Source organism: Medicago sativa, chromosome 2 (genome assembly GCF_051527215.1).
Source record: "Medicago sativa cultivar Bolivia chromosome 2, Bolivia_mono, whole genome shotgun sequence".
NCBI lineage: Eukaryota > Viridiplantae > Streptophyta > Magnoliopsida > Fabales > Fabaceae > Medicago > Medicago sativa.
In genome coordinates this window covers 60,245,926-60,534,283 of record NC_140750.1, presented here as the reverse complement: position 1 = coordinate 60,534,283, position 288,358 = coordinate 60,245,926, and positions in this window count along the sequence as shown.

The following is a 288,358-nucleotide window of genomic DNA, read 5'->3' as shown; positions in this document are numbered from 1 at the left end:
CCCATTTCGGCCGTTTTTGAAAACTCTAGAATCAACCATCGAAGTCGTAGATATGATTGTTAGATTTCCTAGGAACTATTACATGCTTCGATTCAATAAGGCTAGGCCACTTTATGCCCTTATTAGTGAAAGAAAAAGGGTCAAAAACGAGTGAAATCCGTAAATTAACAAGGAAATTCACTTAACCCCCACTTCGGCCGTTTTTGAAAACTCTAGAATCAACCATGTAAGTCGTAGATATGCTAGTTAGATTTCCTAGGAACTATTACATGCTTTGATTCAATAAGGCTAGGCCACTTTATGCCCTTTTTTGTGAAAGAAAAAGGGTCAAAAACGAGTGAAATCCGTAAATTAACAAGGAAATTCACTTAACCCCCACTTCGGCCGTTTTTGAAAACTCTAGAATCAACCATGTAAGTCGTAGATATGCTTATTAGATTTCCTATGAACTATTACATGCTTCGATTCAATAAGGCTAGGCCACGTTATGCCCTTTTTAGTGAAAGAAAAAGAGTCAAAAAGAGTAAAATCGGTAAATTAACAAGGAAATTCACTTAACCCCCATTTTGGCCGTTTTTGAAAATTTTAAAATATACCATGGAAGTCGTAGATATGCTTATTAGATTTCCTAGGAACTATTACATGCTTTGATTCAATAAGGCTAGGCCACTTTATGCCCTTTTTTGTGAATGAAAAAGGGTCAAAAACGAGTAAAATCGGTAAATTAACAAGGAAATTCACTTAACCCCCATTTCGGCCGTTTTTTAAAATTTTAAAATATACCACGGAAGCCGTAGATATGCTTGTTAGATTTCCTAGGAACTATTACACGCGTCAATTAAATAAGGCTAGGCCACTTTATTCCCTTTTTAGTGAAAGAAAAAGGGTCAAAACATGTGAAATCCGTAAATTAACAAGGAAATTCACTTAACCCCCACTTCTGCCGTTTTTGAAAACTCTAAAATCAACCATGGAAGTCGTAGATATGCTTATTAGATTTCCTATGAACTATTACATGCTTCGATTCAATAAGGCTAGGCCACGTTATGCCCTTTTTAGTGAAAGAAAAAGAGTCAAAAAGAGTAAAATCGGTAAATTAACAAGGAAATTCACTTAACCCCCATTTTGGCCGTTTTTGAAAATTTTAAAATATACCATGGAAGCCGTAGATATGCTTGTTAGATTTCCTTGGAAATATTACACGCTTCGATTCAATAAGGCTATGCCACGTTATGCCCTTTTTAGTGAAAGAAAAAGGGTTAAAAACGAGTGAAATCCGTAAATTAAAAAGGAAATTCACTTAACCCCCATTTCTGCCGTTTTTGAAAACTCTAGAATCAACCATGGAAGTCGTAGATATGCTTATTAGATTTCCTAGGAACTATTACATGCTTCGATTCAATAAGGCTAGGCCACTTTATGCCCTTTTTAGTGAAAGAAAAAGGGTTAAAATCGAGTAAAATCAGTAAATTAACAAGGAAATTCACTTAACCCCCACTTCGGCTGTTTTTGAAAACTCTAATATCAACCATGGAAGTCGTAGATATGCTAGTTAGATTTCCTAGGAACTATTACATGCTTCGATTCAATAAGGCTAGGCCACTTTATGCCCTTATTAGTGAAAGAAAAAGGGTCAAAAACGAGTGAAATCCGTAAATTAACAAGGAAATTCACTTAATTCCCATTTTGGCCGTTTTTGAAAATTTTAAAATAAACCATGGAAGTCGTAGATATGCTTATTAGATTTCCTAGGAACTATTACATGCTTTGATTCAATAAGGCTAGGCCACTTTATGCCCTTTTTTGTGAATGAAAAAGGGTCAAAACATGTGAAATCCGTAAATTAACAAGGAAATTCACTTAACCCCCACTTCAGCCGTTTTTGAAAACTCTAAAATCAACCATGGAAGTCGTAGATATGCTTATTAAATTTCCTATGAACTATTACATGCTTCGATCCAATAAGGCTAGGCCACGTTATGCCCTTTTTAGTGATAGAAAAAGAGTCAAAAAGAGTAAAATCGGTAAATTAACAAGGAAATTCACTTAACCCCCATTTTGGCCGTTTTTGAAAATTTTAAAATATACCATGGAAGCCGTAGATATGCTTGTTAGATTTCCTAGGAACTATTACACACTTCGATTCAATAAGGCTATGCCACGTTATGCCCTTTATAGTGAAAGAAAAAGGGTTAAAAACGAGTGAAATCCATAAATTAAAAAGGAAATTCACTTAACCCCCATTTCGGCCGTTTTTGAAAACTCTAGAATCAACCATGGAAGTCGTAGATATGATTGCTAGATTTCCTAGGAACTATTACATGCTTCGATTCAATAAGGCTAGGCCACTTTATGCCCTTATTAGTGAAAGAAAAAGGGTCAAAAACGAGTGAAATCCGTAAATTAACAAGGAAATTCACTTAACCCCCACTTCGGCCGTTTTTGAAAACTCTAAAATCAACCATGGAAGTCGTAGATATGCTTATTAGATTTCCTAGGAACTATTACATGCTTCGATTCAATAAGGCTAGGCCACTTTATGCCCTTTTTAGTGAAAGAAAAAGGGTTAAAATCGAGTAAAATCAGTAAATTAACAAGGAAATTCACTTAACCCCCACTTCGGCTGTTTTTGAAAACTCTAATATGAACCATGGAAGTCGTAGATATGCTAGTTAGATTTCCTAGGAATTATTACATGCTTCGATTCAATAAGGCTAGGCCACTTTATGCCCTTATTAGTGAAAGAAAAAGGGTCAAAAACGAGTGAAATCCGTAAATTAACAAGGAGATTCACTTAATTCCCATTTTGGCCGTTTTTGAAAATTTTAAAATAAACCACGGAAGTCGTAGATATGCTTATTAGATTTCCTAGGAACTATTACATGCTTTGATTCAATAAGGCTAGGCCACTTTATGCCCTTTTTTGTGAATGAAAAAGGGTCAAAACATGTGAAATCCGTAAATTAACAAGGAAATTCACTTAACCCCCACTTCAGCCGTTTTTGAAAACTCTAAAATCAACCATGGAAGTCGTAGATATGCTTATTAGATTTCCTATGAACTATTACATGCTTCGATTCAATAAGGCTAGGCCACTTTATGCCCTTATTAGTGAAATAAAAAGGGTCAAAAACGAGTGAAATCCGTAAATTAACAAGGAAATTCACTTAACCCCCATTTTGGCCGTTTTTGAAAATTTTAAAATATACCATGGAAGTCGTAGATATGCTTGTTAGATTTCCTAGGAACAATTACTTGCTTCGATTCAATAAGGCTAGGCCACTTTATGCCCTTTTTTGTGAAAGAAAAAGGGTCAAAAACGAGTGAAATCCGTAAATTAACAAGGAAATTCACTTAACCCCCATTTAGGCCGTTTTTGAAAATTTTAAAATAAACCATGGAAGTTATAGATATGCTTGATAGATTTCCTAGGAACTATTACATGCTTCGATTCAATAAGGCTAGGCCACGTTATTCCCTTTTTAGTGATAGAAAAAGGGTTAAAAACGAGTAAAATCCGTAAACTAACAAGGAAATTCACTTAACCCCAACTTCGGCTGTTTTTGAAAACTCTAATATCAACCATGGAAGTCGTAGATATGCTAGTCAGATTTCCTAGGAACTATGACATGCTTCGATTCAATAAACTATGACATGCTTAATTCCCATTTTTGAAAATTTTAAAATAAACCATGGAAGTCGTAGATATGCTTATTAGATTTCCTAGGAACTATTACATGCTTTGATTCAATAAGGCTAGGTCACTTTATGCCCTTTTTTGTGAATTAAAAAGGGTCAAAAACGAGTAAAATCGGTAAATTAACAAGGAAATTCACTTAACCGCCATTTTGGCCGTTTTTTAAAATTTTAAAATATACCATGGAAGCCGTAGATATGCTTGTTAGATTTCCTAGGAACTATTACACGCTTCGATTAAATAAGGCTAGGCCACTTTATACCCTTTTTAGTGAAAGAAAAAGGGTCAAAAACGAGTGAAATCCGTAAATTAGCAAGGAAATTCACTTAACCCCCACTTCGGCCGTTTTTGAAAACTCTAAAATCAACCATGGAAGTCGTAGATATGCTTATTAGATTTCCTAGGAACTATTACATGCTTCGATTCAATAAGGCTAGGCCACTTTATGCCCTTTTTAGTGAAAGAAAAAGGGTCAAAAAGAGTAAAATCGGTAAATTAACAAGAAAATTCACTTAACCCCCATTTTGGCCGTTTTTGAAAATTTTAAAATATACCATGGAAGTCATAGATATGCTTGTTAGATTTCCTAGGAACTATTACATGCTTCGATTCAATAAGGCTGGGCCACTTTATGCCCTTTTTAGTGAATGAAAAAGGGTCAAAAACGATTAAAATACGTAAATTAACAAGGAAATTCAATTAACCCCCATTTCGGCCGTTTTTGAAAACACTAAAATCAACCATGTGAGTAGTAGATATGCTAGTTAGATTTTCTAGGAACAATTACATGCTTCGATTCAATAAGGCTAGGCCACTTTATGCCCTTTTTTGTGAAAGAAAAAGGGTCAAAAACGAGTGAAATCCGTAAATTAACAAGGAAATTCACTTAACCCCCCTTTTAGGCCGTTTTTGAAAATTTTAAAATAAACCATGGAAGGTTTCGATATGCTTCATAGATTTCCTAGGAACTATTACATGCTTTGATTCAATAAGGCTAGGCCACTTTATGAACTTTTTTGTGAATGAAAAAGGGTCAAAAACGAGTAAAATCCATAAATTAACAAGGAAATTCACTTAACCCCCATTTAGGCCGTTTTTGAAAATTTTAAAATAAACCATGGAAGTTATAGATATGCTTGATAGATTTCATAGGAACTATTACATGCTTCGATTCAATAAGGCTAGGCCACGTTATGCCCGTTTTAGTGAAAGAAAAAGAGTCAAAAAGAGTAAAATCGGTAAATTAACAAGGAAATTCACTTAACCCCCATTTTGGCCGTTTTTGAAAATTTTAAAATATACCATGGAGGCCGTAGATATGCTTGTTAGATTTCCTTGGAAATATTACACGCTTCGATTCAATAAGGCTATGCCACGTTATGCCCTTTTTAGTGAAAGAAAAAGGGTTAAAAACGAGTGAAATCCGTAAATTAAAAAGGAAATTCACTTAACCCCCATTTCGGCCGTTTTTGAAAACTCTAGAATCAACCATGGAAGTCGTAGATATGCTTATTAGATTTCCTAGGAACTATTACATGCTTCGATTCAATAAGGCTAGGCCACTTTATGCCCTTTTTAGTGAAAGAAAAAGGGTTACAATCGAGTAAAATCAGTAAATTAACAAGGAAATTCACTTAACCCCCACTTCGGCTGTTTTTGAAAACTCTAATATCAACCATGGAAGTCGTAGATATGCTAGTTAGATTTCCTAGGAACTATTACATGCTCCGATTCAATAAGGCTAGGCAACTTTATGCCCTTATTAGTGAAAGAAAAAGGGTCAAAAACGAGTGAAATCCGTAAATTAACAAGGAAATTCACTTAATTCCCATTTTGGCCGTTTTTGAAAATTTTAAAATAAACCATGGAAGTCGTAGATATGCTTATTAGATTTCCTAGGAACTATTACATGCTTTGATTCAATAAGGCTAGGCCACTTTATGCCCTTTTTTGTGAATGAAAAAGGGTCAAAACATGTGAAATCCGTAAATTAACAAGGAAATTCACTTAACCCCCATTTCGGCCATTTTTGAAAACTCTAGAATCAACCATGGAAGTCGTAGATATGCTTATTAGATTTCCTAGGAACTATTACATGCTTCGATTCAATAAGGCTAGGCCACTTTATGCCCTTTTTAGTGAAAGAAAAAGGGTTACAATCGAGTAAAATCAGTAAATTAACAAGGAAATTCACTTAACCCCCACTTCGGCTGTTTTTGAAAACTCTAATATCAACCATGGAAGTCGTAGATATGCTAGTTAGATTTCCTAGGAACTATTACATGCTCCGATTCAATAAGGCTAGGCAACTTTATGCCCTTATTAGTGAAAGAAAAAGGGTCAAAAACGAGTGAAATCCGTAAATTAACAAGGAAATTCACTTAATTCCCATTTTGGCCGTTTTTGAAAATTTTAAAATAAACCATGGAAGTCGTAGATATGCTTATTAGATTTCCTAGGAACTATTACATGCTTTGATTCAATAAGGCTAGGCCACTTTATGCCCTTTTTTGTGAATGAAAAAGGGTCAAAACATGTGAAATCCGTAAATTAACAAGGAAATTCACTTAACCCCCACTTCAGCCATTTTTGAAAACTCTAAAATCAACCATGGAAGTCGTAGATATGCTTATTAGATTTCCTATGAACTATTACATGCTTCGATTCAATAAGGCTAGGCCACTTTATGCCCTTATTAGTGAAAGAAAAAGGGTCAAAAACGAGTGAAATCCGTAAATTAACAAGGAAATTCACTTAATTCCCATTTTGGCCGTTTTTTAAAATTTTAAAATATACCATGGAAGCTGTAGATATGCTTGTTAGATTTCCTAGGAACTATTACACACTTCGATTCAATAAGGCTATGCCACGTTATGCCCTTTATAGTGAAAGAAAAAGGGTTAAAAACGAGTGAAATCCGTAAATTAAAAAGGAAATTCACTTAACCCCCATTTCGGCCGTTTTTGAAAACTCTAGAATCAACCATGGAAGTCGTAGGTATGATTGTTAGATTTCCTAGGAACTATTACATGCTTCGATTCAATAAGGCTAGGCCACTTTATGCCCTTATTAGTGAAAGAAAAAGGGTCAAAAACGAGTGAAATCCGTAAATTAACAAGGAAATTCACTTAACCCCCATTTTGGCCGTTTTTGAAAATTTTAAAATATTACATGGAAGTCGTAGATATGCTTGTTAGATTTCCTAGGAACTATTACATGCTTCGATTCAATAAGGCTGGGCCACTTTATGCCCTTTTTTGTGAATGAAAAAGGGTCAAAAACGAGTAAAATCGGTAAATTAACAAGGAAATTCACTTAACCGCCATTTTGGCCGTTTTTTAAAATTTTAAAATATATCATGGAAGCCGTAGATATGCTTGTTAGATTTCCTAGGAACTATTACACGCTTCGATTAAATAAGGCTAGGCCACTTTATTCCCTTTTTAATGAAAGAAAAAGGGTCAAAAACGAGTGAAATCCGTAAATTAACAAGGAAATTCACTTAACCCCCACTTCGGCCGTTTTTGAAAACTCTAAAATCAACCATGGAAGTCGTAGATATGCTTATTAGATTTCCTAGGAACTATTACATGCTTCGATTCAATAAGGCTAGGCCACTTTATGCCCTTTTTAGTGAAAGAAAAAGGGTTAAAATCGAGTAAAATCAGTAAATTAACAAGGAAATTCACTTAACCCCCACTTCGGCTGTTTTTGAAAACTCTAATATCAACCATGGAAGTCGTAGATATGCTAGTTAGATTTCCTAGGAACTATTACATGCTTCGATTCAATAAGGCTAGGCCACTTTATGCACTTATTAGTGAAAGAAAAAGGGTCAAAAACGAGTGAAATCCGTAAATTAACAAGGAAATTCACTTAATTCCCATTTTGGCCGTTTTTGAAAATTTTAAAATAAACCATGGAAGTCGTAGATATGCCTATTAGATTTCCTAGGAACTATTACATGCTTTGATTCAATAAGGCTAGGCCACTTTATGCCCTTTTTTGTGAATGAAAAAGGGTCAAAACATGTGAAATCCGTAAATTAACAAGGAAATTCACTTAACCCCCACTTCAGCCATTTTTGAAAACTTTAAAATCCTCCATGGAAGTCGTAGATATGCTTATTAGATTTCCTATGAACTATTACATGCTTCGATTCAATAAGGCTAGGCCACTTTATGCCCTTATTAGTGAAATAAAAAGGGTCAAAAACGAGTGAAATCCGTAAATTAACAAGGAAATTCACTTAATTCCCATTTTGGCCGTTTTTTAAAATTTTAAAATATACCATGGAAGCCGTAGATATGCTTGTTAGATTTCTTAGGAACTATTACACGCTTCGATTAAATAAGGCTAGGCCACTTTATTCCCTTTTTAGTGAAAGAAAAAGGGTCAAAACATGTGAAATCCGTAAATTAACAAGGAAATTCACTTAACCCCCACTTCCGCCGTTTTTGAAAACTCTAAAATCAACCATGGAAGTCGTAGATATGCTTATTAGATTTCCTACGAACTATTACATGCTTCGATCCAATAAGGCTAGGTCACGTTATGCCCTTTTTAGTGATAGAAAAAGAGTCAAAAAGAGTAAAATCGGTAAATTAACAAGGAAATTCACTTAACCCCCATTTTGGCCGTTTTTGAAAATTTTAAAATATACCATGGAAGCCGTAGATATGCTTGTTAGATTTCCTAGGAACTATTACACACTTCGATTCAATAAGGCTATGCCACGTTATGCCCTTTATAGTGAAAGAAAAAGGGTTAAAAACGAGTGAAATCCGTAAATTAAAAAGGAAATTCACTTAACCCCCATTTCGGCCGTTTTTGAAAACTCTAGAATCAACTATGGAAGTCGTAAATATGATTGTTAGATTTCCTAGGAACTATTACATGCTTCGATTCAATAAGGCTAGGCCACTTTATGCCCTTATTAGTGAAAGAAAAAGGGTCAAAAACGAGTGAAATCCGTAAATTAACAAGGAAATTCACTTAACCCCCACTTCGGCCGTTTTTGAAAACTCTAGAATCAACCATGTAAGTCGTAGATATGCTAGTTAGATTTCCTAGGAACTATTACATGCTTTGATTCAATAAGGCTAGGCCACTTTATGCCCTTTTTTGTGAAAGAAAAAGGGTCAAAAACGAGTGAAATCCGTAAATTAACAAGGAAATTCACTTAACCCCCATTTTGGCCGTTTTTGAAAATTTTAAAATATACCATGGAAGCCGTAGATATGCTTGTTAGATTTCCTAGGAACTATTACACGCTTCGATTAAATAAGGCTAGGCCACTTTATTCCCTTTTTAGTGAAAGAAAAAGGGTCAAAACATGTGAAATCCGTAAATTAACAAGGAAATTCACTTAACCCCCACTTCAGCCGTTTTTGAAAACTCTAAAATCAACCATGGAAGTCGTAGATATGCTTATTAGATTTCCTATGAAGTATTACATGCTTCGATCCAATAAGGCTAGGCCACGTTATGCCCTTTTTAGTGATAGAAAAAGAGTCAAAAAGAGTAAAATCGGTAAATTAACAAGGAATTTCACTTAACCCCCATTTTGGCCGTTTTTGAAAATTTTAAAATATACCATGGAAGCCGTAGATATGCTTGTTAGATTTCCTAGGAACTATTACACACTTCGATTCAATAAGGCTATGCCACGTTATGCCCTTTATAGTGAAAGAAAAAGGGTTAAAAACGAGTGAAATCCGTAAATTAAAAAGGAAATTCACTTAACCCCCATTTCGGCCGTTTTTGAAAACTCTAGAATCAACTATGGAAGTCGTAAATATGATTGTTAGATTTCCTAGGAACTATTACATGCTTCGATTCAATAAGGCTAGGCCACTTTATGCCCTTATTAGTGAAAGAAAAAGGGTCAAAAACGAGTGAAATGCGTAAATTAACAAGGATATTCACTTAACCCCCACTTCGGCCGTTTTTGAAAACTCTAGAATCAACCATGTAAGTCGTATATATGCTAGTTAGATTTCCTAGGAACTATTACATGCTTTGATTCAATAAGGCTAGGCCACTTTATGCCCTTTTTTGTGAAAGAAAAAGGGTCAAAAACGAGTGAAATCCGTAAATTAACAAGGAAATTCACTTAACCCCCATTTTGGCCGTTTTTGAAAATTTTAAAATATACCATGGAAGCCGTAGATATGCTTGTTAGATTTCCTATGAACTATTACACGCTTCGATTAAATAAGGCTAGGCCACTTTATTCCCTTTTTAGTGAAAGAAAAAGGGTCAAAACATGTGAAATCCGTAAATTAACAAGGAAATTCACTTAACCCCCACTTAAGCCGTTTTTGAAAACTCTAAAATCAACCATGGAAGTCGAAGATATGCTTATTAGATTTCCTATGAACTATTACATGCTTCGATTCAATAAGGCTAGGCCACTTTATGCCCTTATTAGTGAAAGAAAAAGGGTCAAAAACGAGTGAAATCCGTAAATTAACAAGGAAATTCACTTAACCCCCACTTCGGCCGTTTTTGAAAACTCTAGAATCAACCATGTAAGGCGTAGATATGCTAGTTAGATTTCCTAGGAACTATTACATGCTTTGATTCAATAAGGCTAGGCCACTTTATGCCCTTTTTTGTGAAAGAAAAAGGGTCAAAAACGAGTGAAATCCGTAAATTAACAAGGAAATTCACTTAACCCCCATTTTGGCCGTTTTTGAAAATTTTAAAATATACCATGGAAGCCGTAGATATTCTTGTTAGATTTCCTAGGAACTATTACACGCTTCGATTAAATAAGGCTAGGCCACTTTATTCCCTTTTTAGTGAAAGAAAAAGGGTCAAAAACGAGTGAAATCCGTAAATTAACAAGGAAATTCACTTAACCCCCACTTCGGCCGTTTTTGAAAACTCTAAAATCAACCATGGAAGTCGTAGATATGCTTATTAGATTTCCTAGGAACTATTACATGCTTCGATTCAATAAGGCTAGGCCACTTTATGCCCTTTTTAGTGAAAGAAAAAGGGTTAAAATCGAGTAAAATCAGTAAATTAACAAGGAAATTCACTTAACCCCCACTTCGGCTGTTTTTGAAAACTCTAATATCAACCATGGAAGTCGTAGATATGCTAGTTAGATTTCCTAGGAACTATTACATGCTTCGATTCAATAAGGCTAGGCCACTTTATGCCCTTATTAGTGAAAGAAAAAGGGTCAAAAACGAGTGAAATCCGTAAATTAACAAGGAAATTCACTTAATTCCCATTTTGGCCGTTTTTGAAAATTTTAAAATAAACCATGGAAGTCGTAGATATGCTTATTAGATTTCCTTGGAACTATTACATGCTTTGATTCAATAAGGCTAGGCCACTTTATGCCCTTTTTTGTGAATGAAAAAGGGTCAAAACATGTGAAATCCGTAAATTAACAAGGAAATTCACTTAACCCCCACTTCAGCCATTTTTGAAAACTCTAAAATCCTCCATGGAAGTCGTAGATATGCTTATTAGATTTCATATGAACTATTACATGCTTCGATTCAATAAGGCTAGGCCACTTTATGCCCTTATTAGTGAAATAAAAAGGGTCAAAAACGAGTGAAATCCGTAAATTAACAAGGAAATTCACTTAATTCCCATTTTGGCCGTTTTTTAAAATTTTAAAATATACCATGGAAGCCGTAGATATGCTTGTTAGATTTCCTAGGAACTATTACACGCTTCGATTAAATAAGGCTAGGCCACTTTATTCCCTTTTTAGTGAAAGAAAAAGGGTTAAAAACGAGTGAAATCCGTAAATTAAAAAGGAAATTCACTTAACCCCCATTTCGGCCGTTTTTGAAAACTCTAGAATCAACTATGGAAGTCGTAAATATGATTGTTTGATTTCCTAGGATTACATGCTTCGATTCAATAAGGCTAGGCCACTTTATGCCCTTATTAGTGAAAGAAAAAGGGTCAAAAACGAGTGAAATCCGTAAATTAACAAGGAAATTCACTTAACCCCCACTTCGGCCGTTTTTGAAAACTCTAGAATCAACCATGTAAGTCGTAGATATGCTAGTTAGATTTCCTAGGAACTATTACATGCTTTGATTCAATAAGGCTAGGCCACTTTATGCCCTTTTTTGTGAAAGAAAAAGGGTCAAAAACGAGTGAAATCCGTAAATTAACAAGGAAATTCACTTAACCCCCATTTTGGCCGTTTTTGAAAATTTTAAAATATACCATGGAAGCCGTAGATATGCTTGTTAGATTTCCTAGGAACTATTACACGCTTCGATTAAATAAGGCTAGGCCACTTTATTCCCTTTTTAGTGAAAGAAAAAGGGTCAAAACATGTGAAATCCGTAAATTAACAAGGAAATTCACTTAACCCCCACTTCAGCCGTTTTTGAAAACTCTAAAATCAACCATGGAAGTCGTAGATATGCTTATTAGATTTCCTATGAACTATTACATGCTTCGATCCAATAAGGCTAGGCCACGTTATGCCCTTTTTAGTGATAGAAAAAGAGTCAAAAAGAGTAAAATCGGTAAATTAACAAGGAATTTCACTTAACCCCCATTTTGGCCGTTTTTGAAAATTTTAAAATATACCATGGAAGCCGTAGATATGCTTGTTAGATTTCCTAGGAACTATTACACACTTCGATTCAATAAGGCTATGCCACGTTATGCCCTTTATAGTGAAAGAAAAAGGGTTAAAAACGAGTGAAATCCGTAAATTAAAAAGGAAATTCACTTAACCCCCATTTCGGCCGATTTTGAAAACTCTAGAATCAACTATGGAAGTCGTAAATATGATTGTTAGATTTCCTAGGAACTATTACATGCTTCGATTCAATAAGGCTAGGCCACTTTATGCCCTTATTAGTGAAAGAAAAAGGGTCAAAAACGAGTGAAATGCGTAAATTAAAAAGGATATTCACTTAACCCCCACTTCGGCCGTTTTTGAAAACTCTAGAATCAACCATGTAAGTCGTATATATGCTAGTTAGATTTCCTAGGAACTATTACATGCTTTGATTCAATAAGGCTAGGCCACTTTATGCCCTTTTTTGTGAAAGAAAAAGGGTCAAAAACGAGTGAAATCCGTAAATTAACAAGGAAATTCACTTAACCCCCATTTTGGCCGTTTTTGAAAATTTTAAAATATACCATGGAAGCCGTAGATATGCTTGTTAGATTTCCTATGAACTATTACACGCTTCGATTAAATAAGGCTAGGCCACTTTATTCCCTTTTTAGTGAAAGAAAAAGGGTCAAAACATGTGAAATCCGTAAATTAACAAGGAAATTCACTTAACCCCCACTTAAGCCGTTTTTGAAAACTCTAAAATCAACCATGGAAGTCGAAGATATGCTTATTAGATTTCCTATGAACTATTACATGCTTCGATTCCATAAGGCTAGGCCACGTTATGCCCTTTTTAGTGAAAGAAAAAGAGTCAAAAAGAGTAAAATCGGTAAATTAACAAGGAAATTCACTTAACCCCCATTTTGGCCGTTTTTGAAAATTTTAAAATATATCATGGAAGCCGTAGATATGCTTGTTAGATTTCCTAGGAACTATTACACGTTTCGATTCAATAAGGCTATGCCACGTCATGCCCTTTTTAGTGAAAGAAAAAGGGTTAAAAACGAGTGAAATCCGTAAATTAAAAAGGAAATTCACTTAACCCCCATTTCGGCCGTTTTTGAAAACTCTAGAATCAACCATCGAAGTCGTAGATATGATTGTTAGATTTCCTAGGAACTATTACATGCTTCGATTCAATAAGGCTAGGCCACTTTATGCCCTTATTAGTGAAAGAAAAAGGGTCAAAAACGAGTGAAATCCGTAAATTAACAAGGAAATTCACTTAACCCCCACTTCGGCCGTTTTTGAAAACTCTAGAATCAACCATGTAAGTCGTAGATATGCTAGTTAGATTTCCTAGGAACTATTACATGCTTTGATTCAATAAGGCTAGGCCACTTTATGCCCTTTTTTGTGAAAGAAAAAGGGTCAAAAACGAGTGAAATCCGTAAATTAACAAGGAAATTCACTTAACCCCCATTTTGGCCGTTTTTGAAAATTTTAAAATATACCATGGAAGCCGTAGATATTCTTGTTAGATTTCCTAGGAACTATTACACGCTTCGATTAAATAAGGCTAGGCCACTTTATTCCCTTTTTAGTGAAAGAAAAAGGGTCAAAACATGTGAAATCCGTAAATTAACAAGGAAATTCACTTAACCCCCACTTCAGCCGTTTTGGAAAACTCTAAAATCAACCATGGAAGTCGTAGATATGCTTATTAGATTTCCTATGAACTATTACATGCTTCGATTCAATAAGGCTAGGCCACGTTATGCCCTTTTTAGTGAAAGAAAAAGAGTCAAAAAGAGTAAAATCGGTAAATTAACAAGGAAATTCACTTAACCCCCATTTTGGCCGTTTTTGAAAATTTTAAAATATGCCATGGAAGCCGTAGATATGCTTGTTAGATTTCCTAGGAACTATTACACGCTTCGATTCAATAAGGCTAGGCCACTTTATGCCCTTATTAGTGAAAGAAAAAGGGTCAAAAACGAGTGAAATCCGTAAATTAACAAGGAAATTCACTTAATTCCCATTTTGGCCGTTTTTTAAAATTTTAAAATATACCATGGAAGCCGTAGATATGCTTGTTAGATTTCCTAGGAACTATTACACGCTTCGATTAAATAAGGCTAGGCCACTTTATTCCCTTTTTAGTGAAAGAAAAAGGGTCAAAACATGTGAAATCCGTAAATTAACAAGGAAATTCACTTAACCCCCACTTCGGCCGTTTTTGAAAACTCTAGAATCAACCATGTAAGTCGTAGATATGCTTATTAGATTTCCTATGAACTATTACATGCTTCGATCCAATAAGGCTAGGCCACGTTATGCCCTTTTTAGTGATAGAAAAAGAGTCAAAAAGAGTAAAATCGGTAAATTAACAAGGAAATTCACTTAACCCCCATTTTGGCCGTTTTTGAAAATTTTAAAATATACCATGGAAGCCGTAGATATGCTTGTTAGATTTCCTAGGAACTATTACACGCTTCGATTAAATAAGGCTAGGCCACTTTATTCCCTTTTTAGTGAAAGAAAAAGGGTCAAAACATGTGAAATCCGTAAATTAACAAGGAAATTCACTTAACCCCCACTTCAGCCGTTTTTGAAAACTCTAAAATCAACCGTGGAAGTCGTAGATATGCTTATTAGATTTCCTATGAACTATTACATGCTTCGATCCAATAAGGCTAGGCCACGTTATGCCCTTTTTAGTGATAGAAAAAGAGTCAAAAAGAGTAAAATCGGTAAATTAACAAGGAATTTCACTTAACCCCCATTTTGGCCGTTTTTGAAAATTTTAAAATATACCATGGAAGCCGTAGATATGCTTGTTAGATTTCCTAGGAACTATTACACACTTCGATTCAATAAGGCTATGCCACGTCATGCCCTTTATAGTGAAAGAAAAAGGGTTAAAAACGAGTGAAATCCGTAAATTAAAAAGGAAATTCACTTAACCCCCATTTCGGCCGTTTTTGAAAACTCTAGAATCAACTATGGAAGTCGTAAATATGATTGTTAGATTTCCTAGGAACTATTACATGCTTCGATTCAATAAGGCTAGGCCACTTTATGCCCTTATTAGTGAAAGAAAAAGGGTCAAAAACGAGTGAAATGCGTAAATTAACAAGGATATTCACTTAACCCCCACTTCGGCCGTTTTTGAAAACTCTAGAATCAACCATGTAAGTCGTATATATGCTAGTTAGATTTCCTAGGAACTATTACATGCTTTGATTCAATAAGGCTAGGCCACTTTATGCCCTTTTTTGTGAAAGAAAAAGGGTCAAAAACGAGTGAAATCCGTAAATTAACAAGGAAATTCACTTAACCCCCATTTTGGCCGTTTTTGAAAATTTTAAAATATACCATGGAAGCCGTAGATATGCTTGTTAGATTTCCTATGAACTATTACACGCTTCGATTAAATAAGGCTAGGCCACTTTATTCCCTTTTTAGTGAAAGAAAAAGGGTCAAAACATGTGAAATCCGTAAATTAACAAGGAAATTCACTTAACCCCCACTTAAGCCATTTATGAAAACTCTAAAATCAACCATGGAAGTCGAAGATATGCTTATTAGATTTCCTATGAACTATTACATGCTTCGATTCAATAAGGCTAGGCCACGTTATGCCCTTTTTAGTGAAAGAAAAAGAGTCAAAAAGAGTAAAATCGGTAAATTAACAAGGAAATTCACTTAACCCCCATTTTGGCCGTTTTTGAAAATTTTAAAATATACCATGGAAGCCGTAGATATGCTTGTTAGATTTCCTATGAACTATTACACGCTTCGATTAAATAAGGCTAGGCCACTTTATTCCCTTTTTAGTGAAAGAAAAAGGGTCAAAACATGTGAAATCCGTAAATTAACAAGGAAATTCACTTAACCCCCACTTAAGCCGTTTTTGAAAACTCTAAAATCAACCATGGAAGTCGAAGATATGCTTATTAGATTTCCTATGAACTATTACATGCTTCGATTCCATAAGGCTAGGCCACGTTATGCCCTTTTTAGTGAAAGAAAAAGAGTCAAAAAGAGTAAAATCGGTAAATTAACAAGGAAATTCACTTAACCCCCATTTTGGCCGTTTTTGAAAATTTTAAAATATATCATGGAAGCCGTAGATATGCTTGTTAGATTTCCTAGGAACTATTACACGTTTCGATTCAATAAGGCTATGCCACGTCATGCCCTTTTTAGTGAAAGAAAAAGGGTTAAAAACGAGTGAAATCCGTAAATTAAAAAGGAAATTCACTTAACCCCCATTTCGGCCGTTTTTGAAAACTCTAGAATCAACCATCGAAGTCGTAGATATGATTGTTAGATTTCCTAGGAACTATTACATGCTTCGATTCAATAAGGCTAGGCCACTTTATGCCCTTATTAGTGAAAGAAAAAGGGTCAAAAACGAGTGAAATCCGTAAATTAACAAGGAAATTCACTTAACCCCCACTTCGGCCGTTTTTGAAAACTCTAGAATCAACCATGTAAGTCGTAGATATGCTAGTTAGATTTCCTAGGAACTATTACATGCTTTGATTCAATAAGGCTAGGCCACTTTATGCCCTTTTTTGTGAAAGAAAAAGGGTCAAAAACGAGTGAAATCCGTAAATTAACAAGGAAATTCACTTAACCCCCACTTCGGCCGTTTTTGAAAACTCTAGAATCAACCATGTAAGTCGTAGATATGCTTATTAGATTTCCTATGAACTATTACATGCTTCGATCCAATAAGGCTAGGCCACGTTATGCCCTTTTTAGTGATAGAAAAAGAGTCAAAAAGAGTAAAATCGGTAAATTAACAAGGAAATTCACTTAACCCCCATTTTGGCCGTTTTTGAAAATTTTAAAATATACCATGGAAGCCGTAGATATGCTTGTTAGATTTCCTAGGAACTATTACACGCTTCGATTAAATAAGGCTAGGCCACTTTATTCCCTTTTTAGTGAAAGAAAAAGGGTCAAAACATGTGAAATCCGTAAATTAACAAGGAAATTCACTTAACCCCCACTTCAGCCGTTTTTGAAAACTCTAAAATCAACCATGGAAGTCGTAGATATGCTTATTAGATTTCCTATGAACTATTACATGCTTCGATCCAATAAGGCTAGGCCACGTTATGCCCTTTTTAGTGATAGAAAAAGAGTCAAAAAGAGTAAAATCGGTAAATTAACAAGGAATTTCACTTAACCCCCATTTTGGCCGTTTTTGAAAATTTAAAAATATACCATGGAAGCCGTAGATATGCTTGTTAGATTTCCTAGGAACTATTACACACTTCGATTCAATAAGGCTATGCCACGTTATGCCCTTTATAGTGAAAGAAAAAGGGTTAAAAACGAGTGAAATCCGTAAATTAAAAAGGAAATTCACTTAACCCCCATTTCGGCCGTTTTTGAAAACTCTAGAATCAACTATGGAAGTCGTAAATATGATTGTTAGATTTCCTAGGAACTATTACATGCTTCGATTCAATAAGGCTAGGCCACTTTATGCCCTTATTAGTGAAAGAAAAAGGGTCAAAAACGAGTGAAATGCGTAAATTAACAAGGATATTCACTTAACCTCCACTTCGGCCGTTTTTGAAAACTCTAGAATCAACCATGTAAGTCGTATATATGCTAGTTAGATTTCCTAGGAACTATTACATGCTTTGATTCAATAAGGCTAGGCCACTTTATGCCCTTTTTTGTGAAAGAAAAAGGGTCAAAAACGAGTGAAATCCGTAAATTAACAAGGAAATTCACTTAACCCCCATTTTGGCCGTTTTTGAAAATTTTAAAATATACCATGGAAGCCGTAGATATGCTTGTTAGATTTCCTATGAACTATTACACGCTTCGATTAAATAAGGCTAGGCCACTTTATTCCCTTTTTAGTGAAAGAAAAAGGGTCAAAACATGTGAAATCCGTAAATTAACAAGGAAATTCACTTAACCCCCACTTAAGCCATTTTTGAAAACTCTAAAATCAACCATGGAAGTCGAAGATATGCTTATTAGATTTCCTATGAACTATTACATGCTTCGATTCAATAAGGCTAGGCCACGTTATGCCCTTTTTAGTGAAAGAAAAAGAGTCAAAAAGAGTAAAATCGGTAAATTAACAAGGAAATTCACTTAACCCCCATTTTGGCCGTTTTTGAAAATTTTAAAATATATCATGGAAGCCGTAGATATGCTTGTTAGATTTCCTAGGAACTATTACACGTTTCGATTCAATAAGGCTATGCCACGTCATGCCCTTTTTAGTGAAAGAAAAAGGGTTAAAAACGAGGGAAATCCGTAAATTAAAAAGGAAATTCACTTAACCCCCATTTCGGCCGTTTTTGAAAACTCTAGAATCAACCATGGAAGTCGTAGATATGATTGTTAGATTTCCTAGGAACTATTACATGCTTCGATTCAATAAGGCTAGGCCACTTTATGCCCTTATTAGTGAAAGAAAAAGGGTCAAAAACGAGTGAAATCCGTAAATTAACAAGGAAATTCACTTAACCCCCACTTCGGCCGTTTTTGAAAACTCTAGAATCAACCATGTAAGTCGTAGATATGCTTATTAGATTTCCTATGAACTATTACATGCTTCGATCCAATAAGGCTAGGCCACGTTATGCCCTTTTTAGTGATAGAAAAAGAGTCAAAAAGAGTAAAATCGGTAAATTAACAAGGAAATTCACTTAACCCCCATTTTGGCCGTTTTTGAAAATTTTAAAATATACCATGGAAGCCGTAGATATGCTTGTTAGATTTCCTAGGAACTATTACACGCTTCGATTAAATAAGGCTAGGCCACTTTATTCCCTTTTTAGTGAAAGAAAAAGGGTCAAAACATGTGAAATCCGTAAATTAACAAGGAAATTCACTTAACCCCCACTTCAGCCGTTTTTGAAAACTCTAAAATCAACCATGGAAGTCGTAGATATGCTTATTAGATTTCCTATGAACTATTACATGCTTCGATCCAATAAGGCTAGGCCACGTTATGCCCTTTTTAGTGATAGAAAAAGAGTCAAAAAGAGTAAAATCGGTAAATTAACAAGGAATTTCACTTAACCCCCATTTTGGCCGTTTTTGAAAATTTAAAAATATACCATGGAAGCCGTAGATATGCTTGTTAGATTTCCTAGGAACTATTACACACTTCGATTCAATAAGGCTATGCCACGTTATGCCCTTTATAGTGAAAGAAAAAGGGTTAAAAACGAGTGAAATCCGTAAATTAAAAAGGAAATTCACTTAACCCCCATTTCGGCCGTTTTTGAAAACTCTAGAATCAACTATGGAAGTCGTAAATATGATTGTTAGATTTCCTAGGAACTATTACATGCTTCGATTCAATAAGGCTAGGCCACTTTATGCCCTTATTAGTGAAAGAAAAAGGGTCAAAAACGAGTGAAATGCGTAAATTAACAAGGATATTCACTTAACCCCCACTTCGGCCGTTTTTGAAAACTCTAGAATCAACCATGTAAGTCGTATATATGCTAGTTAGATTTCCTAGGAACTATTACATGCTTTGATTCAATAAGGCTAGGCCACTTTATGCCCTTTTTTGTGAAAGAAAAAGGGTCAAAAACGAGTGAAATCCGTAAATTAACAAGGAAATTCACTTAACCCCCATTTTGGCCGTTTTTGAAAATTTTAAAATATACCATGGAAGCCGTAGATATGCTTGTTAGATTTCCTATGAACTATTACACGCTTCGATTAAATAAGGCTAGGCCACTTTATTCCCTTTTTAGTGAAAGAAAAAGGGTCAAAACATGTGAAATCCGTAAATTAACAAGGAAATTCACTTAACCCCCACTTAAGCCATTTTTGAAAACTCTAAAATCAACCATGGAAGTCGAAGATATGCTTATTAGATTTCCTATGAACTATTACATGCTTCGATTCAATAAGGCTAGGCCACGTTATGCCCTTTTTAGTGAAAGAAAAAGAGTCAAAAAGAGTAAAATCGGTAAATTAACAAGGAAATTCACTTAACCCCCATTTTGGCCGTTTTTGAAAATTTTAAAATATATCATGGAAGCCGTAGATATGCTTGTTAGATTTCCTAGGAACTATTACACGTTTCGATTCAATAAGGCTATGCCACGTCATGCCCTTTTTAGTGAAAGAAAAAGGGTTAAAAACGAGGGAAATCCGTAAATTAAAAAGGAAATTCACTTAACCCCCATTTCGGCCGTTTTTGAAAACTCTAGAATCAACCATGGAAGTCGTAGATATGATTGTTAGATTTCCTAGGAACTATTACATGCTTCGATTCAATAAGGCTAGGCCACTTTATGCCCTTATTAGTGAAAGAAAAAGGGTCAAAAACGAGTGAAATCCGTAAATTAACAAGGAAATTCACTTAACCCCCACTTCGGCCGTTTTTGAAAACTCTAGAATCAACCATGTAAGTCGTAGATATGCTAGTTAGATTTCCTAGGAACTATTACATGCTTTGATTCAATAAGGCTAGGCCACTTTATGCCCTTTTTTGTGAAAGAAAAAGGGTCAAAAACGAGTGAAATCCGTAAATTAACAAGGAAATTCACTTAACCCCCATTTTGGCCGTTTTTGAAAATTTTAAAATATATCATGGAAGCCGTAGATATTCTTGTTAGATTTCCTAGGAACTATTACACGCTTCGATTAAATAAGGCTAGGCCACTTTATTCCCTTTTTAGTGAAAGAAAAAGGGTCAAAACATGTGAAATCCGTAAATTAACAAGGAAATTCACTTAACCCCCACTTCAGCCGTTTTGGAAAACTCTAAAATCAACCATGGAAGTCGTAGATATGCTTATTAGATTTCCTATGAACTATTACATGCTTCGATTCAATAAGGCTAGGCCACGTTATGCCCTTTTTAGTGAAAGAAAAAGAGTCAAAAAGAGTAAAATCGGTAAATTAACAAGGAAATTCACTTAACCCCCATTTTGGCCGTTTTTGAAAATTTTAAAATATGCCATGGAAGCCGTAGATATGCTTGTTAGATTTCCTAGGAACTATTACACGCTTCGATTCAATAAGGCTAGGCCACTTTATGCCCTTATTAGTGAAAGAAAAAGGGTCAAAAACGAGTGAAATCCGTAAATTAACAAGGAAATTCACTTAATTCCCATTTTGGCCGTTTTTTAAAATTTTAAAATATACCATGGAAGCCGTAGATATGCTTGTTAGATTTCCTAGGAACTATTACACGCTTCGATTAAATAAGGCTAGGCCACTTTATTCCCTTTTTAGTGAAAGAAAAAGGGTCAAAACATGTGAAATTCGTAAATTAACAAGGAAATTCACTTAACCCCCACTTCGGCCGTTTTTGAAAACTCTAGAATCAACCATGTAAGTCGTAGATATGCTTATTAGATTTCCTATGAACTATTACATGCTTCGATCCAATAAGGCTAGGCCACGTTATGCCCTTTTTAGTGATAGAAAAAGAGTCAAAAAGAGTAAAATCGGTAAATTAACAAGGAAATTCACTTAACCCCCATTTTGGCCGTTTTTGAAAATTTTAAAATATACCATGGAAGCCGTAGATATGCTTGTTAGATTTCCTAGGAACTATTACACGCTTCGATTAAATAAGGCTAGGCCACTTTATTCCCTTTTTAGTGAAAGAAAAAGGGTCAAAACATGTGAAATCCGTAAATTAACAAGGAAATTCACTTAACCCCCACTTCAGCCGTTTTTGAAAACTCTAAAATCAACCATGGAAGTCGTAGATATGCTTATTAGATTTCCTATGAACTATTACATGCTTCGATCCAATAAGGCTAGGCCACGTTATGCCCTTTTTGGTGATAGAAAAAGAGTCAAAAAGAGTAAAATCGGTAAATTAACAAGGAATTTCACTTAACCCCCATTTTGGCCGTTTTTGAAAATTTTAAAATATACCATGGAAGCCGTAGATATGCTTGTTAGATTTCCTAGGAACTATTACACACTTCGATTCAATAAGGCTATGCCACGTTATGCCCTTTATAGTGAAAGAAAAAGGGTTAAAAACGAGTGAAATCCGTAAATTAAAAAGGAAATTCACTTAACCCCCATTTCGGCCGTTTTTGAAAACTCTAGAATCAACTATGGAAGTCGTAAATATGATTGTTAGATTTCCTAGGAACTATTACATGCTTCGATTCAATAAGGCTAGGCCACTTTATGCCCTTATTAGTGAAAGAAAAAGGGTCAAAAACGAGTGAAATGCGTAAATTAACAAGGATATTCACTTAACCCCCACTTCGGCCGTTTTTGAAAACTCTAGAATCAACCATGTAAGTCGTATATATGCTAGTTAGATTTCCTAGGAACTATTACATGCTTTGATTCAATAAGGCTAGGCCACTTTATGCCCTTTTTTGTGAAAGAAAAAGGGTCAAAAACGAGTGAAATCCGTAAATTAACAAGGAAATTCACTTAACCCCCATTTTGGCCGTTTTTGAAAATTTTAAAATATACCATGGAAGCCGTAGATATGCTTGTTAGATTTCCTATGAACTATTACACGCTTCGATTAAATAAGGCTAGGCCACTTTATTCCCTTTTTAGTGAAAGAAAAAGGGTCAAAACATGTGAAATCCGTAAATTAACAAGGAAATTCACTTAACCCCCACTTAAGCCATTTTTGAAAACTCTAAAATCAACCATGGAAGTCGAAGATATGCTTATTAGATTTCCTATGAACTATTACATGCTTCGATTCAATAAGGCTAGGCCACGTTATGCCCTTTTTAGTGAAAGAAAAAGAGTCAAAAAGAGTAAAATCGGTAAATTAACAAGGAAATTCACTTAACCCCCATTTTGGCCGTTTTTGAAAATTTTAAAATATATCATGGAAGCCGTAGATATGCTTGTTAGATTTCCTAGGAACTATTACACGTTTCGATTCAATAAGGCTATGCCACGTCATGCCCTTTTTAGTGAAAGAAAAAGGGTTAAAAACGAGGGAAATCCGTAAATTAAAAAGGAAATTCACTTAACCCCCATTTCGGCCGTTTTTGAAAACTCTAGAATCAACCATGGAAGTCGTAGATATGATTGTTAGATTTCCTAGGAACTATTACATGCTTCGATTCAATAAGGCTAGGCCACTTTATGCCCTTATTAGTGAAAGAAAAAGGGTCAAAAACGAGTGAAATCCGTAAATTAACAAGGAAATTCACTTAACCCCCACTTCGGCCGTTTTTGAAAACTCTAGAATCAACCATGTAAGTCGTAGATATGCTAGTTAGATTTCCTAGGAACTATTACATGCTTTGATTCAATAAGGCTAGGCCACTTTATGCCCTTTTTTGTGAAAGAAAAAGGGTCAAAAACGAGTGAAATCCGTAAATTAACAAGGAAATTCACTTAACCCCCATTTTGGCCGTTTTTGAAAATTTTAAAATATACCATGGAAGCCGTAGATATTCTTGTTAGATTTCCTAGGAACTATTACACGCTTCGATTAAATAAGGCTAGGCCACTTTATTCCCTTTTTAGTGAAAGAAAAAGGGTCAAAACATGTGAAATCCGTAAATTAACAAGGAAATTCACTTAACCCCCACTTCAGCCGTTTTGGAAAACTCTAAAATCAACCATGGAAGTCGTAGATATGCTTATTAGATTTCCTATGAACTATTACATGCTTCGATTCAATAAGGCTAGGCCACGTTATGCCCTTTTTAGTGAAAGAAAAAGAGTCAAAAAGAGTAAAATCGGTAAATTAACAAGGAAATTCACTTAACCCCCATTTTGGCCGTTTTTGAAAATTTTAAAATATGCCATGGAAGCCGTAGATATGCTTGTTAGATTTCCTAGGAACTATTACACGCTTCGATTCAATAAGGCTAGGCCACTTTATGCCCTTATTAGTGAAAGAAAAAGGGTCAAAAACGAGTGAAATCCGTAAATTAACAAGGAAATTCACTTAATTCCCATTTTTGCCGTTTTTTAAAATTTTAAAATATACCATGGAAGCCGTAGATATGCTTGTTAGATTTCCTAGGAACTATTACACGCTTCGATTAAATAAGGCTAGGCCACTTTATTCCCTTTTTAGTGAAAGAAAAAGGGTCAAAACATGTGAAATCCGTAAATTAACAAGGAAATTCACTTAACCCCCACTTCAGCCGTTTTTGAAAACTCTAAAATCAACCATGGAAGTCGTAGATATGCTTATTAGATTTCCTATGAACTATTACATGCTTCGATCCAATAAGGCTAGGCCACGTTATGCCCTTTTTAGTGATAGAAAAAGAGTCAAAAAGAGTAAAATCGGTAAATTAACAAGGAAATTCACTTAACCCCCATTTTGGCCGTTTTTGAAAATTTTAAAATATACCATGGAAGCCGTAGATATGCTTGTTAGATTTCCTAGGAACTATTACACACTTCGATTCAAGAAGGCTATGCCACGTTATGCCCTTTATAGTGAAAGAAAAAGGGTTAAAAACGAGTGAAATCCGTAAATTAAAAAGGAAATTCACTTAACCCCCATTTCGGCCGTTTTTGAAAACTCTAGAATCAACTATGGAAGTCGTAAATATGATTGTTAGATTTCCTAGGAACTATTACATGCTTCGATTCAATAAGGCTAGGCCACTTTATGCCCTTATTAGTGAAAGAAAAAGGGTCAAAAACGAGTGAAATCCGTAAATTAACAAGGAAATTCACTTAACCCCCACTTCGGCCGTTTTTGAAAACTCTAGAATCAACCATGTATGTCGTAGATATGCTTGTTAGATTTCCTAGGAACTATTACATGCTTTGATTCAATAAGGCTAGGCCACTTTATGCCCTTTTTTGTGAAAGAAAAAGGGTCAAAAACGAGTGAAATCCGTAAATTAACAAGGAAATTCACTTAACCCCCATTTTGGCCGTTTTTGAAAATTTTAAAATATACCATGGAAGCCGTAGATATTCTTGTTAGATTTCCTAGGAACTATTACACGCTTCGATTAAATAAGGCTAGGCCACTTTATTCCCTTTTTAGTGAAAGAAAAAGGGTCAAAACATGTGAAATCCGTAAATTAACAAGGAAATTCACTTAACCCCCACTTCAGCCGTTTTGGAAAACTCTAAAATCAACCACGGAAGTCGTAGATATGCTTATTAGATTTCCTATGAACTATTACATGCTTCGATTCAATAAGGCTAGGCCACGTTATGCCCTTTTTAGTGAAAGAAAAAGAGTCAAAAAGAGTAAAATCGGTAAATTAACAAGGAAATTCACTTAACCCCCATTTTGGCCGTTTTTGAAAATTTTAAAATATACCATGGAAGCCATAGATATGCTTGTTAGATTTCCTAGGAACTATTACATGCTTCGATTCAATAAGGCTATGCCACGTCATGCCCTTTTTAGTGAAAGAAGAAGGGTTAAAAACGAGTGAAATCCGTAAATTAAAAAGGAAATTCACTTAACCCCCATTTCGGCCGTTTTTGAAAACTCTAGAATCAACTATGCAAGTCGTAAATATGATTGTTAGATTTCCTAGGAACTATTACATGCTTCGATTCAATAAGGCTAGGCCACTTTATGCCCTTATTAGTGAAAGAAAAAGGGTAAAAAACGAGTGAAATCCGTAAATTAACAAGGAAATTCACTTAACCCCCACTTCGGCCGTTTTTGAAAACTCTAGAATCAACCATGTAAGTCGTAGATATGCTAGTTAGATTTCCTAGGAACTATTACATGCTTTGATTCAATAAGGCTAGGCCACTTTATGCCCTTTTTTGTGAAAGAAAAAGGGTCAAAAACGAGTGAAATCCGTAAATTAACAAGGAAATTCACTTAACCCCCATTTTGGCCGTTTTTGAAAATTTTAAAATATACCATGGAAGCCGTAGATATGCTTGTTAGATTTCCTAGGAACTATTACACGCTTCGATTAAATAAGGCTAGGCCACTTTATTCACTTTTTAGTGAAAGAAAAAGGGTCAAAACATGTGAAATCCGTAAATTAACAAGGAAATTCACTTAACCCCCACTTCAGCCGTTTTTGAAAACTCTAAAATCAACCATGGAAGTCGTAGATATGCTTATTAGATTTCCTATGAACTATTACATGCTTCGATTCAATAAGGCTAGGCCATGTTATGCCCTTTTTAGTGAAAGAAAAAGCGTCAAAAAGAGTAAAATCGGTAAATTAACAAGGAAATTCACTTAACCCCCATTTTGGCCGTTTTTGAAAATTTTAAAATATGCCATGGAAGCCGTAGATATGCTTGTTAGATTTCCTAGGAACTATTACACGCTTCGATTCAATAAGGCTAGGCCACTTTATGCCCTTATTAGTGAATGAAAAAGGGTCAAAAACGAGTGAAATCCGTAAATTAACAAGGAAATTCACTTAATTCCCATTTTGGCCGTTTTTGAAAATTTTAAAATAAACCATGGAAGTCGTAGATATGCTTATTAGATTTCCTAGGAACTATTACATGCTTTGATTCAATAAGGCTAGGCCACTTTATGCCCTTCTTTGTGAATGAAAAAGGGTCAAAACATGTGAAATCCGTAAATTAACAAGGAAATTCACTTAACCCCCACTTCAGCCGTTTTTGAAAACTCTAAAATCAACCATGGAAGGCGTAAATATGCTTATTAGATTTCCTATGAACTATTACATGCTTCGATTCAATAAGGCTAGGCCACTTTATGCCCTTATTAGTGAAAGAAAAAGGGTCAAAAACGAGTGAAATCCGTAAATTAACAAGGAAATTCACTTAATTCCCATTTTGGCCGTTTTTTAAAATTTTAAAATATACCATGGAAGCCGTAGATATGCTTGTTAGATTTCCTATGAACTATTACACGCTTCGATTAAATAAGGCTAGGCCACTTTATTCCCTTTTTAGTGAAAGAAAAAGGGTCAAAACATGTGAAATCCGTAAATTAACAAGGAAATTCACTTAACCCCCACTTTAGCCGTTTTTGAAACTCTAAAATCAACCATGGAAGTCGTAGATATGCTTATTAGATTTCCTATGAACTATTACATGCTTCGATCCAATAAGGCTAGGCCACGTTATGCCCTTTTTAGTGATAGAAAAAGAGTCAAAGAGTAAAATCAATAAATTAACAAGGAAATTCACTTAACCCCCATTTTGGCCGTTTTTGAAAATTTTAAAATATACCATGGAAGCCATAGATATGCTTGTTAGATTTCCTAGGAACTATTACATGCTTCGATTCAATAAGGCTATGCCACGTCATGCCCTTTTTAGTGAAAGAAGAAGGGTTAAAAACGAGTGAAATCCGTAAATTAAAAAGGAAATTCACTTAACCCCCATTTCGGCCGTTTTTGAAAACTCTAGAATCAACTATGCAAGTCGTAAATATGATTGTTAGATTTCCTAGGAACTATTACATGCTTCGATTCAATAAGGCTAGGCCACTTTATGCCCTTATTAGTGAAAGAAAAAGGGTAAAAAACGAGTGAAATCCGTAAATTAACAAGGAAATTCACTTAACCCCCACTTCGGCCGTTTTTGAAAACTCTAGAATCAACCATGTAAGTCGTAGATATGCTAGTTAGATTTCCTAGGAACTATTACATGCTTTGATTCAATAAGGCTAGGCCACTTTATGCCCTTTTTTGTGAAAGAAAAAGGGTCAAAAACGAGTGAAATCCGTAAATTAACAAGGAAATTCACTTAACCCCCATTTTGGCCGTTTTTGAAAATTTTAAAATATACCATGGAAGCCGTAGATATGCTTGTTAGATTTCCTAGGAACTATTACACGCTTCGATTAAATAAGGCTAGGCCACTTTATTCACTTTTTAGTGAAAGAAAAAGGGTCAAAACATGTGAAATCCGTAAATTAACAAGGAAATTCACTTAACCCCCACTTCAGCCGTTTTTGAAAACTCTAAAATCAACCATGGAAGTCGTAGATATGCTTATTAGATTTCCTATGAACTATTACATGCTTCGATTCAATAAGGCTAGGCCATGTTATGCCCTTTTTAGTGAAAGAAAAAGCGTCAAAAAGAGTAAAATCGGTAAATTAACAAGGAAATTCACTTAACCCCCATTTTGGCCGTTTTTGAAAATTTTAAAATATGCCATGGAAGCCGTAGATATGCTTGTTAGATTTCCTAGGAACTATTACACGCTTCGATTCAATAAGGCTAGGCCACTTTATGCCCTTATTAGTGAATGAAAAAGGGTCAAAAACGAGTGAAATCCGTAAATTAACAAGGAAATTCACTTAATTCCCATTTTGGCCGTTTTTGAAAATTTTAAAATAAACCATGGAAGTCGTAGATATGCTTATTAGATTTCCTAGGAACTATTACATGCTTTGATTCAATAAGGCTAGGCCACTTTATGCCCTTCTTTGTGAATGAAAAAGGGTCAAAACATGTGAAATCCGTAAATTAACAAGGAAATTCACTTAACCCCCACTTCAGCCGTTTTTGAAAACTCTAAAATCAACCATGGAAGGCGTAAATATGCTTATTAGATTTCCTATGAACTATTACATGCTTCGATTCAATAAGGCTAGGCCACTTTATGCCCTTATTAGTGAAAGAAAAAGGGTCAAAAACGAGTGAAATCCGTAAATTAACAAGGAAATTCACTTAATTCCCATTTTGGCCGTTTTTTAAAATTTTAAAATATACCATGGAAGCCGTAGATATGCTTGTTAGATTTCCTATGAACTATTACACGCTTCGATTAAATAAGGCTAGGCCACTTTATTCCCTTTTTAGTGAAAGAAAAAGGGTCAAAACATGTGAAATCCGTAAATTAACAAGGAAATTCACTTAACCCCCACTTTAGCCGTTTTTGAAACTCTAAAATCAACCATGGAAGTCGTAGATATGCTTATTAGATTTCCTATGAACTATTACATGCTTCGATCCAATAAGGCTAGGCCACGTTATGCCCTTTTTAGTGATAGAAAAAGAGTCAAAGAGTAAAATCAATAAATTAACAAGGAAATTCACTTAACCCCCATTTTGGCCGTTTTTGAAAATTTTAAAATATACCATGGAAGCCGTAGATATGCTTGTTAGATTTCCTAGGAACTATTACACGCTTCGATTCAATAAGGCTATGCCACGGCATGCCGTTTTTAGTGAAAGAAAAAGGGTTAAAAACGAGTGAAATCCGTAAATTAAAAAGGAAATTCACTTAACCCCCATTTCGGCCGTTTTTGAAAACTCTAGAATCAACCATGAAAGTCGTAGATATGATTGTTAGAATTCCTAGGAACTATTACATGCTTCGATTCAATAAGACTAGGCCACTTTATGCCCTTATTAGTGAAAGAAAAAGGGTCAAAAACGAGTGAAATCCGTAAATTAACAAGGAAATTCACTTAACCACCACTTCGGCCGTTTTTGAAAACTCTAGAATCAGCCATGTAAGTCGTAGATATGCTAGTTAGATTTCCTAGGAACTATTACATGCTTTGATTCAATAAGGCTAGGCCACTTTATGCCCTTTTTTGTGAAAGAAAAAGGGTCAAAAACGAGTGAAATCCGTAAATTAACAAGGAAATTCACTTAACCCCCATTTTGGCCGTTTTTGAAAATTTTAAAATATACCATGGAAGCCGTAGATATGCTTGTTAGATTTCCTAGGAACTATTACACGCTTCGATTAAATAAGGCTAGGCCACTTTATTCACTTTTTAGTGAAAGAAAAAGGGTCAAAACATGTGAAATCCGTAAATTAACAAGGAAATTCACTTAACCCCCATTTTGGCCGTTTTTGAAAATTTTAAAATATGCCATGGAAGCCGTAGATATGCTTGTTAGATTTCCTAGGAACTATTACACGCTTCGATTCAATAAGGCTAGGCCACTTTATGCCCTTATTAGTGAAAGAAAAAGGGTTAAAAACGATTGAAATCCGTAAATTAACAAGGAAATTCACTTAATTCCCATTTTGGCCGTTTTTGAAAATTTTAAAATAAACCATGGAAGTCGTAGATATGCTTATTAGATTTCCTAGGAACTATTACATGCTTTGATTCAATAAGGCTAGGCCACTTTATGCCCTTTTTTGTGAATTAAAAAGGGTCAAAACATGTGAAATCCGTAAATTAACAAGGAAATTCACTTAACCCCCACTTCAGCCGTTTTTGAAAACTCTAAAATCTACCATGGAAGTCGTAGATATGCTTATTAGATTTCCTATGAACTATTACATGCTTCGATTCAATAAGGCTAGGCCACTTTATGCCCTTATTAGTGAAAGAAAAAGGGTCAAAAACGAGTGAAATCCGTAAATTAACAACGAAATTCACTTAATTCCCATTTTGGCCGTTTTTTAAAATTTTAAAATATACCATGGAAGCCGTAGATATGCTTGTTAGATTTCCTATGAACTATTACACGCTTCGATTAAATAAGGCTAGGCTACTTTATTCCCTTTTTAGTGAAAGAAAAAGGGTCAAAACATGTGAAATCCGTAAATTAACAAGGAAATTCACTTAACCCCCACTTCAGCCGTTTTTGAAAACTCTAAAATCAACCATGGAAGTCGTAGATATGCTTATTAGATTTCCTATGAACTATTACATGCTTCGATCCAATAAGGCTAGGCCACGTTATGCCCTTTTTAGTGATAGAAAAAGAGTCAAAAAGAGTAAAATCGGTAAATTAACAAGGAAATTCACTTAACCCCCATTTTGGCCGTTTTTGAAAATTTTAAAATATACCATGGAAGCCGTAGATATCCTTGTTAGATTTCCGAGGAACTATTACACACTTCGATTCAATAATGCTATGCCACGTTATGCCCTTTATAGTGAAAGAAAAAGGGTTAAAAACGAGTGAAATCCGTAAATTAAAAAGGAAATTCACTTAACCCCCATTTCGGCCGTTTTTGAAAACTCTAGAATCAACCATGAAAGTCGTAGATATGATTGTTAGAATTCCTAGGAACTATTACATGCTTCGATTCAATAAGACTAGGCCACTGTATGCCCTTATTAGTGACAGAAAAAGGGTCAAAAACGAGTGAAATCCGTAAATTAACAAGGAAATTCACTTAACCCCCACTTCGGCCGTTTTTGAAAACTCTAGAATCAACCATGTAAGTCGTAGATATGCTAGTTAGATTTCCTAGGAACTATTACATGCTTTGATTCAATAAGGCTAGGCCACTTTATGCCCTTTTTTGTGAAAGAAAAAGGGTCAAAAACGAGTGAAATCCGTAAATTAACAAGGAAATTCACTTAACCCCCATTTTGGCCGTTTTTGAAAATTTTAAAATATACCATGGAAGCCGTAGATATGCTTGTTAGATTTCCTAGGAACTATTACACGCTTCGATTAAATAAGGCTAGGCCACTTTATTCTATTTTTAGTGAAAGAAAAAGGGTCAAAACATGTGAAATCCGTAAATTAACAAGGAAATTCACTTAACCCCCATTTTGGCCGTTTTTGAAAATTTTAAAATATGCCATGGAAGCCGTAGATATGCTTGTTAGATTTCCTAGGAACTATTACACGCTTCGATTCAATAAGGCTAGGCCACTTTATGCCCTTATTAGTGAAAGAAAAAGGGTTAAAAACGATTGAAATCCGTAAATTAACAAGGAAATTCACTTAATTCCTATTTTGGCCGTTTTTGAAAATTTTAAAATAAACCATGGAAGTCGTAGATATGCTTATTAGATTTCCTAGGAACTATTACATGCTTTGATTCAATAAGGCTAGGCCACTTTATGCCCTTTTTTGTGAATGAAAAAGGGTCAAAACATGTGAAATCCGTAAATTAACAAGGAAATTCACTTAACCCCCACTTCAGCCGTTTTTGAAAACACTAAAATCAACCATGGAAGTCGTAGATATGCTTATTAGATTTCCTATGAACTATTACATGCTTCGATTCAATAAGGCTAGGCCACTTTATGCCCTTATTAGTGAAAGAAAAAGGGTCAAAAACGAGTGAAATCCGTAAATTAACAACGAAATTCACTTAATTCCCATTTTGGCCGTTTTTTAAAATTTTAAAATATACCATGGAAGCCGTAGATATGCTTGTTAGATTTCCTATGAACTATTACACGCTTCGATTAAATAAGGCTAGGCCACTTTATTCCCTTTTTAGTGAAAGAAAAAGGGTCAAAACATGTGAAATCCGTAAATTAACAAGGAAATTCACTTAACCCCCACTTCAGCCGCTTTTGAAAACTCTAAAATCAACCATGGAAGTCGTAGATATGCTTATTAGATTTCCTATGAACTATTACATGCTTCGATCCAATAAGGCTAGGCCACGTTATGCCCTTTTTAGTGATAGAAAAAGAGTCAAAAAGAGTAAAATCGGTAAATTAACAAGGAAATTCACTTAACCCCCATTTTGGCCGTTTTTGAAAATTTTAAAATATAACATGGAAGCCGTAGATATCCTTGTTAGATTTCCGAGGAACTATTACACACTTCGATTCAATAATGCTATGCCACGTTATGCCCTTTATAGTGAAAGAAAAAGGGTTAAAAACGAGTGAAATCCGTAAATTAAAAAGGAAATTCACTTAACCCCCATTTCGGCCGTTTTTGAAAACTCTAGAATCAACTATGGAAGTCATAAATATGATTGTTAGATTTCCTAGGAACTATTACATGCTTCGATTCAATAAGGCTAGGCCACTGTATGCCCTTATTAGTGAAAGAAAAAGGGTCAAAAACGAGTGAAATCCGTAAATTAACAAGGAAATTCACTTAACCCCCACTTCGGCCGTTTTTGAAAACTCTAGAATCAACCATGTAAGTCGTAGATATGCAAGTTAGATTTCCTAGGAACTATTACATGCTTTGATTCAATAAGGCTAGGCCACTTTATGCCCTTTTTTGTGAAAGAAAAAGGGTCAAAAACGAGTGAAATCCGTAAATTAACAAGGAAATTCACTTAACCCCCACTTCGGCCGTTTTTGAAAACTCTAGAATCAACCATGTAAGTCGTAGATATGCTAGTTAGATTTCCTAGGAACTATTACATGCTTTGATTCAATAAGGCTAGGCCACTTTATGCCCTTTTTTGTGAAAGAAAAAGGGTCAAAAACGAGTGAAATCCGTAAATTAACAAGGAAATTCACTTAACCCCCATTTCGGCCGTTTTTGAAAATTTTAAAATATACCATGGAAGCCGTAGATATGCTTGTTAGATTTCCTAGGAACTATTACACGCTTCGATTAAATAAGGCTAGGCCACTTTATTCACTTTTTAGTGAAAGAAAAAGGGTCAAAACATGTGAAATCCGTAAATTAACAAGGAAATTCACTTAACCCCCATTTTGGCCGTTTTTGAAAATTTTAAAATATGCCATGGAAGCCGTAGATATGCTTGTTAGATTTCCTAGGAACTATTACACGCTTCGATTCAATAAGGCTAGGCCACTTTATGCCCTTATTAGTGAAAGAAAAAGGGTTAAAAACGATTGAAATCCGTAAATTAACAAGGAAATTCACTTAATTCCCATTTTGGCCTTTTTTGAAAATTTTAAAATAAACCATGGAAGTCGTAGATATGCTTATTAGATTTCCTAGGAACTATTACATGCTTTGATTCAATAAGGCTAGGCCACTTTATGCCCTTTTTTGTGAATGAAAAAGGGTCAAAACATGTGAAATCCGTAAATTAACAAGGAAATTCACTTAACCCCCACTTCAGCCGTTTTTGAAAACACTAAAATCAACCATGGAAGTCGTAGATATGCTTATTAGATTTCCTATGAACTATTACATGCTTCGATTCAATAAGGCTAGGCCACTTTATGCCCTTATTAGTGAAAGAAAAAGGGTCAAAAACGAGTGAAATCCGTAAATTAACAACGAAATTCACTTAATTCCCATTTTGGCCGTTTTTTAAAATTTTAAAATATACCATGGAAGCCGTAGATATGCTTGTTAGATTTCCTATGAACTATTACACGCTTCGATTAAATAAGGCTAGGCCACTTTATTCCCTTTTTAGTGAAAGAAAAAGGGTCAAAACATGTGAAATCCGTAAATTAACAAGGAAATTCACTTAACCCCCACTTCAGCCGCTTTTGAAAACTCTAAAATCAACCATGGAAGTCGTAGATATGCTTATTAGATTTCCTATGAACTATTACATGCTTCGATCCAATAAGGCTAGGCCACGTTATGCCCTTTTTAGTGATAGAAAAAGAGTCAAAAAGAGTAAAATCGGTAAATTAACAAGGAAATTCACTTAACCCCCATTTTGGCCGTTTTTGAAAATTTTAAAATATACCATGGAAGCCGTAGATATCCTTGTTAGATTTCCGAGGAACTATTACACACTTCGATTCAATAATGCTATGCCACGTTATGCCCTTTATAGTGAAAGAAAAAGGGTTAAAAACGAGTGAAATCCGTAAATTAAAAAGGAAATTCACTTAACCCCCATTTCGGCCGTTTTTGAAAACTCTAGAATCAACTATGGAAGTCATAAATATGATTGTTAGATTTCCTAGGAACTATTACATGCTTCGATTCAATAAGGCTAGGCCACTGTATGCCCTTATTAGTGAAAGAAAAAGGGTCAAAAACGAGTGAAATCCGTAAATTAACAAGGAAATTCACTTAACCCCCACTTCGGCCGTTTTTGAAAACTCTAGAATCAACCATGTAAGTCGTAGATATGCAAGTTAGATTTCCTAGGAACTATTACATGCTTTGATTCAATAAGGCTAGGCCACTTTATGCCCTTTTTTGTGAAAGAAAAAGGGTCAAAAACGAGTGAAATCCGTAAATTAACAAGGAAATTCACTTAACCCCCACTTCGGCCGTTTTTGAAAACTCTAGAATCAACCATGTAAGTCGTAGATATGCTAGTTAGATTTCCTAGGAACTATTACATGCTTTGATTCAATAAGGCTAGGCCACTTTATGCCCTTTTTTGTGAAAGAAAAAGGGTCAAAAACGAGTGAAATCCGTAAATTAACAAGGAAATTCACTTAACCCCCATTTTGGCCGTTTTTGAAAATTTTAAAATATACCATGGAAGCCGTAGATATGCTTGTTAGATTTCCTAGGAACTATTACACGCTTCGATTAAATAAGGCTAGGCCACTTTATTCACTTTTTAGTGAAAGAAAAAGGGTCAAAACATGTGAAATCCGTAAATTAACAAGGAAATTCACTTAACCCCCATTTTGGCCGTTTTTGAAAATTTTAAAATATGCCATGGAAGCCGTAGATATGCTTGTTAGATTTCCTAGGAACTATTACACGCTTCGATTCAATAAGGCTAGGCCACTTTATGCCCTTATTAGTGAAAGAAAAAGGGTTAAAAACGATTGAAATCCGTAAATTAACAAGGAAATTCACTTAATTCCCATTTTGGCCTTTTTTGAAAATTTTAAAATAAACCATGGAAGTCGTAGATATGCTTATTAGATTTCCTAGGAACTATTACATGCTTTGATTCAATAAGGCTAGGCCACTTTATGCCCTTTTTTGTGAATGAAAAAGCGTCAAAACATGTGAAATCCGTAAATTAACAAGGAAATTCACTTAACCCCCACTTCAGCCGTTTTTGAAAACACTAAAATCAACCATGGAAGTCGTAGATATGCTTATTAGATTTCCTATGAACTATTACATGCTTCGATTCAATAAGGCTAGGCCACTTTATGCCCTTATTAGTGAAAGAAAAAGGGTCAAAAACGAGTGAAATCCGTAAATTAACAACTAAATTCACTTAATTCCCATTTTGGCCGTTTTTTAAAATTTTAAAATATACCATGGAAGCCGTAGATATGCTTGTTAGATTTCCTATGAACTATTACACGCTTCGATTAAATAAGGCTAGGCCACTTTATTCCCTTTTTAGTGAAAGAAAAAGGGTCAAAACATGTGAAATCCGTAAATTAACAAGGAAATTCACTTAACCCCCACTTCAGCCGCTTTTGAAAACTCTAAAATCAACCATGGAAGTCGTAGATATGCTTATTAGATTTCCTATGAACTATTACATGCTTCGATCCAATAAGGCTAGGCCACGTTATGCCCTTTTTAGTGATAGAAAAAGAGTCAAAAAGAGTAAAATCGGTAAATTAACAAGGAAATTCACTTAACCCCCATTTTGGCCGTTTTTGAAAATTTTAAAATATACCATGGAAGCCGTAGATATCCTTGTTAGATTTCCGAGGAACTATTACACACTTCGATTCAATAATGCTATGCCACGTTATGCCCTTTATAGTGAAAGAAAAAGGGTTAAAAACGAGTGAAATCCGTAAATTAAAAAGGAAATTCACTTAACCCCCATTTCGGCCGTTTTTGAAAACTCTAGAATCAACTATGGAAGTCATAAATATGATTGTTAGATTTCCTAGGAACTATTACATGCTTCGATTCAATAAGGCTAGGCCACTGTATGCCCTTATTAGTGAAAGAAAAAGGGTCAAAAACGAGTGAAATCCGTAAATTAACAAGGAAATTCACTTAACCCCCACTTCGGCCGTTTTTGAAAACTCTAGAATCAACCATGTAAGTCGTAGATATGCAAGTTAGATTTCCTAGGAACTATTACATGCTTTGATTCAATAAGGCTAGGCCACTTTATGCCCTTTTTTGTGAAAGAAAAAGGGTCAAAAACGAGTGAAATCCGTAAATTAACAAGGAAATTCACTTAACCCCCACTTCGGCCGTTTTTGAAAACTCTAGAATCAACCATGTAAGTCGTAGATATGCTAGTTAGATTTCCTAGGAACTATTACATGCTTTGATTCAATAAGGCTAGGCCACTTTATGCCCTTTTTTGTGAAAGAAAAAGGGTCAAAAACGAGTGAAATCCGTAAATTAACAAGGAAATTCACTTAACCCCCATTTTGGCCGTTTTTGAAAATTTTAAAATATACCATGGAAGCCGTAGATATGCTTGTTAGATTTCCTAGGAACTATTACACGCTTCGATTAAATAAGGCTAGGCCACTTTATTCACTTTTTAGTGAAAGAAAAAGGGTCAAAACATGTGAAATCCGTAAATTAACAAGGAAATTCACTTAACCCCCATTTTGGCCGTTTTTGAAAATTTTAAAATATGCCATGGAAGCCGTAGATATGCTTGTTAGATTTCCTAGGAACTATTACACGCTTCGATTCAATAAGGCTAGGCCACTTTATGCCCTTATTAGTGAAAGAAAAAGGGTTAAAAACGATTGAAATCCGTAAATTAACAAGGAAATTCACTTAATTCCCATTTTGGCCTTTTTTGAAAATTTTAAAATAAACCATGGAAGTCGTAGATATGCTTATTAGATTTCCTAGGAACTATTACATGCTTTGATTCAATAAGGCTAGGCCACTTTATGCCCTTTTTTGTGAATGAAAAAGGGTCAAAACATGTGAAATCCGTAAATTAACAAGGAAATTCACTTAACCCCCACTTCAGCCGTTTTTGAAAACACTAAAATCAACCATGGAAGTCGTAGATATGCTTATTAGATTTCCTATGAACTATTACATGCTTCGATTCAATAAGGCTAGGCCACTTTATGCCCTTATTAGTGAAAGAAAAAGGGTCAAAAACGAGTGAAATCCGTAAATTAACAACTAAATTCACTTAATTCCCATTTTGGCCGTTTTTTAAAATTTTAAAATATACCATGGAAGCCGTAGATATGCTTGTTAGATTTCCTATGAACTATTACACGCTTCGATTAAATAAGGATAGGCCACTTTATTCCCTTTTTAGTGAAAGAAAAAGGGTCAAAACATGTGAAATCCGTAAATTAACAAGGAAATTCACTTAACCCCCACTTCAGCCGCTTTTGAAAACTCTAAAATCAACCATGGAAGTCGTAGATATGCTTATTAGATTTCCTATGAACTATTACATGCTTCGATCCAATAAGGCTAGGCCACGTTATGCCCTTTTTAGTGATAGAAAAAGAGTCAAAAAGAGTAAAATCGGTAAATTAACAAGGAAATTCACTTAACCCCCATTTTGGCCGTTTTTGAAAATTTTAAAATATACCATGGAAGCCGTAGATATCCTTGTTAGATTTCCGAGGAACTATTACACACTTCGATTCAATAATGCTATGCCACGTTATGCCCTTTATAGTGAAAGAAAAAGGGTTAAAAACGAGTGAAATCCGTAAATTAAAAAGGAAATTCACTTAACCCCCATTTCGGCCGTTTTTGAAAACTCTAGAATCAACTATGGAAGTCATAAATATGATTGTTAGATTTCCTAGGAACTATTACATGCTTCGATTCAATAAGGCTAGGCCACTGTATGCCCTTATTAGTGAAAGAAAAAGGGTCAAAAACGAGTGAAATCCGTAAATTAACAAGGAAATTCACTTAACCCCCACTTCGGCCGTTTTTGAAAACTCTAGAATCAACCATGTAAGTCGTAGATATGCAAGTTAGATTTCCTAGGAACTATTACATGCTTTGATTCAATAAGGCTAGGCCACTTTATGCCCTTTTTTGTGAAAGAAAAAGGGTCAAAAACGAGTGAAATCCGTAAATTAACAAGGAAATTCACTTAACCCCCATTTTGGCCGTTTTTGAAAATTTTAAAATATACCATGGAAGCCGTAGATATGCTTGTTAGATTTCCTAGGAACTATTACACGCTTCGATTAAATAAGGCTAGGCCACTTTATTCACTTTTTAGTGAAAGAAAAAGGGTCAAAACATGTGAAATCCGTAAATTAACAAGGAAATTCACTTAACCCCCACTTCAGCCGTTTTTGAAAACTCTAAAATCAACCATGGAAGTCGTAGATATGCTTATTAGATTTCCTATGAACTATTACATGCTTCGATTCAATAAGGCTAGGCCACGTTATGCCCTTTTTAGTGAAAGAAAAAGAGTCAAAAAGAGTAAAATCGGTAAATTAACAAGGAAATTCACTTAACCCGCAATTTGGCCGTTTTTGAAAATTTTAAAATATGCCACGGAAGCCGTAGATATGCTTGTTAGATTTCCCAGGAACTATTACACGCTTCGATTCAATAAGGCTAGGCCACTTTATGCCCTTATTAGTGAAAGAAAAAGGGTCAAAAACGAGTGAAATCCGTAAATTAACAAGAAAATTCACTTAACCCCCATTTTGGCCGTTTTTAAAAAATTTAAAATAAACCATGGAAGTCGTAGATATGCTTGTTAGATTTCCTAGGAACTATTACATGCTTCGATTCAATAAGGCTAGGCCACGTTATGCCCTTTTTAGTGAAAGAAAAAAGGGTTAAAAACGAGTGAAATCAGTAAATTAAAAAGGAAATTCACTTAACCCCCATTTCGGCCGTTTTTGAAAACTCTAAAATCAACTATGGAAGTCATAGATATGCTTGTTAGATTTCCTAGGAACTATTACATGCTTCGATTCAATAAGGCTAGGCCACTTTATGCCCTTTTTAGTGAATGAAAAAGGGTCAAAAACGAGTAAAATACGTAAATTAACAAGGAAATTCACTTAACCCCCATTTTGGCCGTTTTTGAAAATTCTAACATAAACCATAGAAGTCGTAGATATTCTAGTTATATTTCCTAGGAACTATTACATGCTTCAATTCAATAAGGCTAGGCCACGTTATGTCCTTTTTAGTGAAAGAAAAAAGGGTTAAAAACGAGTGAAATCTGTAAATTAAAAAGGAAATTCACTTAACCCCCATTTCGGCCGTTTTTGAAAATTTTAAAATATACCATGGAAGTCGTAGATATGCTTGTTAGATTTCCTAGGAACTATTACATGCTTCGATTCAATAAGGCTAGGCCATGTTATGCCCTTTTTAGTGAAAGAAAAAAGGGTTAAAAACGAGTGAAATCTGTAAATTAAAAAGGAAATTCACTTAACCCCCATTTCGGCCGTTTTTGAAAACTCTAAAATCAACCATGGAAGTTGTAGATATGCTTGTTAGATTTCTTAGGAACTATTACATGCTTCGATTCAATAAGGCTAGGCCACTTTATGCCCTTTTTAGTGAATGAAAAAGGGTCAAAAACGAGAAAAATACGTAAATTAACAAGGAAATTCACTTAACCCCCATTTTGGCCGTTTTTAAAATTTTTAAAATAAACCATGGAAGTCGTAGATATGCTTGTTAGATTTCCTAGGAACTATTACATGCTTCGATTCAATAAGGCTAGGCCACGTTATGCCCTTTTTTGTGAAAGAAAAAAGGGTTAAAAACGAGTGAAATCTGTAAATTAAAAAGGAAATTCACTTAACCCCCATTTCGGCCGTTTTTGAAAACTCTAAAATCAACCATGGAAGTGGTAGATATGCTTGTTAGATTTTCTAGGAACTATTACATGCTTCGATTCAATAAGGCTAGGCCACTTTATGTCCTTTTTAGTTAAAGAAAAAGGGTCAAAAACGAGTGAAATCCGTAAATTAACACGAAAATTCACTTAACCCCCATTTTGGCCGTTTTTAAAAATTTAAAATAAACCATGGAAGTCGTAGATATGCTTGTTATATTTCCTAGGAACTATTACATGCTTCGATTCAATAATGCTAGGCCACGTTATGCCCTTTTTAGTGAAAGAAAAAAGGGTTAAAAACGAGTGAAATCTGTAAATTAAAAAGGAAATTCACTTAACCCCCATTTCGGCCATTTTTGAAAACTCTAAAATCAACCATGGAAGTCATTGATATGCTTGTTAGATTTCTTAGGAACTATTACATGCTTCGATTCCATAAGGCTAGGCCACGTTATGCCCTTTTTAGTGAATGAAAAAAGGGTTAAAAACGAGTGAAATCTGTAAATTAAAAAGGAAATTCACTTAACCCCCATTTCGGCCGTTTTTGAAGACTCTAAAATCAACCATGGAAGTCGTAGATATGCAAGTTAGATTTCCTAGGAACTATTACATGCTTTGATTCAATAAGGCTAGGCCACTTTATGCCCTTTTTTGTGAAAGAAAAAGGGTCAAAAACGAGTGAAATCCGTAAATTAACAAGGAAATTCACTTAACCCCCATTTTGGCCGTTTTTGAAAATTTTAAAATATACCATGGAAGCCGTAGATATGCTTGTTAGATTTCCTAGGAACTATTACACGCTTCGATTAAATAAGGCTAGGCCACTTTATTCACTTTTTAGTGAAAGAAAAAGGGTCAAAACATGTGAAATCCGTAAATTAACAAGGAAATTCACTTAACCCCCACTTCAGCCGTTTTTGAAAACTCTAAAATCAACCATGGAAGTCGTAGATATGCTTATTAGATTTCCTATGAACTATTACATGCTTCGATTCAATAAGGCTAGGCCACGTTATGCCCTTTTTAGTGAAAGAAAAAGAGTCAAAAAGAGTAAAATCGGTAAATTAACAAGGAAATTCACTTAACCCGCAATTTGGCCGTTTTTGAAAATTTTAAAATATGCCATGGAAGCCGTAGATATGCTTGTTAGATTTCCCAGGAACTATTACACGCTTCGATTCAATAAGGCTAGGCCACTTTATGCCCTTATTAGTGAAAGAAAAAGGGTCAAAAACGAGTGAAATCCGTAAATTAACAAGAAAATTCACTTAACCCCCATTTTGGCCGTTTTTAAAAAATTTAAAATAAACCATGGAAGTCGTAGATATGCTTGTTAGATTTCCTAGGAACTATTACATGCTTCGATTCAATAAGGCTAGGCCACGTTATGCCCTTTTTAGTGAAAGAAAAAAGGGTTAAAAACGAGTGAAATCTGTAAATTAAAAAGGAAATTCACTTAACCCCCATTTCGGCCGTTTTTGTAAACTCTAAAATCAACCATGGAAGTCGTAGATATGCTTGTTAGATTTCCTAGGAACTATTACATGCTTCGATTCAATAAGGCTAGGCCACTTTATGTCCTTTTTAGTTAAAGAAAAAGGGTCAAAAACGAGTGAAATCCGTAAATTAACAAGAAAATTCACTTAACCCCCATTTTGGCCGTTTTTAAAAAATTTAAAATAAACCATGGAAGTCGTAGATATGCTTGTTAGATTTCCTAGGAACTATTACATGCTTCGATTCAATAAGGCTAGGCCACGTTATGCCCTTTTTAGTGAAAGAAAAAAGGGTTAAAAACGAGTGAAATCTGTAAATTAAAAAGGAAATTCACTTAACCCCCATTTCGGCCGTTTTTGAAAACTCTAAAATCAACTATGGAAGTCATAGATATGCTTGTTAGATTTCCTAGGAACTATTACATGCTTCGATTCAATAAGGCTAGGCCACTTTATGCCCTTTTTAGTGAATGAAAAAGGGTCAAAAACGAGTAAAATACGTAAATTAACAAGGAAATTCACTTAACCCCCATTTTGGCCGTTTTTGAAAATTCTAACATAAACCATAGAAGTCATAGATATTCTAGTTATATTTCCTAGGAACTATTACATGCTTCAATTCAATAAGGCTAGGCCACGTTATGTCCTTTTTAGTGAAAGAAAAAAGGGTTAAAAACGAGTGAAATCTGTAAATTAAAAAGGAAATTCACTTAACCCCCATTTCGGCCGTTTTTGAAAATTTTAAAATATACCATGGAAGTCGTAGATATGCTTGTTAGATTTCCTAGGAACTATTACATGCTTCGATTCAATAAGGCTAGGCCATGTTATGCCCTTTTTAGTGAAAGAAAAAAGGGTTAAAAACGAGTGAAATCTGTAAATTAAAAAGGAAATTCACTTAACCCCCATTTCGGCCGTTTTTGAAAACTCTAAAATCAACCATGGAAGTTGTAGATATGCTTGTTAGATTTCTTAGGAACTATTACATGCTTCGATTCAATAAGGCTAGGCCACTTTATGCCCTTTTTAGTGAATGAAAAAGGGTCAAAAACGAGAAAAATACGTAAATTAACAAGGAAATTCACTTAACCCCCATTTTGGCCGTTTTTAAAAATTTTAAAATAAACCATGGAAGTCGTAGATATGCTTGTTAGATTTCCTAGGAACTATTACATGCTTCGATTCAATAAGGCTAGGCCACGTTATGCCCTTTTTTGTGAAAGAAAAAAGGGTTAAAAACGAGTGAAATCTGTAAATTAAAAAGGAAATTCACTTAACCCCCATTTCGGCCGTTTTTGAAAACTCTAAAATCAACCATGGAAGTGGTAGATATGCTTGTTAGATTTCCTAGGAACTATTACATGCTTCGATTCAATAAGGCTAGGCCACTTTATGTCCTTTTTAGTTAAAGAAAAAGGGTCAAAAACGAGTGAAATCCGTAAATTAACACGAAAATTCACTTAACCCCCATTTTGGCCGTTTTTAAAAATTTAAAATAAACCATGGAAGTCGTAGATATGCTTGTTATATTTCCTAGGAACTATTACATGCTTCGATTCAATAATGCTAGGCCACGTTATGCCCTTTTTAGTGAAAGAAAAAAGGGTTAAAAACGAGTGAAATCTGTAAATTAAAAAGGAAATTCACTTAACCCCCATTTCGGCCGTTTTTGTAAACTCTAAAATCAACCATGGAAGTCGTAGATATGCTTGTTAGATTTCCTAGGAACTATTACATGCTTCGATTCAATAAGGCTAGGCCACTTTATGTCCTTTTTAGTTAAAGAAAAAGGGTCAAAAACGAGTGAAATCCGTAAATTAACAAGAAAATTCACTTAACCCCCATTTTGGCCGTTTTTAAAAAATTTAAAATAAACCATGGAAGTCGTAGATATGCTTGTTAGATTTCCTAGGAACTATTACATGCTTCGATTCAATAAGGCTAGGCCACGTTATGCCCTTTTTAGTGAAAGAAAAAAGGGTTAAAAACGAGTGAAATCTGTAAATTAAAAAGGAAATTCACTTAACCCCCATTTCGGCCGTTTTTGAAAACTCTAAAATCAACTATGGAAGTCATAGATATGCTTGTTAGATTTCCTAGGAACTATTACATGCTTCGATTCAATAAGGCTAGGCCACTTTATGCCCTTTTTAGTGAATGAAAAAGGGTCAAAAACGAGTAAAATACGTAAATTAACAAGGAAATTCACTTAACCCCCATTTTGGCCGTTTTTGAAAATTCTAACATAAACCATAGAAGTCGTAGATATTCTAGTTATATTTCCTAGGAACTATTACATGCTTCAATTCAATAAGGCTAGGCCACGTTATGTCCTTTTTAGTGAAAGAAAAAAGGGTTAAAAACGAGTGAAATCTGTAAATTAAAAAGGAAATTCACTTAACCCCCATTTCGGCCGTTTTTGAAAATTTTAAAATATACCATGGAAGTCGTAGATATGCTTGTTAGATTTCCTAGGAACTATTACATGCTTCGATTCAATAAGGCTAGGCCATGTTATGCCCTTTTTAGTGAAAGAAAAAAGGGTTAAAAACGAGTGAAATCTGTAAATTAAAAAGGAAATTCACTTAACCCCCATTTCGGCCGTTTTTGAAAACTCTAAAATCAACCATGGAAGTTGTAGATATGCTTGTTAGATTTCTTAGGAACTATTACATGCTTCGATTCAATAAGGCTAGGCCACTTTATGCCCTTTTTAGTGAATGAAAAAGGGTCAAAAACGAGAAAAATACGTAAATTAACAAGGAAATTCACTTAACCCCCATTTTGGCCGTTTTTAAAAATTTTAAAATAAACCATGGAAGTCGTAGATATGCTTGTTAGATTTCCTAGGAACTATTACATGCTTCGATTCAATAAGGCTAGGCCACGTTATGCCCTTTTTTGTGAAAGAAAAAAGGGTTAAAAACGAGTGAAATCTGTAAATTAAAAAGGAAATTCACTTAACCCCCATTTCGGCCGTTTTTGAAAACTCTAAAATCAACCATGGAAGTGGTAGATATGCTTGTTAGATTTCCTAGGAACTATTACATGCTTCGATTCAATAAGGCTAGGCCACTTTATGTCCTTTTTAGTTAAAGAAAAAGGGTCAAAAACGAGTGAAATCCGTAAATTAACACGAAAATTCACTTAACCCCCATTTTGGCCGTTTTTAAAAATTTAAAATAAACCATGGAAGTCGTAGATATGCTTGTTATATTTCCTAGGAACTATTACATGCTTCGATTCAATAATGCTAGGCCACGTTATGCCCTTTTTAGTGAAAGAAAAAAGGGTTAAAAACGAGTGAAATCTGTAAATTAAAAAGGAAATTCACTTAACCCCCATTTCGGCCGTTTTTGTAAACTCTAAAATCAACCATGGAAGTCGTAGATATGCTTGTTAGATTTCCTAGGAACTATTACATGCTTCGATTCAATAAGGCTAGGCCACTTTATGTCCTTTTTAGTTAAAGAAAAAGGGTCAAAAACGAGTGAAATCCGTAAATTAACAAGAAAATTCACTTAACCCCCATTTTGGCCGTTTTTAAAAAATTTAAAATAAACCATGGAAGTCGTAGATATGCTTGTTAGATTTCCTAGGAACTATTACATGCTTCGATTCAATAAGGCTAGGCCACGTTATGCCCTTTTTAGTGAAAGAAAAAAGGGTTAAAAACGAGTGAAATCTGTAAATTAAAAAGGAAATTCACTTAACCCCCATTTCGGCCGTTTTTGAAAACTCTAAAATCAACTATGGAAGTCATAGATATGCTTGTTAGATTTCCTAGGAACTATTACATGCTTCGATTCAATAAGGCTAGGCCACTTTATGCCCTTTTTAGTGAATGAAAAAGGGTCAAAAACGAGTAAAATACGTAAATTAACAAGGAAATTCACTTAACCCCCATTTTGGCCGTTTTTGAAAATTCTAACATAAACCATAGAAGTCGTAGATATTCTAGTTATATTTCCTAGGAACTATTACATGCTTCAATTCAATAAGGCTAGGCCACGTTATGTCCATTTTAGTGAAAGAAAAAAGGGTTAAAAACGAGTGAAATCTGTAAATTAAAAAGGAAATTCACTTAACCCCCATTTCGGCCGTTTTTGAAAATTTTAAAATATACCATGGAAGTCGTAGATATGCTTGTTAGATTTCCTAGGAACTATTACATGCTTCGATTCAATAAGGCTAGGCCATGTTATGCCCTTTTTAGTGAAAGAAAAAAGGGTTAAAAACGAGTGAAATCTGTAAATTAAAAAGGAAATTCACTTAACCCCCATTTCGGCCGTTTTTGAAAACTCTAAAATCAACCATGGAAGTTGTAGATATGCTTGTTAGATTTCTTAGGAACTATTACATGCTTCGATTCAATAAGGCTAGGCCACTTTATGCCCTTTTTAGTGAATGAAAAAGGGTCAAAAACGAGAAAAATACGTAAATTAACAAGGAAATTCACTTAACCCCCATTTTGGCCGTTTTTAAAAATTTTAAAATAAACCATGGAAGTCGTAGATATGCTTGTTAGATTTCCTAGGAACTATTACATGCTTCGATTCAATAAGCCTAGGCCACGTTATGCCCTTTTTTGTGAAAGAAAAAAGGGTTAAAAACGAGTGAAATCTGTAAATTAAAAAGGAAATTCACTTAACCCCCATTTCGGCCGTTTTTGAAAACTCTAAAATCAACCATGGAAGTGGTAGATATGCTTGTTAGATTTCCTAGGAACTATTACATGCTTCGATTCAATAAGGCTAGGCCACTTTATGTCCTTTTTAGTTAAAGAAAAAGGGTCAAAAACGAGTGAAATCCGTAAATTAACACGAAAATTCACTTAACCCCCATTTTGGCCGTTTTTAAAAATTTAAAATAAACCATGGAAGTCGTAGATATGCTTGTTATATTTCCTAGGAACTATTACATGCTTCGATTCAATAATGCTAGGCCACGTTATACCCTTTTTAGTGAAAGAAAAAAGGGTTAAAAACGAGTGAAATCTGTAAATTAAAAAGGAAATTCACTTAACCCCCATTTCGGCCATTTTTGAAAACTCTAAAATCAACCATGGAAGTCATTGATATGCTTGTTAGATTTCCTAGGAACTATTACATGCTTCGATTCCATAAGGCTAGGCCACGTTATGCCCTTTTTAGTGAATGAAAAAAGGGTTAAAAACGAGTGAAATCTGTAAATTAAAAAGGAAATTCACTTAACCCCCATTTCGGCCGTTTTTGAAGACTCTAAAATCAACCATGGAAGTCGTAGATATGCTTGTTAGATTTCCTAGGAACTATTACATGCTTCGATTCAATAAGGCTAGGCCACTTTATGCCCTTTTTAGTTAAAGAAAAAGGGTCAAAAACGAGTGAAATCCGTAAATTAACAAGAAAATTCACTTAACCCCCATTTTGGCCGTTTTTAAAAAATTTAAAATAAACCATGGAAGTCGTAGATATGCTTGTTAGATTTCCTAGGAACTATTACATGCTTCGATTCAATAAGGCTAGGCCACTTTATGTCCTTTTTAGTTAAAGAAAAAGGGTCAAAAACGAGTGAAATCCGTAAATTAACAAGAAAATTCACTTAACCCCCATTTTGGCCGTTTTTAAAAAATTTAAAATAAACCATGGAAGTCGTAGATATGCTTGTTAGATTTCCTAGGAACTATTACATGCTTCGATTCAATAAGGCTAGGCCACGTTATGCCCTTTTTAGTGAAAGAAAAAAGGGTTAAAAACGAGTGAAATCTGTAAATTAAAAAGGAAATTCACTTAACCCCCATTTCGGCCGTTTTTGAAAACTCTAAAATCAACTATGGAAGTCATAGATATGCTTGTTAGATTTCCTAGGAACTATTACATGCTTCGATTCAATAAGGCTAGGCCACTTTATGCCCTTTTTAGTGAATGAAAAAGGGTCAAAAACGAGTAAAATACGTAAATTAACAAGGAAATTCACTTAACCCCCATTTTGGCCGTTTTTGAAAATTCTAACATAAACCATAGAAGTCGTAGATATTCTAGTTATATTTCCTAGGAACTATTACATGCTTCAATTCAATAAGGCTAGGCCACGTTATGTCCTTTTTAGTGAAAGAAAAAAGGGTTAAAAACGAGTGAAATCTGTAAATTAAAAAGGAAATTCACTTAACCCCCATTTCGGCCATTTTTGAAAACTCTAAAATCAACCATGGAAGTCGTAGATATGCTTGTTAGATTTCCTAGGAACTATTACATGCTTCGATTCAATAAGGCTAGGCCACTTTACGCCCTTTTTAGTTAAAGAAAAAGGGTCAAAAACGAGTGAAATCCGTAAATTAACAAGGAAATTCACTAAACTCCCTTTTCGGCCGTTTTTGAAAATTTTAAAATATACCATGGAAGTCGTAGATATGCTTGTTAGATTTCCTAGGAACTATTACATGCTTCGATTCAATAAGGCTAGGCCATGTTATGCCCTTTTTAGTGAAAGAAAAAAGGGTTAAAAACGAGTGAAATCTGTAAATTAAAAAGGAAATTCACTTAACCCCCATTTCGGCCGTTTTTGAAAACTCTAAAATCAACCATGGAAGTTGTAGATATGCTTGTTAGATTTCTTAGGAACTATTACATGCTTCGATTCAATAAGGCTAGGCCACTTTATGCCCTTTTTAGTGAATGAAAAAGGGTCAAAAACGAGAAAAATACGTAAATTAACAAGGAAATTCACTTAACCCCCATTTTGGCCGTTTTTAAAAATTTTAAAATAAACCATGGAAGTCGTAGATATGCTTGTTAGATTTCCTAGGAACTATTACATGTTTCGATTCAATAAGGCTAGGCCACGTTATGCCCTCTTTTGTGAAAGAAAAAAGGGTTAAAAACGAGTGAAATCTGTAAATTAAAAAGGAAATTCACTTAACCCTTTCGGCCGTTTTTGAAAACTCTAAAATCAACCATGGAAGTCGTAGATATGCTTGTTAGATTTCCTAGGAACTATTACATGCTTCGATTCAATAAGGCTAGGCCACTTTATGCCCTTTTTAGTTAAAGAAAAAGGGTCAAAAACGAGTGAAATCCGTAAATTAACACGAAAATTCACTTAACCCCCATTTTGGCCGTTTTTAAAAATTTAAAATAAACCATGGAAGTCGTAGATATGCTTGTTAGATTTCCTAGGAACTATTACATGCTTCGATTCAATAATGCTAGGCCACGTTATGCCCTTTTTAGTGAAAGAAAAAAGTGTTAAAAACGAGTGAAATCTGTAAATTAAAAAGGAAATTCACTTAACCCCCATTTCGGCCATTTTTGAAAACTCTAAAATCAACCATGGAAGTCATTGATATGCTTGTTAGATTTCCTAGGAACTATTACATGCTTCGATTCCATAAGGCTAGGCCACGTTATGCCGTTTTTAGTGAAAGAAAAAAGGTTTAAAAACGAGTGAAATCTGTAAATTAAAAAGGAAATTCACTTAACCCCCATTTCGGCCGTTTTTGAAGACTCTAAAATCAACCATGGAAGTCGTAGATATGCTTGTTAGATTTCCTAGGAACTATTACATGCTTCGATTCAATAAGGCTAGGCCACTTTATGCCCTTTTTAGTGAATGAAAAAGGGTCAAAAACGAGTAAAATACGTAAATTAACAAGGAAATTCACTTAACCCCCATTTTGGCCGTTTATGAAAATTCTAACATAAACCATAGAAGTCGTAGATATTCTAGTTAGATTTCCTAGGAACTATTACATGCTTCGATTCAATAAGACTAGGCCACGTTATGCCCTTTTTAGTGAAAGAAAAAAGGGTTAAAAACGAGTGAAATCTGTAAATTAAAAAGGAAATTCACTTAACCCCCATTTCGGCCATTTTTATAAACTCTAAAATCAACCATGGAAGTCGTAGATATGCTTGTTAGATTTCCTAGGAACTGTTACATGCTTCGATTCAATAAGGCTAGGCCACTTTATGCCCTTTTTAGTTAAAGAAAAAGGGTCAAAAATGAGTGAAATCCGTAAATTAACAAGAAAATTCACTTAACCCCCATTTTGGCCGTTTTTAAAAAATTTAAAATAAACCATGGAAGTCGTAGATATGCTTGTTAGATTTCCTAGGAACTATTACATGCTTCGATTCAATAAGGCTAGGCCACGTTATGCCCTTTTTAGTGAAAGAAAAAAGGGTTAAAAACGAGTGAAATCTGTAAATTAAAAAGGAAATTCACTTAACCCCCATTTCGGCCGTTTTTGAAAACTCTAAAATCAACTATGGAAGTCATAGATATGCTTGTTAGATTTGCTAGGACCTATTACATGCTTCGATTCAATAAGGCTAGGCCACTTTATGCCCTTTTTAGTGAATGAAAAAGGGTCAAAAACGAGTAAAATACGTAAATTAACAAGGAAATTCACTTAACCCCCAATTTGGCCGTTTTTGAAAATTCTAACATAAACCATAGAAGTCGTAGATATTCTAGTTATATTTCCTAGGAACTATTACATGCTTCAATTCAATAAGGCTAGGCCACGTTATGTCCTTTTTAGTGAAAGAAAAAAGGGTTAAAAACGAGTGAAATTTGTAAATTAAAAAGGAAATTCACTTAACCCCCATTTCGGCCATTTTTGAAAACTCTAAAATCAACCATGGAAGTCGTAGATATGCTTGTTAGATTTCCTAGGAACTATTACATGCTTCGATTCAATAAGGCTAGGCCACTTTACGCCCTTTTTAGTTAAAGAAAAAGGGTCAAAAACGAGTGAAATCCGTAAATTAACAAGGAAATTCACTAAACTCCCTTTTCGGCCGTTTTTGAAAATTTTAAAATATACCATGGAAGTCGTAGATATGCTTGTTAGATTTCCTAGGAACTATTACATGCTTCGATTCAATAAGGCTAGGCCATGTTATGCCCTTTTTAGTGAAAGAAAAAAGGGTTAAAAACGAGTGAAATCTGTAAATTAAAAAGGAAATTCACTTAACCCCCATTTCGGCCGTTTTTGAAAACTCTAAAATCAACCATGGAAGTTGTAGATATGCTTGTTAGATTTCTTAGGAACTATTACATGCTTCGATTCAATAAGGCTAGGCCACTTTATGCCCTTTTTAGTGAATGAAAAAGGGTCAAAAACGAGAAAAATACGTAAATTAACAAGGAAATTCACTTAACCCCCATTTTGGCCGTTTTTAAAAATTTTAAAATAAACCATGGAAGTCGTAGATATGCTTGTTAGATTTCCTAGGAACTATTACATGTTTCGATTCAATAAGGCTAGGCCACGTTATGCCCTCTTTTGTGAAAGAAAAAAGGGTTAAAAACGAGTGAAATCTGTAAATTAAAAAGGAAATTCACTTAACCCCCATTTCGGCCGTTTTTGAAAACTCTAAAATCAACCATGGAAGTCGTAGATATGCTTGTTAGATTTCCTAGGAACTATTACATGCTTCGATTCAATAAGGCTAGGCCACTTTATGCCCTTTTTAGTTAAAGAAAAAGGGTCAAAAACGAGTGAAATCCGTAAATTAACACGAAAATTCACTTAACCCCCATTTTGGCCGTTTTTAAAAATTCAAAATAAACCATGGAAGTCGTAGATATGCTTGTTAGATTTCCTAGGAACTATTACATGCTTCGATTCAATAATGCTAGGCCACGTTATGCCCTTTTTAGTGAAAGAAAAAAGTGTTAAAAACGAGTGAAATCTGTAAATTAAAAAGGAAATTCACTTAACCCCCATTTCGGCCATTTTTGAAAACTCTAAAATCAACCATGGAAGTCATTGATATGCTTGTTAGATTTCCTAGGAACTATTACATGCTTCGATTCCATAAGGCTAGGCCACGTTATGCCGTTTTTAGTGAAAGAAAAAAGGTTTAAAAACGAGTGAAATCTGTAAATTAAAAAGGAAATTCACTTAACCCCCATTTCGGCCGTTTTTGAAGACTCTAAAATCAACCATGGAAGTCGTAGATATGCTTGTTAGATTTCCTAGGAACTATTACATGCTTCGATTCAATAAGGCTAGGCCACTTTATGCCCTTTTTAGTGAATGAAAAAGGGTCAAAAACGAGTAAAATACGTAAATTAACAAGGAAATTCACTTAACCCCCATTTTGTCCGTTTATGAAAATTCTAACATAAACCATAGAAGTCGTAGATATTCTAGTTAGATTTCCTAGGAACTATTACATGCTTCGATTCAATAAGACTAGGCCACGTTATGCCCTTTTTAGTGAAAGAAAAAAGGGTTAAAAACGAGTGAAATCTGTAAATTAAAAAGGAAATTCACTTAACCCCCATTTCGGCCATTTTTATAAACTCTAAAATCAACCATGGAAGTCGTAGATATGCTTGTTAGATTTCCTAGGAACTGTTACATGCTTCGATTCAATAAGGCTAGGCCACTTTATGCCCTTTTTAGTTAAAGAAAAAGGGTCAAAAATGAGTGAAATCCGTAAATTAACAAGAAAATTCACTTAACCCCCATTTTGGCCGTTTTTAAAAAATTTAAAATAAACCATGGAAGTCGTAGATATGCTTGTTAGATTTCCTAGGAACTATTACATGCTTCGATTCAATAAGGCTAGGCCACGTTATGCCCTTTTTAGTGAAAGAAAAAAGGGTTAAAAACGAGTGAAATCTGTAAATTAAAAAGGAAATTCACTTAACCCCCATTTCGGCCGTTTTTGAAAACTCTAAAATCAACTATGGAAGTCATAGATATGCTTGTTAGATTTGCTAGGACCTATTACATGCTTCGATTCAATAAGGCTAGGCCACTTTATGCCCTTTTTAGTGAATGAAAAAGGGTCAAAAACGAGTAAAATACGTAAATTAACAAGGAAATTCACTTAACCCCCAATTTGGCCGTTTTTGAAAATTCTAACATAAACCATAGAAGTCGTAGATATTCTAGTTATATTTCCTAGGAACTATTACATGCTTCAATTCAATAAGGCTAGGCCACGTTATGTCCTTTTTAGTGAAAGAAAAAAGGGTTAAAAACGAGTGAAATTTGTAAATTAAAAAGGAAATTCACTTAACCCCCATTTCGGCCATTTTTGAAAACTCTAAAATCAACCATGGAAGTCGTAGATATGCTTGTTAGATTTCCTAGGAACTATTACATGCTTCGATTCAATAAGGCTAGGCCACTTTACGCCCTTTTTAGTTAAAGAAAAAGGGTCAAAAACGAGTGAAATCCGTAAATTAACAAGGAAATTCACTAAACTCCCTTTTCGGCCGTTTTTGAAAATTTTAAAATATACCATGGAAGTCGTAGATATGCTTGTTAGATTTCCTAGGAACTATTACATGCTTCGATTCAATAAGGCTAGGCCATGTTATGCCCTTTTTAGTGAAAGAAAAAAGGGTTAAAAACGAGTGAAATCTGTAAATTAAAAAGGAAATTCACTTAACCCCCATTTCGGCCGTTTTTGAAAACTCTAAAATCAACCATGGAAGTTGTAGATATGCTTGTTAGATTTCTTAGGAACTATTACATGCTTCGATTCAATAAGGCTAGGCCACTTTATGCCCTTTTTAGTGAATGAAAAAGGGTCAAAAACGAGAAAAATACGTAAATTAACAAGGAAATTCACTTAACCCCCATTTTGGCCGTTTTTAAAAATTTTAAAATAAACCATGGAAGTCGTAGATATGCTTGTTAGATTTCCTAGGAACTATTACATGTTTCGATTCAATAAGGCTAGGCCACGTTATGCCCTCTTTTGTGAAAGAAAAAAGGGTTAAAAACGAGTGAAATCTGTAAATTAAAAAGGAAATTCACTTAACCCCCATTTCGGCCGTTTTTGAAAACTCTAAAATCAACCATGGAAGTCGTAGATATGCTTGTTAGATTTCCTAGGAACTATTACATGCTTCGATTCAATAAGGCTAGGCCACTTTATGCCCTTTTTAGTTAAAGAAAAAGGGTCAAAAACGAGTGAAATCCGTAAATTAACACGAAAATTCACTTAACCCCCATTTTGGCCGTTTTTAAAAATTCAAAATAAACCATGGAAGTCGTAGATATGCTTGTTAGATTTCCTAGGAACTATTACATGTTTCGATTCAATAAGGCTAGGCCACGTTATGCCCTCTTTTAGTTAAAGAAAAAGGGTCAAAAACGAGTGAAATCCGTAAATTAACAAGAAAATTCACTTAACCCCCATTTTGGCCGTTTTTAAAAAATTTAAAATAAACCATGGAAGTCGTAGATATGCTTGTTAGATTTCCTAGGAACTATTACATGCTTCGATTCAATAAGGCTAGGCCACGTTATGCCCTTTTTAGTGAAAGAAAAAAGGGTTAAAAACGAGTGAAATCTGTAAATTAAAAAGGAAATTCACTTAACCCCCATTTCGGCCGTTTTTGAAAACTCTAAAATCAACTATGGAAGTCATAGATATGCTTGTTAGATTTGCTAGGACCTATTACATGCTTCGATTCAATAAGGCTAGGCCACTTTATGCCCTTTTTAGTGAATGAAAAAGGGTCAAAAACGAGTAAAATACGTAAATTAACAAGGAAATTCACTTAACCCCCAATTTGGCCGTTTTTGAAAATTCTAACATAAACCATAGAAGTCGTAGATATTCTAGTTATATTTCCTAGGAACTATTACATGCTTCAATTCAATAAGGCTAGGCCACGTTATGTCCTTTTTAGTGAAAGAAAAAAGGGTTAAAAACGAGTGAAATTTGTAAATTAAAAAGGAAATTCACTTAACCCCCATTTCGGCCATTTTTGAAAACTCTAAAATCAACCATGGAAGTCGTAGATATGCTTGTTAGATTTCCTAGGAACTATTACATGCTTCGATTCAATAAGGCTAGGCCACTTTACGCCCTTTTTAGTTAAAGAAAAAGGGTCAAAAACGAGTGAAATCCGTAAATTAACAAGGAAATTCACTAAACTCCCTTTTCGGCCGTTTTTGAAAATTTTAAAATATACCATGGAAGTCGTAGATATGCTTGTTAGATTTCCTAGGAACTATTACATGCTTCGATTCAATAAGGCTAGGCCATGTTATGCCCTTTTTAGTGAAAGAAAAAAGGGTTAAAAACGAGTGAAATCTGTAAATTAAAAAGGAAATTCACTTAACCCCCATTTCGGCCGTTTTTGAAAACTCTAAAATCAACCATGGAAGTTGTAGATATGCTTGTTAGATTTCTTAGGAACTATTACATGCTTCGATTCAATAAGGCTAGGCCACTTTATGCCCTTTTTAGTGAATGAAAAAGGGTCAAAAACGAGAAAAATACGTAAATTAACAAGGAAATTCACTTAACCCCCATTTTGGCCGTTTTTAAAAATTTTAAAATAAACCATGGAAGTCGTAGATATGCTTGTTAGATTTCCTAGGAACTATTACATGTTTCGATTCAATAAGGCTAGGCCACGTTATGCCCTCTTTTGTGAAAGAAAAAAGGGTTAAAAACGAGTGAAATCTGTAAATTAAAAAGGAAATTCACTTAACCCCCATTTCGGCCGTTTTTGAAAACTCTAAAATCAACCATGGAAGTCGTAGATATGCTTGTTAGATTTCCTAGGAACTATTACATGCTTCGATTCAATAAGGCTAGGCCACTTTATGCCCTTTTTAGTTAAAGAAAAAGGGTCAAAAACGAGTGAAATCCGTAAATTAACACGAAAATTCACTTAACCCCCATTTTGGCCGTTTTTAAAAATTCAAAATAAACCATGGAAGTCGTAGATATGCTTGTTAGATTTCCTAGGAACTATTACATGCTTCGATTCAATAATGCTAGGCCACGTTATGCCCTTTTTAGTGAAAGAAAAAAGTGTTAAAAACGAGTGAAATCTGTAAATTAAAAAGGAAATTCACTTAACCCCCATTTCGGCCATTTTTGAAAACTCTAAAATCAACCATGGAAGTCATTGATATGCTTGTTAGATTTCCTAGGAACTATTACATGCTTCGATTCCATAAGGCTAGGCCACGTTATGCCGTTTTTAGTGAAAGAAAAAAGGTTTAAAAACGAGTGAAATCTGTAAATTAAAAAGGAAATTCACTTAACCCCCATTTCGGCCGTTTTTGAAGACTCTAAAATCAACCATGGAAGTCGTAGATATGCTTGTTAGATTTCCTAGGAACTATTACATGCTTCGATTCAATAAGGCTAGGCCACTTTATGCCCTTTTTAGTGAATGAAAAAGGGTCAAAAACGAGTAAAATACGTAAATTAACAAGGAAATTCACTTAACCCCCATTTTGTCCGTTTATGAAAATTCTAACATAAACCATAGAAGTCGTAGATATTCTAGTTAGATTTCCTAGGAACTATTACATGCTTCGATTCAATAAGACTAGGCCACGTTATGCCCTTTTTAGTGAAAGAAAAAAGGGTTAAAAACGAGTGAAATCTGTAAATTAAAAAGGAAATTCACTTAACCCCCATTTCGGCCATTTTTATAAACTCTAAAATCAACCATGGAAGTCGTAGATATGCTTGTTAGATTTCCTAGGAACTGTTACATGCTTCGATTCAATAAGGCTAGGCCACTTTATGCCCTTTTTAGTTAAAGAAAAAGGGTCAAAAATGAGTGAAATCCGTAAATTAACAAGAAAATTCACTTAACCCCCATTTTGGCCGTTTTTAAAAAATTTAAAATAAACCATGGAAGTCGTAGATATGCTTGTTAGATTTCCTAGGAACTATTACATGCTTCGATTCAATAAGGCTAGGCCACGTTATGCCCTTTTTAGTGAAAGAAAAAAGGGTTAAAAACGAGTGAAATCTGTAAATTAAAAAGGAAATTCACTTAACCCCCATTTCGGCCGTTTTTGAAAACTCTAAAATCAACTATGGAAGTCATAGATATGCTTGTTAGATTTCCTAGGACCTATTACATGCTTCGATTCAATAAGGCTAGGCCACTTTATGCCCTTTTTAGTGAATGAAAAAGGGTCAAAAACGAGTAAAATACGTAAATTAACAAGGAAATTCACTTAACCCCCAATTTGGCCGTTTTTGAAAATTCTAACATAAACCATAGAAGTCGTAGATATTCTAGTTATATTTCCTAGGAACTATTACATGCTTCAATTCAATAAGGCTAGGCCACGTTATGTCCTTTTTAGTGAAAGAAAAAAGGGTTAAAAACGAGTGAAATTTGTAAATTAAAAAGGAAATTCACTTAACCCCCATTTCGGCCGTTTTTGAAAACTCTAAAATCAACCATGGAAGTCGTAGATATGCTTGTTAGATTTCCAAGGAACTATTACATGCTTCGATTCAATAAGGCTAGGCCACTTTACGCCCTTTTTAGTTAAAGAAAAAGGGTCAAAAACGAGTGAAATCCGTAAATTAACAAGGAAATTCACTAAACTCCCTTTTCGGCCGTTTTTGAAAATTTTAAAATATACCATGGAAGTCGTAGATATGCTTGTTAGATTTCCTAGGAACTATTACATGCTTCGATTCAATAAGGCTAGGCCATGTTATGCCCTTTTTAGTGAAAGAAAAAAGGGTTAAAAATGAGTGAAATCTGTAAATTAAAAAGGAAATTCACTTAACCCCCATTTCGGCCGTTTTTGAAAACTCTAAAATCAACCATGGAAGTTGTAGATATGCTTGTTAGATTTCCTAGGAACTATTACATGCTTCGATTCAATAAGGCTAGGCCACTTTATGCCCTTTTTAGTGAATGAAAAAGGGTCAAAAACGAGAAAAATACGTAAATTAACAAGGAAATTCACTTAACCCCCATTTTGGCCGTTTTTAAAAATTTTAAAATAAACCATGGAAGTCGTAGATATGCTTGTTAGATTTCCTAGGAACTATTACATGCTTCGATTCAATAAGGCTAGGCCACGTTATGCCCTTTTTTGTGAAAGAAAAAAGGGTTAAAAACGAGTGAAATCTGTAAATTAAAAAGGAAATTCACTTAACCCCCATTTCGGCCGTTTTTGAAAACTCTAAAATCAACCATAGAAGTCGTAGATATGCTTGTTAGATTTCCTAGGAACTATTACATGCTTCGATTCAATAAGGCTAGGCCACTTTATGCCCTTTTTAGTTAAAGAAAAAGGGTCAAAAACGAGTGAAATCCGTAAATTAACACAAAAATTCACTTAACCCCCATTTTGTCCGTTTTTAAAAATTTAAAATAAACCATGGAAGTCGTAGATATGCTTGTTAGATTTCCTAGGAACTATTACATGCTTCGATTAAATAATGCTAGGCCACGTTATGCCCTTTTTAGTGAAAGAAAAAAGTGTTAAAAACGAGTGAAATCTGTAAATTAAAAAGGAAATTCACTTAACCCCCATTTCGGCCATTTTTGAAAACTCTAAAATCAACCATGGAAGTCATTGATATGCTTGTTAGATTTCCTAGGAACTATTACATGCTTCAATTCCATAAGGCTAGGCCACGTTATGCCGTTTTTAGTGAAAGAAAAAAGGTTTAAAAACGAGTGAAATCTGTAAATTAAAAAGGAAATTCACTTAACCCCCATTTCGGCCGTTTTTGAAGACTCTAAAATCAACCATGGAAGTCGTAGATATGCTTGTTAGATTTCCTAGGAACTATTACATGCTTCGATTCAATAAGGCTAGGCCACTTTATGCCCTTTTTAGTGAATGAAAAAGGGTCAAAAACGAGTAAAATACGTAAATTAACAAGGAAATTCACTTAACCCCCATTTTGGCCGTTTATGAAAATTCTAACATAAACCATAGAAGTCGTAGATATTCTAGTTAGATTTCCTAGGAACTATTACATGCTTCGATTCAATAAGGCTAGGCCACTTTATGCCCTTTTTAGTGAATGAAAAAGGGTCAAAAACGAGTAAAATACGTAAATTAACAAGGAAATTCACTTAACCCCCATTTTGGCCGTTTATGAAAATTCTAACATAAACCATAGAAGTCGGAGATATTCTAGTTAGATTTCCTAGGAACTATTACATGCTTCGATTCAATCAGACTAGGCCACGTTATGCCCTTTTTAGTGAAAGAAAAAAGGGTTAAAAACGAGTGAAATCTGTAAATTAAAAAGGAAATTCACTTAACCCCCATTTCGGCCGTTTTTGTAAACTCTAAAATCAACCATGGAAGTCGTAGATATGCTTGTTAGATTTCCTAGGAACTGTTACATGCTTCGATTCAATAAGGCTAGGCCACTTTATGCCCTTTTTAGTTAAAGAAAAAGGGTCAAAAACGAGTGAAATCCGTAAATTAACAAGAAAATTCACTTAACCCCCATTTTGGCCGTTTTTAAAAAATTTAAAATAAACCATGGAAGTCGTAGATATGCTTGTTAGATTTCCTAGGAACTATTACATGCTTCGATTCAATAAGGCTAGGCCACGTTATGCCCTTTTTAGTGAAAGAAAAAAGGGTTAAAAACGAGTGAAATCTGTAAATTAAAAAGGAAATTCACTTAACCCCCATTTCGGCCGTTTTTGAAAACTCTAAAATCAACTATGGAAGTCATAGATATGCTTGTTAGATTTCCTAGGACCTATTACATGCTTCGATTCAATAAGGCTAGGCCACTTTATGCCCTTTTTAGTGAATGAAAAAGGGTCAAAAACGAGTAAAATACGTAAATTAACAAGGAAATTCACTTAACCCCCAATTTGGCCGTTTTTGAAAATTCTAACATAAACCATAGAAGTCGTAGATATTCTAGTTATATTTCCTAGGAACTATTACATGCTTCAATTCAATAAGGCTAGGCCACGTTATGTCCTTTTTAGTGAAAGAAAAAAGGGTTAAAAACGAGTGAAATCTGTAAATTAAAAAGGAAATTCACTTAACCCCCATTTCGGCCGTTTTTGAAAACTCTAAAATCAACCATGGAAGTCATTGATATGCTTGTTAGATTTCCTAGGAACTATTACATGCTTCGATTCCATAAGGCTAGACCACGTTATGCCCTTTTTAGTGAAAGAAAAAAGGGTTAAAAACGAGTGAAATCTGTAAATTAAAAAGGAAATTCACTTAACCCCCATTTCGGCCGTTTTTGAAGACTCTAAAATCAACCATGGAAGTCGTAGATATGCTTGTTAGATTTCCTAGGAACTATTACATGCTTCGATTCAATAAGGCTAGGCCACTTTATGCCCTTTTTAGTGAATGAAAAAGGGTCAAAAACGAGTAAAATACGTAAATTAACAAGGAAATTCACTTAACCCCCATTTTGGCCGTTTATGAAAATTCTAACATAAACCATAGAAGTTGTAGATATTCTAGTTAGATTTCCTAGGAACTATTACATGCTTCGATTCAATAAGACTAGGCCACGTTATGCCCTTTTTAGTGAAAGAAAAAAGGGTTAAAAACGAGTGAAATCTGTAAATTAAAAAGGAAATTCACTTAACCCCCATTTCGGCCGTTTTTGAAAACTCTAAAATCAACCATGGAAGTCGTAGATATGCTTGTTAGATTTCCTAGGAACTATTACATGCTTCGATTCAATAAGGCTAGGCCACTTTATGCCCTTTTTAGTGAATGAAAAAGGGTCAAAAACGAGAAAAATACGTAAATTAACAAGGAAATTCACTTAACCCCCATTCTGGCCGTTTTTAAAAATTTTAAAATAAACCATGGAAGTCGTAGATATGCTTGTTAGATTTCCTAGGAACTATTACATGTTTCGATTCAATAAGGCTAGGCCACGTTATGCCCTCTTTTGTGAAAGAAAAAAGGGTTAAAAACGAGTGAAATCTGTAAATTAAAAAGGAAATTCACTTAACCCCCATTTCGGCCGTTTTTGAAAACTATAAAATCAACCATGGAAGTCGTAGATATGCTTGTTAGATTTCCTAGGAACTATTACATGCTTCGATTCAATAAGGCTAGGCCACTTTATGCCCTTTTTAGTTAAAGAAAAAGGATCAAAAACGAGTGAAATCCGTAAATTAACACGAAAATTCACTTAACCCCCATTTTGTCCGTTTTTAAAAATTTAAAATAAACCATGGAAGTCGTATATATGCTTGTTAGATTTCCTAGGAACTATTACATGCTTCGATTCAATAATGCTAGGCCACGTTATGCCCTTTTTAGTGAAAGAAAAAAGTGTTAAAAACGAGTGAAATCTGTAAATTAAAAAGGAAATTCACTTAACCCCCATTTCGGCCATTTTTGAAAACTCTAAAATCAACCATGGAAGTCATTGATATGCTTGTTAGATTTCCTAGGAACTATTACATGCTTCGATTCCATAAGGCTAGGCCACGTTATGCCGTTTTTAGTGAAAGAAAAAAGGTTTAAAAACGAGTGAAATCTGTAAATTAAAAAGGAAATTCACTTAACCCCCATTTCGGCCGTTTTTGAAGACTCTAAAATCAGCCATGGAAGTCGTAGATATGCTTGTTAGATTTCCTAGGAACTATTACATGCTTCGATTCAATAAGGCTAGGCCACTTTATGCCCTTTTTAGTGAATGAAAAAGGGTCAAAAACGAGTAAAATACGTAAATTAACAAGGAAATTCACTTAACCCCCATTTTGGCCGTTTATGAAAATTCTAACATAAACCATAGAAGTCGTAGATATTCTAGTTAGATTTCCTAGGAACTATTACATGCTTCGATTCAATAAGACTAGGCCACGTTATGCCCTTTTTAGTGAAAGAAAAAAGGGTTAAAAACGAGTGAAATCTGTAAATTAAAAAGGAAATTCACTTAACCCCCATTTCGGCCGTTTTTGTAAACTCTAAAATCAATCATGGAAGTCGTAGATATGCTTGTTAGATTTCCTAGGAACTGTTACATGCTTCGATTCAATAAGGCTAGGCCACTTTATGCCCTTTTTAGTTAAAGAAAAAGGGTCAAAAACGAGTGAAATCCGTAAATTAACAAGAAAATTCACTTAACCCCCATTTTGGCCGTTTTTAAAAAATTTAAAATAAACCATGGAAGTCGTAGATATGCTTGTTAGATTTCCTAGGAACTATTACATGCTTCGATTCAATAAGGCTAGGCCACGTTATGCCCTTTTTAGTGAAAGAAAAAAGGGTTAAAAACGAGTGAAATCTGTAAATTAAAAAGGAAATTCACTTAACCCCCATTTCGGCCGTTTTTGAAAACTCTAAAATCAACTATGGAAGTCATAGATATGCTTGTTAGATTTCCTAGGACCTATTACATGCTTCGATTCAATAAGGCTAGGCCACTTTATGCCCTTTTTAGTGAATGAAAAAGGGTCAAAAACGAGTAAAATACGTAAATTAACAAGGAAATTCACTTAACCCCCAATTTGGCCGTTTTTGAAAATTCTAACATAAACCATAGAAGTCGTAGATATTCTAGTTATATTTCCTAGGAACTATTACATGCTTCAATTCAATAAGGCTAGGCCACGTTATGTCCTTTTTAGTGAAAGAAAAAAGGGTTAAAAACGAGTGAAATCTGTAAATTAAAAAGGAAATTCACTTAACCCCCATTTCGGCCGTTTTTGAAAACTCTAAAATCAACCATGGAAGTCATTGATATGCTTGTTAGATTTCCTAGGAACTATTACATGCTTCGATTCCATAAGGCTAGACCACGTTATGCCCTTTTTAGTGAAAGAAAAAAGGGTTAAAAACGAGTGAAATCTGTAAATTAAAAAGGAAATTCACTTAACCCCCATTTCGGCCGTTTTTGAAGACTCTAAAATCAGCCATGGAAGTCGTAGATATGCTTGTTAGATTTCCTAGGAACTATTACATGCTTCGATTCAATAAGGCTAGGCCACTTTATGCCCTTTTTAGTGAATGAAAAAGGGTCAAAAACGAGTAAAATACGTAAATTAACAAGGAAATTCACTTAACCCCCATTTTGGCCGTTTATGAAAATTCTAACATAAACCATAGAAGTCGTAGATATTCTAGTTAGATTTCCTAGGAACTATTACATGCTTCGATTCAATAAGACTAGGCCACGTTATGCCCTTTTTAGTGAAAGAAAAAAGGGTTAAAAACGAGTGAAATCTGTAAATTAAAAAGGAAATTCACTTAACCCCCATTTCGGCCGTTTTTGTAAACTCTAAAATCAACCATGGAAGTCGTAGATATGCTTGTTAGATTTCCTAGGAACTGTTACATGCTTCGATTCAATAAGGCTAGGCCACTTTATGCCCTTTTTAGTTAAAGAAAAAGGGTCAAAAACGAGTGAAATCCGTAAATTAACAAGAAAATTCACTTAACCCCCATTTTGGCCGTTTTTAAAAAATTTAAAATAAACCATGGAAGTCGTAGATATGCTTGTTAGATTTCCTAGGAACTATTACATGCTTCGATTCAATAAGGCTAGGCCACGTTATGCCCTTTTTAGTGAAAGAAAAAAGGGTTAAAAACGAGTGAAATCTGTAAATTAAAAAGGAAATTCACTTAACCCCCATTTCGGCCGTTTTTGAAAACTCTAAAATCAACTATGGAAGTCATAGATATGCTTGTTAGATTTCCTAGGACCTATTACATGCTTCGATTCAATAAGGCTAGGCCACTTTATGCCCTTTTTAGTGAATGAAAAAGGGTCAAAAACGAGTAAAATACGTAAATTAACAAGGAAATTCACTTAACCCCCAATTTGGCCGTTTTTGAAAATTCTAACATAAACCATAGAAGTCGTAGATATTCTAGTTATATTTCCTAGGAACTATTACATGCTTCAATTCAATAAGGCTAGGCCACGTTATGTCCTTTTTAGTGAAAGAAAAAAGGGTTAAAAACGAGTGAAATCTGTAAATTAAAAAGGAAATTCACTTAACCCCCATTTCGGCCGTTTTTGAAAACTCTAAAATCAACCATGGAAGTCATTGATATGCTTGTTAGATTTCCTAGGAACTATTACATGCTTCGATTCCATAAGGCTAGACCACGTTATGCCCTTTTTAGTGAAAGAAAAAAGGGTTAAAAACGAGTGAAATCTGTAAATTAAAAAGGAAATTCACTTAACCCCCATTTCGGCCGTTTTTGTAAACTCTAAAATCAACCATGGAAGTCGTAGATATGCTTGTTAGATTTCCTAGGAACTGTTACATGCTTCGATTCAATAAGGCTAGGCCACTTTATGCCCTTTTTAGTTAAAGAAAAAGGGTCAAAAACGAGTGAAATCCGTAAATTAACAAGAAAATTCACTTAACCCCCATTTTGGCCGTTTTTAAAAAATTTAAAATAAACCATGGAAGTCGTAGATATGCTTGTTAGATTTCCTAGGAACTATTACATGCTTCGATTCAATAAGGCTAGGCCACGTTATGCCCTTTTTAGTGAAAGAAAAAAGGGTTAAAAACGAGTGAAATCTGTAAATTAAAAAGGAAATTCACTTAACCCCCATTTCGGCCGTTTTTGAAAACTCTAAAATCAACTATGGAAGTCATAGATATGCTTGTTAGATTTCCTAGGACCTATTACATGCTTCGATTCAATAAGGCTAGGCCACTTTATGCCCTTTTTAGTGAATGAAAAAGGGTCAAAAACGAGTAAAATACGTAAATTAACAAGGAAATTCACTTAACCCCCAATTTGGCCGTTTTTGAAAATTCTAACATAAACCATAGAAGTCGTAGATATTCTAGTTATATTTCCTAGGAACTATTACATGCTTCAATTCAATAAGGCTAGGCCACGTTATGTCCTTTTTAGTGAAAGAAAAAAGGGTTAAAAACGAGTGAAATCTGTAAATTAAAAAGGAAATTCACTTAACCCCCATTTCGGCCGTTTTTGAAAACTCTAAAATCAACCATGGAAGTCATTGATATGCTTGTTAGATTTCCTAGGAACTATTACATGCTTCGATTCCATAAGGCTAGACCACGTTATGCCCTTTTTAGTGAAAGAAAAAAGGGTTAAAAACGAGTGAAATCTGTAAATTAAAAAGGAAATTCACTTAACCCCCATTTCGGCCGTTTTTGAAGACTCTAAAATCAACCATGGAAGTCGTAGATATGCTTGTTAGATTTCCTAGGAACTATTACATGCTTCGATTCAATAAGGCTAGGCCACTTTATGCCCTTTTTAGTGAATGAAAAAGGGTCAAAAACGAGTAAAATACGTAAATTAACAAGGAAATTCACTTAACCCCCATTTTGGCCGTTTATGAAAATTCTAACATAAACCATAGAAGTTGTAGATATTCTAGTTAGATTTCCTAGGAACTATTACATGCTTCGATTCAATAAGACTAGGCCACGTTATGCCCTTTTTAGTGAAAGAAAAAAGGGTTAAAAACGAGTGAAATCTGTAAATTAAAAAGGAAATTCACTTAACCCCCATTTCGGCCGTTTTTGAAAACTCTAAAATCAACCATGGAAGTCGTAGATATGCTTGTTAGATTTCCTAGGAACTATTACATGCTTCGATTCAATAAGGCTAGGCCACTTTATGCCCTTTTTAGTGAATGAAAAAGGGTCAAAAACGAGAAAAATACGTAAATTAACAAGGAAATTCACTTAACCCCCATTTTGGCCGTTTTTAAAAATTTTAAAATAAACCATGGAAGTCGTAGATATGCTTGTTAGATTTCCTAGGAACTATTACATGTTTCGATTCAATAAGGCTAGGCCACGTTATGCCCTCTTTAGTGAAAGAAAAAAGGGTTAAAAACGAGTGAAATCTGTAAATTAAAAAGGAAATTCACTTAACCCCCATTTCGGCCGTTTTTGAAAACTCTAAAATCAACTATGGAAGTCATAGATATGCTTGTTAGATTTCCTAGGACCTATTACATGCTTCGATTCAATAAGGCTAGGCCACTTTATGCCCTTTTTAGTGAATGAAAAAGGGTCAAAAACGAGTAAAATACGTAAATTAACAAGGAAATTCACTTAACCCCCAATTTGGCCGTTTTTGAAAATTCTAACATAAACCATAGAAGTGGTAGATATTCTAGTTATATTTCCTAGGAACTATTACATGCTTCAATTCAATAAGGCTAGGCCACGTTATGTCCTTTTTAGTGAAAGAAAAAAGGGTTAAAAACGAATGAAATCTGTAAATTAAAAAGGAAATTCACTTAACCCCCATTTCGGCCGTTTTTGAAAACTCTAAAATCAACCATGGAAGTCATTGATATGCTTGTTAGATTTCCTAGGAACTATTACATGCTTCGATTCCATAAGGCTAGACCACGTTATGCCCTTTTTAGTGAAAGAAAAAAGGGTTAAAAACGAGTGGAATCTGTAAATTAAAAAGGAAATTCACTTAACCCCCATTTCGGCCGTTTTTGAAGACTCTAAAATCAACCATGGAAGTCGTAGATATGCTTGTTAGATTTCCTAGGAACTATTACATGCTTCGATTCAATAAGGCTAGGCCACTTTATGCCCTTTTTAGTGAATGAAAAAGGGTCAAAAACGAGTAAAATACGTAAATTAACAAGGAAATTCACTTAACCCCCATTTTGGCCGTTTATGAAAATTCTAACATAAACCATAGAAGTTGTAGATATTCTAGTTAGATTTCCTAGGAACTATTACATGCTTCGATTCAATAAGACTAGGCCACGTTATGCCCTTTTTAGTGAAAGAAAAAAGGGTTAAAAACGAGTGAAATCTGTAAATTAAAAAGGAAATTCACTTAACCCCCATTTCGGCCGTTTTTGAAAACTCTAAAATCAACCATGGAAGTCGTAGATATGCTTGTTAGATTTCCTAGGAACTATTACATGCTTCGATTCAATAAGGCTAGGCCACTTTATGCCCTTTTTAGTGAATGAAAAAGGGTCAAAAACGAGAAAAATACGTAAATTAACAAGGAAATTCACTTAACCCCCATTTTGGCCGTTTTTAAAAATTTTAAAATAAACCATGGAAGTCGTAGATATGCTTGTTAGATTTCCTAGGAACTATTACATGTTTCGATTCAATAAGGCTAGGCCACGTTATGCCCTCTTTTGTGAAAGAAAAAAGGGTTAAAAACGAGTGAAATCTGTAAATTAAAAAGGAAATTCACTTAACCCCCATTTCGGCCGTTTTTGAAAACTCTAAAATCAACCATGGAAGTCATTGATATGCTTGTTAGATTTCCTAGGAACTATTACATGCTTCGATTCCATAAGGCTAGGCCACGTTATGCCGTTTTTAGTGAAAGAAAAAAGGTTTAAAAACGAGTGAAATCTGTAAATTAAAAAGGAAATTCACTTAACCCCCATTTCGGCCGTTTTTGTAAACTCTAAAATCAACCATGGAAGTCGTAGATATGCTTGTTAGATTTCCTAGGAACTGTTACATGCTTCGATTCAATAAGGCTAGGCCACTTTATGCCCTTTTTAGTTAAAGAAAAAGGGTCAAAAACGAGTGAAATCCGTAAATTAACAAGAAAATTCACTTAACCCCCATTTTGGCCGTTTTTAAAAAATTTAAAATAAACCATGGAAGTCGTAGATATGCTTGTTAGATTTCCTAGGAACTATTACATGCTTCGATTCAATAAGGCTAGGCCACGTTATGCCCTTTTTAGTGAAAGAAAAAAGGGTTAAAAACGAGTGAAATCTGTAAATTAAAAAGGAAATTCACTTAACCCCCATTTCGGCCGTTTTTGAAAACTCTAAAATCAACTATGGAAGTCATAGATATGCTTGTTAGATTTCCTAGGACCTATTACATGCTTCGATTCAATAAGGCTAGGCCACTTTATGCCCTTTTTAGTGAATGAAAAAGGGTCAAAAACGAGTAAAATACGTAAATTAACAAGGAAATTCACTTAACCCCCAATTTGGCCGTTTTTGAAAATTCTAACATAAACCATAGAAGTCGTAGATATTCTAGTTATATTTCCTAGGAACTATTACATGCTTCAATTCAATAAGGCTAGGCCACGTTATGTCCTTTTTAGTGAAAGAAAAAAGGGTTAAAAACGAGTGAAATCTGTAAATTAAAAAGGAAATTCACTTAACCCCCATTTCGGCCGTTTTTGAAAACTCTAAAATCAACCATGGAAGTCATTGATATGCTTGTTAGATTTCCTAGGAACTATTACATGCTTCGATTCCATAAGGCTAGACCACGTTATGCCCTTTTTAGTGAAAGAAAAAAGGGTTAAAAACGAGTGAAATCTGTAAATTAAAAAGGAAATTCACTTAACCCCCATTTCGGCCGTTTTTGAAAACTCTAAAATCAACCATGGAAGTCATTGATATGCTTGTTAGATTTCCTAGGAACTATTACATGCTTCGATTCCATAAGGCTAGGCCACGTTATGCCGTTTTTAGTGAAAGAAAAAAGGTTTAAAAACGAGTGAAATCTGTAAATTAAAAAGGAAATTCACTTAACCCCCATTTCGGCCGTTTTTGTAAACTCTAAAATCAACCATGGAAGTCGTAGATATGCTTGTTAGATTTCCTAGGAACTGTTACATGCTTCGATTCAATAAGGCTAGGCCACTTTATGCCCTTTTTAGTTAAAGAAAAAGGGTCAAAAACGAGTGAAATCCGTAAATTAACAAGAAAATTCACTTAACCCCCATTTTGGCCGTTTTTAAAAAATTTAAAATAAACCATGGAAGTCGTAGATATGCTTGTTAGATTTCCTAGGAACTATTACATGCTTCGATTCAATAAGGCTAGGCCACGTTATGCCCTTTTTAGTGAAAGAAAAAAGGGTTAAAAACGAGTGAAATCTGTAAATTAAAAAGGAAATTCACTTAACCCCCATTTCGGCCGTTTTTGAAAACTCTAAAATCAACTATGGAAGTCATAGATATGCTTGTTAGATTTCCTAGGACCTATTACAAGCTTCGATTCAATAAGGCTAGGCCACTTTATGCCCTTTTTAGTGAATGAAAAAGGGTCAAAAACGAGTAAAATACGTAAATTAACAAGGAAATTCACTTAACCCCCAATTTGGCCGTTTTTGAAAATTCTAACATAAACCATAGAAGTCGTAGATATTCTAGTTATATTTCCTAGGAACTATTACATGCTTCAATTCAATAAGGCTAGGCCACGTTATGTCCTTTTTAGTGAAAGAAAAAAGGGTTAAAAACGAGTGAAATCTGTAAATTAAAAAGGAAATTCACTTAACCCCCATTTCGGCCGTTTTTGAAAACTCTAAAATCAACCATGGAAGTCATTGATATGCTTGTTAGATTTCCTAGGAACTATTACATGCTTCGATTCCATAAGGCTAGACCACGTTATGCCCTTTTTAGTGAAAGAAAAAAGGGTTAAAAACGAGTGAAATCTGTAAATTAAAAAGGAAATTCACTTAACCCCCATTTCGGCCGTTTTTGAAGACTCTAAAATCAACCATGGAAGTCGTAGATATGCTTGTTAGATTTCCTAGGAACTATTACATGCTTCGATTCAATAAGGCTAGGCCACTTTATGCCCTTTTTAGTGAATGAAAAAGGGTCAAAAACGAGTAAAATACGTAAATTAACAAGGAAATTCACTTAACCCCCATTTTGGCCGTTTATGAAAATTCTAACATAAACCATAGAAGTTGTAGATATTCTAGTTAGATTTCCTAGGAACTATTACATGCTTCGATTCAATAAGACTAGGCCACGTTATGCCCTTTTTAGTGAAAGAAAAAAGGGTTAAAAACGAGTGAAATCTGTAAATTAAAAAGGAAATTCACTTAACCCCCATTTCGGCCGTTTTTGAAAACTCTAAAATCAACCATGGAAGTCGTAGATATGCTTGTTAGATTTCCTAGGAACTATTACATGCTTCGATTCAATAAGGCTAGGCCACTTTATGCCCTTTTTAGTGAATGAAAAAGGGTCAAAAACGAGAAAAATACGTAAATTAACAAGGAAATTCACTTAACCCCCATTTTGGCCGTTTTTAAAAATTTTAAAATAAACCATGGAAGTCGTAGATATGCTTGTTAGATTTCCTAGGAACTATTACATGTTTCGATTCAATAAGGCTAGGCCACGTTATGCCCTCTTTAGTGAAAGAAAAAAGGGTTAAAAACGAGTGAAATCTGTAAATTAAAAAGGAAATTCACTTAACCCCCATTTCGGCCGTTTTTGAAAACTCTAAAATCAACTATGGAAGTCATAGATATGCTTGTTAGATTTCCTAGGACCTATTACATGCTTCGATTCAATAAGGCTAGGCCACTTTATGCCCTTTTTAGTGAATGAAAAAGGGTCAAAAACGAGTAAAATACGTAAATTAACAAGGAAATTCACTTAACCCCCAATTTGGCCGTTTTTGAAAATTCTAACATAAACCATAGAAGTCGTAGATATTCTAGTTATATTTCCTAGGAACTATTACATGCTTCAATTCAATAAGCCTAGGCCACGTTATGTCCTTTTTAGTGAAAGAAAAAAGGGTTAAAAACGAATGAAATCTGTAAATTAAAAAGGAAATTCACTTAACCCCCATTTCGGCCGTTTTTGAAAACTCTAAAATCAACCATGGAAGTCATTGATATGCTTGTTAGATTTCCTAGGAACTATTACATGCTTCGATTCCATAAGGCTAGACCACGTTATGCCCTTTTTAGTGAAAGAAAAAAGGGTTAAAAACGAGTGAAATCTGTAAATTAAAAAGGAAATTCACTTAACCCCCATTTCGGCCGTTTTTGAAGACTCTAAAATCAACCATGGAAGTCGTAGATATGCTTGTTAGATTTCCTAGGAACTATTACATGCTTCGATTCAATAAGGCTAGGCCACTTTATGCCCTTTTTAGTGAATGAAAAAGGGTCAAAAACGAGTAAAATACGTAAATTAACAAGGAAATTCACTTAACCCCCATTTTGGCCGTTTATGAAAATTCTAACATAAACCATAGAAGTTGTAGATATTCTAGTTAGATTTCCTAGGAACTATTACATGCTTCGATTCAATAAGACTAGGCCACGTTATGCCCTTTTTAGTGAAAGAAAAAAGGGTTAAAAACGAGTGAAATCTGTAAATTAAAAAGGAAATTCACTTAACCCCCATTTCGGCCGTTTTTGAAAACTCTAAAATCAACCATGGAAGTCGTAGATATGCTTGTTAGATTTCCTAGGAACTATTACATGCTTCGATTCAATAAGGCTAGGCCACTTTATGCCCTTTTTAGTGAATGAAAAAGGGTCAAAAACGAGAAAAATACGTAAATTAACAAGGAAATTCACTTAACCCCCATTTTGGCCGTTTTTAAAAATTTTAAAATAAACCATGGAAGTCGTAGATATGCTTGTTAGATTTCCTAGGAACTATTACATGTTTCGATTCAATAAGGCTAGGCCACGTTATGCCCTCTTTTGTGAAAGAAAAAAGGGTTAAAAACGAGTGAAATCTGTAAATTAAAAAGGAAATTCACTTAACCCCCATTTCGGCCGTTTTTGAAAACTCTAAAATCAACCATGGAAGTCATTGATATGCTTGTTAGATTTCCTAGGAACTATTACATGCTTCGATTCCATAAGGCTAGGCCACGTTATGCCGTTTTTAGTGAAAGAAAAAAGGTTTAAAAACGAGTGAAATCTGTAAATTAAAAAGGAAATTCACTTAACCCCCATTTCGGCCGTTTTTGAAGACTCTAAAATCAACCATGGAAGTCGTAGATATGCTTGTTAGATTTCCTAGGAACTATTACATGCTTCGATTCAATAAGGCTAGGCCACTTTATGCCCTTTTTAGTGAATGAAAAAGGGTCAAAAACGAGTAAAATACGTAAATTAACAAGGAAATTCACTTAACCCCCATTTTGGCCGTTTATGAAAATTCTAACATAAACCATAGAAGTCGTAGATATTCTAGTTAGATTTCCTAGGAACTATTACATGCTTCGATTCAATAAGGCTAGGCCACTTTATGCCCTTTTTAGTGAATGAAAAAGGGTCAAAAACGAGTAAAATACGTAAATTAACAAGGAAATTCACTTAACCCCCATTTTGGCCGTTTATGAAAATTCTAACATAAACCATAGAAGTCGTAGATATTCTAGTTAGATTTCCTAGGAACTATTACATGCTTCGATTCAATAAGACTAGGCCACGTTATGCCCTTTTTAGTGAAAGAAAAAAGGGTTAAAAACGAGTGAAATCTGTAAATTAAAAAGGAAATTCACTTAACCCCCATTTCGGCCGTTTTTGTAAACTCTAAAATCAACCATGGAAGTCGTAGATATGCTTGTTAAATTTCCTAGGAACTGTTACATGCTTCGATTCAATAAGGCTAGGCCACTTTATGCCCTTTTTAGTTAAAGAAAAAGGGTCAAAAACGAGTGAAATCCGTAAATTAACAAGAAAATTCACTTAACCCCCATTTTGGCCGTTTTTAAAAAATTTAAAATAAACCATGGAAGTCGTAGATATGCTTGTTAGATTTCCTAGGAACTATTACATGCTTCGATTCAATAAGGCTAGGCCACGTTATGCCCTTTTTAGTGAAAGAAAAAAGGGTTAAAAACGAGTGAAATCTGTAAATTAAAAAGGAAATTCACTTAACCCCCATTTCGGCCGTTTTTGAAAACTCTAAAATCAACTATGGAAGTCATAGATATGCTTGTTAGATTTCCTAGGACCTATTACATGCTTCGATTCAATAAGGCTAGGCCACTTTATGCCCTTTTTAGTGAATGAAAAAGGGTCAAAAACGAGTAAAATACGTAAATTAACAAGGAAATTCACTTAACCCCCATTTTGGCCGTTTATGAAAATTCTAACATAAACCATAGAAGTCGTAGATATTCTAGTTAGATTTCCTAGGAACTATTACATGCTTCGATTCAATAAGACTAGGCCACGTTATGCCCTTTTTAGTGAAAGAAAAAAGGGTTAAAAACGAGTGAAATCTGTAAATTAAAAAGGAAATTCACTTAACCCCCATTTCGTCCGTTTTTGTAAACTCTAAAATCAACCATGGAAGTCGTAGATATGCTTGTTAAATTTCCTAGGAACTGTTACATGCTTCGATTCAATAAGGCTAGGCCACTTTATGCCCTTTTTAGTTAAAGAAAAAGGGTCAAAAACGAGTGAAATCCGTAAATTAACAAGAAAATTCACTTAACCCCCATTTTGGCCGTTTTTAAAAAATTTAAAATAAACCATGGAAGTCGTAGATATGCTTGTTAGATTTCCTAGGAACTATTACATGCTTCGATTCAATAAGGCTAGGCCACGTTATGCCCTTTTTAGTGAAAGAAAAAAGGGTTAAAAACGAGTGAAATCTGTAAATTAAAAAGGAAATTCACTTAACCCCCATTTCGGCCGTTTTTGAAAACTCTAAAATCAACTATGGAAGTCATAGATATGCTTGTTAGATTTCCTAGGACCTATTACATGCTTCGATTCAATAAGGCTAGGCCACTTTATGCCCTTTTTAGTGAATGAAAAAGGGTCAAAAACGAGTAAAATACGTAAATTAACAAGGAAATTCACTTAACCCCCAATTTGGCCGTTTTTGAAAATTCTAACATAAACCATAGAAGTCGTAGATATTCTAGTTATATTTCCTAGGAACTATTACATGCTTCAATTCAATAAGGCTAGGCCACGTTATGTCCTTTTTAGTGAAAGAAAAAAGGGTTAAAAACGAGTGAAATCTGTAAATTAAAAAGGAAATTCACTTAACCCCCATTTCGGCCGTTTTTGAAAACTCTAAAATCAACCATGGAAGTTGTAGATATGCTTGTTAGATTTCCTAGGAACTATTACATGCTTCGATTCAATAAGGCTAGGCCACTTTATGCCCTTTTTAGTGAATGAAAAAGGGTCAAAAACGAGAAAAATACGTAAATTAACAAGGAAATTCACTTAACCCCCATTTTGGCCGTTTTTAAAAATTTTAAAATAAACCATGGAAGTCGTAGATATGCTTGTTAGATTTCCTAGGAACTATTACATGCTTCGATTCAATAAGGCTAGGCCACGTTATGCCCTTTTTTGTGAAAGAAAAAAGGGTTAAAAACGAGTGAAATCTGTAAATTAAAAAGGAAATTCACTTAACCCCCATTTCGGCCGTTTTTGAAAACTCTAAAATCAACCATAGAAGTCGTAGATATGCTTGTTAGATTTCCTAGGAACTATTACATGCTTCGATTCAATAAGGCTAGGCCACTTTATGCCCTTTTTAGTTAAAGAAAAACGGTCAAAAACGAGTGAAATCCGTAAATTAAAAAGGAAATTCACTTAACCCCCATTTCGGCCGTTTTTGAAGACTCTAAAATCAACCATGGAAGTCGGAGATATGCTTGTTAGATTTCCTAGGAACTATTACATGCTTCGATTCAATAATGCTAGGCCACGTTATGCCCTTTTTAGTGAAAGAAAAAAGGGTTAAAAACGAGTGAAATCTGTAAATTAAAAAGGAAATTCACTTAACCCCCATTTCGGCCATTTTTGGAAACTCTAAAATCAACCATGGAAGTCATTGATATGCTTGTTAGATTTCCTAGGAACTATTACATGCTTCGATTCCATAAGGCTAGACCACGTTATGCCCTTTTTAGTGAAAGAAAAAAGGGTTAAAAACGAGTGAATTCTGTAAATGAAAAAGGAAATTCACTTAACCCCCATTTCGGCCGTTTTTGAAGACTCTAAAATCAACCATGGAAGTCGTAGATATGCTTATTAGATTTCCTAGGAACTATTACATGCTTCGATTCAATAAGGCTAGGCCACTTTATGCCCTTTTTAGTGAATGAAAAAGGGTCAAAAACGAGTAAAATACGTAAATTAACAAGGAAATTCACTTAACCCCCATTTTGGCCGTTTATGAAAATTCTAACATAAACCATAGAAGTCGTAGATATTCTAGTTAGATTTCCTAGGAACTATTACATGCTTCGATTCAATAAGACTAGGCCACGTTATGCCCTTTTTAGTGAAAGAAAAAAGGGTTAAAAACGAGTGAAATCTGTAAATTAAAAAGGAAATTCACTTAACCCCCATTTCGGCCGTTTTTGAAAACTCTAAAATCAACCATGGAAGTCGTAGATATGCTTGTTAGATTTCCTAGGAACTATTACATGCTTCGATTCAATAAGGCTAGGCCACTTTATGCCCTTTTTAGTTAAAGAAAAAGGGTCAAAAGCGAGTGAAATCCGTAAATTAACAAGAAAATTCACTTAACCCCCATTTTGGCCGTTTTTAAAAATTTTAAAATAAACCATGGAAGTCGTAGATATGCTTGTTAGATTTCCTAGGAACTATTACATGCTTCGATTCAATAAGGCTAGGCCACGTTATGCCCTTTTTAGTGAAAGAAAAAAGGGTTAAAAACGAGTGAAATCTGTAAATTAAAAAGGAAATTCACTTAACCCCCATTTCGGCCGTTTTAGGAAACTCTAAAATCAACCATGGAAGTCGTAGATATGCTTGTTAGATTTCCTAGGAACTATTACATGATTCGATTCAATAAGGCTAGGCCACTTTATGCCCTTTTTAGTGAATGAAAAAGGGTCAAAAACGAGTAAAATACGTAAATTAACAAGGAAATTCACTTAACCCCCATTTCGGCCATTTTTGAAAACTCTAAAATCAACCATGGAAGTCATTGATATGCTTGTTAGATTTCCTAGGAACTATTGCATGCTTCGATTCCATAAGGCTAGGCCACGTTATGCCCTTTTTAGTGAAGGAAAAAAGGTTTAAAAACGAGTGAAATCTGTAAATTAAAAAGGAAATTCACTTAACCCCCATTTCGGCCGTTTTTGAAAACACTAAAATCAACCATGGAAGTCGTAGATATGCTTGTTAGATTTCCTAGGAACTATTACATGCTTTGATTCAATAAGGCTAGGCCACTTTACGCCCTTTTTAGTTAAAGAAAAAGGGTCAAAAACGAGTGAAATCCGTAAATTAACAAGGAAATTCACTAAACTCCCTTTTCGGCCGTTTTTGAAAATTTTAAAATATACCATGGAAGTCGTAGATATGCCTGTTAGATTTCCTAGGAACTATTACATGCTTCAATTCAATAAGGCTAGGCCACGTTATGCCCTTTTTAGTGAAAGAAAAAAAGGTTAAAAACGAGTGAAATCTGTAAATTAAAAAGGAAATTCACTTAACCCCCATTTCGGCCGTTTTTGAAAACTCTAAAATCAACCATGAAAGTCGTAGATATGCTTGTTAGATTTCCTAGGAACTATTACATGCTTCGATTCAATAAGGCTAGGCCACTTTATGCCCTTTTTAGTTAAAGAAAAGGGTCAAAAACGAGTGAAATCCGTAAATTAACAAGAAAATTCACTTAACCCCCATTTTGGCCGTTTTTAAAAAATTTAAAATAAACCAGGGAAGTCATAGATATGCTTGTTAGATTTCCAAGGAACTATTACATGCTTCGATTCAATAAGGCTAGGCCACGTTATGCCCTTTTTAGTGAAAGAAAAAAGGGTTAAAAACGAGTGAAATCTGTAAATTAGAAAGGAAATTCACTTAACCCCCATTTCGGCCGTTTTTGAAAACTCTAAAATCATACATGGAAGTCGTAGATATGCTTGTTAGATTTCCTAGGAACTATTACATGCTTCGATTCAATAAGGCTAGGCCACTTTATGCCCTTTTTAGTGAATGAAAAAGGGTCAAAAACGAGAAAAATACGTAAATTAACAAGGAAATTCACTTAACCCCCATTTTGGCCGTTTTTAAAAATTTTAAATTAAACCATGGAAGTCGTAGATATGCTTGTTAGATTTCCTAGGAACTATTACATGCTTCGATTCAATAAGGCTAGGCCACGTTATGCCCTTTTTAGTGAAAGAAAAAAGGGTTAAAAACGAGTGAAATCTGTAAATTAAAAAGGAAATTCACTTAACCCCCATTTCGGCCGTTTTTGAGAACTCTAAAATCAACCATGGAAGTCGTAGATATGCTTGTTAGATTTCCTATGAACTATTACATGCTTCGATTCAATAAGGCTAGGCCACGTTATGCCCTTTTTAGTGAAAGAAAAAAGGGTTAAAAACGAGTGAAATCTGTAAATTAAAAAGGAAATTCACTTAACCCCCATTTCGGCCGTTTTTGAAAACTCTAAAATCAACCATGGAAGTCGTAGATATGCTTGTTAGATTTCCTAGGAACTATTACATGCTTCGATTCAATAAGGCTAGGCCACTTTATGCCCTTTTTAGTTAAAGAAAAGGGTCAAAAACGAGTGAAATCCGTAAATTAACAAGAAAATTCACTTAACCCCCATTTTGGCCGTTTTTAAAAAATTTAAAATAAACCAGGGAAGTCATAGATATGCTTGTTAGATTTCCAAGGAACTATTACATGCTTCGATTCAATAAGGCTAGGCCACGTTATGCCCTTTTTAGTGAAAGAAAAAAGGGTTAAAAACGAGTGAAATCTGTAAATTAGAAAGGAAATTCACTTAACCCCCATTTCGGCCGTTTTTGAAAACTCTAAAATCAACCATGGAAATCGTAGATATGCTTGTTAGATTTCCTAGGAACTATTACATGCTTCGATTCAATAAGGCTAGGCCACTTTATGCCCTTTTTAGTGAATGAAAAAGGGTCAAAAACGAGAAAAATACGTAAATTAACAAGGAAATTCACTTAACCCCCATTTTGGCCGTTTTTAAAAATTTTAAATTAAACCATGGAAGTCGTAGATATGCTTGTTAGATTTCCTAGGAACTATTACATGCTTCGATTCAATAAGGCTAGGCCACGTTATGCCCTTTTTAGTGAAAGAAAAAAGGGTTAAAAACGAGTGAAATCTGTAAATTAAAAAGGAAATTCACTTAACCCCCATTTCGGCCGTTTTTGAGAACTCTAAAATCAACCATGGAAGTCGTAGATATGCTTGTTAGATTTCCTATGAACTATTACATGCTTCGATTCAATAAGGCTAGGCCACGTTATGCCCTTTTTAGTGAAAGAAAAAAGGGTTAAAAACGAGTGAAATCTGTAAATTAAAAAGGAAATTCACTTAACCCCCATTTCGGCCGTTTTTGAAAACTCTAAAATCAACCATGGAAGTCGTAGATATGCTTGTTAGATTTCCTAGGAACTATTACATGCTTCGATTCAATAAGGCTAGGCCACTTTATGCCCTTTTTAGTTAAAGAAAAGGGTCAAAAACGAGTGAAATCCGTAAATTAACAAGAAAATTCACTTAACCCCCATTTTGGCCGTTTTTAAAAAATTTAAAATAAACCAGGGAAGTCATAGATATGCTTGTTAGATTTCCAAGGAACTATTACATGCTTCGATTCAATAAGGCTAGGCCACGTTATGCCCTTTTTAGTGAAAGAAAAAAGGGTTAAAAACGAGTGAAATCTGTAAATTAGAAAGGAAATTCACTTAACCCCCATTTCGGCCGTTTTTGAAAACTCTAAAATCAACCATGGAAGTCGTAGATATGCTTGTTAGATTTCCTAGGAACTATTACATGCTTCGATTCAATAAGGCTAGGCCACTTTATGCCCTTTTTAGTGAATGAAAAAGGGTCAAAACCGAGAAAAATACGTAAATTAATAAGGAAATTCACTTAACCCCCATTTTGGCCGTTTTTAAAAATTTTAAATTAAACCATGGAAGTCGTAGATATGCTTGTTAGATTTCCTAGGAACTATTACATGCTTCGATTCAATAAGGCTAGGCCACGTTATGCCCTTTTTAGTGAAAAAAAAAGGGTTAAAAACGAGTGAAATCTGTAAATTAAAAAGGAAATTCACTTAACCCCCATTTCGGCCGTTTTTGAGAACTCTAAAATCAACCATGGAAGTCGTAGATATGCTTGTTAGATTTCCTATGAACTATTACATGCTTCGATTCAATAAGGCTAGGCCACGTTATGCCCTTTTTAGTGAAAGAAAAAAGGGTTAAAAACGAGTGAAATCTGTAAATTAACAAGAAAATTCACTTAACCCCCATTTCGGCCGTTTTTGAAAACTCTAAAATCAACCATGGAAGTCGTAGATATGCTTGTTAGATTTCCTAGGAACTATTACATGCTTCGATTCAATAAGGCTAGGCCACTTTATGCCCTTTTTAGTGAATGAAAAAGGGTCAAAAACGAGAAAAATACGTAAATTAACAAGGAAATTCATTTAACCCCCATTTTGGCCGTTTTTAAAAATTTTAAAATAAACCATGGAAGTCGTAGATATGCTTGTTAGATTTCCTAGGAACTATTACATGCTTCGATTCAATAAGGCTAGGCCACTTTATGCCCTTTTTAGTTAAAGAAAAAGGGTCAAAAACGAGTGAAATCTGTAAATTAACAAGAAAATTCACTTAACCCCCATTTTGGCCGTTTTTAAAAATTTTAAAATAAACCATGGAAGTCGTAGATATGCCTGTTAGATTTCCTAGGAACTATTACATGCTTCGATTCAATAAGGCTAGGCCACGTTATGCCCTTTTTAGTGAAAGAAAAAAGGGTTAAAAACGAGTGAAATCTGTAAATTAAAAAGGAAATTCACTTAACCCCCATTTCGGCCGTTTTTGAAAACTCTAAAATCAACCATGGAAGTCGTAGATATGCTTGTTAGATTTCCTAGGAACTATTACATGCTTCGATTCAATAAGGCTAGGCCACTTTATGCCCTTTTTAGTTAAAGAAAAAGGGTCAAAAACGAGTGAAATCTGTAAATTAACAAGAAAATTCACTTAACCCCCATTTTGGCCGTTTTTAAAAATTTTAAAATAAACCATGGAAGTCGTAGATATGCCTGTTAGATTTCCTAGGAACTATTACATGCTTCGATTCAATAAGGCTAGGCCACGTTATGCCCTTTTTAGTGAAAGAAAAAAGGGTTAAAAACGAGTGAAATCTGTAAATTAAAAAGGAAATTCACTTAACCCCCATTTCGGCCGTTTTTGAAAACTCTAAAATCAACCATGGAAGTCGTAGATATGCTTGTTAGATATCCTAGGAACTATTACATGCTTCGATTCAATAAGGCTAGGCCACTTTATGCCCTTTTTAGTGAATGAAAAAGGGTCAAAAACGAGTAAAATACGTAAATTAACAAGGAAATTCACTTAACCCCCATTTTGGCCGTTTATGAAAATTCTAACATAAAATATAGAAGTCGTAGATATTCGAGTTATATTTCCTAGGAACTATTACATGCTTCAATTCAATAAGGCTAGGCCACGTTATGTCCTTTTTAGTGAAAGAAAAAAGGATTAAAAACGAGTGAAATCTGTAAATTAAAAAGGAAATTCACTTAACCCCCATTTCGGCCGTTTTTAAAAACTCTAAAATCAACCATGGAAGTCGTAGATATGCTTAATAGATTTCCTAGGAACTATTACATGCTTCGATTCAATAAGGCTAGGCCACTTTACGCCCTTTTTAGTTAAAGAAAAAGGGTCAAAAACGAGTGAAATCTGTAAATTAACAAGAAAATTCACTTAACCCCCATTTCGGCCGTTTCTGAAAACTCTAAAATCAACCATGGAAGTCGTAGATATGCTTGTTAGATTTCCTAGGAACTATTACATGCTTCGATTCAATAAGGCTAGGCCACTTTATGCCCTTTTTAGTGAATGAAAAAGGGTCAAAAACGAGAAAAATACGTAAATTAACAAGGAAATTCACTTAACCCCCATTTTGGCCGTTTTTAAAAATTTTAAAATAAATCATGGAAGTCGTAGATATGCTTGTTAGATTTCCTAGGAACTATTACATGCTTCGATTCAATAAGGCTAGGCCACTTTATGCCCTTTTTAGTTAAAGAAAAAGGGTCAAAAACGAGTGAAATCTGTAAATTAACAAGAAAATTCACTTAACCCCCATTTCGGCCGTTTTTGAAAACTCTAAAATCAACCATGGAAGTCGTAGATATGCTTGTTAGATTTCCTAGGAACTATTACATGCTTCGATTCAATAAGGCTAGGCCACTTTATGCCCTTTTTAGTGAATGAAAAAGGGTCAAAAACGAGAAAAATACGTAAATTAACAAGGAAATTCACTTAACCCCCATTTTGGCCGTTTTTAAAAATTTTAAAATAAACCATGGAAGTCGTAGATATGCGTGTTAGATTTCCTAGGAACTATTACATGCTTCGATTCAATAAGGCTAGGCCACTTTATGCCCTTTTTAGTGAAAGAAAAAAGGGTTAAAAACGAGTGAAATCTGTAAATTAAAAAGGAAATTCACTTAACCCCCATTTCGGCCGTTTTTGAAAACTCTAAAATCAACCATGGAAGTCGTAGATATGCTTGTTAGATTTCCTAGGAACTATTACATGCTTCGATTCAATAAGGCTAGGCCACTTTATGCCCTTTTTAGTTAAAGAAAAAGGGTCAAAAACGAGTGAAATCTGTAAATTAACAAGAAAATTCACTTAACCCCCATTTTGGCCGTTTTTAAAAATTTTAAAATAAACCATGGAAGTCGTAGATATGCCTGTTAGATTTCCTAGGAACTATTACATGCTTCGATTCAATAAGGCTAGGCCACGTTATGCCCTTTTTAGTGAAAGAAAAAAGGGTTAAAAACGAGTGAAATCTGTAAATTAAAAAGGAAATTCACTTAACCCCCATTTCGGCCGTTTTTGAAAACTCTAAAATCAACCATGGAAGTCGTAGATATGCTTGTTAGATATCCTAGGAACTATTACATGCTTCGATTCAATAAGGCTAGGCCACTTTATGCCCTTTTTAGTGAATGAAAAAGGGTCAAAAACGAGTAAAATACGTAAATTAACAAGGAAATTCACTTAACCCCCATTTTGGCCGTTTATGAAAATTCTAACATAAAATATAGAAGTCGTAGATATTCGAGTTATATTTCCTAGGAACTATTACATGCTTCAATTCAATAAGGCTAGGCCACGTTATGTCCTTTTTAGTGAAAGAAAAAAGGATTAAAAACGAGTGAAATCTGTAAATTAAAAAGGAAATTCACTTAACCCCCATTTCGGCCGTTTTTAAAAACTCTAAAATCAACCATGGAAGTCGTAGATATGCTTAATAGATTTCCTAGGAACTATTACATGCTTCGATTCAATAAGGCTAGGCCACTTTACGCCCTTTTTAGTTAAAGAAAAAGGGTCAAAAACGAGTGAAATCTGTAAATTAACAAGAAAATTCACTTAACCCCCATTTCGGCCGTTTCTGAAAACTCTAAAATCAACCATGGAAGTCGTAGATATGCTTGTTAGATTTCCTAGGAACTATTACATGCTTCGATTCAATAAGGCTAGGCCACTTTATGCCCTTTTTAGTGAATGAAAAAGGGTCAAAAACGAGAAAAATACGTAAATTAACAAGGAAATTCACTTAACCCCCATTTTGGCCGTTTTTAAAAATTTTAAAATAAACCATGGAAGTCGTAGATATGCTTGTTAGATTTCCTAGGAACTATTACATGCTTCGATTCAATAAGGCTAGGCCACTTTATGCCCTTTTTAGTTAAAGAAAAAGGGTCAAAAACGAGTGAAATCTGTAAATTAACAAGAAAATTCACTTAACCCCTATTTTGGCCGTTTTTAAAAATTTTAAAATAAACCATGGAAGTCGTAGATATGCCTGTTAGATTTCCTAGGAACTATTACATGCTTCGATTCAATAAGGCTAGGCCACGTTATGCCCTTTTTAGTGAAAGAAAAAAAGGGTTAAAAACGAGTGAAATCTGTAAATTAAAAAGGAAATTCACTTAACCCCCATTTCGGCCGTTTTTGAAAACTCTAAAATCAACCATGGAAGTCGTAGATATGCTTGTTAGATTTCCTAGGAACTATTACATGCTTCGATTCAATAAGGCTAGGCCACTTTATGCCCTTTTTAGTTAAAGAAAAAGGGTCAAAAACGAGTGAAATCTGTAAATTAACAAGAAAATTCACTTAACCCCCATTTTGGCCGTTTTTAAAAATTTTAAAATAAACCATGGAAGTCGTAGATATGCCTGTTAGATTTCCTAGGAACTATTACATGCTTCGATTCAATAAGGCTAGGCCACGTTATGCCCTTTTTAGTGAAAGAAAAAAGGGTTAAAAACGAGTGAAATCTGTAAATTAAAAAGGAAATTCACTTAACCCCCATTTCGGCCGTTTTTGAAAACTCTAAAATCAACCATGGAAGTCGTAGATATGCTTGTTAGATATCCTAGGAACTATTACATGCTTCGATTCAATAAGGCTAGGCCACTTTATGCCCTTTTTAGTGAATGAAAAAGGGTCAAAAACGAGTAAAATACGTAAATTAACAAGGAAATTCACTTAACCCCCATTTTGGCCGTTTATGAAAATTCTAACATAAAATATAGAAGTCGTAGATATTCGAGTTATATTTCCTAGGAACTATTACATGCTTCAATTCAATAAGGCTAGGCCACGTTATGTCCTTTTTAGTGAAAGAAAAAAGGGTTAAAAACGAGTGAAATCTGTAAATTAAAAAGGAAATTCACTTAACCCCCATTTCGGCCGTTTTTAAAAACTCTAAAATCAACCATGGAAGTCGTAGATATGCTTAATAGATTTCCTAGGAACTATTACATGCTTCGATTCAATAAGGCTAGGCCACTTTACGCCCTTTTTAGTTAAAGAAAAAGGGTCAAAAACGAGTGAAATCCGTAAATTAACAAGGAAATTCACTAAACTCCCTTTTCGGCCGTTTTTGAAAATTTTAAAATATACCATGGAAGTTGTAGATATGCTTGTTAGATTTCCTAGGAACTATTACATGCTTCAATTCAATAAGTCTAGGCCACGTTATGCCCTTTTTAGTGAAAGAAAAAAGGGTTAAAAACGAGTGAAATCTGTAAATTAAAAAGGAAATTCACTTAACCCCCATTTCGGCCGTTTTTGAAAACTCTAAAATCAACCATGGAAGTCGTAGATATGCTTGTTAGATTTCCTAGGAACTATTACATGCTTCGATTCAATAAGGCTAGGCCACTTTATGCCCTTTTTAGTTAAAGAAAAAGGGTCAAAAACGAGTGAAATCCGTAAATTAACAAGAAAATTCACTTAACCCCCATTTCGGCCGTTTTTAAAAAATTTAAAATAAACCATGGAAGTCGTAGATATGCTTGTTAGATTTCCTAGGAACTATTCCATGCTTCGATTCAATAAGGCTAGGCCACGTTATGCCCTTTTTAGTGATAGAAAAAAGGGTTAAAAACAAGTGAAATCTGTAAATTAAAAAGGAAATTCACTTAACCCCCATTTCGGCCGTTTTTGAAAACTCTAAAATCAACCATGGAAGTCGTAGATATGCTTGTTAGATTTCCTAGGAACTATTACATGCTTCGATTCAATAAGGCTAGGCCACTTTATGCCCTTTTTAGTGAATGAAAAAGGGTCAAAAACGAGAAAAATACGTAAATTAACAAGGAAATTCACTTAACCCCCATTTTGGCCGTTTTTAAAAATTTTAAAATAAACCATGGAAGTCGTAGATATGCTTGTTAGATTTCCTAGGAACTATTACATGCTTCGATTCAATAAGGCTAGGCCACGTTATGTCCTTTTTAGTGAAAGAAAAAAGGGTTAAAAACGAGTGAAATCTGTAAATTAAAAAGGAAATTCACTTAACCCCCATTTCGGCCGTTTTTGAAAACTCTAAAATCAACCATGGAAGTCGTAGATATGCTTGTTAGATTTCCTAGGAACTATTACATGCTTCGATTCAATAAGGCTAGGCCACGTTATGCCCTTTTTAGTGAAAGAAAAAAGGGTTAAAAACGAGTGAAATCTGTAAATTAAAAAGGAAATTCACTTAACCCCCATTTCGGCCGTTTTTGAAAACTCTAAAATCAACCATGGAAGTCGTAGATATGCTTGTTAGATATCCTAGGAACTATTACATGCTTCGATTCAATAAGGCTAGGCCACTTTATGCCCTTTTTAGTGAATGAAAAAGGGTCAAAAACGAGTAAAATACGTAAATTAACAAGGAAATTCACTTAACCCCCATTTTGGCCGTTTATGAAAATTCTAACATAAAATATAGAAGTTGTAGATATTCGAGTTATATTTCCTAGGAACTATTACATGCTTCAATTCAATAAGGCTAGGCCACGTTATGTCCTTTTTAGTGAAAGAAAAAAGGGTTAAAAACGAGTGAAATCTGTAAATTAAAAAGGAAATTCACTTAACCCCCATTTCGGCCGTTTTTAAAAACTCTAAAATCAACCATGGAAGTCGTAGATATGCTTAATAGATTTCCTAGGAACTATTACATGCTTCGATTCAATAAGGCTAGGCCACTTTACGCCCTTTTTAGTTAAAGAAAAAGGGTCAAAAACGAGTGAAATCCGTAAATTAACAAGGAAATTCACTAAACTCCCTTTTCGGCCGTTTTTGAAAATTTTAAAATATACCATGGAAGTCGTAGATATGCTTGTTAGATTTCCTAGGAACTATTACATGCTTCAATTCAATAAGGCTAGGCCACGTTATGCCCTTTTTAGTGAAAGAAAAAAGGGTTAAAACGAGTGAAATCTGTAAATTAAAAAGGAAATTCACTTAACCCCCATTTCGGCCGTTTTTGAAAACTCTAAAATCAACCATGGAAGTCGTAGATATGCTTGTTAGATTTCCTAGGAACTATTACATGCTTCGATTCAATAAGGCTAGGCCACTTTATGCCCTTTTTAGTTAAAGAAAAAGGGTCAAAAACGAGTGAAATCCGTAAATTAACAAGAAAATTCACTTAACCCCCATTTCGGCCGTTTTTAAAAAATTTAAAATAAACCATGGAAGTCGTAGATATGCTTGTTAGATTTCCTAGGAACTATTCCATGCTTCGATTCAATAAGGCTAGGCCACGTTATGCCCTTTTTAGTGATAGAAAAAAGGGTTAAAAACAAGTGAAATCTGTAAATTAAAAAGGAAATTCACTTAACCCCCATTTCGGCCGTTTTTGAAAACTCTAAAATCAACCATGGAAGTCGTAGATATGCTTGTTAGATTTCCTAGGAACTATTACATGCTTCGATTCAATAAGGCTAGGCCACTTTATGCCCTTTTTAGTTAAAGAAAAAGGATCAAAAACGAGTGAAATCCGTAAATTAACACGAAAATTCACTTAACCCCCATTTTGTCCGTTTTTAAAAATTTAAAATAAACCATGGAAGTCGTATATATGCTTGTTAGATTTCCTAGGAACTATTACATGCTTCGATTCAATAATGCTAGGCCACGTTATGCCCTTTTTAGTGAAAGAAAAAAGTGTTAAAAACGAGTGAAATCTGTAAATTAAAAAGGAAATTCACTTAACCCCCATTTCGGCCATTTTTGAAAACTCTAAAATCAACCATGGAAGTCATTGATATGCTTGTTAGATTTCCTAGGAACTATTACATGCTTCGATTCCATAAGGCTAGGCCACGTTATGCCGTTTTTAGTGAAAGAAAAAAGGTTTAAAAACGAGTGAAATCTGTAAATTAAAAAGGAAATTCACTTAACCCCCATTTCGGCCGTTTTTGAAGACTCTAAAATCAACCATGGAAGTCGTAGATATGCTTGTTAGATTTCCTAGGAACTATTACATGCTTCGATTCAATAAGGCTAGGCCACTTTATGCCCTTTTTAGTGAATGAAAAAGGGTCAAAAACGAGTAAAATACGTAAATTAACAAGGAAATTCACTTAACCCCCATTTTGGCGGTTTATGAAAATTCTAACATAAACCATAGAAGTCGTAGATATTCTAGTTAGATTTCCTAGGAACTATTACATGCTTCGATTCAATAAGACTAGGCCACGTTATGCCCTTTTTAGTGAAAGAAAAAAGGGTTAAAAACGAGTGAAATCTGTAAATTAAAAAGGAAATTCACTTAACCCCCATTTCGGCCGTTTTTGTAAACTCTAAAATCAACCATGGAAGTCGTAGATATGCTTGTTAGATTTCCTAGGAACTGTTTCATGCTTCGATTCAATAAGGCTAGGCCACTTTATGCCCTTTTTAGTTAAAGAAAAAGGGTCAAAAACGAGTGAAATCCGTAAATTAACAAGAAAATTCACTTAACCCCCATTTTGGCCGTTTTTAAAAAATTTAAAATAAACCATGGAAGTCGTAGATATGCTTGTTAGATTTCCTAGGAACTATTACATGCTTCGATTCAATAAGGCTAGGCCACGTTATGCCCTTTTTAGTGAAAGAAAAAAGGGTTAAAAACGAGTGAAATCTGTAAATTAAAAAGGAAATTCACTTAACCCCCATTTCGGCCGTTTTTGAAAACTCTAAAATCAACTATGGAAGTCATAGATATGCTTGTTAGATTTCCTAGGACCTATTACATGCTTCGATTCAGTAAGGCTAGGCCACTTTATGCCCTTTTTAGTGAATGAAAAAGGGTCAAAAACGAGTAAAATACGTAAATTAACAAGGAAATTCACTTAACCCCCAATTTGGCCGTTTTTGAAAATTCTAACATAAACCATAGAAGTCGTAGATATTCTAGTTATATTTCCTAGGAACTATTACATGCTTCAATTCAATAAGGCTAGGCCATGTTATGTCCTTTTTAGTGAAAGAAAAAAGGGTTAAAAACGAGTGAAATCTGTAAATTAAAAAGGAAATTCACTTAACCCCCATTTCGGCCGTTTTTGAAAACTCTAAAATCAACCATGGAAGTCATTGATATGCTTGTTAGATTTCCTAGGAACTATTACATGCTTCGATTCCATAAGGCTAGACCACGTTATGCCCTTTTTAGTGAAAGAAAAAAGGGTTAAAAACGAGTGAAATCTGTAAATTAAAAAGGAAATTCACTTAACCCCCATTTCGGCCGTTTTTGAAGACTCTAAAATCAACCATGGAAGTCGTAGATATGCTTGTTAGATTTCCTAGGAACTATTACATGCTTCGATTCAATAAGGCTAGGCCACTTTATGCCCTTTTTAGTGAATGAAAAAGGGTCAAAAACGAGTAAAATACGTAAATTAACAAGGAAATTCACTTAACCCCCATTTTGGCCGTTTATGAAAATTCTAACATAAACCATAGAAGTTGTAGATATTCTAGTTAGATTTCCTAGGAACTATTACATGCTTCGATTCAATAAGACTAGGCCACGTTATGCCCTTTTTAGTGAAAGAAAAAAGGGTTAAAAACGAGTGAAATCTGTAAATTAAAAAGGAAATTCACTTAACCCCCATTTCGGCCGTTTTTGAAAACTCTAAAATCAACCATGGAAGTCGTAGATATGCTTGTTAGATTTCCTAGGAACTATTACATGCTTCGATTCAATAAGGCTAGGCCACTTTATGCCCTTTTTAGTGAATGAAAAAGGGTCAAAAACGAGAAAAATACGTAAATTAACAAGGAAATTCACTTAACCCCCATTTTGGCCGTTTTTAAAAATTTTAAAATAAACCATGGAAGTCGTAGATATGCTTGTTAGATTTCCTAGGAACTATTACATGTTTCGATTCAATAAGGCTAGGCCACGTTATGCCCTCTTTTGTGAAAGAAAAAAGGGTTAAAAACGAGTGAAATCTGTAAATTAAAAAGGAAATTCACTTAACCCCCATTTCGGCCGTTTTTGAAAACTCTAAAATCAACCATGGAAGTCGTAGATATGCTTGTTAGATTTCCTAGGAACTATTACATGCTTCGATTCAATAAGGCTAGGCCACTTTATGCCCTTTTTAGTTAAAGAAAAAGGATCAAAAACGAGTGAAATCCGTAAATTAACACGAAAATTCACTTAACCCCCATTTTGTCCGTTTTTAAAAATTTAAAATAAACCATGGAAGTCGTATATATGCTTGTTAGATTTCCTAGGAACTATTACATGCTTCGATTCAATAATGCTAGGCCACGTTATGCCCTTTTTAGTGAAAGAAAAAAGTGTTAAAAACGAGTGAAATCTGTAAATTAAAAAGGAAATTCACTTAACCCCCATTTCGGCCATTTTTGAAAACTCTAAAATCAACCATGGAAGTCATTGATATGCTTGTTAGATTTCCTAGGAACTATTACATGCTTCGATTCCATAAGGCTAGGCCACGTTATGCCGTTTTTAGTGAAAGAAAAAAGGTTTAAAAACGAGTGAAATCTGTAAATTAAAAAGGAAATTCACTTAACCCCCATTTCGGCCGTTTTTGAAGACTCTAAAATCAATCATGGAAGTCGTAGATATGCTTGTTAGATTTCCTAGGAACTATTACATGCTTCGATTCAATAAGGCTAGGCCACTTTATGCCCTTTTTAGTGAATGAAAAAGGGTCAAAAACGAGTAAAATACGTAAATTAACAAGGAAATTCACTTAACCCCCATTTTGGCCGTTTATGAAAATTCTAACATAAACCATAGAAGTCGTAGATATTCTAGTTAGATTTCCTAGGAACTATTACATGCTTCGATTCAATAAGGCTAGGCCACTTTATGCCCTTTTTAGTGAATGAAAAAGGGTCAAAAACGAGTAAAATACGTAAATTAACAAGGAAATTCACTTAACCCCCATTTTGGCCGTTTATGAAAATTCTAACATAAACCATAGAAGTCGTAGATATTCTAGTTAGATTTCCTAGGAACTATTACATGCTTTGATTCAATAAGACTAGGCCACGTTATGCCCTTTTTAGTGAAAGAAAAAAGGGTTAAAAACGAGTGAAATCTGTAAATTAAAAAGGAAATTCACTTAACCCCCATTTCGGCCGTTTTTGAAGACTCTAAAATCAACCATGGAAGTCGTAGATATGCTTGTTAGATTTCCTAGGAACTATTACATGCTTCGATTCAATAAGGCTAGGCCACTTTATGCCCTTTTTAGTGAATGAAAAAGGGTCAAAAACGAGTAAAATACGTAAATTAACAAGGAAATTCACTTAACCCCCATTTTGGCCGTTTATGAAAATTCTAACATAAACCATAGAAGTTGTAGATATTCTAGTTAGATTTCCTAGGAACTATTACATGCTTCGATTCAATAAGACTAGGCCACGTTATGCCCTTTTTAGTGAAAGAAAAAAGGGTTAAAAACGAGTGAAATCTGTAAATTAAAAAGGAAATTCACTTAACCCCCATTTCGGCCGTTTTTGAAAACTCTAAAATCAACCATGGAAGTCGTAGATATGCTTGTTAGATTTCCTAGGAACTATTACATGCTTCGATTCAATAAGGCTAGGCCACTTTATGCCCTTTTTAGTGAATGAAAAAGGGTCAAAAACGAGAAAAATACGTAAATTAACAAGGAAATTCACTTAACCCCCATTTTGGCCGTTTTTAAAAATTTTAAAATAAACCATGGAAGTCGTAGATATGCTTGTTAGATTTCCTAGGAACTATTACATGTTTCGATTCAATAAGGCTAGGCCACGTTATGCCCTCTTTTGTGAAAGAAAAAAGGGTTAAAAACGAGTGAAATCTGTAAATTAAAAAGGAAATTCACTTAACCCCCATTTCGGCCGTTTTTGAAAACTCTAAAATCAACCATGGAAGTCGTAGATATGCTTGTTAGATTTCCTAGGAACTATTACATGCTTCGATTCAATAAGGCTAGGCCACTTTATGCCCTTTTTAGTTAAAGAAAAAGGATCAAAAACGAGTGAAATCCGTAAATTAACACGAAAATTCACTTAACCCCCATTTTGTCCGTTTTTAAAAATTTAAAATAAACCATGGAAGTCGTATATATGCTTGTTAGATTTCCTAGGAACTATTACATGCTTCGATTCAATAATGCTAGGCCACGTTATGCCCTTTTTAGTGAAAGAAAAAAGTGTTAAAAACGAGTGAAATCTGTAAATTAAAAAGGAAATTCACTTAACCCCCATTTCGGCCATTTTTGAAAACTCTAAAATCAACCATGGAAGTCATTGATATGCTTGTTAGATTTCCTAGGAACTATTACATGCTTCGATTCCATAAGGCTAGGCCACGTTATGCCGTTTTTAGTGAAAGAAAAAAGGTTTAAAAACGAGTGAAATCTGTAAATTAAAAAGGAAATTCACTTAACCCCCATTTCGGCCGTTTTTGAAGACTCTAAAATCAATCATGGAAGTCGTAGATATGCTTGTTAGATTTCCTAGGAACTATTACATGCTTCGATTCAATAAGGCTAGGCCACTTTATGCCCTTTTTAGTGAATGAAAAAGGGTCAAAAACGAGTAAAATACGTAAATTAACAAGGAAATTCACTTAACCCCCATTTTGGCCGTTTATGAAAATTCTAACATAAACCATAGAAGTCGTAGATATTCTAGTTAGATTTCCTAGGAACTATTACATGCTTCGATTCAATAAGGCTAGGCCACTTTATGCCCTTTTTAGTGAATGAAAAAGGGTCAAAAACGAGTAAAATACGTAAATTAACAAGGAAATTCACTTAACCCCCATTTTGGCCGTTTATGAAAATTCTAACATAAACCATAGAAGTCGTAGATATTCTAGTTAGATTTCCTAGGAACTATTACATGCTTTGATTCAATAAGACTAGGCCACGTTATGCCCTTTTTAGTGAAAGAAAAAAGGGTTAAAAACGAGTGAAATCTGTAAATTAAAAAGGAAATTCACTTAACCCCCATTTCGGCCGTTTTTGTAAACTCTAAAATCAACCATGGAAGTCGTAGATATGCTTGTTAGATTTCCTAGGAACTGTTACATGCTTCGATTCAATAAGGCTAGGCCACTTTATGCCCTTTTTAGTTAAAGAAAAAGGGTCAAAAACGAGTGAAATCCGTAAATTAACAAGAAAATTCACTTAACCCCCATTTTGGCCGTTTTTAAAAAATTTAAAATAAACCATGGAAGTCGTAGATATGCTTGTTAGATTTCCTAGGAACTATTACATGCTTCGATTCAATAAGGCTAGGCCACGTTATGCCCTTTTTAGTGAAAGAAAAAAGGGTTAAAAACGAGTGAAATCTGTAAATTAAAAAGGAAATTCACTTAACCCCCATTTCGGCCGTTTTTGAAAACTCTAAAATCAACTATGGAAGTCATAGATATGCTTGTTAGATTTCCTAGGACCTATTACATGCTTCGATTCAATAAGGCTAGGCCACTTTATGCCCTTTTTAGTGAATGAAAAAGGGTCAAAAACGAGTAAAATACGTAAATTAACAAGGAAATTCACTTAACCCCCAATTTGGCCGTTTTTGAAAATTCTAACATAAACCATAGAAGTCGTAGATATTCTAGTTATATTTCCTAGGAACTATTACATGCTTCAATTCAATAAGGCTAGGCCACGTTATGTCCTTTTTAGTGAAAGAAAAAAGGGTTAAAAACGAGTGAAATCTGTAAATTAAAAAGGAAATTCACTTAACCCCCATTTCGGCCGTTTTTGAAAACTCTAAAATCAACCATGGAAGTCGTAGATATGCTTGTTAGATTTCCAAGGAACTATTACATGCTTCGATTCAATAAGGCTAGGCCACTTTACGCCCTTTTTAGTTAAAGAAAAACGGTCAAAAACGAGTGAAATCCGTAAATTAACAAGGAAATTCACTAAACTCCCTTTTCGGCCGTTTTTGAAAATTTTAAAATATACCATGGAAGTCGTAGATATGCTTGTTAGATTTCCTAGGAACTATTACATGCTTCGATTCAATAAGGCTAGGCCATGTTATGCCCTTTTTAGTGAAAGAAAAAAGGGTTAAAAATGAGTGAAATCTGTAAATTAAAAAGGAAATTCACTTAACCCCCATTTCGGCCGTTTTTGAAAACTCTAAAATCAACCATGGAAGTTGTAGATATGCTTGTTAGATTTCCTAGGAACTATTACATGCTTCGATTCAATAAGGCTAGGCCACTTTATGCCCTTTTTAGTGAATGAAAAAGGGTCAAAAACGAGAAAAATACGTAAATTAACAAGGAAATTCACTTAACCCCCATTTTGGCCGTTTATGAAAATTCTAACATAAACCATAGAAGTCGTAGATATTCTAGTTAGATTTCCTAGGAACTATTACATGCTTCGATTCAATAAGGCTAGGCCACTTTATGCCCTTTTTAGTGAATGAAAAAGGGTCAAAAACGAGTAAAATACGTAAATTAACAAGGAAATTCACTTAACCCCCATTTTGGCCGTTTATGAAAATTCTAACATAAACCATAGAAGTCGTAGATATTCTAGTTAGATTTCCTAGGAACTATTACATGCTTTGATTCAATAAGACTAGGCCACGTTATGCCCTTTTTAGTGAAAGAAAAAAGGGTTAAAAACGAGTGAAATCTGTAAATTAAAAAGGAAATTCACTTAACCCCCATTTCGGCCGTTTTTGTAAACTCTAAAATCAACCATGGAAGTCGTAGATATGCTTGTTAGATTTCCTAGGAACTGTTACATGCTTCGATTCAATAAGGCTAGGCCACTTTATGCCCTTTTTAGTTAAAGAAAAAGGGTCAAAAACGAGTGAAATCCGTAAATTAACAAGAAAATTCACTTAACCCCCATTTTGGCCGTTTTTAAAAAATTTAAAATAAACCATGGAAGTCGTAGATATGCTTGTTAGATTTCCTAGGAACTATTACATGCTTCGATTCAATAAGGCTAGGCCACGTTATGCCCTTTTTAGTGAAAGAAAAAAGGGTTAAAAACGAGTGAAATCTGTAAATTAAAAAGGAAATTCACTTAACCCCCATTTCGGCCGTTTTTGAAAACTCTAAAATCAACTATGGAAGTCATAGATATGCTTGTTAGATTTCCTAGGACCTATTACATGCTTCGATTCAATAAGGCTAGGCCACTTTATGCCCTTTTTAGTGAATGAAAAAGGGTCAAAAACGAGTAAAATACGTAAATTAACAAGGAAATTCACTTAACCCCCAATTTGGCCGTTTTTGAAAATTCTAACATAAACCATAGAAGTCGTAGATATTCTAGTTATATTTCCTAGGAACTATTACATGCTTCAATTCAATAAGGCTAGGCCACGTTATGTCCTTTTTAGTGAAAGAAAAAAGGGTTAAAAACGAGTGAAATCTGTAAATTAAAAAGGAAATTCACTTAACCCCCATTTCGGCCGTTTTTGAAAACTCTAAAATCAACCATGGAAGTCGTAGATATGCTTGTTAGATTTCCAAGGAACTATTACATGCTTCGATTCAATAAGGCTAGGCCACTTTACGCCCTTTTTAGTTAAAGAAAAACGGTCAAAAACGAGTGAAATCCGTAAATTAACAAGGAAATTCACTAAACTCCCTTTTCGGCCGTTTTTGAAAATTTTAAAATATACCATGGAAGTCGTAGATATGCTTGTTAGATTTCCTAGGAACTATTACATGCTTCGATTCAATAAGGCTAGGCCATGTTATGCCCTTTTTAGTGAAAGAAAAAAGGGTTAAAAATGAGTGAAATCTGTAAATTAAAAAGGAAATTCACTTAACCCCCATTTCGGCCGTTTTTGAAAACTCTAAAATCAACCATGGAAGTTGTAGATATGCTTGTTAGATTTCCTAGGAACTATTACATGCTTCGATTCAATAAGGCTAGGCCACTTTATGCCCTTTTTAGTGAATGAAAAAGGGTCAAAAACGAGAAAAATACGTAAATTAACAAGGAAATTCACTTAACCCCCATTTTGGCCGTTTTTAAAAATTTTAAAATAAACCATGGAAGTCGTAGATATGCTTGTTAGATTTCCTAGGAACTATTACATGCTTCGATTCAATAAGGCTAGGCCACGTTATGCCCTTTTTTGTGAAAGAAAAAAGGGTTAAAAACGAGTGAAATCTGTAAATTAAAAAGGAAATTCACTTAACCCCCATTTCGGCCGTTTTTGAAAACTCTAAAATCAACCATAGAAGTCGTAGATATGCTTGTTAGATTTCCTAGGAACTATTACATGCTTCGATTCAATAAGGCTAGGCCACTTTATGCCCTTTTTAGTTAAAGAAAAACGGTCAAAAACGAGTGAAATCCGTAAATTAAAAAGGAAATTCACTTAACCCCCATTTCGGCCGTTTTTGAAGACTCTAAAATCAACCATGGAAGTCGGAGATATGCTTGTTAGATTTCCTAGGAACTATTACATGCTTCGATTCAATAATGCTAGGCCACGTTATGCCCTTTTTAGTGAAAGAAAAAAGGGTTAAAAACGAGTGAAATCTGTAAATTAAAAAGGAAATTCACTTAACCCCCATTTCGGCCATTTTTGGAAACTCTAAAATCAACCATGGAAGTCATTGATATGCTTGTTAGATTTCCTAGGAACTATTACATGCTTCGATTCCATAAGGCTAGACCACGTTATGCCCTTTTTAGTGAAAGAAAAAAGGGTTAAAAACGAGTGAAATCTGTAAATTAAAAAGGAAATTCACTTAACCCCCATTTCGGCCGTTTTTGAAGACTCTAAAATCAACCATGGAAGTCGTAGATATGCTTGTTAGATTTCCTAGGAACTATTACATGCTTCGATTCAATAAGGCTAGGCCACTTTATGCCCTTTTTAGTGAATGAAAAAGGGTCAAAAACGAGTAAAATACGTAAATTAACAAGGAAATTCACTTAACCCCCATTTTGGCCGTTTATGAAAATTCTAACATAAACCATAGAAGTCGTAGATATTCTAGTTAGATTTCCTAGGAACTATTACATGCTTCGATTCAATAAGACTAGGCCACGTTATGCCCTTTTTAGTGAAAGAAAAAAGGGTTAAAAACGAGTGAAATCTGTAAATTAAAAAGGAAATTCACTTAACCCCCATTTCGGCCGTTTTTGAAAACTCTAAAATCAACCATGGAAGTCGTAGATATGCTTGTTAGATTTCCTAGGAACTATTACATGCTTCGATTCAATAAGGCTAGGCCACTTTATGCCCTTTTTAGTTAAAGAAAAAGGGTCAAAAGCGAGTGAAATCCGTAAATTAACAAGAAAATTCACTTAACCCCCATTTTGGCCGTTTTTAAAAATTTTAAAATAAACCATGGAAGTCGTAGATATGCTTGTTAGATTTCCTAGGAACTATTACATGCTTCGATTCAATAAGGCTAGGCCACGTTATGCCCTTTTTAGTGAAAGAAAAAAGGGTTAAAAACGAGTGAAATCTGTAAATTAAAAAGGAAATTCACTTAACCCCCATTTCGGCCGTTTTTGAAAACTCTAAAATCAACCATGGAAGTCGTAGATATGCTTGTTAGATTTCCAAGGAACTATTACATGCTTCGATTCAATAAGGCTAGGCCACTTTACGCCCTTTTTAGTTAAAGAAAAAGGGTCAAAAACGAGTGAAATCCGTAAATTAACAAGGAAATTCACTAAACTCCCTTTTCGGCCGTTTTTGAAAATTTTAAAATATACCATGGAAGTCGTAGATATGCTTGTTAGATTTCCTAGGAACTATTACATGCTTCGATTCAATAAGGCTAGGCCATGTTATGCCCTTTTTAGTGAAAGAAAAAAGGGTTAAAAATGAGTGAAATCTGTAAATTAAAAAGGAAATTCACTTAACCCCCATTTCGGCCGTTTTTGAAAACTCTAAAATCAACCATGGAAGTTGTAGATATGCTTGTTAGATTTCCTAGGAACTATTACATGCTTCGATTCAATAAGGCTAGGCCACTTTATGCCCTTTTTAGTGAATGAAAAAGGGTCAAAAACGAGAAAAATACGTAAATTAACAAGGAAATTCACTTAACCCCCATTTTGGCCGTTTTTAAAAATTTTAAAATAAACCATGGAAGTCGTAGATATGCTTGTTAGATTTCCTAGGAACTATTACATGCTTCGATTCAATAAGGCTAGGCCACGTTATGCCCTTTTTTGTGAAAGAAAAAAGGGTTAAAAACGAGTGAAATCTGTAAATTAAAAAGGAAATTCACTTAACCCCCATTTCGGCCGTTTTTGAAAACTCTAAAATCAACCATAGAAGTCGTAGATATGCTTGTTAGATTTCCTAGGAACTATTACATGCTTCGATTCAATAAGGCTAGGCCACTTTATGCCCTTTTTAGTTAAAGAAAAACGGTCAAAAACGAGTGAAATCCGTAAATTAAAAAGGAAATTCACTTAACCCCCATTTCGGCCGTTTTTGAAGACTCTAAAATCAACCATGGAAGTCGGAGATATGCTTGTTAGATTTCCTAGGAACTATTACATGCTTCGATTCAATAATGCTAGGCCACGTTATGCCCTTTTTAGTGAAAGAAAAAAGGGTTAAAAACGAGTGAAATCTGTAAATTAAAAAGGAAATTCACTTAACCCCCATTTCGGCCATTTTTGGAAACTCTAAAATCAACCATGGAAGTCATTGATATGCTTGTTAGATTTCCTAGGAACTATTACATGCTTCGATTCCATAAGGCTAGACCACGTTATGCCCTTTTTAGTGAAAGAAAAAAGGGTTAAAAACGAGTGAAATCTGTAAATTAAAAAGGAAATTCACTTAACCCCCATTTCGGCCGTTTTTGAAGACTCTAAAATCAACCATGGAAGTCGTAGATATGCTTGTTAGATTTCCTAGGAACTATTACATGCTTCGATTCAATAAGGCTAGGCCACTTTATGCCCTTTTTAGTGAATGAAAAAGGGTCAAAAACGAGTAAAATACGTAAATTAACAAGGAAATTCACTTAACCCCCATTTTGGCCGTTTATGAAAATTCTAACATAAACCATAGAAGTCGTAGATATTCTAGTTAGATTTCCTAGGAACTATTACATGCTTCGATTCAATAAGACTAGGCCACGTTATGCCCTTTTTAGTGAAAGAAAAAAGGGTTAAAAACGAGTGAAATCTGTAAATTAAAAAGGAAATTCACTTAACCCCCATTTCGGCCGTTTTTGAAAACTCTAAAATCAACCATGGAAGTCGTAGATATGCTTGTTAGATTTCCTAGGAACTATTACATGCTTCGATTCAATAAGGCTAGGCCACTTTATGCCCTTTTTAGTTAAAGAAAAAGGGTCAAAAGCGAGTGAAATCCGTAAATTAACAAGAAAATTCACTTAACCCCCATTTTGGCCGTTTTTAAAAATTTTAAAATAAACCATGGAAGTCGTAGATATGCTTGTTAGATTTCCTAGGAACTATTACATGCTTCGATTCAATAAGGCTAGGCCACGTTATGCCCTTTTTAGTGAAAGAAAAAAGGGTTAAAAACGAGTGAAATCTGTAAATTAAAAAGGAAATTCACTTAACCCCCATTTCGGCCGTTTTAGGAAACTCTAAAATCAACCATGGAAGTCGTAGATATGCTTGTTAGATTTCCTAGGAACTATTACATGATTCGATTCAATAAGGCTAGGCCACTTTATGCCCTTTTTAGTGAATGAAAAAGGGTCAAAAACGAGTAAAATACGTAAATTAACAAGGAAATTCACTTAACCCCCATTTCGGCCATTTTTGAAAACTCTAAAATCAACCATGGAAGTCATTGATATGCTTGTTAGATTTCCTAGGAACTATTACATGCTTCGATTCCATAAGGCTAGGCCACGTTATGCCCTTTTTAGTGAAGGAAAAAAGGTTTAAAAACGAGTGAAATCTGTAAATTAAAAAGGAAATTCACTTAACCCCCATTTCGGCCGTTTTTGAAAACACTAAAATCAACCATGGAAGTCGTAGATATGCTTGTTAGATTTCCTAGGAACTATTACATGCTTTGATTCAATAAGGCTAGGCCACTTTACGCCCTTTTTAGTTAAAGAAAAAGGGTCAAAAACGAGTGAAATCCGTAAATTAACAAGGAAATTCACTAAACTCCCTTTTCGGCCGTTTTTGAAAATTTTAAAATATACCATGGAAGTCGTAGATATGCCTGTTAGATTTCCTAGGAACTATTACATGCTTCAATTCAATAAGGCTAGGCCACGTTATGCCCTTTTTAGTGAAAGAAAAAAAGGTTAAAAACGAGTGAAATCTGTAAATTAAAAAGGAAATTCACTTAACCCCCATTTCGGCCGTTTTTGAAAACTCTAAAATCAACCATGAAAGTCGTAGATATGCTTGTTAGATTTCCTAGGAACTATTACATGCTTCGATTCAATAAGGCTAGGCCACTTTATGCCCTTTTTAGTTAAAGAAAAGGGTCAAAAACGAGTGAAATCCGTAAATTAACAAGAAAATTCACTTAACCCCCATTTTGGCCGTTTTTAAAAAATTTAAAATAAACCAGGGAAGTCATAGATATGCTTGTTAGATTTCCAAGGAACTATTACATGCTTCGATTCAATAAGGCTAGGCCACGTTATGCCCTTTTTAGTGAAAGAAAAAAGGGTTAAAAACGAGTGAAATCTGTAAATTAGAAAGGAAATTCACTTAACCCCCATTTCGGCCGTTTTTGAAAACTCTAAAATCAACCATGGAAGTCGTAGATATGCTTGTTAGATTTCCTAGGAACTATTACATGCTTCGATTCAATAAGGCTAGGCCACTTTATGCCCTTTTTAGTGAATGAAAAAGGGTCAAAAACGAGAAAAATACGTAAATTAACAAGGAAATTCACTTAACCCCCATTTTGGCCGTTTTTAAAAATTTTAAATTAAACCATGGAAGTCGTAGATATGCTTGTTAGATTTCCTAGGAACTATTACATGCTTCGATTCAATAAGGCTAGGCCACGTTATGCCCTTTTTAGTGAAAGAAAAAAGGGTTAAAAACGAGTGAAATCTGTAAATTAAAAAGGAAATTCACTTAACCCCCATTTCGGCCGTTTTTGAGAACTCTAAAATCAACCATGGAAGTCGTAGATATGCTTGTTAGATTTCCTATGAACTATTACATGCTTCGATTCAATAAGGCTAGGCCACGTTATGCCCTTTTTAGTGAAAGAAAAAAGGGTTAAAAACGAGTGAAATCTGTAAATTAAAAAGGAAATTCACTTAACCCCCATTTCGGCCGTTTTTGAAAACTCTAAAATCAACCATGGAAGTCGTAGATATGCTTGTTAGATTTCCTAGGAACTATTACATGCTTCGATTCAATAAGGCTAGGCCACTTTATGCCCTTTTTAGTTAAAGAAAAGGGTCAAAAACGAGTGAAATCCGTAAATTAACAAGAAAATTCACTTAACCCCCATTTTGGCCGTTTTTAAAAAAATTAAAATAAACCAGGGAGGTCATAGATATGCTTGTTAGATTTCCAAGGAACTATTACATGCTTCGATTCAATAAGGCTAGGCCACGTTATGCCCTTTTTAGTGAAAGAAAAAAGGGTTAAAAACGAGTGAAATCTGTAAATTAGAAAGGAAATTCACTTAACCCCCATTTCGGCCGTTTTTGAAAACTCTAAAATCAACCATGGAAATCGTAGATATGCTTGTTAGATTTCCTAGGAACTATTACATGCTTCGATTCAATAAGGCTAGGCCACTTTATGCCCTTTTTAGTGAATGAAAAAGGGTCAAAAACGAGAAAAATACGTAAATTAACAAGGAAATTCACTTAACCCCCATTTTGGCCGTTTTTAAAAATTTTAAATTAAACCATGGAAGTCGTAGATATGCTTGTAAGATTTCCTAGGAACTATTACATGCTTCGATTCAATAAGGCTAGGCCACGTTATGCCCTTTTTAGTGAAAGAAAAAAGGGTTAAAAACGAGTGAAATCTGTAAATTAAAAAGGAAATTCACTTAACCCCCATTTCGGCCGTTTTTGAGAACTCTAAAATCAACCATGGAAGTCGTAGATATGCTTGTTAGATTTCCTATGAACTATTACATGCTTCGATTCAATAAGGCTAGGCCACGTTATGCCCTTTTTAGTGAAAGAAAAAAGGGTTAAAAACGAGTGAAATCTGTAAATTAAAAAGGAAATTCACTTAACCCCCATTTCGGCCGTTTTTGAAAACTCTAAAATCAACCATGGAAGTCGTAGATATGCTTGTTAGATTTCCTAGGAACTATTACATGCTTCGATTCAATAAGGCTAGGCCACTTTATGCCCTTTTTAGTTAAAGAAAAGGGTCAAAAACGAGTGAAATCCGTAAATTAACAAGAAAATTCACTTAACCCCCATTTTGGCCGTTTTTAAAAAATTTAAAATAAACCAGGGAAGTCATAGATATGCTTGTTAGATTTCCAAGGAACTATTACATGCTTCGATTCAATAAGGCTAGGCCACGTTATGCCCTTTTTAGTGAAAGAAAAAAGGGTTAAAAACGAGTGAAATCTGTAAATTAGAAAGGAAATTCACTTAACCCCCATTTCGGCCGTTTTTGAAAACTCTAAAATCAACCATGGAAGTCGTAGATATGCTTGTTAGATTTCCTAGGAACTATTACATGCTTCGATTCAATAAGGCTAGGCCACTTTATGCCCTTTTTAGTGAATGAAAAAGGGTCAAAAACGAGAAAAATACGTAAATTAATAAGGAAATTCACTTAACCCCCATTTTGGCCGTTTTTAAAAATTTTAAATTAAACCATGGAAGTCGTAGATATGCTTGTTAGATTTCCTAGGAACTATTACATGCTTCGATTCAATAAGGCTAGGCCACGTTATGCCCTTTTTAGTGAAAGAAAAAAGGGTTAAAAACGAGTGAAATCTGTAAATTAAAAAGGAAATTCACTTAACCCCCATTTCGGCCGTTTTTGAGAACTCTAAAATCAACCATGGAAGTCGTAGATATGCTTGTTAGATTTCCTATGAACTATTACATGCTTCGATTCAATAAGGCTAGGCCACGTTATGCCCTTTTTAGTGAAAGAAAAAAGGGTTAAAAACGAGTGAAATCTGTAAATTAGAAAGAAAATTCACTTAACCCCCATTTCGGCCGTTTTTGAAAACTCTAAAATCAACCATGGAAGTCGTAGATATGCTTGTTAGATTTCCTAGGAACTATTACATGCTTCGATTCAATAAGGCTAGGCCACTTTATGCCCTTTTTAGTTAAAGAAAAGGGTCAAAAACGAGTGAAATCCGTAAATTAACAAGAAAATTCACTTAACCCCCATTTTGGCCGTTTTTAAAAAAATTAAAATAAACCAGGGAGGTCATAGATATGCTTGTTAGATTTCCAAGGAACTATTACATGCTTCGATTCAATAAGGCTAGGCCACGTTATGCCCTTTTTAGTGAAAGAAAAAAGGGTTAAAAACGAGTGAAATCTGTAAATTAGAAAGGAAATTCACTTAACCCCCATTTCGGCCGTTTTTGAAAACTCTAAAATCAACCATGGAAATCGTAGATATGCTTGTTAGATTTCCTAGGAACTATTACATGCTTCGATTCAATAAGGCTAGGCCACTTTATGCCCTTTTTAGTGAATGAAAAAGGGTCAAAAACGAGAAAAATACGTAAATTAACAAGGAAATTCACTTAACCCCCATTTTGGCCGTTTTTAAAAATTTTAAATTAAACCATGGAAGTCGTAGATATGCTTGTAAGATTTCCTAGGAACTATTACATGCTTCGATTCAATAAGGCTAGGCCACGTTATGCCCTTTTTAGTGAAAGAAAAAAGGGTTAAAAACGAGTGAAATCTGTAAATTAAAAAGGAAATTCACTTAACCCCCATTTCGGCCGTTTTTGAGAACTCTAAAATCAACCATGGAAGTCGTAGATATGCTTGTTAGATTTCCTATGAACTATTACATGCTTCGATTCAATAAGGCTAGGCCACGTTATGCCCTTTTTAGTGAAAGAAAAAAGGGTTAAAAACGAGTGAAATCTGTAAATTAAAAAGGAAATTCACATAACCCCCATTTCGGCCGTTTTTGAAAACTCTAAAATCAACCATGGAAGTCGTAGATATGCTTGTTAGATTTCCTAGGAACTATTACATGCTTCGATTCAATAAGGCTAGGCCACTTTATGCCCTTTTTAGTTAAAGAAAAGGGTCAAAAACGAGTGAAATCCGTAAATTAACAAGAAAATTCACTTAACCCCCATTTTGGCCGTTTTTAAAAAATTTAAAATAAACCAGGGAAGTCATAGATATGCTTGTTAGATTTCCAAGGAACTATTACATGCTTCGATTCAATAAGGCTAGGCCACGTTATGCCCTTTTTAGTGAAAGAAAAAAGGGTTAAAAACGAGTGAAATCTGTAAATTAGAAAGGAAATTCACTTAACCCCCATTTCGGCCGTTTTTGAAAACTCTAAAATCAACCATGGAAGTCGTAGATATGCTTGTTAGATTTCCTAGGAACTATTACATGCTTCGATTCAATAAGGCTAGGCCACTTTATGCCCTTTTTAGTGAATGAAAAAGGGTCAAAAACGAGAAAAATACGTAAATTAATAAGGAAATTCACTTAACCCCCATTTTGGCCGTTTTTAAAAATTTTAAATTAAACCATGGAAGTCGTAGATATGCTTGTTAGATTTCCTAGGAACTATTACATGCTTCGATTCAATAAGGCTAGGCCACGTTATGCCCTTTTTAGTGAAAGAAAAAAGGGTTAAAAACGAGTGAAATCTGTAAATTAAAAAGGAAATTCACTTAACCCCCATTTCGGCCGTTTTTGAGAACTCTAAAATCAACCATGGAAGTCGTAGATATGCTTGTTAGATTTCCTATGAACTATTACATGCTTCGATTCAATAAGGCTAGGCCACGTTATGCCCTTTTTAGTGAAAGAAAAAAGGGTTAAAAACGAGTGAAATCTGTAAATTAGAAAGAAAATTCACTTAACCCCCATTTCGGCCGTTTTTGAAAACTCTAAAATCAACCATGGAAGTCGTAGATATGCTTGTTAGATTTCCTAGGAACTATTACATGCTTCGATTCAATAAGGCTAGGCCACTTTATGCCCTTTTTAGTGAATGAAAAAGGGTCAAAAACGAGAAAAATACGTAAATTAACAAGGAAATTCACTTAACCCCCATTTTGGCCGTTTTTAAAAATTTTAAAATAAACCATGGAAGTCGTAGATATGCTTGTTAGATTTCCTAGGAACTATTACATGCTTCGATTCAATAAGGCTAGGCCACTTTATGCCCTTTTTAGTTAAAGAAAAAGGGTCAAAAACGAGTGAAATCTGTAAATTAACAAGAAAATTCACTTAACCCCCATTTTGGCCGTTTTTAAAAATTTTAAAATAAACCATGGAAGTCGTAGATATGCCTGTTAGATTTCCTAGGAACTATTACATGCTTCGATTCAATAAGGCTAGGCCACGTTATGCCCTTTTTAGTGAAAGAAAAAAGGGTTAAAAACGAGTGAAATCTGTAAATTAAAAAGGAAATTCACTTAACCCCCATTTCGGCCGTTTTTGAAAACTCTAAAATCAACCATGGAAGTCGTAGATATGCTTGTTAGATTTCCTAGGAACTATTACATGCTTCGATTCAATAAGGCTAGGCCACTTTATGCCCTTTTTAGTTAAAGAAAAAGGGTCAAAAACGAGTGAAATCTGTAAATTAACAAGAAAATTCACTTAACCCCCATTTTGGCCGTTTTTAAAAATTTTAAAATAAACCATGGAAGTCGTAGATATGCCTGTTAGATTTCCTAGGAACTATTACATGCTTCGATTCAATAAGGCTAGGCCACGTTATGCCCTTTTTAGTGAAAGAAAAAAGGGTTAAAAACGAGTGAAATCTGTAAATTAAAAAGGAAATTCACTTAACCCCCATTTCGGCCGTTTTTGAAAACTCTAAAATCAACCATGGAAGTCGTAGATATGCTTGTTAGATTTCCTAGGAACTATTACATGCTTCGATTCAATAAGGCTAGGCCACTTTATGCCCTTTTTAGTTAAAGAAAAAGGGTCAAAAACGAGTGAAATCTGTAAATTAACAAGAAAATTCACTTAACCCCCATTTTGGCCGTTTTTAAAAAATTTAAAATAAACCAGGGAAGTCATAGATATGCTTGTTAGATTTCCAAGGAACTATTACATGCTTCGATTCAATAAGGCTAGGCCACGTTATGCCCTTTTTAGTGAAAGAAAAAAGGGTTAAAAACGAGTGAAATCTGTAAATTAGAAAGGAAATTCACTTAACCCCCATTTCGGCCGTTTTTGAAAACTCTAAAATCAACCATGGAAGTCGTAGATATGCTTGTTAGATTTCCTAGGAACTATTACATGCTTCGATTCAATAAGGCTAGGCCACTTTATGCCCTTTTTAGTGAATGAAAAAGGGTCAAAAACGAGAAAAATACGTAAATTAACAAGGAAATTCACTTAACCCCCATTTTGGCCGTTTTTAAAAATTTTAAATTAAACCATGGAAGTCGTAGATATGCTTGTTAGATTTCCTAGGAACTATTACATGCTTCGATTCAATAAGGCTAGGCCACGTTATGCCCTTTTTAGTGAAAGAAAAAAGGGTTAAAAACGAGTGAAATCTGTAAATTAAAAAGGAAATTCACTTAACCCCCATTTCGGCCGTTTTTGAGAACTCTAAAATCAACCATGGAAGTCGTAGATATGCTTGTTAGATTTCCTATGAACTATTACATGCTTCGATTCAATAAGGCTAGGCCACGTTATGCCCTTTTTAGTGAAAGAAAAAAGGGTTAAAAACGAGTGAAATCTGTAAATTAAAAAGGAAATTCACTTAACCCCCATTTCGGCCGTTTTTGAAAACTCTAAAATCAACCATGGAAGTCGTAGATATGCTTGTTAGATTTCCTAGGAACTATTACATGCTTCGATTCAATAAGGCTAGGCCACTTTATGCCCTTTTTAGTTAAAGAAAAGGGTCAAAAACGAGTGAAATCCGTAAATTAACAAGAAAATTCACTTAACCCCCATTTTGGCCGTTTTTAAAAAAATTAAAATAAACCAGGGAAGTCATAGATATGCTTGTTAGATTTCCAAGGAACTATTACATGCTTCGATTCAATAAGGCTAGGCCACGTTATGCCCTTTTTAGTGAAAGAAAAAAGGGTTAAAAACGAGTGAAATCTGTAAATTAGAAAGGAAATTCACTTAACCCCCATTTCGGCCGTTTTTGAAAACTCTAAAATCAACCATGGAAATCGTAGATATGCTTGTTAGATTTCCTAGGAACTATTACATGCTTCGATTCAATAAGGCTAGGCCACTTTATGCCCTTTTTAGTGAATGAAAAAGGGTCAAAAACGAGAAAAATACGTAAATTAACAAGGAAATTCACTTAACCCCCATTTTGGCCGTTTTTAAAAATTTTAAATTAAACCATGGAAGTCGTAGATATGCTTGTTAGATTTCCTAGGAACTATTACATGCTTCGATTCAATAAGGCTAGGCCACGTTATGCCCTTTTTAGTGAAAGAAAAAAGGGTTAAAAACGAGTGAAATCTGTAAATTAAAAAGGAAATTCACTTAACCCCCATTTCGGCCGTTTTTGAGAACTCTAAAATCAACCATGGAAGTCGTAGATATGCTTGTTAGATTTCCTATGAACTATTACATGCTTCGATTCAATAAGGCTAGGCCACGTTATGCCCTTTTTAGTGAAAGAAAAAAGGGTTAAAAACGAGTGAAATCTGTAAATTAAAAAGGAAATTCACTTAACCCCCATTTCGGCCGTTTTTGAAAACTCTAAAATCAACCATGGAAGTCGTAGATATGCTTGTTAGATTTCCTAGGAACTATTACATGCTTCGATTCAATAAGGCTAGGCCACTTTATGCCCTTTTTAGTTAAAGAAAAGGGTCAAAAACGAGTGAAATCCGTAAATTAACAAGAAAATTCACTTAACCCCCATTTTGGCCGTTTTTAAAAAATTTAAAATAAACCAGGGAAGTCATAGATATGCTTGTTAGATTTCCAAGGAACTATTACATGCTTCGATTCAATAAGGCTAGGCCACGTTATGCCCTTTTTAGTGAAAGAAAAAAGGGTTAAAAACGAGTGAAATCTGTAAATTAGAAAGGAAATTCACTTAACCCCCATTTCGGCCGTTTTTGAAAACTCTAAAATCAACCATGGAAGTCGTAGATATGCTTGTTAGATTTCCTAGGAACTATTACATGCTTCGATTCAATAAGGCTAGGCCACTTTATGCCCTTTTTAGTGAATGAAAAAGGGTCAAAAACGAGAAAAATACGTAAATTAATAAGGAAATTCACTTAACCCCCATTTTGGCCGTTTTTAAAAATTTTAAATTAAACCATGGAAGTCGTAGATATGCTTGTTAGATTTCCTAGGAACTATTACATGCTTCGATTCAATAAGGCTAGGCCACGTTATGCCCTTTTTAGTGAAAGAAAAAAGGGTTAAAAACGAGTGAAATCTGTAAATTAAAAAGGAAATTCACTTAACCCCCATTTCGGCCGTTTTTGAGAACTCTAAAATCAACCATGGAAGTCGTAGATATGCTTGTTAGATTTCCTATGAACTATTACATGCTTCGATTCAATAAGGCTAGGCCACGTTATGCCCTTTTTAGTGAAAGAAAAAAGGGTTAAAAACGAGTGAAATCTGTAAATTAACAAGAAAATTCACTTAACCCCCATTTCGGCCGTTTTTGAAAACTCTAAAATCAACCATGGAAGTCGTAGATATGCTTGTTAGATTTCCTAGGAACTATTACATGCTTCGATTCAATAAGGCTAGGCCACTTTATGCCCTTTTTAGTGAATGAAAAAGGGTCAAAAACGAGAAAAATACGTAAATTAACAAGGAAATTCACTTAACCCCCATTTTGGCCGTTTTTAAAAATTTTAAAATAAACCATGGAAGTCGTAGATATGCTTGTTAGATTTCCTAGGAACTATTACATGCTTCGATTCAATAAGGCTAGGCCACTTTATGCCCTTTTTAGTTAAAGAAAAAGGGTCAAAAACGAGTGAAATCTGTAAATTAACAAGAAAATTCACTTAACCCCCATTTTGGCCGTTTTTAAAAATTTTAAAATAAACCATGGAAGTCGTAGATATGCCTGTTAGATTTCCTAGGAACTATTACATGCTTCGATTCAATAAGGCTAGGCCACGTTATGCCCTTTTTAGTGAAAGAAAAAAGGGTTAAAAACGAGTGAAATCTGTAAATTAAAAAGGAAATTCACTTAACCCCCATTTCGGCCGTTTTTGAAAACTCTAAAATCAACCATGGAAGTCGTAGATATGCTTGTTAGATTTCCTAGGAACTATTACATGCTTCGATTCAATAAGGCTAGGCCACTTTATGCCCTTTTTAGTTAAAGAAAAAGGGTCAAAAACGAGTGAAATCTGTAAATTAACAAGAAAATTCACTTAACCCCCATTTTGGCCGTTTTTAAAAATTTTAAAATAAACCATGGAAGTCGTAGATATGCCTGTTAGATTTCCTAGGAACTATTACATGCTTCGATTCAATAAGGCTAGGCCACGTTATGCCCTTTTTAGTGAAAGAAAAAAGGGTTAAAAACGAGTGAAATCTGTAAATTAAAATGGAAATTCACTTAACCCCCATTTCGGCCGTTTTTGAAAACTCTAAAATCAACCATGGAAGTCGTAGATATGCTTGTTAGATATCCTAGGAACTATTACATGCTTCGATTCAATAAGGCTAGGCCACTTTATGCCCTTTTTAGTGAATGAAAAAGGGTCAAAAACGAGTAAAATACGTAAATTAACAAGGAAATTCACTTAACCCCCATTTTGGCCGTTTATGAAAATTCTAACATAAAATATAGAAGTCGTAGATATTCGAGTTATATTTCCTAGGAACTATTACATGCTTCAATTCAATAAGGCTAGGCCACGTTATGTCCTTTTTAGTGAAAGAAAAAAGGATTAAAAACGAGTGAAATCTGTAAATTAAAAAGGAAATTCACTTAACCCCCATTTCGGCCGTTTTTAAAAACTCTAAAATCAACCATGGAAGTCGTAGATATGCTTAATAGATTTCCTAGGAACTATTACATGCTTCGATTCAATAAGGCTAGGCCACTTTACGCCCTTTTTAGTTAAAGAAAAAGGGTCAAAAACGAGTGAAATCTGTAAATTAACAAGAAAATTCACTTAACCCCCATTTCGGCCGTTTTTGAAAACTCTAAAATCAACCATGGAAGTCGTAGATATGCTTGTTAGATTTCCTAGGAACTATTACATGCTTCGATTCAATAAGGCTAGGCCACTTTATGCCCTTTTTAGTGAATGAAAAAGGGTCAAAAACGAGAAAAATACGTAAATTAACAAGGAAATTCACTTAACCCCCATTTTGGCCGTTTTTAAAAATTTTAAAATAAACCATGGAAGTCGTAGATATGCTTGTTAGATTTCCTAGGAACTATTACATGCTTCGATTCAATAAGGCTAGGCCACTTTATGCCCTTTTTAGTTAAAGAAAAAGGGTCAAAAACGAGTGAAATCTGTAAATTAACAAGAAAATTCACTTAACCCCCATTTTGGCCGTTTTTAAAAATTTTAAAATAAACCATGGAAGTCGTAGATATGCCTGTTAGATTTCCTAGGAACTATTACATGCTTCGATTCAATAAGGCTAGGCCACGTTATGCCCTTTTTAGTGAAAGAAAAAAGGGTTAAAAACGAGTGAAATCTGTAAATTAAAAAGGAAATTCACTTAACCCCCATTTCGGCCGTTTTTGAAAACTCTAAAATCAACCATGGAAGTCGTAGATATGCTTGTTAGATTTCCTAGGAACTATTACATGCTTCGATTCAATAAGGCTAGGCCACTTTATGCCCTTTTTAGTTAAAGAAAAAGGGTCAAAAACGAGTGAAATCTGTAAATTAACAAGAAAATTCACTTAACCCCCATTTTGGCCGTTTTTAAAAATTTTAAAATAAACCATGGAAGTCGTAGATATGCCTGTTAGATTTCCTAGGAACTATTACATGCTTCGATTCAATAAGGCTAGGCCACGTTATGCCCTTTTTAGTGAAAGAAAAAAGGGTTAAAAACGAGTGAAATCTGTAAATTAAAAAGGAAATTCACTTAACCCCCATTTCGGCCGTTTTTGAAAACTCTAAAATCAACCATGGAAGTCGTAGATATGCTTGTTAGATATCCTAGGAACTATTACATGCTTCGATTCAATAAGGCTAGGCCACTTTATGCCCTTTTTAGTGAATGAAAAAGGGTCAAAAACGAGTAAAATACGTAAATTAACAAGGAAATTCACTTAACCCCCATTTTGGCCGTTTATGAAAATTCTAACATAAAATATAGAAGTCGTAGATATTCGAGTTATATTTCCTAGGAACTATTACATGCTTCAATTCAATAAGGCTAGGCCACGTTATGTCCTTTTTAGTGAAAGAAAAAAGGGTTAAAAACGAGTGAAATCTGTAAATTAAAAAGGAAATTCACTTAACCCCGATTTCGGCCGTTTTTAAAAACTCTAAAATCAACCATGGAAGTCGTAGATATGCTTAATAGATTTCCTAGGAACTATTACATGCTTCGATTCAATAAGGCTAGGCCACTTTACGCCCTTTTTAGTTAAAGAAAAAGGGTCAAAAACGAGTGAAATCCGTAAATTAACAAGGAAATTCACTAAACTCCCTTTTCGGCCGTTTTTGAAAATTTTAAAATATACCATGGAAGTCGTAGATATGCTTGTTAGATTTCCTAGGAACTATTACATGCTTCAATTCAATAAGGCTAGGCCACGTTATGCCCTTTTTAGTGAAAGAAAAAAGGGTTAAAAACGAGTGAAATCTGTAAATTAAAAAGGAAATTCACTTAACCCCCATTTCGGCCGTTTTTGAAAACTCTAAAATCAACCATGGAAGTCGTAGATATGCTTGTTAGATTTCCTAGGAACTATTACATGCTTCGATTCAATAAGGCTAGGCCACTTTATGCCCTTTTTAGTTAAAGAAAAAGGGTCAAAAACGAGTGAAATCCGTAAATTAACAAGAAAATTCACTTAACCCCCATTTCGGCCGTTTTTAAAAAATTTAAAATAAACCATGGAAGTCGTAGATATGCTTGTTAGATTTCCTAGGAACTATTCCATGCTTCGATTCAATAAGGCTAGGCCACGTTATGCCCTTTTTAGTGATAGAAAAAAGGGTTAAAAACAAGTGAAATCTGTAAATTAAAAAGGAAATTCACTTAACCCCCATTTCGGCCGTTTTTGAAAACTCTAAAATCAACCATGGAAGTCGTAGATATGCTTGTTAGATTTCCTAGGAACTATTACATGCTTCGATTCAATAAGGCTAGGCCACTTTATGCCCTTTTTAGTGAATGAAAAAGGGTCAAAAACGAGAAAAATACGTAAATTAACAAGGAAATTCACTTAACCCCCATTTTGGCCGTTTTTAAAAATTTTAAAATAAACCATGGAAGTCGTAGATATGCTTGTTAGATTTCCTAGGAACTATTACATGCTTCGATTCAATAAGGCTAGGCCACTTTATGCCCTTTTTAGTTAAAGAAAAAGGGTCAAAAACGAGTGAAATCTGTAAATTAACAAGAAAATTCACTTAACCCCCATTTTGGCCGTTTTTAAAAATTTTAAAATAAACCATGGAAGTCGTAGATATGCCTGTTAGATTTCCTAGGAACTATTACATGCTTCGATTCAATAAGGCTAGGCCACGTTATGCCCTTTTTAGTGAAAGAAAAAAGGGTTAAAAACGAGTGAAATCTGTAAATTAAAAAGGAAATTCACTTAACCCCCATTTCGGCCGTTTTTGAAAACTCTAAAATCAACCATGGAAGTCGTAGATATGCTTGTTAGATTTCCTAGGAACTATTACATGCTTCGATTCAATAAGGCTAGGCCACTTTATGCCCTTTTTAGTTAAAGAAAAAGGGTCAAAAACGAGTGAAATCTGTAAATTAACAAGAAAATTCACTTAACCCCCATTTTGGCCGTTTTTAAAAATTTTAAAATAAACCATGGAAGTCGTAGATATGCCTGTTAGATTTCCTAGGAACTATTACATGCTTCGATTCAATAAGGCTAGGCCACGTTATGCCCTTTTTAGTGAAAGAAAAAAGGGTTAAAAACGAGTGAAATCTGTAAATTAAAAAGGAAATTCACTTAACCCCCATTTCGGCCGTTTTTGAAAACTCTAAAATCAACCATGGAAGTCGTAGATATGCTTGTTAGATATCCTAGGAACTATTACATGCTTCGATTCAATAAGGCTAGGCCACTTTATGCCCTTTTTAGTGAATGAAAAAGGGTCAAAAACGAGTAAAATACGTAAATTAACAAGGAAATTCACTTAACCCCCATTTTGGCCGTTTATGAAAATTCTAACATAAAATATAGAAGTCGTAGATATTCGAGTTATATTTCCTAGGAACTATTACATGCTTCAATTCAATAAGGCTAGGCCACGTTATGTCCTTTTTAGTGAAAGAAAAAAGGGTTAAAAACGAGTGAAATCTGTAAATTAAAAAGGAAATTCACTTAACCCCGATTTCGGCCGTTTTTAAAAACTCTAAAATCAACCATGGAAGTCGTAGATATGCTTAATAGATTTCCTAGGAACTATTACATGCTTCGATTCAATAAGGCTAGGCCACTTTACGCCCTTTTTAGTTAAAGAAAAAGGGTCAAAAACGAGTGAAATCCGTAAATTAACAAGGAAATTCACTAAACTCCCTTTTCGGCCGTTTTTGAAAATTTTAAAATATACCATGGAAGTCGTAGATATGCTTGTTAGATTTCCTAGGAACTATTACATGCTTCAATTCAATAAGGCTAGGCCACGTTATGCCCTTTTTAGTGAAAGAAAAAAGGGTTAAAAACGAGTGAAATCTGTAAATTAAAAAGGAAATTCACTTAACCCCCATTTCGGCCGTTTTTGAAAACTCTAAAATCAACCATGGAAGTCGTAGATATGCTTGTTAGATTTCCTAGGAACTATTACATGCTTCAATTCAATAAGGCTAGGCCACGTTATGTCCTTTTTAGTGAAAGAAAAAAGGATTAAAAACGAGTGAAATCTGTAAATTAAAAAGGAAATTCACTTAACCCCCATTTCGGCCGTTTTTAAAAACTCTAAAATCAACCATGGAAGTCGTAGATATGCTTAATAGATTTCCTAGGAACTATTACATGCTTCGATTCAATAAGGCTAGGCCACTTTACGCCCTTTTTAGTTAAAGAAAAAGGGTCAAAAACGAGTGAAATCTGTAAATTAACAAGAAAATTCACTTAACCCCCATTTCGGCCGTTTTTGAAAACTCTAAAATCAACCATGGAAGTCGTAGATATGCTTGTTAGATTTCCTAGGAACTATTACATGCTTCGATTCAATAAGGCTAGGCCACTTTATGCCCTTTTTAGTGAATGAAAAAGGGTCAAAAACGAGAAAAATACGTAAATTAACAAGGAAATTCACTTAACCCCCATTTTGGCCGTTTTTAAAAATTTTAAAATAAACCATGGAAGTCGTAGATATGCTTGTTAGATTTCCTAGGAACTATTACATGCTTCGATTCAATAAGGCTAGGCCACTTTATGCCCTTTTTAGTTAAAGAAAAAGGGTCAAAAACGAGTGAAATCTGTAAATTAACAAGAAAATTCACTTAACCCCCATTTTGGCCGTTTTTAAAAATTTTAAAATAAACCATGGAAGTCGTAGATATGCCTGTTAGATTTCCTAGGAACTATTACATGCTTCGATTCAATAAGGCTAGGCCACGTTATGCCCTTTTTAGTGAAAGAAAAAAGGGTTAAAAACGAGTGAAATCTGTAAATTAAAAAGGAAATTCACTTAACCCCCATTTCGGCCGTTTTTGAAAACTCTAAAATCAACCATGGAAGTCGTAGATATGCTTGTTAGATTTCCTAGGAACTATTACATGCTTCGATTCAATAAGGCTAGGCCACTTTATGCCCTTTTTAGTTAAAGAAAAAGGGTCAAAAACGAGTGAAATCTGTAAATTAACAAGAAAATTCACTTAACCCCCATTTTGGCCGTTTTTAAAAATTTTAAAATAAACCATGGAAGTCGTAGATATGCCTGTTAGATTTCCTAGGAACTATTACATGCTTCGATTCAATAAGGCTAGGCCACGTTATGCCCTTTTTAGTGAAAGAAAAAAGGGTTAAAAACGAGTGAAATCTGTAAATTAAAAAGGAAATTCACTTAACCCCCATTTCGGCCGTTTTTGAAAACTCTAAAATCAACCATGGAAGTCGTAGATATGCTTGTTAGATATCCTAGGAACTATTACATGCTTCGATTCAATAAGGCTAGGCCACTTTATGCCCTTTTTAGTGAATGAAAAAGGGTCAAAAACGAGTAAAATACGTAAATTAACAAGGAAATTCACTTAACCCCCATTTTGGCCGTTTATGAAAATTCTAACATAAAATATAGAAGTCGTAGATATTCGAGTTATATTTCCTAGGAACTATTACATGCTTCAATTCAATAAGGCTAGGCCACGTTATGTCCTTTTTAGTGAAAGAAAAAAGGGTTAAAAACGAGTGAAATCTGTAAATTAAAAAGGAAATTCACTTAACCCCGATTTCGGCCGTTTTTAAAAACTCTAAAATCAACCATGGAAGTCGTAGATATGCTTAATAGATTTCCTAGGAACTATTACATGCTTCGATTCAATAAGGCTAGGCCACTTTACGCCCTTTTTAGTTAAAGAAAAAGGGTCAAAAACGAGTGAAATCCGTAAATTAACAAGGAAATTCACTAAACTCCCTTTTCGGCCGTTTTTGAAAATTTTAAAATATACCATGGAAGTCGTAGATATGCTTGTTAGATTTCCTAGGAACTATTACATGCTTCAATTCAATAAGGCTAGGCCACGTTATGCCCTTTTTAGTGAAAGAAAAAAGGGTTAAAAACGAGTGAAATCTGTAAATTAAAAAGGAAATTCACTTAACCCCCATTTCGGCCGTTTTTGAAAACTCTAAAATCAACCATGGAAGTCGTAGATATGCTTGTTAGATTTCCTAGGAACTATTACATGCTTCGATTCAATAAGGCTAGGCCACTTTATGCCCTTTTTAGTTAAAGAAAAAGGGTCAAAAACGAGTGAAATCCGTAAATTAACAAGAAAATTCACTTAACCCCCATTTCGGCCGTTTTTAAAAAATTTAAAATAAACCATGGAAGTCGTAGATATGCTTGTTAGATTTCCTAGGAACTATTCCATGCTTCGATTCAATAAGGCTAGGCCACGTTATGCCCTTTTTAGTGATAGAAAAAAGGGTTAAAAACAAGTGAAATCTGTAAATTAAAAAGGAAATTCACTTAACCCCCATTTCGGCCGTTTTTGAAAACTCTAAAATCAACCATGGAAGTCGTAGATATGCTTGTTAGATTTCCTAGGAACTATTACATGCTTCGATTCAATAAGGCTAGGCCACTTTATGCCCTTTTTAGTGAATGAAAAAGGGTCAAAAACGAGAAAAATACGTAAATTAACAAGGAAATTCACTTAACCCCCATTTTGGCCGTTTTTAAAAATTTTAAAATAAACCATGGAAGTCGTAGATATGCTTGTTAGATTTCCTAGGAACTATTACATGCTTCGATTCAATAAGGCTAGGCCACTTTATGCCCTTTTTAGTTAAAGAAAAAGGGTCAAAAACGAGTGAAATCTGTAAATTAACAAGAAAATTCACTTAACCCCCATTTTGGCCGTTTTTAAAAATTTTAAAATAAACCATGGAAGTCGTAGATATGCCTGTTAGATTTCCTAGGAACTATTACATGCTTCGATTCAATAAGGCTAGGCCACGTTATGCCCTTTTTAGTGAAAGAAAAAAGGGTTAAAAACGAGTGAAATCTGTAAATTAAAAAGGAAATTCACTTAACCCCCATTTCGGCCGTTTTTGAAAACTCTAAAATCAACCATGGAAGTCGTAGATATGCTTGTTAGATTTCCTAGGAACTATTACATGCTTCGATTCAATAAGGCTAGGCCACTTTATGCCCTTTTTAGTTAAAGAAAAAGGGTCAAAAACGAGTGAAATCTGTAAATTAACAAGAAAATTCACTTAACCCCCATTTTGGCCGTTTTTAAAAATTTTAAAATAAACCATGGAAGTCGTAGATATGCCTGTTAGATTTCCTAGGAACTATTACATGCTTCGATTCAATAAGGCTAGGCCACGTTATGCCCTTTTTAGTGAAAGAAAAAAGGGTTAAAAACGAGTGAAATCTGTAAATTAAAAAGGAAATTCACTTAACCCCCATTTCGGCCGTTTTTGAAAACTCTAAAATCAACCATGGAAGTCGTAGATATGCTTGTTAGATATCCTAGGAACTATTACATGCTTCGATTCAATAAGGCTAGGCCACTTTATGCCCTTTTTAGTGAATGAAAAAGGGTCAAAAACGAGTAAAATACGTAAATTAACAAGGAAATTCACTTAACCCCCATTTTGGCCGTTTATGAAAATTCTAACATAAAATATAGAAGTCGTAGATATTCGAGTTATATTTCCTAGGAACTATTACATGCTTCAATTCAATAAGGCTAGGCCACGTTATGTCCTTTTTAGTGAAAGAAAAAAGGGTTAAAAACGAGTGAAATCTGTAAATTAAAAAGGAAATTCACTTAACCCCGATTTCGGCCGTTTTTAAAAACTCTAAAATCAACCATGGAAGTCGTAGATATGCTTAATAGATTTCCTAGGAACTATTACATGCTTCGATTCAATAAGGCTAGGCCACTTTACGCCCTTTTTAGTTAAAGAAAAAGGGTCAAAAACGAGTGAAATCCGTAAATTAACAAGGAAATTCACTAAACTCCCTTTTCGGCCGTTTTTGAAAATTTTAAAATATACCATGGAAGTCGTAGATATGCTTGTTAGATTTCCTAGGAACTATTACATGCTTCAATTCAATAAGGCTAGGCCACGTTATGCCCTTTTTAGTGAAAGAAAAAAGGGTTAAAAACGAGTGAAATCTGTAAATTAAAAAGGAAATTCACTTAACCCCCATTTCGGCCGTTTTTGAAAACTCTAAAATCAACCATGGAAGTCGTAGATATGCTTGTTAGATTTCCTAGGAACTATTACATGCTTCGATTCAATAAGGCTAGGCCACTTTATGCCCTTTTTAGTTAAAGAAAAAGGGTCAAAAACGAGTGAAATCCGTAAATTAACAAGAAAATTCACTTAACCCCCATTTCGGCCGTTTTTAAAAAATTTAAAATAAACCATGGAAGTCGTAGATATGCTTGTTAGATTTCCTAGGAACTATTCCATGCTTCGATTCAATAAGGCTAGGCCACGTTATGCCCTTTTTAGTGATAGAAAAAAGGGTTAAAAACAAGTGAAATCTGTAAATTAAAAAGGAAATTCACTTAACCCCCATTTCGGCCGTTTTTGAAAACTCTAAAATCAACCATGGAAGTCGTAGATATGCTTGTTAGATTTCCTAGGAACTATTACATGCTTCGATTCAATAAGGCTAGGCCACTTTATGCCCTTTTTAGTGAATGAAAAAGGGTCAAAAACGAGAAAAATACGTAAATTAACAAGGAAATTCACTTAACCCCCATTTTGGCCGTTTTTAAAAATTTTAAAATAAACCATGGAAGTCGTAGATATGCTTGTTAGATTTCCTAGGAACTATTACATGCTTCGATTCAATAAGGCTAGGCCACGTTATGTCCTTTTTAGTGAAAGAAAAAAGGGTTAAAAACGAGTGAAATCTGTAAATTAAAAAGGAAATTCACTTAACCCCCATTTCGGCCGTTTTTGAAAACTCTAAAATCAACCATGGAAGTCGTAGATATGCTTGTTAGATTTCCTAGGAACTATTACATGCTTCGATTCAATAAGGCTAGGCCACTTTACGCCCTTTTTAGTTAAAGAAAAAGGGTCAAAAACGAGTGAAATCCGTAAATTAACAAGGAAATTCACTAAACTCCCTTTTCGGCCGTTTTTGAAAATTTTAAAATATACCATGGAAGTCGTAGATATGCTTGTTAGATTTCCTAGGAACTATTACATGCTTCAATTCAATAAGGCTAGGCCACGTTATGCCCTTTTTAGTGAAAGAAAAAAGGGTTAAAAACGAGTGAAATCTGTAAATTAAAAAGGAAATTCACTTAACCCCCATTTCGGCCGTTTTTGAAAACTCTAAAATCAACCATGGAAGTCGTAGATATGCTTGTTAGATTTCCTAGGAACTATTACATGCTTCGATTCAATAAGGCTAGGCCACTTTACGCCCTTTTTAGTTAAAGAAAAAGGGTCAAAAACGAGTGAAATCCGTAAATTAACAAGGAAATTCACTAAACTCCCTTTTCGGCCGTTTTTGAAAATTTTAAAATATACCATGGAAGTCGTAGATATGCTTGTTAGATTTCCTAGGAACTATTACATGCTTCGATTCAATAAGGCTAGGCCACTTTATGCCCTTTTTAGTTAAAGAAAAGGGTCAAAAACGAGTGAAATCCGTAAATTAACAAGAAAATTCACTTAACCCCCATTTTGGCCGTTTTTAAAAAATTTAAAATAAACCAGGGAAGTCATAGATATGCTTGTTAGATTTCCAAGGAACTATTACATGCTTCGATTCAATAAGGCTAGGCCACGTTATGCCCTTTTTAGTGAAAGAAAAAAGGGTTAAAAACGAGTGAAATCTGTAAATTAGAAAGGAAATTCACTTAACCCCCATTTCGGCCGTTTTTGAAAACTCTAAAATCAACCATGGAAGTCGTAGATATGCTTGTTAGATTTCCTAGGAACTATTACATGCTTCGATTCAATAAGGCTAGGCCACTTTATGCCCTTTTTAGTGAATGAAAAAGGGTCAAAAACGAGAAAAATACGTAAATTAATAAGGAAATTCACTTAACCCCCATTTTGGCCGTTTTTAAAAATTTTAAATTAAACCATGGAAGTCGTAGATATGCTTGTTAGATTTCCTAGGAACTATTACATGCTTCGATTCAATAAGGCTAGGCCACGTTATGCCCTTTTTAGTGAAAGAAAAAAGGGTTAAAAACGAGTGAAATCTGTAAATTAAAAAGGAAATTCACTTAACCCCCATTTCGGCCGTTTTTGAGAACTCTAAAATCAACCATGGAAGTCGTAGATATGCTTGTTAGATTTCCTATGAACTATTACATGCTTCGATTCAATAAGGCTAGGCCACGTTATGCCCTTTTTAGTGAAAGAAAAAAGGGTTAAAAACGAGTGAAATCTGTAAATTAACAAGAAAATTCACTTAACCCCCATTTCGGCCGTTTTTGAAAACTCTAAAATCAACCATGGAAGTCGTAGATATGCTTGTTAGATTTCCTAGGAACTATTACATGCTTCGATTCAATAAGGCTAGGCCACTTTATGCCCTTTTTAGTGAATGAAAAAGGGTCAAAAACGAGAAAAATACGTAAATTAACAAGGAAATTCACTTAACCCCCATTTTGGCCGTTTTTAAAAATTTTAAAATAAACCATGGAAGTCGTAGATATGCTTGTTAGATTTCCTAGGAACTATTACATGCTTCGATTCAATAAGGCTAGGCCACTTTATGCCCTTTTTAGTTAAAGAAAAAGGGTCAAAAACGAGTGAAATCTGTAAATTAACAAGAAAATTCACTTAACCCCCATTTTGGCCGTTTTTAAAAATTTTAAAATAAACCATGGAAGTCGTAGATATGCCTGTTAGATTTCCTAGGAACTATTACATGCTTCGATTCAATAAGGCTAGGCCACGTTATGCCCTTTTTAGTGAAAGAAAAAAGGGTTAAAAACGAGTGAAATCTGTAAATTAAAAAGGAAATTCACTTAACCCCCATTTCGGCCGTTTTTGAAAACTCTAAAATCAACCATGGAAGTCGTAGATATGCTTGTTAGATTTCCTAGGAACTATTACATGCTTCGATTCAATAAGGCTAGGCCACTTTATGCCCTTTTTAGTTAAAGAAAAAGGGTCAAAAACGAGTGAAATTTGTAAATTAACAAGAAAATTCACTTAACCCCCATTTTGGCCGTTTTTAAAAATTTTAAAATAAACCATGGAAGTCGTAGATATGCCTGTTAGATTTCCTAGGAACTATTACATGCTTCGATTCAATAAGGCTAGGCCACGTTATGCCCTTTTTAGTGAAAGAAAAAAGGGTTAAAAACGAGTGAAATCTGTAAATTAAAAAGGAAATTCACTTAACCCCCATTTCGGCCGTTTTTGAAAACTCTAAAATCAACCATGGAAGTCGTAGATATGCTTGTTAGATATCCTAGGAACTATTACATGCTTCGATTCAATAAGGCTAGGCCACTTTATGCCCTTTTTAGTGAATGAAAAAGGGTCAAAAACGAGTAAAATACGTAAATTAACAAGGAAATTCACTTAACCCCCATTTTGGCCGTTTATGAAAATTCTAACATAAAATATAGAAGTCGTAGATATTCGAGTTATATTTCCTAGGAACTATTACATGCTTCAATTCAATAAGGCTAGGCCACGTTATGTCCTTTTTAGTGAAAGAAAAAAGGATTAAAAACGAGTGAAATCTGTAAATTAAAAAGGAAATTCACTTAACCCCCATTTCGGCCGTTTTTAAAAACTCTAAAATCAACCATGGAAGTCGTAGATATGCTTAATAGATTTCCTAGGAACTATTACATGCTTCGATTCAATAAGGCTAGGCCACTTTACGCCCTTTTTAGTTAAAGAAAAAGGGTCAAAAACGAGTGAAATCTGTAAATTAACAAGAAAATTCACTTAACCCCCATTTCGGCCGTTTTTGAAAACTCTAAAATCAACCATGGAAGTCGTAGATATGCTTGTTAGATTTCCTAGGAACTATTACATGCTTCGATTCAATAAGGCTAGGCCACTTTATGCCCTTTTTAGTGAATGAAAAAGGGTCAAAAACGAGAAAAATACGTAAATTAACAAGGAAATTCACTTAACCCCCATTTTGGCCGTTTTTAAAAATTTTAAAATAAACCATGGAAGTCGTAGATATGCTTGTTAGATTTCCTAGGAACTATTACATGCTTCGATTCAATAAGGCTAGGCCACTTTATGCCCTTTTTAGTTAAAGAAAAAGGGTCAAAAACGAGTGAAATCTGTAAATTAACAAGAAAATTCACTTAACCCCCATTTTGGCCGTTTTTAAAAATTTTAAAATAAACCATGGAAGTCGTAGATATGCCTGTTAGATTTCCTAGGAACTATTACATGCTTCGATTCAATAAGGCTAGGCCACGTTATGCCCTTTTTAGTGAAAGAAAAAAGGGTTAAAAACGAGTGAAATCTGTAAATTAAAAAGGAAATTCACTTAACCCCCATTTCGGCCGTTTTTGAAAACTCTAAAATCAACCATGGAAGTCGTAGATATGCTTGTTAGATTTCCTAGGAACTATTACATGCTTCGATTCAATAAGGCTAGGCCACTTTATGCCCTTTTTAGTTAAAGAAAAAGGGTCAAAAACGAGTGAAATCTGTAAATTAACAAGAAAATTCACTTAACCCCCATTTTGGCCGTTTTTAAAAATTTTAAAATAAACCATGGAAGTCGTAGATATGCCTGTTAGATTTCCTAGGAACTATTACATGCTTCGATTCAATAAGGCTAGGCCACGTTATGCCCTTTTTAGTGAAAGAAAAAAGGGTTAAAAACGAGTGAAATCTGTAAATTAAAAAGGAAATTCACTTAACCCCCATTTCGGCCGTTTTTGAAAACTCTAAAATCAACCATGGAAGTCGTAGATATGCTTGTTAGATTTCCTAGGAACTATTACATGCTTCGATTCAATAAGGCTAGGCCACTTTATGCCCTTTTTAGTTAAAGAAAAAGGGTCAAAAACGAGTGAAATCTGTAAATTAACAAGAAAATTCACTTAACCCCCATTTTGGCCGTTTTTAAAAATTTTAAAATAAACCATGGAAGTCGTAGATATGCCTGTTAGATTTCCTAGGAACTATTACATGCTTCGATTCAATAAGGCTAGGCCACGTTATGCCCTTTTTAGTGAAAGAAAAAAGGGTTAAAAACGAGTGAAATCTGTAAATTAAAAAGGAAATTCACTTAACCCCCATTTCGGCCGTTTTTGAAAACTCTAAAATCAACCATGGAAGTCGTAGATATGCTTGTTAGATTTCCTAGGAACTATTACATGCTTCGATTCAATAAGGCTAGGCCACTTTATGCCCTTTTTAGTGAATGAAAAAGGGTCAAAAACGAGAAAAATACGTAAATTAACAAGGAAATTCACTTAACCCCCATTTTGGCCGTTTTTAAAAATTTTAAAATAAACCATGGAAGTCGTAGATATGCTTGTTAGATTTCCTAGGAACTATTACATGCTTCGATTCAATAAGGCTAGGCCACTTTATGCCCTTTTTAGTTAAAGAAAAAGGGTCAAAAACGAGTGAAATCTGTAAATTAACAAGAAAATTCACTTAACCCCCATTTTGGCCGTTTTTAAAAATTTTAAAATAAACCATGGAAGTCGTAGATATGCCAGTTAGATTTCCTAGGAACTATTACATGCTTCGATTCAATAAGGCTAGGCCACGTTATGCCCTTTTTAGTGAAAGAAAAAAGGGTTAAAAACGAGTGAAATCTGTAAATTAAAAAGGAAATTCACTTAACCCCCATTTCGGCCGTTTTTGAAAACTCTAAAATCAACCATGGAAGTCGTAGATATGCTTGTTAGATTTCCTAGGAACTATTACATGCTTCGATTCAATAAGGCTAGGCCACTTTATGCCCTTTTTAGTTAAAGAAAAAGGGTCAAAAACGAGTGAAATCTGTAAATTAACAAGAAAATTCACTTAACCCCCATTTTGGCCGTTTTTAAAAATTTTAAAATAAACCATGGAAGTCGTAGATATGCCTGTTAGATTTCCTAGGAACTATTACATGCTTCGATTCAATAAGGCTAGGCCACGTTATGCCCTTTTTAGTGAAAGAAAAAAGGGTTAAAAACGAGTGAAATCTGTAAATTAAAAAGGAAATTCACTTAACCCCCATTTCGGCCGTTTTTGAAAACTCTAAAATCAACCATGGAAGTCGTAGATATGCTTGTTAGATATCCTAGGAACTATTACATGCTTCGATTCAATAAGGCTAGGCCACTTTATGCCCTTTTTAGTGAATGAAAAAGGGTCAAAAACGAGTAAAATACGTAAATTAACAAGGAAATTCACTTAACCCCCATTTTGGCCGTTTATGAAAATTCTAACATAAAATATAGAAGTCGTAGATATTCGAGTTATATTTCCTAGGAACTATTACATGCTTCAATTCAATAAGGCTAGGCCACGTTATGTCCTTTTTAGTGAAAGAAAAAAGGATTAAAAACGAGTGAAATCTGTAAATTAAAAAGGAAATTCACTTAACCCCCATTTCGGCCGTTTTTAAAAACTCTAAAATCAACCATGGAAGTCGTAGATATGCTTAATAGATTTCCTAGGAACTATTACATGCTTCGATTCAATAAGGCTAGGCCACTTTACGCCCTTTTTAGTTAAAGAAAAAGGGTCAAAAACGAGTGAAATCTGTAAATTAACAAGAAAATTCACTTAACCCCCATTTCGGCCGTTTTTGAAAACTCTAAAATCAACCATGGAAGTCGTAGATATGCTTGTTAGATTTCCTAGGAACTATTACATGCTTCGATTCAATAAGGCTAGGCCACTTTATGCCCTTTTTAGTGAATGAAAAAGGGTCAAAAACGAGAAAAATACGTAAATTAACAAGGAAATTCACTTAACCCCCATTTTGGCCGTTTTTAAAAATTTTAAAATAAACCATGGAAGTCGTAGATATGCTTGTTAGATTTCCTAGGAACTATTACATGCTTCGATTCAATAAGGCTAGGCCACTTTATGCCCTTTTTAGTTAAAGAAAAAGGGTCAAAAACGAGTGAAATCTGTAAATTAACAAGAAAATTCACTTAACCCCCATTTTGGCCGTTTTTAAAAATTTTAAAATAAACCATAGAAGTCGTAGATATGCCTGTTAGATTTCCTAGGAACTATTACATGCTTCGATTCAATAAGGCTAGGCCACGTTATGCCCTTTTTAGTGAAAGAAAAAAGGGTTAAAAACGAGTGAAATCTGTAAATTAAAAAGGAAATTCACTTAACCCCCATTTCGGCCGTTTTTGAAAACTCTAAAATCAACCATGGAAGTCGTAGATATGCTTGTTAGATTTCCTAGGAACTATTACATGCTTCGATTCAATAAGGCTAGGCCACTTTATGCCCTTTTTAGTTAAAGAAAAAGGGTCAAAAACGAGTGAAATCTGTAAATTAACAAGAAAATTCACTTAACCCCCATTTTGGCCGTTTTTAAAAATTTTAAAATAAACCATGGAAGTCGTAGATATGCCTGTTAGATTTCCTAGGAACTATTACATGCTTCGATTCAATAAGGCTAGGCCACGTTATGCCCTTTTTAGTGAAAGAAAAAAGGGTTAAAAACGAGTGAAATCTGTAAATTAAAAAGGAAATTCACTTAACCCCCATTTCGGCCGTTTTTGAAAACTCTAAAATCAACCATGGAAGTCGTAGATATGCTTGTTAGATATCCTAGGAACTATTACATGCTTCGATTCAATAAGGCTAGGCCACTTTATGCCCTTTTTAGTGAATGAAAAAGGGTCAAAAACGAGTAAAATACGTAAATTAACAAGGAAATTCACTTAACCCCCATTTTGGCCGTTTATGAAAATTCTAACATAAAATATAGAAGTCGTAGATATTCGAGTTATATTTCCTAGGAACTATTACATGCTTCAATTCAATAAGGCTAGGCCACGTTATGTCCTTTTTAGTGAAAGAAAAAAGGATTAAAAACGAGTGAAATCTGTAAATTAAAAAGGAAATTCACTTAACCCCCATTTCGGCCGTTTTTAAAAACTCTAAAATCAACCATGGAAGTCGTAGATATGCTTAATAGATTTCCTAGGAACTATTACATGCTTCGATTCAATAAGGCTAGGCCACTTTACGCCCTTTTTAGTTAAAGAAAAAGGGTCAAAAACGAGTGAAATCTGTAAATTAACAAGAAAATTCACTTAACCCCCATTTCGGCCGTTTTTGAAAACTCTAAAATCAACCATGGAAGTCGTAGATATGCTTGTTAGATTTCCTAGGAACTATTACATGCTTCGATTCAATAAGGCTAGGCCACTTTATGCCCTTTTTAGTGAATGAAAAAGGGTCAAAAACGAGAAAAATACGTAAATTAACAAGGAAATTCACTTAACCCCCATTTTGGCCGTTTTTAAAAATTTTAAAATAAACCATGGAAGTCGTAGATATGCTTGTTAGATTTCCTAGGAACTATTACATGCTTCGATTCAATAAGGCTAGGCCACTTTATGCCCTTTTTAGTTAAAGAAAAAGGGTCAAAAACGAGTGAAATCTGTAAATTAACAAGAAAATTCACTTAACCCCCATTTTGGCCGTTTTTAAAAATTTTAAAATAAACCATGGAAGTCGTAGATATGCCTGTTAGATTTCCTAGGAACTATTACATGCTTCGATTCAATAAGGCTAGGCCACGTTATGCCCTTTTTAGTGAAAGAAAAAAGGGTTAAAAACGAGTGAAATCTGTAAATTAAAAAGGAAATTCACTTAACCCCCATTTCGGCCGTTTTTGAAAACTCTAAAATCAACCATGGAAGTCGTAGATATGCTTGTTAGATATCCTAGGAACTATTACATGCTTCGATTCAATAAGGCTAGGCCACTTTATGCCCTTTTTAGTGAATGAAAAAGGGTCAAAAACGAGTAAAATACGTAAATTAACAAGGAAATTCACTTAACCCCCATTTTGGCCGTTTATGAAAATTCTAACATAAAATATAGAAGTCGTAGATATTCGAGTTATATTTCCTAGGAACTATTACATGCTTCAATTCAATAAGGCTAGGCCACGTTATGTCCTTTTTAGTGAAAGAAAAAAGGGTTAAAAACGAGTGAAATCTGTAAATTAAAAAGGAAATTCACTTAACCCCGATTTCGGCCGTTTTTAAAAACTCTAAAATCAACCATGGAAGTCGTAGATATGCTTAATAGATTTCCTAGGAACTATTACATGCTTCGATTCAATAAGGCTAGGCCACTTTACGCCCTTTTTAGTTAAAGAAAAAGGGTCAAAAACGAGTGAAATCCGTAAATTAACAAGGAAATTCACTAAACTCCCTTTTCGGCCGTTTTTGAAAATTTTAAAATATACCATGGAAGTCGTAGATATGCTTGTTAGATTTCCTAGGAACTATTACATGCTTCAATTCAATAAGGCTAGGCCACGTTATGCCCTTTTTAGTGAAAGAAAAAAGGGTTAAAAACGAGTGAAATCTGTAAATTAAAAAGGAAATTCACTTAACCCCCATTTCGGCCGTTTTTGAAAACTCTAAAATCAACCATGGAAGTCGTAGATATGCTTGTTAGATTTCCTAGGAACTATTACATGCTTCGATTCAATAAGGCTAGGCCACTTTATGCCCTTTTTAGTTAAAGAAAAAGGGTCAAAAACGAGTGAAATCCGTAAATTAACAAGAAAATTCACTTAACCCCCATTTCGGCCGTTTTTAAAAAATTTAAAATAAACCATGGAAGTCGTAGATATGCTTGTTAGATTTCCTAGGAACTATTCCATGCTTCGATTCAATAAGGCTAGGCCACGTTATGCCCTTTTTAGTGATAGAAAAAAGGGTTAAAAACAAGTGAAATCTGTAAATTAAAAAGGAAATTCACTTAACCCCCATTTCGGCCGTTTTTGAAAACTCTAAAATCAACCATGGAAGTCGTAGATATGCTTGTTAGATTTCCTAGGAACTATTACATGCTTCGATTCAATAAGGCTAGGCCACTTTATGCCCTTTTTAGTGAATGAAAAAGGGTCAAAAACGAGAAAAATACGTAAATTAACAAGGAAATTCACTTAACCCCCATTTTGGCCGTTTTTAAAAATTTTAAAATAAACCATGGAAGTCGTAGATATGCTTGTTAGATTTCCTAGGAACTATTACATGCTTCGATTCAATAAGGCTAGGCCACGTTATGTCCTTTTTAGTGAAAGAAAAAAGGGTTAAAAACGAGTGAAATCTGTAAATTAAAAAGGAAATTCACTTAACCCCCATTTCGGCCGTTTTTGAAAACTCTAAAATCAACCATGGAAGTCGTAGATATGCTTGTTAGATTTCCTAGGAACTATTACATGCTTCGATTCAATAAGGCTAGGCCACTTTACGCCCTTTTTAGTTAAAGAAAAAGGGTCAAAAACGAGTGAAATCCGTAAATTAACAAGGAAATTCACTAAACTCCCTTTTCGGCCGTTTTTGAAAATTTTAAAATATACCATGGAAGTCGTAGATATGCTTGTTAGATTTCCTAGGAACTATTACATGCTTCAATTCAATAAGGCTAGGCCACGTTATGCCCTTTTTAGTGAAAGAAAAAAGGGTTAAAAACGAGTGAAATCTGTAAATTAAAAAGGAAATTCACTTAACCCCCATTTCGGCCGTTTTTGAAAACTCTAAAATCAACCATGGAAGTCGTAGATATGCTTGTTAGATTTCCTAGGAACTATTACATGCTTCGATTCAATAAGGCTAGGCCACTTTACGCCCTTTTTAGTTAAAGAAAAAGGGTCAAAAACGAGTGAAATCCGTAAATTAACAAGGAAATTCACTAAACTCCCTTTTCGGCCGTTTTTGAAAATTTTAAAATATACCATGGAAGTCGTAGATATGCTTGTTAGATTTCCTAGGAACTATTACATGCTTCGATTCAATAAGGCTAGGCCACTTTATGCCCTTTTTAGTTAAAGAAAAGGGTCAAAAACGAGTGAAATCCGTAAATTAACAAGAAAATTCACTTAACCCCCATTTTGGCCGTTTTTAAAAAATTTAAAATAAACCAGGGAAGTCATAGATATGCTTGTTAGATTTCCAAGGAACTATTACATGCTTCGATTCAATAAGGCTAGGCCACGTTATGCCCTTTTTAGTGAAAGAAAAAAGGGTTAAAAACGAGTGAAATCTGTAAATTAGAAAGGAAATTCACTTAACCCCCATTTCGGCCGTTTTTGAAAACTCTAAAATCAACCATGGAAGTCGTAGATATGCTTGTTAGATTTCCTAGGAACTATTACATGCTTCGATTCAATAAGGCTAGGCCACTTTATGCCCTTTTTAGTGAATGAAAAAGGGTCAAAAACGAGAAAAATACGTAAATTAATAAGGAAATTCACTTAACCCCCATTTTGGCCGTTTTTAAAAATTTTAAATTAAACCATGGAAGTCGTAGATATGCTTGTTAGATTTCCTAGGAACTATTACATGCTTCGATTCAATAAGGCTAGGCCACGTTATGCCCTTTTTAGTGAAAGAAAAAAGGGTTAAAAACGAGTGAAATCTGTAAATTAAAAAGGAAATTCACTTAACCCCCATTTCGGCCGTTTTTGAGAACTCTAAAATCAACCATGGAAGTCGTAGATATGCTTGTTAGATTTCCTATGAACTATTACATGCTTCGATTCAATAAGGCTAGGCCACGTTATGCCCTTTTTAGTGAAAGAAAAAAGGGTTAAAAACGAGTGAAATCTGTAAATTAACAAGAAAATTCACTTAACCCCCATTTCGGCCGTTTTTGAAAACTCTAAAATCAACCATGGAAGTCGTAGATATGCTTGTTAGATTTCCTAGGAACTATTACATGCTTCGATTCAATAAGGCTAGGCCACTTTATGCCCTTTTTAGTGAATGAAAAAGGGTCAAAAACGAGAAAAATACGTAAATTAACAAGGAAATTCACTTAACCCCCATTTTGGCCGTTTTTAAAAATTTTAAAATAAACCATGGAAGTCGTAGATATGCTTGTTAGATTTCCTAGGAACTATTACATGCTTCGATTCAATAAGGCTAGGCCACTTTATGCCCTTTTTAGTTAAAGAAAAAGGGTCAAAAACGAGTGAAATCTGTAAATTAACAAGAAAATTCACTTAACCCCCATTTTGGCCGTTTTTAAAAATTTTAAAATAAACCATGGAAGTCGTAGATATGCCTGTTAGATTTCCTAGGAACTATTACATGCTTCGATTCAATAAGGCTAGGCCACGTTATGCCCTTTTTAGTGAAAGAAAAAAGGGTTAAAAACGAGTGAAATCTGTAAATTAAAAAGGAAATTCACTTAACCCCCATTTCGGCCGTTTTTGAAAACTCTAAAATCAACCATGGAAGTCGTAGATATGCTTGTTAGATTTCCTAGGAACTATTACATGCTTCGATTCAATAAGGCTAGGCCACTTTATGCCCTTTTTAGTTAAAGAAAAAGGGTCAAAAACGAGTGAAATTTGTAAATTAACAAGAAAATTCACTTAACCCCCATTTTGGCCGTTTTTAAAAATTTTAAAATAAACCATGGAAGTCGTAGATATGCCTGTTAGATTTCCTAGGAACTATTACATGCTTCGATTCAATAAGGCTAGGCCACGTTATGCCCTTTTTAGTGAAAGAAAAAAGGGTTAAAAACGAGTGAAATCTGTAAATTAAAAAGGAAATTCACTTAACCCCCATTTCGGCCGTTTTTGAAAACTCTAAAATCAACCATGGAAGTCGTAGATATGCTTGTTAGATATCCTAGGAACTATTACATGCTTCGATTCAATAAGGCTAGGCCACTTTATGCCCTTTTTAGTGAATGAAAAAGGGTCAAAAACGAGTAAAATACGTAAATTAACAAGGAAATTCACTTAACCCCCATTTTGGCCGTTTATGAAAATTCTAACATAAAATATAGAAGTCGTAGATATTCGAGTTATATTTCCTAGGAACTATTACATGCTTCAATTCAATAAGGCTAGGCCACGTTATGTCCTTTTTAGTGAAAGAAAAAGGATTAAAAACGAGTGAAATCTGTAAATTAAAAAGGAAATTCACTTAACCCCCATTTCGGCCGTTTTTAAAAACTCTAAAATCAACCATGGAAGTCGTAGATATGCTTAATAGATTTCCTAGGAACTATTACATGCTTCGATTCAATAAGGCTAGGCCACTTTACGCCCTTTTTAGTTAAAGAAAAAGGGTCAAAAACGTGTGAAATCTGTAAATTAACAAGAAAATTCACTTAACCCCCATTTCGGCCGTTTTTGAAAACTCTAAAATCAACCATGGAAGTCGTAGATATGCTTGTTAGATTTCCTAGGAACTATTACATGCTTCGATTCAATAAGGCTAGGCCACTTTATGCCCTTTTTAGTGAATGAAAAAGGGTCAAAAACGAGAAAAATACGTAAATTAACAAGGAAATTCACTTAACCCCCATTTTGGCCGTTTTTAAAAATTTTAAAATAAACCATGGAAGTCGTAGATATGCTTGTTAGATTTCCTAGGAACTATTACATGCTTCGATTCAATAAGGCTAGGCCACTTTATGCCCTTTTTAGTTAAAGAAAAAGGGTCAAAAACGAGTGAAATCTGTAAATTAACAAGAAAATTCACTTAACCCCCATTTTGGCCGTTTTTAAAAATTTTAAAATAAACCATGGAAGTCGTAGATATGCCTGTTAGATTTCCTAGGAACTATTACATGCTTCGATTCAATAAGGCTAGGCCACGTTATGCCCTTTTTAGTGAAAGAAAAAAGGGTTAAAAACGAGTGAAATCTGTAAATTAAAAAGGAAATTCACTTAACCCCCATTTCGGCCGTTTTTGAAAACTCTAAAATCAACCATGGAAGTCGTAGATATGCTTGTTAGATTTCCTAGGAACTATTACATGCTTCGATTCAATAAGGCTAGGCCACTTTATGCCCTTTTTAGTTAAAGAAAAAGGGTCAAAAACGAGTGAAATCTGTAAATTAACAAGAAAATTCACTTAACCCCCATTTTGGCCGTTTTTAAAAATTTTAAAATAAACCATGGAAGTCGTAGATATGCCTGTTAGATTTCCTAGGAACTATTACATGCTTCGATTCAATAAGGCTAGGCCACGTTATGCCCTTTTTAGTGAAAGAAAAAAGGGTTAAAAACGAGTGAAATCTGTAAATTAAAAAGGAAATTCACTTAACCCCCATTTCGGCCGTTTTTGAAAACTCTAAAATCAACCATGGAAGTCGTAGATATGCTTGTTAGATTTCCTAGGAACTATTACATGCTTCGATTCAATAAGGCTAGGCCACTTTATGCCCTTTTTAGTTAAAGAAAAAGGGTCAAAAACGAGTGAAATCTGTAAATTAACAAGAAAATTCACTTAACCCCCATTTTGGCCGTTTTTAAAAATTTTAAAATAAACCATGGAAGTCGTAGATATGCCTGTTAGATTTCCTAGGAACTATTACATGCTTCGATTCAATAAGGCTAGGCCACGTTATGCCCTTTTTAGTGAAAGAAAAAAGGGTTAAAAACGAGTGAAATCTGTAAATTAAAAAGGAAATTCACTTAACCCCCATTTCGGCCGTTTTTGAAAACTCTAAAATCAACCATGGAAGTCGTAGATATGCTTGTTAGATTTCCTAGGAACTATTACATGCTTCGATTCAATAAGGCTAGGCCACTTTATGCCCTTTTTAGTGAATGAAAAAGGGTCAAAAACGAGAAAAATACGTAAATTAACAAGGAAATTCACTTAACCCCCATTTTGGCCGTTTTTAAAAATTTTAAAATAAACCATGGAAGTCGTAGATATGCTTGTTAGATTTCCTAGGAACTATTACATGCTTCGATTCAATAAGGCTAGGCCACTTTATGCCCTTTTTAGTTAAAGAAAAAGGGTCAAAAACGAGTGAAATCTGTAAATTAACAAGAAAATTCACTTAACCCCCATTTTGGCCGTTTTTAAAAATTTTAAAATAAACCATGGAAGTCGTAGATATGCCAGTTAGATTTCCTAGGAACTATTACATGCTTCGATTCAATAAGGCTAGGCCACGTTATGCCCTTTTTAGTGAAAGAAAAAAGGGTTAAAAACGAGTGAAATCTGTAAATTAAAAAGGAAATTCACTTAACCCCCATTTCGGCCGTTTTTGAAAACTCTAAAATCAACCATGGAAGTCGTAGATATGCTTGTTAGATTTCCTAGGAACTATTACATGCTTCGATTCAATAAGGCTAGGCCACTTTATGCCCTTTTTAGTTAAAGAAAAAGGGTCAAAAACGAGTGAAATCTGTAAATTAACAAGAAAATTCACTTAACCCCCATTTTGGCCGTTTTTAAAAATTTTAAAATAAACCATGGAAGTCGTAGATATGCCTGTTAGATTTCCTAGGAACTATTACATGCTTCGATTCAATAAGGCTAGGCCACGTTATGCCCTTTTTAGTGAAAGAAAAAAGGGTTAAAAACGAGTGAAATCTGTAAATTAAAAAGGAAATTCACTTAACCCCCATTTCGGCCGTTTTTGAAAACTCTAAAATCAACCATGGAAGTCGTAGATATGCTTGTTAGATATCCTAGGAACTATTACATGCTTCGATTCAATAAGGCTAGGCCACTTTATGCCCTTTTTAGTGAATGAAAAAGGGTCAAAAACGAGTAAAATACGTAAATTAACAAGGAAATTCACTTAACCCCCATTTTGGCCGTTTATGAAAATTCTAACATAAAATATAGAAGTCGTAGATATTCGAGTTATATTTCCTAGGAACTATTACATGCTTCAATTCAATAAGGCTAGGCCACGTTATGTCCTTTTTAGTGAAAGAAAAAAGGATTAAAAACGAGTGAAATCTGTAAATTAAAAAGGAAATTCACTTAACCCCCATTTCGGCCGTTTTTAAAAACTCTAAAATCAACCATGGAAGTCGTAGATATGCTTAATAGATTTCCTAGGAACTATTACATGCTTCGATTCAATAAGGCTAGGCCACTTTACGCCCTTTTTAGTTAAAGAAAAAGGGTCAAAAACGAGTGAAATCTGTAAATTAACAAGAAAATTCACTTAACCCCCATTTCGGCCGTTTTTGAAAACTCTAAAATCAACCATGGAAGTCGTAGATATGCTTGTTAGATTTCCTAGGAACTATTACATGCTTCGATTCAATAAGGCTAGGCCACTTTATGCCCTTTTTAGTGAATGAAAAAGGGTCAAAAACGAGAAAAATACGTAAATTAACAAGGAAATTCACTTAACCCCCATTTTGGCCGTTTTTAAAAATTTTAAAATAAACCATGGAAGTCGTAGATATGCTTGTTAGATTTCCTAGGAACTATTACATGCTTCGATTCAATAAGGCTAGGCCACTTTATGCCCTTTTTAGTTAAAGAAAAAGGGTCAAAAACGAGTGAAATCTGTAAATTAACAAGAAAATTCACTTAACCCCCATTTTGGCCGTTTTTAAAAATTTTAAAATAAACCATAGAAGTCGTAGATATGCCTGTTAGATTTCCTAGGAACTATTACATGCTTCGATTCAATAAGGCTAGGCCACGTTATGCCCTTTTTAGTGAAAGAAAAAAGGGTTAAAAACGAGTGAAATCTGTAAATTAAAAAGGAAATTCACTTAACCCCCATTTCGGCCGTTTTTGAAAACTCTAAAATCAACCATGGAAGTCGTAGATATGCTTGTTAGATTTCCTAGGAACTATTACATGCTTCGATTCAATAAGGCTAGGCCACTTTATGCCCTTTTTAGTTAAAGAAAAAGGGTCAAAAATGAGTGAAATCTGTAAATTAACAAGAAAATTCACTTAACCCCCATTTTGGCCGTTTTTAAAAATTTTAAAATAAACCATGGAAGTCGTAGATATGCCTGTTAGATTTCCTAGGAACTATTACATGCTTCGATTCAATAAGGCTAGGCCACGTTATGCCCTTTTTAGTGAAAGAAAAAAGGGTTAAAAACGAGTGAAATCTGTAAATTAAAAAGGAAATTCACTTAACCCCCATTTCGGCCGTTTTTGAAAACTCTAAAATCAACCATGGAAGTCGTAGATATGCTTGTTAGATATCCTAGGAACTATTACATGCTTCGATTCAATAAGGCTAGGCCACTTTATGCCCTTTTTAGTGAATGAAAAAGGGTCAAAAACGAGTAAAATACGTAAATTAACAAGGAAATTCACTTAACCCCCATTTTGGCCGTTTATGAAAATTCTAACATAAAATATAGAAGTCGTAGATATTCGAGTTATATTTCCTAGGAACTATTACATGCTTCAATTCAATAAGGCTAGGCCACGTTATGTCCTTTTTAGTGAAAGAAAAAAGGATTAAAAACGAGTGAAATCTGTAAATTAAAAAGGAAATTCACTTAACCCCCATTTCGGCCGTTTTTAAAAACTCTAAAATCAACCATGGAAGTCGTAGATATGCTTAATAGATTTCCTAGGAACTATTACATGCTTCGATTCAATAAGGCTAGGCCACTTTACGCCCTTTTTAGTTAAAGAAAAAGGGTCAAAAACGAGTGAAATCTGTAAATTAACAAGAAAATTCACTTAACCCCCATTTCGGCCGTTTTTGAAAACTCTAAAATCAACCATGGAAGTCGTAGATATGCTTGTTAGATTTCCTAGGAACTATTACATGCTTCGATTCAATAAGGCTAGGCCACTTTATGCCCTTTTTAGTGAATGAAAAAGGGTCAAAAACGAGAAAAATACGTAAATTAACAAGGAAATTCACTTAACCCCCATTTTGGCCGTTTTTAAAAATTTTAAAATAAACCATGGAAGTCGTAGATATGCTTGTTAGATTTCCTAGGAACTATTACATGCTTCGATTCAATAAGGCTAGGCCACTTTATGCCCTTTTTAGTTAAAGAAAAAGGGTCAAAAACGAGTGAAATCTGTAAATTAACAAGAAAATTCACTTAACCCCCATTTTGGCCGTTTTTAAAAATTTTAAAATAAACCATGGAAGTCGTAGATATGCCTGTTAGATTTCCTAGGAACTATTACATGCTTCGATTCAATAAGGCTAGGCCACGTTATGCCCTTTTTAGTGAAAGAAAAAAGGGTTAAAAACGAGTGAAATCTGTAAATTAAAAAGGAAATTCACTTAACCCCCATTTCGGCCGTTTTTGAAAACTCTAAAATCAACCATGGAAGTCGTAGATATGCTTGTTAGATTTCCTAGGAACTATTACATGCTTCGATTCAATAAGGCTAGGCCACTTTATGCCCTTTTTAGTTAAAGAAAAAGGGTCAAAAACGAGTGAAATCTGTAAATTAACAAGAAAATTCACTTAACCCCCATTTTGGCCGTTTTTAAAAATTTTAAAATAAACCATGGAAGTCGTAGATATGCCTGTTAGATTTCCTAGGAACTATTACATGCTTCGATTCAATAAGGCTAGGCCACGTTATGCCCTTTTTAGTGAAAGAAAAAAGGGTTAAAAACGAGTGAAATCTGTAAATTAAAAAGGAAATTCACTTAACCCCCATTTCGGCCGTTTTTGAAAACTCTAAAATCAACCATGGAAGTCGTAGATATGCTTGTTAGATATCCTAGGAACTATTACATGCTTCGATTCAATAAGGCTTGGCCACTTTATGCTCTTTTTAGTGAATGAAAAAGGGTCAAAAACGAGTAAAATACGTAAATTAACAAGGAAATTCACTTAACCCCCATTTTGGCCGTTTATGAAAATTCTAACATAAAATATAGAAGTCGTAGATATTCGAGTTATATTTCCTAGGAACTATTACATGCTTCAATTCAATAAGGCTAGGCCACGTTATGTCCTTTTTAGTGAAAGAAAAAAGGGTTAAAAACGAGTGAAATCTGTAAATTAAAAAGGAAATTCACTTAACCCCCATTTCGGCCGTTTTTAAAAACTCTAAAATCAACCATGGAAGTCGTAGATATGCTTAATAGATTTCCTAGGAACTATTACATGCTTCGATTCAATAAGGCTAGGCCACTTTACGCCCTTTTTAGTTAAAGAAAAAGGGTCAAAAACGAGTGAAATCCGTAAATTAACAAGGAAATTCACTAAACTCCCTTTTCGGCCGTTTTTGAAAATTTTAAAATATACCATGGACGTCGTAGATATGCTTGTTAGATTTCCTAGGAACTATTACATGCTTCAATTCAATAAGGCTAGGCCACGTTATGCCCTTTTTAGTGAAAGAAAAAAGGGTTAAAAACGAGTGAAATCTGTAAATTAAAAAGGAAATTCACTTAACCCCCATTTCGGCCGTTTTTGAAAACTCTAAAATCAACCATGGAAGTCGTAGATATGCTTGTTAGATTTCCTAGGAACTATTACATGCTTCGATTCAATAAGGCTAGGCCACTTTATGCCCTTTTTAGTTAAAGAAAAAGGGTCAAAAACGAGTGAAATCCGTAAATTAACAAGAAAATTCACTTAACCCCCATTTCGGCCGTTTTTAAAAAATTTAAAATAAACCATGGAAGTCGTAGATATGCTTGTTAGATTTCCTAGGAACTATTCCATGCTTCGATTCAATAAGGCTAGGCCACGTTATGCCCTTTTTAGTGATAGAAAAAAGGGTTAAAAACAAGTGAAATCTGTAAATTAAAAAGGAAATTCACTTAACCCCCATTTCGGCCGTTTTTGAAAACTCTAAAATCAACCATGGAAGTCGTAGATATGCTTGTTAGATTTCCTAGGAACTATTACATGCTTCGATTCAATAAGGCTAGGCCACTTTATGCCCTTTTTAGTGAATGAAAAAGGGTCAAAAACGAGAAAAATACGTAAATTAACAAGGAAATTCACTTAACCCCCATTTTGGCCGTTTTTAAAAATTTTAAAATAAACCATGGAAGTCGTAGATATGCTTGTTAGATTTCCTAGGAACTATTACATGCTTCGATTCAATAAGGCTAGGCCACGTTATGTCCTTTTTAGTGAAAGAAAAAAGGGTTAAAAACGAGTGAAATCTGTAAATTAAAAAGGAAATTCACTTAACCCCCATTTCGGCCGTTTTTGAAAACTCTAAAATCAACCATGGAAGTCGTAGATATGCTTGTTAGATTTCCTAGGAACTATTACATGCTTCGATTCAATAAGGCTAGGCCACTTTACGCCCTTTTTAGTTAAAGAAAAAGGGTCAAAAACGAGTGAAATCCGTAAATTAACAAGGAAATTCACTAAACTCCCTTTTCGGCCGTTTTTGAAAATTTTAAAATATACCATGGAAGTCGTAGATATGCTTGTTAGATTTCCTAGGAACTATTACATGCTTCAATTCAATAAGGCTAGGCCACGTTATGCCCTTTTTAGTGAAAGAAAAAAGGGTTAAAAACGAGTGAAATCTGTAAATTAAAAAGGAAATTCACTTAACCCCCATTTCGGCCGTTTTTGAAAACTCTAAAATCAACCATGGAAGTCGTAGATATGCTTGTTAGATTTCCTAGGAACTATTACATGCTTCGATTCAATAAGGCTAGGCCACTTTATGCCCTTTTTAGTGAATGAAAAAGGGTCAAAAACGAGTAAAATACGTAAATTAACAAGGAAATTCACTTAACCCCCATTTTGGCCGTTTATGAAAATTCTAACATAAAATATAGAAGTCGTAGATATTCGAGTTATATTTCCTAGGAACTATTACATGCTTCAATTCAATAAGGCTAGGCCACGTTATGTCCTTTTTAGTGAAAGAAAAAAGGGTTAAAAACGAGTGAAATCTGTAAATTAAAAAGGAAATTCACTTAACCCCCATTTCGGCCGTTTTTAAAAACTCTAAAATCAACCATGGAAGTCGTAGATATGCTTAATAGATTTCCTAGGAACTATTACATGCTTCGATTCAATAAGGCTAGGCCACTTTACGCCCTTTTTAGTTAAAGAAAAAGGGTCAAAAACGAGTGAAATCCGTAAATTAACAAGGAAATTCACTAAACTCCCTTTTCGGCCGTTTTTGAAAATTTTAAAATATACCATGGAAGTCGTAGATATGCTTGTTAGATTTCCTAGGAACTATTACATGCTTCAATTCAATAAGGCTAGGCCACGTTATGCCCTTTTTAGTGAAAGAAAAAAGGGTTAAAAACGAGTGAAATCTGTAAATTAAAAAGGAAATTCACTTAACCCCCATTTCGGCCGTTTTTGAAAACTCTAAAATCAACCATGGAAGTCGTAGATATGCTTGTTAGATTTCCTAGGAACTATTACATGCTTCGATTCAATAAGGCTAGGCCACTTTATGCCCTTTTTAGTTAAAGAAAAAGGGTCAAAAACGAGTGAAATCCGTAAATTAACAAGAAAATTCACTTAACCCCCATTTCGGCCGTTTTTAAAAAATTTAAAATAAACCATGGAAGTCGTAGATATGCTTGTTAGATTTCCTAGGAACTATTCCATGCTTCGATTCAATAAGGCTAGGCCACGTTATGCCCTTTTTAGTGATAGAAAAAAGGGTTAAAAACAAGTGAAATCTGTAAATTAAAAAGGAAATTCACTTAACCCCCATTTCGGCCGTTTTTGAAAACTCTAAAATCAACCATGGAAGTCGTAGATATGCTTGTTAGATTTCCTAGGAACTATTACATGCTTCGATTCAATAAGGCTAGGCCACTTTATGCCCTTTTTAGTGAATGAAAAAGGGTCAAAAACGAGAAAAATACGTAAATTAACAAGGAAATTCACTTAACCCCCATTTTGGCCGTTTTTAAAAATTTTAAAATAAACCATGGAAGTCGTAGATATGCTTGTTAGATTTCCTAGGAACTATTCCATGCTTCGATTCAATAAGGCTAGGCCACGTTATGCCCTTTTTAGTGATAGAAAAAAGGGTTAAAAACAAGTGAAATCTGTAAATTAAAAAGGAAATTCACTTAACCCCCATTTCGGCCGTTTTTGAAAACTCTAAAATCAACCATGGAAGTCGTAGATATGCTTGTTAGATTTCCTAGGAACTATTACATGCTTCGATTCAATAAGGCTAGGCCACTTTATGCCCTTTTTAGTTAAAGAAAAAGGGTCAAAAACGAGTGAAATCCGTAAATTAACAAGAAAATTCACTTAACCCCCATTTCGGCCGATTTTAAAAAATTTAAAATAAACCATGGAAGTCGTAGATATGCTTGTTAGATTTCCTAGGAACTATTCCATGCTTCGATTCAATAAGGCTAGGCCACGTTATGCCCTTTTTAGTGATAGAAAAAAGGGTTAAAAACAAGTGAAATCTGTAAATTAAAAAGGAAATTCACTTAACCCCCATTTCGGCCGTTTTTGAAAACTCTAAAATCAACCATGGAAGTCGTAGATATGCTTGTTAGATTTCCTAGGAACTATTACATGCTTCGATTCAATAAGGCTAGGCCACTTTATGCCCTTTTTAGTGAATGAAAAAGGGTCAAAAACGAGAAAAATACGTAAATTAACAAGGAAATTCACTTAACCCCCATTTTGGCCGTTTTTAAAAATTTTAAAATAAACCATGGAAGTCGTAGATATGCTTGTTAGATTTCCTAGGAACTATTACATGCTTCGATTCAATAAGGCTAGGCCACGTTATGTCCTTTTTAGTGAAAGAAAAAAGGGTTAAAAACGAGTGAAATCTGTAAATTAAAAAGGAAATTCACTTAACCCCCATTTCGGCCGTTTTTGAAAACTCTAAAATCAACCATGGAAGTCGTAGATATGCTTGTTAGATTTCCTAGGAACTATTACATGCTTCGATTCAATAAGGCTAGGCCACTTTACGCCCTTTTTAGTTAAAGAAAAAGGGTCAAAAACGAGTGAAATCCGTAAATTAACAAGGAAATTCACTAAACTCCCTTTTCGGCCGTTTTTGAAAATTTTAAAATATACCATGGAAGTCGTAGATATGCTTGTTAGATTTCCTAGGAACTATTACATGCTTCAATTCAATAAGGCTAGGCCACGTTATGCCCTTTTTAGTGAAAGAAAAAAGGGTTAAAAACGAGTGAAATCTGTAAATTAAAAAGGAAATTCACTTAACCCCCATTTCGGCCGTTTTTGAAAACTCTAAAATCAACCATGGAAGTCGTAGATATGCTTGTTAGATTTCCTAGGAACTATTACATGCTTCGATTCAATAAGGCTAGGCCACTTTATGCCCTTTTTAGTGAATGAAAAAGGGTCAAAAACGAGTAAAATACGTAAATTAACAAGGAAATTCACTTAACCCCCATTTTGGCCGTTTATGAAAATTCTAACATAAAATATAGAAGTCGTAGATATTCGAGTTATATTTCCTAGGAACTATTACATGCTTCAATTCAATAAGGCTAGGCCACGTTATGTCCTTTTTAGTGAAAGAAAAAAGGGTTAAAAACGAGTGAAATCTGTAAATTAAAAAGGAAATTCACTTAACCCCCATTTCGGCCGTTTTTAAAAACTCTAAAATCAACCATGGAAGTCGTAGATATGCTTAATAGATTTCCTAGGAACTATTACATGCTTCGATTCAATAAGGCTAGGCCACTTTACGCCCTTTTTAGTTAAAGAAAAAGGGTCAAAAACGAGTGAAATCCGTAAATTAACAAGGAAATTCACTAAACTCCCTTTTCGGCCGTTTTTGAAAATTTTAAAATATACCATGGAAGTCGTAGATATGCTTGTTAGATTTCCTAGGAACTATTACATGCTTCAATTCAGTAAGGCTAGGCCACGTTATGCCCTTTTTAGTGAAAGAAAAAAGGGTTAAAAACGAGTGAAATCTGTAAATTAAAAAGGAAATTCACTTAACTCCCATTTCGGCCGTTTTTGAAAACTCTAAAATCAACCATGGAAGTCGTAGATATGCTTGTTAGATTTCCTAGGAACTATTACATGCTTCGATTCAATAAGGCTAGGCCACTTTATGCCCTTTTTAGTTAAAGAAAAAGGGTCAAAAACGAGTGAAATCCGTAAATTAACAAGAAAATTCACTTAACCCCCATTTCGGCCGTTTTTAAAAAATTTAAAATAAACCATGGAAGTCGTAGATATGCTTGTTAGATTTCCTAGGAACTATTCCATGCTTCGATTCAATAAGGCTAGGCCACGTTATGCCCTTTTTAGTGATAGAAAAAAGGGTTAAAAACAAGTGAAATCTGTAAATTAAAAAGGAAATTCACTTAACCCCCATTTCGGCCGTTTTTGAAAACTCTAAAATCAACCATGGAAGTCGTAGATATGCTTGTTAGATTTCCTAGGAACTATTACATGCTTCGATTCAATAAGGCTAGGCCACTTTATGCCCTTTTTAGTGAATGAAAAAGGGTCAAAAACGAGAAAAATACGTAAATTAACAAGGAAATTCACTTAACCCCCATTTTGGCCGTTTTTAAAAATTTTAAAATAAACCATGGAAGTCGTAGATATGCTTGTTAGATTTCCTAGGAACTATTACATGCTTCGATTCAATAAGGCTAGGCCACGTTATGTCCTTTTTAGTGAAAGAAAAAAGGGTTAAAAACGAGTGAAATCTGTAAATTAAAAAGGAAATTCACTTAACCCCCATTTCGGCCGTTTTTGAAAACTCTAAAATCAACCATGGAAGTCGTAGATATGCTTGTTAGATTTCCTAGGAACTATTACATGCTTCGATTCAATAAGGCTAGGCCACTTTACGCCCTTTTTAGTTAAAGGAAAAGGGTCAAAAACGAGTGAAATCCGTAAATTAACAAGGAAATTCACTAAACTCCCTTTTCGGCCGTTTTTGAAAATTTTAAAATATACCATGGAAGTCGTAGATATGCTTGTTAGATTTCCTAGGAACTATTACATGCTTCAATTCAATAAGGCTAGGCCACGTTATGCCCTTTTTAGTGAAAGAAAAAAGGGTTAAAAACGAGTGAAATCTGTAAATTAAAAAGGAAATTCACTTAACCCCCATTTCGGCCGTTTTTGAAAACTCTAAAATCAACCATGGAAGTCGTAGATATGCTTGTTAGATTTCCTAGGAACTATTACATGCTTCGATTCAATAAGGCTAGGCCACTTTATGCCCTTTTTAGTTAAAGAAAAAGGGTCAAAAACGAGTGAAATCCGTAAATTAACAAGAAAATTCACTTAACCCCCATTTCGGCCGTTTTTAAAAAATTTAAAATAAACCATGGAAGTCGTAGATATGCTTGTTAGATTTCCTAGGAACTATTCCATGCTTCGATTCAATAAGGCTAGGCCACGTTATGCCCTTTTTAGTGATAGAAAAAAGGGTTAAAAACGAGTGAAATCTGTAAATTAAAAAGGAATTTCACTTAACCCCCATTTCGGCCGTTTTTGAAAACTCTAAAATCAACCATGGAAGTCGTAGATATGCTTGTTAGATTTCCTAGGAACTATTACATGCTTCGATTCAATAAGGCTAGGCCACTTTATGCCCTTTTTAGTGAATGAAAAAGGGTCAAAAACGAGAAAAATACGTAAATTAACAAGGAAATTCACTTAACCCCCATTTTGGCCGTTTTTAAAAATTTTAAAATAAACCATGGAAGTCGTAGATATGCTTGTTAGATTTCCTAGGAACTATTACATGCTTCGATTCAATAAGGCTAGGCCACGTTATGTCCTTTTTAGTGAAAGAAAAAAGGGTTAAAAACGAGTGAAATCTGTAAATTAAAAAGGAAATTCACTTAACCCCCATTTCGGCCGTTTTTGAAAACTCTAAAATCAACCATGGAAGTCGTAGATATGCTTGTTAGATTTCCTAGGAACTATTACATGCTTCGATTCAATAAGGCTAGGCCACTTTACGCCCTTTTTAGTTAAAGAAAAAGGGTCAAAAACGAGTGAAATCCGTAAATTAACAAGGAAATTCACTAAACTCCCTTTTCGGCCGTTTTTGAAAATTTTAAAATATACCATGGAAGTCGTAGATATGCTTGTTAGATTTCCTAGGAACTATTACATGCTTCAATTCAATAAGGCTAGGCCACGTTATGCCCTTTTTAGTGAAAGAAAAAAGGGTTAAAAACGAGTGAAATCTGTAAATTAAAAAGGAAATTCACTTAACCCCCATTTCGGCCGTTTTTGAAAACTCTAAAATCAACCATGGAAGTCGTAGATATGCTTGTTAGATTTCCTAGGAACTATTACATGCTTCGATTCAATAAGGCTAGGCCACTTTATGCCCTTTTTAGTGAATGAAAAAGGGTCAAAAACGAGTAAAATACGTAAATTAACAAGGAAATTCACTTAACCCCCATTTTGGCCGTTTATGAAAATTCTAACATAAAATATAGAAGTCGTAGATATTCGAGTTATATTTCCTAGGAACTATTACATGCTTCAATTCAATAAGGCTAGGCCACGTTATGTCCTTTTTAGTGAAAGAAAAAAGGGTTAAAAACGAGTGAAATCTGTAAATTAAAAAGGAAATTCACTTAACCCCCATTTCGGCCGTTTTTAAAAACTCTAAAATCAACCATGGAAGTCGTAGATATGCTTAATAGATTTCCTAGGAACTATTACATGCTTCGATTCAATAAGGCTAGGCCACTTTACGCCCTTTTTAGTTAAAGAAAAAGGGTCAAAAACGAGTGAAATCCGTAAATTAACAAGGAAATTCACTAAACTCCCTTTTCGGCCGTTTTTGAAAATTTTAAAATATACCATGGAAGTCGTAGATATGCTTGTTAGATTTCCTAGGAACTATTACATGCTTCAATTCAATAAGGCTAGGCCACGTTATGCCCTTTTTAGTGAAAGAAAAAAGGGTTAAAAACGAGTGAAATCTGTAAATTAAAAAGGAAATTCACTTAACCCCCATTTCGGCCGTTTTTGAAAACTCTAAAATCAACCATGGAAGTCGTAGATATGCTTGTTAGATTTCCTAGGAACTATTACATGCTTCGATTCAATAAGGCTAGGCCACTTTATGCCCTTTTTAGTTAAAGAAAAAGGGTCAAAAACGAGTGAAATCCGTAAATTAACAAGAAAATTCACTTAACCCCCATTTCGGCCGTTTTTAAAAAATTTAAAATAAACCATGGAAGTCGTAGATATGCTTGTTAGATTTCCTAGGAACTATTCCATGCTTCGATTCAATAAGGCTAGGCCACGTTATGCCCTTTTTAGTGATAGAAAAAAGGGTTAAAAACGAGTGAAATCTGTAAATTAAAAAGGAAATTCACTTAACCCCCATTTCGGCCGTTTTTGAAAACTCTAAAATCAACCATGGAAGTCGTAGATATGCTTGTTAGATTTCCTAGGAACTATTACATGCTTCGATTCAATAAGGCTAGGCCACTTTATGCCCTTTTTAGTGAATGAAAAAGGGTCAAAAACGAGAAAAATACGTAAATTAACAAGGAAATTCACTTAACCCCCATTTTGGCCGTTTTTAAAAATTTTAAAATAAACCATGGAAGTCGTAGATATGCTTGTTAGATTTCCTAGGAACTATTACATGCTTCGACTCAATAAGGCTAGGCCACGTTATGTCCTTTTTAGTGAAAGAAAAAAGGGTTAAAAACGAGTGAAATCTGTAAATTAAAAAGGAAATTCACTTAACCCCCATTTCGGCCGTTTTTGAAAACTCTAAAATCAACCATGGAAGTCGTAGATATGCTTGTTAGATTTCCTAGGAACTATTACATGCTTCGATTCAATAAGGCTAGGCCACTTTACGCCCTTTTTAGTTAAAGAAAAAGGGTCAAAAACGAGTGAAATCCGTAAATTAACAAGGAAATTCACTAAACTCCCTTTTCGGCCGTTTTTGAATATTTTAAAATATACCATGGAAGTCGTAGATATGCTTGTTAGATTTCCTAGGAACTATTACATGCTTCAATTCAATAAGGCTAGGCCACGTTATGCCCTTTTTAGTGAAAGAAAAAAGGGTTAAAAACGAGTGAAATCTGTAAATTAAAAAGGAAATTCACTTAACCCCCATTTCGGCCGTTTTTGAAAACTCTAAAATCAACCATGGAAGTCGTAGATATGCTTGTTAGATTTCCTAGGAACTATTACATGCTTCGATTCAATAAGGCTAGGCCACTTTATGCCCTTTTTAGTTAAAGAAAAAGGGTCAAAAACGAGTGAAATCCGTAAATTAACAAGAAAATTCACTTAACCCCCATTTTGGCCGTTTTTAAAAATTTTAAAATAAACCATGGAAGTCGTAGATATGCTTGTTAGATTTCCTAGGAACTATTACATGCTTCGATTCAATAAGGCTAGGCCACGTTATGCCCTTTTTAGTGATAGAAAAAAGGGTTAAAAACGAGTGAAATCTGTAAATTAAAAAGGAAATTCACTTAACCCCCATTTCGGCCGTTTTTGAAAACTCTAAAATCAACCATGGAAGTCGTAGATATGCTTGTTAGATTTCCTAGGAACTATTACATGCTTCGATTCAATTAGGCTAGGCCACTTTATGCCCTTTTTAGTGAATGAAAAAGGGTCAAAAACGAGAAAAATACGTAAATTAACAAGGAAATTCACTTAACCCCCATTTTGGCCATTTTTAAAAATTTTAAAATAAACCATGGAAGTCGTAGATATGCTTGTTAGATTTCCTAGGAACTATTACATGCTTCAATTCAATAAGGCTAGGCCACGTTATGCCCTTTTTAGTGAAAGAAAAAAGGGTTAAAAACGAGTGAAATCTGTAAATTAAAAAGGAAATTCACTTAACCCCCATTTCGGCCGTTTTTGAAAACTCTAAAATCAACCATGGAAGTCGTAGATATGCTTGTTAGATTTCCTAGGAACTATTACATGCTTCGATTCAATAAGGCTAGGCCACTTTATGCCCTTTTTAGTTAAAGAAAAAGGGTCAAAAACGAGTGAAATCCGTAAATTAACAAGAAAATTCACTTAACCCCCATTTCGGCCGTTTTTAAAAAATTTAAAATAAACCATGGAAGTCGTAGATATGCTTGTTAGATTTCCTAGGAACTATTCCATGCTTCGATTCAATAAGGCTAGGCCACGTTATGCCCTTTTTAGTGATAGAAAAAAGGGTTAAAAACGAGTGAAATCTGTAAATTAAAAAGGAAATTCACTTAACCCCCATTTCGGCCGTTTTTGAAAACTCTAAAATCAACCATGGAAGTCGTAGATATGCTTGTTAGATTTCCTAGGAACTATTACATGCTTCGATTCAATAAGACTAGGCCACGTTATGCCCTTTTTAGTGATAGAAAAAAGGGTTAAAAACGAGTGAAATCTGTAAATTAAAAAGGAAATTCACTTAACCCCCATTTCGGCCGTTTTTGAAAACTCTAAAATCAACCATGGAAGTCGTAGATATGCTTGTTAGATTTCCTAGGAACTATTACATGCTTCGATTCAATTAGGCTAGGCAACTTTATGCCCTTTTTAGTGAATGAAAAAGGGTCAAAAACGAGAAAAATATGTAAATTAACAAGGAAATTCACTTAACCCCCATTTTGGCCATTTTTAAAAATTTTAAAATAAACCATGGAAGTCGTAGATATGCTTGTTAGATTTCCTAGGAACTATTACATGCTTCAATTCAATAAGGCTAGGCCACGTTATGCCCTTTTTAGTGAAAGAAAAAAGGGTTAAAAACGAGTGAAATCTGTAAATTAAAAAGGAAATTCACTTAACCCCCATTTCGGCCGTTTTTGAAAACTCTAAAATCAACCATGGAAGTCGTAGATATGCTTGTTAGATTTCCTAGGAACTATTACATGCTTCGATTCAATAAGGCTAGGCCACTTTATGCCCTTTTTAGTTAAAGAAAAAGGGTCAAAAACGAGTGAAATCCGTAAATTAACAAGAAAATTCACTTAACCCCCATTTCGGCCGTTTTTAAAAAATTTAAAATAAACCATGGAAGTCGTAGATATGCTTGTTAGATTTCCTAGGAACTATTCCATGCTTCGATTCAATAAGGCTAGGCCACGTTATGCCCTTTTTAGTGATAGAAAAAAGGGTTAAAAACGAGTGAAATCTGTAAATTAAAAAGGAAATTCACTTAACCCCCATTTCGGCCGTTTTTGAAAACTCTAAAATCAACCATGGAAGTCGTAGATATGCTTGTTAGATTTCCTAGGAACTATTACATGCTTCGATTCAATAAGACTAGGCCACGTTATGCCCTTTTTAGTGATAGAAAAAAGGGTTAAAAACGAGTGAAATCTGTAAATTAAAAAGGAAATTCACTTAACCCCCATTTCGGCCGTTTTTGAAAACTCTAAAATCAACCATGGAAGTCGTAGATATGCTTGTTAGATTTCCTAGGAACTATTACATGCTTCGATTCAATTAGGCTAGGCAACTTTATGCCCTTTTTAGTGAATGAAAAAGGGTCAAAAACGAGAAAAATATGTAAATTAACAAGGAAATTCACTTAACCCCCATTTTGGCCATTTTTAAAAATTTTAAAATAAACCATGGAAGTCGTAGATATGCTTGTTAGATTTCCTAGGAACTATTACATGCTTCAATTCAATAAGGCTAGGCCACGTTATGCCCTTTTTAGTGAAAGAAAAAAGGGTTAAAAACGAGTGAAATCTGTAAATTAAAAAGGAAATTCACTTAACCCCCATTTCGGCCGTTTTTGAAAACTCTAAAATCAACCATGGAAGTCGTAGATATGCTTGTTAGATTTCCTAGGAACTATTACATGCTTCGATTCAATAAGGCTAGGCCACTTTATGCCCTTTTTAGTTAAAGAAAAAGGGTCAAAAACGAGTGAAATCCGTAAATTAACAAGAAAATTCACTTAACCCCCATTTCGGCCGTTTTTAAAAAATTTAAAATAAACCATGGAAGTCGTAGATATGCTTGTTAGATTTCCTAGGAACTATTCCATGCTTCGATTCAATAAGGCTAGGCCACGTTATGCCCTTTTTAGTGATAGAAAAAAGGGTTAAAAACGAGTGAAATCTGTAAATTAAAAAGGAAATTCACTTAACCCCCATTTCGGCCGTTTTTGAAAACTCTAAAATCAACCATGGAAGTCGTAGATATGCTTGTTAGATTTCCTAGGAACTATTACATGCTTCGATTCAATAAGGCTAGGCCACTTTATGCCCTTTTTAGTGAATGAAAAAGGGTCAAAAACGAGAAAAATACGTAAATTAACAAGGAAATTCACTTAACCCCCATTTTGGCCGTTTTTAAAAATTTTAAAATAAACCATGGAAGGCGTAGATATGCTTGTTAGATTTCCTAGGAACTATTACATGCTTCGATTCAATAAGGCTAGGCCACGTTATGTCCTTTTTAGTGAAAGAAAAAAGGGTTAAAAACGAGTGAAATCTGTAAATTAAAAAGGAAATTCACTTAACCCCCATTTCGGCCGTTTTTCAAAACTCTAAAATCAACCATGGAAGTCGTAGATATGCTTGTTAGATTTCCTAGGAACTATTACATGCTTCGATTCAATAAGGCTAGGCCACTTTACGCCCTTTTTAGTTAAAGAAAAAGGGTCAAAAACGAGTGAAATCCGCAAATTAACAAGGAAATTCACTAAACTCCCTTTTCGGCCGTTTTTGAAAATTTTAAAATATACCATGGAAGTCGTAGATATGCTTGTTAGATTTCCTAGGAACTATTACATGCTTCAATTCAATAAGGCTAGGCCACGTTATGCCCTTTTTAGTGAAAGAAAAAAGGGTTAAAAACGAGTGAAATCTGTAAATTAAAAAGGAAATTCACTTAACCCCATTTCGGCCGTTTTTGAAAACTCTAAAATCAACCATGGAAGTCGTAGATATGCTTGTTAGATTTCCTAGGAACTATTACATGCTTCGATTCAATAAGGCTAGGCCACTTTATGGCCTTTTTAGTTAAAGAAAAAGGGTCAAAAACGAGTGAAATCCGTAAATTAACAAGAAAATTCACTTAACCCCCATTTTGGCCGTTTTTAAAAATTTTAAAATAAACCATGGAAGTCGTAGATATGCTTGTTAGATTTCCTAGGAACTATTACATGCTTCGATTCAATAAGGCTAGGCCACGTTATGCCTTTTTTAGTGATAGAAAAAAGGGTTAAAAACGAGTGAAATCTGTAAATTAAAAAGGAAATTCACTTAACCCCCATTTCGGCCGTTTTTGAAAACTCTAAAATCAACCATGGAAGTCGTAGATATGCTTGTTAGATTTCCTAGGAACTATTACATGCTTCGATTCAATAAGGCTAGGCCACTTTATGCCCTTTTTAGTGAATGAAAAAGGGTCAAAAACGAGAAAAATACGTAAATTAACAAGGAAATTCACTTAACCCCCATTTTGGCCATTTTTAAAAATTTTAAAATAAACCATGGAAGTCGTAGATATGCTTGTTAGATTTCCTAGGAACTATTACATGCTTCAATTCAATAAGGCTAGGCCACCTTATGCCCTTTTTAGTGAAAGAAAAAAGGGTTAAAAACGAGTGAAATCTGTAAATTAAAAAGGAAATTCACTTAACCCCCATTTCGGCCGTTTTTGAAAACTCTAAAATCAACCATGGAAGTCGTAGATATGCTTGTTAGATTTCCTAGGAACTATTACATGCTTCGATTCAATAAGGCTAGGCCACTTTATGCCCTTTTTAGTTAAAGAAAAAGGGTCAAAAACGAGTGAAATCCGTAAATTAACAAGAAAATTCACTTAACCCCCATTTCGGCCGTTTTTAAAAAATTTAAAATAAACCATGGAAGTCGTAGATATGCTTGTTAGATTTCCTAGGAACTATTCCATGCTTCGATTCAATAAGGCTAGGCCACGTTATGCCCTTTTTAGTGATAGAAAAAAGGGTTAAAAACGAGTGAAATCTGTAAATTAAAAAGGAAATTCACTTAACCCCCATTTCGGCCGTTTTTGAAAACTCTAAAATCAACCATGGAAGTCGTAGATATGCTTGTTAGATTTCCTAGGAACTATTACATGCTTCGATTCAATAAGGCTAGGCCACTTTATGCCCTTTTTAGTGAATGAAAAAGGGTCAAAAACGAGAAAAATACGTAAATTAACAAGGAAATTCACTTAACCCCCATTTTGGCCGTTTTTAAAAATTTTAAAATAAACCATGGAAGTCGTAGATATGCTTGTTAGATTTCCTAGGAACTATTACATGCTTCGATTCAATAAGGCTAGGCCACGTTATGTCCTTTTTAGTGAAAGAAAAAAGGGTTAAAAACGAGTGAAATCTGTAAATTAAAAAGGAAATTCACTTAACCCCCATTTCGGCCGTTTTTGAAAACTCTAAAATCAACCAGGGAAGTTGTAGATATGCTTGTTAGATTTCCTAGGAACTATTACATGCTTCGATTCAATAAGGCTAGGCCACTTTACGCCCTTTTTAGTTAAAGAAAAAGGGTCAAAAACGAGTGAAATCCGTAAATTAACAAGGAAATTCACTAAACTCCCTTTTCGGCCGTTTTTGAAAATTTTAAAATATACGATGGAAGTCGTAGATATGCTTGTTAGATTTCCTAGGAACTATTACATGCTTCAATTCAATAAGGTTAGGCCACGTTATGCCCTTTTTAGTGAAAGAAAAAAGGGTTAAAAACGAGTGATATCTGTAAATTAAAAAGGAAATTCACTTAACCCCCATTTCGGCCGTTTTTGAAAACTCTAAAATCAACCATGGAAGTCGTAGATATGCTTGTTAGATTTCCTAGGAACTATTACATGCTTCGATTCAATAAGGCTAGGCCACTTTATGCCCTTTTTAGTTAAAGAAAAAGGGTCAAAAACGAGTGAAATCCGTAAATTAACAAGAAAATTCACTTAACCCCCATTTCGGCCGTTTTTAAAAAATTTAAAATAAACCATGGAAGTCGTAGATATGCTTGTTAGATTTCCTCGGAACTATTCCATGCTTCGATTCAATAAGGCTAGGCCACGTTATGCCCTTTTTAGTTAAAGAAAAAGGGTCAAAAACGAGTGAAATCCGTAAATTAACAAGAAAATTCACTTAACCCCCATTTTGGCCGTTTTTAAAAATTTTAAAATAAACCATGGAAGTCGTAGATATGCTTGTTAGATTTCCTAGGAACTATTACATGCTTCGATTCAATAAGGCTAGGCCACGTTATGCCTTTTTTAGTGATAGAAAAAAGGGTTAAAAACGAGTGAAATCTGTAAATTAAAAAGGAAATTCACTTAACCCCCATTTCGGCCGTTTTTGAAAACTCTAAAATCAACCATGGAAGTCGTAGATATGCTTGTTAGATTTCCTAGGAACTATTACATGCTTCGATTCAATAAGGCTAGGCCACTTTATGCCCTTTTTAGTGAATGAAAAAGGGTCAAAAACGAGAAAAATACGTAAATTAACAAGGAAATTCACTTAACCCCCATTTTGGCCATTTTTAAAAATTTTAAAATAAACCATGGAAGTCGTAGATATGCTTGTTAGATTTCCTAGGAACTATTACATGCTTCAATTCAATAAGGCTAGGCCACCTTATGCCCTTTTTAGTGAAAGAAAAAAGGGTTAAAAACGAGTGAAATCTGTAAATTAAAAAGGAAATTCACTTAACCCCCATTTCGGCCGTTTTTGAAAACTCTAAAATCAACCATGGAAGTCGTAGATATGCTTGTTAGATTTCCTAGGAACTATTACATGCTTCGATTCAATAAGGCTAGGCCACTTTACGCCCTTTTTAGTTAAAGAAAAAGGGTCAAAAACGAGTGAAATCCGTAAATTAACAAGGAAATTCACTAAACTCCCTTTTCGGCCGTTTTTGAAAATTTTAAAATATACCATGGAAGTCGTAGATATGCTTGTTAGATTTCCTAGGAACTATTACATGCTTCAATTCAATAAGGCTAGGCCACGTTATGCCCTTTTTAGTGAAAGAAAAAAGGGTTAAAAACGAGTGAAATCTGTAAATTAAAAAGGAAATTCACTTAACCCCCATTTCGGCCGTTTTTGAAAACTCTAAAATCAACCATGGAAGTCGTAGATATGCTTGTTAGATTTCCTAGGAACTATTACATGCTTCGATTCAATAAGGCTAGGCCACTTTATGCCCTTTTTAGTTAAAGAAAAAGGGTCAAAAACGAGTGAAATCCGTAAATTAACAAGAAAATTCACTTAACCCCCATTTCGGCCGTTTTTAAAAAATTTAAAATAAACCATGGAAGTCGTAGATATGCTTGTTAGATTTCCTAGGAACTATTCCATGCTTCGATTCAATAAGGCTAGGCCACGTTATGCCCTTTTTAGTTAAAGAAAAAGGGTCAAAAACGAGTGAAATCCGTAAATTAACAAGAAAATTCACTTAACCCCCATTTTGGCCGTTTTTAAAAATTTTAAAATAAACCATGGAAGTCGTAGATATGCTTGTTAGATTTCCTAGGAACTATTACATGCTTCGATTCAATAAGGCTAGGCCACTTTACGCCCTTTTTAGTTAAAGAAAAAGGGTCAAAAACGAGTGAAATCCGTAAATTAACAAGGAAATTCACTAAACTCCCTTTTCGGCCGTTTTTGAAAATTTTAAAATATACCATGGAAGTCGTAGATATGCTTGTTAGATTTCCTAGGAACTATTACATGCTTCAATTCAATAAGGCTAGGCCACGTTATGCCCTTTTTAGTGAAAGAAAAAAGGGTTAAAAACGAGTGAAATCTGTAAATTAAAAAGGAAATTCACTTAACCCCCATTTCGGCCGTTTTTGAAAACTCTAAAATCAACCATGGAAGTCGTAGATATGCTTGTTAGATTTCCTAGGAACTATTACATGCTTCGATTCAATAAGGCTAGGCCACTTTATGCCCTTTTTAGTTAAAGAAAAAGGGTCAAAAACGAGTGAAATCCGTAAATTAACAAGAAAATTCACTTAACCCCCATTTCGGCCGTTTTTAAAAAATTTAAAATAAACCATGGAAGTCGTAGATATGCTTGTTAGATTTCCTAGGAACTATTCCATGCTTCGATTCAATAAGGCTAGGCCACGTTATGCCCTTTTTAGTTAAAGAAAAAGGGTCAAAAACGAGTGAAATCCGTAAATTAACAAGAAAATTCACTTAACCCCCATTTTGGCCGTTTTTAAAAATTTTAAAATAAACCATGGAAGTCGTAGATATGCTTGTTAGATTTCCTAGGAACTATTACATGCTTCGATTCAATAAGGCTAGGCCACGTTATGCCTTTTTTAGTGATAGAAAAAAGGGTTAAAAACGAGTGAAATCTGTAAATTAAAAAGGAAATTCACTTAACCCCCATTTCGGCCGTTTTTGAAAACTCTAAAATCAACCATGGAAGTCGTAGATATGCTTGTTAGATTTCCTAGGAACTATTACATGCTTCGATTCAATAAGGCTAGGCCACTTTATGCCCTTTTTAGTGAATGAAAAAGGGTCAAAAACGAGAAAAATACGTAAATTAACAAGGAAATTCACTTAACCCCCATTTTGGCCATTTTTAAAAATTTTAAAATAAACCATGGAAGTCGTAGATATGCTTGTTAGATTTCCTAGGAACTATTACATGCTTCAATTCAATAAGGCTAGGCCACCTTATGCCCTTTTTAGTGAAAGAAAAAAGGGTTAAAAACGAGTGAAATCTGTAAATTAAAAAGGAAATTCACTTAACCCCCATTTCGGCCGTTTTTGAAAACTCTAAAATCAACCATGGAAGTCGTAGATATGCTTGTTAGATTTCCTAGGAACTATTACATGCTTCGATTCAATAAGGCTAGGCCACTTTATGCCCTTTTTAGTTAAAGAAAAAGGGTCAAAAACGAGTGAAATCCGTAAATTAACAAGAAAATTCACTTAACCCCCATTTCGGCCGTTTTTAAAAAATTTAAAATAAACCATGGAAGTCGTAGATATGCTTGTTAGATTTCCTAGGAACTATTCCATGCTTCGATTCAATAAGGCTAGGCCACGTTATGCCCTTTTTAGTGATAGAAAAAAGGGTTAAAAACGAGTGAAATCTGTAAATTAAAAAGGAAATTCACTTAACCCCCATTTCGGCCGTTTTTGAAAACTCTAAAATCAACCATGGAAGTCGTAGATATGCTTGTTAGATTTCCTAGGAACTATTACATGCTTCGATTCAATAAGGCTAGGCCACTTTATGCCCTTTTTAGTGAATGAAAAAGGGTCAAAAACGAGAAAAATACGTAAATTAACAAGGAAATTCACTTAACCCCCATTTTGGCCATTTTTAAAAATTTTAAAATAAACCATGGAAGTCGTAGATATGCTTGTTAGATTTCCTAGGAACTATTACATGCTTCGATTCAATAAGGCTAGGCCACGTTATGTCCTTTTTAGTGAAAGAAAAAAGGGTTAAAAACGAGTGAAATCTGTAAATTAAAAAGGAAATTCACTTAACCCCCATTTCGGCCGTTTTTGAAAACTCTAAAATCAACCATGGAAGTTGTAGATATGCTTGTTAGATTTCCTAGGAACTATTACATGCTTCGATTCAATAAGGCTAGGCCACTTTACGCCCTTTTTAGTTAAAGAAAAAGGGTCAAAAACGAGTGAAATCCGTAAATTAACAAGGAAATTCACTAAACTCCCTTTTCGTCCGTTTTTGAAAATTTTAAAATATACCATGGAAGTCGTAGATATGCTTGTTAGATTTCCTAGGAACTATTACATGCTTCAATTCAATAAGGCTAGGCCACGTTATGCCCTTTTTAGTGAAAGAAAAAAGGGTTAAAAACGAGTGAAATCTGTAAATTAAAAAGGAAATTCACTTAACCCCCATTTCGGCCGTTTTTGAAAACTCTAAAATCAACCATGGAAGTCGTAGATATGCTTGTTAGATTTCCTAGGAACTATTACATGCTTCGATTCAATAAGGCTAGGCCACTTTATGCCCTTTTTAGTTAAAGAAAAAGGGTCAAAAACGAGTGAAATCCGTAAATTAACAAGAAAATTCACTTAACCATCATTTTGGCCGTTTTTAAAAATTTTAAAATAAACCATGGAAGTCGTAGATATGCTTGTTAGATTTCCTAGGAACTATTACATGCTTCGATTCAATAAGGGTAGGCCACGTTATGCCTTTTTTAGTGATAGAAAAAAGGGTTAAAAACGAGTGAAATCTGTAAATTAAAAAGGAAATTCACTTAACCCCCATTTCGGCCGTTTTTGAAAACTCTAAAATCAACCATGGAAGTCGTAGATATGCTTGTTAGATTTCCTAGGAACTATTACATGCTTCGATTCAATAAGGCTAGGCCACTTTATGCCCTTTTTAGTGAATGAAAAAGGGTCAAAAACGAGAAAAATACGTAAATTAACAAGGAAATTCACTTAACCCCCATTTTGGCCGTTTTTAAAAATTTTAAAAAAAACCATGGAAGTCGTAGATATGCTTGTTAGATTTCCTAGGAACTATTACATGCTTCGATTCAATAAGGCTAGGCCACCTTATGCCCTTTTTAGTGAAAGAAAAAAGGGTTAAAAACGAGTGAAATCTGTAAATTAAAAAGGAAATTCACTTAACCCCCATTTCGGCCGTTTTTGAAAACTCTAAAATCAACCATGGAAGTCGTAGATATGCTTGTTAGATTTCCTAGGAACTATTACATGCTTCGATTCAATAAGGCTAGGCCACTTTATGCCCTTTTTAGTTAAAGAAAAAGGGTCAAAAACGAGTGAAATCCGTAAATTAACAAGAAAATTCACTTAACCCCCATTTCGGCCGTTTTTAAAAAATTTAAAATAAACCATGGAAGTCGTAGATATGCTTGTTAGATTTCCTAGGAACTATTCCATGCTTCGATTCAATAAGGCTAGGCCACGTTATGCCCTTTTTAGTGATAGAAAAAAGGGTTAAAAACGAGTGAAATCTGTAAATTAAAAAGGAAATTCACTTAACCCCCATTTCGGCCGTTTTTGAAAACTCTAAAATCAACCATGGAAGTCGTAGATATGCTTGTTAGATTTCCTAGGAACTATTACATGCTTCGATTCAATAAGGCTAGGCCACTTTATGCCCTTTTTAGTGAATGAAAAAGGGTCAAAAACGAGAAAAATACGTAAATTAACAAGGAAATTCACTTAACCCCCATTTTGGCCATTTTTAAAAATTTTAAAATAAACCATGGAAGTCGTAGATATGCTTGTTAGATTTCCTAGGAACTATTACATGCTTCGATTCAATAAGGCTAGGCCACGTTATGTCCTTTTTAGTGAAAGAAAAAGGGTCAAAAACGAGTGAAATCCGTAAATTAACAAGGAAATTCACTAAACTCCCTTTTCGTCCGTTTTTGAAAATTTTAAAATATACCATGGAAGTCGTAGATATGCTTGTTAGATTTCCTAGGAACTATTACATGCTTCAATTCAATAAGGCTAGGCCACGTTATGCCCTTTTTAGTGAAAGAAAAAAGGGTTAAAAACGAGTGAAATCTGTAAATTAAAAAGGAAATTCACTTAACCCCCATTTCGGCCGTTTTTGAAAACTCTAAAATCAACCATGGAAGTCGTAGATATGCTTGTTAGATTTCCTAGGAACTATTACATGCTTCGATTCAATAAGGCTAGGCCACTTTATGCCCTTTTTAGTTAAAGAAAAAGGGTCAAAAACGAGTGAAATCCGTAAATTAACAAGAAAATTCACTTAACCATCATTTTGGCCGTTTTTAAAAATTTTAAAATAAACCATGGAAGTCGTAGATATGCTTGTTAGATTTCCTAGGAACTATTACATGCTTCGATTCAATAAGGCTAGGCCACGTTATGCCTTTTTTAGTGATAGAAAAAAGGGTTAAAAACGAGTGAAATCTGTAAATTAAAAAGGAAATTCACTTAACCCCCATTTCGGCCGTTTTTGAAAACTCTAAAATCAACCATGGAAGTCGTAGATATGCTTGTTAGATTTCCTAGGAACTATTACATGCTTCGATTCAATAAGGCTAGGCCACTTTATGCCCTTTTTAGTGAATGAAAAAGGGTCAAAAACGAGAAAAATACGTAAATTAACAAGGAAATTCACTTAACCCCCATTTTGGCCATTTTTAAAAATTTTAAAATAAACCATGGAAGTCGTAGATATGCTTGTTAGATTTCCTAGGAACTATTACATGCTTCAATTCAATAAGGCTAGGCCACCTTATGCCCTTTTTAGTGAAAGAAAAAAGGGTTAAAAACGAGTGAAATCTGTAAATTAAAAAGGAAATTCACTTAACCCCCATTTCGGCCGTTTTTGAAAACTCTAAAATCAACCATGGAAGTCGTAGATATGCTTGTTAGATTTCCTAGGAACTATTACATGCTTCGATTCAATAAGGCTAGGCCACTTTATGCCCTTTTTAGTTAAAGAAAAAGGGTCAATAACGAGTGAAATCCGTAAATTAACAAGAAAATTCACTTAACCCCCATTTCGGCCGTTTTTAAAAAATTTAAAATAAACCATGGAAGTCGTAGATATGCTTGTTAGATTTCCTAGGAACTATTCCATGCTTCGATTCAATAAGGCTAGGCCACGTTATGCCCTTTTTAGTGATAGAAAAAAGGGTTAAAAACGAGTGAAATCTGTAAATTAAAAAGGAAATTCACTTAACCCCCATTTCGGCCGTTTTTGAAAACTCTAAAATCAACCATGGAAGTCGTAGATATGCTTGTTAGATTTCCTAGGAACTATTACATGCTTCGATTCAATAAGGCTAGGCCACTTTATGCCCTTTTTAGTGAATGAAAAAGGGTCAAAAACGAGAAAAATACGTAAATTAACAAGGAAATTCACTTAACCCCCATTTTGGCCATTTTTAAAAATTTTAAAATAAACCATGGAAGTCGTAGATATGCTTGTTAGATTTCCTAGGAACTATTACATGCTTCGATTCAATAAGGCTAGGCCACGTTATGTCCTTTTTACTGAAAGAAAAAAGGGTTAAAAACGAGTGAAATCTGTAAATTAAAAAGGAAATTCACTTAACCCCCATTTCGGCCATTTTTGAAAACTCTAAAATCAACCATGGAAGTTGTAGATATGCTTGTTAGATTTCCTAGGAACTATTACATGCTTCGATTCAATAAGGCTAGGCCACTTTACGCCCTTTTTAGTTAAAGAAAAAGGGTCAAAAACGAGTGAAATCCGTAAATTAACAAGGAAATTCACTAAACTCCCTTTTCGTCCGTTTTTGAAAATTTTAAAATATACCATGGAAGTCGTAGATATGCTTGTTAGATTTCCTAGGAACTATTACATGCTTCAATTCAATAAGGCTAGGCCACGTTATGCCCTTTTTAGTGAAAGAAAAAAGGGTTAAAAACGAGTGAAATCTGTAAATTAAAAAGGAAATTCACTTAACCCCCATTTCGGCCGTTTTTGAAAACTCTAAAATCAACCATGGAAGTCGTAGATATGCTTGTTAGATTTCCTAGGAACTATTACATGCTTCGATTCAATAAGGCTAGGCCACTTTATGCCCTTTTTAGTTAAAGAAAAAGGGTCAAAAACGAGTGAAATCCGTAAATTAACAAGAAAATTCACTTAACCCCCATTTCGGCCGTTTTTAAAAAATTTAAAATAAACCATGGAAGTCGTAGATATGCTTGTTAGATTTCCTAGGAACTATTCCATGCTTCGATTCAATAAGGCTAGGCCACGTTATGCCCTTTTTAGTGATAGAAAAAAGGGTTAAAAACGAGTGAAATCTGTAAATTAAAAAGGAAATTCACTTAACCCCCATTTCGGCCGTTTTTGAAAACTCTAAAATCAACCATGGAAGTCGTAGATATGCTTGTTAGATTTCCTAGGAACTATTACATGCTTCAATACAATAAGGCTAGGCCACTTTATGCCCTTTTTAGTGAATGAAAAAGGGTCAAAAACGAGAAAAATACGTAAATTAACAAGGAAATTCACTTAACCCCATTTTGGCCGTTTTTAAAAATTTTAAAATAAACCATGGAAGTCGTAGATATGCTTGTTAGATTTCCTAGGAACTATTACATGCTTCGATTCAATAAGGCTAGGCCACGTTATGTCCTTTTTAGTGAAAGAAAAAAGGGTTAAAAACGAGTGAAATCTGTAAATTAAAAAGGAAATTCACTTAACTCCCATTTCGGCCGTTTTTGAAAACTCTAAAATCAACCATGGAAGTGGTAGATATGCTTGTTAGATTTCCTAGGAACTATTACATGCTTCGATTCAATAAGGCTAGGCCACGTTATGTCCTTTTTAGTGAAAGAAAAAAGGGTTAAAAACGAGTGAAATCTGTAAATTAAAAAGGAAATTCACTTAACCCCCATTTCGGCCGTTTTTGAAAACTCTAAAATCAACCATGGAAGTCGTAGATATGCTTGTTAGATTTCCTAGGAACTATTACATGCTTCGATTCAATAAGACTAGGCCACTTTATGCCCTTTTTAGTTAAAGAAAAAGGGTCAAAAACGAGTGAAATCCGTAAATTAACAAGAAAATTCACTTAACCCCCATTTCGGCCGTTTTTAAAAAATTTAAAATAAACCATGGAAGTCGTAGATATGCTTGTTAGATTTCCTAGGAACTATTCCATGCTTCGATTCAATAAGGCTAGGCCATGTTATGCCCTTTTTAGTGATAGAAAAAAGGGTTAAAAACGAGTGAAATCTGTAAATTAAAAAGGAAATTCACTTAACCCCCATTTCGGCCGTTTTTGAAAACTCTAAAATCAACCATGGAAGTCGTAGATATGCTTGTTAGATTTCCTAGGAACTATTACATGCTTCGATTCAATAAGGCTAGGCCACTTTACGCCCTTTTTAGTTAAAGAAAAAGGGTCAAAAACGAGTGAAATCCGTAAATTAACAAGGAAATTCACTAAACTCCCTTTTCGGCCGTTTTTGAAAATTTTAAAATATACCATGGAAGTCGTAGATATGCTTGTTAGATTTCCTAGGAACTATTACATGCTTCAATTCAATAAGGCTAGGCCACGTTATGCCCTTTTTAGTGAAAGAAAAAAGGGTTAAAAACGAGTGAAATCTGTAAATTAAAAAGGAAATTCACTTAACCCCATTTCGGCCGTTTTTGAAAACTCTAAAGTCAACCATGGAAGTCGTAGATATGCTTGTTAGATTTCCTAGGAACTATTACATGCTTCGATTCAATAAGGCTGGCCACTTTATGCCCTTTTTAGTTAAAGAAAAAGGGTCAAAAACGAGTGAAATCCGTAAATTAACAAGAAAATTCACTTAACCCCCATTTTGGCCGTTTTTAAAAATTTTAAAATAAACCATGGAAGTCGTAGATATGCTTGTTAGATTTCCTAGGAACTATTACATGCTTCGATTCAATAAGGCTAGGCCACGTTATGCCTTTTTTGGTGATAGAAAAAAGGGTTAAAAACGAGTGAAATCTGTAAATTAAAAAGGAAATTCACTTAACCCCCATTTCGGCCGTTTTTGAAAACTCTAAAATCAACCATGGAAGTCGTAGATATGCTTGTTAGATTTCCTAGGAACTATTACATGCTTCGATTCAATAAGGCTAGGCCACTTTATGCCCTTTTTAGTTAAAGAAAAAGGGTCAAAAACGAGTGAAATCCGTAAATTAACAAGAAAATTTACATAACCCCCATTTCGGCCGTTTTTAAAAAATTTAAAATAAACCATGGAAGTCGTAGATATGCTTGTTAGATTTCCTAGGAACTATTCCATGCTTCGATTCAATAAGGCTAGGCCACGTTATGCCCTTTTTAGTGATAGAAAAAAGGGTTAAAAACGAGTGAAATCTGTAAATTAAAAAGGAAATTCACTTAACCCCCATTTCGGCCGTTTTTGAAAACTCTAAAATCAACCATGGAAGTCGTAGATATGCTTGTTAGATTTCCTAGGAACTATTACATGCTTCGATTCAATAAGGCTAGGCCACTTTATGCCCTTTTTAGTTAAAGAAAAAGGGTCAAAAACGAGTGAAATCCGTAAATTAACAAGAAAATTCACTTAACCCCCATTTCGGCCGTTTTTAAAAAATTTAAAATAAACCATGGAAGTCGTAGATATGCTTGTTAGATTTCCTAGGAACTATTCCATGCTTCGATTCAATAAGGCTAGGCCACGTTATGCCCTTTTTAGTGATAGAAAAAAGGGTTAAAAACGAGTGAAATCTGTAAATTAAAAAGGAAATTCACTTAACCCCCATTTCGGCCGTTTTTGAAAACTCTAAAATCAACCATGGAAGTCGTAGATATGCTTGTTAGATTTCCTAGGAACTATTACATGCTTCGATTCAATAAGGCTAGGCCACTTTATGCCCTTTTTAGTTAAAGAAAAAGGGTCAAAAACGAGTGAAATCCGTAAATTAACAAGAAAATTCACTTAACCCCCATTTCGGCCGTTTTTAAAAAATTTAAAATAAACCATGGAAGTCGTAGATATGCTTGTTAGATTTCCTAGGAACTATTCCATGCTTCGATTCAATAAGGCTAGGCCACGTTATGCCCTTTTTAGTGATAGAAAAAAGGGTTAAAAACGAGTGAAATCTGTAAATTAAAAAGGAAATTCACTTAACCCCCATTTCGGCCGTTTTTGAAAACTCTAAAATCAACCATGGAAGTCGTAGATATGCTTGTTAGATTTCCTAGGAACTATTACATGCTTCGATTCAATAAGGCTAGGCCACTTTATGCCCTTTTTAGTGAATGAAAAAGGGTCAAAAACGAGAAAAATACGTAAATTAACAAGGAAATTCACTTAACCCCCATTTTGGCCGTTTTTAAAAATTTTAAAAAAAACCATGGAAGTCGTAGATATGCTTGTTAGATTTCCTAGGAACTATTACATGCTTCGATTCAATAAGGCTAGGCCACGTTATGTCCTTTTTAGTGAAAGAAAAAAGGGTTAAAAACGAGTGAAATCTGTAAATTAAAAAGGAAATTCACTTAACCCCCATTTCGGCCGTTTTTGAAAACTCTAAAATCAACCATGGAAGTCGTAGATATGCTTGTTAGATTTCCTAGGAACTATTACATGCTTCGATTCAATAAGGCTAGGCCACTTTATGCCCTTTTTAGTTAAAGAAAAAGGGTCAAAAACGAGTGAAATCCGTAAATTAACAAGAAAATTCACTTAACCCCCATTTCGGCCGTTTTTAAAAAATTTAAAATAAACCATGGAAGTCGTAGATATGCTTGTTAGATTTCCTAGGAACTATTCCATGCTTCGATTCAATAAGGCTAGGCCACGTTATGCCCTTTTTAGTGATAGAAAAAAGGGTTAAAAACGAGTGAAATCTGTAAATTAAAAAGGAAATTCACTTAACCCCCATTTTGGCCGTTTTTGAAAACTCTAAAATCAACCATGGAAGTCGTAGATATGCTTGTTAGATTTCCTAGGAACTATTACATGCTTCGATTCAATAAGGCTAGGCCACTTTATGCCCTTTTTAGTGAATGAAAAAGGGTCAAAAACGAGAAAAATACGTAAATTAACAAGGAAATTCACTTAACCCCCATTTTGGCCGTTTTTAAAAATTTTAAAATAAACCATGGAAGTCGTAGATATGCTTGTTAGATTTCCTAGGAACTATTACATGCTTCGATTCAATAAGGCTAGGCCACGTTATGTCCTTTTTAGTGAAAGAAAAAAGGGTTAAAAACGAGTGAAATCTGTAAATTAAAAAGGAAATTCACTTAACCCCCATTTCGGCCGTTTTTGAAAACTCTAAAATCAACCATGGAAGTTGTAGATATGCTTGTTAGATTTCCTAGGAACTATTACATGCTTCGATTCAATAAGGCTAGGCCACTTTACGCCCTTTTTAGTTAAAGAAAAAGGGTCAAAAACGAGTGAAATCCGTAAATTAACAAGGAAATTCACTAAACTCCCTTTTCGGCCGTTTTTGAAAATTTTAAAATATACCATGGAAGTCGTAGATATGCTTGTTAGATTTCCTAGGAACTATTACATGCTTCAATTCAATAAGGCTAGGCCACGTTATGCCCTTTTTAGTGAAAGAAAAAAGGGTTAAAAACGAGTGAAATCTGTAAATTAAAAAGGAAATTCACTTAACCCCCATTTCGGCCGTTTTTGAAAACTCTAAAATCAACCATGGAAGTCGTAGATATGCTTGTTAGATTTCCTAGGAACTATTACATGCTTCGATTCAATAAGGCTAGGCCACTTTATGCCCTTTTTAGTTATAGAAAAAGGGTCAAAAACGAGTGAAATCCGTAAATTAACAAGAAAATTCACTTAACCCCCATTTCGGCCGTTTTTAAAAAATTTAAAATAAACCATGGAAGTCGTAGATATGCTTGTTAGATTTCCTAGGAACTATTCCATGCTTCGATTCAATAAGGCTAGGCCACGTTATGCCCTTTTTAGTGATAGAAAAAAGGGTTAAAAACGAGTGAAATCTGTAAATTAAAAAGGAAATTCACTTAACCCCCATTTCGGCTGTTTTTGAAAACTCTAAAATCAACCATGGAAGTCGTAGATATGCTTGTTAGATTTCCTAGGAACTATTACATGCTTCGATTCAATAAGGCTAGGCCACTTTATGCCCTTTTTAGTGAATGAAAAAGGGTCAAAAACGAGAAAAATACGTAAATTAACAAGGAAATTCACTTAACCCCCATTTTGGCCGTTTTTAAAAATTTTAAAATAAACCATGGAAGTCGTAGATATGCTTGTTAGATTTCCTAGGAACTATTACATGCTTCGATTCAATAAGGCTAGGCCACGTTATGTCCTTTTTAGTGAAAGAAAAAAGGGTTAAAAACGAGTGAAATCTGTAAATTAAAAAGGAAATTCACTTAACCCCCATTTCGGCCGTTTTTGAAAACTCTAAAATCAACCATGGAAGTCGTAGATATGCTTGTTAGATTTCCTAGGAACTATTACATGCTTCGATTCAATAAGGCTAGGCCACTTTATGCCCTTTTTAGTTAAAGAAAAAGGGTCAAAAACGAGTGAAATCCGTAAATTAACAAGAAAATTCACTTAACCCCCATTTCGGCCGTTTTTAAAAAATTTAAAATAAACCATGGAAGTCGTAGATATGCTTGTTAGATTTCCTAGGAACTATTCCATGCTTCGATTCAATAAGGCTAGGCCACGTTATGCCCTTTTTAGTGATAGAAAAAAGGGTTAAAAACGAGTGAAATCTGTAAATTAAAAAGGAAATTCACTTAACCCCCATTTTGGCCGTTTTTGAAAACTCTAAAATCAACCATGGAAGTCGTAGATATGCTTGTTAGATTTCCTAGGAACTATTACATGCTTCGATTCAATAAGGCTAGGCCACTTTATGCCCTTTTTAGTGAATGAAAAAGGGTCAAAAACGAGAAAAATACGTAAATTAACAAGGAAATTCACTTAACCCCCATTTTGGCCGTTTTTAAAAATTTTAAAATAAACCATGGAAGTCGTAGATATGCTTGTTAGATTTCCTAGGAACTATTACATGCTTCGATTCAATAAGGCTAGGCCACGTTATGTCCTTTTTAGTGAAAGAAAAAAGGGTTAAAAACGAGTGAAATCTGTAAATTAAAAAGGAAATTCACTTAACCCCCATTTCGGCCGTTTTTGAAAACTCTAAAATCAACCATGGAAGTTGTAGATATGCTTGTTAGATTTCCTAGGAACTATTACATGCTTCGATTCAATAAGGCTAGGCCACTTTACGCCCTTTTTAGTTAAAGAAAAAGGGTCAAAAACGAGTGAAATCCGTAAATTAACAAGGAAATTCACTAAACTCCCTTTTCGGCCGTTTTTGAAAATTTTAAAATATACCATGGAAGTCGTAGATATGCTTGTTAGATTTCCTAGGAACTATTACATGCTTCAATTCAATAAGGCTAGGCCACGTTATGCCCTTTTTAGTGAAAGAAAAAAGGGTTAAAAACGAGTGAAATCTGTAAATTAAAAAGGAAATTCACTTAACCCCCATTTCGGCCGTTTTTGAAAACTCTAAAATCAACCATGGAAGTCGTAGATATGCTTGTTAGATTTCCTAGGAACTATTACATGCTTCGATTCAATAAGGCTAGGCCACTTTATGCCCTTTTTAGTTAAAGAAAAAGGGTCAAAAACGAGTGAAATCCGTAAATTAACAAGAAAATTCACTTAACCCCCATTTCGGCCGTTTTTAAAAAATTTAAAATAAACCATGGAAGTCGTAGATATGCTTGTTAGATTTCCTTGGAACTATTCCATGCTTCGATTCAATAAGGCTAGGCCACGTTATGCCCTTTTTAGTGATAGAAAAAAGGGTTAAAAACGAGTGAAATCTGTAAATTAAAAAGGAAATTCACTTAACCCCCATTTCGGCCGTTTTTGAAAACTCTAAAATCAACCATGGAAGTCGTAGATATGCTTGTTAGATTTCCTAGGAACTATTACATGCTTCGATTCAATAAGGCTAGGCCACTTTATGCCCTTTTTAGTGAATGAAAAAGGGTCAAAAACGAGAAAAATACGTAAATTAACAAGGAAATTCACTTAACCCCCATTTTGGCCGTTTTTAAAAATTTTAAAATAAACCATGGAAGTCGTAGATATGCTTGTTAGATTTCCTAGGAACTATTACATGCTTCGATTCAATAAGGCTAGGCCACGTTATGTCCTTTTTAGTGAAAGAAAAAAGGGTTAAAAACGAGTGAAATCTGTAAATTAAAAAGGAAATTCACTTAACCCCCATTTCGGCCGTTTTTGAAAACTCTAAAATCAACCATGGAAGTTGTAGATATGCTTGTTAGATTTCCTAGGAACTATTACATGCTTCGATTCAATAAGGCTAGGCCACTTTATGCCCTTTTTAGTGATAGAAAAAAGGGTTAAAAACGAGTGAAATCTGTAAATTAAAAAGGAAATTCACTTAACCCCCATTTCGGCCGTTTTTGAAAACTCTAAAATCAACCATGGAAGTCGTAGATATGCTTGTTAGATTTCCTAGGAACTATTACATGCTTCGATTCAATAAGGCTAGGCCACTTTATGCCCTTTTTAGTGAATGAAAAAGGGTCAAAAACGAGAAAAATACGTAAATTAACAAGGAAATTCACTTAACCCCCATTTTGGCCGTTTTTAAAAATTTTAAAATAAACCATGGAAGTCGTAGATATGCTTGTTAGATTTCCTAGGAACTATTACATGCTTCGATTCAATAAGGCTAGGCCACGTTATGTCCTTTTTAGTGAAAGAAAAAAGGGTTAAAAACGAGTGAAATCTGTAAATTAAAAAGGAAATTCACTTAACCCCCATTTCGGCCGTTTTTGAAAACTCTAAAATCAACCATGGAAGTTGTAGATATGCTTGTTAGATTTCCTAGGAACTATTACATGCTTCGATTCAATAAGGCTAGGCCACTTTATGCCCTTTTTAGTGATAGAAAAAAGGGTTAAAAACGAGTGAAATCTGTAAATTAAAAAGGAAATTCACTTAACCCCCATTTCGGCCGTTTTTGAAAACTCTAAAATCAACCATGGAAGTCGTAGATATGCTTGTTAGATTTCCTAGGAACTATTACATGCTTCGATTCAATAAGGCTAGGCCACTTTATGCCCTTTTTAGTGAATGAAAAAGGGTCAAAAACGAGAAAAATACGTAAATTAACAAGGAAATTCACTTAACCCCCATTTTGGCCGTTTTTAAAAATTTTAAAATAAACCATGGAAGTCGTAGATATGCTTGTTAGATTTCCTAGGAACTAGTACATGCTTCAATTCAATAAGGCTAGGCCACGTTATGCCCTTTTTAGTGAAAGAAAAAAGGGTTAAAAACGAGTGAAATCTGTAAATTAAAAAGGAAATTCACTTAACCCCCATTTCGGCCGTTTTTGAAAACTCTAAAATCAACCATGGAAGTCGTAGATATGCTTGTTAGATTTCCTAGGAACTATTACATGCTTCGATTCAATAAGGCTAGGCCACTTTATGCCCTTTTTAGTTAAAGAAAAAGGGTCAAAAACGAGTGAAATCCGTAAATTAACAAGAAAATTCACTTAACCCCCATTTCGGCCGTTTTTAAAAAATTTAAAATAAACCATGGAAGTCGTAGACATGCTTGTTAGATTTCCTAGGAACTATTCCATGCTTCGATTCAATAAGGCTAGGCCACGTTATGCCCTTTTTAGTGATAGAAAAAAGGGTTAAAAACGAGTGAAATCTGTAAATTAAAAAGGAAATTCACTTAACCCCCATTTCGGCCGTTTTTGAAAACTCTAAAATCAACCATGGAAGTCGTAGATATGCTTGTTAGATTTCCTAGGAACTATTACATGCTTCGATTCAATAAGGCTAGGCCACTTTATGCCCTTTTTAGTGGATGAAAAAGGGTCAAAAACGAGAAAAATACGTAAATTAACAAGGAAATTCACTTAACCCCCATTTTGGCCGTTTTTAAAAATTTTAAAATAAACCATGGAAGTCGTAGATATGGTTGTTAGATTTCCTAGGAACTATTACATGCTTCGATTCAATAAGGCTAGGCCACGTTATGTCCTTTTTAGTGAAAGAAAAAAGGGTTAAAAACGAGTGAAATCTGTAAATTAAAAAGGAAATTCACTTAACCCCCATTTCGGCCGTTTTTGAAAACTCTAAAATCAACCATGGAAGTTGTAGATATGCTTGTTAGATTTCCTAGGAACTATTACATGCTTCGATTCAATAAGGCTAGGCCACTTTATGCCCTTTTTAGTGATAGAAAAAAGGGTTAAAAACGAGTGAAATCTGTAAATTAAAAAGGAAATTCACTTAACCCCCATTTCGGCCGTTTTTGAAAACTCTAAAATCAACCATGGAAGTCGTAGATATGCTTGTTAGATTTCCTAGGAACTATTACATGCTTCGATTCAATAAGGCTAGGCCACTTTATGCCCTTTTTAGTGAATGAAAAAGGGTCAAAAACGAGAAAAATACGTAAATTAACAAGGAAATTCACTTAACCCCCATTTTGGCCGTTTTTAAAAATTTTAAAATAAACCATGGAAGTCGTAGATATGCTTGTTATATTTCCTAGGAACTATTACATGCTTCGATTCAATAAGGCTAGGCCACGTTATGTCCTTTTTAGTGAAAGAAAAAAGGGTTAAAAACGAGTGAAATCTGTAAATTAAAAAGGAAATTCACTTAACCCCCATTTCGGCCGTTTTTGAAAACTCTAAAATCAACCATGGAAGTTGTAGATATGCTTGTTAGATTTCCTAGGAACTATTACATGCTTCGATTCAATAAGGCTAGGCCACTTTATGCCCTTTTTAGTGATAGAAAAAAGGGTTAAAAACGAGTGAAATCTGTAAATTAAAAAGGAAATTCACTTAACCCCCATTTCGGCCGTTTTTGAAAACTCTAAAATCAACCATGGAAGTCGTAGATATGCTTGTTAGATTTCCTAGGAACTATTACATGCTTCGATTCAATAAGGCTAGGCCACTTTATGCCCTTTTTAGTGAATGAAAAAGGGTCAAAAACGAGAAAAATACGTAAATTAACAAGGAAATTCACTTAACCCCCATTTTGGCCGTTTTTAAAAATTTTAAAATAAACCATGGAAGTCGTAGATATGCTTGTTAGATTTCCTAGGAACTATTACATGCTTCAATTCAATAAGGCTAGGCCACGTTATGCCCTTTTTAGTGAAAGAAAAAAGGGTTAAAAACGAGTGAAATCTGTAAATTAAAAAGGAAATTCACTTAACCCCCATTTCGGCCGTTTTTGAAAATTCTAAAATCAACCATGGAAGTCGTAGATATGCTTGTTAGATTTCCTAGGAACTATTACATGCTTCGATTCAATAAGGCTAGGCCACTTTATGCCCTTTTTAGTTAAAGAAAAAGGGTCAAAAACGAGTGAAATCCGTAAATTAACAAGAAAATTCACTTAACCTCCATTTCGGCCGTTTTTAAAAAATTTAAAATAAACCATGGAAGTCGTAGATATGCTTGTTAGATTTCCTAGGAACTATTCCATGCTTCGATTCAATAAGGCTAGGCCACGTTATGCCCTTTTTAGTGATAGAAAAAAGGGTTAAAAACGAGTGAAATCTGTAAACTAAAAAGGAAATTCACTTAACCCCCAATTCGGCCGTTTTTGAAAACTCTAAAATCAACCATGGAAGTCGTAGATATGCTTGTTAGATTTCCTAGGAACTATTACATGCTTCGATTCAATAAGGCTAGGCCACTTTATGCCCTTTTTAGTGAATGAAAAAGGGTCAAAAACGAGAAAAATACGTAAATTAACAAGGAAATTCACTTAACCCCCATTTTGGCCGTTTTTAAAAATTTTAAAATAAACCATGGAAGTCGTAGATATGGTTGTTAGATTTCCTAGGAACTATTACATGCTTCGATTCAATAAGGCTAGGCCACGTTATGTCCTTTTTAGTGAAAGAAAAAAGGGTTAAAAACGAGTGAAATCTGTAAATTAAAAAGGAAATTCACTTAACCCCCATTTCGGCCGTTTTTGAAAACTCTAAAATCAACCATGGAAGTGGTAGATATGCTTGTTAGATTTCCTAGGAACTATTACATGCTTCGATTCAATAAGGCTAGGCCACTTTATGCCCTTTTTAGTGATAGAAAAAAGGGTTAAAAACGAGTGAAATCTGTAAATTAAAAAGGAAATTCACTTAACCCCCATTTCGGCCGTTTTTGAAAACTCTAAAATCAACCATGGAAGTCGTAGATATGCTTGTTAGATTTCCTAGGAACTATTACATGCTTCGATTCAATAAGGCTAGGCCACTTTATGCCCTTTTTAGTGAATGAAAAAGGGTCAAAAACGAGAAAAATACGTAAATTAACAAGGAAATTCACTTAACCCCCATTTTGGCCGTTTTTAAAAATTTTAAAATAAACCATGGAAGTCGTAGATATGCTTGTTAGATTTCCTAGGAACTATTACATGCTTCGATTTAATAAGGCTAGGCCACGTTATGTCCTTTTTAGTGAAAGAAAAAAGGGTTAAAAACGAGTGAAATCTGTAAATTAAAAAGGAAATTCACTTAACCCCCATTTCGGCCGTTTTTGAAAACTCTAAAATCAACCATGGAAGTTGTAGATATGCTTGTTAGATTTCCTAGGAACTATTACATGCTTCGATTCAATAAGGCTAGGCCACTTTACGCCCTTTTTAGTTAAAGAAAAAGGGTCAAAAACGAGTGAAATCCGTAAATTAACAAGGAAATTCACTAAACTCCCTTTTCGGCCGTTTTTGAAAATTTTAAAATATACCATGGAAGTCGTAGATATGCTTGTTAGATTTCCTAGGAACTATTACATGCTTCAATTCAATAAGGCTAGGCCACGTTATGCCCTTTTTAGTGAAAGAAAAAAGGGTTAAAAACGAGTGAAATCTGTAAATTAAAAAGGAAATTCACTTAACCCCCATTTCGGCCGTTTTTGAAAACTCTAAAATCAACCATGGAAGTCGTAGATATGCTTGTTAGATTTCCTAAGATCTATTACATGCTTCGATTCAATAAGGCTAGGCCACTTTATGCCCTTTTTAGTTAAAGAAAAAGGGTCAAAAACGAGTGAAATCCGTAAATTAACAAGAAAATTCACTTAACCCCCATTTTGGCCGTTTTTAAAAATTTTAAAATAAACCATAGAAGTCGTAGATATGCTTGTTAGATTTCCTAGGAACTATTACATGCTTCGATTCAATAAGGCTAGGCCACGTTATGCCCTTTTTAGTGATAGAAAAAAGGGTTAAAAACGAGTGAAATCTGTAAATTAAAAAGGAAATTCACTTAACCCCCATTTCGGCCGTTTTTGAAAACTCTAAAATCAACCATGGAAGTCGTAGATATGCTTGTTAGATTTCCTAGGAACTATTACATGCTTCGATTCAATAAGGCTAGGCCACGTTATGCCCTTTTTAGTGATAGAAAAAAGGGTTAAAAACGAGTGAAATCTGTAAATTAAAAAGGAAATTCACTTAACCCCCATTTCGGCCGTTTTTGAAAACTCTAAAATCAACCATGGAAGTCGTAGATATGCTTGTTAGATTTCCTAGGAACTATTACATGCTTCGATTCAATAAGGCTAGGCCACTTTATGCCCTTTTTAGTTAAAGAAAAAGGGTCAAAAACGAGTGAAATCCGTAAATTAACACGAAAATTCACTTAACCCCCATTTTGGCCATTTTTAAAAATTTAAAATAAACCATGGAAGTGGTGGATATGCTTGTTAGATTTCCTAGGAACTATTACATGATTCGATTCAATAAGGCTAGGCCACGTTATGCCCTTTTTAGTGAAAGAAAAAAGGGTTAAAAACGAGTGAAATCTGTAAATTAAAAAGGAAATTCACTTAACCACCATTTCGGCCGTTTTTGAAAACTCTAAAATCAACCATGGAAGTCGTAGATATGCTTGTTAGATTTCCTAGGAACTATTACATGCTTCGATTCAATAAGGCTAGGCCACTTTATGCCCTTTTTAGTGAATGAAAAAGGGTCAAAAACGAGAAAAATACGTAAATTAACAAGGAAATTCACTTAACCCCCATTTTGGCCGTTTTTAAAAATTTTAAAATAAACCATGGAAGTCGTAGATATGCTTGTTAGATTTCCTAGGAACTATTACATGCTTCGATTCAATAAGGCTAGGCCACGTTATGTCCTTTTTAGTGAAAGAAAAAAGGGTTAAAAACGAGTGAAATCTGTAAATTAAAAAGGAAATTCACTTAACCCCCATTTCGGCCGTTTTTGAAAACTCTAAAATCAACCATGGAAGTTGTAGATATGCTTGTTAGATTTCCTAGGAACTATTACATGCTTCGATTCAATAAGGCTAGGCCACTTTATGCCCTTTTTAGTGATAGAAAAAAGGGTTAAAAACGAGTGAAATCTGTAAATTAAAAAGGAAATTCACTTAACCCCCATTTCGGCCGTTTTTGAAAACTCTAAAATCAACCATGGAAGTCGTAGATATGCTTGTTAGATTTCCTAGGAACTATTACATGCTTCGATTCAATAAGGCTAGGCCACTTTATGCCCTTTTTAGTGAATGAAAAAGGGTCAAAAACGAGAAAAATACGTAAATTAACAAGGAAATTCACTTAACCCCCATTTTGGCCGTTTTTAAAAATTTTAAAACAAACCATGGAAGTCGTAGATATGCTTGTTAGATTTCCTAGGAACTATTACATGCTTCGATTCAATAAGGCTAGGCCACGTTATGTCCTTTTTAGTGAAAGAAAAAAGGGTTAAAAACGAGTGAAATCTGTAAATTAAAAAGGAAATTCACTTAACCCCCATTTCGGCCGTTTTTGAAAACTCTAAAATCAACCATGGAAGTTGTAGATATGCTTGTTAGATTTCCTAGGAACTATTACATGCTTCGATTCAATAAGGCTAGGCCACTTTACGCCCTTTTTAGTTAAAGAAAAAGGTTCAAAAACAAGTGAAATCCGTAAATTAACAAGGAAATTCACTAAACTCCCTTTTCGGCCGTTTTTGAAAATTTTAAAATATACCATGGAAGTCGTAGATATGCTTGTTAGATTTCCTAGGAACTATTACATGCTTCAATTCAATAAGGCTAGGCCACGTTATGCCCTTTTTAGTGAAAGAAAAAAGGGTTAAAAACGAGTGAAATCTGTAAATTAAAAAGGAAATTCACTTAACCCCCATTTCGGCCGTTTTTGAAAACTCTAAAATCAACCATGGAAGTCGTAGATATGCTTGTTAGATTTCCTAGGAACTATTACATGCTTCGATTCAATAAGGCTAGGCCACTTTATGCCCTTTTTAGTTAAAGAAAAAGGGTCAAAAACGAGTGAAATCCGTAAATTAACACGAAAATTCACTTAACCCCCATTTTGGCCATTTTTAAAAATTTAAAATAAACCATGGAAGTGGTAGATATGCTTGTTAGATTTCCTAGGAACTATTACATGATTCGATTCAATAAGGCTAGGCCACGTTATGCCCTTTTTAGTGAAAGAAAAAAGGGTTAAAAACGAGTGAAATCTGTAAATTAAAAAGGAAATTCACTTAACCACCATTTCGGCCGTTTTTGAAAACTCTAAAATCAACCATGGAAGTCGTAGATATGCTTGTTAGATTTCCTAGGAACTATTACATGCTTCGATTCAATAAGGCTAGGCCACTTTATGCCCTTTTTAGTGAATGAAAAAGGGTCAAAAACGAGAAAAATACGTAAATTAACAAGGAAATTCACTTAACCCCCATTTTGGCCGTTTTTAAAAATTTTAAAATAAACCATGGAAGTCGTAGATATGCTTGTTAGATTTCCTAGGAACTATTACATGCTTCGATTCAATAAGGCTAGGCCACGTTATGTCCTTTTTAGTGAAAGAAAAAAGGGTTAAAAACGAGTGAAATCTGTAAATTAAAAAGGAAATTCACTTAACCCCCATTTCGGCCGTTTTTGAAAACTCTAAAATCAACCATGGAAGTTGTAGATATGCTTGTTAGATTTCCTAGGAACTATTACATGCTTCGATTCAATAAGGCTAGGCCACTTTATGCCCTTTTTAGTGATAGAAAAAAGGGTTAAAAACGAGTGAAATCTGTAAATTAAAAAGGAAATTCACTTAACCCCCATTTCGGCCGTTTTTGAAAACTCTAAAATCAACCATGGAAGTCGTAGATATGCTTGTTAGATTTCCTAGGAACTATTACATGCTTCGATTCAATAAGGCTAGGCCACTTTATGCCCTTTTTAGTGAATGAAAAAGGGTCAAAAACGAGAAAAATACGTAAATTAACAAGGAAATTCACTTAACCCCCATTTTGGCCGTTTTTAAAAATTTTAAAATAAACCATGGAAGTCGTAGATATGCTTGTTAGATTTCCTAGGAACTATTACATGCTTCGATTCAATAAGGCTAGGCCACGTTATGTCCTTTTTAGTGAAAGAAAAAAGGGTTAAAAACGAGTGAAATCTGTAAATTAAAAAGGAAATTCACTTAACCCCCATTTCGGCCGTTTTTGAAAACTCTAAAATCAACCATGGAAGTTGTAGATATGCTTGTTAGATTTCCTAGGAACTATTACATGCTTCGATTCAATAAGGCTAGGCCACTTTACGCCCTTTTTAGTTAAAGAAAAAGGTTCAAAAACAAGTGAAATCCGTAAATTAACAAGGAAATTCACTAAACTCCCTTTTCGGCCGTTTTTGAAAATTTTAAAATATACCATGGAAGTCGTAGATATGCTTGTTAGATTTCCTAGGAACTATTACATGCTTCAATTCAATAAGGCTAGGCCACGTTATGCCCTTTTTAGTGAAAGAAAAAAGGGTTAAAAACGAGTGAAATCTGTAAATTAAAAAGGAAATTCACTTAACCCCCATTTCGGCCGTTTTTGAAAACTCTAAAATCAACCATGGAAGTCGTAGATATGCTTGTTAGATTTCCTAAGAACTATTACATGCTTCGATTCAATAAGGCTAGGCCACTTTATGCCCTTTTTAGTTAAAGAAAAAGGGTCAAAAACGAGTGAAATCCGTAAATTAACAAGAAAATTCACTTAACCCCCATTTTGGCCGTTTTTAAAAATTTTAAAATAAACCATAGAAGTCGTAGATATGCTTGTTAGATTTCCTAGGAACTATTACATGCTTCGATTCAATAAGGCTAGGCCACGTTATGCCCTTTTTAGTGATAGAAAAAAGGGTTAAAAACGAGTGAAATCTGTAAATTAAAAAGGAAATTCACTTAACCCCCATTTCGGCCGTTTTTGAAAACTCTAAAATCAACCATGGAAGTCGTAGATATGCTTGTTAGATTTCCTAAGAACTATTACATGCTTCGATTCAACAAGGCTAGGCCACTTTATGCCCTTTTTAGTGAATGAAAAAGGGTCAAAAACGAGTGAAATCCGTAAATTAACAAGAAAATTCACTTAACCCCCATTTTGGCCGTTTTTAAAAATTTTAAAATAAACCATGGAAGTCGTAGATATGCTTGTTAGATTTCCTAGGAACTATTACATGCTTCGATTCAATAAGGCTAGGCCACGTTATGCCCTTTTTTGTGAAAAAAAAGGGTTAAAAACGAGTGAAATCTGTAAATTAAAAAGGAAATTCACTTAACCCCCATTTCGGCCGTTTTTGAAAACTCTAAAATCAACCATGGAAGTCGTAGATATGCTTGTTAGATTTCCTAGGAACTATTACATGCTTCGATTCAATAAGGCTAGGCCACTTTATGCCCTTTTTAGTTAAAGAAAAAGGGTCAAAAATGAGTGAAATCCGTAGATTAACACGAAAATTCACTTAACCCCCATTTTGGCCGTTTTTAAAAATTTAAAATAAACCATGGAAGTCGTAGATATGCTTGTTAGATTTCCTAGGAACTATTACATGCTTCGATTCAACAAGGCTAGGCCACTTTATGCCCTTTTTAGTGAATGAAAAAGGGTCAAAAACGAGAAAAATACGTAAATTAACAAGGAAATTCAATTAACCCCCATTTTGGCCGTTTTTAAAAATTTTAAAATAAACCATGGAAGTCGTAGATATGCTTGTTAGATTTCCTAGGAACTATTACATGCTTCGATTCAATAAGGCTAGGCCACGTTATGCCCTTTTTAGTGAAAGAAAAAAGGGTTAAAAACGAGTGAAATCTGTAAATTAAAAAGGAAATTCACTTAACCCCCATTTCGGCTGTTTTTGAAAACTCTAAAATCAACCATGGAAGTCGTAGATATGCTTGTTAGATTTCCTAGGAACTATTACATGCTTCGATTCAATAAGGCTAGGCCACTTTATGCCCTTTTTAGTTAAAGAAAAAGGGTCAAAAACGAGTGAAATCCGTAAATTAACAAGAAAATTCACTTAACCCCCATTTTGGCCGTTTTTAAAAATTTTAAAATAAACCATGGAAGTCGTAGATATGCTTGTTAGATTTCCTAGGAACTATTACATGCTTCGATTCAATAAGGCTAGGCCACGTTATGCCCTTTTTTGTGAAAGAAAAAAGGGTTAAAAACAAGTGAAATCTGTAAATTAAAAAGGAAATTCACTTAACCCCCATTTCGGCCGTTTTTGAAAACTCTAAAATCAACCATGGAAGTCGTAGATATGCTTGTTAGATTTCCTAAGAACTATTACATGCTTCGATTCAACAAGGCTAGGCCACTTTATGCCCTTTTTAGTGAATGAAAAAGGGTCAAAAACGAGTGAAATCCGTAAATTAACAAGAAAATTCACTTAACCCCCATTTTGGCCGTTTTTAAAAATTTTAAAATAAACCATGGAAGTCGTAGATATGCTTGTTAGATTTCCTAGGAACTATTACATGCTTCGATTCAATAAGGCTAGGCCACGTTATGCCCTTTTTTGTGAAAAAAAAGGGTTAAAAACGAGTGAAATCTGTAAATTAAAAAGGAAATTCACTTAACCCCCATTTCGGCCGTTTTTGAAAACTCTAAAATCAACCATGGAAGTCGTAGATATGCTTGTTAGATTTCCTAGGAACTATTACATGCTTCGATTCAATAAGGCTAGGCCACTTTATGCCCTTTTTAGTTAAAGAAAAAGGGTCAAAAATGAGTGAAATCCGTAGATTAACACGAAAATTCACTTAACCCCCATTTTGGCCGTTTTTAAAAATTTAAAATAAACCATGGAAGTCGTAGATATGCTTGTTAGATTTCCTAGGAACTATTACATGCTTCGATTCAACAAGGCTAGGCCACTTTATGCCCTTTTTAGTGAATGAAAAAGGGTCAAAAACGAGAAAAATACGTAAATTAACAAGGAAATTCAATTAACCCCCATTTTGGCCGTTTTTAAAAATTTTAAAATAAACCATGGAAGTCGTAGATATGCTTGTTAGATTTCCTAGGAACTATTACATGCTTCGATTCAATAAGGCTAGGCCACGTTATGCCCTTTTTAGTGAAAGAAAAAAGGGTTAAAAACGAGTGAAATCTGTAAATTAAAAAGGAAATTCACTTAACCCCCATTTCGGCTGTTTTTGAAAACTCTAAAATCAACCATGGAAGTCGTAGATATGCTTGTTAGATTTCCTAGGAACTATTACATGCTTCGATTCAATAAGGCTAGGCCACTTTATGCCCTTTTTAGTTAAAGAAAAAGGGTCAAAAATGAGTGAAATCCGTAAATTAACAAGAAAATTCACTTAACCCCCATTTTGGCCGTTTTTAAAAATTTTAAAATAAACCATGGAAGTCGTAGATATGCTTGTTAGATTTCCTAGGAACTATTACATGCTTCGATTCAATAAGGCTAGGCCACGTTATGCCCTTTTTTGTGAAAAAAAGGGTTAAAAACGAGTGAAATCTGTAAATTAAAAAGGAAATTCACTTAACCCCCATTTCGGCCGTTTTTGAAAACTCTAAAATCAACCATGGAAGTCGTAGATATGCTTGTTAGATTTCCTAGGAACTATTACATGCTTCGATTCAATAAGGCTAGGCCACTTTATGCCCTTTTTAGTTAAAGAAAAAGGGTCAAAAATGAGTGAAATCCGTAGATTAACACGAAAATTCACTTAACCCCCATTTTGGCCGTTTTTAAAAATTTAAAATAAACCATGGAAGTCGTAGATATGCTTGTTAGATTTCCTAGGAACTATTACTTGCTTCGATTCAATAAGGCTAGGCCACGTTATGCCCTTTTTAGTGAAAGAAAAAAGGGTTAAAAACGAGTGAAATCTGTAAATTAAAAAGGAAATTCACTTAACCCCCATTTCGGCCGTTTTTGACAACTCTAAAATCAACCATGGAAGTCGTAGATATGCTTGTTAGATTTCCTAGGAACTATTACATGCTTCGATTCAACAAGGCTAGGCCACTTAATGCCCTTTTTAGTTAAAGAAAAAGGGTAAAAAACGAGTGAAATCCGTAAATTAACACGAAAATTCACTTAACCCCCATTTTGGCCGTTTTTAAAAATTTAAAATAAACCATGGAAGTCGTAGATATGCTTGTTAGATTTCCTAGGAACTATTACATGCTTCGATTCAATAAGGCTAGGCCACGTTATGCCCTTTTTAGTGAAAGAAAAAAGGGTTAAAAACGAGTGAAATCTGTAAATTAAAAAGGAAATTCACTTAACCCCCATTTCGGCCATTTTTGAAAACTCTAAAATCAACCATGGAAGTCATTGATATGCTTGTTAGATTTCCTAGGAACTATTACATGCTTCGATTCCATAAGGCTAGGCAACGTTATGCCCTTTTTAGTGAAAGAAAAAAGGGTTAAAAACGAGTGAAATCTGTAAATTAAAAAGGAAATTCACTTAACCCCCATTTCGGCCGTTTTTGAAGACTCTAAAATCAACCATGGAAGTCATTGATATGCTTGTTAGATTTCCTAGGAACTATTACATGCTTCGATTCCATAAGGCTAGGCCACGTTATGCCCTTTTTAGTGAAAGAAAAAAGGGTTAAAAACGAGTGAAATCTGTAAATTAAAAAGGAAATTCACTTAACCCCCATTTCGGCTGTTTTTGAAAACTCTAAAATCAACCATGGAAGTCGTAGATATGCTTGTTAGATTTCCTAGGAACTATTACATGCTTCGATTCAATAAGGCTAGGCCACTTTATGCCCTTTTTAGTGAATGAAAAAGGGTCAAAAACGAGTAAAATACGTAAATTAACAAGGAAATTCACTTAACCCCCATTTTGGCCATTTATGAAAATTCTAACATAAACCATAGAAGTCGTAGATATTCCAGTTAGATTTCCTAGGAACTATTACATGCTTCGATTCAATAAGACTAGGCCACGTTATGCCCTTTTTAGTGAAAGAAAAAAGGGTTAAAAACGAGTGAAATCTGTAAATTAAAAAGGAAATTCACTTAACCCCCATTTCGGCCGTTTTTGAAAACTCTAAAAGCAACCATGGAAGTCGTAGATATGCTTGTTAGATTTCCTAGGAACTATTACATGCTTCGATTCAATAAGGCTAGGCCACTTTATGCCCTTTTTAGTTAAAGAAAAAGGGTCAAAAACGAGTGAAATCCGTAAATTAACAAGAAAATTCACTTAACCCCCATTTTGGCCGTTTTTAAAAATTTTAAAATAAACCATGGAAGTCATAGATATGCTTGTTAGATTTCCTAGGAACTATTACATGCTTCGATTCAATAAGGCTAGGCCACGTTATGCCCTTTTTTGTGAAAGAAAAAAGGGTTAAAAACGAGTGAAATCTGTAAATTAAAAAGGAAATTCACTTAACCCCCATTTCGGCCGTTTTTGAAAACTCTAAAATCAACCATGGAAGTCGTAGATATGCTTGTTAGATTTCCTAGGAACTATTACATGCTTCGATTCAATAAGGCTAGGCCACTTTATGCCCTTTTTAGTTAAAGAAAAAGGGTCAAAAACGAGTGAAATCCGTAAATTAACACGAAAATTCACTTAACCCCCATTTTGGCCGTTTTTAAAAATTTAAAATAAACCATGGAAGTCGTAGATATGCTTGTTAGATTTCCTAGGAACTATTACATGCTTCGATTCAATAAGGCTAGGCCACGTTATGCCCTTTTTAGTGAAAGAAAAAAGGGTTAAAAACGAGTGAAATCTGTAAATTAAAAAGGAAATTCACTTAACCCCCATTTCGGCCATTTTTGAAAACTCTAAAATCAACCATGGAAGTCATTGATATGCTTGTTAGATTTCCTAGAAACTATTACATGCTTCGATTCCATAAGGCTAGGCCACGTTATGCCCTTTTTAGTGAAAGAAAAAAGGGTTAAAAACGAGTGAAATCTGTAAATTAAAAAGGAAATTCACTTAACCCCCATTTCGGCTGTTTTTGAAAACTCTAAAATCAACCATGGAAGTCGTAGATATGCTTGTTAGATTTCCTAGGAACTATTACATGCTTCGATTCAATAAGGCTAGGCCACTTTATGCCCTTTTTAGTTAAAGAAAAAGGGTCAAAAACGAGTGAAATCCGTAAATTAACAAGAAAATTCACTTAACCCCCATTTTGGCCGTTTTTAAAAATTTTAAAATAAACCATGGAAGTCGTAGATATGCTTGTTAGATTTCCTAGGAACTATTACATGCTTCGATTCAATAAGGCTAGGCCACGTTATGCCCTTTTTTGTGAAAAAAATGGGTTAAAAACGAGTGAAATCTGTAAATTAAAAAGGAAATTCACTTAACCCCCATTTCGGCCGTTTTTGAAAACTCTAAAATCAACCATGGAAGTCGTAGATATGCTTGTTAGATTTCCTAGGAACTATTACATGCTTCGATTCAATAAGGCTAGGCCACTTTATGCCCTTTTTAGTTAAAGAAAAAGGGTCAAAAACGAGTGAAATCCGTAAATTAACAAGAAAATTCACTTAACCCCCATTTTGGCCGTTTTTAAAAATTTTAAAATAAACCATGGAAGTCGTAGATATGCTTGTTAGATTTCCTAGGAACTATTACATGCTTCGATTCAATAAGGCTAGGCCACGTTATGCCCTTTTTTGTGAAAAAAATGGGTTAAAAACGAGTGAAATCTGTAAATTAAAAAGGAAATTCACTTAACCCCCATTTCGGCCGTTTTTGAAAACTCTAAAATCAACCATGGAAGTCGTAGATATGCTTGTTAGATTTCCTAGGAACTATTACATGCTTCGATTCAATAAGGCTAGGCCACTTTATGCCCTTTTTAGTTAAAGAAAAAGGGTCAAAAATGAGTGAAATCCGTAGATTAACACGAAAATTCACTTAACCCCCATTTAGGCCGTTTTTAAAAATTTAAAATAAACCATGGAAGTCGTAGATATGCTTGTTAGATTTCCTAGGAACTATTACTTGCTTCGATTCAATAAGGCTAGGCCACGTTATGCCCTTTTTAGTGAAAGAAAAAAGGGTTAAAAACGAGTGAAATCTGTAAATTAAAAAGGAAATTCACTTAACCCCCATTTCGGCCGTTTTTGAAAACTCTAAAATCAACCATGGAAGTCGTAGATATGCTTGTTAGATTTCCTAGGAACTATTACATGCTTCGATTCAACAAGGCTAGGCCACTTTATGCCCTTTTTAGTTAAAGAAAAAGGGTAAAAAACGAGTGAAATCCGTAAATTAACACGAAAATTCACTTAACCCCCATTTTGGCCGTTTTTAAAAATTTAAAATAAACCATGGAAGTCGTAGATATGCTTGTTAGATTTCCTAGGAACTATTACATGCTTCGATTCAATAAGGCTAGGCCACGTTATGCCCTTTTTAGTGAAAAAAAAAAGGGTTAAAAACGAGTGAAATCTGTAAATTAAAAAGGAAATTCACTTAACCCCCATTTCGGCCATTTTTGAAAACTCTAAAATCAACCATGGAAGTCATTGATATGCTTGTTAGATTTCCTAGGAACTATTACATGCTTCGATTCAATAAGGCTAGGCCACTTTATGCCCTTTTTAGTTAAAGAAAAAGGGTCAAAAACGAGTGAAATCCGTAAATTAACAAGAAAATTCACTTAACCCCCATTTTGGCCGTTTTTAAAATTTTTAAAATAAACCATGGAAGTCGTAGATATGCTTGTTAGATTTCCTAGGAACTATTACATGCTTCGATTCAATAAGGCTAGGCCACGTTATGCCCTTTTTTGTAAAAGAAAAAAGGGTTAAAAACGAGTGAAATCTGTAAATTAAAAAGGAAATTCACTTAACCCCCATTTCGGCCGTTTTTGAAAACTCTAAAATCAACCATGGAAGTCGTAGATATGCTTGTTAGATTTCCTAGGAACTATTACATGCTTCGATTCAATAAGGCTAGGCCACTTTATGCCCTTTTTAGTTAAAGAAAAAGGGTCAAAAACGAGTGAAATCCGTAAATTAACAAGAAAATTCACTTAACCCCCATTTTGGCCGTTTTTAAAAATTTTAAAATAAACCATGGAAGTCGTAGATATGCTTGTTAGATTTCCTAGGAACTATTACATGCTTCGATTCAATAAGGCTAGGCCACGTTATGCCCTTTTTTGTGAAAGAAAAAAGGGTTAAAAACGAGTGAAATCTGTAAATTAAAAAGGAAATTCACTTAACCCCCATTTCGGCCGTTTTTGAAAACTCTAAAATCAACCATGGAAGTCGTAGATATGCTTGTTAGATTTCCTAGGAACTATTACATGCTTCGATTCAATAAGGCTAGGCCACTTTATGCCCTTTTTAGTTAAAGAAAAAGGGTCAAAAACGAGTGAAATCCGTAAATTAACACGAAAATTCACTTAACCCCCATTTTGGCCGTTTTTAAAAATTTTAAATAAACCATGGAAGTCGTAGATATGCTTGTTAGATTTCCTAGGAACTATTACATGCTTCGATTCAATAAGGCTAGGCCACGTTATGCCCTTTTTAGTGAAAGAAAAAAGGGTTAAAAACGAGTGAAATCTGTAAATTAAAAAGGAAATTCACTTAACCCCCATTTCGGCCATTTTTGAAAACTCTAAAATCAACCATGGAAGTCATTGATATGCTTGTTAGATTTCCTAGGAACTATTACATGCTTCGATTCCATAAGGCTAGGCCACGTTATGCCCTTTTTAGTGAAAGAAAAAAGGGTTAAAAACGAGTGAAATCTGTAAATTAAAAAGGAAATTCACTTAACCCCCATTTCGGCTGTTTTTGAAAACTCTAAAATCAACCATGGAAGTCGTAGATATGCTTGTTAGATTTCCTAGGAACTATTACATGCTTCGATTCAATAAGGCTAGGCCACTTTATGCCCTTTTTAGTTAAAGAAAAAGGGTCAAAAACGAGTGAAATCCGTAAATTAACAAGAAAATTCACTTAACCCCCATTTTGGCCGTTTTTAAAAATTTTAAAATAAACCATGGAAGTCGTAGATATGCTTGTTAGATTTCCTAGGAACTATTACATGCTTCGATTCAATAAGGCTAGGCCACGTTATGCCCTTTTTTGTGAAAAAAATGGGTTAAAAACGAGTGAAATCTTTAAATTAAAAAGGAAATTCACTTAACCCCCAATTCGGCCGTTTTTGAAAACTCTAAAATCAACCATGGAAGTCGTAGATATGCTTGTTAGATTTCCTAGGAACTATTACATGCTTCGATTCAATAAGGCTAGGCCACTTTATGCCCTTTTTAGTTAAAGAAAAAGGGTCAAAAATGAGTGAAATCCGTAGATTAACACGAAAATTCACTTAACCCCCATTTAGGCCGTTTTTAAAAATTTAAAATAAACCATGGAAGTCGTAGATATGCTTGTTAGATTTCCTAGGAACTATTACTTGCTTCGATTCAATAAGGCTAGGCCACGTTATGCCCTTTTTAGTGAAAGAAAAAAGGGTTAAAAACGAGTGAAATCTGTAAATTAAAAAGGAAATTCACTTAACCCCCATTTCGGCCGTTTTTGAAAACTCTAAAATCAACCATGGAAGTCGTAGATATGCTTGTTAGATTTCCTAGGAACTATTACATGCTTCGATTCAATAAGGCTAGGCCACTTTATGCCCTTTTTAGTGAATGAAAAAGGGTCAAAAACGAGTAAAATACGTAAATTAACAAGGAAATTCACTTAACCCCCATTTTGGCCGTTTATGAAAATTCTAACATAAACCATAGAAGTCGTAGATATTCCAGTTAGATTTCCTAGGAACTATTACATGCTTCGATTCAATAAGACTAGGCCACGTTATGCCCTTTTTAGTGAAAGAAAAAAGGGTTAAAAACGAGTGAAATCTGTAAATTAAAAAGGAAATTCACTTAACCCCCATTTCGGCCGTTTTTGAAAACTCTAAAAGCAACCATGGAAGTCGTAGATATGCTTGTTAGATTTCCTAGGAACTATTACATGCTTCGATTCAATAAGGCTAGGCCACTTTATGCCCTTTTTAGTTAAAGAAAAAGGGTCAAAAACGAGTGAAATCCGTAAATTAACAAGAAAATTCACTTAACCCCCATTTTGGCCGTTTTTAAAAATTTTAAAATAAACCATGGAAGTCGTAGATATGCTTGTTAGATTTCCTAGGAACTATTACATGCTTCGATTCAATAAGGCTAGGCCACTTTATGCCCTTTTTAGTTAAAGAAAAAGGGTCAAAAATGTGTGAAATCCGTAGATTAACACGAAAATTCACTTAACCCCCATTTAGGCCGTTTTTAAAAATTTAAAATAAACCATGGAAGTCGTAGATATGCTTGTTAGATTTCCTAGGAACTATTACTTGCTTCGATTCAATAAGGCTAGGCCACGTTATGCCCTTTTTAGTGAAAGAAAAAAGGGTTAAAAACGAGTGAAATCTGTAAATTAAAAAGGAAATTCACTTAACCCCCATTTCGGCCGTTTTTGAAAACTCTAAAATCAACCATGGAAGTCGTAGATATGCTTGTTAGATTTCCTAGGAACTATTACATGCTTCGATTCAATAAGGCTAGGCCACTTTATGCCCTTTTTAGTGAATGAAAAAGGGTCAAAAACGAGTAAAATACGTAAATTAACAAGGAAATTCACTTAACCCCCATTTTGGCCGTTTATGAAAATTCTAACATAAACCATAGAAGTCGTAGATATTCCAGTTAGATTTCCTAGGAACTATTACATGCTTCGATTCAATAAGACTAGGCCACGTTATGCCCTTTTTAGTGAAAGAAAAAAGGGTTAAAAACGAGTGAAATCTGTAAATTAAAAAGGAAATTCACTTAACCCCCATTTCGGCCGTTTTTGAAAACTCTAAAAGCAACCATGGAAGTCGTAGATATGCTTGTTAGATTTCCTAGGAACTATTACATGCTTCGATTCAATAAGGCTAGGCCACTTTATGCCCTTTTTAGTTAAAGAAAAAGGGTCAAAAACGAGTGAAATCCGTAAATTAACAAGAAAATTCACTTAACCCCCATTTTGGCCGTTTTTAAAAATTTTAAAATAAACCATGGAAGTCGTAGATATGCTTGTTAGATTTCCTAGGAACTATTACATGCTTCGATTCAATAAGGCTAGGCCACGTTATGCCCTTTTTTGTGAAAAAAATGGGTTAAAAACGAGTGAAATCTTTAAATTAAAAAGGAAATTCACTTAACCCCCATTTCGGCCGTTTTTGAAAACTCTAAAATCAACCATGGAAGTCGTAGATATGCTTGTTAGATTTCCTAGGAACTATTACATGCTTCGATTCAATAAGGCTAGGCCACTTTATGCCCTTTTTAGTTAAAGAAAAAGGGTCAAAAATGAGTGAAATCCGTAGATTAACACGAAAATTCACTTAACCCCCATTTAGGCCGTTTTTAAAAATTTAAAATAAACCATGGAAGTCGTAGATATGCTTGTTAGATTTCCTAGGAACTATTACTTGCTTCGATTCAATAAGGCTAGGCCACTTTATGCCCTTTTTAGTGAATGAAAAAGGGTCAAAAACGAGTGAAATCCGTAAATTAACAAGAAAATTCACTTAACCCCCATTTTGGCCGTTTTTAAAAATTTTAAAATAAACCATGGAAGTCGTAGATATGCTTGTTAGATTTCCTAGGAACTATTACATGCTTCGATTCAATAAGGCTAGGCCACTTTATGCCCTTTTTAGTTAAAGAAAAAGGGTCAAAAATGAGTGAAATCCGTAGATTAACACGAAAATTCACTTAACCCCCATTTAGGCCGTTTTTAAAAATTTAAAATAAACCATGGAAGTCGTAGATATGCTTGTTAGATTTCCTAGGAACTATTACTTGCTTCGATTCAATAAGGCTAGGCCACGTTATGCCCTTTTTAGTGAAAGAAAAAAGGGTTAAAAACGAGTGAAATCTGTAAATTAAAAAGGAAATTCACTTAACCCCCATTTCGGCCGTTTTTGAAAACTCTAAAATCAACCATGGAAGTCGTAGATATGCTTGTTAGATTTCCTAGGAACTATTACATGCTTCGATTCAATAAGGCTAGGCCACTTTATGCCCTTTTTAGTTAAAGAAAAAGGGTCAAAAATGAGTGAAATCCGTAGATTAACACGAAAATTCACTTAACCCCCATTTAGGCCGTTTTTAAAAATTTAAAATAAACCATGGAAGTCGTAGATATGCTTGTTAGATTTCCTAGGAACTATTACTTGCTTCGATTCAATAAGGCTAGGCCACTTTATGCCCTTTTTAGTGAATGAAAAAGGGTCAAAAACGAGTGAAATCCGTAAATTAACAAGAAAATTCACTTAACCCCCATTTTGGCCGTTTTTAAAAATTTTAAAATAAACCATGGAAGTCGTAGATATGCTTGTTAGATTTCCTAGGAACTATTACATGCTTCGATTCAATAAGGCTAGGCCACTTTATGCCCTTTTTAGTTAAAGAAAAAGGGTCAAAAATGAGTGAAATCCGTAGATTAACACGAAAATTCACTTAACCCCCATTTAGGCCGTTTTTAAAAATTTAAAATAAACCATGGAAGTCGTAGATATGCTTGTTAGATTTCCTAGGAACTATTACTTGCTTCGATTCAATAAGGCTAGGCCACGTTATGCCCTTTTTAGTGAAAGAAAAAAGGGTTAAAAACGAGTGAAATCTGTAAATTAAAAAGGAAATTCACTTAACCCCCATTTCGGCCGTTTTTGAAAACTCTAAAATCAACCATGGAAGTCGTAGATATGCTTGTTAGATTTCCTAGGAACTATTACATGCTTCGATTCAATAAGGCTAGGCCACTTTATGCCCTTTTTAGTGAATGAAAAAGGGTCAAAAACGAGTAAAATACGTAAATTAACAAGGAAATTCACTTAACCCCCATTTTGGCCGTTTATGAAAATTCTAACATAAACCATAGAAGTCGTAGATATTCCAGTTAGATTTCCTAGGAACTATTACATGCTTCGATTCAATAAGACTAGGCCACGTTATGCCCTTTTTAGTGAAAGAAAAAAGGGTTAAAAACGAGTGAAATCTGTAAATTAAAAAGGAAATTCACTTAACCCCCATTTCGGCCGTTTTTGAAAACTCTAAAAGCAACCATGGAAGTCGTAGATATGCTTGTTAGATTTCCTAGGAACTATTACATGCTTCGATTCAATAAGGCTAGGCCACTTTATGCCCTTTTTAGTTAAAGAAAAAGGGTCAAAAACGAGTGAAATCCGTAAATTAACAAGAAAATTCACTTAACCCCCATTTTGGCCGTTTTTAAAAATTTTAAAATAAACCATGGAAGTCGTAGATATGCTTGTTAGATTTCCTAGGAACTATTACATGCTTCGATTCAATAAGGCTAGGCCACTTTATGCCCTTTTTAGTTAAAGAAAAAGGGTCAAAAATGTGTGAAATCCGTAGATTAACACGAAAATTCACTTAACCCCCATTTAGGCCGTTTTTAAAAATTTAAAATAAACCATGGAAGTCGTAGATATGCTTGTTAGATTTCCTAGGAACTATTACTTGCTTCGATTCAATAAGGCTAGGCCACGTTATGCCCTTTTTAGTGAAAGAAAAAAGGGTTAAAAACGAGTGAAATCTGTAAATTAAAAAGGAAATTCACTTAACCCCCATTTCGGCCGTTTTTGAAAACTCTAAAATCAACCATGGAAGTCGTAGATATGCTTGTTAGATTTCCTAGGAACTATTACATGCTTCGATTCAATAAGGCTAGGCCACTTTATGCCCTTTTTAGTGAATGAAAAAGGGTCAAAAACGAGTAAAATACGTAAATTAACAAGGAAATTCACTTAACCCCCATTTTGGCCGTTTATGAAAATTCTAACATAAACCATAGAAGTCGTAGATATTCCAGTTAGATTTCCTAGGAACTATTACATGCTTCGATTCAATAAGACTAGGCCACGTTATGCCCTTTTTAGTGAAAGAAAAAAGGGTTAAAAACGAGTGAAATCTGTAAATTAAAAAGGAAATTCACTTAACCCCCATTTCGGCCGTTTTTGAAAACTCTAAAAGCAACCATGGAAGTCGTAGATATGCTTGTTAGATTTCCTAGGAACTATTACATGCTTCGATTCAATAAGGCTAGGCCACTTTATGCCCTTTTTAGTTAAAGAAAAAGGGTCAAAAACGAGTGAAATCCGTAAATTAACAAGAAAATTCACTTAACCCCCATTTTGGCCGTTTTTAAAAATTTTAAAATAAACCATGGAAGTCGTAGATATGCTTGTTAGATTTCCTAGGAACTATTACATGCTTCGATTCAATAAGGCTAGGCCACGTTATGCCCTTTTTTGTGAAAAAAATGGGTTAAAAACGAGTGAAATCTTTAAATTAAAAAGGAAATTCACTTAACCCCCATTTCGGCCATTTTTGAAAACTCTAAAATCAACCATGGAAGTCGTAGATATGCTTGTTAGATTTCCTAGGAACTATTACATGCTTCGATTCAATAAGGCTAGGCCACTTTATGCCCTTTTTAGTTAAAGAAAAAGGGTCAAAAATGAGTGAAATCCGTAGATTAACACGAAAATTCACTTAACCCCCATTTAGGCCGTTTTTAAAAATTTAAAATAAACCATGGAAGTCGTAGATATGCTTGTTAGATTTCCTAGGAACTATTACTTGCTTCGATTCAATAAGGCTAGGCCACTTTATGCCCTTTTTAGTGAATGAAAAAGGGTCAAAAACGAGTGAAATCCGTAAATTAACAAGAAAATTCACTTAACCCCCATTTTGGCCGTTTTTAAAAATTTTAAAATAAACCATGGAAGTCGTAGATATGCTTGTTAGATTTCCTAGGAACTATTACATGCTTCGATTCAATAAGGCTAGGTCACTTTATGCCCTTTTTAGTTAAAGAAAAAGGGTCAAAAATGAGTGAAATCCGTAGATTAACACGAAAATTCACTTAACCCCCATTTAGGCCGTTTTTAAAAATTTAAAATAAACCATGGAAGTCGTAGATATGCTTGTTAGATTTCCTAGGAACTATTACTTGCTTCGATTCAATAAGGCTAGGCCACGTTATGCCCTTTTTAGTGAAAGAAAAAAGGGTTAAAAACGAGTGAAATCTGTAAATTAAAAAGGAAATTCACTTAACCCCCATTTCGGCCGTTTTTGAAAACTCTAAAATCAACCATGGAAGTCGTAGATATGCTTGTTAGATTTCCTAGGAACTATTACATGCTTCGATTCAATAAGGCTAGGCCACTTTATGCCCTTTTTAGTGAATGAAAAAGGGTCAAAAACGAGTAAAATACGTAAATTAACAAGGAAATTCACTTAACCCCCATTTTGGCCGTTTATGAAAATTCTAACATAAACCATAGAAGTCGTAGATATTCCAGTTAGATTTCCTAGGAACTATTACATGCTTCGATTCAATAAGACTAGGCCACGTTATGCCCTTTTTAGTGAAAGAAAAAAGGGTTAAAAACGAGTGAAATCTGTAAATTAAAAAGGAAATTCACTTAACCCCCATTTCGGCCGTTTTTGAAAACTCTAAAAGCAACCATGGAAGTCGTAGATATGCTTGTTAGATTTCCTAGGAACTATTACATGCTTCGATTCAATAAGGCTAGGCCACTTTATGCCCTTTTTAGTTAAAGAAAAAGGGTCAAAAACGAGTGAAATCCGTAAATTAACAAGAAAATTCACTTAACCCCCATTTTGGCCGTTTTTAAAAATTTTAAAATAAACCATGGAAGTCGTAGATATGCTTGTTAGATTTCCTAGGAACTATTACATGCTTCGATTCAATAAGGCTAGGCCATGTTATGCCCTTTTTTGTGAAAAAAATGGGTTAAAAACGAGTGAAATCTTTAAATTAAAAAGGAAATTCACTTAACCCCCATTTCGGCCGTTTTTGAAAACTCTAAAATCAACCATGGAAGTCGTAGATATGCTTGTTAGATTTCCTAGGAACTATTACATGCTTCGATTCAATAAGGCTAGGCCACTTTATGCCCTTTTTAGTTAAAGAAAAAGGGTCAAAAATGAGTGAAATCCGTAGATTAACACGAAAATTCACTTAACCCCCATTTAGGCCGTTTTTAAAAATTTAAAATAAACCATGGAAGTCGTAGATATGCTTGTTAGATTTCCTAGGAACTATTACTTGCTTCGATTCAATAAGGCTAGGCCACGTTATGCCCTTTTTAGTGAAAGAAAAAAGGGTTAAAAACGAGTGAAATCTGTAAATTAAAAAGGAAATTCACTTAACCCCCATTTCGGCCGTTTTTGAAAACTCTAAAATCAACCATGGAAGTCGTAGATATGCTTGTTAGATTTCCTAGGAACTATTACATGCTTCGATTCAATAAGGCTAGGCCACTTTATGCCCTTTTTAGTGAATGAAAAAGGGTCAAAAACGAGTAAAATACGTAAATTAACAAGGAAATTCACTTAACCCCCATTTTGGCCGTTTATGAAAATTCTAACATAAACCATAGAAGTCGTAGATATTCCAGTTAGATTTCCTAGGAACTATTACATGCTTCGATTCAATAAGACTAGGCCACGTTATGCCCTTTTTAGTGAAAGAAAAAAGGGTTAAAAACGAGTGAAATCTGTAAATTAAAAAGGAAATTCACTTAACCCCCATTTCGGCCGTTTTTGAAAACTCTAAAAGCAACCATGGAAGTCGTAGATATGCTTGTTAGATTTCCTAGGAACTATTACATGCTTCGATTCAATAAGGCTAGGCCACTTTATGCCCTTTTTAGTTAAAGAAAAAGGGTCAAAAACGAGTGAAATCCGTAAATTAACAAGAAAATTCACTTAACCCCCATTTTGGCCGTTTTTAAAAATTTTAAAATAAACCATGGAAGTCGTAGATATGCTTGTTAGATTTCCTAGGAACTATTACATGCTTCGATTCAATAAGGCTAGGCCACGTTATGCCCTTTTTTGTGAAAGAAAAAAGGGTTAAAAACGAGTGAAATCTGTAAATTAAAAAGGAAATTCACTTAACCCCCATTTCGGCCATTTTTGAAAACTCTAAAATCAACCATGGAAGTCGTAGATATGCTTGTTAGATTTCCTAGGAACTATTACATGCTTCGATTCAATAAGGCTAGGCCACTTTATGCCCTTTTTAGTTAAAGAAAAAGGGTCAAAAACGAGTGAAATCCGTAAATTAACACGAAAATTCACTTAACCCCCATTTTGGCCGTTTTTAAAAATTTAAAATAAACCATGGAAGTCGTAGATATGCTTGTTAGATTTCCTAGGAACTATTACATGCTTCGATTCAATAAGGCTAGGCCATGTTATGCCCTTTTTTGTGAAAAAAATGGGTTAAAAACGAGTGAAATCTTTAAATTAAAAAGGAAATTCACTTAACCCCCATTTCGGCCGTTTTTGAAAACTCTAAAATCAACCATGGAAGTCGTAGATATGCTTGTTAGATTTCCTAGGAACTATTACATGCTTCGATTCAATAAGGCTAGGCCACTTTATGCCCTTTTTAGTTAAAGAAAAAGGGTCAAAAATGAGTGAAATCCGTAGATTAACACGAAAATTCACTTAACCCCCATTTAGGCCGTTTTTAAAAATTTAAAATAAACCATGGAAGTCGTAGATATGCTTGTTAGATTTCCTAGGAACTATTACTTGCTTCGATTCAATAAGGCTAGGCCACGTTATGCCCTTTTTAGTGAAAGAAAAAAGGGTTAAAAACGAGTGAAATCTGTAAATTAAAAAGGAAATTCACTTAACCCCCATTTCGGCCGTTTTTGAAAACTCTAAAATCAACCATGGAAGTCGTAGATATGCTTGTTAGATTTCCTAGGAACTATTACATGCTTCGATTCAATAAGGCTAGGCCACTTTATGCCCTTTTTAGTGAATGAAAAAGGGTCAAAAACGAGTAAAATACGTAAATTAACAAGGAAATTCACTTAACCCCCATTTTGGCCGTTTATGAAAATTCTAACATAAACCATAGAAGTCGTAGATATTCCAGTTAGATTTCCTAGGAACTATTACATGCTTCGATTCAATAAGACTAGGCCACGTTATGCCCTTTTTAGTGAAAGAAAAAAGGGTTAAAAACGAGTGAAATCTGTAAATTAAAAAGGAAATTCACTTAACCCCCATTTCGGCCGTTTTTGAAAACGCTAAAAGCAACCATGGAAGTCGTAGATATGCTTGTTAGATTTCCTAGGAACTATTACATGCTTCGATTCAATAAGGCTAGGCCACTTTATGCCCTTTTTAGTTAAAGAAAAAGGGTCAAAAACGAGTGAAATCCGTAAATTAAAAGAAAATTCACTTAACCCCCATTTTGGCCGTTTTTAAAAATTTTAAAATAAACCATGGAAGTCGTAGATATGCTTGTTAGATTTCCTAGGAACTATTACATGCTTCGATTCAATAAGGCTAGGCCACGTTATGCCCTTTTTTGTGAAAGAAAAAAGGGTTAAAAACGAGTGAAATCTGTAAATTAAAAAGGAAATTCACTTAACCCCCATTTCGGCCATTTTTGAAAACTCTAAAATCAACCATGGAAGTCGTAGATATGCTTGTTAGATTTCCTAGGAACTATTACATGCTTCGATTCAATAAGGCTAGGCCACTTTATGCCCTTTTTAGTTAAAGAAAAAGGGTCAAAAACGAGTGAAATCCGTAAATTAACACGAAAATTCACTTAACCCCCATTTTGGCCGTTTTTAAAAATTTAAAATAAACCATGGAAGTCGTAGATATGCTTGTTAGATTTCCTAGGAACTATTACATGCTTCGATTCAATAAGGCTAGGCCACGTTATGCCCTTTTTAGTGAAAGAAAAAAGGGTTAAAAACGAATGAAATCTGTAAATTAAAAAGGAAATTCACTTAACCCCCATTTCGGCCATTTTTGAAATCTCTAAAATCAACCATGGAAGTCATTGATATGCTTGTTAGATTTCCTAGGAACTATTACATGCTTCGATTCCATAAGGCTAGGCCACGTTATGCCCTTTTTAGTGAAAGAAAAAAGGGTTAAAAACGAGTGAAATCTGTAAATTAAAAAGGAAATTCACTTAACCCCCATTTCGGCTGTTTTTGAAAACTCTAAAATCAACCATGGAAGTCGTAGATATGCTTGTTAGATTTCCTAGGAACTATTACATGCTTCGATTCAATAAGGCTAGGCCACTTTATGCCCTTTTTAGTTAAAGAAAAAGGGTCAAAAACGAGTGAAATCCGTAAATTAACAAGAAAATTCACTTAACCCCCATTTTGACCGTTTTTAAAAATTTTAAAATAAACCATGGAAGTCATAGATATGCTTGTTAGATTTCCTAGGAACTATTACATGCTTCGATTCAATAAGGCTAGGCCACGTTATGCCCTTTTTTGTGAAAAAAATGGGTTAAAAACGAGTGAAATCTGTAAATTAAAAAGGAAATTCACTTAACCCCCATTTCGGCCGTTTTTGAAAACTCTAAAATCAACCATGGAAGTCGTAGATATGCTTGTTAGATTTCCTAGGAACTATTACATGCTTCGATTCAATAAGGCTAGGCCACTTTATGCCCTTTTTAGTTAAAGAAAAAGGGTCAAAAATGAGTGAAATCCGTAGATTAACACGAAAATTCACTTAACCCCCATTTAGGCCGTTTTTAAAAATTTAATATAAACCATGGAAGTTGTAGATATGCTTGTTAGATTTCCTAGGAACTATTACATGCTTCGATTCAATAAGGCTAGGCCACGTTATGCCCTTTTTAGAGAAAGAAAAAAGGGTTAAAAACGAGTGAAATCTGTAAATTAAAAAGGAAATTCACTTAACCCCCATTTCGGCCATTTTTGAAAACTCTAAAATCAACCATGGAAGTCATTGATATGCTTGTTAGATTTCCTAGGAACTATTACATGCTTCGATTCAATAAGACTAGGCCACGTTATGCCCTTTTTAGTGAAAGAAAAAAGGGTTAAAAACGAGTGAAATCTGTAAATTAAAAAGGAAATTCACTTAACCCCCATTTCGGCCGTTTTTGAAAACTCTAAAAGCAACCATGGAAGTCGTAGATATGCTTGTTAGATTTCCTAGGAACTATGACATGCTTCGATTCAATAAGGCTAGGCCACTTTATGCCCTTTTTAGTTAAAGAAAAAGGGTCAAAAACGAGTGAAATCCGTAAATTAACAAGAAAATTCACTTAACCCCCATTTTGGCCGTTTTTAAAAATTTTAAAATAAACCATGGAAGTCGTAGATATGCTTGTTAGATTTCCTAGGAACTATTACATGCTTCGATTCAATAAGGCTAGGCCACGTTATGCCCTTTTTTGTGAAAGAAAAAAGGGTTAAAAACGAGTGAAATCTGTAAATTAAAAAGGAAATTCACTTAACCCCCATTTCGGCCGTTTTTGAAAACTCTAAAATCAACCATGGAAGTCGTAGATATGCTTGTTAGATTTCCTAGGAACTATTACATGCTTCGATTCAATAAGGCTAGGCCACGTTATGCCCTTTTTAGTGAAAGAAAAAAGGGTTAAAAACGAATGAAATCTGTAAATTAAAAAGGAAATTCACTTAACCCCCATTTCGGCCATTTTTGAAAACTCTAAAATCAACCATGGAAGTCATTGATATGCTTGTTAGATTTCCTAGGAACTATTACATGCTTCGATTCCATAAGGCTAGGCCACGTTATGCCCTTTTTAGTGAAAGAAAAAAGGGTTAAAAACGAGTGAAATCTGTAAATTAAAAAGGAAATTCACTTAACCCCCATTTCGGCTGTTTTTGAAAACTCTAAAATCAACCATGGAAGTCGTAGATATGCTTGCTAGATTTCCTAGGAACTATTACATGCTTCGATTCAATAAGGCTAGGCCACTTTATGCCCTTTTTAGTTAAAGAAAAAGGGTCAAAAACGAGTGAAATCCGTAAATTAACAAGAAAATTCACTTAACCCCCATTTTGGCCGTTTTTAAAATTTTTAAAATAAACCATGGAAGTCATAGATATGCTTGTTAGATTTCCTAGGAACTATTACATGCTTCGATTCAATAAGGCTAGGCCACGTTATGCCCTTTTTTGTGAAAAAAATGGGTTAAAAACGAGTGAAATCTGTAAATTAAAAAGGAAATTCACTTAACCCCCATTTCGGCCGTTTTTGAAAACTCTAAAATCAACCATGGAAGTCGTAGATATGCTTGTTAGATTTCCTAGGAACTATTACATGCTTCGATTCAATAAGGCTAGGCCACTTTATGCCCTTTTTAGTGAATGAAAAAGGGTCAAAAACGAGAAAAATACGTAAATTAACAAGGAAATTCACTTAACCCCCATTTTGGCCGTTTATGAAAATTATAACATAAACCATAGAAGTCGTAGATATTCTAGTTATATTTCCTAGGAACTATTACATGCTTCAATTCAATAAGGCTAGGCCACGTTATGTCCTATTTAGTGAAAGAAAAAAGGGTTAAAAATGAGTGAAATCCGTAGATTAACACGAAAATTCACTTAACCCCCATTTAGGCCGTTTTTAAAAATTTAATATAAACCATGGAAGTCGTAGATATGCTTGTTAGATTTCCTAGGAACTATTACTTGCTTCGATTCAATAAGGCTAGGCCACGTTATGCCCTTTTTAGTGAAAGAAAAAAGGGTTAAAAACGAGTGAAATCTGTAAATTAAAAAGGAAATTCACTTAACCCCCATTTCGGCCGTTTTTGAAAACTCTAAAATCAACCATGGAAGTCGTAGATATGCTTGTTAGATTTCCTAGGAACTATTACATGCTTCGATTCAACAAGGCTAGGCCACTTTATGCCCTTTTTAGTTAAAGAAAAAGGGTAAAAAACGGGTGAAATCCGTAAATTAACACGAAAATTCACTTAACCCCCATTTTGGCCGTTTTTAAAAATTTAAAATAAACTATGGAAGTCGTAGATATGCTTGTTAGATTTCCTAGGAACTATTACATGCTTCGATTCAATAAGGCTAGGCCACGTTATGCCCTTTTTAGTGAAAGAAAAAAGGGTTAAAAACGAGTGAAATCTGTAAATTAAAAAGGAAATTCACTTAACCCCCATTTCGGCCATTTTTGAAAACTCTAAAATCAACCATGGAAGTCATTGATATGCTTGTTAGATTTCCTAGGAACTATTACATGCTTCGATTCAATAAGACTAGGCCACGTTATGCCCTTTTTAGTGAAAGAAAAAAGGGTTAAAAACGAGTGAAATCTGTAAATTAAAAAGGAAATTCACTTAACCCCCATTTCGGCCGTTTTTGAAAACTCTAAAAGCAACCATGGAAGTCGTAGATATGCTTGTTAGATTTCCTAGGAACTATTACATGCTTCGATTCAATAAGGCTAGGCCACTTTATGCCCTTTTTAGTTAAAGAAAAAGGGTCAAAAACGACTGAAATCCGTAAATTAACAAGAAAATTCACTTAACCCCCATTTTGGCCGTTTTTAAAAATTTTAAAATAAACCATGGAAGTCGTAGATATGCTTGTTAGATTTCCTAGGAACTATTACATGCTTCGATTCAATAAGGCTAGGCCACGTTATGCCCTTTTTTGTGAAAGAAAAAAGGGTTAAAAACGAGTGAAATCTGTAAATTAAAAAGGAAATTCACTTAACCCCCATTTCGGCCGTTTTTGAAAACTCTAAAATCAACCATGGAAGTCGTAGATATGCTTGTTAGATTTCCTAGGAACTATTACATGCTTCGATTCAATAAGGCTAGGCCACTTTATGCCCTTTTTAGTTAAAGAAAAAGGGTCAAAAACGAGTGAAATCCGTAAATTAACAAGAAAATTCACTTAACCCCCATTTTGGCCGTTTTTAAAAATTTTAAAATAAACCATGGAAGTCGTAGATATGCTTGTTAGATTTCCTAGGAACTATTACATGCTTCGATTCAATAAGGCTAGGCCACGTTATGCCCTTTTTTGTGAAAGAAAAAAGGGTTAAAAACGAGTGAAATCTGTAAATTAAAAAGGAAATTCACTTAACCCCCATTTCGGCTGTTTTTGAAAACTCTAAAATCAACCATGGAAGTCGTAGATATGCTTGTTAGATTTCCTAGGAACTATTACATGCTTCGATTCAATAAGGCTAGGTCACTTTATGCCCTTTTTAGTTAAAGAAAAAGGGTCAAAAACGAGTGAAATCGGTAAATTAACAAGAAAATTCACTTAACCCCCATTTTGGCCGTTTTTAAAAATTTTAAAATAAACCATGGAAGTCATAGATATGCTTGTTAGATTTCCTAGGAACTATTACATGCTTCGATTCAATAAGGCTAGGCCACGTTATGCCCTTTTTTGTGAAAAAAATGGGTTAAAAACGAGTGAAATCTCTAAATTAAAAAGGAAATTCACTTAACCCCCATTTCGGCCGTTTTTGAAAACTCTAAAATCAACCATGGAAGTCGTAGATATGCTTGTTAGATTTCCTAGGAACTATTACATGCTTCGATTCAATAAGGCTAGGCCACTTTATGCCCTTTTTAGTTAAAGAAAAAGGGTCAAAAATGAGTGAAATCCGTAGATTAACACGAAAATTCACTTAACCCCCATTTAGGCCGTTTTTAAAAATTTAAAATAAACCATGGAAGTCGTAGATATGCTTGTTAGATTTCCTAGGAACTATTACTTGCTTCGATTCAATAAGGCTAGGCCACGTTATGCCCTTTTTAGTGAAAGAAAAAAGGGTTAAAAACGAGTGAAATCTGTAAATTAAAAAGGAAATTCACTTAACCCCCATTTCGGCCGTTTTTGAAAACTCTAAAATCAACCATGGAAGTCGTAGATATGCTTGTTAGATTTCCTAGGAACTATTACATGCTTCGATTCAACAAGGCTAGGCCACTTTATGCCCTTTTTAGTTAAAGAAAAAGGGTAAAAAACGAGTGAAATCCGTAAATTAACACGAAAATTCACTTAACCCCCATTTTGGCCGTTTTTAAAAATTTAAAATAAACCATGGAAGTCGTAGATATGCTTGTTAGATTTCCTAGGAACTATTACATGCTTCGATTCAGTAAGGCTAGGCCACGTTATGCCCTTTTTAGTGAAAGAAAAAAGGGTTAAAAACGACTGAAATCTGTAAATTAAAAAGGAAATTCACTTAACCCCCATTTCGGCCATTTTTGAAAACTCTAAAATCAACCATGGAAGTCATTGATATGCTTGTTAGATTTCCTAGGAACTATTACATGCTTCGATTCAATAAGGCTAGGCCACTTTATGCCCTTTTTAGTGAATGAAAAAGGGTCAAAAACGAGTAAAATACGTAAATTAACAAGGAAATTCACTTAACCCCCATTTTGGCCGTTTATGAAAATTCTAACATAAACCATAGAAGTCGTAGATATTCCAGTTAGATTTCCTAGGAACTATTACATGCTTCGATTCAATAAGACTAGGCCACGTTATGCCCTTTTTAGTGAAAGAAAAAAGGGTTAAAAACGAGTGAAATCTGTAAATTAAAAAGGAAATTCACTTAACCCCCATTTCGGCCGTTTTTGAAAACTCTAAAAGCAACCATGGAAGTCGTAGATATGCTTGTTAGATTTCCTAGGAACTATTACATGCTTCGATTCAATAAGGCTAGGCCACGTTATGCCCTTTTTAGTGAAAGAAAAAAGGGTTAAAAACGAGTGAAATCTGTAAATTAAAAAGGAAATTCACTTAACCCCCATTTCGGCCATTTTTGAAAACTCTAAAATCAACCATGGAAGTCATTGATATGCTTGTTAGATTTCCTAGGAACTATTACATGCTTCGATTCAATAAGGCTAGGCCACTTTATGCCCTTTTTAGTGAATGAAAAAGGGTCAAAAACGAGTAAAATACGTAAATTAACAAGGAAATTCACTTAACCCCCATTTTGGCCGTTTATGAAAATTCTAACATAAACCATAGAAGTCGTAGATATTCCAGTTAGATTTCCTAGGAACTATTACATGCTTCGATTCAAAAAGACTAGGCCACGTTATGCCCTTTTTAGTGAAAGAAAAAAGGGTTAAAAACGAGTGAAATCTGTAAATTAAAAAGGAAATTCACTTAACCCCCATTTCGGCCGTTTTTGAAAACTCTAAAAGCAACCATGGAAGTCGTAGATATGCTTGTTAGATTTCCTAGGAACTATTACATGCTTCGATTCAATAAGGCTAGGCCACTTTATGCCCTTTTTAGTTAAAGAAAAAGGGTCAAAATCGAGTGAAATCCGTAAATTAACAAGAAAATTCACTTAACCCCCATTTTGGCCGTTTTTAAAAATTTTAAAATAAACCATGGAAGTCGTAGATATGCTTGTTAGATTTCCTAGGAACTATTACATGCTTCGATTCAATAAGGCTAGGCCACGTTATGCCCTTTTTTGTGAAAGAAAAAAGGGTTAAAAACGAGTGAAATCTGTAAATTAAAAAGGAAATTCACTTAACCCCCATTTCGGCCGTTTTTGAAAACTCTAAAATCAACCATGGAAGTCGTAGATATGCTTGTTAGATTTCCTAGGAACTATTACATGCTTCGATTCAATAAGGCTAGGCCACTTTATGCCCTTTTTAGTTAAAGAAAAAGGGTCAAAAACGAGTGAAATCCGTAAATTAACACGAAAATTCACTTAACCCCCATTTTGGCCGTTTTTAAAAATTTAAAATAAACCATGGAAGTCGTAGATATGCTTGTTAGATTTCCTAGGAACTATTACATGCTTCGATTCAATAAGGCTAGGCCACGTTATGCCCTTTTTAGTGAAAGAAAAAAGGGTTAAAAACGAGTGAAATCTGTAAATTAAAAAGGAAATTCACTTAACCCCCATTTCGGCCGTTTTTGAAAACTCTAAAATCAACCATGGAAGTCGTAGATATGCTTGTTAGATTTCCTAGGAACTATTACATGCTTCGATTCAATAAGGCTAGGCCACTTCATGCCCTTTTTAGTTAAAGAAAAAGGGTCAAAAACGAGTGAAATCCGTAAATTAACACGAAAATTCACTTAACCCCCATTTTGGCCGTTTTTAAAAATTTAAAATAAACCATGGAAGTCGTAGATATGCTTGTTAGATTTCCTAGGAACTATTACATGCTTCGATTCAATAAGGCTAGGCCACGTTATGCCCTTTTTAGTGAAAGAAAAAAGGGTTAAAAACGAGGGAAATCTGTAAATTAAAAAGGAAATTCACTTAACCCCCATTTCGGCCATTTTTGAAAACTCTAAAATCAACCATGGAAGTCATTGATATGCTTGTTAGATTTCCTAGGAACTATTACATGCTTCAATTCAATAAGGCTAGGCCACGTTATGCCCTTTTTAGTGAAAGAAAAAAGGGTTAAAAACGAGTGAAATATGTAAATTAAAAATTAAATTCACTTAACCCCCATTTCGGCCGTTTTTGAAGACTCTAAAATCAACCATGGAAGTCGTAGATATGCTTGTTAGATTTCCTAGGAACTATTACATGCTTCGATTCAATAAGGCTAGGCCACTTTATGCCCTTTTTAGTGAATGAAAAAGGGTCAAAAACGAGTAAAATACGTAAATTAACAAGGAAATTCACTTAACCCCCATTTTGGCCGTTTATGAAAATTCTAACATAAACCATAGAAGTCGTAGATATTCTAGTTTGATTTCCTAGGAACTAGTACATGCTTCGATTCGATAAGACTAGGCCACGTTATCCCCTTTTTAGTGAAAGAAAAAAGGGTTAAAAACGAGTGAAATCTGTAAATTAAAAAGGAAATTCACTTAACCCCCATTTCGGCCGTTTTTGAAAACTCTAAAATCAACCATGGAAGTCGTAGATATGCTTGTTAGATTTCCTAGGAACTATTACATACTTCGATTCAATAAGGCTAGGCCACTTTATGCCCTTTTTAGTTAAAGAAAAAGGGTCAAAAACGAGTGAAATCCGTAAATTAACAAGAAAATTCACTTAACCCCCGTTTTGGCCGTTTTTAAAAATTTTAAAATAAACCATGGAAGTCGTAGATATGCTTGTTAGATTTCCTAGGAACTATTACATGCTTCGATTCAATAAGGCTAGGCCACGTTATGCCCTTTTTAGTGAAAGAAAAAAGGGTTAAAAACGAGTGAAATCTGTAAATTAAAAAGAAAATTCACTTAACCCCCATTTCGGCCGTTTTTGAAAACTCTAAAATCAACCATGGAGGTCGTAGATATGCTTGTTAGATTTCCTAGGAACTATTACATGCTTCGATTCAATAAGGCTAGGCCACTTTATGCCCTTTTTAGTGAATGAAAAAGGGTCAAAAACGAGTAAAATACGTAAATTAACAAGGAAATTCACTTAACCCCCATTTTGGCCGTTTATGAAAATTCTAACATAAACCATAGAAGTCGTAGATATTCTAGTTATATTTCCTAGGAACTATTACATGCTTCAATTCAATAAGGCTAGGCCACGTTATGTCCTATTTAGTGAAAGAAAAAAGGGTTAAAAACGAGTGAAATCTGTAAATTAAAAAGGAAATTCACTTAACCCCCACTTCGGCCGTTTTTGAAAACTCTAAAATCAACCATGGAAGTCGTAGATATGCTTGTTAGATTTCCTAGGAACTATTACATGCTTCGATTCAATAAGGCTAGGCCACTTTACGCACTTTTTAGTTAAAGAAAAAGGGTCAAAAACGAGTGAAATCCGTAAATTAACACGAAAATTCACTTAACCCCCATTTTGGCCGTTTTTAAAAATTTAAAATAAACCATGGAAGTCGTAGATATGCTTGTTAGATTTCCTAGGAACTATTACATGCTTCGATTCAATAAGGCTAGGCCACGTTATGCCCTTTTTAGTGAAAGAAAAAAGGGTTAAAAACGAGTGAAATCTGTAAATTAAAAAGGAAATTCACTTAACCCCCATTTCGGCCGTTTTTGAAAACTCTAAAATCAACCATGGAAGTCGTAGATATGCTTGTTAGATTTTCTAGGAACTATTACATGCTTCGATTCAATAAGGCTAGGCCACTTCATGCCCTTTTTAGTTAAAGAAAAAGGGTCAAAAACGAGTGAAATCCGTAAATTAACACGAAAATTCACTTAACCCCCATTTTGGCCGTTTTTAAAAATTTAAAATAAACCATGGAAGTCGTAGATATGCTTGTTAGATTTCCTAGGAACTATTACATGCTTCGATTCAATAAGGCTAGGCCACGTTATGCCCTTTTTAGTGTAAGAAAAAAGGGTTAAAAACGAGGGAAATCTGTAAATTAAAAAGGAAATTCACTTAACCCCCATTTCGGCCATTTTTGAAAACTCTAAAATCAACCATGGAAGTCATTGATATGCTTGTTAGATTTCCTAGGAACTATTACATGCTTCAATTCAATAAGGCTAGGCCACGTTATGCCCTTTTTAGTGAAAGAAAAAAGGGTTAAAAACGAGTGAAATATGTAAATTAAAAATTAAATTCACTTAACCCCCATTTCGGCCGTTTTTGAAGACTCTAAAATCAACCATGGAAGTCGTAGATATGCTTGTTAGATTTCCTAGGAACTATTACATGCTTCGATTCAATAAGGCTAGGCCACTTTATGCCCTTTTTAGTGAATGAAAAAGGGTCAAAAACGAGTAAAATACGTAAATTAACAAGGAAATTCACTTAACCCCCATTTTGGCCGTTTATGAAAATTCTAACATAAACCATAGAAGTCGTAGATATTCTAGTTTGATTTCCTAGGAACTAGTACATGCTTCGATTCAATAAGACTAGGCCACGTTATCCCCTTTTTAGTGAAAGAAAAAAGGGTTAAAAACGAGTGAAATCTGTAAATTAAAAAGGAAATTCACTTAACCCCCATTTCGGCCGTTTTTGAAAACTCTAAAATCAACCATGGAAGTCGTAGATATGCTTGTTAGATTTCCTAGGAACTATTACATACTTCGATTCAATAAGGCTAGGCCACTTTATGCCCTTTTTAGTTAAAGAAAAAGGGTCAAAAACGAGTGAAATCCGTAAATTAACAAGAAAATTCACTTAACCCCCATTTTGGCCGTTTTTAAAAATTTTAAAATAAACCATGGAAGTCGTAGATATGCTTGTTAGATTTCCTAGGAACTATTACATGCTTCGATTCAATAAGGCTAGGCCACGTTATGCCCTTTTTAGTGAAAGAAAAAAGGGTTAAAAACGAGTGAAATCTGTAAATTAAAAAGAAAATTCACTTAACCCCCATTTCGGCCGTTTTTGAAAACTCTAAAATCAACCATGGAGGTCGTAGATATGCTTGTTAGATTTCCTAGGAACTATTACATGCTTCGATTCAATAAGGCTAGGCCACTTTATGCCCTTTTTAGTGAATGAAAAAGGGTCAAAAACGAGTAAAATACGTAAATAAACAAGGAAATTCACTTAACCCCCATTTTGGCCGTTTATGAAAATTCTAACATAAACCATAGAAGTCGTAGATATTCTAGTTATATTTCCTAGGAACTATTACATGCTTCAATTCAATAAGGCTAGGCCACGTTATGTCCTATTTAGTGAAAGAAAAAAGGGTTAAAAACGAGTGAAATCTGTAAATTAAAAAGGAAATTCACTTAACCCCCACTTCGGCCGTTTTTGAAAACTCTAAAATCAACCATGGAAGTCGTAGATATGCTTGTTAGATTTCCTAGGAACTATTACATGCTTCGATTCAATAAGGCTAGGCCACTTTACGCACTTTTTAGTTAAAGAAAAAGGGTCAAAAACGAGTGAAATCCGTAAATTAACAAGGAAATTCACTTAACCCCCATTTTGGCCGTTTATGAAAATTCTAACATAAACCATAGAAGTCGTAGATATTCTAGTTATATTTCCTAGGAACTATTACATGCTTCAATTCAATAAGGCTAGGCCACATTATGCCCTTTTTAGTGAAAAAAAAGGGTTAAAAACGAGTGAAATCCGTAAATTAACAAGGAAATTCACTTAACCCCCACTTCGGCCGTTTTTTAAAACTCTAAAATCAACCATGGAAGTCGTAGATATGCTTGTTAGATTTCCTAGGAACTATTACATGCTTCGATTCAATAAGGCTAGGCCACTTTACGCACTTTTTAGTTAAAGAAAAAGGGTCAAAAACGAGTGAAATCCGTAAATTAACAAGGAAATTCACTAAACTCCCTTTTTGGCCGTTTTTGAAAATTTTAAAATATACCATGGAAGTCGTAGATATGCTTGTTAGATTTCCTAGGAACTATTACATGCTTCAATTCAATAAGGCTAGGCCACGTTATGCCCTTTTTAGTGAAAGAAAAAAGGGTTAAAAACGAGTGAAATCTGTAAATTAAAAAGGAAATTCACTTAACCCCCATTTCGGCCGTTTTTGAAAACTCTAAAATCAACCATGGAAGTCGTAGATATGCTTGTTAGATTTCCTAGGAACTATTACATGCTTCGATTCAATAAGGCTAGGCCACTTTATGCCCTTTTTAGTTAAAGAAAAAGGGTCAAAAACGAGTGAAATCCGTAAATTAACAAGAAAATTCACTTAACCCCCATTTTGGCCGTTTTTAAAAAATTAAAATAAACCATGGAAGTCGTAGATATGCTTGTTAGATTTCCTAGGAACTATTACATGCTTCGATTCAATAAGGCTAGGCCACGTTATGCCCTTTTTTGTGAAAGAAAAAAGGGTTAAAAACGAGTGAAATCTGTAAATTAAAAAGGAAATTCACTTAACCCCCATTTCGGCCGTTTTTGAAAACTCTAAAATCAACCATGGAAGTCGTAGATATGCTTGTTAGATTTCCTAGGAACTATTACATGCTGCGATTCAATAAGGCTAGGCCACTTTATGCCCTTTTTAGTTAAAGAAAAAGGGTCAAAAACGAGTGAAATCCGTAAATTAACACGAAAATTCACTTAACCACATTTTGGCCGTTTTTAAAAATTTAAAATAAACCATGGAAGTCGTAGATATGCTTGTTAGATTTCCTAGGAACTATTACATGCTTCGATACAATAAGGCTAGGCCACGTTATGCCCTTTTTAGTGAAAGAAAAAAGGGTTAAAAACGAGTGAAATCTGTAAATTAAAAAGGAAATTCACTTAACCCCCATTTCGGCCGTTTTTGAAAACTCTAAAATCAACCATGGAAGTCGTAGATATGCTTGTTAGATTTCATAGGAACTATTACATGCTTCGATTCAATAAGGCAAGGCCATTTTATGCCCTTTTTAGTTAAAGAAAAAGGGTCAAAAACGAGTGAAATCCGTAAATTAACACGAAAATTCACTTAACCCCCATTTTGGCCGTTTTTAAAAATTTAAAATAAACCATGGAAGTCGTAGATATGCTTGTTAGATTTCCTAGGAACTATTACATGCTTCGATTCAATAAGGCTAGGCCACGTTATGCCCTTTCTAGTGAAAGAAAAAAGGGTTAAAAACGAGGGAAATCTGTAAATTAAAAAGGAAATTCACTTAACCCCCATTTCGGCCATTTTTGAAAACTCTAAAATCAACCATGGAAGTCATTGATATGCTTGTTAGATTTCCTAGGAACTATTACATGCTTCGATTCAATAAGGCTAGGCCACGTTATGCCCTTTTTAGTGAAAGAAAAAAGGGTTAAAAACGAGTGAAATATGTAAATTAAAAAGTAAATTCACTTAACCCCCATTTCGGCCGTTTTTGAAGACTCTAAAATCAACCATGGAAGTCGTAGATATGCTTGTTAGATTTCCTAGGAACTATTACATGCTTCGATTCAATAAGGCTAGGCCACGTTATGCCCTTTTTAGTGAAAGAAAAAAGGGTTAAAAACGAGTGAAATCTGTAAATTAAAAAGGAAATTCACTTAACCCCCATTTCGGCCGTTTTTGAAAACTCTAAAATCAACCATGGAAGTCGTAGATATGCTTGTTAGATTTCCTAGGAACTATTACATGCTTTGATTCAATAAGGCAAGGCCATTTTATGCCCTTTTTAGTTAAAGAAAAAGGGTCAAAAACGAGTGAAATCCGTAAATTAACACGAAAATTCACTTAACCCCCATTTTGGCCGTTTTTAAAAATTTAAAATAAACCATGGAAGTCGTAGATATGCTTGTTAGATTTCCTAGGAACTATTACATGCTTCGATTCAATAAGGCTAGGCCACGTTATGCCCTCTTTTGTGAAAGAAAAAAGGGTTAAAAACGAGGGAAATCTGTAAATTAAAAAGGAAATTCACTTAACCCCCATTTCGGCCGTTTTTGAAAACTCTAAAATCAACCATGGAAGTCGTAGATATGCTTGTTAGATTTCCTAGGAACTATTACATGCTTCGATTCAATAAGGCTAGGCCACGTTATGCCCTTTTTAGTGAAAGAAAAAAGGGTTAAAAACGAGTGAAATCTGTAAATTAAAAAGGAAATTCACTTAACCCCCATTTCGGCCGTTTTTGAAAACTCTAAAATCAACCATGGAAGTCGTAGATATGCTTGTTAGATTTCCTAGGAACTATTACATGCTTCGATTCAATAAGGCTAGGCCACTTTATGCCCTTTTTAGTTAAAGAAAAAGGGTCAAAAACGAGTGAAATCCGTAAATTAACAAGAAAATTCACTTAACCCCCATTTTGGCCGTTTTTAAAAAATTAAAATAAACCATGGAAGTCGTAGATATGCTTGTTAGATTTCCTAGGAACTATTACATGCTTCGATTCAATAAGGCTAGGCCACGTTATGCCCTTTTTTGTGAAAGAAAAAAGGGTTAAAAACGAGTGAAATCTGTAAATTAAAAAGGAAATTCACTTAACCCCCATTTCGGCCGTTTTTGAAAACTCTAAAATCAACCATGGAAGTCGTAGATATGCTTGTTAGATTTCCTAGGAACTATTACATGCTGCGATTCAATAAGGCTAGGCCACTTTATGCCCTTTTTAGTTAAAGAAAAAGGGTCAAAAACGAGTGAAATCCGTAAATTAACACGAAAATTCACTTAACCCCATTTTGGCCGTTTTTAAAAATTTAAAATAAACCATGGAAGTCGTAGATATGCTTGTTAGATTTCCTAGGAACTATTACATGCTTCGATACAATAAGGCTAGGCCACGTTATGCCCTTTTTAGTGAAAGAAAAAAGGGTTAAAAACGAGTGAAATCTGTAAATTAAAAACGAAATTCACTTAACCCCCATTTCGGCCGTTTTTGAAAACTCTAAAATCAACCATGGAAGTCGTAGATATGCTTGTTAGATTTCATAGGAACTATTACATGCTTCGATTCAATAAGGCAAGGCCATTTTATGCCCTTTTTAGTTAAAGAAAAAGGGTCAAAAACGAGTGAAATCCGTAAATTAACACGAAAATTCACTTAACCCCATTTTGGCCGTTTTTAAAAATTTAAAATAAACCATGGAAGTCGTAGATATGCTTGTTAGATTTCCTAGGAACTATTACATGCTTCGATTCAATAAGGCTAGGCCACGTTATGCCCTTTTTAGTGAAAGAAAAAAGGGTTAAAAACGAGTGAAATATGTAAATTAAAAAGTAAATTCACTTAACCCCCATTTCGGCCGTTTTTGAAGACTCTAAAATCAACCATGGAAGTCGTAGATATGCTTGTTAGATTTCCTAGGAACTATTACATGCTTCGATTCAATAAGGCTAGGCCACTTTATGCCCTTTTTAGTGAATGAAAAAGGGTCAAAAACGAGTAAAATACGTAAATTAACAAGGAAATTCACTTAACCCCCATTTTGGCCGTTTATGAAAATTCTAACATAAACCATAGAAGTCGTAGATATTCTAGTTAGATTTCCTAGGAACTATTACATGCTTCGATTCAATAAGACTAGGCCACGTTATGCCCTTTTTAGTGAAAGAAAAAAGGGTTAAAAACGAGTGAAATCTGTAAATTAAAAAGGAAATTCACTTAACCCCCATTTCGGCCGTTTTTGAAAACTCTAAAATCAACCATGGAAGTCGTAGATATGCTTGTTAGATTTCCTAGGAACTATTACATACTTCGATTCAATAAGGCTAGGCCACTTTATGCCCTTTTTAGTTAAAGAAAAAGGGTCAAAAACGAGTGAAATCCGTAAATTAACAAGAAAATTCACTTAACCCCCATTTTGGCCGTTTATGAAAATTTTAAAATAAACCATGGAAATTGTAGATATGCTAGTTAGATTTCCTAGAAACTATTACAAGCTTCGATTCAATAAGCCTAGGCCACTTTATGCCCTTTTTTGTGAAAGAAAAAGGGTAAAAAAACGAGTGAAATCCGTAAATTAACAAGGAAATTCACTTAACCCCCATTTTGGCCTTTATGAAAATTTTAAAATAAACCATGGAAGTCGTAGATATGCTTGTTAGATTTCCTAGGAACTATTACACGCTTCGATTAAATAAGGCTAGGCGACTTTATGCCCTTTTTAGTGAAAGAAACAGGGTCAAAAACGAGTGAAATCCGTAAATTAACAAGGAAATTCACTTAACCCCCATTTCGGCCGTTTTTGAAAATTTTAAAATATACCATGGAAGTCGTAGATATGCTTGTTAGATTTCCTAGGAGCTATTACATGCTTCGATTCAATAAGGCTAGGCCACTTTACGCCCTTTTTAGTTAAAGAAAAAGGGTCAAAAACGAGTGAAATCCGTAAATTAACAAGGAAATTCACTAAACTCCCTTTTCGGCCGTTTTTGAAAATTTTAAAATATACCATGGAAGTCGTAGATATGCTTGTTAGATTTCCTAGGAACTATTACATGCTTCAATTCAATAAGGCTAGGCCACGTTATGCCCTTTTTAGTGAAAGAAAAAAGGGTTAAAAACGAGTGAAATCTGTAAATTAGAAAGGAAATTCACTTAACCCCCATTTCGGCCGTTTTTGAAAACTCTAAAATCAACCATGGAAGTCGTAGATATGCTTGTTAGATTTCCTAGGAACTATTACATGCTTCGATTCAATAAGGCTAGGCCACTTTATGCCCTTTTTAGTTAAAGAAAAAGGGTCAAAAACGAGTGAAATCCGTAAATTAACAAGAAAATTCACTTAACCCCCATTTTGGCCGTTTTTAAAAAAATTAAAATAAACCATGGAAGTCGTAGATATGCTTGTTAGATTTCATAGGAACTATTACATGCTTCGATTCAATAAGGCTAGGCCACGTTATGCCCTTTTTAGTGAAAGAAAAAAGGGTTAAAAACGAGTGAAATCTGTAAATTAAAAAGGAAATTCACTTAACCCCCATTTCGGCCGTTTTTGAAAACTCTAAAATCAACCATGGAAGTCGTAGATATGCTTGTTAGATTTCCTAGGAACTATTACATGCTTCGATTCAATAAGGCTAGGCCACGTTATGCCCTTTTTAGTGAAAGAAAAAAGGGTTAAAAACGAGTGAAATCTGTAAATTAAAAAGGAAATTCACTTAACCCCCATTTCGGCCGTTTTTGAAAACTCTAAAATCAACCATGGAAGTCGTAGATATGCTTGTTAGATTTCCTAGGAACTATTACATGCTTCGATTCAATAAGGCTAGGCCACTTTATGCCCTTTTTAGTTAAAGAAAAAGGGTCAAAAACGAGTGAAATCCGTAAATTAACAAGAAAATTCACTTAACCCCCATTTTGGCCGTTTTTAAAAAATTAAAATAAACCATGGAAGTCGTAGATATGCTTGTTAGATTTCCTAGGAACTATTACATGCTTCGATTCAATAAGGCTAGGCCACGTTATGCCCTTTTTTGTGAAAGAAAAAAGGGTTAAAAACGAGTGAAATCTGTAAATTAAAAAGGAAATTCACTTAACCCCCATTTCGGCCGTTTTTGAAAACTCTAAAATCAACCATGGAAGTCGTAGATATGCTTGTTAGATTTCCTAGGAACTATTACATGCTGCGATTCAATAAGGCTAGGCCACTTTATGCCCTTTTTAGTTAAAGAAAAAGGGTCAAAAACGAGTGAAATCCGTAAATTAACACGAAAATTCACTTAACCCCATTTTGGCCGTTTTTAAAAATTTAAAATAAACCATGGAAGTCGTAGATATGCTTGTTAGATTTCCTAGGAACTATTACATGCTTCGATACAATAAGGCTAGGCCACGTTATGCCCTTTTTAGTGAAAGAAAAAAGGGTTAAAAACGAGTGAAATCTGTAAATTAAAAAGGAAATTCACTTAACCCCCATTTCGGCCGTTTTTGAAAACTCTAAAATCAACCATGGAAGTCGTAGATATGCTTGTTAGATTTCATAGGAACTATTACATGCTTCGATTCAATAAGGCAAGGCCATTTTATGCCCTTTTTAGTTAAAGAAAAAGGGTCAAAAACGAGTGAAATCCGTAAATTAACACGAAAATTCACTTAACCCCATTTTGGCCGTTTTTAAAAATTTAAAATAAACCATGGAAGTCGTAGATATGCTTGTTAGATTTCCTAGGAACTATTACATGCTTCGATTCAATAAGGCTAGGCCACGTTATGCCCTTTCTAGTGAAAGAAAAAAGGGTTAAAAACGAGGGAAATCTGTAAATTAAAAAGGAAATTCACTTAACCCCCATTTCGGCCATTTTTGAAAACTCTAAAATCAACCATGGAAGTCATTGATATGCTTGTTAGATTTCCTAGGAACTATTACATGCTTCGATTCAATAAGACTAGGCCACGTTATGCCCTTTTTAGTGAAAGAAAAAAGGGTTAAAAACGAGTGAAATATGTAAATTAAAAAGTAAATTCACTTAACCCCCATTTCGGCCGTTTTTGAAGACTCTAAAATCAACCATGGAAGTCGTAGATATGCTTGTTAGATTTCCTAGGAACTATTACATGCTGCGATTCAATAAGGCTAGGCCACTTTATGCCCTTTTTAGTTAAAGAAAAAGGGTCAAAAACGAGTGAAATCCGTAAATTAACACGAAAATTCACTTAACCCCATTTTGGCCGTTTTTAAAAATTTAAAATAAACCATGGAAGTCGTAGATATGCTTGTTAGATTTCCTAGGAACTATTACATGCTTCGATACAATAAGGCTAGGCCACGTTATGCCCTTTTTAGTGAAAGAAAAAAGGGTTAAAAACGAGTGAAATCTGTAAATTAAAAAGGAAATTCACTTAACCCCCATTTCGGCCGTTTTTGAAAACTCTAAAATCAACCATGGAAGTCGTAGATATGCTTGTTAGATTTCATAGGAACTATTACATGCTTCGATTCAATAAGGCAAGGCCATTTTATGCCCTTTTTAGTTAAAGAAAAAGGGTCAAAAACGAGTGAAATCCGTAAATTAACACGAAAATTCACTTAACCCCATTTTGGCCGTTTTTAAAAATTTAAAATAAACCATGGAAGTCGTAGATATGCTTGTTAGATTTCCTAGGAACTATTACATGCTTCGATTCAATAAGGCTAGGCCACGTTATGCCCTTTCTAGTGAAAGAAAAAAGGGTTAAAAACGAGGGAAATCTGTAAATTAAAAAGGAAATTCACTTAACCCCCATTTCGGCCATTTTTGAAAACTCTAAAATCAACCATGGAAGTCATTGATATGCTTGTTAGATTTCCTAGGAACTATTACATGCTTCGATTCAATAAGGCTAGGCCACGTTATGCCCTTTTTAGTGAAAGAAAAAAGGGTTAAAAACGAGTGAAATATGTAAATTAAAAAGTAAATTCACTTAACCCCCATTTCGGCCGTTTTTGAAGACTCTAAAATCAACCATGGAAGTCGTAGATATGCTTGTTAGATTTCCTAGGAACTATTACATGCTTCGATTCAATAAGGCTAGGCCACGTTATGCCCTTTTTAGTGAAAGAAAAAAGGGTTAAAAACGAGTGAAATCTGTAAATTAAAAAGGAAATTCACTTAACCCCCATTTAGGCCGTTTTTGAAAACTCTAAAATCAACCATGGAAGTCGTAGATATGCTTGTTAGATTTCCTAGGAACTATTACATGCTTCGATTCAATAAGGCAAGGCCATTTTATGCCCTTTTTAGTTAAAGAAAAAGGGTCAAAAACGAGTGAAATCCGTAAATTAACACGAAAATTCACTTAACCCCCATTTTGGCCGTTTTTAAAAATTTAAAATAAACCATGGAAGTCGTAGATATGCTTGTTAGATTTCCTAGGAACTATTACATGCTTCGATTCAATAAGGCTAGGCCACGTTATGCCCTTTTTAGTGAAAGAAAAAAGGGTTAAAAACGAGTGAAATATGTAAATTAAAAAGTAAATTCACTTAACCCCCATTTCGGCCGTTTTTGAAGACTCTAAAATCAACCATGGAAGTCGTAGATATGCTTGTTAGATTTCCTAGGAACTATTATATGCTTCGATTCAATAAGGCTAGGCCACTTTATGCCCTTTTTAGTGAATGAAAAAGGGTCAAAAACGAGTAAAATACGTAAATTAACAAGGAAATTCACTTAACCCCCATTTTGGCCGTTTATGAAAATTCTAACATAAACCATAGAAGTCGTAGATATTCTAGTTAGATTTCCTAGGAACTATTACATGCTTCGATTCAATAAGACTAGGCCACGTTATGCCCTTTTTAGTGAAAGAAAAAAGGGTTAAAAACGAGTGAAATCTGTAAATTAAAAAGGAAATTCACTTAACCCCCATTTCGGCCGTTTTTGAAAACTCTAAAATCAACCATGGAAGTCGTAGATATGCTTGTTAGATTTCCTAGGAACTATTACATCCTTCGATTCAATAAGGCTAGGCCACTTTATGCCCTTTTTAGTTAAAGAAAAAGGGTCAAAAACGAGTGAAATCCGTAAATTAACAAGAAAATTCACTTAACCCCCATTTTGGCCGTTTATGAAAATTTTAAAATAAACCATGGAAATTGTAGATATGCTTGTTAGATTTCCTAGGAACTATTACACGCTTCGATTCAATAAGGCTAGGCCACTTTATGCCCTTTTTAGTGAAAGAAAAAGGGTCAAAAACGAGTGAAATCCTTAAATTAACAAGGAAATTCACCTAACCCCCACTTCGGCTGTTTTTGAAAACTCTAAAATTAATCATGGAAGTCGTAGATATGCTAGTTAGATTTCCTAGAAACTATTACAAGCTTCGATTCAATAAGACTAGGCCACTTTATGCCCTTTTTTGTGAAAGAAAAAGGGTAAAAAAACGAGTGAAATCCGTAAATTAACAAGGAAATTCACTTAACCCCTATTTTGGCCTTTATGAAAATTTTAAAATAAACCATGGAAGTCGTAGATATGCTTGTTAGATTTCCTAGGAACTATTACACGCTTCGATTAAATAAGGCTAGGCGACTTTATGCCCTTTTTAGTGAAAGAAACAGGGTCAAAAACGAGTGAAATCCGTAAATTAACAAGGAAATTCACTTAACCCCCATTTCGGCCGTTTTTGAAAATTTTAAAATATACCATGGAAGTCGTAGATATGCTTGTTAGATTTCCTAGGAGATATTACATGCTTCGATTCAATAAGGCTAGGCCACTTTACGCCCTTTTTAGTTAAAGAAAAAGGGTCAAAAACGAGTGAAATCCGTAAATTAACAAGGAAATTCACTAAACTCCCTTTTCGGCCGTTTTTGAAAATTTTAAAATATACCATGGAAGTCGTAGATATGCTTGTTAGATTTCCTAGGAACTATTACATGCTTCAATTCAATAAGGCTAGGCCACGTTATGCCCTTTTTAGTGAAAGAAAAAAGGGTTAAAAACGAGTGAAATCTGTAAATTAGAAAGGAAATTCACTTAACCCCCATTTCGGCCGTTTTTGAAAACTCTAAAATCAACCATGGAAGTCGTAGATATGCTTGTTAGATTTCCTAGGAACTATTACATGCTTCGATTCAATAAGGCTAGGCCACTTTATGCCCTTTTTAGTTAAAGAAAAAGGGTCAAAAACGAGTGAAATCCGTAAATTAACAAGAAAATTCACTTAACCCCCATTTTGGCCGTTTTTAAAAAAATTAAAATAAACCATGGAAGTCGTAGATATGCTTGTTAGATTTCCTAGGAACTATTACATGCTTCGATTCAATAAGGCTAGGCCACGTTATGCCCTTTTTAGTGAAAGAAAAAAGGGTTAAAAACGAGTGAAATCTGTAAATTAAAAAGGAAATTCACTTAACCCCCATTTCGGCCGTTTTTGAAAACTCTAAAATCAACCATGGAAGTCGTAGATATGCTTGTTAGATTTCCTAGGAACTATTACATGCTTCGATTCAATAAGGCTAGGCCACTTTATGCCCTTTTTAGTGAATGAAAAAGGGTCAAAAACGAGAAAAATACGTAAATTAACAAGGAAATTCACTTAACCCCCATTTTGGCCGTTTAAGAAAATTCTAACATAAACCATAGAAGTCGTAGATATTCTAGTTATATTTCCTAGGAACTATTACATGCTTCAATTCAATAAGGCTAGGCCACGTTATGTCCTATTTAGTGAAAGAAAAAAGGGTTAAAAACGAGTGAAATCTGTAAATTAAAAAGGAAATTCACTTAACCCCCATTTCGGCCGTTTTTGAAAACTCTAAAATCAACCATGGAAGTCGTAGATATGCTTGTTAGATTTCCTAGAAACTATTACATGCTTCGATTCAATAAGGCTAGGCCACTTTACGCCCTTTTTAGTTAAAGAAAAAGGGTCAAAAACGAGTGAAATCCGTAAATTAACAAGGAAATTCACTAAACTCCCTTTTCGGCCGTTTTTGAAAATTTTAAAATATACCATGGAAGTCGTATATATGCTTGTTAGATTTCCTAGGAACTATTACATGCTTCAATTCAATAAGGCTAGGCCACGTTATGCCCTTTTTAGTGAAAGAAAAAAGGGTTAAAAACGAGTGAAATCTGTAAATTAAAAAGGAAATTCACTTAACCCCCATTTCGGCCGTTTTTGAAAACTCTAAAATCAACCATGGAAGTCGTAGATATGCTTGTTAGATTTCCTAGGAACTATTACATGCTTTGATTCAATAAGGCTAGGCCACTTTATGCCCTTTTTAGTGAATGAAAAAGGGTCAAAAACGAGAAAAATACGTAAATTAACAAGGAAATTCACTTAACCCCCATTTTGGCCGTTTTTAAAAATTTTAAAATAAACCATGGAAGTCGTAGATATGCTTGTTAGATTTCCTAGGAACTATTGCATGCTTCGATTCAATAAGGCTAGGCCACTTTATGCCCTTTTTAGTGAATGAAAAAGGGTCAAAAACGAGTAAAATACGTAAATTAACAAGCAAATTCACTTAACCCCCATTTTGGCCGTTTAAGAAAATTCTAACATAAACCATAGAAGTCGTAGATATTCGAGTTATATTTCCTAGGAACTATTACATGCTTCAATTCAATAAGGCTAGGCCACATTATGTCCTTTTTAGTGAAAGAAAAAAGGGTTAAAAACGAGTGAAATCTGTAAATTAAAAAGGAAATTCACTTAACCCCCATTTCGGCCGTTTTTGAAAACTCTAAAATCAACCGTGGAAGTCGTAGATATGCTTGTTAGATTTCCTAGGAACTATTACATGCTTCGATTCAATAAGGCTAGGCCACTTTACACCCTTTTTAGTTAAAGAAAAAGGGTCAAAAACGAGTGAAATCCGTAAATTAACAAGGAAATTCACTAAACTCCCTTTTCGGCCGTTTTTGAAAAAATTAAAATAAACCATGGAAGTCGTAGATATGCTTGTTAGATTTCCTAGGAACTATTACATGCTTCTATTCAATAAGGCTAGGCCACGTTATGCCCTTTTTAGTGAAAGAAAAAAGGGTTAAAAACAAGTGAAATCTGTAAATTAAAAAGGAAATTCACTTAACCCCCATTTCGGCCATTTTTGAAAACTCTAAAATCAACCATGGAAGTCGTAGATATGCTTGTTAGATTTCCTAGGAACTATTACACGCTTCGATTAAATAAGGCTAGGCGACTTTATGCCCTTTTTAGTGAAAGAAACAGGGTCAAAAACGAGTGAAATCCGTAAATTAACAAGGAAATTCACTTAACCCCCATTTCGGCCGTTTTTGAAAATTTTAAAATATACCATGGAAGTCGTAGATATGCTTGTTAGATTTCCTAGGAGATATTACATGCTTCGATTCAATAAGGCTAGGCCACTTTACGCCCTTTTTAGTTAAAGAAAAAGGGTCAAAAACGAGTGAAATCCGTAAATTAACAAGGAAATTCACTAAACTCCCTTTTCGGCCGTTTTTGAAAATTTTAAAATATACCATGGAAGTCGTAGATATGCTTGTTAGATTTCCTAGGAACTATTACATGCTTCAATTCAATAAGGCTAGGCCACGTTATGCCCTTTTTAGTGAAAGAAAAAAGGGTTAAAAACGAGTGAAATCTGTAAATTAGAAAGGAAATTCACTTAACCCCCATTTCGGCCGTTTTTGAAAACTCTAAAATCAACCATGGAAGTCGTAGATATGCTTGTTAGATTTCCTAGGAACTATTACATGCTTCGATTCAATAAGGCTAGGCCACTTTATGCCCTTTTTAGTTAAAGAAAAAGGGTCAAAAACGAGTGAAATCCGTAAATTAACAAGAAAATTCACTTAACCCCCATTTTGGCCGTTTTTAAAAAAATTAAAATAAACCATGGAAGTCGTAGATATGCTTGTTAGATTTCCTAGGAACTATTACATGCTTCGATTCAATAAGGCTAGGCCACTTTATGCCCTTTTTAGTGAAAGAAAAAAGGGTTAAAAACGAGTGAAATCTGTAAATTAAAAAGGAAATTCACTTAACCCCCATTTCGGCCGTTTTTGAAAACTCTAAAATCAACCATGGAAGTCGTAGATATGCTTGTTAGATTTCCTAGGAACTATTACATGCTTCGATTCAATAAGGCTAGGCCACTTTATGCCCTTTTTAGTGAATGAAAAAGGGTCAAAAACGAGAAAAATACGTAAATTAACAAGGAAATTCACTTAACCCCCATTTTGGCCGTTTAAGAAAATTCTAACATAAACCATAGAAGTCGTAGATATTCTAGTTATATTTCCTAGGAACTATTACATGCTTCAATTCAATAAGGCTAGGCCACGTTATGTCCTATTTAGTGAAAGAAAAAAGGGTTAAAAACGAGTGAAATCTGTAAATTAAAAAGGAAATTCACTTAACCCCCATTTCGGCCGTTTTTGAAAACTCTAAAATCAACCATGGAAGTCGTAGATATGCTTGTTAGATTTCCTAGAAACTATTACATGCTTCGATTCAATAAGGCTAGGCCACTTTACGCCCTTTTTAGTTAAAGAAAAAGGGTCAAAAACGAGTGAAATCCGTAAATTAACAAGGAAATTCACTAAACTCCCTTTTCGGCCGTTTTTGAAAATTTTAAAATATACCATGGAAGTCGTATATTTGCTTGTTAGATTTCCTAGGAACTATTACATGCTTCAATTCAATAAGGCTAGGCCACGTTATGCCCTTTTTATTGAAAGAAAAAAGGGTTAAAAACGAGTGAAATCTGTAAATTAAAAAGGAAATTCACTTAACCCCCATTTCGGCCGTTTTTGAAAACTCTAAAATCAACCATGGAAGTCGTAGATATGCTTGTTAGATTTCCTAGGAACTATTACATGCTTCGATTCAATAAGGCTAGGCCACTTTATGCCCTTTTTAGTGAATGAAAAAGGGTCAAAAACGAGAAAAATACGTAAATTAACAAGGAAATTCACTTAACCCCCATTTTGGCCGTTTTTAAAAATTTTAAAATAAACCATGGAAGTCGTAGATATGCTTGTTAGATTTCCTAGGAACTATTACATGCTTCGATTCAATAAGGCTAGGCCACTTTATGCCCTTTTTAGTGAATGAAAAAGGGTCAAAAACGAGTAAAATACGTAAATTAACAAGGAAATTCACTTAACCCCCATTTTGGCCGTTTAAGAAAATTCTAACATAAACCATAGAAGTCGTAGATATTCGAGTTATATTTCCTAGGAACTATTACATGCTTCAATTCAATAAGGCTAGGCCACATTATGTCCTTTTTAGTGAAAGAAAAAAGGGTTAAAAACGAGTGAAATCTGTAAATTAAAAAGGAAATTCACTTAACCCCCATTTCGGCCGTTTTTGAAAACTCTAAAATCAACCGTGGAAGTCGTAGATATGCTTGTTAGATTTCCTAGGAACTATTACATGCTTCGATTCAATAAGGCTAGGCCACTTTACGCCCTTTTTAGTTAAAGAAAAAGGGTCAAAAACGAGTGAAATCCGTAAATTAACAAGGAAATTCACTAAACTCCCTTTTCGGCCGTTTTTGAAAAAATTAAAATAAACCATGGAAGTCGTAGATATGCTTGTTAGATTTCCTAGGAACTATTACATGCTTCTATTCAATAATGCTAGGCCACGTTATGCCCTTTTTAGTGAAAGAAAAAAGGGTTAAAAACGAGTGAAATCTGTAAATTAAAAAGGAAATTCACTTAACCCCCATTTCGGCCGTTTTTGAAAACTCTAAAATCAACCATGGAAGTCGTTGATATGCTTGTTAGATTTCCTAGGAACTATTACATGCTTCGATTCAATAAGGCTAGGCCACTTTATGCCCTTTTTAGTGAATGAAAAAGGGTCAAAAACGAGAAAAATACGTAAATTAACAAGGAAATTCACTTAACCCCCATTTTGGCCGTTTTTAAAAATTTTAAAATAAACCATGGAAGTCGTAGATATGCTTGTTAGATTTGCTAGGAACTATTACATGCTTCGATTCAATAAGGCTAGGCCACGTTATGCCCTTTTTAGTCAAAGAAAAAAGGGTTAAAAACGAGTGAAATCTGTAAATTAAAAAGGAAATTCACTTAACCCCCATTTCGGCTGTTTTTGAAAACTCTAAAATCAACCATGGAAGTCGTAGATATGCTTGTTAGATTTCCTAGGTACTATTACATGCTTCGATTCAATAAGGCTAGGCCACTTTATGCCCTTTTTAGTTAAAGAAAAAGGGTCAAAAACGAGTGAAATCCGTAAATTAACACGAAAATTCACTTAACCCCCATTTTGGCCGTTTTTAAAAATTTAAAATAAACCATGGAAGTCGTAGATATGCTTGTTAGATTTCCTAGGAACTATTACATGCTTCGATTCAATAAGGCTAGGCCACGTTATGCCCTTTTTAGTGAAAGAAAAAAGGGGTAAAAACGAGTGAAATCTGTAAATTAAAAAGGAAATTCACTTAACCCCCATTTCGGCCGTTTTTGAAAACTCTAAAATCAACCATGGAAGTCGTAGATATGCTTGTTAGATTTCCTAGGAACTATTACATGCTTCGATTCAATAAGGCTAGGCCACTTTATGCCCTTTTTAGTGAATGAAAAAGGGTCAAAAACGAGAAAAATACGTAAATTAACAAGGAAATTCACTTAACCCCCATTTTGGCCGTTTATGAAAATTCTAACATAAACCATAGAAGTCGTAGATATTCTAGTTATATTTCCTAGGAACTATTACATGCTTCAATTCAATAAGGCTAGGCCACGTTATGTCCTATTTAGTGAAAGAAAAAAGGGTTAAAAACGAGTGAAATCTGTAAATTAAAAAGGAAATTCACTTAACCCCCATTTCGGCCGTTTTTGAAAACTCTAAAATCAACCATGGAAGTCGTAGATATGCTTGTTAGATTTCCTAGGAACTATTACATGCTTCGATTCAATAAGGCTAGGCCACTTTACGCCCTTTTTAGTTAAAGAAAAAGGGTCAAAAACGAGTGAAATCCGTAAATTAACAAGGAAATTCACTAAACTCCCTTTTCGGCCGTTTTTGAAAATTTTAAAATATACCATGGAAGTCGTAGATATGCTTGTTAGATTTCCTAGGAACTATTACATGCTTCAATTCAATAAGGCTAGGCCACGTTATGCCCTTTTTAGTGAAAGAAAAAAGGGTTAAAAACGAGTGAAATCTGTAAATTAAAAAGGAAATTCACTTAACCCCCATTTCGGCCGTTTTTGAAAACTCTAAAATCAACCATGGAAGTCGTAGATATGCTTGTTAGATTTCCTAGGAACTATTACATGCTTCGATTCAATAAGGCTAGGCCACTTTATGCCCTTTTTAGTGAATGAAAAAGGGTCAAAAACGAGAAAAATACGTAAATTAACAAGGAAATTCACTTAACCCCCATTTTGGCCGTTTTTAAAAATTTTAAAATAAACCATGGAAGTCGTAGATATGCTTGTTAGATTTCCTAGGAACTATTATATGCTTCGATTCAATAAGGCTAGGCCACTTTATGCCCTTTTTAGTGAATGAAAAAGGGTCAAAAACGAGTAAAATACGTAAATTAACAAGGAAATTCACTTAACCCCCATTTTGGCCGTTTAAGAAAATTCTAACATAAACCATAGAAGTCGTAGATATTCTAGTTATATTTCCTAGGAACTATTACATGCTTCAATTCAATAAGGCTAGGCCACGTTATGTCCTATTTAGTGAAAGAAAAAAGGGTTAAAAACGAGTGAAATCTGTAAATTAAAAAGGAAATTCACTTAACCCCCATTTCGGCCGTTTTTGAAAACTCTAAAATCAACCATGGAAGTCGTAGATATGCTTGTTAGATTTCCTAGGAACTATTACATGCTTCGATTCAATAAGGCTAGGCCACTTTACGCCCTTTTTAGTTAAAGAAAAAGGGTCAAAAACGAGTGAAATCCGTAAATTAACAAGGAAATTCACTAAACTCCCTTTTCGGCCGTTTTTGAAAATTTTAAAATATACCATGGAAGTCGTAGATATGCTTGTTAGATTTCCTAGGAACTATTACATGCTTCAATTCAATAAGGCTAGGCCACGTTATGCCCTTTTTAGTGAAAGAAAAAAGGGTTAAAAACGAGTGAAATCTGTAAATTAAAAAGGAAATTCACTTAACCCCCATTTCGGCCGTTTTTGAAAACTCTAAAATCAACCGTGGAAGTCGTAGATATGCTTGTTAGATTTCCTAGGAACTATTACATGCTTCGATTCAATAAGGCTAGGCCACTTTACGCCCTTTTTAGTTAAAGAAAAAGGGTCAAAAACGAGTGAAATCCGTAAATTAACAAGGAAATTCACTAAACTCCCTTTTCGGCCGTTTTTGAAAAAATTAAAATAAACCATGGAAGTCGTAGATATGCTTGTTAGATTTCCTAGGAACTATTACATGCTTCTATTCAATAATGCTAGGCCACGTTATGCCCTTTTTAGTGAAAGAAAAAAGGGTTAAAAACGAGTGAAATCTGTAAATTAAAAAGGAAATTCACTTAACCCCCATTTCGGCCGTTTTTGAAAACTCTAAAATCAACCATGGAAGTCGTAGATATGCTTGTTAGATTTCCTAGGAACTATTACATGCTTCGATTCAATAAGGCTAGGCCACTTTATGCCCTTTTTAGTGAATGAAAAAGGGTCAAAAACGAGAAAAATACGTAAATTAACAAGGAAATTCACTTAACCCCCATTTTGGCCGTTTTTAAAATTTTTAAAATAAACCATGGAAGTCGTAGATATGCTTGTTAGATTTGCTAGGAACTATTACATGCTTCGATTCAATAAGGCTAGGCCACGTTATGCCCTTTTTAGTCAAAGAAAAAAGGGTTAAAAACGAGTGAAATCTGTAAATTAAAAAGGAAATTCACTTAACCCCCATTTCGGCTGTTTTTGAAAACTCTAAAATCAACCATGGAAGTCGTAGATATGCTTGTTAGATTTCCTAGGTACTATTACATGCTTCGATTCAATAAGGCTAGGCCACTTTATGCCCTTTTTAGTTAAAGAAAAAGGGTCAAAAACGAGTGAAATCCGTAAATTAACACGAAAATTCACTTAACCCCCATTTTGGCCGTTTTTAAAAATTTAAAATAAACCATGGAAGTCGTAGATATGCTTGTTAGATTTCCTAGGAACTATTACATGCTTCGATTCAATAAGGCTAGGCCACGTTATGCCCTTTTTAGTGAAAGAAAAAAGGGGTAAAAACGAGTGAAATCTGTAAATTAAAAAGGAAATTCACTTAACCCCCATTTCGGCCGTTTTTGAAAACTCTAAAATCAACCATGGAAGTCGTAGATATGCTTGTTAGATTTCCTAGGAACTATTACATGCTTCGATTCAATAAGGCTAGGCCACTTTATGCCCTTTTTAGTGAATGAAAAAGGGTCAAAAACGAGAAAAATACGTAAATTAACAAGGAAATTCACTTAACCCCCATTTTGGCCGTTTAAGAAAATTCTAACATAAACCATAGAAGTCGTAGATATTCTAGTTATATTTCCTAGGAACTATTACATGCTTCAATTCAATAAGGCTAGGCCACGTTATGTCCTATTTAGTGAAAGAAAAAAGGGTTAAAAACGAGTGAAATCTGTAAATTAAAAAGGAAATTCACTTAACCCCCATTTCGGCCGTTTTTGAAAACTCTAAAATCAACCATGGAAGTCATAGATATGCTTGTTAGATTTCCTAGGAACTATTACATGCTTCGATTCAATAAGGCTAGGCCACTTTACGCCCTTTTTAGTTAAAGAAAAAGGGTCAAAAACGAGTGAAATCCGTAAATTAACAAGGAAATTCACTAAACTCCCTTTTCGGCCGTTTTTGAAAATTTTAAAATATACCATGGAAGTCGTAGATATGCTTGTTAGATTTCCTAGGAACTATTACATGCTTCAATTCAATAAGGCTAGGCCACGTTATGCCCTTTTTAGTGAAAGAAAAAAGGGTTAAAAACGAGTGAAATCTGTAAATTAAAAAGGAAATTCACTTAACCCCCATTTCGGCCGTTTTTGAAAACTCTAAAATCAACCATGGAAGTCGTAGATATGCTTGTTAGATTTCCTAGGAACTATTACATGCTTCGATTCAATAAGGCTAGGCCACTTTATGCCCTTTTTAGTGAATGAAAAAGGGTCAAAAACGAGAAAAATACGTAAATTAACAAGGAAATTCACTTAACCCCCATTTTGGCCGTTTTTAAAAATTTTAAAATAAACCATGGAAGTCGTAGATATGCTTGTTAGATTTCCTAGGAACTATTGCATGCTTCGATTCAATAAGGCTAGGCCACTTTATGCCCTTTTTAGTGAATGAAAAAGGGTCAAAAACGAGTAAAATACGTAAATTAACAAGGAAATTCACTTAACCCCCAATTTGGCCGTTTAAGAAAATTCTAACATAAACCATAGAAGTCGTAGATATTCGAGTTATATTTCCTAGGAACTATTACATGCTTCAATTCAATAAGGCTAGGCCACATTATGTCCTTTTTAGTGAAAGAAAAAAGGGTTAAAAACGAGTGAAATCTGTAAATTAAAAAGGAAATTCACTTAACCCCCATTTCGGCCGTTTTTGAAAACTCTAAAATCAACCGTGGAAGTCGTAGATATGCTTGTTAGATTTCCTAGGAACTATTACATGCTTCGATTCAATAAGGCTAGGCCACTTTACACCCTTTTTAGTTAAAGAAAAAGGGTCAAAAACGAGTGAAATCCGTAAATTAACAAGGAAATTCACTAAACTCCCTTTTCGGCCGTTTTTGAAAAAATTAAAATAAACCATGGAAGTCGTAGATATGCTTGTTAGATTTCCTAGGAACTATTACATGCTTCTATTCAATAAGGCTAGGCCACGTTATGCCCTTTTTAGTGAAAGAAAAAAGGGTTAAAAACGAGTGAAATCTGTAAATTAAAAAGGAAATTCACTTAACCCCCATTTCGGCCGTTTTTGAAAACTCTAAAATCAACCGTGGAAGTCGTAGATATGCTTGTTAGATTTCCTAGGAACTATTACATGCTTCGATTCAATAAGGCTAGGCCACTTTATGCCCTTTTTAGTGAATGAAAAAGGGTCAAAAACGAGAAAAATACGTAAATTAACAAGGAAATTCACTTAACCCCCATTTTGGCCGTTTTTAAAAATTTTAAAATAAACCATGGAAGTCGTAGATATGCTTGTTAGATTTGCTAGGAACTATTACATGCTTCGATTCAATAAGGCTAGGCCACGTTATGCCCTTTTTAGTCAAAGAAAAAAGGGTTAAAAACGAGTGAAATCTGTAAATTAAAAAGGAAATTCACTTAACCCCCATTTCGGCTGTTTTTGAAAACTCTAAAATCAACCATGGAAGTCGTAGATATGCTTGTTAGATTTCCTAGGTACTATTACATGCTTCGATTCAATAAGGCTAGGCCACTTTATGCCCTTTTTAGTTAAAGAAAAAGGGTCAAAAACGAGTGAAATCCGTAAATTAACACGAAAATTCACTTAACCCCCATTTTGGCCGTTTTTAAAAATTTAAAATAAACCATGGAAGTCGTAGATATGCTTGTTAGATTTCCTAGGAACTATTACATGCTTCGATTCAATAAGGCTAGGCCACGTTATGCCCTTTTTAGTGAAAGAAAAAAGGGTTAAAAACGAGTGAAATCTGTAAATTAAAAAGGAAATTCACTCAACCCCCATTTCGGCCGTTTTTGAAAACTCTAAAATCAACCATGGAAGTCGTAGATATGCTTGTTAGATTTCCTAGGAACTATTACATGCTTCGATTCAATAAGGCTAGGCCACTTTATGCCCTTTTTAGTGAATGAAAAAGGGTCAAAAACGAGAAAAATACGTAAATTAACAAGGAAATTCACTTAACACCCATTTTGGCCGTTTATGAAAATTCTAACATAAACCATAGAAGTCGTAGATATTCTAGTTATATTTACTAGGAACTATTACATGCTTCAATTCAATAAGGCTAGGCCACGTTATGTCCTATTTAGTGAAAGAAAAAAGGGTTAAAAACGAGTGAAATCTGTAAATTAAAAAAGAAATTCACTTAACCCCCATTTCGGACGTTTTTGAAAACTCTAAAATCAACCATGGAAGTCGTAGATATGCTTGTTAGATTTCCTAGGAACTATTACATGCTTCGATTCAATAAGGCTAGGCCACTTTACGCCCTTTTTAGTTAAAGAAAAAGGGTCAAAAACGAGTGAAATCCGTAAATTAACAAGGAAATTCACTAAACTCCCTTTTCGGCCGTTTTTGAAAATTTTAAAATATACCATGGAAGTCGTAGATATGCTTGTTAGATTTCCTAGGAACTATTACATGCTTCAATTCAATAAGGCTAGGCCACGTTATGCCCTTTTTAGTGAAAGAAAAAAGGGTTAAAAACGAGTGAAATCTGTAAATTAAAAAGGAAATTCACTTAACCCCCATTTCGGCCGTTTTTGAAAACTCTAAAATCAACCATGGAAGTCGTAGATATGCTTGTTAGATTTCCTAGGAACTATTACATGCTTCGATTCAATAAGGCTAGGCCACTTTATGCCCTTTTTAGTGAATGAAAAAGGGTCAAAAACGAGAAAAATACGTAAATTAACAAGGAAATTCACTTAACCCCCATTTTGGCCGTTTTTAAAAATTTTAAAATAAACCATGGAAGTCGTAGATATGCTTGTTAGATTTGCTAGGAACTATTACATGCTTCGATTCAATAAGGCTAGGCCACGTTATGCCCTTTTTAGTCAAAGAAAAAAGGGTTAAAAACGAGTGAAATCTGTAAATTAAAAAGGAAATTCACTTAACCCCCATTTCGGCTGTTTTTGAAAACTCTAAAATCAACCATGGAAGTCGTAGATATGCTTGTTAGATTTCCTAGGTACTATTACATGCTTCGATTCAATAAGGCTAGGCCACTTTATGCCCTTTTTAGTTAAAGAAAAAGGGTCAAAAACGAGTGAAATCCGTAAATTAACACGAAAATTCACTTAACCCCCATTTTGGCCGTTTTTAAAAATTTAAAATAAACCATGGAAGTCGTAGATATGCTTGTTAGATTTCCTAGGAACTATTACATGCTTCGATTCAATAAGGCTAGGCCACGTTATGCCCTTTTTAGTGAAAGAAAAAAGGGTTAAAAACGAGTGAAATCTGTAAATTAAAAAGGAAATTCACTCAACCCCCATTTCGGCCGTTTTTGAAAACTCTAAAATCAACCATGGAAGTCGTAGATATGCTTGTTAGATTTCCTAGGAACTATTACATGCTTCGATTCAATAAGGCTAGGCCACTTTATGCCCTTTTTAGTGAATGAAAAAGGGTCAAAAACGAGAAAAATACGTAAATTAACAAGGAAATTCACTTAACCCCCATTTTGGCCGTTTATGAAAATTCTAACATAAACCATAGAAGTCGTAGATATTCTAGTTATATTTACTAGGAACTATTACATGCTTCAATTCAATAAGGCTAGGCCACGTTATGTCCTATTTAGTGAAAGAAAAAAGGGTTAAAAACGAGTGAAATCTGTAAATTAAAAAAGAAATTCACTTAACCCCCATTTCGGACGTTTTTGAAAACTCTAAAATCAACCATGGAAGTCGTAGATATGCTTGTTAGATTTCCTAGGAACTATTACATGCTTCGATTCAATAAGGCTAGGCCACTTTACGCCCTTTTTAGTTAAAGAAAAAGGGTCAAAAACGAGTGAAATCCGTAAATTAACAAGGAAATTCACTAAACTCCCTTTTCGGCCGTTTTTGAAAATTTTAAAATATACCATGGAAGTCGTAGATATGCTTGTTAGATTTCCTAGGAACTATTACATGCTTCAATTCAATAAGGCTAGGCCACGTTATGCCCTTTTTAGTGAAAGAAAAAAGGGTTAAAAACGAGTGAAATCTGTAAATTAAAAAGGAAATTCACTTAACCCCCATTTCGGCCGTTTTTGAAAACTCTAAAATCAACCATGGAAGTCGTAGATATGCTTGTTAGATTTCCTAGGAACTATTACATGCTTCGATTCAATAAGGCTAGGCCACTTTATGCCCTTTTTAGTGAATGAAAAAGGGTCAAAAACGAGAAAAATACGTAAATTAACAAGGAAATTCACTTAACCCCCATTTTGGCCGTTTTTAAAAATTTTAAAATAAACCATGGAAGTCGTAGATATGCTTGTTAGATTTGCTAGGAACTATTACATGCTTCGATTCAATAAGGCTAGGCCACGTTATGCCCTTTTTAGTCAAAGAAGAAAGGGTTAAAAACGAGTGAAATCAGTAAATTAAAAAGGAAATTCACTTAACCCCCATTTCGGCTGTTTTTGAAAACTCTAAAATCAACCATGGAAGTCGTAGATATGCTTGTTAGATTTCCTAGGTACTATTACATGCTTCGATTCAATAAGGCTAGGCCACTTTATGCCCTTTTTAGTTAAAGAAAAAGGGTCAAAAACGAGTGAAATCCGTAAATTAACACGAAAATTCACTTAACCCCCATTTTGGCCGTTTTTAAAAATTTAAAATAAACCATGGAAGTCGTAGATATGCTTGTTAGATTTCCTAGGAACTATTACATGCTTCGATTCAATAAGGCTAGGCCACGTTATGCCCTTTTTAGTGAAAGAAAAAAGGGTTAAAAACGAGTGAAATCTGTAAATTAAAAAAGAAATTCACTTAACCCCCATTTCGGACGTTTTTGAAAACTCTAAAATCAACCATGGAAGTCGTAGATATGCTTGTTAGATTTCCTAGGAACTATTACATGCTTCGATTCAATAAGGCTAGGCCACTTTACGCCCTTTTTAGTTAAAGAAAAAGGGTCAAAAACGAGTGAAATCCGTAAATTAACAAGGAAATTCACTAAACTCCCTTTTCGGCCGTTTTTGAAAATTTTAAAATATACCATGGAAGTCGTAGATATGCTTGTTAGATTTCCTAGGAACTATTACATGCTTCAATTCAATAAGGCTAGGCCACGTTATGCCCTTTTTAGTGAAAGAAAAAAGGGTTAAAAACGAGTGAAATCTGTAAATTAAAAAGGAAATTCACTTAACCCCCATTTCGGCCGTTTTTGAAAACTCTAAAATCAACCATGGAAGTCGTAGATATGCTTGTTAGATTTCCTAGGAACTATTACATGCTTCGATTCAATAAGGCTAGGCCACTTTATGCCCTTTTTAGTGAATGAAAAAGGGTCAAAAACGAGAAAAATACGTAAATTAACAAGGAAATTCACTTAACCCCCATTTTGGCCGTTTTTAAAAATTTTAAAATAAACCATGGAAGTCGTAGATATGCTTGTTAGATTTGCTAGGAACTATTACATGCTTCGATTCAATAAGGCTAGGCCACGTTATGCCCTTTTTTGTCAAAGAAGAAAGGGTTAAAAACGAGTGAAATCTGTAAATTAAAAAGGAAATTCACTTAACCCCCATTTCGGCTGTTTTTGAAAACTCTAAAATCAACCATGGAAGTCGTAGATATGCTTGTTAGATTTCCTAGGTACTATTACATGCTTCGATTCAATAAGGCTAGGCCACTTTATGCCCTTTTTAGTTAAAGAAAAAGGGTCAAAAACGAGTGAAATCCGTAAATTAACACGAAAATTCACTTAACCCCCATTTTGGCCGTTTTTAAAAATTTAAAATAAACCATGGAAGTCGTAGATATGCTTGTTAGATTTCCTAGGAACTATTACATGCTTCGATTCAATAAGGCTAGGCCACGTTATGCCCTTTTTAGTGAAAGAAAAAAGGGTTAAAAACGAGTGAAATCTGTAAATTAAAAAGGAAATTCACTTAACCCCCATTTCGGCCGTTTTTGAAAACTCTAAAATCAACCATGGAAGTCGTAGATATGCTTGTTAGATTTCCTAGGAACTATTACATGCTTCGATTCAATAAGGCTAGGCCACTTTATGCCCTTTTTAGTGAATGAAAAAGGGTCAAAAACGAGAAAAATACGTAAATTAACAAGGAAATTCACTTAACCCCCATTTTGGCCGTTTATGAAAATTCTAACATAAACCATAGAAGTCGTAGATATTCTAGTTATATTTCCTAGGAACTATTACATGCTTCAATTCAATAAGGCTAGGCCACGTTATGTCCTATTTAGTGAAAGAAAAAAGGGTTAAAAACGAGTGAAATCTGTAAATTAAAAAGGAAATTCACTTAACCCCCATTTCGGACGTTTTTGAAAACTCTAAAATCAACCATGGAAGTCGTAGATATGCTTGTTAGATTTCCTAGGAACTATTACATGCTTCGATTCAATAAGGCTAGGCCACTTTACGCCCTTTTTAGTTAAAGAAAAAGGGTCAAAAACGAGTGAAATCCGTAAATTAACAAGGAAATTCACTAAACTCCCTTTTCGGCCGTTTTTGAAAATTTTAAAATATACCATGGAAGTCGTAGATATGCTTGTTAGATTTCCTAGGAACTATTACATGCTTCAATTCAATAAGGCTAGGCCACGTTATGCCCTTTTTAGTGAAAGAAAAAAGGATTAAAAACGAGTGAAATCTGTAAATTAAAAAGGAAATTCACTTAACCCCCATTTCGGCCGTTTTTGAAAACTCTAAAATCAACCATGGAAGTCGTAGATATGCTTGTTAGATTTCCTAGGAACTATTACATGCTTCGATTCAATAAGGCTAGGCCACTTTATGCCCTTTTTAGTGAATGAAAAAGGGTCAAAAACGAGAAAAATACGTAAATTAACAAGGAAATTCACTTAACCCCCATTTTGGCCGTTTTTAAAAATTTTAAAATAAACCATGGAAGTCGTAGATATGCTTGTTAGATTTCCTAGGAACTATTACATGCTTCGATTCAATAAGGCTAGGCCACTTTATGCCCTTTTTAGTGAATGAAAAAGGGTCAAAAACGAGTAAAATACGTAAATTAACAAGGAAATTCACTTAACCCCCATTTTGGCCGTTTAAGAAAATTCTAACATAAACCATAGAAGTCGTAGATATTCGAGTTATATTTCCTAGGAACTATTACATGCTTCAATTCAATAAGGCTAGGCCACATTATGTCCTTTTTAGTGAAAGAAAAAAGGGTTAAAAACGAGTGAAATCTGTAAATTAAAAAGGAAATTCACTTAACCCCCATTTCGGCCGTTTTTGAAAACTCTAAAATCAACCATGGAAGTCGTAGATATGCTTGTTAGATTTCCTAGGTACTATTACATGCTTCGATTCAATAAGGCTAGGCCACTTTATGCCCTTTTTAGTTAAAGAAAAAGGGTCAAAAACGAGTGAAATCCGTAAATTAACACGAAAATTCACTTAACCCCCATTTTGGCCGTTTTTAAAAATTTAAAATAAACCATGGAAGTCGTAGATATGCTTGTTAGATTTCCTAGGAACTATTACATGCTTCGATTCAATAAGGCTAGGCCACGTTATGCCCTTTTTAGTGAAAGAAAAAAGGGTTAAAAACGAGTGAAATCTGTAAATTAAAAAGGAAATTCACTTAACCCCCATTTCGGCCGTTTTTGAAAACTCTAAAATCAACCATGGAAGTCGTAGATATGCTTGTTAGATTTCCTAGGAACTATTACATGCTTCGATTCAATAAGGCTAGGCCACTTTATGCCCTTTTTAGTGAATGAAAAAGGGTCAAAAACGAGAAAAATACGTAAATTAACAAGGAAATTCACTTAACCCCCATTTTGGCCGTTTATGAAAATTCTAACATAAACCATAGAAGTCGTAGATATTCTAGTTATATTTCCTAGGAACTATTACATGCTTCAATTCAATAAGGCTAGGCCACGTTATGTCCTATTTAGTGAAAGAAAAAAGGGTTAAAAACGAGTGAAATCTGTAAATTAAAAAGGAAATTCACTTAACCCCCATTTCGGCCGTTTTTGAAAACTCTAAAATCAACCATGGAAGTCGTAGATATGATTGTTAGATTTCCTAGGAACTATTACATGCTTCGATTCAATAAGGCTAGGCCACTTTACGCCCTTTTTAGTTAAAGAAAAAGGGTCAAAAACGAGTGAAATCCGTAAATTAACAAGGAAATTCACTAAACTCCCTTTTCGGCCGTTTTTGAAAATTTTAAAATATACCATGGAAGTCGTAGATATGCTTGTTAGATTTCCTAGGAACTATTACATGCTTCAATTCAATAAGGCTAGGCCACGTTATGCCCTTTTTAGTGAAAGAAAAAAGGGTTAAAAACGAGTGAAATCTGTAAATTAAAAAGGAAATTCACTTAACCCCCATTTCGGCCGTTTTTGAAAACTCTAAAATCAACCATGGAAGTCGTAGATATGCTTGTTAGATTTCCTAGGAACTATTACATGCTTCGATTCAATAAGGCTAGGCCACTTTATGCCCTTTTTAGTGAATGAAAAAGGGTCAAAAACGAGTAAAATACGTAAATTAACAAGGAAATTCACTTAACCCCCATTTTGGCCGTTTAAGAAAATTCTAACATAAACCATAGAAGTCGTAGATATTCTAGTTATATTTCCTAGGAACTATTACATGCTTCAATTCAATAAGGCTAGGCCACATTATGTCCTTTTTAGTGAAAGAAAAAAGGGTTAAAAACGAGTGAAATCTGTAAATTAAAAAGGAAATTCACTTAACCCCCATTTCGGCCGTTTTTTAAAACTCTAAAATCAACCGTGGAAGTCGTAGATATGCTTGTTAGATTTCCTAGGAACTATTACATGCTTCGATTCAATAAGGCTAGGCCACTTTACGCCCTTTTTAGTTAAAGAAAAAGGGTCAAAAACGAGTGAAATCCGTAAATTAACAAGGAAATTCACTAAACTCCCTTTTCGGCCGTTTTTGAAAAAATTAAAATAAACCATGGAAGTCGTAGATATGCTTGTTAGATTTCCTAGGAACTATTACATGCTTCGATTCAATAAGGCTAGGCCACTTTATGCCCTTTTTAGTGAATGAAAAAGGGTCAAAAACGAGAAAAATACGTAAATTAACAAGGAAATTCACTTAACCCCCATTTTGGCCGTTTTTAAAAATTTTAAAATAAACCATGGAAGTCGTAGATATGCTTGTTAGATTTGCTAGGAACTATTACATGCTTCGATTCAATAAGGCTAGGCCACGTTATGCCCTTTTTAGTCAAAGAAGAAAGGGTTAAAAACGAGTGAAATCAGTAAATTAAAAAGGAAATTCACTTAACCCCCATTTCGGCTGTTTTTGAAAACTCTAAAATCAACCATGGAAGTCGTAGATATGCTTGTTAGATTTCCTAGGTACTATTACATGCTTCGATTCAATAAGGCTAGGCCACTTTATGCCCTTTTTAGTTAAAGAAAAAGGGTCAAAAACGAGTGAAATCCGTAAATTAACACGAAAATTCACTTAACCCCCATTTTGGCCGTTTTTAAAAATTTAAAATAAACCATGGAAGTCGTAGATATGCTTGTTAGATTTCCTAGGAACTATTACATGCTTCGATTCAATAAGGCTAGGCCACGTTATGCCCTTTTTAGTGAAAGAAAAAAGGGTTAAAAACGAGTGAAATCTGTAAATTAAAAAAGAAATTCACTTAACCCCCATTTCGGACGTTTTTGAAAACTCTAAAATCAACCATGGAAGTCGTAGATATGCTTGTTAGATTTCCTAGGAACTATTACATGCTTCGATTCAATAAGGCTAGGCCACTTTACGCCCTTTTTAGTTAAAGAAAAAGGGTCAAAAACGAGTGAAATCCGTAAATTAACAAGGAAATTCACTAAACTCCCTTTTCGGCCGTTTTTGAAAATTTTAAAATATACCATGGAAGTCGTAGATATGCTTGTTAGATTTCCTAGGAACTATTACATGCTTCAATTCAATAAGGCTAGGCCACGTTATGCCCTTTTTAGTGAAAGAAAAAAGGGTTAAAAACGAGTGAAATCTGTAAATTAAAAAGGAAATTCACTTAACCCCCATTTCGGCCGTTTTTGAAAACTCTAAAATCAACCATGGAAGTCGTAGATATGCTTGTTAGATTTCCTAGGAACTATTACATGCTTCGATTCAATAAGGCTAGGCCACTTTATGCCCTTTTTAGTGAATGAAAAAGGGTCAAAAACGAGAAAAATACGTAAATTAACAAGGAAATTCACTTAACCCCCATTTTGGCCGTTTATGAAAATTCTAACATAAACCATAGAAGTCGTAGATATTCTAGTTATATTTCCTAGGAACTATTACATGCTTCAATTCAATAAGGCTAGGCCACGTTATGTCCTATTTAGTGAAAGAAAAAAGGGTTAAAAACGAGTGAAATCTGTAAATTAAAAAGGAAATTCACTTAACCCCCATTTCGGACGTTTTTGAAAACTCTAAAATCAACCATGGAAGTCGTAGATATGCTTGTTAGATTTCCTAGGAACTATTACATGCTTCGATTCAATAAGGCTAGGCCACTTTACGCCCTTTTTAGTTAAAGAAAAAGGGTCAAAAACGAGTGAAATCCGTAAATTAACAAGGAAATTCACTAAACTCCCTTTTCGGCCGTTTTTGAAAATTTTAAAATATACCATGGAAGTCGTAGATATGCTTGTTAGATTTCCTAGGAACTATTACATGCTTCAATTCAATAAGGCTAGGCCACGTTATGCCCTTTTTAGTGAAAGAAAAAAGGATTAAAAACGAGTGAAATCTGTAAATTAAAAAGGAAATTCACTTAACCCCCATTTCGGCCGTTTTTGAAAACTCTAAAATCAACCATGGAAGTCGTAGATATGCTTGTTAGATTTCCTAGGAACTATTACATGCTTCGATTCAATAAGGCTAGGCCACTTTATGCCCTTTTTAGTGAATGAAAAAGGGTCAAAAACGAGAAAAATACGTAAATTAACAAGGAAATTCACTTAACCCCCATTTTGGCCGTTTTTAAAAATTTTAAAATAAACCATGGAAGTCGTAGATATGCTTGTTAGATTTCCTAGGAACTATTACATGCTTCGATTCAATAAGGCTAGGCCACTTTATGCCCTTTTTAGTGAATGAAAAAGGGTCAAAAACGAGTAAAATACGTAAATTAACAAGGAAATTCACTTAACCCCCATTTTGGCCGTTTAAGAAAATTCTAACATAAACCATAGAAGTCGTAGATATTCGAGTTATATTTCCTAGGAACTATTACATGCTTCAATTCAATAAGGCTAGGCCACATTATGTCCTTTTTAGTGAAAGAAAAAAGGGTTAAAAACGAGTGAAATCTGTAAATTAAAAAGGAAATTCACTTAACCCCCATTTCGGCCGTTTTTGAAAACTCTAAAATCAACCATGGAAGTCGTAGATATGCTTGTTAGATTTCCTAGGTACTATTACATGCTTCGATTCAATAAGGCTAGGCCACTTTATGCCCTTTTTAGTTAAAGAAAAAGGGTCAAAAACGAGTGAAATCCGTAAATTAACACGAAAATTCACTTAACCCCCATTTTGGCCGTTTTTAAAAATTTAAAATAAACCATGGAAGTCGTAGATATGCTTGTTAGATTTCCTAGGAACTATTACATGCTTCGATTCAATAAGGCTAGGCCACGTTATGCCCTTTTTAGTGAAAGAAAAAAGGGTTAAAAACGAGTGAAATCTGTAAATTAAAAAAGAAATTCACTTAACCCCCATTTCGGACGTTTTTGAAAACTCTAAAATCAACCATGGAAGTCGTAGATATGCTTGTTAGATTTCCTAGGAACTATTACATGCTTCGATTCAATAAGGCTAGGCCACTTTACGCCCTTTTTAGTTAAAGAAAAAGGGTCAAAAACGAGTGAAATCCGTAAATTAACAAGGAAATTCACTAAACTCCCTTTTCGGCCGTTTTTGAAAATTTTAAAATATACCATGGAAGTCGTAGATATGCTTGTTAGATTTCCTAGGAACTATTACATGCTTCAATTCAATAAGGCTAGGCCACGTTATGCCCTTTTTAGTGAAAGAAAAAAGGGTTAAAAACGAGTGAAATCTGTAAATTAAAAAGGAAATTCACTTAACCCCCATTTCGGCCGTTTTTGAAAACTCTAAAATCAACCATGGAAGTCGTAGATATGCTTGTTAGATTTCCTAGGAACTATTACATGCTTCGATTCAATAAGGCTAGGCCACTTTATGCCCTTTTTAGTGAATGAAAAAGGGTCAAAAACGAGAAAAATACGTAAATTAACAAGGAAATTCACTTAACCCCCATTTTGGCCGTTTTTAAAAATTTTAAAATAAACCATGGAAGTCGTAGATATGCTTGTTAGATTTGCTAGGAACTATTACATGCTTCGATTCAATAAGGCTAGGCCACGTTATGCCCTTTTTAGTCAAAGAAGAAAGGGTTAAAAACGAGTGAAATCTGTAAATTAAAAAGGAAATTCACTTAACCCCCATTTCGGCTGTTTTTGAAAACTCTAAAATCAACCATGGAAGTCGTAGATATGCTTGTTAGATTTCCTAGGTACTATTACATGCTTCGATTCAATAAGGCTAGGCCACTTTATGCCCTTTTTAGTTAAAGAAAAAGGGTCAAAAACGAGTGAAATCCGTAAATTAACACGAAAATTCACTTAACCCCCATTTTGGCCGTTTTTAAAAATTTAAAATAAACCATGGAAGTCGTAGATATGCTTGTTAGATTTCCTAGGAACTATTACATGCTTCGATTCAATAAGGCTAGGCCACGTTATGCCCTTTTTAGTGAAAGAAAAAAGGGTTAAAAACGAGTGAAATCTGTAAATTAAAAAGGAAATTCACTTAACCCCCATTTCGGCCGTTTTTGAAAACTCTAAAATCAACCATGGAAGTCGTAGATATGCTTGTTAGATTTCCTAGGAACTATTACATGCTTCGATTCAATAAGGCTAGGCCACTTTATGCCCTTTTTAGTGAATGAAAAAGGGTCAAAAACGAGAAAAATACGTAAATTAACAAGGAAATTCACTTAACCCCCATTTTGGCCGTTTATGAAAATTCTAACATAAACCATAGAAGTCGTAGATATTCTAGTTATATTTCCTAGGAACTATTACATGTTTCAATTCAATAAGGCTAGGCCACGTTATGTCCTATTTAGTGAAAGAAAAAAGGGTTAAAAACGAGTGAAATCTGTAAATTAAAAAGGAAATTCACTTAACCCCCATTTCGGACGTTTTTGAAAACTCTAAAATCAACCATGGAAGTCGTAGATATGCTTGTTAGATTTCCTAGGAACTATTACATGCTTCGATTCAATAAGGCTAGGCCACTTTACGCCCTTTTTAGTTAAAGAAAAAGGGTCAAAAACGAGTGAAATCCGTAAATTAACAAGGAAATTCACTAAACTCCCTTTTCGGCCGTTTTTGAAAATTTTAAAATATACCATGGAAGTCGTAGATATGCTTGTTAGATTTCCTAGGAACTATTACATGCTTCAATTCAATAAGGCTAGGCCACGTTATGCCCTTTTTAGTGAAAGAAAAAAGGATTAAAAACGAGTGAAATCTGTAAATTAAAAAGGAAATTCACTTAACCCCCATTTCGGCCGTTTTTGAAAACTCTAAAATCAACCATGGAAGTCGTAGATATGCTTGTTAGATTTCCTAGGAACTATTACATGCTTCGATTCAATAAGGCTAGGCCACTTTATGCCCTTTTTAGTGAATGAAAAAGGGTCAAAAACGAGAAAAATACGTAAATTAACAAGGAAATTCACTTAACCCCCATTTTGGCCGTTTTTAAAAATTTTAAAATAAACCATGGAAGTCGTAGATATGCTTGTTAGATTTCCTAGGAACTATTACATGCTTCGATTCAATAAGGCTAGGCCACTTTATGCCCTTTTTAGTGAATGAAAAAGGGTCAAAAACGAGTAAAATACGTAAATTAACAAGGAAATTCACTTAACCCCCATTTTGGCCGTTTAAGAAAATTCTAACATAAACCATAGAAGTCGTAGATATTCGAGTTATATTTCCTAGGAACTATTACATGCTTCAATTCAATAAGGCTAGGCCACATTATGTCCTTTTTAGTGAAAGAAAAAAGGGTTAAAAACGAGTGAAATCTGTAAATTAAAAAGGAAATTCACTTAACCCCCATTTCGGCCGTTTTTGAAAACTCTAAAATCAACCATGGAAGTCGTAGATATGCTTGTTAGATTTCCTAGGTACTATTACATGCTTCGATTCAATAAGGCTAGGCCACTTTATGCCCTTTTTAGTTAAAGAAAAAGGGTCAAAAACGAGTGAAATCCGTAAATTAACACGAAAATTCACTTAACCCCCATTTTGGCCGTTTTTAAAAATTTAAAATAAACCATGGAAGTCGTAGATATGCTTGTTAGATTTCCTAGGAACTATTACATGCTTCGATTCAATAAGGCTAGGCCACGTTATGCCCTTTTTAGTGAAAGAAAAAAGGGTTAAAAACGAGTGAAATCTGTAAATTAAAAAGGAAATTCACTTAACCCCCATTTCGGCCGTTTTTGAAAACTCTAAAATCAACCATGGAAGTCGTAGATATGCTTGTTAGATTTCCTAGGAACTATTACATGCTTCGATTCAATAAGGCTAGGCCACTTTATGCCCTTTTTAGTGAATGAAAAAGGGTCAAAAACGAGAAAAATACGTAAATTAACAAGGAAATTCACTTAACCCCCATTTTGGCCGTTTATGAAAATTCTAACATAAACCATAGAAGTCGTAGATATTCTAGTTATATTTCCTAGGAACTATTACATGCTTCAATTCAATAAGGCTAGGCCACGTTATGTCCTATTTAGTGAAAGAAAAAAGGGTTAAAATCGAGTGAAATCTGTAAATTAAAAAGGAAATTCACTTAACCCCCATTTCGGCCGTTTTTGAAAACTCTAAAATCAACCATGGAAGTCGTAGATATGATTGTTAGATTTCCTAGGAACTATTACATGCTTCGATTCAATAAGGCTAGGCCACTTTACGCCCTTTTTAGTTAAAGAAAAAGGGTCAAAAACGAGTGAAATCCGTAAATTAACAAGGAAATTCACTAAACTCCCTTTTCGGCCGTTTTTGAAAATTTTAAAATATACCATGGAAGTCGTAGATATGCTTGTTAGATTTCCTAGGAACTATTACATGCTTCAATTCAATAAGGCTAGGCCACGTTATGCCCTTTTTAGTGAAAGAAAAAAGGGTTAAAAACGAGTGAAATCTGTAAATTAAAAAGGAAATTCACTTAACCCCCATTTCGGCCGTTTTTGAAAACTCTAAAATCAACCATGGAAGTCGTAGATATGCTTGTTAGATTTCCTAGGAACTATTACATGCTTCGATTCAATAAGGCTAGGCCACTTTATGCCCTTTTTAGTGAATGAAAAAGGGTCAAAAACGAGTAAAATACGTAAATTAACAAGGAAATTCACTTAACCCCCATTTTGGCCGTTTAAGAAAATTCTAACATAAACCATAGAAGTCGTAGATATTCGAGTTATATTTCCTAGGAACTATTACATGCTTCAATTCAATAAGGCTAGGCCACATTATGTCCTTTTTAGTGAAAGAAAAAAGGGTTAAAAACGAGTGAAATCTGTAAATTAAAAAGGAAATTCACTTAACCCCCATTTCGGCCGTTTTTGAAAACTCTAAAATCAACCGTGGAAGTCGTAGATATGCTTGTTAGATTTCCTAGGAACTATTACATGCTTCGATTCAATAAGGCTAGGCCACTTTACGCCCTTTTTAGTTAAAGAAAAAGGGTCAAAAACGAGTGAAATCCGTAAATTAACAAGGAAATTCACTAAACTCCCTTTTCGGCCGTTTTTGAAAAAATTAAAATAAACCATGGAAGTCGTAGATATGCTTGTTAGATTTCCTAGGAACTATTACATGCTTCGATTCAATAAGGCTAGGCCACTTTATGCCCTTTTTAGTGAATGAAAAAGGGTCAAAAACGAGAAAAATACGTAAATTAACAAGGAAATTCACTTAACCCCCATTTTGGCCGTTTATGAAAATTCTAACATAAACCATAGAAGTCGTAGATATTCTAGTTATATTTCCTAGGAACTATTACATGCTTCAATTCAATAAGGCTAGGCCACGTTATGTCCTATTTAGTGAAAGAAAAAAGGGTTAAAAACGAGTGAAATCTGTAAATTAAAAAGGAAATTCACTTAACCCCCATTTCGGCCGTTTTTGAAAACTCTAAAATCAACCATGGAAGTCGTAGATATGATTGTTAGATTTCCTAGGAACTATTACATGCTTCGATTCAATAAGGCTAGGCCACTTTACGCCCTTTTTAGTTAAAGAAAAAGGGTCAAAAACGAGTGAAATCCGTAAATTAACAAGGAAATTCACTAAACTCCCTTTTTGGCCGTTTTTGAAAATTTTAAAATATACCATGGAAGTCGTAGATATGCTTGTTAGATTTCCTAGGAACTATTACATGCTTCAATTCAATAAGGCTAGGCCACGTTATGCCCTTTTTAGTGAAAGAAAAAAGGGTTAAAAACGAGTGAAATCTGTAAATTAAAAAGGAAATTCACTTAACCCCCATTTCGGCCGTTTTTGAAAACTCTAAAATCAACCATGGAAGTCGTAGATATGCTTGTTAGATTTCCTAGGAACTATTACATGCTTCGATTCAATAAGGCTAGGCCACTTTATGCCCTTTTTAGTGAATGAAAAAGGGTCAAAAACGAGTAAAATACGTAAATTAACAAGGAAATTCACTTAACCCCCATTTTGGCCGTTTAAGAAAATTCTAACATAAACCATAGAAGTCGTAGATATTCGAGTTATATTTCCTAGGAACTATTACATGCTTCAATTCAATAAGGCTAGGCCACATTATGTCCTTTTTAGTGAAAGAAAAAAGGGTTAAAAACGAGTGAAATCTGTAAATTAAAAAGGAAATTCACTTAACCCCCATTTCGGCCGTTTTTGAAAACTCTAAAATCAACCGTGGAAGTCGTAGATATGCTTGTTAGATTTCCTAGGAACTATTACATGCTTCGATTCAATAAGGCTAGGCCACTTTATGCCCTTTTTAGTGAATGAAAAAGGGTCAAAAACGAGTAAAATACGTAAATTAACAAGGAAATTCACTTAACCCCCATTTTGGCCGTTTAAGAAAATTCTAACATAAACCATAGAAGTCGTAGATATTCGAGTTATATTTCCTAGGAACTATTACATGCTTCTATTCAATAAGGCTAGGCCACGTTATGCCCTTTTTAGTGAAAGAAAAAAGGGTTAAAAACGAGTGAAATCTGTAAATTAAAAAGGAAATTCACTTAACCCCCATTTCGGCCGTTTTTGAAAACTCTAAAATCAACCATGGAAGTCGTAGATATGCTTGTTAGATTTCCTAGGAACTATTACATGCTTCGATTCAATAAGGCTAGGCCACTTTATGCCCTTTTAAGTGAATGGAAAAGGGTCAAAAACGAGAAAAATACGTAAATTAACAAGGAATTTCACTTAACCCCCATTTTGGCCGTTTTTAAAAATTTTAAAATAAACCATGGAAGTCGTAGATATGCTTGTTAGATTTGCTAGGAACTATTACATGCTTCGATTCAATAAGGCTAGGCCACGTTATGCCCTTTTTAGTCAAAGAAAAAAGGGTTAAAAACGAGTGAAATCTGTAAATTAAAAAGGAAATTCACTTAACCCCCATTTCGGCTGTTTTTGAAAACTCTAAAATCAACCATGGAAGTCGTAGATATGCTTGTTAGATTTCCTAGGTACTATTACATGCTTCGATTCAATAAGGCTAGGCCACTTTATGCCCTTTTTAGTTAAAGAAAAGGGTCAAAAACGAGTGAAATCCGTAAATTAACACGAAAATTCACTTAACCCCCATTTTGGCCGTTTTTAAAAATTTAAAATAAACCATGGAAGTCGTAGATATGCTTGTTAGATTTCCTAGGAACTATTACATGCTTCGATTCAATAAGGCTAGGCCACGTTATGCCCTTTTTAGTGAAAGAAAAAAGGGTTAAAAACGAGTGAAATCTGTAAATTAAAAAGGAAATTCACTTAACCCCCATTTCGGCCGTTTTTGAAAACTCTAAAATCAACCATGGAAGTCGTAGATATGCTTGTTAGATTTCCTAGGAACTATTACATGCTTCGATTCAATAAGGATAGGCCACTTTATGCCCTTTTTAGTGAATGAAAAAGGGTCAAAAACGAGAAAAATACGTAAATTAACAAGGAAATTCACTTAACCCCCATTTTGGCCGTTTATGAAAATTCTAACATAAACCATAGAAGTCGTAGATATTCTAGTTATATTTCCTAGGAACTATTACATGCTTCAATTCAATAAGGCTAGGCCACGTTATGTCCTATTTAGTGAAAGAAAAAAGGGTTAAAAACGAGTGAAATCTGTAAATTAAAAAGGAAATTCACTTAACCCCCATTTCGGCCGTTTTTGAAAACTCTAAAATCAACCGTGGAAGTCGTAGATATGCTTGTTAGATTTCCTAGGAACTATTACATGCTTCGATTCAATAAGGCTAGGCCACTTTACGCCCTTTTTAGTTAAAGAAAAAGTGTCAAAAACGAGTGAAATCCGTAAATTAACAAGGAAATTCACTAAACTCCCTTTTCGGCCGTTTTTGAAAAAATTAAAATAAACCATGGAAGTCGTAGATATGCTCTTTAGATTTCCTAGAAACTATTACATGCTTCTATTCAATAAGGCTAGGCCACGTTATGCCCTTTTTAGTGAAAGAAAAAAGGGTTAAAAACGAGTGAAATCTGTAAATTAAAAAGGAAATTCACTTAACCCCCATTTCGGCCGTTTTTGAAAACTCTAAAATCAACCATGGAAGTCGTAGATATGCTTGTTAGATTTCCTAGGAACTATTACATGCTTCGATTCAATAAGGCTAGGCCACTTTATGCCCTTTTTAGTGAATGAAAAAGGGTCAAAAACGAGAAAAATACGTAAATTAACAAGGAAATTCACTTAACCCCCATTTTGGCCGTTTTTAAAAATTTTAAAATAAACCATGGAAGTCGTAGATATGCTTGTTAGATTTGCTAGGAACTATTACATGCTTCGATTCAATAAGGCTAGGCCACGTTATGCCCTTTTTAGTCAAAGAAAAAAGGGTTAAAAACGAGTGAAATCTGTAAATTAAAAAGGAAATTCACTTAACCCCCATTTCGGCTGTTTTTGAAAACTCTAAAATCAACCATGGAAGTCGTAGATATGCTTGTTAGATTTCCTAGGTACTATTACATGCTTCGATTCAATAAGGCTAGGCCACTTTATGCCCTTTTTAGTTAAAGAAAAAGGGTCAAAAACGAGTGAAATCCGTAAATTAACACGAAAATTCACTTAACCCCCATTTTGGCCGTTTTTAAAAATTTAAAATAAACCATGGAAGTCGTAGATATGCTTGTTAGATTTCCTAGGAACTATTACATGCTTCGATTCAATAAGGCTAGGCCACGTTATGCCCTTTTTAGTGAAAGAAAAAAGGGTTAAAAACGAGTGAAATCTGTAAATTAAAAAAGGAAATTCACTTAACCCCCATTTCGGCCGTTTTTGAAAACTCTAAAATCAACAATGGAAGTCGTAGATATGCTTGTTAGATTTCCTAGGAACTATTACATGCTTCGATTCAATAAGGCTAGGCCACTTTATGCCCTTTTTAGTGAATGAAAAAGTTTCAAAAACGAGAAAAATACGTAAATTAACAAGGAAATTCACTTAACCCCCATTTTGGCCGTCTATGAAAATTCTACCATAAACCATAGAAGTCGTAGATATTCTAGTTATATTTCCTAGGAACTATTACATGCTTCAATTCAATAAGGCTAGGCCACGTTATGTCCTATTTAGTGAAAGAAAAAAGGGTTAAAAACGAGTGAAATCTGTAAATTAAAAAGGAAATTCACTTAACCCCCATTTCGGCCGTTTTTGAAAACTCTAAAATCAACCATGGAAGTCGTAGATATGCTTGTTAGATTTCCTAGGAACTATTACATGCTTCGATTCAATAAGGCTAGGCCACTTTACGCCCTTTTTAGTTAAAGAAAAAGGGTCAAAAACGAGTGAAATCCGTAAATTAACAAGGAAATTCACTAAACTCCCTTTTCGGCCGTTTTTGAAAATTTTAAAATATACCATGGAAGTCGTAGATATGCTTGTTAGATTTCCTAGGAACTATTACATGCTTCAATTCAATAAGGCTAGGCCACGTTATGCCCTTTTTAGTGAAAGAAAAAAGGGTTAAAAACGAGTGAAATCTGTAAATTAAAAAGGAAATTCACTTAACCCCCATTTCGGCCGTTTTTGAAAACTCTAAAATCAACCATGGAAGTCGTAGATATGCTTGTTAGATTTCCTAGGAACTATTACATGCTTCGATTCAATAAGGCTAGGCCACTTTATGCCCTTTTTAGTGAATGAAAAAGGGTCAAAAACGAGAAAAATACGTAAATTAACAAGGAAATTCACTTAACCCCCATTTTGGCCGTTTTTAAAAATTTTAAAATAAACCATGGAAGTCGTAGATATGCTTGTTAGATTTCCTAGGAACTATTACATGCTTCGATTCAATAAGGCTAGGCCACTTTATGCCCTTTTTAGTGAATGAAAAAGGGTCAAAAACGAGTAAAATACGTAAATTAACAAGGAAATTCACTTAACCCCCATTTTGGCCGTTTAAGAAAATTCTAACATAAACCATAGAAGTCGTAGATATTCGAGTTATATTTCCTAGGAACTATTACATGCTTCAATTCAATAAGGCTAGGCCACATTATGTCCTTTTTAGTGAAAGAAAAAAGGGTTAAAAACGAGTGAAATCTGTAAATTAAAAAGGAAATTCACTTAACCCCCATTTCGGCCGTTTTTGAAAACTCTAAAATCAACCGTGGAAGTCGTAGATATGCTTGTTAGATTTCCTAGGAACTATTACATGCTTCGATTCAATAAGGCTAGGCCACTTTACGCCCTTTTTAGTTAAAGAAAAAGGGTCAAAAACGAGTGAAATCCGTAAATTAACAAGGAAATTCACTAAACTCCCTTTTCGGCCGTTTTTGAAAAAATTAAAATAAACCATGGAAGTCGTAGATATGCTTGTTAGATTTCCTAGGAACTATTACATGCTTCTATTCAATAAGGCTAGGCAACGTTATGCCCTTTTTAGTGAAAGAAAAAAGGGTTAAAAACGAGTGAAATCTGTAAATTAAAAAGGAAATTCACTTAACCCCCATTTCGGCCGTTTTTGAAAACTCTAAAATCAACCATGGAAGTCGTAGATATGCTTGTTAGATTTCCTAGGAACTATTACATGCTTCGATTCAATAAGGCTAGGCCACTTTATGCCCTTTTTAGTGAATGAAAAAGGGTCAAAAACGAGAAAAATACGTAAATTAACAAGGAAATTCACTTAACCCCCATTTTGGCCGTTTATGAAAATTCTTACATAAACCATAGAAGTCGTAGATATTCTAGTTATATTTCCTAGGAACTATTACATGCTTCAATTCAATAAGGCTAGGCCACGTTATGTCCTATTTAGTGAAAGAAAAAAGGGTTAAAAACGAGTGAAATCTGTAAATTAAAAAGGAAATTCACTTAACCCCCATTTCGGCCGTTTTTGAAAACTCTAAAATCAACCGTGGAAGTCGTAGATATGCTTGTTAGATTTCCTAGGAACTATTACATGCTTCGATTCAATAAGGCTAGGCCACTTTACGCCCTTTTTAGTTAAAGAAAAAGGGTCAAAAACGAGTGAAATCCGTAAATTAACAAGGAAATTCACTAAACTCCCTTTTCGGCCGTTTTTGAAAAAATTAAAATAAACCATGGAAGTCGTAGATATGCTTGTTAGATTTCCTAGGAACTATTACATGCTTCGATTCAATAAGGCTAGGCCACTTTACGCCCTTTTTAGTTAAAGAAAAAGGGTCAAAAACGAGTGAAATCCGTAAATTAACAAGGAAATTCACTAAACTCCCTTTTCGGCCGTTTTTGAAAATTTTAAAATATACCATGGAAGTCGTAGATATGCTTGTTAGATTTCCTAGGAACTATTACATGCTTCAATTCAATAAGGCTAGGCCACGTTATGCCCTTTTTAGTGAAAGAAAAAAGGGTTAAAAACGAGTGAAATCTGTAAATTAAAAAGGAAATTCACTTAACCCCCATTTCGGCCGTTTTTGAAAACTCTAAAATCAACCATGGAAGTCTTAGATATGCTTGTTAGATTTCCTAGGAACTATTACATGCTTCGATTCAATAAGGCTAGGCCACTTTATGCCCTTTTTAGTGAATGAAAAAGGGTCAAAAACGAGAAAAATACGTAAATTAACAAGGAAATTCACTTAACCCCCATTTTGGCCGTTTTTAAAAATTTTAAAATAAACCATGGAAGTCGTAGATATGCTTGTCAGATTTGCTAGGAACTATTACATGCTTCGATTCAATAAGGCTACGCCACGTTATGCCCTTTTTAGTCAAAGAAAAAAGGGTTAAAAACGAGTGAAATCTGTAAATTAAAAAGGAAATTCACTTAACCCCCATTTCGGCTGTTTTTGAAAACTCTAAAATCAACCATGAAAGTCGTAGATATGCTTGTTAGATTTCCTAGGAACTATTACATGCTTCGATTCAATAAGGCTAGGCCACTTTATGCCCTTTTTAGTTAAAGAAAAAGGGTCAAAAACGAGTGAAATCCGTAAATTAACACGAAAATTCACTTAACCCCCATTTTGGCTGTTTTTAAAAATTTAAAATAAACCATGGAAGTCGTAGATATGCTTGTTAGATTTCCTAGGAACTATTACATGCTTCGATTCAATAAGGCTAGGCCACGTTATGCCCTTTTTAGTGAAAGAAAAAAGGGTTAAAAACGAGTGAAATCTGTAAATTAAAAAGGAAATTCACTTAACCCCCATTTCGGCCGTTTTTGAAAACTCTAAAATCAACCATGGAAGTCGTAGATATGCTTGTTAGATTTCCTAGGAACTATTACATGCTTCGATTCAATAAGGCTAGGCCACTTTATGCCCTTTTTAGTGAATGAAAAAGGGTCAAAAACGAGAAAAATACGTAAATTAACAAGGAAATTCACTTAACCCCCATTTTGGCCGTTTATGAAAATTATAACATAAACCATAGAAGTCGTAGATATTCTAGTTATATTTCCTAGGAACTATTACATGCTTCAATTCAATAAGGCTAGGCCACGTTATGTCCTATTTAGTGAAAGAAAAAAGGGTTAAAAACGAGTGAAATCTGTAAATTAAAAAGGAAATTCACTTAACCCCCATTTCGGCCGTTTTTGAAAACTCTAAAATCAACCATGGAAGTCGTAGATATGCTTGTTAGATTTCCTAGGAACTATTACGTGCTTCGATTCAATAAGGCTAGGCCACTTTACGCCCTTTTTAGTTAAAGAAAAAGGGTCAAAAACGAGTGAAATCCGTAAATTAACAAGTAAATTCACTAAACTCTCTTTTCGGCCGTTTTTGAAAATTTTAAAATATACCATGGAAGTCGTAGATATGCTTGTTAGATTTCCTAGGAACTATTACATGCTTCAATTCAATAAGGCTAGGCCACGTTATGCCGTTTTTAGTGAAAGAAAAAAGGGTTAAAAACGAGTGAAATCTGTAAATTAAAAAGGAAATTCACTTAACCCCCATTTCGGCCGTTTTTGAAAACTCTAAAATCAACCATGGAAGTCGTAGATATGCTTGTTAGATTTCCTAGGAACTATTACATGCTTCGATTCAATAAGGCTAGGCCACTTTATGCCCTTTTTAGTGAATGAAAAAGGGTCAAAAACGAGAAAAATACGTAAATTAACAAGGAAATTCACTTAACCCCCATTTTGGCCGTTTTTAAAAATTTTAAAATAAACCATGGAAGTCGTAGATATGCTTGTCAGATTTGCTAGGAACTATTACATGCTTCGATTCAATAAGGCTACGCCACGTTATGCCCTTTTTAGTCAAAGAAAAAAGGGTTAAAAACGAGTGAAATCTGTAAATTAAAAAGGAAATTCACTTAACCCCCATTTCGGCTGTTTTTGAAAACTCTAAAATCAACCATGAAAGTCGTAGATATGCTTGTTAGATTTCCTAGGAACTATTACATGCTTCGATTCAATAAGGCTAGGCCACTTTATGCCCTTTTTAGTTAAAGAAAAAGGGTCAAAAACGAGTGAAATCCGTAAATTAACACGAAAATTCACTTAACCCCCATTTTGGCTGTTTTTAAAAATTTAAAATAAACCATGGAAGTCGTAGATATGCTTGTTAGATTTCCTAGGAACTATTACATGCTTCGATTCAATAAGGCTAGGCCACGTTATGCCCTTTTTAGTGAAAGAAAAAAGGGTTAAAAACGAGTGAAATCTGTAAATTAAAAAGGAAATTCACTTAACCCCCATTTCGGCCGTTTTTGAAAACTCTAAAATCAACCATGGAAGTCGTAGATATGCTTGTTAGATTTCCTAGGAACTATTACATGCTTCGATTCAATAAGGCTAGGCCACTTTATGCCCTTTTTAGTGAATGAAAAAGGGTCAAAAACGAGAAAAATACGTAAATTAACAAGGAAATTCACTTAACCCCCATTTTGGCCGTTTATGAAAATTATAACATAAACCATAGAAGTCGTAGATATTCTAGTTATATTTCCTAGGAACTATTACATGCTTCAATTCAATAAGGCTAGGCCACGTTATGTCCTATTTAGTGAAAGAAAAAAGGGTTAAAAACGAGTGAAATCTGTAAATTAAAAAGGAAATTCACTTAACCCCCATTTCGGCCGTTTTTGAAAACTCTAAAATCAACCATGGAAGTCGTAGATATGCTTGTTAGATTTCCTAGGAACTATTACGTGCTTCGATTCAATAAGGCTAGGCCACTTTACGCCCTTTTTAGTTAAAGAAAAAGGGTCAAAAACGAGTGAAATCCGTAAATTAACAAGTAAATTCACTAAACTCTCTTTTCGGCCGTTTTTGAAAATTTTAAAATATACCATGGAAGTCGTAGATATGCTTGTTAGATTTCCTAGGAACTATTACATGCTTCAATTCAATAAGGCTAGGCCACGTTATGCCGTTTTTAGTGAAAGAAAAAAGGGTTAAAAACGAGTGAAATCTGTAAATTAAAAAGGAAATTCACTTAACCCCCATTTCGGCCGTTTTTGAAAACTCTAAAATCAACCATGGAAGTCGTAGATATGCTTGTTAGATTTCCTAGGAACTATTACATGCTTCGATTCAATAAGGCTAGGCCACTTTATGCCCTTTTTAGTGAATGAAAAAGGGTCAAAAACGAGAAAAATACGTAAATTAACAAGGAAATTCACTTAACCCCCATTTTGGCCGTTTTTAAAAATTTTAAAATAAACCATGGAAGTCGTAGATATGCTTGTTAGATTTCCTAGGAACTATTACATGCTTCGATTCAATAAGGCTAGGCCACTTTATGCCCTTTTTAGTGAATGAAAAAGGGTCAAAAACGAGTAAAATACGTAAATTAACAAGGAAATTCACTTAACCCCCATTTTGGCCGTTTAAGAAAATTCTAACATAAACCATAGAAGTCGTAGATATTCGAGTTATATTTCCTAGGAACTATTACATGCTTCAATTCAATAAGGCTAGGCCACGTTATGTCCTTTTTAGTGAAAGAAAAAAGGGTTAAAAACGAGTGAAATCTGTAAATTAAAAAGGAAATTCACTTAACCCCCATTTCGGCCGTTTTTGAAAACTCTAAAATCAACCGTGGAAGTCGTAGATATGCTTGTTAGATTTCCTAGGAACTATTACATGCTTCGATTCAATAAGGCTAGGCCACTTTACGCCCTTTTTAGTTAAAGAAAAAGGGTCAAAAACGAGTGAAATCCGTAAATTAACAAGGAAATTCACTAAACTCCCTTTTCGGCCGTTTTTGAAAAAATTAAAATAAACCATGGAAGTCGTAGATATGCTTGTTAGATTTCCTAGGAACTATTACATGCTTCTATTCAATAAGGCTAGGCCACGTTATGCCCTTTTTAGTGAAAGAAAAAAGGGTTAAAAACGAGTGAAATCTGTAAATTAAAAAGGAAATTCACTTAACCCCCATTTCGGCCGTTTTTGAAAACTCTAAAATCAACCATGGAAGTCGTAGATATGCTTGTTAGATTTCCTAGGAACTATTACATGCTTCGATTCAATAAGGCTAGGCCAATTTATGCCCTTTTTAGTGAATGAAAAAGGGTCAAAAACGAGAAAAATACGTAAACTAACAAGGAAATTCACTTAACCCCCAGTTTGGCCGTTTTTAAAAATTTTAAAATAAACCATGGAAGTCGTAGATATGCTTGTTAGATTTGCTAGGAACTATTACATGCTTCGATTCAATAAGGCTAGGCCACGTTATGCCCTTTTTAGTCAAAGAAAAAAGGGTTAAAAACGAGTGAAATCTGTAAATTAAAAAGGAAATTCACTTAACCCCCATTTCGGCTGTTTTTGAAAACTCTAAAATCAAGCATGGAAGTCGTAGATATGCTTGTTAGATTTCCTAGGAACTATTACATGCTTCGATTCAATAAGGCTAGGCCACTTTATGCCCTTTTTAGTTAAAGAAAAAGGGTCAAAAACGAGTGAAATCCGTAAATTAACACGAAAATTCACTTAACCCCCATTTTGGCCGTTTTTAAAAATTTAAAATAAACCATGGAAGTCGTAGATATGCTTGTTAGATTTCCTAGGAACTATTACATGCTTCGATTCAATAAGGCTAGGCCACTTTATGCCCTTTTTAGTGAATGAAAAAGGGTCAAAAACGAGAAAAATACGTAAATTAACAAGGAAATTCACTTAACCCCCATTTTGGCCGTTTATGAAAATTCTAACATAAACCATAGAAGTCGTAGATATTCTAGTTATATTTCCTAGGAACTATTACATGCTTCAATTCAATAAGGCTAGGCCACGTTATGTCCTATTTAGTGAAAGAAAAAAGGGTTAAAAACGAGTGAAATCTGTAAATTAAAAAGGAAATTCACTTAACCCCCATTTCGGCCGTTTTTGAAAACTCTAAAATCAACCATGGAAGTCGTAGATATGCTTGTTAGATTTCCTAGGAACTATTACATGCTTCGATTCAATAAGGCTAGGCCACTTTACGCCCTTTTTAGTTAAAGAAAAAGGGTCAAAAACGAGTGAAATCCGTAAATTAACAAGGAAATTCACTAAACTCCCTTTTCGGCCGTTTTTGAAAATTTAAAAATATACCATGGAAGTCGTAGATATGCTTGTTAGATTTCCTAGGAACTATTACATGCTTCAATTCAATAAGGATAGGCCACGTTATGCCCTTTTTAGTGAAAGAAAAAAGGGTTAAAAACGAGTGAAATCTGTAAATTAAAAAGGAAATTCACTTAACCCCCATTTCGGCCGTTTTTGAAAACTCTAAAATCAACCATGGAAGTCTTAGATATGCTTGTTAGATTTCCTAGGAACTATTACATGCTTCGATTCAATAAGGCTAGGCCACTTTATGCCCTTTTTAGTGAATGAAAAAGGGTCAAAAACGAGAAAAATACGTAAATTAACAAGGAAATTCACTTAACCCCCATTTTGGCCGTTTTTAAAAATTTTAAAATAAACCATGGAAGTCGTAGATATGCTTGTCAGATTTGCTAGGAACTATTACATGCTTCGATTCAATAAGGCTAGGCCACGTTATGCCCTTTTTAGTCAAAGAAAAAAGGGTTAAAAACGAGTGAAATCTGTAAATTAAAAAGGAAATTCACTTAACCCCCATTTCGGCTGTTTTTGAAAACTCTAAAATCAACCATGGAAGTCGTAGATATGCTTGTTAGATTTCCTAGGAACTATTACATGCTTCGATTCAATAAGGCTAGGCCACTTTATGCCCTTTTTAGTTAAAGAAAAAGGGTCAAAAACGAGTGAAATCCGTAAATTAACACGAAAATTCACTTAACCCCCATTTTGGCCGTTTTTAAAAATTTAAAATAAACCATGGAAGTCGTAGATATGCTTGTTAGATTTCCTAGGAACTATTACATGCTTCGATTCAATAAGGCTAGGCCACGTTATGCCCTTTTTAGTGAAAGAAAAAAGGGTTAAAAACGAGTGAAATCTGTAAATTAAAAAGGAAATTCACTTAACCCCCATTTCGGCCGTTTTTGAAAACTCTAAAATCAACCATGGAAGTCATAGATATGCTTGTTAGATTTCCTAGGAACTATTACATGCTTCGATTCAATAAGGCTAGGCCACTTTATGCCCTTTTTAGTGAATGAAAAAGGGTCAAAAACGAGAAAAATACGTAAATTAACAAGGAAATTCACTTAACCCCCATTTTGGCCGTTTATGAAAATTATAACATAAACCATAGAAGTCGTAGATATTCTAGTTATATTTCCTAGGAACTATTACATGCTTCAATTCAATAAGGCTAGGCCACGTTATGTCCTATTTAGTGAAAGAAAAAAGGGTTAAAAACGAGTGAAATCTGTAAATTAAAAAGGAAATTCACTTAACCCCCATTTCGGCCGTTTTTGAAAACTCTAAAATCAACCGTGGAAGTCGTAGATATGCTTGTTAGATTTCCTAGGAACTATTACATGCTTCGATTCAATAAGGCTAGGCCACTTTACGCCCTTTTTAGTTAAAGAAAAAGGGTCAAAAACGAGTGAAATCCGTAAATTAACAAGGAAATTCACTAAACTCCCTTTTCGGCCGTTTTTGAAAATTTAAAAATATACCATGGAAGTCGTAGATATGCTTGTTAGATTTACTAGGAACTATTACATGCTTCAATTCAATAAGGATAGGCCACGTTATGCCCTTTTTAGTGAAAGAAAAAAGGGTTAAAAACGAGTGAAATCTGTAAATTAAAAAGGAAATTCACTTAACCCCCATTTCGGCCGTTTTTGAAAACTCTAAAATCAACCATGGAAGTCTTAGATATGCTTGTTAGATTTCCTAGGAACTATTACATGCTTCGATTCAATAAGGCTAGGCCACTTTATGCCCTTTTTAGTGAATGAAAAAGGGTCAAAAACGAGAAAAATACGTAAATTAACAAGGAAATTCACTTAACCCCCATTTTGGCCGTTTTTAAAAATTTTAAAATAAACCATGGAAGTCGTAGATATGCTTGTCAGATTTGCTAGGAACTATTACATGCTTCGATTCAATAAGGCTAGGCCACGTTATGCCCTTTTTAGTCAAAGAAAAAAGGGTTAAAAACGAGTGAAATCTGTAAATTAAAAAGGAAATTCACTTAACCCCCATTTCGGCTGTTTTTGAAAACTCTAAAATCAACCATGGAAGTCGTAGATATGCTTGTTAGATTTCCTAGGAACTATTACATGCTTCGATTCAATAAGGCTAGGCCACTTTATGCCCTTTTTAGTTAAAGAAAAAGGGTCAAAAACGAGTGAAATCCGTAAATTAACACGAAAATTCACTTAACCCCCATTTTGGCCGTTTTTAAAAATTTAAAATAAACCATGGAAGTCGTAGATATGCTTGTTAGATTTCCTAGGAACTATTACATGCTTCGATTCAATAAGGCTAGGCCACGTTATGCCCTTTTTAGTGAAAGAAAAAAGGGTTAAAAACGAGTGAAATCTGTAAATTAAAAAGGAAATTCACTTAACCCCCATTTCGGCCGTTTTTGAAAACTCTAAAATCAACCATGGAAGTCGTAGATATGCTTGTTAGATTTCCTAGGAACTATTACATGCTTCGATTCAATAAGGCTAGGCCACTTTATGCCCTTTTTAGTGAATGAAAAAAAAAACGAGAAAAATACGTAAATTAACAAGGAAATTCACTTAACCCCCATTTTGGCCGTTTATGAAAATTATAACATAAACCATAGAAGTCGTAGATATTCTAGTTATATTTCCTAGGAACTATTACATGCTTCAATTCAATAAGGCTAGGCCACGTTATGTCCTATTTAGTGAAAGAAAAAAGGGTTAAAAACGAGTGAAATCTGTAAATTAAAAAGGAAATTCACTTAACCCCCATTTCGACCGTTTTTGAAAACTCTAAAATCAACCATGGAAGTCGTAGATATGCTTGTTAGATTTCCTAGGAACTATTACATGCTTCGATTCAATAAGGCTAGGCCACTTTACGCCCTTTTTAGTTAAAGAAAAAGGGTCAAAAACGAGTGAAATCCGTAAATTAACAAGGAAATTCACTAAACTCCCTTTTCGGCCGTTTTTGAAAATTTTAAAATATACCATGGAAGTCGTAGATATGCTTGTTAGATTTCCTAGGAACTATTACATGCTTCAATTCAATAAGGCTAGGCCACGTTATGCCGTTTTTAGTGAAAGAAAAAAGGGTTAAAAACGAGTGAAATCTGTAAATTAAAAGGAAATTCACTTAACCCCCATTTCGGCCGTTTTTGAAAACTCTAAAATCAACCATGGAAGTCGTAGATATGCTTGTTAGATTTCCTAGGAACTATTACATGCTTCGATTCAATAAGGCTAGGCCACTTTATGCCCTTTTTAGTGAATGAAAAAGGGTCAAAAACGAGAAAAATACGTAAATTAACAAGGAAATTCACTTAACCCCCATTTTGGCCGTTTATGAAAATTATAACATAAACCATAGAAGTCGTAGATATTCTAGTTATATTTCCTAGGAACTATTACATGCTTCAATTCAATAAGGCTAGGCCACGTTATGTCCTATTTAGTGAAAGAAAAAAGAGTTAAAAACGAGTGAAATCTGTAAATTAAAAAGGAAATTCACTTAACCCCCATTTCGGCCGTTTTTGAAAACTCTAAAATCAACCATGGAAGTCGTAGATATGCTTGTTAGATTTCCTAGGAACTATTACATGCTTCGATTCAATAAGGCTAGGCCACTTTACGCCCTTTTTAGTTAAAGAAAAAGGGTCAAAAACGAGTGAAATCCGTAAATTAACAAGGAAATTCACTAAACTCCCTTTTCGGCCGTTTTTGAAAATTTTAAAATATACCATGGAAGTCGTAGATATGCTTGTTAGATTTCCTAGGAACTATTACATGCTTCAATTCAATAAGGCTAGGCCACGTTATGCCGTTTTTAGTGAAAGAAAAAAGGGTTAAAAACGAGTGAAATCTGTAAATTAAAAAGGAAATTCACTTAACCCCCATTTCGGCCGTTTTTGAAAACTCTAAAATCAACCATGGAAGTCGTAGATATGCTTGTTAGATTTCCTAGGAACTATTACATGCTTCGATTCAATAAGGCTAGGCCATTTTATGCCCTTTTTAGTGAATGAAAAAGGGTCAAAAACGAGAAAAATACGTAAATTAACAAGGAAATTCACTTAACCCCCATTTTGGCCGTTTTTAAAAATTTTAAAATAAACCATGGAAGTCGTAGATATGCTTGTTAGATTTCCTAGGAACTATTACATGCTTCAATTCAATAAGGCTAGGCCACGTTATGCCGTTTTTAGTGAAAGAAAAAAGGGTTAAAAACGAGTGAAATCTGTAAATTAAAAAGGAAATTCACTTAACCCCCATTTCGGCCGTTTTTGAAAACTCTAAAATCAACCATGGAAGTCGTAGATATGCTTGTTAGATTTCCTAGGAACTATTACATGCTTCGATTCAATAAGGCTAGGCCACTTTATGCCCTTTTTAGTGAATGAAAAAAAAAACGAGAAAAATACGTAAATTAACAAGGAAATTCACTTAACCCCCATTTTGGCCGTTTATGAAAATTATAACATAAACCATAGAAGTCGTAGATATTCTAGTTATATTTCCTAGGAACTATTACATGCTTCAATTCAATAAGGCTAGGCCACGTTATGTCCTATTTAGTGAAAGAAAAAAGGGTTAAAAACGAGTGAAATCTGTAAATTAAAAAGGAAATTCACTTAACCCCCATTTCGACCGTTTTTGAAAACTCTAAAATCAACCATGGAAGTCGTAGATATGCTTGTTAGATTTCCTAGGAACTATTACATGCTTCGATTCAATAAGGCTAGGCCACTTTACGCCCTTTTTAGTTAAAGAAAAAGGGTCAAAAACGAGTGAAATCCGTAAATTAACAAGGAAATTCACTAAACTCCCTTTTCGGCCGTTTTTGAAAATTTTAAAATATACCATGGAAGTCGTAGATATGCTTGTTAGATTTCCTAGGAACTATTACATGCTTCAATTCAATAAGGCTAGGCCACGTTATGCCGTTTTTAGTGAAAGAAAAAAGGGTTAAAAACGAGTGAAATCTGTAAATTAAAAGGAAATTCACTTAACCCCCATTTCGGCCGTTTTTGAAAACTCTAAAATCAACCATGGAAGTCGTAGATATGCTTGTTAGATTTCCTAGGAACTATTACATGCTTCGATTCAATAAGGCTAGGCCACTTTATGCCCTTTTTAGTGAATGAAAAAGGGTCAAAAACGAGAAAAATACGTAAATTAACAAGGAAATTCACTTAACCCCCATTTTGGCCGTTTATGAAAATTATAACATAAACCATAGAAGTCGTAGATATTCTAGTTATATTTCCTAGGAACTATTACATGCTTCAATTCAATAAGGCTAGGCCACGTTATGTCCTATTTAGTGAAAGAAAAAAGAGTTAAAAACGAGTGAAATCTGTAAATTAAAAAGGAAATTCACTTAACCCCCATTTCGGCCGTTTTTGAAAACTCTAAAATCAACCATGGAAGTCGTAGATATGCTTGTTAGATTTCCTAGGAACTATTACATGCTTCGATTCAATAAGGCTAGGCCACTTTACGCCCTTTTTAGTTAAAGAAAAAGGGTCAAAAACGAGTGAAATCCGTAAATTAACAAGGAAATTCACTAAACTCCCTTTTCGGCCGTTTTTGAAAATTTTAAAATATACCATGGAAGTCGTAGATATGCTTGTTAGATTTCCTAGGAACTATTACATGCTTCAATTCAATAAGGCTAGGCCACGTTATGCCGTTTTTAGTGAAAGAAAAAAGGGTTAAAAACGAGTGAAATCTGTAAATTAAAAAGGAAATTCACTTAACCCCCATTTCGGCCGTTTTTGAAAACTCTAAAATCAACCATGGAAGTCGTAGATATGCTTGTTAGATTTCCTAGGAACTATTACATGCTTCGATTCAATAAGGCTAGGCCATTTTATGCCCTTTTTAGTGAATGAAAAAGGGTCAAAAACGAGAAAAATACGTAAATTAACAAGGAAATTCACTTAACCCCCATTTTGGCCGTTTTTAAAAATTTTAAAATAAACCATGGAAGTCGTAGATATGCTTGTTAGATTTCCTAGGAACTATTACATGCTTCGATTCAATAAGGCTAGACCACTTTATGCCCTTTTAAGTGAATGAAAAAGGGTCAAAAACGAGTAAAATACGTAAATTAACAAGGAAATTCACTTAACCCCCATTTTGGCCGTTTAAGAAAATTCTAACATAAACCATAGAAGTCGTAGATATTCGAGTTATATTTCCTAGGAACTATTACATGCTTCAATTCAATAAGGCTAGGCCACGTTATGTCCTTTTTAGTGAAAGAAAAAAGGGTTAAAAACGAGTGAAATCTGTAAATTAAAAAGGAAATTCACTTAACCCCCATTTCGGCCGTTTTTGAAAACTCTAAAATCAACCGTGGAAGTCGTAGATATGCTTGTTAGATTTCCTAGGAACTATTACATGCTTCGATTCAATAAGGCTAGGCCACTTTACGCCCTTTTTAGTTAAAGAAAAAGGGTCAAAAACGAGTGAAATCCGTAAATTAACAAGGAAATTCACTAAACTCCCTTTTCGGCCGTTTTTGAAAAAATTAAAATAAACCATGGAAGTCGTAGATATGCTTGTTAGATTTCCTAGGAACTATTACATGCTTCTATTCAATAAGGCTAGGCCACGTTATGCCCTTTTTAGTGAAAGAAAAAAGGGTTAAAAACGAGTGAAATCTGTAAATTAAAAAGGAAATTCACTTAACCCCCATTTCGGCCGTTTTTGAAAACTCTAAAATCAACCATGGAAGTCGTAGATATGCTTGTTAGATTTCCTAGGAACTATTACATGCTTCGATTCAATAAGGCTAGGCCACTTTATGCCCTTTTTAGTGAATGAAAAAGGGTCAAAAACGAGAAAAATACGTAAATTAACAAGGAAATTCACTTAACCCCCATTTTGGCCGTTTTTAAAAATTTTAAAATAAACCATGGAAGTCGTAGATATGCTTGTTAGATTTGCTAGGAACTATTACATGCTTCGATTCAATAAGGCTAGGCCACGTTATGCCCTTTTTAGTCAAAGAAAAAAGGGTTAAAAACGAGTGAAATCTGTAAATTAAAAAGGAAATTCACTTAACCCCCATTTCGGCTGTTTTTGAAAACTCTAAAATCAAGCATGGAAGTCGTAGATATGCTTGTTAGATTTCCTAGGAACTATTACATGCTTCGATTCAATAAGGCTAGGCCACTTTATGCCCTTTTTAGTTAAAGAAAAAGGGTCAAAAACGAGTGAAATCCGTAAATTAACACGAAAATTCACTTAACCCCCATTTTGGCCGTTTTTAAAAAGTTAAAATAAACCATGGAAGTCGTAGATATGCTTGTTAGATTTCCTAGGAACTATTACATGCTTCGATTCAATAAGGCTAGGCCACGTTATGCCCTTTTTAGTGAAAGAAAAAAGGGTTAAAAACGAGTGAAATCTGTAAATTAAAAAGGAAATTCACTTAACCCCCATTTCGGCCGTTTTTGAAAACTCTAAAATCAACCATGGAAGTCGTAGATATGCTTGTTAGATTTCCTAGGAACTATTACATGCTTCGATTCAATAAGGCTAGGCCACTTTATGCCCTTTTTAGTGAATGAAAAAGGGTCAAAAACGAGAAAAATACGTAAATTAACAACGAAATTCACTTAACCCCCATTTTGGCCGTTTATGAAAATTCTAACATAAACCATAGAAGTCGTAGATATTCTAGTTATATTTCCTAGGAACTATTACATGCTTCAATTCAATAAGGCTAGGCCACGTTATGTCCTATTTAGTGAAAGAAAAAAGGGTTAAAAACGAGTGAAATCTGTAAATTAAAAAGGAAATTCACTTAACCCCCATTTCGGCCGTTTTTGAAAACTCTAAAATCAACCATGGAAGTCGTAGATATGCTTGTTATATTTCCTAGGAACTATTACATGCTTCGATTCAATAAGGCTAGGCCACTTTATGTCCTTTTTAGTTAAAGAAAAAGGGTAAAAAACGAGTGAAATCCGTAAATTAACAAGAAAATTCACTCAACCCCCATTTTGGCCGTTTTTAAAAAATTTAAAATAAACCATGGAAGTCGTAGATATGCTTGTTAGATTTCCTAGGAACTATTACATGCTTCGATTCAATAAGGCTAGGCCACTTTATGCCCTTTTTAGTGAATGAAAAAGGGTCAAAAACGAGAAAAATACGTAAATTAACAAGGAAATTCACTTAACCCCCATTTTGGCCGTTTATGAAAATTCTAACATAAACCATAGAAGTCGTAGATATTCTAGTTATATTTCCTAGGAACTATTACATGCTTCAATTCAATAAGGCTAGGCCACGTTATGTCCTATTTAGTGAAAGAAAAAAGGGTTAAAAACGAGTGAAATCTGTAAATTAAAAAGGAAATTCACTTAACCCCCATTTCGGCCGTTTTTGAAAACTCTAAAATCAACCATGGAAGTCGTAGATATGCTTGTTAGATTTCCTAGGAACTATTACATGCTTCGATTCAATAAGGCTAGGCCACTTTACGCCCTTTTTAGTTAAAGAAAAAGGGTCAAAAACGAGTGAAATCCGTAAATTAACAAGGAAATTCACTAAACTCCCTTTTCGGCCGTTTTTGAAAATTTTAAAATATACCATGGAAGTCGTAGATATGCTTGTTAGATTTCCTAGGAACTATTACATGCTTCAATTCAATAAGGATAGGCCACGTTATGCCCTTTTTAGTGAAAGAAAAAAGGGTTAAAAACGAGTGAAATCTGTAAATTAAAAAGGAAATTCACTTAACCCCCATTTCGGCCGTTTTTGAAAACTCTAAAATCAACCATGGAAGTCTTAGATATGCTTGTTAGATTTCCTAGGAACTATTACATGCTTCGATTCAATAAGGCTAGGCCACTTTATGCCCTTTTTAGTTAAAGAAAAAGGGTCAAAAACGAGTGAAATCCGTAAATAACACGAAAATTCACTTAACCCCCATTTTGGCCGTTTTTAAAAATTTAAAATAAACCATGGAAGTCGTAGATATGCTTGTTAGATTTCCTAGGAACTATTACATGCTTCGATTCAATAAGGCTAGGCCACGTTATGCCCTTTTTAGTGAAAGAAAAAAGGGTTAAAAACGAGTGAAATCTGTAAATTAAAAAGGAAATTCACTTAACCCCCATTTCGGCCGTTTTTGAAAACTCTAAAATCAACCATGGAAGTCGTAGATATGCTTGTTAGATTTCCTAGGAACTATTACATGCTTCGATTCAATAAGGCTAGGCCACTTTATGCCCTTTTTAGTGAATGAAAAAGGGTCAAAAACGAGAAAAATACGTAAATTAACAAGGAAATTCACTTAACCCCCATTTTGGCCGTTTTTAAAAATTTTAAAATAAACCATGGAAGTCGTAGATATGCTTGTCAGATTTGCTAGGAACTATTACATGCTTCGATTCAATAAGGCTAGGCCACGTTATGCCCTTTTTAGTCAAAGAAAAAAGGGTTAAAAACGAGTGAAATCTGTAAATTAAAAAGGAAATTCACTTAACCCCCATTTCGGCTGTTTTTGAAAACTCTAAAATCAACCATGGAAGTCGTAGATATGCTTGTTAGATTTCCTAGGAACTATTACATGCTTCGATTCAATAAGGCTAGGCCACTTTATGCCCTTTTTAGTTAAAGAAAAAGGGTCAAAAACGAGTGAAATCCGTAAATTAACACGAAAATTCACTTAACCCCCATTTTGGCCGTTTTTAAAAATTTAAAATAAACCATGGAAGTCGTAGATATGCTTGTTAGATTTCCTAGGAACTATTACATGCTTCGATTCAATAAGGCTAGGCCACGTTATGCCCTTTTTAGTGAAAGAAAAAAGGGTTAAAAACGAGTGAAATCTGTAAATTAAAAAGGAAATTCACTTAACCCCCATTTCGGCCGTTTTTGAAAACTCTAAAATCAACCATGGAAGTCGTAGATATGCTTGTTAGATTTCCTAGGAACTATTACATGCTTCGATTCAATAAGGCTAGGCCACTTTATGCCCTTTTTAGTGAATGAAAAAGGGTCAAAAACGAGAAAAATACGTAAATTAACAAGGAAATTCACTTAACCCCCATTTTGGCCGTTTATGAAAATTATAACATAAACCATAGAAGTCGTAGATATTCTAGTTATATTTCCTAGGAACTATTACATGCTTCAATTCAATAAGGCTAGGCCACGTTATGTCCTATTTAGTGAAAGAAAAAAGGGTTAAAAACGAGTGAAATCTGTAAATTAAAAAGGAAATTCACTTAACCCCCATTTCGGCCGTTTTTGAAAACTCTAAAATCAACCATGGAAGTCGTAGATATGCTTGTTAGATTTCCTAGGAACTATTACATGCTTCGATTCAATAAGGCTAGGCCACTTTACGCCCTTTTTAGTTAAAGAAAAAGGGTCAAAAACGAGTGAAATCCGTAAATTAACAAGGAAATTCACTAAACTCCCTTTTCGGCCGTTTTTGAAAATTTTAAAATATACCATGGAAGTCGTAGATATGCTTGTTAGATTTCCTAGGAACTATTACATGCTTCAATTCAATAAGGCTAGGCCACGTTATGCCGTTTTTAGTGAAAGAAAAAAGGGTTAAAAACGAGTGAAATCTGTAAATTAAAAAGGAAATTCACTTAACCCCCATTTCGGCCGTTTTTGAAAACTCTAAAATCAACCATGGAAGTCGTAGATATGCTTGTTAGATTTCCTAGGAACTATTACATGCTTCGATTCAATAAGGCTAGGCCATTTTATGCCCTTTTTAGTGAATGAAAAAGGGTCAAAAACGAGAAAAATACGTAAATTAACAAGGAAATTCACTTAACCCCCATTTTGGCCGTTTTTAAAAATTTTAAAATAAACCATGGAAGTCGTAGATATGCTTGTTAGATTTCCTAGGAACTATTACATGCTTCGATTCAATAAGGCTAGGCCACTTTATGCCCTTTTAAGTGAATGAAAAAGGGTCAAAAACGAGTAAAATACGTAAATTAACAAGGAAATTCACTTAACCCCCATTTTGGCCGTTTAAGAAAATTCTAACATAAACCATAGAAGTCGTAGATATTCGAGTTATATTTCCTAGGAACTATTACATGCTTCAATTCAATAAGGCTAGGCCACGTTATGTCCTTTTTAGTGAAAGAAAAAAGGGTTAAAAACGAGTGAAATCTGTAAATTAAAAAGGAAATTCACTTAACCCCCATTTCGGCCGTTTTTGAAAACTCTAAAATCAACCGTGGAAGTCGTAGATATGCTTGTTAGATTTCCTAGGAACTATTACATGCTTCGATTCAATAAGGCTAGGCCACTTTACGCCCTTTTTAGTTAAAGAAAAAGGGTCAAAAACGAGTGAAATCCGTAAATTAACAAGGAAATTCACTAAACTCCCTTTTCGGCCGTTTTTGAAAAAATTAAAATAAACCATGGAAGTCGTAGATATGCTTGTTAGATTTCCTAGGAACTATTACATGCTTCTATTCAATAAGGCTAGGCCACGTTATGCCCTTTTTAGTGAAAGAAAAAAGGGTTAAAAACGAGTGAAATCTGTAAATTAAAAAGGAAATTCACTTAACCCCCATTTCGGCCGTTTTTGAAAACTCAAAAATCAACCATGGAAGTCGTAGATATGCTTGTTAGATTTCCTAGGAACTATTACATGCTTCGATTCAATAAGGCTAGGCCACTTTATGCCCTTTTTAGTGAATGAAAAAGGGTCAAAAACGAGAAAAATACGTAAATTAACAAGGAAATTCACTTAACCCCCATTTTGGCCGTTTTTAAAAATTTTAAAATAAACCATGGAAGTCGTAGATATGCTTGTTAGATTTGCTAGGAACTATTACATGCTTCGATTCAATAAGGCTAGGCCACGTTATGCCCTTTTTAGTCAAAGAAAAAAGGGTTAAAAACGAGTGAAATCTGTAAATTAAAAAGGAAATTCACTTAACCCCCATTTCGGCTGTTTTTGAAAACTCTAAAATCAAGCATGGAAGTCGTAGATATGCTTGTTAGATTTCCTAGGAACTATTACATGCTTCGATTCAATAAGGCTAGGCCACTTTATGCCCTTTTTAGTTAAAGAAAAAGGGTCAAAAACGAGTGAAATCCGTAAATTAACACGAAAATTCACTTAACCCCCATTTTGGCCGTTTTTAAAAATTTAAAATAAACCATGGAAGTCGTAGATATGCTTGTTAGATTTCCTAGGAACTATTACATGCTTCGATTCAATAAGGCTAGGCCACGTTATGCCCTTTTTAGTGAAAGAAAAAAGGGTTAAAAACGAGTGAAATCTGTAAATTAAAAAGGAAATTCACTTAACCCCCATTTCGGCCGTTTTTGAAAACTCTAAAATCAACCATGGAAGTCGTAGATATGCTTGTTAGATTTCCTAGGAACTATTACATGCTTCAATTCAATAAGGCTAGGCCACTTTATGCCCTTTTTAGTGAATGAAAAAGGGTCAAAAACGAGAAAAATACGTAAATTAACAAGGAAATTCACTTAACCCCCATTTTGGCCGTTTATGAAAATTCTAACATAAACCATAGAAGTCGTAGATATTCTAGTTATATTTCCTAGGAACTATTACATGCTTCAATTCAATAAGGCTAGGCCACGTTATGTCCTATTTAGTGAAAGAAAAAAGGGTTAAAAACGAGTGAAATCTGTAAATTAAAAAGGAAATTCACTTAACCCCCATTTCGGCCGTTTTTGAAAACTCTAAAATCAACCATGGAAGTCGTAGATATGCTTGTTATATTTCCTAGGAACTATTACATGCTTCGATTCAATAAGGCTAGGCCACTTTACGCCCTTTTTAGTTAAAGAAAAAGGGTCAAAAACGAGTGAAATCCGTAAATTAACAAGGAAATTCACTACACTCCCTTTTCGGCCGTTTTTGAAAATTTTAAAATATACCATGGAAGTCGTAGATATGCTTGTTAGATTTCCTAGGAACTATTACATGCTTCAATTCAATAAGGCTAGGCCACGTTATGCCCTTTTTAGTGAAAGAAAAAAGGGTTAAAACGAGTGAAATCTGTAAATTAAAAAGGAAATTCACTTAACCCCCATTTCGGCCGTTTTTGAAAACTCTAAAATCAACCATGGAAGTCGTAGATATGCTTGTTAGATTTCCTAGGAACTATTACATGCTTCGATTCAATAAGGCTAGGCCACTTTATGCCCTTTTTAGTGAATGAAAAAGGGTCAAAAACGAGAAAAATACGTAAATTAACAAGGAAATTCACTTAACCCCCATTTTGGCCGTTTTTGAAAATTCTAACATAAACCATAGAAGTCGTAGATATTCTAGTTATATTTCCTAGGAACTATTACATGCTTCAATTCAATAAGGCTAGGCCACGTTATGTCCTATTTAGTGAAAGAAAAAAGGGTTAAAAACGAGTGAAATCTGTAAATTAAAAAGGAAATTCACTTAACCCCCATTTCGGCCGTTTTTGAAAACTCTAAAATCAACCATGGAAGTCGTAGATATGCTTGTTAGATTTCCTAGGAACTATTACATGCTTCGATTCAATAAGGCTTGGCCACTTTACGCCCTTTTTAGTTAAAGAAAAAGGGTCAAAAACGAGTGAAATCCGTAAATTAACAAGGAAAATCACTAAACTCCCTTTTCGGCCGTTTTTGAAAATTTTAAAATATACCGTGGAAGTCGTAGATATGCTTGTTAGATTTCCTAGGAACTATTACATGCTTCTATTCAATAAGGCTAGGCCACGTTATGCCCTTTTTAGTGAAAGAAAAAAGGGTTAAAAACGAGTGAAATCTGTAAATTAAAAAGGAAATTCACTTAACCCCCATTTCGGCCGTTTTTGAAAACTCTAAAATCAACCATGGAAGTCTTAGATATGCTTGTTAGATTTCCTAGGAACTATTACATGCTTCGATTCAATAAGGCTAGGCCACTTTATGCCCTTTTTAGTGAATGAAAAAGGGTCAAAAACGAGAAAAATACGTAAATTAACAAGGAAATTCACTTAACCCCCATTTTGGCCGTTTTTAAAAAATTTTAAAATAAACCATGGAAGTCGTAGATATGCTTGTTAGATTTGCTAGGAACTATTACATGCTTCGATTCAATAAGGCTAGGCCACGTTATGCCCTTTTTAGACAAAGAAAAAAGGGTTAAAAACGAGTGAAATCTGTAAATTAAAAAGGAAATTCACTTAACCCCCATTTTGGCCGTTTTTGAAAACTCTAAAATCAACCATGGAAGTCGTAGATATGCTTGTTAGATTTCCTAGGAACTATTACATGCTTCGATTCAATAAGGCTAGGCCACTTTATGCCCTTTTTAGTTAAAGAAAAAGGGTCAAAAACGAGTGAAATCCGTAATTAACACGAAAATTCACTTAACCCCCATTTTGGCCGTTTTTAAAAATTTAAAATAAACCATGGAAGTCGTAGATATGCTTGTTAGATTTCCTAGGAACTATTACATGCTTCGATTCAATTAGGCTAGGCCACGTTATGCCCTTTTTAGTGAAAGAAAAAAGGGTTAAAAACGAGTGAAATCTGTAAATTAAAAAGGAAATTCACTTAACCCCCATTTCGGCCGTTTTTGAAAACTCTAAAATCAACCATGGAAGTCGTAGATATGCTTGTTTGATTTCCTAGGAACTATTACATGCTTCGATTCAATAAGGCTAGGCCACTTTATGCCCTTTTTAGTGAATGAAAAAGGGTCAAAAACGAGAAAAATACGTAAATTAACAAGGAAATTCACTTAACCCCCATTTTGGCCGTTTTTAAAAATTTTAAAATAAACCATGGAAGTCATAGATATGCTTGTTAGATTTGCTAGGAACTATTACATGCTTCGATTCAATAAGGCTAGGCCACGTTATGCCCTTTTTAGTCAAAGAAAAAAGGGTTAAAAACGAGTGAAATCTGTAAATTAAAAAGGAAATTCACTTAACCCCCATTTCGGCTGTTTTTGAAAACTCTAAAATCAAGCATGGAAGTCGTAGATATGCTTGTTAGATTTCCTAGGAACTATTACATGCTTCGATTCAATAAGGCTAGGCCACTTTATGCCCTTTTTAGTTAAAGAAAAAGGGTCAAAAACGAGTGAAATCCGTAAATTAACACGAAAATTCACTTAACCCCCATTTTGGCCGTTTTTAAAAATTTAAAATAAACCATGGAAGTTGTAGATATGCTTGTTAGATTTCCTAGGAACTATTACATGCTTCGATTCAATAAGGCTAGGCCACGTTATGCCCTTTTTAGTGAAAGAAAAAAGGGTTAAAAACGAGTGAAATCTGTAAATTAAAAAGGAAATTCACTTAACCCCCATTTCGGCCGTTTTTGAAAACTCTAAAATCAACCATGGAAGTCGTAGATATGCTTGTTAGATTTCCTAGGAACTATTACATGCTTCGATTCAATAAGGCTAGGCCACTTTATGCCCTTTTTAGTGAATGAAAAAGGGTCAAAAACGAGAAAAATACGTAAATTAACAAGGAAATTCACTTAACCCCCATTTTGGCCGTTTATGAAAATTCTAACATAAACCATAGAAGTCGTAGATATTCTAGTTATATTTCCTAGGAACTATTACATGCTTCAATTCAATATTGCTAGGCCACGTTATGTCCTATTTAGTGAAAGAAAAAAGGGTTAAAAACGAGTGAAATCTGTAAATTAAAAAGGAAATTCACTTAACCCCCATTTCGGCCGTTTTTGAAAACTCTAAAATCAACCATGGAAGTCGTAGATATGCTTGTTAGATTTCCTAGGAACTATTACATGCTTCGATTCAATAAGGCTAGGCCACTTTACGCCCTTTTTAGTTAAAGAAAAAGGGTCAAAAACGAGTGAAATCCGTAAATTAACAAGGAAATTCACTAAACTCCCTTTTCGGCCGTTTTTGAAAATTTTAAAATATACCATGGAAGTCGTAGATATGCTTGTTAGATTTCCTAGGAACTATTACATGCTTCAATTCAATAAGGCTAGGCCACGTTATGCCCTTTTTAGTGAAAGAAAAAATGGTTAAAAACGAGTGAAATCTGTAAATTAAAAAGGAAATTCACTTAACCCCCATTTCGGCCGTTTTTGAAAACTCTAAAATCAACCATGGAAGTCGTAGATATGCTTGTTAGATTTCCTAGGAACTATTACATGCTTCGATTCAATAAGGCTAGGCCACTTTATGCCCTTTTTAGTGAATGAAAAAGGGTCAAAAACGAGAAAAATACGTAAATTAACAAGGAAATTCACTTAACCCCCATTTTGGCCGTTTTTAAAAATTTTAAAATAAACCATGGAAGTCGTAGATATGCTTGTTAGATATCCTAGGAACTATTACATGCTTCGATTCAATAAGGCTAGGCCACTTTATGCCCTTTTTAGTGAATGAAAAAGGGTCAAAAACGAGTAAAATACGTAAATTAACAAGGAAATTCACTTAACCCCCTTTTTGGCCGTTTAAGAAAATTCTAACATAAACCATAGAAGTCGTAGATATTCGAGTTATATTTCCTAGGAACTATTACATGCTTCAATTCAATAAGGCTAGGCCACGTTATGTCCTTTTTAGTGAAAGAAAAAAGGGTTAAAAACGAGTGAAATCTGTAAATTAAAAAGGAAATTCACTTAACCCCCATTTCGGCCGTTTTTGAAAACTCTAAAATCAACCGTGGAAGTCGTAGATATGCTTGTTAGATTTCCTAGGAACTATTACATGCTTCGATTCAATAAGGCTAGGCCACTTTACGCCCTTTTTAGTTAAAGAAAAAGGGTCAAAAACGAGTGAAATCCGTAAATTAACAAGGAAATTCACTAAACTCCCTTTTCGGCCATTTTTGAAAAAATTAAAATAAACCATGGAAGTCGTAGATATGCTTGTTAGATTTCCTAGGAACTATTACATGCTTCTATTCAATAAGGCTAGGCCACGTTATGCCCTTTTTAGTGAAAGAAAAAAGGGTTAAAAACGAGTGAAATCTGTAAATTAAAAAGGAAATTCACTTAACCCCCATTTCGGCCGTTTTTGAAAACTCTAAAATCAACCATGGAAGTCGTAGATATGCTTGTTAGATTTCCTAGGAACTATTACATGCTTCGATTCAATAAGGCTAGGCCACTTTATGCCCTTTTTAGTGAATGAAAAAGGGTCAAAAACGAGAAAAATACGTAAATTAACAAGGAAATTCACTTAACCCCCATTTTGGCCGTTTTTGAAAATTTTAAAATAAACCATGGAAGTCGTAGATATGCTTGTTAGATTTCCTAGGAACTATTACATGCTTCAATTCAATAAGGCTAGGCCACGTTATGCCCTTTTTAGTGAAAGAAAAAATGGTTAAAAACGAGTGAAATCTGTAAATTAAAAAGGAAATTCACTTAACCCCCATTTCGGCCGTTTTTGAAAACTCTAAAATCAACCATGGAAGTCGTAGATATGCTTGTTAGATTTCCTAGGAACTATTACATGCTTCGATTCAATAAGGCTAGGCCACTTTATGCCCTTTTTAGTGAATGAAAAAGGGTCAAAAACGAGAAAAATACGTAAATTAACAAGGAAATTCACTTAACCCCCATTTTGGCCGTTTTTAAAAATTTTAAAATAAACCATGGAAGTCGTAGATATGCTTGTTAGATATCCTAGGAACTATTACATGCTTCGATTCAATAAGGCTAGGCCACTTTATGCCCTTTTTAGTGAATGAAAAAGGGTCAAAAACGAGTAAAATACGTAAATTAACAAGGAAATTCACTTAACCCCCTTTTTGGCCGTTTAAGAAAATTCTAACATAAACCATAGAAGTCGTAGATATTCGAGTTATATTTCCTAGGAACTATTACATGCTTCAATTCAATAAGGCTAGGCCACGTTATGTCCTTTTTAGTGAAAGAAAAAAGGGTTAAAAACGAGTGAAATCTGTAAATTAAAAAGGAAATTCACTTAACCCCCATTTCGGCCGTTTTTGAAAACTCTAAAATCAACCGTGGAAGTCGTAGATATGCTTGTTAGATTTCCTAGGAACTATTACATGCTTCGATTCAATAAGGCTAGGCCACTTTACGCCCTTTTTAGTTAAAGAAAAAGGGTCAAAAACGAGTGAAATCCGTAAATTAACAAGGAAATTCACTAAACTCCCTTTTCGGCCATTTTTGAAAAAATTAAAATAAACCATGGAAGTCGTAGATATGCTTGTTAGATTTCCTAGGAACTATTACATGCTTCTATTCAATAAGGCTAGGCCACGTTATGCCCTTTTTAGTGAAAGAAAAAAGGGTTAAAAACGAGTGAAATCTGTAAATTAAAAAGGAAATTCACTTAACCCCCATTTCGGCCGTTTTTGAAAACTCTAAAATCAACCATGGAAGTCGTAGATATGCTTGTTAGATTTCCTAGGAACTATTACATGCTTCGATTCAATAAGGCTAGGCCACTTTATGCCCTTTTTAGTGAATGAAAAAGGGTCAAAAACGAGAAAAATACGTAAATTAACAAGGAAATTCACTTAACCCCCATTTTGGCCGTTTTTAAAAATTTTAAAATAAACCATGGAAGTCGTAGATATGCTTGTTAGATTTGCTAGGAACTATTACATGCTTCGATTCAATAAGGCTAGGCCACGTTATGCCCTTTTTAGTCAAAGAAAAAAGGGTTAAAAACGAGTGAAATCTGTAAATTAAAAAGGAAATTCACTTAACCCCCATTTCGGCTGTTTTTGAAAACTCTAAAATCAAGCATGGAAGTCGTAGATATGCTTGTTAGATTTCCTAGGAACTATTACATGCTTCGATTCAATAAGGCTAGGCCACTTTATGCCCTTTTTAGTTAAAGAAAAAGGGTCAAAAACGAGTGAAATCCGTAAATTAACACGAAAATTCACTTAACCCCCATTTTGGCCGTTTTTAAAAATTTAAAATAAACCATGGAAGTCGTAGATATGCTTGTTAGATTTCCTAGGGACTATTACATGCTTCGATTCAATAAGGCTAGGCCACGTTATGCCCTTTTTAGTGAAAGAAAAAAGGGTTAAAAACGAGTGAAATCTGTAAATTAAAAAGGAAATTCACTTAACCCCCATTTCGGCCGTTTTTGAAAACTCTAAAATCAACCATGGAAGTCGTAGATATGCTTGTTAGATTTCCTAGGAACTATTACATGCTTCGATTCAATAAGGCTAGGCCACTTTATGCCCTTTTTAGTGAATGAAAAAGGGTCAAAAACGAGAGAAATACGTAAATTAACAAGGAAATTCACTTAACCCCCATTTTGGCCGTTTATGAAAATTCTAACATAAACCATAGAAGTCGTAGATATTCTAGTTATATTTCCTAGGAACTATTACATGCTTCAATTCAATAAGGCTAGGCCACGTTATGTCCTATTTAGTGAAAGAAAAAAGGGTTAAAAACGAGTGAAATCTGTAAATTAAAAAGGAAATTCACTTAACCCCCATTTCGGCCGTTTTTGAAAACTCTAAAATCAAGCATGGAAGTCGTAGATATGCTTGTTAGATTTCCTAGGAACTATTACATGCTTCGATTCAATAAGGCTAGGCCACTTTACGCCCGTTTTAGTTAAAGAAAAAGGGTCAAAAACGAGTGAAATCCGTAAATTAACAAGGAAATTCACTAAACTCCCTTTTCGGCCGTTTTTGAAAATTTTAAAATATACCATGGAAGTCGTAGATATGCTTGTTAGATTTCCTAGGAACTATTACATGCTTCATTTCAATAAGGCTAGGCCACGTTATGCCCTTTTTAGTGAAAGAAAAAAGGGTTAAAAACGAGTGAAATCTGTAAATTAAAAAGGAAATTCACTTAACCCCCATTTCGGCCGTTTTTGAAAACTCTAAAATCAACCATGGAAGTCGTAGATATGCTTGTTAGATTTCCTAGGAACTATTACATGCTTCGATTCAATAAGGCTAGGCCACTTTATGCCCTTTTTAGTGAATGAAAAAGGGTCAAAAACGAGAAAAATACGTAAATTAACAAGGAAATTCACTTAGCCCCCATTTTGGCCGTTTTTAAAAATTTTAAAATAAACCATGGAAGTCGTAGATATGCTTGTTAGATTTCCTAGGAACTATTACATGCTTCGATTCAATAAGGCTAGGCCACTTTATGCCCTTTTTAGTGAATGAAAAAGGGTCAAAAACGAGTAAAATACGTAAATTAACAAGGAAATTCACTTAACCCCCATTTTGGCCGTTTAAGAAAATTCTAACATAAACCATAGAAGTCGTAGATATTCGAGTTATATTTCCTAGGAACTATTACATGCTTCAATTCAATAAGGCTAGGCCACGTTATGTCCTTTTTAGTGAAAGAAAAAAGGGTTAAAAACGAGTGAAATCTGTAAATTAAAAAGGAAATTCACTTAACCCCCATTTCGGCCGTTTTTGAAAACTCTAAAATCAACCGTGGAAGTCGTAGATATGCTTGTTAGATTTCCTAGGAACTATTACATGCTTCGATTCAATAAGGCTAGGCCACTTTACGCCCTTTTTAGTTAAAGAAAAAGGGTCAAAAACGAGTGAAATCCGTAAATTAACAAGGAAATTCACTAAACTCCCTTTTCGGCCATTTTTGAAAAAATTAAAATAAACCATGGAAGTCGTAGATATGCTTGTTAGATTTCCTAGGAACTATTACATGCTTCTATTCAATAAGGCTAGGCCACGTTATGCCCTTTTTAGTGAAAGAAAAAAGGGTTAAAAACGAGTGAAATCTGTAAATTAAAAAGGAAATTCACTTAACCCCCATTTCGGCCGTTTTTGAAAACTCTAAAATCAACCATGGAAGTCGTAGATATGCTTGTTAGATTTCCTAGGAACTATTACATGCTTCGATTCAATAAGGCTAGGCCACTTTATGCCCTTTTTAGTGAATGAAAAAGGGTCAAAAACGAGAAAAATACGTAAATTAACAAGGAAATTCACTTAACCCCCATTTTGGCCGTTTTTAAAAATTTTAAAATAAACCATGGAAGTCGTAGATATGCTTGTTAGATTTGCTAGGAACTATTACATGCTTCGATTCAATAAGGCTAGGCCACGTTATGCCCTTTTTAGTCAAAGAAAAAAGGGTTAAAAACGAGTGAAATCTGTAAATTAAAAAGGAAATTCACTTAACCCCCATTTCGGCTGTTTTTGAAAACTCTAAAATCAAGCATGGAAGTCGTAGATATGCTTGTTAGATTTCCTAGGAACTATTACATGCTTCGATTCAATAAGGCTAGGCCACTTTATGCCCTTTTTAGTTAAAGAAAAAGGGTCAAAAACGAGTGAAATCCGTAAATTAACACGAAAATTCACTTAACCCCCATTTTGGCCGTTTTTAAAAATTTAAAATAAACCATGGAAGTCGTAGATATGCTTGTTAGATTTCCTAGGGACTATTACATGCTTCGATTCAATAAGGCTAGGCCACGTTATGCCCTTTTTAGTGAAAGAAAAAAGGGTTAAAAACGAGTGAAATCTGTAAATTAAAAAGGAAATTCACTTAACCCCCATTTCGGCCGTTTTTGAAAACTCTAAAATCAACCATGGAAGTCGTAGATATGCTTGTTAGATTTCCTAGGAACTATTACATGCTTCGATTCAATAAGGCTAGGCCACTTTATGCCCTTTTTAGTGAATGAAAAAGGGTCAAAAACGAGAAAAATACGTAAATTAACAAGGAAATTCACTTAACCCCCATTTTGGCCGTTTATGAAAATTCTAACATAAACCATAGAAGTCGTAGATATTCTAGTTATATTTCCTAGGAACTATTACATGCTTCAATTCAATAAGGCTAGGCCACGTTATGTCCTATTTAGTGAAAGAAAAAAGGGTTAAAAACGAGTGAAATCTGTAAATTAAAAAGGAAATTCACTTAACCCCCATTTCGGCCGTTTTTGAAAACTCTAAAATCAAGCATGGAAGTCGTAGATATGCTTGTTAGATTTCCTAGGAACTATTACATGCTTCGATTCAATAAGGCTAGGCCACTTTACGCCCTTTTTAGTTAAAGAAAAAGGGTCAAAAACGAGTGAAATCCGTAAATTAACAAGGAAATTCACTAAACTCCCTTTTCGGCCGTTTTTGAAAATTTTAAAATATACCATGGAAGTCGTAGATATGCTTGTTAGATTTCCTAGGAACTATTACATGCTTCATTTCAATAAGGCTAGGCCACGTTATGCCCTTTTTAGTGAAAGAAAAAAGGGTTAAAAACGAGTGAAATCTGTAAATTAAAAAGGAAATTCACTTAACCCCCATTTCGGCCGTTTTTGAAAACTCTAAAATCAACCATGGAAGTCGTAGATATGCTTGTTAGATTTCCTAGGAACTATTACATGCTTCGATTCAATAAGGCTAGGCCACTTTATGCCCTTTTTAGTGAATGAAAAAGGGTCAAAAACGAGAAAAATACGTAAATTAACAAGGAAATTCACTTAGCCCCCATTTTGGCCGTTTTTAAAAATTTTAAAATAAACCATGGAAGTCGTAGATATGCTTGTTAGATTTCCTAGGAACTATTACATGCTTCGATTCAATAAGGCTAGGCCACTTTATGCCCTTTTTAGTGAATGAAAAAGGGTCAAAAACGAGTAAAATACGTAAATTAACAAGGAAATTCACTTAACCCCCATTTTGGCCGTTTAAGAAAATTCTAACATAAACCATAGAAGTCGTAGATATTCGAGTTATATTTCCTAGGAACTATTACATGCTTCAATTCAATAAGGCTAGGCCACGTTATGTCCTTTTTAGTGAAAGAAAAAAGGGTTAAAAACGAGTGAAATCTGTAAATTAAAAAGGAAATTCACTTAACCCCCATTTCGGCCGTTTTTGAAAACTCTAAAATCAACCGTGGAAGTCGTAGATATGCTTGTTAGATTTCCTAGGAACTATTACATGCTTCGATTCAATAAGGCTAGGCCACTTTACGCCCTTTTTAGTTAAAGAAAAAGGGTCAAAAACGAGTGAAATCCGTAAATTAACAAGGAAATTCACTAAACTCCCTTTTCGGCCGTTTTTGAAAAAATTAAAATAAACCATGGAAGTCGTAGATATGCTTGTTAGATTTCCTAGGAACTATTACATGCTTCTATTCAATAAGGCTAGGCCACGTTATGCCCTTTTTAGTGAAAGAAAAAAGGGTTAAAAACGAGTGAAATCTGTAAATTAAAAAGGAAATTCACTTAACCCCCATTTCGGCCGTTTTTGAAAACTCTAAAATCAACCATGGAAGTCGTAGATATGCTTGTTAGATTTCCTAGGAACTATTACATGCTTCGATTCAATAAGGCTAGGCCACTTTATGCCCTTTTTAGTGAATGAAAAAGGGTCAAAAACGAGAAAAATACGTAAATTAACAAGGAAATTCACTTAGCCCCCATTTTGGCCGTTTTTAAAAATTTTAAAATAAACCATGGAAGTCGTAGATATGCTTGTTAGATTTCCTAGGAACTATTACATGCTTCGATTCAATAAGGCTAGGCCACTTTATGCCCTTTTTAGTGAATGAAAAAGGGTCAAAAACGAGTAAAATACGTAAATTAACAAGGAAATTCACTTAACCCCCATTTTGGCCGTTTAAGAAAATTCTAACATAAACCATAGAAGTCGTAGATATTCGAGTTATATTTCCTAGGAACTATTACATGCTTCAATTCAATAAGGCTAGGCCACGTTATGTCCTTTTTAGTGAAAGAAAAAAGGGTTAAAAACGAGTGAAATCTGTAAATTAAAAAGGAAATTCACTTAACCCCCATTTCGGCCGTTTTTGAAAACTCTAAAATCAACCGTGGAAGTCGTAGATATGCTTGTTAGATTTCCTAGGAACTATTACATGCTTCGATTCAATAAGGCTAGGCCACTTTACGCCCTTTTTAGTTAAAGAAAAAGGGTCAAAAACGAGTGAAATCCGTAAATTAACAAGGAAATTCACTAAACTCCCTTTTCGGCCATTTTTGAAAAAATTAAAATAAACCATGGAAGTCGTAGATATGCTTGTTAGATTTCCTAGGAACTATTACATGCTTCTATTCAATAAGGCTAGGCCACGTTATGCCCTTTTTAGTGAAAGAAAAAAGGGTTAAAAACGAGTGAAATCTGTAAATTAAAAAGGAAATTCACTTAACCCCCATTTCGGCCGTTTTTGAAAACTCTAAAATCAACCATGGAAGTCGTAGATATGCTTGTTAGATTTCCTAGGAACTATTACATGCTTCGATTCAATAAGGCTAGGCCACTTTATGCCCTTTTTAGTGAATGAAAAAGGGTCAAAAACGAGAAAAATACGTAAATTAACAAGGAAATTCACTTAACCCCCATTTTGGCCGTTTTTAAAAATTTTAAAATAAACCATGGAAGTCGTAGATATGCTTGTTAGATTTGCTAGGAACTATTACATGCTTCGATTCAATAAGGCTAGGCCACGTTATGCCCTTTTTAGTCAAAGAAAAAAGGGTTAAAAACGAGTGAAATCTGTAAATTAAAAAGGAAATTCACTTAACCCCCATTTCGGCTGTTTTTGAAAACTCTAAAATCAAGCATGGAAGTCGTAGATATGCTTGTTAGATTTCCTAGGAACTATTACATGCTTCGATTCAATAAGGCTAGGCCACTTTATGCCCTTTTTAGTTAAAGAAAAAGGGTCAAAAACGAGTGAAATCCGTAAATTAACACGAAAATTCACTTAACCCCCATTTTGGCCGTTTTTAAAAATTTAAAATAAACCATGGAAGTCGTAGATATGCTTGTTAGATTTCCTAGGGACTATTACATGCTTCGATTCAATAAGGCTAGGCCACGTTATGCCCTTTTTAGTGAAAGAAAAAAGGGTTAAAAACGAGTGAAATCTGTAAATTAAAAAGGAAATTCACTTAACCCCCATTTCGGCCGTTTTTGAAAACTCTAAAATCAACCATGGAAGTCGTAGATATGCTTGTTAGATTTCCTAGGAACTATTACATGCTTCGATTCAATAAGGCTAGGCCACTTTATGCCCTTTTTAGTGAATGAAAAAGGGTCAAAAACGAGAAAAATACGTAAATTAACAAGGAAATTCACTTAACCCCCATTTTGGCCGTTTATGAAAATTCTAACATAAACCATAGAAGTCGTAGATATTCTAGTTATATTTCCTAGGAACTATTACATGCTTCAATTCAATAAGGCTAGGCCACGTTATGTCCTATTTAGTGAAAGAAAAAAGGGTTAAAAACGAGTGAAATCTGTAAATTAAAAAGGAAATTCACTTAACCCCCATTTCGGCCGTTTTTGAAAACTCTAAAATCAAGCATGGAAGTCGTAGATATGCTTGTTAGATTTCCTAGGAACTATTACATGCTTCGATTCAATAAGGCTAGGCCACTTTACGCCCTTTTTAGTTAAAGAAAAAGGGTCAAAAACGAGTGAAATCCGTAAATTAACAAGGAAATTCACTAAACTCCCTTTTCGGCCGTTTTTGAAAATTTTAAAATATACCATGGAAGTCGTAGATATGCTTGTTAGATTTCCTAGGAACTATTACATGCTTCATTTCAATAAGGCTAGGCCACGTTATGCCCTTTTTAGTGAAAGAAAAAAGGGTTAAAAACGAGTGAAATCTGTAAATTAAAAAGGAAATTCACTTAACCCCCATTTCGGCCGTTTTTGAAAACTCTAAAATCAACCATGGAAGTCGTAGATATGCTTGTTAGATTTCCTAGGAACTATTACATGCTTCGATTCAATAAGGCTAGGCCACTTTATGCCCTTTTTAGTGAATGAAAAAGGGTCAAAAACGAGAAAAATACGTAAATTAACAAGGAAATTCACTTAGCCCCCATTTTGGCCGTTTTTAAAAATTTTAAAATAAACCATGGAAGTCGTAGATATGCTTGTTAGATTTCCTAGGAACTATTACATGCTTCGATTCAATAAGGCTAGGCCACTTTATGCCCTTTTTAGTGAATGAAAAAGGGTCAAAAACGAGTAAAATACGTAAATTAACAAGGAAATTCACTTAACCCCCATTTTGGCCGTTTAAGAAAATTCTAACATAAACCATAGAAGTCGTAGATATTCGAGTTATATTTCCTAGGAACTATTACATGCTTCAATTCAATAAGGCTAGGCCACGTTATGTCCTTTTTAGTGAAAGAAAAAAGGGTTAAAAACGAGTGAAATCTGTAAATTAAAAAGGAAATTCACTTAACCCCCATTTCGGCCGTTTTTGAAAACTCTAAAATCAACCGTGGAAGTCGTAGATATGCTTGTTAGATTTCCTAGGAACTATTACATGCTTCGATTCAATAAGGCTAGGCCACTTTACGCCCTTTTTAGTTAAAGAAAAAGGGTCAAAAACGAGTGAAATCCGTAAATTAACAAGGAAATTCACTAAACTCCCTTTTCGGCCGTTTTTGAAAAAATTAAAATAAACCATGGAAGTCGTAGATATGCTTGTTAGATTTCCTAGGAACTATTACATGCTTCTATTCAATAAGGCTAGGCCACGTTATGCCCTTTTTAGTGAAAGAAAAAAGGGTTAAAAACGAGTGAAATCTGTAAATTAAAAAGGAAATTCACTTAACCCCCATTTCGGCCGTTTTTGAAAACTCTAAAATCAACCATGGAAGTCGTAGATATGCTTGTTAGATTTCCTAGGAACTATTACATGCTTCGATTCAATAAGGCTAGGCCACTTTATGCCCTTTTTAGTGAATGAAAAAGGGTCAAAAACGAGAAAAATACGTAAATTAACAAGGAAATTCACTTAACCCCCATTTTGGCCGTTTTTAAAAATTTTAAAATAAACCATGGAAGTCGTAGATATGCTTGTTAGATTTTCTAGGAACTATTACATGCTTCGATTCAATAAGGCTAGGCCACGTTATGCCCTTTTTAGTCAAAGAAAAAAGGGTTAAAAACGAGTGAAATCTGTAAATTAAAAAGGAAATTCACTTAACCCCCATTTCGGCTGTTTTTGAAAACTCTAAAATCAACCATGGAAGTCGTAGATATGCTTGTGAGATTTCCTAGGAACTATTACATGCTTCGATTCAATAAGGCTAGGCCACTTTACGCCCTTTTTAGTTAAAGAAAAAGGGTCAAAAACGAGTGAAATCCGTAAATTAACAAGGAAATTCACTAAACTCCCTTTTCGGCCGTTTTTGAAAAAATTAAAATAAACCATGGAAGTCGTAGTTATGCTTGTTAGATTTCCTAGGAACTATTACATGCTTCTATTCAATAAGGCTAGGCCACGTTATGCCCTTTTTAGTGAAAGAAAAAAGGGTTAAAAACGAGTGAAATCTGTAAATTAAAAAGGAAATTCACTTAACCCCCATTTCGGCCGTTTTTGAAAACTCTAAAATCAACCATGGAAGTCGTAGATATGCTTGTTAAATTTCCTAGGAACTATTACATGCTTCGATTCAATAAGGCTAGGCCACTTTATGCCCTTTTTAGTGAATGAAAAAGGGTCAAAAACGAGAAAAATACGTAAATTAACAAGGAAATTCACTTAACCCCCATTTTGGCCGTTTATGAAAATTCTAACATAAACCATAGAAGTCGTAGATATTCTAGTTATATTTCACAGGAACTATCACATGCTTCAATTCAATAAGGCTAGGCCACGTTATGTCCTATTTAGTGAAAGAAAAAAGGGTTAAAAACGAGTGAAATCTGTAAATTAAAAAGGAAATTCACTTAACCCCCATTTCGGCCGTTTTTGAAAACTCTAAAATCAAGCATGGAAGTCGTAGATATGCTTGTTAGATTTCCTAGGAACTATTACATGCTTCGATTCAATAAGGCTAGGCCACTTTACGCCCTTTTTAGTTAAAGAAAAAGGGTCAAAAACGAGTGAAATCCGTAAATTAACAAGGAAATTCACTAAACTACCTTTTCGGCCGTTTTTGAAAATTTTAAAATATACCATGGAAGTCGTAGATATGCTTGTTAGATTTCCTAGGAACTATTACATGCTTCCATTCAATAAGGCTAGGCCACGTTATGCCCTTTTTAGTGAAAGAAAAAAGGGTTAAAAACGAGTGAAATCTGTAAATTAAAAAGGAAATTCACTTAACCCCCATTTCGGCCGTTTTTGAAAACTCTAAAATCAACCATGGAAGTCGTAGATATGCTTGTTAGATTTCCTAGGAACTATTACATGCTTCGATTCAATAAGGCTAGGCCACTTTATGCCCTTTTTAGTGAATGAAAAAGGGTCAAAAACGAGAAAAATACGTAAATTAACAAGGAAATTCACTTAGCCCCCATTTTGGCCGTTTTTAAAAATTTTAAAATAAACCATGGAAGTCGTAGATATGCTTGTTAGATTTCCTAGGAACTATTACATGCTTCGATTCAATAAGGCTAGGCCACTTTATGCCCTTTTTAGTGAATGAAAAAGGGTCAAAAACGAGTAAAATACGTAAATTAACAAGGAAATTCACTTAACCCCCATTTTGGCCGTTTAAGAATATTCTAACATAAACCATAGAAGTCGTAGATATTCGAGTTATATTTCCTAGGAACTATTACATGCTTCAATTCAATAAGGCTAGGCCACGTTATGTCCTTTTTAGTGAAAGAAAAAAGGGTTAAAAACGAGTGAAATCTGTAAATTAAAAAGGAAATTCACTTAACCCCCATTTCGGCCGTTTTTGAAAACTCTAAAATCAACCGTGGAAGTCGTAGATATGCTTGTTAGATTTCCTAGGAACTATTACATGCTTCGATTCAATAAGGCTAGGCCACTTTACGCCCTTTTTAGTTAAAGAAAAAGGGTCAAAAACGAGTGAAATCCGTAAATTAACAAGGAAATTCACTAAACTCCCTTTTCGGCCGTTTTTGAAAAAATTAAAATAAACCATGGAAGTCGTAGATATGCTTGTTAGATTTCCTAGGAACTATTACATGCTTCTATTCAATAAGGCTAGGCCACGTTATGCCCTTTTTAGTGAAAGAAAAAAGGGTTAAAAACGAGTGAAATCTGTAAATTAAAAAGGAAATTCACTTAACCCCCATTTCGGCCGTTTTTGAAAACTCTAAAATCAACCATGGAAGTCGTAGATATGCTTGTTAGATTTCCTAGGAACTATTACATGCTTCGATTCAATAAGGCTAGGCCACTTTATGCCCTTTTTAGTGAATGAAAAAGGGTCAAAAACGAGAAAAATACGTAAATTAACAAGGAAATTCACTTAACCCCCATTTTGGCCGTTTTTAAAAATTTTAAAATAAACCATGGAAGTCGTAGATATGCTTGTTAGATTTTCTAGGAACTATTACATGCTTCGATTCAATAAGGCTAGGCCACGTTATGCCCTTTTTAGTCAAAGAAAAAAGGGTTAAAAACGAGTGAAATCTGTAAATTAAAAAGGAAATTGACTTAACCCCCATTTCGGCTGTTTTTGAAAACTCTAAAATCAACCATGGAAGTCGTAGATATGCTTGTGAGATTTCCTAGGAACTATTACATGCTTCGATTCAATAAGGCTAGGCCACTTTACGCCCTTTTTAGTTAAAGAAAAAGGGTCAAAAACGAGTGAAATCCGTAAATTAACAAGGAAATTCACTAAACTCCCTTTTCGGCCGTTTTTGAAAAAATTAAAATAAACCATGGAAGTCGTAGATATGCTTGTTAGATTTCCTAGGAACTATTACATGCTTCTATTCAATAAGGCTAGGCCACGTTATGCCCTTTTTAGTGAAAGAAAAAAGGGTTAAAAACGAGTGAAATCTGTAAATTAAAAAGGAAATTCACTTAACCCCCATTTCGGCCGTTTTTGAAAACTCTAAAATCAACCATGGAAGTCGTAGATATGCTTGTTAGATTTCCTAGGAACTATTACATGCTTCGATTCAATAAGGCTAGGCCACTTTATGCCCTTTTTAGTGAATGAAAAAGGGTCAAAAACGAGAAAAATACGTAAATTAACAAGGAAATTCACTTAACCCCCATTTTGGCCGTTTATGAAAATTCTAACATAAACCATAGAAGTCGTAGATATTCTAGTTATATTTCCTAGGAACTATTACATGCTTCAATTCAATAAGGCTAGGCCACGTTATGTCCTATTTAGTGAAAGAAAAAAGGGTTAAAAACGAGTGAAATCTGTAAATTAAAAAGGAAATTCACTTAACCCCCATTTCGGCCGTTTTTGAAAACTCTAAAATCAAGCATGGAAGTCGTAGATATGCTTGTTAGATTTCCTAGGAACTATTACATGCTTCGATTCAATAAGGCTAGGCCACTTTACGCCCTTTTTAGTTAAAGAAAAAGGGTCAAAAACGAGTGAAATCCGTAAATTAACAAGGAAATTCACTAAACTACCTTTTCGGCCGTTTTTGAAAATTTTAAAATATACCATGGAAGTCGTAGATATGCTTGTTAGATTTCCTAGGAACTATTACATGCTTCCATTCAATAAGGCTAGGCCACGTTATGCCCTTTTTAGTGAAAGAAAAAAGGGTTAAAAACGAGTGAAATCTGTAAATTAAAAAGGAAATTCACTTAACCCCCATTTCGGCCGTTTTTGAAAACTCTAAAATCAACCATGGAAGTCGTAGATATGCTTGTTAGATTTCCTAGGAACTATTACATGCTTCGATTCAATAAGGCTAGGCCACTTTATGCCCTTTTTAGTGAATGAAAAAGGGTCAAAAACGAGAAAAATACGTAAATTAACAAGGAAATTCACTTAGCCCCCATTTTGGCCGTTTTTAAAAATTTTAAAATAAACCATGGAAGTCGTAGATATGCTTGTTAGATTTCCTAGGAACTATTACATGCTTCGATTCAATAAGGCTAGGCCACTTTATGCCCTTTTTAGTGAATGAAAAAGGGTCAAAAACGAGTAAAATACGTAAATTAACAAGGAAATTCACTTAACCCCCATTTTGGCCGTTTAAGAATATTCTAACATAAACCATAGAAGTCGTAGATATTCGAGTTATATTTCCTAGGAACTATTACATGCTTCAATTCAATAAGGCTAGGCCACGTTATGTCCTTTTTAGTGAAAGAAAAAAGGGTTAAAAACGAGTGAAATCTGTAAATTAAAAAGGAAATTCACTTAACCCCCATTTCGGCCGTTTTTGAAAACTCTAAAATCAACCGTGGAAGTCGTAGATATGCTTGTTAGATTTCCTAGGAACTATTACATGCTTCGATTCAATAAGGCTAGGCCACTTTACGCCCTTTTTAGTTAAAGAAAAAGGGTCAAAAACGAGTGAAATCCGTAAATTAACAAGGAAATTCACTAAACTCCCTTTTCGGCCGTTTTTGAAAAAATTAAAATAAACCATGGAAGTCGTAGATATGCTTGTTAGATTTCCTAGGAACTATTACATGCTTCTATTCAATAAGGCTAGGCCACGTTATGCCCTTTTTAGTGAAAGAAAAAAGGGTTAAAAACGAGTGAAATCTGTAAATTAAAAAGGAAATTCACTTAACCCCCATTTCGGCCGTTTTTGAAAACTCTAAAATCAACCATGGAAGTCGTAGATATGCTTGTTAGATTTCCTAGGAACTATTACATGCTTCGATTCAATAAGGCTAGGCCACTTTATGCCCTTTTTAGTGAATGAAAAAGGGTCAAAAACGAGAAAAATACGTAAATTAACAAGGAAATTCACTTAACCCCCATTTTGGCCGTTTTTAAAAATTTTAAAATAAACCATGGAAGTCGTAGATATGCTTGTTAGATTTTCTAGGAACTATTACATGCTTCGATTCAATAAGGCTAGGCCACGTTATGCCCTTTTTAGTCAAAGAAAAAAGGGTTAAAAACGAGTGAAATCTGTAAATTAAAAAGGAAATTCACTTAACCCCCATTTCGGCTGTTTTTGAAAACTCTAAAATCAACCATGGAAGTCGTAGATATGCTTGTGAGATTTCCTAGGAACTATTACATGCTTCGATTCAATAAGGCTAGGCCACTTTACGCCCTTTTTAGTTAAAGAAAAAGGGTCAAAAACGAGTGAAATCCGTAAATTAACAAGGAAATTCACTAAACTCCCTTTTCGGCCGTTTTTGAAAAAATTAAAATAAACCATGGAAGTCGTAGATATGCTTGTTAGATTTCCTAGGAACTATTACATGCTTCTATTCAATAAGGCTAGGCCACGTTATGCCCTTTTTAGTGAAAGAAAAAAGGGTTAAAAACGAGTGAAATCTGTAAATTAAAAAGGAAATTCACGTAACCCCCATTTCGGCCGTTTTTGAAAACTCTAAAATCAACCATGGAAGTCGTAGATATGCTTGTTAGATTTCCTAGGAACTATTACATGCTTCGATTCAATAAGGCTAGGCCACTTTATGCCCTTTTTAGTGAATGAAAAAGGGTCAAAAACGAGAAAAATACGTAAATTAACAAGGAAATTCACTTAACCCCCATTTTGGCCGTTTTTAAAAATTTTAAAATAAACCATGGAAGTCGTAGATATGCTTGTTAGATTTTCTAGGAACTATTACATGCTTCGATTCAATAAGGCTAGGCCACGTTATGCCCTTTTTAGTCAAAGAAAAAAGGGTTAAAAACGAGTGAAATCTGTAAATTAAAAAGGAAATTCACTTAACCCCCATTTCGGCTGTTTTTGAAAACTCTAAAATCAACCATGGAAGTCGTAGACATGCTTGTGAGATTTCCTAGGAACTATTACATGCTTCGATTCAATATGGCTAGGCCACTTTATGCCCTTTTTAGTTAAAGAAAAAGGGTCAAAAACGAGTGAAATCCGTAAATTAACACGAAAATTCACTTAACCCCCATTTTGGCCGTTTTTAAAAATTTAAAATAAACCATGGAAGTCGTAGATATGCATGTTAGATTTCCTAGGAACTATTACATGCTTCGATTCAATAAGGCTAGGCCACGTTATGCCCTTTTTAGTGAAAGAAAAAAGGGTTAAAAACGAGTGAAATCTGTAAATTAAAAAGGAAATTCACTTAACCCCCATTTCGGCCGTTTTTGAAAACTCTAAAATCAACCATGGAAGTCGTTGATATGCTTGTTAGATTTCCTAGGAACTATTACATGCTTCGATTCAATAAGGCTAGGCCACTTTATGCCCTTTTTAGTTAAAGAAAAAGGGTCAAAAACGAGTGAAATCCGTAAATTAACACGAAAATTCACTTAACCCCCATTTTGGCCGTTTTTAAAAATTTAAAATAAACCATGGAAGTCGTAGATATGCATGTTAGATTTCCTAGGAACTATTACATGCTTCGATTCAATAAGGCTAGGCCACGTTATGCCCTTTTTAGTGAAAGAAAAAAGGGTTAAAAACGAGTGAAATCTGTAAATTAAAAAGGAAATTCACTTAACCCCCATTTCGGCCGTTTTTGAAAACTCTAAAATCAACCATGGAAGTCGTAGATATGCTTGTTAGATTTCCTAGGAACTATTACATGCTTCGATTCAATAAGGCTAGGCCACGTTATGCCCTTTTTAGTGAAAGAAAAAAGGGTTAAAAACGAGTGAAATCTGTAAATTAAAAAATAAATTCACTTAACCCCCATTTCGGCCGTTTTTTGAAAACTCTAAAATCAACCATGGAAGTCGTAGATATGCTTGTTAGATTTCCTAGGAACTATTACATGCTTCGATTCAATAAGGCTAGGCCACTTTACGCCCTATTTAGTTAAAGAAAAAGGGTCAAAAACGAGTGAAATCCGTAAATTAACAAGGAAATTCACTAAACTCCCTTTTCGGCCGTTTTTGAAAATTTTAAAATATACCATGGAAGTCGTAGATATGCTTGTTAGATTTCCTAGGAACTATTACATGCTTCAATTCAATAAGGCTAGGCCACGTTATGCCCTTTTTAGTGAAAGAAAAAAGGGTTAAAAACGAGTGAAATCTGTAAATTAAAAAGGAAATTCACTTAACCCCCATTTCGGCCGTTTTTGAAAACTCTAAAATCAACCATGGAAGTCGTAGATATGCTTGTTAGATTTCCTAGGAACTATTACATGCTTCGATTCAATAAGGCTAGGCCACTTTATGCCCTTTTTAGTGAATGAAAAAGGGTCAAAAACGAGAAAAATACGTAAATTAACAAGGAAATTCACTTAGCCCCCATTTTGGCCGTTTTTAAAAATTTTAAAATAAACCATGGAAGTCGTAGATATGCTTGTTAGATTTCCTAGGAACTATTACATGCTTCGATTCAATAAGGCTAGGCCACTTTATGCCCTTTTTAGTGAATGAAAAAGGGTCAAAAACGAGTAAAATACGTAAATTAACAAGGAAATTCACTTAACCCCCATTTTGGCCGTTTAAGAAAATTCTAACATAAACCATAGAAGTCGTAGATATTCGAGTTATATTTCCTAGGAACTATTACATGCTTCAATTCAATAAGGCTAGGCCACGTTATGTCCTTTTTAGTGAAAGAAAAAAGGGTTAAAAACGAGTGAAATCTGTAAATTAAAAAGGAAATTCACTTAACCCCCATTTCGGCCGTTTTTGAAAACTCTAAAATCAACCGTGGAAGTCGTAGATATGCTTGTTAGATTTCCTAGGAACTATTACATGCTTCGATTCAATAAGGCTAGGCCACTTTACGCCCTTTTTAGTTAAAGAAAAAGGGTCAAAAACGAGTGAAATCCGTAAATTAACAAGGAAATTCACTAAACTCCCTTTTCGGCCGTTTTTGAAAAAATTAAAATAAACCATGGAAGTCGTAGATATGCTTGTTAGATTTCCTAGGAACTATTACATGCTTCTATTCAATAAGGCTAGGCCACGTTATGCCCTTTTTAGTGAAAGAAAAAAGGGTTAAAAACGAGTGAAATCTGTAAATTAAAAAGGACATTCACTTAACCCCCATTTCGGCCGTTTTTGAAAACTCTAAAATCAACCATGGAAGTCGTAGATATGCTTGTTAGATTTCCTAGGAACTATTACATGCTTCGATTCAATAAGGCTAGGCCACTTTATGCCCTTTTTAGTGAATGAAAAAGGGTCAAAAACGAGAAAAATACGTAAATTAACAAGGAAATTCACTTAACCCCCATTTTGGCCGTTTTTAAAAATTTTAAAATAAACCATGGAAGTCGTAGATATGCTTGTTAGATTTTCTAGGAACTATTACATGCTTCGATTCAATAAGGCTAGGCCACGTTATGCCCTTTTTAGTCAAAGAAAAAAGGGTTAAAAACGAGTGAAATCTGTAAATTAAAAAGGAAATTCACTTAACCCCCATTTCGGCTGTTTTTGAAAACTCTAAAATCAACCATGGAAGTCGTAGATATGCTTGTGAGATTTCCTAGGAACTATTACATGCTTCGATTCAATAAGGCTAGGCCACTTTACGCCCTTTTTAGTTAAAGAAAAAGGGTCAAAAACGAGTGAAATCCGTAAATTAACAAGGAAATTCACTAAACTCCCTTTTCGGCCGTTTTTGAAAAAATTAAAATAAACCATGGAAGTCGTAGATATGCTTGTTAGATTTCCTAGGAACTATTACATGCTTCTATTCAATAAGGCTAGGCCACGTTATGCCCTTTTTAGTGAAAGAAAAAAGGGTTAAAAACGAGTGAAATCTGTAAATTAAAAAGGAAATTCACTTAACCCCCATTTCGGCCGTTTTTGAAAACTCTAAAATCAACCATGGAAGTCGTAGATATGCTTGTTAGATTTCCTAGGAACTATTACATGCTTCGATTCAATAAGGCTAGGCCACTTTATGCCCTTTTTAGTGAATGAAAAAGGGTCAAAAACGAGAAAAATACGTAAATTAACAAGGAAATTCACTTAACCCCCATTTTGGCCGTTTTTAAAAATTTTAAAATAAACCATGGAAGTCGTAGATATGCTTGTTAGATTTTCTAGGAACTATTACATGCTTCGATTCAATAAGGCTAGACCACGTTATGCCCTTTTTAGTCAAAGAAAAAAGGGTTAAAAACGAGTGAAATCTGTAAATTAAAAAGGAAATTCACTTAACCCCCATTTTGGCTGTTTTTGAAAACTCTAAAATCAACCATGGAAGTCGTAGATATGCTTGTGAGATTTCCTAGGAACTATTACATGCTTCGATTCAATATGGCTAGGCCACTTTATGCCCTTTTTAGTTAAAGAAAAAGGGTCAAAAACGAGTGAAATCCGTAAATTAACACGAAAATTCACTTAACCCCCATTTTGGCCGTTTTTAAAAATTTAAAATAAACCATGGAAGTCGTAGATATGCATGTTAGATTTCCTAGGAACTATTACATGCTTCGATTCAATAAGGCTAGGCCACGTTATGCCCTTTTTAGTGAAAGAAAAAAGGGTTAAAAACGAGTGAAATCTGTAAATTAAAAAGGAAATTCACTTAACCCCCATTTCGGCCGTTTTTGAAAACTCTAAAATCAACCATGGAAGTCGTAGATATGCTTGTTAGATTTCCTAGGAACTATTACATGCTTCGATTCAATAAGGCTAGGCCACTTTATGCCCTTTTTAGTGAATGAAAAAGGGTCAAAAACGAGTAAAATACGTAAATTAACAAGGAAATTCACTTAACCCCCATTTTGGCCGTTTAAGAAAATTCTAACATAAACCATAGAAGTCGTAGATATTCGAGTTATATTTCCTAGGAACTATTACATGCTTCAATTCAATAAGGCTAGGCCACGTTATGTCCTTTTTAGTGAAAGAAAAAAGGGTTAAAAACGAGTGAAATCTGTAAATTAAAAAGGAAATTCACTTAACCCCCATTTCGGCCGTTTTTGAAAACTCTAAAATCAACCGTGGAAGTCGTAGATATGCTTGTTAGATTTCCTAGGAACTATTACATGCTTCGATTCAATAAGGCTAGGCCACTTTACGCCCTTTTTAGTTAAAGAAAAAGGGTCAAAAACGAGTGAAATCCGTAAATTAACAAGGAAATTCACTAAACTCCCTTTTCGGCCGTTTTTGAAAAAATTAAAATAAACCATGGAAGTCGTAGATATGCTTGTTAGATTTCCTAGGAACTATTACATGCTTCTATTCAATAAGGCTAGGCCACGTTATGCCCTTTTTAGTGAAAGAAAAAAGGGTTAAAAACGAGTGAAATCTGTAAATTAAAAAGGAAATTCACTTAACCCCCATTTCGGCCGTTTTTGAAAACTCTAAAATCAACCATGGAAGTCGTAGATATGCTTGTTAGATTTCCTAGGAACTATTACATGCTTCGATTCAATAAGGCTAGGCCACTTTATGCCCTTTTTAGTGAATGAAAAAGGGTCAAAAACGAGAATAATACGTAAATTAACAAGGAAATTCACTTAACCCCCATTTTGGCCGTTTTTAAAAATTTTAAAATAAACCATGGAAGTCGTAGATATGCTTGTTAGATTTTCTAGGAACTATTACATGCTTCGATTCAATAAGGCTAGGCCACGTTATGCCCTTTTTAGTCAAAGAAAAAAGGGTTAAAAACGAGTGAAATCTGTAAATTAAAAAGGAAATTCACTTAACCCCCATTTCGGCTGTTTTTGAAAACTCTAAAATCAACCATGGAAGTCGTAGATATGCTTGTGAGATTTCCTAGGAACTATTACATGCTTCGATTCAATAAGGCTAGGCCACTTTACGCCCTTTTTAGTTAAAGAAAAAGGGTCAAAAACGAGTGAAATCCGTAAATTAACAAGGAAATTCACTAAACTCCCTTTTCGGCCGTTTTTGAAAAAATTAAAATAAACCATGGAAGTCGTAGATATGCTTGTTAGATTTCCTAGGAACTATTACATGCTTCTATTCAATAAGGCTAGGCCACGTTATGCCCTTTTTAGTGAAAGAAAAAAGGGTTAAAAACGAGTGAAATCTGTAAATTAAAAAGGAAATTCACTTAACCCCCATTTCGGCCGTTTTTGAAAACTCTAAAATCAACCATGGAAGTCGTAGATATGCTTGTTAGATTTCCTAGGAACTATTACATGCTTCGATTCAATAAGGCTAGGCCACTTTATGCCCTTTTTAGTGAATGAAAAAGGGTCAAAAACGAGAAAAATACGTAAATTAACAAGGAAATTCACTTAACCCCCATTTTGGCCGTTTTTAAAAATTTTAAAATAAACCATGGAAGTCGTAGATATGCTTGTTAGATTTTCTAGGAACTATTACATGCTTCGATTCAATAAGGCTAGACCACGTTATGCCCTTTTTAGTCAAAGAAAAAAGGGTTAAAAACGAGTGAAATCTGTAAATTAAAAAGGAAATTCACTTAACCCCCATTTTGGCTGTTTTTGAAAACTCTAAAATCAACCATGGAAGTCGTAGATATGCTTGTGAGATTTCCTAGGAACTATTACATGCTTCGATTCAATATGGCTAGGCCACTTTATGCCCTTTTTAGTTAAAGAAAAAGGGTCAAAAACGAGTGAAATCCGTAAATTAACACGAAAATTCACTTAACCCCCATTTTGGCCGTTTTTAAAAATTTAAAATAAACCATGGAAGTCGTAGATATGCATGTTAGATTTCCTAGGAACTATTACATGCTTCGATTCAATAAGGCTAGGCCACGTTATGCCCTTTTTAGTGAAAGAAAAAAGGGTTAAAAACGAGTGAAATCTGTAAATTAAAAAGGAAATTCACTTAACCCCCATTTCGGCCGTTTTTGAAAACTCTAAAATCAACCATGGAAGTCGTAGATATGCTTGTTAGATTTCCTAGGAACTATTACATGCTTCGATTCAATAAGGCTAGGCCACTTTATGCCCTTTTTAGTTAAAGAAAAAGGGTCAAAAACGAGTGAAATCCGTAAATTAACACGAAAATTCACTTAACCCCCATTTTGGCCGTTTTTAAAAATTTAAAATAAACCATGGAAGTCGTAGATATGCATGTTAGATTTCCTAGGAACTATTACATGCTTCGATTCAATAAGGCTAGGCCACGTTATGCCCTTTTTAGTGAAAGAAAAAAGGGTTAAAAACGAGTGAAATCTGTAAATTAAAAAGGAAATTCACTTAACCCCCATTTCGGCCGTTTTTGAAAACTCTAAAATCAACCATGGAAGTCGTAGATATGCTTGTTAGATTTCCTAGGAACTATTACATGCTTCGATTCAATAAGGCTAGGCCACGTTATGCCCTTTTTAGTGAAAGAAAAAAGGGTTAAAAACGAGTGAAATCTGTAAATTAAAAAATAAATTCACTTAACCCCCATTTCGGCCGTTTTTGAAAACTCTAAAATCAACCATGGAAGTCGTAGATATGCTTGTTAGATTTCCTAGGAACTATTACATGCTTCGATTCAATAAGGCTAGGCCACTTTACGCCCTATTTAGTTAAAGAAAAAGGGTCAAAAACGAGTGAAATCCGTAAATTAACAAGGAAATTCACTAAACTCCCTTTTCGGCCGTTTTTGAAAATTTTAAAATATACCATGGAAGTCGTAGATATGCTTGTTAGATTTCCTAGGAACTATTACATGCTTCAATTCAATAAGGCTAGGCCACGTTATGCCCTTTTTAGTGAAAGAAAAAAGGGTTAAAAACGAGTGAAATCTGTAAATTAAAAAGGAAATTCACTTAACCCCCATTTCGGCCGTTTTTGAAAACTCTAAAATCAACCATGGAAGTCGTAGATATGCTTGTTAGATTTCCTAGGAACTATTACATGCTTCTATTCAATAAGGCTAGGCCACGTTATGCCCTTTTTAGTGAAAGAAAAAAGGGTTAAAAACGAGTGAAATCTGTAAATTAAAAAGGAAATTCACTTAACCCCCATTTCGGCCGTTTTTGAAAACTCTAAAATCAACCATGGAAGTCGTAGATATGC